Below are 288,358 nucleotides of genomic sequence, written 5' to 3' on the forward strand. Positions count from 1 at the left end.
AGTGTTATATATCACTCTATGGTAATAAGCAGAAAACTTAAAGAAGACAAATTTTCTGACCCCCCCAAAAAATTTGCCCCATTGAAGTAGAGGTTTTTTACTTATATTCAATTATTTTGGATTTTTATATATTTTATCATATACCAAAATTTTGCTTCCTAATAAAATAATATAATTACTAATTTTATTAATTTATAGTAATATACTTATCATGATAATTCTTTCTAATGATATGTTATTATTATTGTTTAAATTTGATGTTGTTTTTTAAAATGAAATTACATAAAATACTTATTCTCAGATTTTTTACCATCCCACTAAGGATATCCATTCAGAGCATTGTAAGTTGAAATAATTCCTTACTGAGCATTTAGGCTTCCAAATGCAAACAAAGAAAAGTTCAATTGTTTTATTTTTCTTTTGATTTTCATGAATTGATTCTAACTATAATTTTGTTTTATAGTTACATAAACTATTTATGTGATTTCCAAAATCAAATGTACAAAAAAACAAAGTAATTTAGGAAAATCTAACATTTCCCCTGTTTTCTCTACCAGGTTTACTCCTTTCCACTCTTTAGTAACTTTTTGAAAAGATCATTTATCTTTTTACTATAATTTTTATAAGAAATCTGTAGGCATGCTTCTATCCTCCCTTTCATAGATAAATCATATCGTATGGTGCACCCTTTGTTTCACCTTGTTCTTTGTCATTTAAGTTCATAGCCTGGGGATGATGTGAGAGAAATGTATTTTCCTTTTAACAGCCAACCAGTTTTTAGCATTCCATGATATAAAATACCATTATTTATTCAGCCTTTCACCTACCAAATAGTGATAAAATGACATATTGTATGATTGTCATTATGCACAAAAATGAAAACAGACAAACAGTAAGAAGAAATTTCTCTGGTAGCAGTTTATTTTAAAAACTTGGCATTTATTTTAAATGAGACAACATAGTTTATTAATTACAAAAAAAAGAGGGGCTTTGCAGTCAGAAAATATTAGCTGTGTGGCATTGAGCAGATTTCTTAATCTGTCTGACCTTTAGTTTCTATGAATACAATTGAGAATTAGAATACCACCTGTCTTGAGAGCACTGAAAAGCTATTAGAGAGTCAAGGATATACAAGGACTAAATACAGTTCCTGATTCACTATGAGCCAACAATGTGGTGAAGCTGTTAAAAAAGTTTGTGACTGAATCCACAATGACAGAGTTATAATATTCCAAGAATGAGCTGTAGTAAACCCCAGTGAACTATCCCAAAAGAGTATGGTGTCTTTTAGGACGTACGCTGATAGACTTTTCTGACCAGAAAATAGGAATGGTTAAAGAAATCCAAGTTAACATTGGAAAGTGGAAGACGAGTGAGGGACCTTTGACAGCTTACAGTTGGCAAAGGCATGCCATTTATTCTGCTGCTCCATCGGTGGGGCTGTGACCAGCATTAAATACTCTGGGAAGGCAGATTTCATCTCAGCATTAGGATGGACTTCCAAGCAATTAGAACAATCCAGTGATACAGTGGCCCCATCTGAGAAGTAGTGATCACCCTGTCACCAAAAGCTTTTAAGCAGATGTTGACTTACTTCTGCTGAGGATCATAATGGAGGAAATTCCAGCACTGGGTAGGAAGTTGGACTAGGTGGCCTCTCTTATCCCTTCCAGCATTAAGATTCAACTTTGTGGAAATTCCATATATGGGCTTTTTTTAAACGTTATACCCAGTAGCTTTTTTCCATGTGGATTAAATGGATATAAATTCCTCATTATTTAAAAGGTGAGTCAAAAGGAAAATAGCATGTACAACAGCACAGCAGCCCAAACAGTTCATCATGCGTCTTGAAAACACAAGTCAGAGCAGCAGACAACTTCAAAAGGGACCACACCGTTGCCAGAAGTGCTCGCCAAGAAGCCAGCTGCTCCTGGAAAAATACATTTCCCAGCTTGGCATCTGAACCTCATGATTGCTGTCCAGGGAGGTGGAAGAAGAATGGGTTTATGGGCTACCATAAATAACTGGGGCACGAAATTCTGAAAACGGGCCAGTTTCTTCATCATGATTCAAGACCCACCTAGGAATGAGCTATGGTTCCAGTTCAAAAGTAAGAAAGATTTAACTACCCACTTTTAGAAAACCTAATGAGTGAAATACTCTGCATTGATAGCCAATCAAGTGCTCTGCAAAATTCTTTGTAGTAAATCTTGAGTGTATAACACACACACACACACACACACACACACACACACATATATATATATATACACACATACACTCAATTATATATGTATAATTTAGCTCTCTCAAGATATGGAAAGGAAGAAATGGAGATTATTTGTATGGGGTCTCCAAGGCATGCCAGCCATACACAATATAATTGTATGTATATAATCTGACTTTAGGCTTATGTTCCTGAAAGGATAATGCAATACATATCTTTCCAACACTTGTTTGGAAACATGCACTTTTGGACCAAGAAGTACTCATGGCTCAGCCCCTAAAACTCTTACAGAATTTTGGCATTCTAAATTTGCATCTTGTCTTCTACATGGAATTTCTTCCTCCCTATATTTATCCATTAAATAATCTTTTATTATGTCTACTATGTTCCAGGCACTTTTCTAGGAGGCTGGTATGCAGAAGTGAGTAAGATGTGCTCCTGGGTCTTAATAATTTTTTTAAAAAGTAGTGTTTATCTCAAATTGCTTTGCTATCTGCTTGGTGGTTACACAGTTTGAATAAAAGGGAAGTTGGTAATGAGGAAAAGGAAGTGAATGGAGAGTCATTTGTCTTCGCCTATCTTGTAGGACCATTTTGCAAAGTAAATAAAGCCCAATAACTAAATTTTTTAAATATAAGAGGTGCTCATAGTCCAAAATCTGTTATCAGTAACTCAGTTATCAACCATTGGTTGTTGATGCCGACAGCAATCCCCAATTTGGGGTGCAATGGAGAAGGAAAGTTTATTCAGTGCAAGCAGTTCCATTGTGATACAGCATGGCCTGTCTGTGAGAAACAGTTCAATAGTGTTACAGCTTAATTAAGAGACAGCATGGCTGTGAGGTGGCCCTGGGGCAAGGCCCCTCTCCTGCTAGACAGCTCTGCTCTGCTCTGTGCTTCATTCTCTGTGTTTCAGCTCCAGGTGGGGAAACACAGTTATCAGTCTTTGGTGGAAAAGGCAAGTGCTGTCTCTGAGCCAGAGGGGAGCTGACTTATACAGACACAAGCCCCCACCCCTGATCCCTGAATGGACCATCCTCATGCATGTGAGGACTTCAAGTCCTCGAAGTGAAATTGCTCAGAATGGAGCTGCCTTGATTGGCCAGTAAAGATGCTGATGCATATAGAGCTATGCAACTCTGACTGGATGGGGGAAAGCCTCAGTCCTATTGGTGAAATTCCAGGAATTCCCATCTAAGGGCTCACACAGCAGGAACACAGAGCAAGCAGGCAGTTCAGTGCAGGCTTCTCCCTGAAATGTGGTTCATGTGTGAGGCCCCTGCATAAAAATGGCTGGGCTCCTAGGCTCTGCTTTTAAATTTGAGCTCAGTTAGCCACCCGGAGCCCTTCTCAGCATCTTTGTTCTTGGGGCCACACAGTGAAAGAGCAAGATGTTTTAAAAAAATTTACACAATGAAATCAATTTTGACTTAATCTTCCCCTGGCAGGTTGGGTCATATGTCCCCAAGGGACCCTCTAGCTCTTTTTGTCTGCCCATTTTCAATCCTCAGATACTGTGTTCGATTCCTCAGTGCTACATCAAAGATCGCCCTTCCCCTCTTTACCTCATGGGGATGACATGGTCGACCCAGGCAAATTCCTGGCCCTCCTTCACAGTGGCAGTAGTGGCAATGAGAATGATTGGGGCTGTGGGGACAGCAACAGCACCAGGAGCCCAGATGTGCTGAGGCCGAGCATTTGCTAGTGGAAGCATCAGAGGTGTGGTACCAACCAGTCACCTAAGGGAAATGTTCTCGTGATGTTGTCTTGCCTATGCTACTTTCCACCTTGAGTAATACAAATTTTTCTTACCTTCATTGGTTATCTACTATTTATGTAGCAGGCTCTCGAGGATATGAGCTACCCTGTAGCCCTGAAATCCATCAATTTTCTTAAGTCTTCCATAGTTAGGTTCTATGGCTTTTCACTACCAGTCTTCACAGATAGAGATTCTTTGGGGTAATATTCTTCAGGGCAGAAATATCTCATATTCACTTTCAGTCTGTAGCACAACCTGACTTATAAGTTAGGAGACTCTGGAAACACAGGACAAGTTGTCAGGATGATGAAATTGCTTCATTAGTCAAGAGCTAAGAGACTTCATAATCCAGCAGGACTGCCCTTTATATGGGGCTGAGAGGAGAGTCCAATATATAAGTTTGGAGATGATGGTAGAATTAGGAATGGATTGGGCCAGTCTTCAAAACTGAAGATGTGGGTTACGGATGTGAGAAATAGCAGTAGGAACCTGGAGGAGAAAGATTACTTGAGGGTATTATTGTGTTCTTGATAATCCAGCAATTCACCAAAGAAAAGCTGCATTTAGAAGCATAATGAGCAGGATCCGGCTACTTAGAAAGGGTGGTGTGCAAGCTTGAGATGAAATCATTGCTATCGTGCCAACGAAGATCTGACTAATTTCAGGAAAACCAGGGAAAATATTCATCTCATGGCCCAATCCAGGAAGCTGGGAATGCAGAAGCTTGTGGGCTCATAGGGATCACTCATGATCTAATGGATGCTGAGTGGATGCCAGATAGACCGATGCCAGTCAGCAGAATGACCAATTCTGCTCAGAAGGTGCTCTGAGATGTGATGTCTTTTTTTGCTATGACTTTAAAACTGGGCAAAGTTGAACCCAGGTGGAAGGAGCTTGCTCTGTCATTTGGCCAAAATTTGAGAAGAGATTGGCTGATGGGGGCCTTGATTAATCAATATTTTGGAGCATTCTTGTAGGAAGACAGGGGAATGGGGACAGGATGTCCTCAGCAGACTATCCAACAGATTTGGATAGCACGTCATCTTTTGTATCACCTTCTCAGAACACCATGCCACACTGGCCTTCATACTTGAATACTTTTGGATTAAAGCAGGTCATAAAATGTCTTAAAAGATGTTCTAAATCCTCACACATATAGTTTTTTTTTATCAGATTGTAAAAGCAATGACAACAAAATAAAAAAACATTGCTCTTAGGAAGGAAGGAGAAAAAAGAAAGCTTAGAGAACTATGGGTCTGAGAAATGGTTAATTTAGTCAATGAACTTGTTTTGAGTGATGCTAACATCACAGATCAGCTCTAATCTGAGGGTACGAAATAGCATGAATAACAACACCAAAGTAGAAGATTGACGTAGCACCGAGTGCATGACCAACTACAATCTGACAATGAGCAGAAACTTATAAGAACAAGATTCTGACAATAACTAGAGACCTATGAAATTCTTAGTTCTCGACCATATTGCTTTCATTTCTCAGTCCTGCTTTATCCCTCCACCTCTGCAAAGCAATGCTACTCTTTTCTGACCCCGTGGGATTCTCTGCCCTCTTTGGCATGGAGTTTCCCTGGTTATGTTTTCAGGATACCCTGAAGGACACAAACAATCACACAACAGAAAGGACACAATCCTTATTCATGTTTCCATTAAGTTAAGTGAACCTCAATTATGTTTCCTATTCTCCTGTTGTTTGTTGTTATTGCCCTTCCTGTATTTGTTCTCAGACACCTTCAAATATGAGTCAAGATCACTTTTTAGGTGTTGGGTAGGTGGGAACAGGGAAGGGGAGTGGGTTAGAGGACAGAGAATTTTGCCTTATTTCCTGTATTAAACTTATTAAAGCTAAATCCTGGGACTTGCACTTCACATCTGTTATATCTGTACCTTTATTTGTTACTTGTGAATTTAATTGCTGAGCCCATATGTATAATCTCTTAGTATGCAGGCAATGCTATTTTTATCTTAAAAACTGTTTTCAGTGTCGAAGAGCTTCCTTTTATATACCCTCGATGTCTCATCTTTTATACGTTTAATGAGTCCTTGAAAGTAGATCAGTTATATATACAATGAGGAAAAGATCCACAAAATTTATATTTATTAGGAATCTCTCTCTCTCTCTCTGCCTCTCTCTCTCTCTCTCTTCCCCACCCACCATGTTTAGGAGTGTGTGTGCATGTGTAATAGTTAAAACTTTTCTGGTAAAGGCCAGATAGTAAATATTTTCAGCTTTTCAGAGCATATACTCTCTGTCTCAAATGCTCTGCCATGCTGGAGTGAAAGTAGCAATAGACAAGACACAAATGAGTGGGTGTGTCCGTGCTGCCACAAAAAACAGTGTCAGGTAAAATCTGGACTGCAATCTGTGGTCTTCTGACGGCTAAGCCTGAGTTTGACTGATGCTCAGGCAGGTTATGACTCTCCAAATATGTGGGTAAAATAATTGATTATGTGAAATTCACTGAACCCATTCTTTATAATGAGAATTGCCCACATTTACTGGAAAAGAATGACAGGTGCATTCAGTAGACTTTCGAACCACTTCTTCCAACAGCTGGATGCCAAAGGGAATGTCTCTGAGACATTTCAGGTGTCTGCCCCACCTGCATTGTAGAGCATAGGTTCTGGCTTCATGATCGTTCTCATTGATCATAGAAAATTCTTAATCCTTGCCTGTTTCTGAAACTGATGCAGTGGGTGAGCGTTCCAGGACTGTGATCTCTGTTGGATCGTTGCTCATCCATGCACTGAAGATGAGCTGGATGGTGAGCATCTTGAGTTGAGAAAGGCCCCTTCCTTCTTGAAAACACAGTTGAATATAAAATTTTATTATGCAGAAGCATGATATACCCCTTGTAACGTGTGCATGCACTTCCCAAGCCCCACTCCCTCGGATGCAAACAGGAGTTTGGGAAGCTACTCTCAATCCCCTAATGTTTACTGTGTTATATCTCTTTCCAAAATTTCTTCAAGAAGAGGAGGGCCATCCAGGCCTTGCTACTAAAGTGCTCTCAGTGGGCCAGCTGCAGTGGCAGCCTCTGGGAGCCTGTTAGAAATACCACATCTCGGGCTGCATCCAGAGCTGGTTAGACGTCATTCACATTTAAGAAAACTCCTCTGGTTATTCATATGTAAGGTTTAAGAGGCATGAGGCAAATAATCCGTATTTCCAGCCATTTTAAATCAATGGTACATAAGGCATGATGTACATAAAAAAACGAATTAACAAGAGGATGAATGAATGAACTTTGTCATGATTAAATGAACAAATGCTGCCTCAGCTATGGAAATGAGTGAATGCATAAATAGTTTTCCCTGAGCTGTCTAATCAAGTTATGGAAAAATTTAGGAAGTTTTATTAAGATGAAGTGAAATAAATAACATGAAACCCACTGCTGAAGTGAAAAGACCTACACACGTGGACAGTGTAGCACTAACAGCCCAGCCATTTGGTGACACATTAGTGATAATACACAGAATCCAGTAATAACTCTGGTGGGTGATACAGCTGGTTGGCGTGTTGTGCTGTACACCTAAATCTTGGGGGTTTGATCCCCAGTTGGGGTGTGTACGAGAAGCAACCAATCGATATTTTTCTCTTTCTTCCCCTTCTGCTCTCTCTAAAATCAATAAACATATTATAAAATTAAAAAAATACGGTACTAGAATCTCAGAGAGATGCTTGGATAACTGTGTTTATTTACTTTGTACATAGCTTAAAATTCTTAGCCTTCATTGGTAAGATGCATGGGAAAGTGTTCTTTAAGGAGATTGGTTGGCAACTACACAAGGTATTGTGTGTATGACTGTTTCCAACTATTGTTCCAACTGTGTGAATTGCAGGGTTTCCTGTGAGTGAGCATGCATTCTCCCTCTCTCTCTCTTTCTCTCTCTCTCACACACACACACACACACACACACACACACATTCCAACAAATACACACAACTGTGTGGACGACAGAAAAATCTTGGTTTAACAGTGTGATTGAGTGAAAAATATCACTTTGGACAGATGACATTTTCAGTCCTTTGGGATGAAAAAGTACCTATTGTTCAGTTCACAAACACCATGATTTTCAAAAAGAGATCATGTTTTCTTATAGGAGTGTGCGGCAAAGATGGTCTTAAGCAACGTTTCCTTTCGGCATGTAGCTAAAACTGCATTAACTTTATCGTAAAGATAGACACAGTTTATTCTCATAGGCTTCAGGAGCACTGGACTAAGGAATAGGCAGATTGGCCTACAAGTAGCATGATATGTTCAGCAATGAAGAAGGAACAGGACATTTCAAAGCTTATGAGGATTTCATGAAGTCGGGTGTGTAATCGACAGCATATTCGGGGTGTTTACACTCTAGCTATGGATTCGATTTCATTCAGGATGATAAATGAGTAAATACTGTTTGTCTCTAATATACTGGCAGTTGGCTGAAGAGGGAACTGATGTTCAGAATAAAGCAAAATAATTCATGTTAATAATATAAACATGATTATTTATATGAACAAGTTCCTAGTAGGAGCTGGAAAAAGGAAGCCCAAAGATAAAGCTGGACATTTGCTGTTGATAAGAGTTGAGAATGAAGTCTGTGTTTTCATTTGAAAGTAGAATCTCATATTTATAATATAAATCATGTATCTAAGAGCATTTTATTTTAAATGAAGGTACTGCTTTTATATCTGGAAGAATATCAGATTTTTAGCACAAAGATAATAGGTAAATTGAACATATTTGCTATTCTTTCAAAGTTATACTGAGTGTATTAAAACATCTATGAAAACTAGACAGTTAATAAGCAAATAATTCAAACTAGACTAGGTAAAATTCATAAATATGATAGTGATTTGAGATATCGAGATTATTAAAAATTAAATAAAAATGATATTTTATCCCTCTGAAATATACAAAATTTAAAATTTACTCCTAATTAACACTTAAAAAAAAGGATGTTATGAAGCTCGCAGAGTTATTTAATTCTGTCACCACTATAAATTGATTCAGCCATTTAAGAAATATATTTCGAAATGCATTTTAAAGAAATAATAATGCATTTCTGGGAAATGATCCTAAAGATGAGAATAAATGCAGCCTGATATATGATGGGAATAATCAAAGGGGGTGAAATTCTTCATATTAGAAGCACGTACTCTCAGGAAAATATGGCAAAACTATCTAAAATATTACTATGAACACCTGTAACAATATGGAAAATATTTATACATTGAAAAGATTACACAATAAAATCGAATCAATGAAGTTAACTACTAAGAATAAATGAAACCAAAAATATGCAAGACCTATATGAGAAGAAATTTTAAGCATTACTGAAAGACAGAAAAGTGGACATCAATAAATGGAAAAGTAGTCATTCCCTATTCCTAGAAAGACTGAACAATTAATTGCAAGGATGTCAGAACTTCCTGAATTAATTTACGAATTCTAGACAGTTTCAATAAAAATATTAAATTAGCTATTTATGGACTTAGATATGATGATAATAAAGTTCATTTAGATAAACAAACATGCAAAATGATCCAGGAAAAAAATACACAGAACAGAGCAAAACATGACGAAGAGCATTAGCTGCAATCAGGCATGCAAAAAAAAGTTCATCATTAAAAGTTGTGGGATCGGTGCCTGAACAGGGAGGCAGACTAACAGAATAGGAGAGGAAGCTCAGAAATGGACTCAAATACGAATGGCACTAGTGCACGATAAAGTGATAGCTCAAATGTGTGTGGGAAGAAATGTCTCTTTAATAAATGGTGCCTACATGCCCTCTAATCTCCCATAATCTGCCCTCATTTTAAGCATCATCCACCTTTGCGCTCTAGCTTCATTTCCTGAAACATGTTTCATGTGACTCTTTATCTAAACCATCTAAGATGCTTCTCATTCTGCTTCCAACTTCTTCAAAACCTAATATCCGTTGTTATAGTGTCATCAAAGACTAACTTAGTACTAAAACAAAACCAAAAATAGAATTTAGGTGTCAACCTAGTATGTTTCGCATTGCCACGGAGAATCCAGTGTCAGCCTAAGACGAGTGAATTGCTGACAGTAGACTGGCAGGTGGCCTAGTAAGTAGTTGATGAAGATTTTTAAGGAGAGGGCTAATTATTTCGCATTAGCCCACGAACATGTATACACACACAGAAAAGTGCTCACTTTGCTCCCTTTTCACTGAAAATACTTCCGGCAACATAGAATAGCAATAGAGTGAGATTTCCTTTAGGAAAATTGAATCCTGGAACATTACATTCACAGTTTATAAAGTCAGAAACAGTTCTCAGAAAGCAAAACAAAAAGAGTCAGTTTATTCTCATTCCCCCAAAAGTAGCCAGTGCTTATTGTGCCTGGTTTAAAAAACCAGACATATTTAGGTGAGAGATTTGTGGGTTCTCGTGGCTCCTTCACCCCCATCACTCACCCCATTCCCTGGCCTCTCCAGATCTGCAGGGGATGCTGAATGTGTAAGTTTTCTAAGTTACGTCTATGTCTGTAGATGTGTTCTGAGTCATTTTTAAGTAGATTTTGCTGACACTTGGCTACAAAGTTTTTATACAAGTCTTTTTACTGTCTGGGAAAGATCAAAAGAGAACCCGACCTGGGACAAAGCTTATGATTTGTATCATTAAATGCCAGGGCTTCTGTTGTTCGCCAAACCATATACCCCCAGCTGCCATGACATTGCTTCCTCTGGCTGATACTCCAGCCTCGTCAGTTTCCTTCCATGCCGCTACTCCAGCGAGATTATCTGTGTCTCAGGCCTTTGCCCTGCCATTTCTTCAGCTGAAAATGTTCTGCTAGCTCTTTCTGTGGCTGGTTCTTTAATCATCTTCAAATTCAGTCCAAATATCTCCTCAGATGGGATCTCTCTATCTCTATAAAGTACCCTCAACCTCGCCTTTAGAAGTAGTTTTTTAACACAAGACATATATTTTTTTAATCTATGTGTGGTTGCCTCTCATGTGTTCCCCACTGGGGACCTGGCCCACAACCCAGGCATGTGCCCTGGCTGAGAATCAAACCAGCGACCCTTTGTTTCACAGGCCCGCGCTCAATCCACTGAACCACAGCAGCCAGGGCACAAGACATATTTTCAAGGTGCTTGTCACATTCCCAAATCATCGATTTACTTTTTATTTTTTTGGCTTTGTTCCCCCATGAGAAAGTAGGCTCCACAAAAATAGAGGCCATGTCTGCTCACTCTGTTCTAGACGCTGTCCTGACAGCCACTCTGTGAAGCTGAAACTCTTGAGAAATATGTGTCAGAGGGTAAAGGACATGCCCAGGGTCATACATCAAATGAGTGGTGGAACTAGAATTCAAACACGGATGGAGAGAACTGAGGTGCACTTAACCACTTTATTCAACTTTAAGGATTAAATAAAATCAAGTACCTAAAATATTTAGCATAAGATCTGACACACAGCCCTTTGTAAATAAATATTTGATCTCATAGAAGCCTCAAAATCACCCTAGGGAAAACAAAGTATACTCCATCCCCATGTAATAAATGAGAAAATGGTTGCTACTCAAACAGGTAAGTTCATTTGCCCAAAGAAGCGGTACAAATGGGGTGGGGGGCAGCTTGCCTTGGTTCACTCAAAATTTCCCTGGACACTCAAACCCCGGTAAACCAGGACAGTTGGTCAGCCTTATAGAATCCAAATTCAAACCGGCCATACTGCTTTCCCAGGCCCTTTCTATCTACCTCCCAATATTATATGAGATGGGCTTGTGCCTAAAGACACGTACTGAATTTGTCTTCCCCCAGACCGTGTGCTCCTCAGAAATATCTGAAAAGTGGAGATGTTTGTTTTAAGACAGATGCATGAAGGCACAGCAGTATTGAATCCATTCTTAGAATCCTGGAAATGATAATTGTACAAGTACAGCATTATCTTCCATGCAGAAAGGAATGAGATGATTGCTTTTACACCCCCAGCATTTAACTGAAGCCTTTTTAGAAAGAACGCGATGTCCCGTGATCTCAGCCTGCGCCTACTCCAGGCCTTCACAGAAGTGAGCGCAGTCACTCTGAACAATGAAAGTGAGCCTAGTAACGCTCTCTCTCTCTCACAGGTGATGCTCAATGTCACTGCCAAAAGGACATTAGGGGTGAGAAAGGTTTTCTTGGGCAAGGATTGAGATTTTTTTGCTGCTTCTCGAAAAATCAAAACACAGAAACAGAGAAAGCAAGGAGTCATTTAAAACGATTTGTGTCTGGTTATTAGTTCTTTATGCCACTTATGATTTTTTAAAAAATATCTTGGCAGAATGAATTAAAGAATTGAGATCATTGTATTTGGACGTCTGCCCTATGTTTTAACTTTGATGGTGAAGAATATATTCTAAGATCATTAAATGTCCAGTTTAATATTTCTCACTGTTTATAAGCACAGGATAACAGCAAAACTTCCAATTTGCTTACTTGGAAACTGCCAAGATGCTGACTTTCTGAGGAAGGATCGATACGATCAAGTTCTGGAAGCTCAGCTCTGAGCCGAGCTGCCTCTGTGGGTTATCTCCGGCTTGCAGACCTCATAGCCACATCCCACTTTGCTGTCATCTTCAGACCTCAAGCTCTTCTGTGCCAATAACACACCTTTTTAAAAATCTGCTTTAGAGTTTAGAATCCCAATATTAAAGAGTTGGTTAGATTCTTCTGAAAGATACTAATATTTATAGTAATAACATACCAATCATTCAACTAATCCACGCCTGAATTACTTACTGTGCTTTCCCAGCACTTTTTAAGACTGCATTTGCTTGGGACATTTAGTTCTGGAATAGCCAAGAGTTAAAGCAATGCATCATATACTTTTTATGGTTATTTCTGAGAAAACTGTGTGGTATAAGCTGGCTAAGAATATAACGTATTGTTGAATAAATATGTAAATATTCAAAAGTTTAAGGTAACACAATTATATTGTATATATCTGTTATATGAAATTGATGATATGTAGTATTTTATTTACAATATAAGTGCCTTAAAATGTACTATATAGTTATAGTATATGAAAATACAGTGCATTTGCTTTTGATATGAGTTGGAGAAAAATTTTAAAATTATCATGAGAATATTTATGACATTTAATGTCATATTCCCCTTGAATATTATTACTTAAATCACCCAGTATATATTATGATTAGTAGTATTCAAATGCCAATTAAAGCCCTTAAATTATAGATTAGATCATATGCATACACATATCATTGTTTATATTTAAGTATTTTGAGTGTATAGTTGTGTAGAGAAAAAAACAACTGTTCCTGAGAATCTCAGAGAAACTGATCTCTTTAGCAAACTCAAGTTTCCCTGGTGTACATTCACTTTCATCCTTTCTTGGGCTGCATATAGATGTTTATGAATCTGTCTGGAGATGTCAGAACATAGTGCATCGTTCTTTCTCTTTTAGTCCTAATTTCATCAGCTTCTACTAGTGTTCTTCATGTCAGGAGTGACTTCTGAGAGACAAGCATATTTCTGCACGTGATTTCCCAATAGAATGACTCATGGCCCGTGGATTGGAATTAGATGACGGTACTTAAGACTTAGCAATTCCTAACTTCCTGAATACACAGCATTGAATTGGCCATGGCCACCCAAGAATTTTTAAAAAGGATCTAAATAAAATTCAATCTCATCTTGAGTGGGTGATATGAAATTCAATTACAAGTTCTACCAGGGCTACCTTCCTTCATCAGAAGAAAATTGGGGGAAAGACTGTCTTACACAGACAGCTCACTGGGGAAGGGTCTCTAGTCTTGGCTAGAAATGCAGTGATATACGTCCACTGTTCCAGCTGGTGCCCTCATGTCATGGTAGCTGCAACATTGCCCTTGATCAAGAGTATCAATGTTTTAAGTAAAAATATCAGTCCAATATCCACAAAAATGGGAAAACTTACACAGCTGAAAATATTTAAAGAATATCAATGTTCCATAGTCATATGAATGCATAAAAATTAATTCTTAGCTCATGCAATTACTAAATAATCAGATCTATTTGTTCCTTTCTCCCACACCCAAAATGAAATCTGTTGATAGTTTCCTAAGAATATCAATTACCCAGATTTGGGGGCAAATCAGATTATTTATACATATCATCTATGGACATTTCAATGAAATGATTGTATATATCTTATAAAAGTTGATATAATTAATTTAAGGAATTGGTTTACATAATTATGGAGGCTGAGTGGTCCCACAGTCAGCTGTCTGCAAGACATCTGAGACCCAGGACAGCCAGCGGTTAGATCCAGTCTGAGTCCAAAGGCCTGAGAATCAGTCTTGCCAATGGGGTAAGCCCTAGTCGGGGGGCAGGAAGACACTGATGCCCCACTCAGTCTAACGGAGAATCCCTCCTTCTTTGCTTTTTTGTTCTCACAGGTTGGAAGATGCCCAAGTAGTCTGGGGAGGGCAATATACTATACTCAGTCTCTGGATTCAAATGCTACAACAGTATCTCCCTGAAACATCCTCCCAGATATATCCCAAAGTGATGTTTAACCAGCTATTTGGGCATACCGTAATATGTGAAATGAACAGACCCTGTTGACATAGAGAATGAACCATCACACCATGTGAATAAAAATGGTCTAACTCCTGTGTGCTTGGAGGCCACCACTGTTTGTGTTCACAGCCTGTCCATCCCTGGTTCAATTGTCCTGGACAGAGCCAGAGGAGATGGTTCTGGGCAGGAACAGCTCAGGATCATGCTGTTTTTACCTAAAGTTTAGTAGTATTCTTGAGTGAAAGCTACTCATGTTGGCTTACAACATTGATTTCAGATTTTTAGCCATCAGAAATGGTTGTTTTCAGTAGTTTTCCTCAGCTTCATGGTTGCATTTTGTCAGAAGATTTGTTAGCTTCCTAATCCTGTCCTGCAGGGAAAGATACCTTATTAACTGTAAGTTTATCTAGAGTGTATAAAATAAGTTCTTTTCAAAACATTTCTTCATCATTCCAAGCCTGAAAAGATGAGAGAGAGAGAGAGAGAGAGAGAGAGAGGTGAGTGATACACAAAATCTATCACAGTGGAGTGTAGTAAAAAGACTTGCACTTTACAGGGAAATGAACCTATCTTTGAATTTTGGTATTACAACTTCCTGCTCTGTGAACTCTGGGATAAACACCTCCTCTGTAAAATAAAAACCATAGCTGGGTTTTGTAAAGACCAAAGGTCTGGGTTATAACATGTGTTAGTGGATGCTAGCTTTATTTCTCATTATTTATTTTCTTTTATTTTTCTATTACAGTTTGGATTTAACATTATTTTGTATTAGTTCATGCTAGTTTTCTTTATCTTGCTACTTCCTGTCTTTGCTTTTCATAAGCACGTTCCATATGCCACTGCATGATTTCATTACTTATATATGTAAGACATTGGTGTTTATAAGTGTGTATTTGGCATTATTGCCAATTCAAGGGACACAATGGAGAAATAGCTTCAAAAGCAACCAACACCCCTCTGGTTTGAGGCCCAAGAATGCAGCACTTTTCTTGTGTTTTCACAAGCTTACGTTGATTTATGTTTGCAAATGCACTTTTGGTAGTTTTCTTAGGCTGTATTCCCAGTGTCTTTCTTTAGATAACTATTGTATACATATATTTTTTGCAGCATTTTCTACGTGTTACAAGGAAGAAGGAATGAAGAGGATAAAATGCATGTTAGTTTTTCTGGGATGAGTTCCAAACCTACTTATTTTAGTAGAAATTCTTTTTTTCTATTTTTCTTTTGGTCAGTCATCTGCATTGATATCATTTCAACACTCGATATTTTTCTTTGAATTAACTCATTCAACCACACCAATTACTAGATTACTATTTCAATTTTAAGTATGGATCATAACTAGAAAGTAAAGAAAATCATGTAAAATATTATAATCTAACTCAGATGAGATATCCTTTTCCTTGATCTTACTAATAGACATCTTCTTTTGTGTGTACACCCTGACTCGGGTGTGTTTGAGAACTTTCACTGTGAGTTTGAGAACTGAATCTGCTTCCCCCGTGCCTATTAAATCTCAGTACTAAGACGTACGGTACTTTTTCTCCTTGAAGTTCTCTGCCTCTCTTACTGCAGAAAGTACCAGACATCAAAGATCAGCATGTTTCTGCAGAAACAACATGGGAACTGGAGTGAAAACAAAATACAAATTTTGCTCTGTTCTTCACCAGCTGTATAATCTTGTTTAAGTTAAATCAACTTTTCTGAATCATGGTTCCCTCATTTTCAATGAGGTGGTTTAATGGGAAAAAAATTTCCTTTGCTCCTAAAAATCTAAGACTACATCCATCTCGCATTCGTCCGAATTGTGCTCATGTCTTCTTTAACTACCTTATAAATTAAATGTTGTTATTTTCTGTTTATCTAATTATACCAGGGTTATCTGGTATGTTTGGCCTACTGGGTGTTGGGTATTGTTTTCAGGAAGATGATTTAAGATTCCAGGCAGCTAAACTTGTCTCTGTTAAAATTGGGACCTCACTTGTTTATAGTGTCACATTAATGCTCATTTTATAATGGTTTGAACTTCTGCTTTGACCTATTATGTATGTGTGTGTTTGTGTGTATATGCTCATATAGATAGATCCATATCTGTATATATCTCTATATATCTCTATCATCTATATCTGTATCTAACACCATCTCTGTTTTTATCATCTCTATCTGTAATTTCTATCTACATGTTAAGTATATCTCCTGATCCTGTTCTTAAATCCTAGAGCATCTCAAGATCTATTACTTTACTTAGAACAATTTCTCTTCTTTCTGTACTCTGTTGTTGTACCCCATCTACATAAAAACATTGAGAGTATATTAAACGTGTTCAATTTACATCTGAGGAGCAGCAGAGCCTGGGGAAAATAAGCTACTGGCCAGACCTATGCTGGATTCTTCTATTTGCTTGGCTCAATTATAACTCCAGCCAAGAGTTAAGCCAAAAAAATCAAAGCCTTAACTCATTTACCCTTAGCATTCTGGGGGCACAATGATGCAGAAAAGCAGCCTAAGGCAGGACTCATCCAAAGAAGAAGCACAGCTTTGCACATTTTAACCTCACACAGTCTCTGTCTTATTAATTGTTTCATTTTGGCAGCTCCATGCCCAAGCGTGAAAGACATAAAATCCACAGTTTTAACCACGGCTGTTTCCTACTTCCTCCATAAAATTCTCTCAACACCCTGGGACCCTAGGGAACGAGGTGGATGATTGGCTTTCCAAATGAATAATCTCCTGTCTGCTGTGTTGTTTCAGAAGTACTTGCTAATTGACAGAATGATCCTTCTCAATTATCTTTCACGATCTGGATATTTTAAAACTATACTCATTCTCTGTTTCTCTCTTAAAACCTCAGTATACAGAGAAGCAGCATTTCTGCAAGAAATATAGAATCGTTTTAGAAAGCAAAGAGGATTTACTGAATGCTCTAAAATCCTTTTAAAAGTCTTGTCTTCAGCAGGGAGCTTCAGGATTGCATTTTTAGGATTTGGAAATTTGAGTTTTCTGCCAAAGAGTTTTCTTTTTCATTTTTTTAGAAGTAGTAAGCTATCCAAACTTATGTTTTAAAAAAACATTTGGAGGATAGAAAGTCCAGATTCATATTAAAATCCAAAGGAAATTGAATTATATAGTAGTAATAAGAACAAACCTACCTGGTCACCTGCTACTAATGCCATGACAAATATTATTTCAATAATAAATCTCTGTCAGTACAGCTATATTCCCCCCTCTAACCACATAACACATACATATGCACACAAAGGAGGGAGAAAGGGAGGGGAAAGCTGCTAAAGTTTCCTCATATAATAAGTCAATTTCTACAATATTAAAATATCAACCCTTTAGAGAAAAGAAAGAAGGAACAATAATTGATCTAAGATCAGGTATAATCAAGTGTATTTCTTTTATTTTTTAAGATTGATCTTGATGTTGAAGGTATACTGGAAAGAATATACATTAAAATGAACCCTGCTACCAAGTATGGGATTTTAATCAATGGTATAAATGCTGAAGTCATTTTTTAATTGAAAAAAATAATTTAATAACTCTTAATACATCTTAATGTTAAACATTTATATAGCCATGAATAATGCTTGGGATTTTTTTTTATGTCAACCCAGCAGAAACTTTATTTCTATACTCAGAGTCTTAAGGTCATAGGGAATTTTTAAAAAGTCATATTTAAACACACATTTTTTATTATGTTGATTATGTTCCAAGTAAGGTGAGATCATATGGTATTTGTCCCTCACCGCCTGAAGAAAAAAGCAAACAAAATATAACCAGAGTCATTGAAATTAAGAACAATCTAACAATAGCCAGAGGGGAGTGGGGAGGGGACAGTGGGAAAAGGGTTTTCCAAAACTACTATAAAGGACACATGGACAAAACTAAGGGGGAGGGTGGAAGCAAGGGAGGTAGGTGGGTTTGGATGGGGTGGGGGGATGGGGTGGCGACAAAATGCAGACAACTGTAATTGAACAACAATAAAATAATTAAAAAAACATAAATATACATTTTTGTTGCAGAGTGCTATCAATAAAAATACTTTCAAGAATAAAACTTATTACATTAGTATATGTATTAGGATATGCTGTACACCTGAAACTAATACAAAATAATGTTGAATTTAAACTAATTGAAAAATAGAATTTGAAAAAGAATAATCTAAATACTCAAGAGAATGAATGAACAAGATTTTATTTACAGTTGAAAATCTGACTTCATTCCTATTTCTTTTTCAAACCATACTTCCATCTCCACTGAGTCGAGTCATTTTTAAAAGCTTGTGAGGTTCAGAAGTACTCTTGGTGCTGTTTGCTCAGCGCAGGATGAATTTTTCTCCTGTCCACGTCACCCATTGGAATATGTCCCTAGCAGCCAAATCTGAACATAGTTGAATGAACGAGGGTAAGTCCTTGGGAGAAGTGGAGACAATCAAATTCTCTTTCCCTGAAGTTTGAAACTGTGGCTAAGAGAGCCTTATCAGCCTGTGTTGTTCTCTGGAGGAGAGACGAATGGTCTCCAGGTTGGGCATGACCATCTCACCCCAATTCACTATCAGTAAAGATGCCAATCTACAGAAAGGTCAGAATGAAGGGCATGTCCAGAGTTAGTCCAAACATCTTGACTTGGGTTCCTTAAGGTTCTCATTTCTTGGTTCCATTATTGTGTACTTTCAAGCCCCCACGCCTTGAGACACTGCTGTGTTTTTAATAAATTCCTCCTCTTCTACTTAAACCAGCTAAAGTTGATTTGAATATTGATACCCCCAAATTCCTACCTGACACAGACAAATGTAGAATATAATTGAGTATCTTAATCTGGCAAAATCTGAGTTTATCAATGAAAATGAAATGTAGTGATGTGATAGCAATTTTGAGAAATGGAAGTTATAAATAACATGTGAGTTTTATTAACACATTGCACAGTTCATGATTACTAAATACTTCTTGAATCATATTAACCCATTTTAGAATAAAATTTTAAATAATGTATGTGTGGAGGATATCTTGAAAAAGTTTTGATTTAATTGGAACATCAAACCTCAAATTGCTTTGGGAACACATTATTTTAATAGTAACTGGTTTATGCCTAATTAGCGTGAAGAATTTTGAATTCTTTTCCTCCCAACCAATACTCCCTGAAATTTCCTGCTCTCAGAGTTTGTAGAAAGACAATATTATTCTTCTCTCCAAGTGGAATCACCATAATGTTGGTTATGTTTCTACTTTTCCTATAAAATGTCTTTTATTTAAAAGGATCTATTTCCCAGGTGTTAAATTTTCCAGAATAGTAATTTCCCTTGTTTTAAGTCCTGGCCTACCTGGGATTGGACTCTCTTGACTAGTTACTTGCATATAAAAAGAGTTAATTTAAATTCAAGTCCATAACCTATTTTCCACTGCTTATAGTTGGTACTACGTAGTGGAAACTAATATAGGTCCTCTTTAAAATATTTTTTCTACTTCAAAAGTGAAGTTATTTTTAATTCAATTTTCTAGTTACTAATGAGAGCTAACATTTAATTCAAAGATTCTATGTCTTAACAGTTAGCTAAGTCAGTCCATTTAACTGGGACAAATTTCTGTTCTGGAGGACTGGGGTTGGAAGATCTTTACATGGGTAGAATACTATTGCCATTTGCACAGTAACGCATGTGGTATCATAAAATCCAAATTGGCATAAACATTAGTCAGTAAGCCACAGGCTTCCTTTTTCAGTTTATGAATGCACCATCATCCTACAAAATGTGTTATACCAGGAGGAACCACTTGTTGGAAAACAGAACACTGGGATAAATCTTTCACCCTAAGTCATAACATGACAAGATTTTTTTCTTTTTTCTTTTATTGGCTACAAGTGTGTAAGTTTAGCCAAGAGGGAATAGGGTATTTAAAATATCTTCCTGTTACATTTTGTTCCACATCTGCAAGGTCTAAGCTTAGAAGACTTAATTTTAAAAAGATTTCCTCTTATCATGAACAGGTTATGACATAAGCCAGGTCCTAAATTCTAGTTTAATATCTTCTTAAACAGAACAGAGTTTTCTTAGAATTTATTTGCTGTTTTATTTTCTTCTTCCCTTTTTGTCTGCTACTTTCCAAGATTTTCCTGTTACCTCTTTTCTGTGATCTGCAATCCCTATGATCCATCAAGACCTATACCAGGGTACTACAAAAATGTCCTTGATAATTCAAGCCAGTGTATATATCTTCCCAGAGTACCTGAGTTACTCTGTAGAGTCTGTGATTTGATTTGTAGGTACTAGGAGAGATAAAAATTTTATTAATGAATGTTTTCTGTATGGTAGATATTTTTATTTTGTTTTTATGTTGTAATTGCATTTGACACACACTGTTATAATGGTATCAGGTATACAAAATAGTGATTAGACATTTATATCCCTTGTGAAGTGATCACCTGGGCAAGTCTAGTACCCAAGTGGCATCATACATAATTATTATAATGTTGTTAACTATATTACCTATGCTGTACTTTACTCCCCCATGGCTATTTTTATAACTGGCAATTATTAGTAATTTCTAATCCCTTTCACCTTTTCACCCATTTCCCCAATCCCCCTCCCACATGGGGACCACTACTTTGTTCTCTGTATATATGAGTTTGTTACATTTTTATCTTTTCATTTGTTTTGTTTTTTTTAAATTCTACGTATAAGTGAAATTGTATGGTATTTGTCTTTCTCTGTCTGACTTATTTCACTGAGCATAATACCTCCTAGGTCTATCCATGCGAATGGTTCAGATTTCAGTCCTTTTTATGGCTAATATTCCATTATATAGATATATTTTATGATACATAATATGCCATTATATAATATGATATAATATATATTTAATATTCCATTGTATATATATACTCTATTATATATAATGGAATATTAACCATTATATAACTCTATTATATATAATGGAATATTAACCATATTTATCTTCTTCTACATCAAACTAAAATGGGACTACACCAAACTAAAAATATTTTGCACAGTGAAGGAAAGCATCAATAAAACAAAAAGATATTATAAAAAAGAACTTATTTGCTAGTGATACCTATGATGAAGTATATATATATATAATGGCTAATATTCTGTATGTGTGTGTGTGTACCACATCTTCTTTATCCATTTGTCTCCTCAATAAATGACATTGGGGAAACTGGGCAGATATATGCAAAAAAGAAACTAGACTACTTTTTTGCACCATATACAAAAACATACTCAAAATGAATTAAACTCTTAAATGAAAGGCTTGAAACCAAGAAACTCCTAGAAGAAAAATGCAGAAAATTCTTTTGGACATCGCTCTTGATAACACTTTTTTCGATATGTCTCCTTGGGCAAGAAAAGCAAAATGGGACTACATCAAAGTAAAAATATTTTGCACAGTGATGGAAACGATCAACAAAACAAAAAGATAACCTACTGAATGGAAGAAGTTATTTGCCAATTATACATCTGATGAAGGGATGAAATCTAAAAATCTGTAAGAAACACAAAACTTAACACCAAAGAAATAAAACCAATCCAATTTAAAAAAAAACAAGAGAAGACCTGAACAGACATTTCTCCAAAGAGGAAATACAGATGGACAATAGGAACATAAAATAATGTTCAATGTCATTAATCACCAGGGACATACAAATAAATCATCGGATAATCAGTGATATTACCTGTCAGAATGGCTACTATCAATAAATCAACAAACAACGAGTGTTGGAGAGGATGTGGAGAAAAGGGAAACTTCGTGCACTGTTGGTGGGAATGCAGACTGCTGCAGCTCCTATGGAAGACAGCATGAAAAAAATAAAAATAGAACCAGCATATCACTCAGCAATTCCACTGCTGGGTATTTATCAGAAGAAATCCAAAACTCTAGTTCAAAAAGATACATGTACCCTTACGTTCATTGCAGCATTGTTTATGATAGCCAAGATATGGAAGCAACCTAAGTGTCTATTGATAGATGAATAGATATGGTAGATGTATTTAATCTATTGTGATTTCCAACTTAGGTCTGGTTTATCTAATTTGGTCTAATAATAAAATGCCTCCTCATCATACTAAGATTGTGGTAACGACCTCTTCTGTCCCCTGCCATCACCCAATTAGCTTTCAAAAATATTTAAGTTTGTTTTATAGATTCAGTCCACTTTTGAGCAGGTCTTAAAATTCTCCTAATTCTATTGGACAAAGATCAAACATGTAGAATTTCTGTGTTTTTTTTCTCTCCCTTAATTTGACCTTTCCTTCACTTCTTCATAATCCATTATCATTCCTTGAATTAAAAAGAGATCATTAAAGTAAAAGGAAATAAAGCATGCCAAAAAAAATTAAGAGGGGAAACCTCATTTTTAGAATCACCTGAAATGAGAAGTTTATTCCCCTCTGATGGAGAACTCATATCATGTTAGACTGGAGTGCTCATTTCGACTCTTAGCCTTTTTAACCACTTGGATCATATTCTTGATTTCAAGAATACTCTCTTGCTGTTGTGCTCATCAACATGGGTCCACTCACTACTGAGATGATAGCATGTGTTCAGTGAACAGTACATCTAAGAATATCCTTTATTACATGAGGATGACTTTCTCAAATACTATTGAAAATGTATTCAATTCATATACTCATAAACCTGATTTGACTTTCCGTGAGCTTCCCAACCTGAGACTTTCCCCCAGACCACCCCCACACACCGCAAATACACACCCTTTCTTTTGCTCCCTCCCTAACTATAGTGTTTTTAGACTGCAGCAAATGCCACTTTGTAGGTCTGTTCAAAGAAGTTGTGAATAAGGAATGATCACTCGAAATGCATACTTTTCCCATCTGAACTTACTAAAATTTTAGATGTTTATCTAAGGGAGCGTTCTGCTCCCAATGGCAAGTTGGGGTCCCTATCGCCAATCTACAAATAGAAACAGTCCTAGCAAGAAAAATATTAGTATAAGATTCCATATTAAAAAATATGTCTTAATCTTGACAGTTTATGAATTGAGATAATGCGAAAATGAGTTTGTAGTCTTTGGAAATTTGGGCTCATAATATTTAATATAAGTGAATTTTTTCTAATCCAATGACCTTCATTCCTCTTGAAATAGTGAAAAATTAGTAGCTCCATGGATGCACTCCTCTTATTCTTTAATCTTTGAGTTTAATTTTGAAAAGTAATGTAAACTGGAAAAAACACAGCAGGGAAGACAGGCTATTGAACTGAAATGTGTGTGTGGTGTGTCTGGAGATGGGAGTTTGGAGTGCTTTTAAAACGATTGTTATAAATAGAATGTTATCAGGAATTTAAAGAAAAATAAAGTCAGAAAAACTGACTCTCCCAAGTGGCAAGTTAAGAAAATGATGAAGACTTAAACTGGAAAGGACTTAATTTTTTATCTTTTAAAATAATAGGTTTTATTACATTTGAAGTCACAAATATTCAGTACATAGTGAGGAGAGTGTAAATTTAAGAATTTTGTCCTTTGCTGAAAAGAGTTTGCAATATTAAGTCAATGGTGTGGACACCTGTGCTCTCCAGGTAAATGGAGATGGCAACTATAGCAACAGCACAGGCTGTAAGATGAGTAAATTCTTTTTTTTTAAATTTTTTTGATTTTATTGATTATGCCATTACAGTTGTTCATTCCCCTCCACCCTGCACCCCCAGCCCCCACCATTTCCCCTCTTTAGTTTATGACCATGTGTCACAAGTTCTTTAGATTCTGTATTTCCCATACTATTCTTGCCCACCATCTATTTTCTACCTACTGTCTATGCTACTTATTTTCTGTACCTTCTCCCACCTTCTCCTCCTCCCACTCCCCTGTTGCTAATCCTCCATGAGATCTTCATTTCTATGGTTCCACTCTGGATCTAGCTGTCCTTTTAGTTTGCTTTTGTTTTAGGTGTGGTTGTTGATAGCTGTGAGTTTGTTGTCCTTTCACCGTTCATATTTTTTATCTTCTGGAGGGAAGCAGCAGAGGGGGCTGCTGTTTCCCCGCTCTGACCCTGCCCCCACATACGGCGTCACAACCCAGCGACCTGGGGGACACCCGCCCTGGTGAATATCTAAGGCTCCGTTCCTCATACTTAATGGGCGAGAACAGACCAAAAATGGCTCAAGAAGATTTCAAAACCCCAGAGCCCATAACTCTAAGCGAAGAAGAAATAGCAAAACTTTCAGATGCACAGTTCAAAACACTGGTGATCAGGGTGCTCACAGAACTGGTTGATTTTAGTCACAAATTAGAAGATGAGTAAATTCTTACTTGCAAAGAGCTCAGGGCGAGTATGTGTAGTCAATAGAGTAAATGGGTAAAGTATGTTCCTCAGCCACCTTGCTCATTCGCTTGGTAAACTGTAGGTAAGCTTCTCATTTTGGCATCTCAAGAGTACCTGAGTTACCAAGCAGAAGAGTGAAAAGGGTCCTGAGGCTAAAAAAAAAAAAAAAAAAAAAAAAAAAAAAAATCTGGAGTCTGAGCATCCTAAGAGAAACGGAAATGAATGAATTAGAGGATTTAAACTGGAAATTTATCTTATAGTTGCATGTGTGCATTTCAGGGAGTGTGAACAATCTTGATTGTTTCTGTGTTGTAGTGAAAGGTTATCTCTGATCTGTACTGATACGAAGCCAGGAGCGCTGTTCTGAACAATTCCCTAAATCTAAACAGCTGAGACACACTTGTGTGACCTAAAGGAGGGCTTCCTTACTAGAGGAGTTTTGATGGCTTGTTCATTTGTTTGTTTCTCCCTATGCTGTGCTCAGCCACTCCTGGATCAGTTACCTTTGGACGTACTGGGCTGATTCCCGGAAAATTTGCTCTGACTGCTTGCTCCTCTACGGAGGAAGCAGGACCACGTGGTTTAATGATTTGGATGTTTCTGGCACACTAGCTGGTTCGCACACAAATCAAAATTTAATATAACCTATGATGGTTTTATTGCATGTTATTTCTTATAAAGAAAAAAAAAGTCTTCCGTTCCTTGGAAGCTTTCCCTAATTAGTTTGAGGAGAGGTAGTAAATCTGTCCATTGCATCCTGCTTTAATTAAAAAAAAAATAACTGTAATCAATCCCATGATTCCTGCTTTACCTATCATCCCACAGCACATATTGACATCATATCGATGAGTGTGATGTTAGTATGTTAGTATGCAAAGGATGTTCATGTATAATGTTAATGTTTAAGAATATTAAGGCAAAACCAATTTAAGCTGCAGAAGAATCTTGTAGGTGAACTGCTAGTTTATTGCCATCCTACAGGAGAATAACATTTGCTGTACATCCAAGTACCCTATTCAGAGTTGACTTTCTAAACGGGTGAATTTGCTCCTTGGGGGACATGTGGCAGTGTCTGGAGAGTTTTTTGATTGGCAGGGCTGGGTGGGGGTTGCTACTGACCTCTAGTGGGTAGAGGTCAGCATTCTGCTAAATGTCCCGACTTGCTCAGGAAGCCAGCCCCTGGCCCCAGCAGGGAATTATGTGGTCTAAACATAAATAGGACCAAAGTTTAGGAATCCTCTCTATAAGCAAGTACCTTTTCTTTCCCTCGTATAATAAAAGTGTTGCTTTCTATATTAGGATGCTTTTGGGGGTGTGTGCATGTGTGTATCTGTGTGTGTGACTTCTAAGGCTGAGAATTCTATGGAAGACAACATACATTATCTGAACTTAGATGAACCAGAGGCAAAACATGTCTTTCCACCATTGTCTGGTGCAATAATCGAAATGACTAAATTGAATTTTAAAATCCCATTTATTGAGAAGAAAAGAGATGATATGTTCTCTGCAGAGCATTTTATAATAATCTGTTATATCACTACTAAGTGTTAAATGAGACTACAAATAAGATAAAAACAAAAGTTCAAGTATTCTTATGTTTTTGCCTATTTATAAAATGTATTTTTCAGCAATGGTGAGTACCTGACAGTGGAAAGAAAATTAAGAAATCTGATGTTATTCTTGGTGAAACTGAACTTCTTTCTTGACTAGAGGTCCATCTGGGGCTATTTACAAAGTCAACTGTATTCCACAAATGATTTGCAAACTAATTCTACAATGACAGAAAGCAGCCTAGAATTGCTTTGGGCTAATTGTGGGTAGAAACGGACTGCAAAGAGGCATAAGGGAGCGATTCAGAATGATGGAGATAATCTTGATGTTGATGGAGTGGTGATTTCATTGCACGAATGTACAAATTTGTAGAAATTCACTGGGTGCATTTTGATGTATATAAATTATATGATAGTAAAGAAATTTGTTAAGTCCCTGGTCTGGATAATAAATGATATAGTTATTTTACTCCTAAATCCACAAGAAAGAGCATCTCACGTTCAAATTTAGCAATTGAGCAATGTTATTTTTACATAGATAATAGTTACTAACTTCCTCTGTATGCTGTGCCCATACTAAGTCATTTAATTCTCATAGGTACTGTTATTATCTTTGTTTTGTAAATGAGGAAACAGCCACAAAGATCCTGATAAACTTTGCAGAAAATCCAAGGAGTTCACTCCATTATGATCACATTATTCATAAGTTAACTATGGGTTTCAGAGACTAGTTGCCTTGCTGAAGGACACACAGCTATACAATGAATATACCAAGAATAAAACATATGCTTTACTTAGCTTTGCCCCCATGATACTTAGGGTGATCCTATAATACATTATCGAACCTAGATGGAAAGAGAGTGCTATGAATAATTTGGGTCACATGTGTGGAGAGCAGGACCAATATAATGGCACTGGTTTGATCAAGATAGTGTAAAGTATAGAAAACAAAGTGGAATCACTCAGGTCACCAAGATGGCTGCCAGTCAGCCAGGACACTTTGGTTCAAGAGGGAAACTGCTTAAGTCACACTAGATACATCTGGCAAGGAGACACACCCAATATATCTGCATGTATGATCAGAACAGCCATGTCTGCAGAGTGGGACCACCATAGATAGGCTCCTGGGGAAATTCCACACTTGGTTTTAGGGGTAAAAAGACATTTATTGAAAATGCCCCACAAGGGTGGAGTACACCACTTTCAAGGGTCCTGAGGCAGGTTCCAGACCACTGATGAGATAGCCAAGCTCCACACGCCAGAGTGCTGGGACATGTCACACTGATCTCCCTTGGCATCGGCCGCCAGGGGCTCTGCCCTGCTGGACCACTGACTTCATCTGCCCTACCACCCACCTGGCTCCGGAAGTTCTTCCTTGCAAGATGCTGACAACTCCCTTGCCCACTGTGCTGTCTCCCGAACCTGCAGACTGAGACTCTGGGAATCAGGTTTGTTATTCCCCATTGATTGCTGTGTGTGTGTGTGTGTGTGTGTGTGTGTGTGTGTGTTGTATTTCTCTTAGATTGTTAGAGTGTGAGTAAGATGTTAATGTATGTTGATGTTCTACTTTGAGCGAACCTGCATTCAGTAAAAGCTCAGTGAACAGCATAGTTCCTGTGTGTAACTCTTGTCTGTTCCTTGGTTCCAGGCTGCTCAGCAGGCAGCTAGCCGAGCATTTGCCCAGCTGACTTATAGGAAAGACTATATCACGGACATAGGCTTGTGACAACACGTGCTCCCAAGCTGAACAGGAGTATTTATAAAGGACCTCATTATAACGTGGGCATGAGAGGGAAACCGCAAAGATAAACCACAGGAGAGAGCAGCAAGCTAATAATATATCACTCCTTGGGTCATCAGACAAAAATATAAGGTTCCCAGTTGAATTGGAATTTTAGATAAATAACAAGCATGTTATAAATGTTTTAGTATGTGTGTGCTTCCTTTCCCATTTTTTTTTTTAGCTAAAACTTGTAACCCTCAGTCTATTCTCAAGAGGGACGAAGGAAAGAGACAGAGGTTCCTGGGAGGCCAGAAGGCAGATTCAAATAAAGCACAGGACACATCGTAAGTGGAGGAAAGACACAGAGGGAGGGGCCTCAGGGGGAAAGAGCCTGGGATGGGGAGCCTGGCCTCACCTTCACCCCATTCTGAGCTCCTGCAGAGGCTTCCCAACATCTGGACTCCCAAAGGCCAACTTCCCAGGGCACAGACCACAGGGAAGGGGCAGGCAGAGTAGATCTGGGGAAATAAATGGAAGAGACCTGGCCCAGATAGAACTGCCTTCCTAGTATAGCAAGCGTGGTGCCAGGCCTCAAAAAAAAAAGAAACCTATACCTACAGCAACACCTGACTAATAAATGAACTTCAATTAATTTTAAAAAAGTAAAATTAACAAGAAATTACAAAAATGCACATTGAGAATGACTTTTAATCAAAATACTAAATACTTAATCTGGGTAAACCAGTTCTAAACAGAAATTATGCAAAAAATATAAAAAGTGAATCCAAAGAATTTATACTAACATGAGGTTCCTACTTCTTTCAAAAGAAAACCAGATAAAACATCCAGATGGTAAAGAAAAAAAAAAAAAAACAAGGCTAAGCTTACTGAATTTCTCCTACAAAAGCAGATAAATGAAGGTCAAAATATCCAGAGATTAAATCAAATACTTCTCTTCTGGATAAAATTGTTTTAAGATATAGAGACTTTGTCAACCCTCTCAGATGCCATTCTATGGTGGTATTGCTTACAGTTAACCATCTCTCTGATTTCAAAGACATGTTTTCTGAAAAAGCATTTTGTGTCTGCAACTCTGACCTTAAATACCTTAAAAATGGTCATTTTCAGTGAAAACCTAGGTGTCAATTTACACAATATGATCACAGATTTATGACAAGCAAACACACACAAGCAAAGACACAATGAATATGTGGGCATACATACATATCTGAGAGTAAATGCCCGAAATGATGACATTACTTCTAATTCTGGAGATAGGAATTAGAGGTGGCATTGTATCATTTTCTTTGCTATCCTCTGCTTTCTAAATTTTCCATGCTAAATGATTTTCTATAATCAGTCAAAATAAAGAAGAGAGGTTCATGTCCTAAAATAAAAATTTTAATTGCCCTTTTACATGGTCTGTGATTCATCTGTAAGAATGATTCCATAGGAGAACATATTGACTCAAGGATAACACAATGTATTTTACATTGGAAACACCCCAGAGAAGAAGACTGCAACTTTGTGTGTTCTTTTCATTTTCGTAGTAAAATGGAAATTGTTTGTAGTTGTTGCCAAGAATAAAGCTTTGTAACTTTCAGTCTGGCACAGACCAAATAGTGCATATCACTGCCCAAATGTTGCTGGAAAAATCTGAAGACCTTTTCTAGACACTTTTACAAGAGTGAGTGAAGTATTATCTTATCACAGCTCACAATTCCATGTTCGTTCTCTTGAATGAGTGCAGAGGAGAGCATCCAGGGCCGTGTCTGGCCTGGCATCCCGGCTCCCCGCATTTGGCACGAGAATGGCTGTTGCTCCATAACTGGGCTGGCGTACAGGCAAAGGAGAAATGGCTCGCGGTAGGGGACACACACTTGGCACTGGGTGGGCCATTTCTCAACATTTCAGTAACTGGAATGCCTCATTCCTCTGTGTCGACAGTCCTGAGTAACATAGTAGTACCCAGGAGATCACTTAAAATCTAATTTTTTTAATAGGGAGCTTTTCCAGGCAAGCGTAGCATTTTGCATTTTAAGTCCTGTCATCACTCATAGGAGGAAAAATATATGATGTATTTCCTTTCATGCATTTAAGTTCAAATATTTGAGGTCATTCTTTTTTCCAAATAATCATTGGGTGCAGGCCTTATTTTTTTTCCTTTCTACGTTTCAACAGCTTACCCTTAAAAGACATAACAGATTAAAGAAATGCTAAGATTTGCATTTTTTTGAAAACTAAGGTTAGCAGTCACTGTATGAAGCTGATATCCCTCTATAGGGGAAAAATAATTTGAGAGATTCTAAGTTGTTGAGTAAGAACAGGGAAAGGGTTTTTTTTTTTTAAAGCGTATTTTGAAATCCTAAGTTGTGGCTTATAGCAAATAGAAAACAGAACGTTATCAATTGAACAGAGAAGAGAATGTGGGGTCGAATTGCTCATTGCAGGCTGAGGTTCTTCCACAGATCCATGAAAAAGGTCTAGGAAGAGGGCACTGGAAGGGCCTTATGCCGTTGACCACCTGGGACATTTAGAGAATAATGTACGGTTCTTCTGATTCTGTTATTTACAAGAGAAGAATTGTGTTCCATTCAGCCCTATTTCTGAATGAACATCAAGTTATTTGGGACAGTCAGGAACACCAGTGTTGGAGTGAGAAGACCGGCTCAGTGGAGCGTCGGGTGGGGAGAGGCCAACTCCTGTTGCTGATTCCTTCTATTTGTCCCCATCTGAAACATACAGACACTTGTTGTGAGACAAATCATCTGCAGTGACAATTAAAATATATTTCTAACTAATACTTCAAAACTTTTTTGAGCACACACACTTACATGTATTCTTCCATGTGTTACATCTATGAGAATAACTCCTAAGGCAAGGAATGAGAATGGGCCCCTGTAGATGAAAGGCCCCTGTAGATGAAAAACTTCCAAATGCTAGGAACTAGAAAATACTACCATATTAAAAGTGGATGCACATCTCCATCCGGAGGAATGGAAGTAGAATCCACTTCAGCGTAGCTGACTTTCTTCTTGTGGAACAGTCCGCTCCACAAGACATTGTTATGCAAAGCCAGTCCTTGCCAGCTGATTTGGGCTCCAGAACCCATCCTGCGGACTCCTAGAACTTTACGTTGGTTGTGCTTAGCAGAGCTGGGTCTGCACAACCGACTTTGCTCTTGTTTGATTTTTGTCTTCCCTTTCTGACATTATACTGCTGTTTGTGGGAAAGTTGTGTGAGGGTGAGCTAGGTCACTGGGTCATTAGCGATGTGGAGCAGACACCGGGGATACAATGAAAAGTGATGTGAGCCTTCTGCTCCTCTTATACTGGGTGACGGACTTAGAAAAGAGTGGGACTCAGATTGCCACAGCGCCACACTGATGCTGTCCCGTGTATTATGTCTACTATGTATAGTCGATCCTTCCGCAATGCACCAAGGTCCGTCCTCAAATGTACTAATTAATGAGTGGGCTATAGGAGGCCAGAAGGCCAGGCTACGTCTCTGGCTAAAAGGTGAGCTTTCCAGGATGGACATGAGCATTGCAAGCTTTGACGCTCTCCAACACACACCTGGGGATGATGCCTGCTCTGCGCATGGCTATTCCTGGCCCTAAGAACTGTTGCACCTGACTATGGACATAGTTAAGTAGTTAACGATAAGGCTTATTGGTTAAAGCCTTGTCTTTTATTTTCCTTCTATATTTGATAAAGCAAGAAATCTTGAAAGATGCTTCCTGTGATGTTGGAAAGTAGAGAAACTGTCCTGGTCTTGTCCTTTTGTTGGATAATATGGCTGCAGAGAGAGCAGGAGTAACATGAAAAAAAGCAAAATTCATCATTTTAAGGAGAAATGGCCAGTTAAACAGTTATGGCAGATGGCACAAAACCCTTTATTTCTTTGCCATCCCCATGCCTCAGAAGAATAACAGTAAAACAGCATTAAAAAGGAGGGGAAATCCACAAGACAAAGAGAATTGGAGAGGAGCCTTTTGACAAAGGCAAGTCAAAAATTTCAAAAGACTTTGAAAAAACTGAGACACAGGAGATGAACTGACTCAGTAGAAAGTAGGAATTTGCAACTGAAGAGTCTGATGATAATTGGATACAGTGCGCCAACCAAACATAAAGAGGTCTTAAGAGTTAGGCTCCAGAGACAACAGGTATTGCCCAAGGGTGGGGTAAGCGGTCACATGGCACACACAGGGAGCGGCTGAGCTCACACAGAGCATTTGGACCAGTGGAGCCAGCAAAATCAGAGGATGGCCTCTCACCTCCCTCCTGCTCCACTCCCCTCTGACCAAGAGGACAACGTTTCTTATTTCAAGAAACCAAATCTGAGGTTCTCTAGAGCAGGGATATCAAACTCATTTTCACCTGGGGCCACATCAGCCTCGCAGTTGCCTTCAAAGGGCCGAATGTAACTTCAGGACTGCAGAAATGTAACTACACCTTAATAGTCAGGTGAGAGCTCGGTGCGGCCACCAGGTAGAACAAGGTGCTGGGCCAGATCACGCAAGGTGGAGGGGGCCTTGTGTTCGCCACATGTGTTCTAGAGATACAGAGGTGGAGCTTGAATTCAGAAACAGGAAATCAGTTACATAGCCATGAACCCTGTGGGGGACACTCCCAAGGTATCCCCCCTGCGACAGTGTTCTCTTCTAGTACTGACGCCCTCGCAGTGTGTTCAGGACCTGTGATGGAATGTTACTTCCATGATGGTTACATTACACAAGATGCAGTCTTAGCAGATTGGAGCTATGGAGACCCCCCTCTTGCTGGCCTTCAAGTAAAGTATGTAGCCCTTTTGGAGAAGCCCATGTGCCTTCTGTTGCCCACCATGAGCAGAAGGCAGCCTCCAAAACCAGAAGCCTCAGCTCTGAAACTACAAGGAAGTGAATTTTTCCAACAATCTGAGGGATCCTGGAGGCAGGTCAGTACTCACTTGAGCCTCTGATAGGACCACAGCCTTGGATCTCAGCCAGCAGCGCAGAGAACCTGGTGCAGAAGACCCTGAGACGCCATGCCGGCTCCTCTGATTTACAGAAACAGACAGACAATACGTGAGCATGGGTTCAAGCCCCTGAATTTATGGTGATTTGTTATGTATGCAGCTTCAAAACACAGTGCAGGCTCCCAAACTCTTCCTTCTAGAATATTAGCAACCAGACATATAACCCCATCTCAAGAAACAGAAAGTTAAAGACTTCTACTCTGCAAAGACTGAACTGTGTGGTTTTTTAAATTAGGTTTATTGGGGTGACATTGGCTAATAAGATGATATATAAGAGATGACTCGTCATCTGTATATTGCATTGTGTGCCCACCACCCAAATTAAATCTTCTTTCAACACCGTATATTTGAACTTCTTAACCCTTTACTGTACCCTCCAGCCCCCTTCTCTCTGGTAACCACCATACCGTTGTCTGTGCCTATGAGTTTCTGTTTGTTTGTTCATTTGTTGCTTTCAGCTTCATATCCCACATATGAGTGCAATCATATTGTTCTCAATCTTTTCTCTCTGACTTATTTCACTTGGCATGATATTCTCAAGATCCATCCATGTTGTTGCAAATGGCAGTATTATCTTTGCTTATGGTTGAATAGTATCCCATTGTATGTATGTACCACGTCTTCTTTGAAAGGAGTGATTTACTTGCGTTGAAGATCCTCTAACTAAAAGTTCAGCCACATCACCGCATGTGAAAACCCATCAACTAGCATGCATGCATCTTGTGTATTACACATATGCTACAGAGCTAACGAAGGGTGTTTCCAGAGTTTCATTTTTAAAGATCAACAGCCACTTAAAGATGACTACAATTTTGAATAAGAATTTCTAGCATAAAGAAAGGCACCAAACAATTAAATTACAGGTAAAATCGGTCCTGGCTGGTGTGGTTCAGTGGTTGAGTGCTAGTCTGAGAATCAAAGGTTCAATTCCCAGTCAGGGCACATGCCTGGGTTGCGGGCCAGGTCCCCAGTGGGGGGCATGCAAGAGGCAACCACATATTGATGTTTCTCGCCCTTTCTTTCTTCCTCTCTTCTGCTTTCTAAAAATATAAATAAATAAAATATTTTAAAAAGTAAATGTAAAATCAGAGAAAAGAGGGAGAATCTGGGTATCACGCAAAAAAAAAGAAAGCAAAAAAAGAAAGAAAGAAAGAAAACTAGAATTCATATACTTATAAAGTAAAAAAAAATACCATATCCTTAAATCAATATACAGTTCTTTGAAAATGCAAGGACAGAGAATAAGATATCACTCTTAGGAACTGAAAATGGGATATTAAAAACAGGATATTTGACAAAAGGAAAAGTTGAAAGATAAAGCTGAGGAACTCTTCCTGAACTATAACAAAACTTAAAAAAAATAAGAGTAAAATGATTCAAAAAACGTCCAAATCGATTTCAACTTAACATATCCCACATCAAGAAAAAAGGAAGGAAAAAGACAGGAAGAAATTCTCAAAGAAGTGAAACAAACATCCTCTGAAGTGAAGTACATGGATTTCTGTCTAAAACAGACTCTGAGGCAGTCGGCCCGGTGAGGCTGGAAGTGAAAACCACATACCCATTTTCACACCCCTCCACTCATCCCAATGCCAGGGCCTCTGTTGGTGAAAATAACTTGTAAATTAATTAATAAGGACAGTGATGTGATTTATGCTATAACCTGATCATTTCCTCAATAGTTAAAGTTAAATTAGAACAGAGATTTTTAGATGTGTTTCTAATGCTCAATTATTCTACAATCATTTGCTTGCTGGGTATTATGATTTATTGTAAGGGTAGAAAAGACATATTTTCCCTTGACTATCACTTCCTGATTTGTGAATCAATGCCAACTCAGAATTTAAGTCATTTTTATGTTATGTCATAACAGAGATCTAAATTAAAGATATTTTCAAAACCATATGATGTTTACATGTCAAACACACAGCCAAAGTATAATTTTTAATATCTGACTCTCTAGGACTGAAGAAATGCATAAAGATGATTATGAAAAATACATGAAAGAGATTTTGCAAAATTTTCTAAAAATATTTTTAAAACAATGTTACTCATCCTGTGATTCTCTTATATCAAATGTATTAGAATCCCTGCTTTAATTTCCTTTTACTCTACTTGTTCAAATTTGCCTCCATTAAAGCATAAACTCCTGGAAGATGGTCTAATTACGAATAAAAGCAGAAAAAAAACTTCATTTTTTTCTGTTTAAATCCTTACAAAACCTCATACTTCTATTCCTCATTTTTCATCTTTACAGAAAACTCATAATATCTGACCCAGAAAAAATACCCTTTGAAGATTTGAGTTAGATAATAAAAAATGTCCTTAACTATGATATTTTCATTATGATTTATAGCATGCATTATAATAATATACCATGTGATTCATATGTAGTTCTTTTTCTCAACTATAAAAATCAAGTAAGAATTCAATGCAAAATTCATTATCTCTCACTATTTAATTCAAATTAATAAATTATGTATTTTTTTATTCTTACATTTATATTTGGGTATTTTGATTTCAAACCCATCATCTGATCAACTGATGTTGGGTTCTGGTAAGAGTTTTAACAACTGGAAAAACATGAACAAAGCTTGGATTTGTAGTGTTTACAGATTTCCTAGGTGTACATACTACCCCAGTGGCCAGTTGTAAGTTGTCAACATGCCATCACTGACCATGATGTTGGGAAGAGATGCTCACAATCGGTGTTTGTGAGCCAGTGCAGGTCTGATCCTGTACACTGCTGTGTTTAACCAGCATGTCTCGTTTGACAGGTGCTATGGCCCTCAGATGCTGTAATGTAACCACAAGTAGATGTGGATGCCTTTCCACAGAACTCATGTCAGTGGCTGAGGCACAGCATTTTTTTGGTGGCTTGAAATGCTTAAAATGTTGTTGACTTCATGAAAAATAATACCAGGATGATTTAATGATTTAGTGTTGCTACTTATGTTGGTGGGGGTGCTAATGGAAATGAACTAAAATTGAACTTTGAAAATTAAGATACTCTTCCTTTCCTCTCGATGATTTCTCTAACTCAAATATATTGATAGTTTTCTCCTAATTTCTAGAAAATTATGAGAAAGTTGGCCCTCACAAAGTTGGTAGCATTTCTGTATTATTGGGGGTTTATAATTATATACAACTTAGGTTTATAGAAGATTGGAAAACAGATGAAAAGCCCCAGTAAGTGGTTAGAGTGTGGCTCAATTATGAAACAATGATTCTGTAGCTACACAAACACTAAAGCAACCTAACAGGAAGTGGGGCAAATTTCTCAGCTTTCTCATTTGACTGTATCCAAGGTGATCTAATGATTCTCCTGGTTTTGTCTTGTGCTCATAAAATATCTCTTGATTCTTAGAAGCAAGTGAAAACCTGATTACAAGTGTAAAATGATTACACATAGAATTTGTGTGTATTAATTAAAATGAATATTGACAAAAACACTTTTGACAACCTTGGAATGGAAAGTGAGTCAAGTCTATGAGGAAGTGCTACTCATTTTCTGCAAGCCACATATGTATGGTAGGTCAGGCTTCCTGACAAGCAGACTCCTAGATAAAAAAGTGTAAACAAAAGATTTATAGGGGAGAGCTCTTGAGAACATTATCTGAAGCACCAATGGGAGCGAGACTAGAGGGAGACTTTGAATGGAGATGCAGGGGCTACCAGGGCTTCAGCCAATCCCACAGGAAACTCGACAGCTGGAATGGTTCTTCAAAGATGCCCTGAGACAAGGTAAGAGAGCCAGACCTGACACATAGGCAAGTCGCTGGACAAGGGCTGTGCCCAAGGTGGAGGTATAAACCCTCCTCAATCCAGGGCAATCCAGAGGAAGGACTCAGCTGTGTCTGTGGGCAAGAGTAAAAGCCTGGGTCCGCAAGTGAGGATTCTGGGTGAGAACCATGTGAATACAATCTCACTTGGTAATACACCTCTTATCTTAGTTTTAGTTCCTTTAATTATTAACATTCTAGTTTAGTCTTTTGGAAGCAGAATAGTTGAATCTTAGTGACATTTTGTTTGGAGCAGAACAGTTTCTCTACATTTAATTACTTCTAAAATATTTTCTTATGGAGTGCACTTCCTTACCATAATGTGTTTAAGCCAGTGCATACACACAAATAATACTGTATTTAAACAGTTGCTGTGTTGGAGAAGATCTTTCACTTTTCGTGTTTTTAAGAAATGAACCTGTTAGAGTATGGTTTTTATTGCAGTCATTCATGAATGGTAGAAATACACTAGAGTCCTTTGATGTTTGCTGATCAGGTAAATTCAAACCATTTCTATTCTAGCTCAGTTACAGTGTAACATCAGTGAGGCCATAAAAGGCGGGTTGTGTTTCACAAGAGCTAACAATAATCTTTTAAAATCAAGATGTTCCAAAAGTACATCTTGTAAACTAGCTATGAAGCTTTCATAGTAACAAGATATGGAACAAGTGTTAATTGGATAGGAAAGAACATCCGACATGGATTACAGTGTGTATTCTCACTGCTTTCAAGGTGAATATGTCACAAGCTTTTCCTACATATGGAACAAGAAGAAACTCAGAGATTTTACCTCTTCAAAGTGCTCATGTTATTTCCTTAAGCTTGTGTGTGTGTGTGTGTGTGTGTGTGTGTGCGCGACAACTCTGGCTTCAGTTTTATTTCTCAACGATCTGTAGTTTTCTGCAACGTTAACAGCCTGTGATTTCAAACTGGAGAAAATAACATAACAACTCAGCTGTATGTGGTTAAAGAATTTTAGGTCTTGGTAGTAGCCTCATTTTCTCTACTTTTCTTCTTCCTTGTACACTGTCTTCAGTTTTAACTTCACTGCTTTCTAGATTAAATATTTGAAACACAAAACTTACAGCTCCTGATGTATATAGGCTTAATGTAAGTACTGGTGATATTCTTTCAAAGGCAATTTACTAATATCATAACTGCCATCTTGCATGATTATAAATAACTCAGAAATCTGAATTCCCCCTAAGACAGCATTTGCTCTCAGGTAAATGTGTTATTCCATTACACTCTTTCTGAATATACAGACAAATTTTATTTTTATTGATTGGAAAAAAATTTCACATTTTTCTCAAATATTCTGAATGCTTTGATAGAAATATTGTCAACAGCTGATGGAAATCTCCCACCAGAAGTCAGTTTCATAGTGAAACATTACATTTGATTGTTTCCAAGAATCCACAGCCATTATCTTGCTGATGATAGGCAATGGGACACAGGATATTGAAGGAGAGTAATGTTCTAGGTGTTACACCAGGAAGGAAAAGAGATTTCCATAGGGCCCAGAGTTATTGGAAAGGAAACACATAATAGAATTTCCCAGTCTACTCTTTTTTTTCACTGCTAAAATATTTTTAAAAACACACACAACCATTCTCTATCACCATAGACTCTTTTATTTTGATTAAAAGATATCATCTATATAGCCTTTATCATTTTACTGACTTTCTCTCCCTTATTTTAGAAATTATTGAGAGAGGAAGATTTAAAGTTCTTATAAATGAATAGGAATAATTGGGTGCTCATATGGAAAAAAAAGAAATTTTTATTCATGCTTATAATATGTACAAAAATTAACAGAAAATGGATCCTAGAACTAAATATAAAATTTAAACTATAACATTTCTTAAAGAATACTTAGGAGAGAATTTTCGTTACCTTTGGCTATGTAAAAATTCTATAGGCTCATCACCAAGAGCAAAAATCATAAAAAAAGTGTAAATTGTACTTTACCAAAATTAAAAATATATGTTCTTCATAAGACATTGTTAAGGAAAAAAAGCGACCATAGATTAGCAGAAGGTACTTGCAAATCACACAGGGCAGAAGTAGGTTAATGAAAATAATAAATGCAATAATTAGTAAAAATAATAAGATCAAAATAAACTCTTGTGTTTTATGTACTCACTACTATCAACCTACTTTTTCCACTGTATATTGATTAAGAATTTGTATTCATACTATATGAAGAATATTTAAAACTCAAAATTAAGAAAAGATGCTACTGATTTTTAAAAATAAGGGATGTATGTGACAGTCACTTTACTAAGGAAAATATACAGTTAGCAGATAAGGACATGTAAGCTTGCTCAACAATATTAGGCACTTAAAAATAAAATTAAAAAAAAACACAATTGAATATAATTCCACACCCAGTAGAATTGCTAAAACTCAAAGCCTGACCATAAAAAAGTTTTGACAAGGATGTGGAATAGCTGAAACTCTCACGCACTGCAGGTGGGAATGTGAACAGATAAAAAGCACTTTGGAAAAATCACTTCACAGTTATCTAAACATTTAAAACTAAATCTACCATATAACTCAGCCATCCCACTCCTTGGTGTTTGCTGAAGGAAAAGCATTCATTCACTCGAAAACATATACAGAATGTTCACAGCAGGTGTATGCACCTTTCTGTGTAGTGACCCCAAACTGGCAAAAACACAAGTATCACACACATATACACTGAAATACTACCCAGCAATGTAAACTAATGAACTATTAACAAATACTGCTACACAGGTGAGTCTTGAAACAATTGTGCTTACTGAAAGCAGAAAGACAAAAAAGAGTACAACTGTATAATTCCATTTATGGAAAAAAATCTAAGAAATTTAAACTAAAATACAGCAACGGAAAGGGGATGATTGGGTCCTGGGGGTTGGGGATGAGAAAGAAGATGTAGGAAGAGGAATTATAAAGGGGCACAAGGATACTTTGGGGGCTAAGGTATATATTCATTTTCTTGATTATGGTCATCGTTTTACAAGCATCTGTTGGTATATGTGGCAAAGTTTATCAAGATGCAGACTTTTAATATATTAGTCAATTAAACCTCAATAAAGCTATTAAGACATCAGGGAAATGGTTTCCCCTTGGGGAGAGGGAGCCGTCTGTGGTCGGGAACAGACACATGGGAGCTTCTGGGATTTAAGTACGTTCTGTTTCTTGACTCTGGTGTAAGTAACACGGGTGTTCTTTAATATAATACTATGTTATATTTTACGTACAATCTGTTATATTTTACAATTTAAAAAGTTAAAAAATTTACATATACATATTATGTTTGGAAATATATTTCTAAAAAGAGATAATTATACCCAAGATATATGAATTTTATTATTCCTTAGTCACAGCCTTGATAATTCTTTCAGAATTTTATAATAATCCCTTATGACAGCCAGTTTGAGTCTTAGTAGTAATATACATATCCCCTTACATGAGTTTATAAATTATGTGCTGTTTAAGTTTCTTTTGGAAATTGAAATCGGATTCTAGTTCACTCACAATTACATTCCTATGTGAACTGCTTTGAAAAGATAAACCAGAAAACAACAATTAAATTCTATCTCTCTGAGCCTGGTTGGTGGTCCCTGCATCATGGAATTGTTTTCTGTCCATCCGTTCTGTCCGTCTTTCTGAGCCTAGTTGGTGGTCCCTGCATCATGGAATTGTCTGTCCATCTGTTCTGGCAGTGCTGCTGGGTTTATAGCAACATTTCCGTGGGTGGCTATTGGGAGGAGGGCATCATTTTACTCTGTTATTTTTATGGTTGACTATATTCCATAGCATTAGGCAAACTGTCATCCTCTGTGGTACAATATCATATTTATTGCATGCATTTATCTTGTCTCTGGTGGTTTATTTTTTTCCCATCCTGGTGAATTTCCTTCCTGCCGTTCATGTCACATTGAGGAGTTCTTCCATTCACTGTCCAAAAGTGCCCTACTGGGGAGTGCGGTCTATACAAAGAATCTGGGAGGCAGTGTTTGTGTCTGCCAAGGACTCTAAAATAAAGTGTTCTCAGCAGTCAAGGAGAACAATTGTAATTTGTATCTGATAGAAAGGGAGGAATGGTACAGAATTCAGAAGGGGAAAAATCTTATGTCCTAAAACAGTAATACGCACAGGGAAAAATGCAAACTATATCCTAACATTAGGAAGGAAAAATAAAACGGGTAGAGGAAAGAAACCTTTCAAACAGTGACAGGGGACTGTATTCTCTGCGACAATCTCAGTCTTCGGGACTAAAGAGTATCACTTTCCTTTGAATAATCCCTGGGTCTTATAGATACATGATTGATTTCCATTTTAAAGTAGGGCACTTAAGCCAAAGAACCTTAATGCTAAATCCAAGACAGCAGAGAGAATTGGGCTCAAAGTTGGGGTTAGGGTTTTTGTCCTCTGGACTTGGTACACACAGTAGGAGAGTTGGTCACAATAATACACAGTGCAGTGTGATCTGAGAGAGAACAGGGAAATCTGTACAGAAGATAAGAATCCCATAAGGAACAGGCCCCTTCAACTGAGGACCGGAAGGGCTATTTCAAATGGAAGCACTTCCCATTTGAGCCATGCATGCATCCATAAACTCCAAAAAGCATGTTTAAATGATTTTATGCTGTCAAGAACTCACCCTTCTTCATTAACTTTCTCTTATGCATGTTTTTCATTTATCTATTATACAAATATCCTTTGATTTTTTTTCTGCCCCATATTTGAAAGACAGTTAAATAGAATGTCTGGTTCAGGCTTTGAAATTACTCTTCATCTACAATGTATATGTTAGGCAAAGCATCTAGGTCAACCCATTTATGGGTTTTTTTTTTTTGCAATATGTTCTTCACAGAAACTTTTTATTTACCCAGTGAAATAATTCACCTCTTCTCTCTATAAGTGAACACATTTTACATAAAGAATTCACAGACATCTCCCTATAATTAGGCTGCTTCTAATCCTGAGCTCTAAAATCTTAGTTTTGGGGAATTTTGATAAGCTACATCAGGTCTAAGAATTCTCAAGAACCTTACCTTAGATATAAATTACTCGCTTTAAAATGGCAAAATACATGGCTATGAAAACTTCAGAGCAACATGAATTAATGAGGCAAGTATATGCAGTAATTCACTTTATCTAAAACATTAAAAGATAAATTAATTACATTTGATGTGAGCAACATCTGATACCAATTTCTTATTATTAAACTTAGGAAAAAGAGGTTGATATCTCTTTGTAATGATTCTACAGGTATTTATCGTGGGCAGGCAGATTTCAATATTTTTATTTTTTAATAACCATGCAAAATAGGATACAAAATGCCTTAAATGGTATTATGTGAGATACCTGTAGTTCTTCGCAAAAGTTTGCTCATGTTTATTTTAGGTTTAGATGTGAATAATTCCTTGGCTTCATTTTCTACTTGAAGATTCAGGCACATAGCATAATTTTTCATTAAGCTTAGGCAAACTATTCATTTAACAAATGGGTTGACTATTTCTACCCAAACACTTTTCCTAGAAAATGCAGAACTTCTATTTCATGTTGAAACTAATAAGAGCAATTCCACTGTTTAGAAACTGTCTTCTTGAGTGTTGGATTTTCTCCACCCCTGTGATTTGTTAATAATAGGACTAGTGTGGTAACACTTTTCATCTCTCTTGAAGAATGACAGAATGGGGAAGAACGAAGAATGGGGAAATCAGGAATTATTCTAGATTACATTATTTTTATTATTTACCAAAATGAGACTGACCTTTCTTCTAGCAGCAGTCAAAGGGACCTGTGTGTAGAGAGGTATATCCATAAATCTGTAAAGAAAGAGTGTTTGGAGACCTCATTATTTTGTGTGGAAGGCCCTAGACGAGACATAATTATGACAAAGACAAATGGGGCTGTAGTTTCTACCTAATCGCTCAGTTGTGTGACAAAACCAATGAGGTGCTGTTTAATAGTAGCTAATATTCCCGAAAGACCTACATGCACTATTTTAAACCCTTGAAACATCTCAGGGGAAGTCAGTCTTAATAGCCAAATTTCGTGGATGAACAAACTATGGTTCAGAGACATAGTTGTTAAAGGACAGAAGTGGGTTTTGAGTCTCCCTCACCCGGCAACACATCCCTCTCTCATTGTATTATTCCTATTGCCTCTCACTTTGAAAGCAATGGAAAGAAGTTGTTTTATAAGTGGGCAAAGAGGTCGCTGGACATAAGCCTCCCTGTTGATAAAAGTGTAACAAAGAAGTAAAAAGAATAATAACATAACCAAATAATACACCTTTAAAGCCAGTGTCTCAAAGAAGAAACATCCTCAGTGGGAGCCAAAGCAGTGACTTTAATCCTCAGAATTATTTTATGAATGTTCTTTTTATATTGGTATATTCTTCAGTTTTTAAAGAAAGCCATTGTAATCATGACAGTGATGATGTTAAAACTTTACATTTCTATCCAAATCCAATTAAAGCCTTCGAAATATGCACTGATACGTAAGAAATCTTAAGGTAATTGGATGGAAGACACTTCTAAAAGTCTACTTCAATTAAATAACAACAGAACCAATGGGTACTCTGTGATAAATATATTGAAATGTGAAATGAGACATATTGTTTATGCCAAATCAAGTGCCAACACATTAAACAACTTTATTCTTAACTTATTTCTAAGAAGTCATATTTGGTTGCAAAGCTGATGTGATTTTATATTTATCATCACTTTACAAGGACAACCCAAGAAAAGGATGAACTGAAGGGCAGTCAAATCCACAGAATTGTTTATCTGAGCGATCGTGTCTTGGTCTTAGTCTAGGTATTGTTTTAATGTTGGCATTTCAGAAAGAGCTTATGTTTTTCCAAGGCATGTTTTATCCTCTGCCAGATAGCAGGACTGTTGTTATTTTATTCAGTTCTTTTTTTATCATTTCAGAGAAATTTGAAAATAAAAAGGGAAATTAATGTCTGATGTTTTACACATGATTGACACCGAATAAGGAAAAAAGGAAACCTATTTTTCCAAGTTTACAGACCTGCGCTGGGATTTCAGAATCAAATGTGCCCGTGGATTGCTTTTCAGTGGTGGGCCTTGCTCTTAGGTTGTCCTTTTTCCGTTCACCATTCCAGAATTTATTTTCCAAAAATATCTTGTGAGGTCCAAATGGTAGCCAGAATTCTGTCTTTGGTTCATGAGCCTGTACGTTTCCTAATCCAACACTTCTCTTGAAAAAGAAATAAAGTATATTGCAATGAGTAGTAGTAATGGAGCTGTCCTGTATTTTGCAGAGAACCCTGGAACCTTGCCTGCTATTCTTTTTCATCCCTTGGCTGAAAGGGAAACAATCCAAACCCAGAGAAGGAAAAGGGGGCCCAGGAACCCAAACATGAAACTGCTCTGTTTCGCAGCCTTTACTTTGGTGTGTCGCATTGTTTGTATGCCATTTAAGTGTATTTGTTAATAGTAACAAAAGACTTTCCAAAGTGCAGGCCTCCAGCAGGACAAATGCTCCTAGAACCAAAACATAACTTTGCCTTTGTTTGTTTAGTAAAGTCTCTGGACGCATCAGCTTCTACCCATCACTCATGTAGCAGAGGTCAAATGTGCTCTTGATTTGTCTGTGTTTTTATCCTCACTAGATGCCTGTATGTCCTACTTTCTTTACGGCTGTATTGACTTCCTGTCCCTCTTCTTCCGTCTTTTCTAAGAATTTAGTTGTTTATAGATATTGCGGCTTACAATGTGGAAACTCGAAATGGCAATAGAGCTGATTGGCAACTCACGTGTCTGCTCGGAAGTTTGAGCAGGTTAATGGAACCGCAGGCTCCCTGGAGGGTGCTCGGATTCTTGCCTTCTCAACTTCAGGAAGGCTCCTTGCCCCTTGATAAATTGGTGGGGCAAGTGACAACCACCTTTATTCGACTTGAGTTTACTAGGTGCCTGACATGAATCTAACGCTGTGTGAAGACAGCTTTCCTCATTAGAGGTATTTCAGCGTTCAGTAAGAACAGGCTGGCACTTAAGACTGGCTGGCTGAATTTAGTAAGGGTTTCTGCATGGGCTATACCATCCCCCAGGCCAATGGAGGGAACAAAGAGGGCAGTCAGGTAACTGTACCAGTAGAAAACAGGATGTCCCCACCTGGCCTTCAGGAGAGGGAGGTTGTCAGCTCTAGGAACTTGACCTGGGTATACATACCATGCATGTTGGCCAGGGCAGGCAGCACGGTCAGGTGTAAGGAGGTGGCATGATGGAACTTGGGGACTTGGTGTCCCCAGCAACAGGGCACGTTGATCTCAAGTCAGGGTGCTGGATTTTTCCTGTTCACTTCTATACCCTTACAATGTTGTGCGCCTCAGCAGGGGCCCTGGCATGGCATACAAAGCAGAGACCTTATCCTGGGGCAGAGACATATGAAAGAGATGACATTGAAAAGTTTAGCTCTATGTTAAGAAGGCATGTTCCTCTTGTTTTGCATTTCTCTAAAGACTTGATATGAAGACTTACTGATAAGCAATGCCCATCTGTAAGTGAGAAATTCCACTTTGTATGACTTAACACGTCATGGAAGTGACTGCTTACCAAACAACATCTAACCTTTGAGAGACACTGAGCTTGCATGAGCGACAACTGTTGAAGTGTGTTTACAGAAATAGGACTTACATATAGGGAACACATTGGGAAGATTTAATCCAGCTCATTAATTAATGAGGAACCCCATAAGATGTTAAAAGGGATTCATGTGAGAATTTGACTTACAGAAATATACGGTCTCGATGAGACTAATATAATTTGCATTGCATGAACAGGAAACATTTGCATTGCTGCCAGTTTTTCACTATTTAACAAAGCTGCCGAATAACCTAATTAATAACAAATCAGTGAAAGACACACACCCTCCAGAATGACACAGTCCTTAGGGGCCTTCTAAAAGATGCTCAGCCCTCCACTGAATGGGCCTCCAGCATCCTTTCCCACCTACCTTTTTCCAAGACCTGGACATTTATTTTCTGACATGCAAGTCTTCATAATTAGATTAAATTATAGAAACTATGGAAAAAATTAAACTATGACAAAGAACATAGCTTTACAACCACAAATATATTATTGGAGAAGAAAATAAATCCAACCAAAAAGTGTTATCTAAATATTGATTTTTAAATTTTCGTGTCCTGCCACATTCAATTGTTGTTGCTGTTGTTGTTTTTAAATGTAAGACTCTTCCTTCACCCAAAATACCGGTAGTAACCTGTTCTGATTTATCTTTCTTTCCCTTCTAGTTTCCCCCAGACTAGACATTCTCAAAATGTGAAACTTTTCCACCAGGCAGATCCAATAAAAAAGTTGGAATGACTAGAAAGCTTTCATTGAGCTTAGAGTGAAAATGAAAAAAATATCTAGAAATTTAGAGAAACTCAGTTATTTAAATTCTCTAGGCACAGTGGGAAGCTTTGTACCTGTCATCACAATGCAGAGAAAATCTGAGTGACCAAGATAATTTCATGATCTCACAGCCATTTGAACATGTGTAAACCCTTGATTTACTGGAAATGATTCCAATCACTCATTTAAAAATCCTCGCCCTAAAACACTGTCAAAATGTCAGAATCATTTGAGAGGGAAGATTTCTATTTTCTTCCTAGTGTATATAAAACGAAATTAAAGACACCCCCCGCTTTTTGTTTCATCCCGAAATGAAAAGGTTAAGGCTTATAAAGCAATTACATTAATGATTTGCTATATTTGGCTGGATGTTTAAACTTGACATAGAGTTGAGATTGATAGCACTTATATTCTGCTACAATGTAATTATTATCTAGGTTCGAGAAGTCAAACAGAATCTGAGAATGGTACTTATATTGTCTTTTTAAAGGAGATTTATTCTGTTTTCTCTCTTTCAAACAAACCTCATGCATAAGCTCATCTAGAAAGTTTATAAACAACATTTAATGTATGAGCCAAAGCTTATCCGTAGTTTTAACTGCTTGGGTGGCTAAAAAATAAGGTTGACTTGTTTCTCCTCACATTAGAAAAGTATCTTTTAAAAACGGATTTTGTCTCATTTGGAATGTTGATGTATAGCTTATTTTGTTTGGAATTGGCTTTTCTTCAGTGAACTTGGGTAGTCTTTAAGTTACCTTGCCATTTGGAAGAGATTATTAAATTACCCAAATGTTAAAATTAAAATTCCACAAAATCGTGAATAAAATTATATCTCCTAAAGTCATAGAATGATCACCAAGAGATTTTAAAAAGAAAAACAATATTTTAAATAGTGGTTGCTCCTGTAGAAAGGAAAGAGAAGCTGGGAAAATGGCTGGGAAGATGGTAGGAGAGAAGAGATATTTCTTCATTTTATACAAACCTTCACTTTGATTTATTTCTATTATTTTTACATTTTAATTAAATTCATTAGAATGGCATTGATCAATAAAATTATATTGCTTTCAAGAGTACATTTCGATAATACATGATCTGTATATTGCATTGTGCACCCACCACCCAAAGTCAAATCATCTTCCATCACCATGTATTTGATCCCCTTTATTTTTAACTATATGTATATTGTTAACTACATATATTTATATGTATTGCTCCTACACAATCCTAATAAAATAAGCTTAATAATAGCTACCTAAAAATAAAGATGATTGTGCTTCTATAAAATTAAGAGAATTCTGTAAGGTTTCTATAATCTTTATCGAGATGGGTTTTCTGTATCCTAAATAACTGTCTTACAACAACTTCTCCCATTATCTATACAGATGTATGTAAATGAATTGTGTTCTTCTGGTAAGCATTTTTATTAGTAACTTTTACCAAGATGACTAGTAACACAATGCTTGCTGGAATATTATCTATAGACAATCCTCAACTTTTAAGTACCATGAGGACACAAAGTCACTGTTAATTTGCCATTTGAGGGCAAGAGTGGAAAATCTTATTGGAGCATACTGTAAATCTAAGTATGCATTTACAGTCCTCTATACATTTTCATGCAAAATATTATATTCGATAAATTATATTCAGCTAGATCCCTTCCATGTTTTCCTGCAATGAATTGAATCTTCCTTGTTGACACTTTGCTGCATGATAATATAAGTTACCAATGTTCCTTTTTCTAAACCTAATACTTTTAAACTTTATTTTTAGGAAGCTGTAATGAGTTAAACAGTGTCCCCTCCCAAATTTTCCTGTCTGTGAGGAACTTTAGAACATGACCTTATTTGAAAATAGGATCTTAGCAGATGTAATTGAGTTCAGAGGATTTCATTCTAGATAAGAGTGGACCCTCAGTCCAGTGACTGGTGCTCTTAGTAGAAGAATAGTGGACTCAGAGACAGGGGCCACATGAAAATGGAGGCAGCAAATGGAGTGATGCATCTACTAGCCAAGGAACACCAAGGATTGCTAAGAGCTACCTGAAGTGAGGAAGAGGCAGGAAAGAATTCTTCTGTGGAGTCTTTAGGGGGGCATTGACCTGCAAACACCTTGAATTCAGACTTCTAGACTCCGAGACTATGAGTGAAGATGTCTCTGTTGTTTTAAGCCACCGTGTTTAGAATAATTTGCAATGGCATCACTAGAAAACTAATATAAAAGCAGAATCATCATCATCACCATCATCATCATCATCATCTCTTACAGAGAATAGCTGCTCTGGGCTCTAGAACAAGATCTGGTAGGCTGGAGGTATCTCCAAGGGACCTTTATGATTTCTCAGAAAACTGTTGGAAAGAAATAATGGGAACACAACCTTCCAGACTTCATTCTTTGCTTTCAGCACATCAGGAATTACTTTTTCCAAAACTTCAACACAATAGAGGGGAATTTTTGTTCTATTTTTACTTATAAGGTAGATACCATGCTTCCCAAACCCATTCTGCTGAGCAGCAGCCCCAGAAGATTTTAAGAGGACAATAAAAATAAAATTGGATAAAGTTTTGGATTTTAGGATCCAAAAACTTTGAAAACATTTCACGATAACTACTTTTCTTGGAGACTCTTAGGCATATTGAGAAGCTGAAAGAGTCTGAGAAAAAAATTCAATTTGTCTTTGATTAACATACGCACTGCACAGAAGTATATGAAGTATGGAATGGAATTTGGTAAACCCAGGGAAAATGGGATTTAGGCTGGTCCTTGGAAGGCTACGTCCCAACTCAGCTACATATTTCCAGGCAACCTGAATGTACCCCAACCTCGGTTTTCTTCCCTGAAGACACAAGATAATACCTTTCCTGTCACTGTCCCAATGTCAGAAGGATCAGCAGCCATAGTCACACGGCTTTACTTTATGCTTTTATCTACTTACTATATCTCTTATCTGGAATGTTGATAATACCTATATTATTTATCTAAGAAGGCTGATACAAAGTAACTGATTTTTGTGAAATCACTTTGGAAAAGAAAATAAAATATTGTAAAGATAAAAGACTAGTTACTACTTGGCTTTTCTAAGTTATTGGTGCTATGTTAGGAGGTTGGAAGATTTTTTGTTTATGGACAATACAAATTAAAAAAATGAATCTATACCTCCATTCTAATTCTGTGTAAACTTGGCACCATTTACTAGAATAATGCTTTTTTGTTGCTGGTAATGTTAACACAAGGAGGGACACTTACAATGCCCTTTACTATCATCTTGCTTCCTCCAAAGCACAGAAATAGGGAGGTATTTCCATTGCACCTCCATTCACAAACCTCCAGTGTCTCTTGTACTTTGTACTTCATCAAGGCTGTGTAACAGACTACTTACTTATTTAGAGTAAGAATAATGGCTATAGTCCTATGTGCAAGGCATGTTAATGAGAAAAATTATTATTATTTTACTGGAAAATGAAAAATATGTATGAATAAAATATTGGAACTATTTCTTTCTGTCTCACTTTCCAGGAAAAGTAATCCTTACACCAAAAGTCTATAACTGGTCCATAAAAAAAAACCAGTCTTCATCACATCCTCAACTGGATATTAAACAAAAAAGGCTACCTTATTTTGAAAATACCTGACTCATAACGAGTAGACTGTAATCAAAACAGAGTGAATATTTCCAAAGATTTGACATACCAACAAACTAAGTTTCAAACCGATTAAACACACACACGGAAACACAACCAGACACATGCACCTATAACTAATTGATTTAAGAGAAGACGTCTCATGTTATTTGTTGTTTAAAAGATGTTTTCCTAACCAAATATAAGTCTCTACTTCTTTTGAAAACATGGAGATATTAATTAAACCTCACATACACTACATATACATATTTAAAAATTCTAAACAATGCAATTCAAAAGAAAACATTTTACATTGAAAAGGCAGGATCAGTTGCCTACACAATTCAAATTTTCCAGGGAGTGCTTTTTTTTTTTAATTCAGTGATTTACTTTGTTCATTTGGAAGTGAACTAAAATGTACTGAACTAAATATTCAGTACATTCTTGGTTAAAAATGTACTGAATATTTACTGCAATTCTATACAGATCCAACAGACTTTCACACACACAAGAACAGCAGTATCCAGTTTCTAATGTTCTTTTTCATAATATATGCAAAGAATGACTTATTACTTGTCACCTAAAAAAACACACACACTTCCTGTAATGTTGGGCATTTCATAAAACTGTCTCTGTAACACACTGCATGTCCATATGTGGGCAATGTGTAAAATAGACTTTGGAGAATTTGCCACAGTTTGCAGTATATGTGTTGGTGTTCCACGCCAACTTTCCATTCTCCTTACCGAAGAAGTTGTCTAAATTGTTAATGCAGAATATTTTAAACATAGAATGTCATCCAAACCTATTTTTCCCTAATATACTTTTTAAAGGGGAAAAGGTCAAAATATTCCAATCAATTGGCACACTGAATCTGATTTATGCAACAAGGAGTTCAAAACTGTGTGTCATTTGACCATTTTCCATTTGTTTCTAGTGAGATCAGCGATAAGCTTCTGGCCAAATTTATTGTCCAAGTTAGAGTAGTGAGAGAAAATAGATTATGAAAGACCAGTAGCCATTGCAGTGTATGGTTTGTTAAGGACCATTATTGGGCACCTGGAAATTGAATTGGAAAGACTCTCAAAGAAAAGAGTGCAATCACTAACCCTTTCCATCTTGTAAGAGTAAATAGTAATCTGAGATTAGTTAATGCAGAGCTATTTTAAAGAATATGGAGTGCTTTGGGGGGAACATGGCTACTACCATCTTTCCAGAGCACTATACTGGCCTTGCAGTAACGATAGGCAAATGCTAAAAATGGATTTTCACCACTTGCTGCCATTCCAAATGAGATGCTATGTTTCCAAAGAGTCTTCCATGGAAAGAAAAAGTTAGTGCAAAGAAGAATTTCCATGTGTTTATGAAAGAACAACATGTTCCTGCCAGTAGGACTGCTGAAATGCACCCTCCTCACCAAAGAAAGAAAGAGAACAATAAAAACAACAACAATTTTTTAAAAGATGAAAAGTGAAGAAATAAAGAAAGTCAAGGAAAATAACCAACACCATAAACTCCATTGAAAACCAGAACACCAGGCTTAGTACTGTTTGAAAAAATCTAAATAAATCCAGCCCTTTTTTTCAGATGCATTTAAGGTTCTGTGTTTGTTTTTCTGGGTTTTGTTTTGTATCTGTGATTACAATAAAAGAAACATTGACAGACTTCGAAAACAACCAATCCTTTCTACACAAATAGAGTATGCTGTAATTTTAAACTGTTTTGAGAGTGCTTGTGCCGCCCAGTCTAAGAACTCAAGGTTTAGACTTTAGTCCCTCAGGAAACATGGATTCACATCATTCCACTTCTGCCATCTGTGCCTGTTGGTCATTTATCACTGTGAATACAAGGAGAGACAACCATAGAAAAACATGATTTATAATTTCACCTCCTTTTACTCTATCACCTTTGAATAGTCCAGTTGCTTCTACTAGATACCTGGGTAATGTTGGAAGAGGTGGTGTGCCTGTGGATGTCTTATCTTTTCTCATCTGTAAGCTACTGAGTGGTACTAACTGGTCTCCCTCCAGCTTTAGTTTCTGATCTAAAACACCCATCTGGGAGATAGGGATAAACTCTACAAAGAAGCAGGAGTTCAGTTTTCATTTCTTTCTACCAAAGCTACTCAGTTCTACTTCTAGAATTGTGTGCCTTTCTTAAGATTTCAGGTGCCACATAGATAGGCCCTAGAGAAATGATGTAGATAAATAGTTAGGGGAATCAAGTAAGAAATCAGATGCCTTGGGAATGGATAAAAAGAAAGAAAAAAAGAAATCAGATGCCTAAGGTTTGGACTCTTGTCTCTGCTACTTTTAGCTGTGACGTTAGTATGTTACTATACTCCCCTGAGTCTCCATATTCTCCTTGCAAAACTGCGAGTGTTCACCTCATAAAGTTAGGTTAGGAATAATGTGTTAACACATGCAAAGTACTTAAGGAAATGACTGGTGAGAAATAAGTGCTACCATTGAGTAAGTGTTTTCTGTCATTGTCATTCCCCATTAATGACTGAACTCAAGAAATATGCTGAGGTTAAGAACTTATACTTTATACTGTTCCTTAAAATGCAGATCAATTTATTGGAACTTAACCTTTAACTGATGGTTAAAAATGAGATGGTGGTGATAAAATGATCATAGTTTGCAGAAGAGTTGTCTCTTCTGCACAAGAGGTTTAAGTGCTAAGCTGTTACAAACACTAAAATGATTGAAAAAGCAATAGCTTCTCTGCACAATAATAAAAGAGAAGCCCTGTGACAAGGAACAAAGTCTTCCTGTGAAGCATCAACACTTTAAGTGTGCCATCTTGGAAGTGCATCCTCCAGCCCTAGTTGAGCCTTCAGGTAATAATAGCTCTGGAGACATATTGGCAGTGACCTTGATAGAGAGTCCAAGCCAGTACCACTGAGTTAAGCTGGACTCAAATTCCTGAATAATGAAAGTGAAGTTTTGTTGTTGCTTTAAGTCACTATGTTTTGAGATAATTTATTATGAGTACGTACCTAACACACCCAGATATATATAGGGATAATCATATGGAATGCACTTGAGGGGAACAGAGAGGGTATCCAATAATCGTGTCTTACCAAAAACTAAGTTAGACATAGTATGGATGCCAATCATGAGAAGAAATGTGAATCCACTGAAGTATTTGAAGAGTTATTTTAATGTGCAATTGTGGCTTTAGGGGTTTTTATAAACATGACATCAAAAACAGATCTCACAAAGAAATATATTAAGAGATTTTAATAATAAAATACAGACTATTTTGCATTAAATAGTACAGTAAATAAAATTAAAAGAGAAACATATATATGGCAGTTAGGTCAATCATATATATATATATATATATATATATATATATGTATATATATATTCAAAATTCAACACTTAAAATATTAGCATATGTAATATAGTATTAAATGAAAAGATTACTACATCAAGACAAACTGGGGCCCTGGCTGGTGGGGCTCAGTGGATTGAGTGCTGTCCTGTGAAGCAAAGGGTCACTGGTTTGATTCCCAGTCACTGCTGGGATTCCCAGCCAGGGTTGCAGGCCAGGTACTTGGTGGGGACCACATGGGAGGCAACCACACATTGATGTTTCTCTCCCTCTCTTTCTCCCTCCCTTCTCCTCTCTCTAAAAATAAATAAATAAAATTCTTAAAAAAAAAAACACCAACTGGGGTTTATTCTAATAATAAGAGACTGATTTGCATTAAAAATATTTTTGAACTTAGGATCTCAAGTAAGAATTGAAGTTTGGTCTTAAGCATGATAAATTCCATATCAAATCAATAAGTGTAAAAAGCTTACTAATGAGACATTTAAAACATTTTCATTTTAATATGTAACGAAACAAGAATGTGCAACATCACCACTTTTTATTTAACATTCTATTTGGGGCTCTAATTAAGGCACTTAACTAAGGCATTTAAGAAAAAAATAACATAAATGATATAAAAATGGAAAGAATAAAATAAAGCTGCCACATTAATAGGTGCTGCCTTTACCTACAAAAAATGTAGTGTAGGGAAAATATGAGAAGAGACTTGATCAATTTTGTTGGATAGACAATCGAACACAGAAATCAATTGTACTTTTATATATCAGAGATAAATGATAGGAAATTTCACAAAAGATAAAATTCAGCAAAGCCACAGATGTGTAGACACAGATCCTTACAAAAGAACCTTATAGAGAAATTTGTAAAATTTCTTAGTAGATACCGAACTAGACCTAAAAATATTTTCATTGATAGGAAATATCTAAACTCTAACAATGTTCATCTGACCTCAGTTGATCTATAGACTCAATGCAATTGTAATATAAATATCAGCAGATTATCAGGTCTTGTGATGTGTTAAAAAGAATAAAGTATATATTTGAGTGTCAGAGAAAATAACATGTGAATCATTTTTTTGATATTGCACTGTTAGGAGAAAGATATCAGGATTCTGAGAACATAAATAACATGTGGCCATCACTTTAAAAAAGTGAAGGGGCCCTAGCTGGTGTAGCTAAGTGGATTGAGCAGTGGCCTGTGAACCAAAGGATCAAAATTCAATTCCTAGTCAGGGCACATGCCTGGGTTGCAGGCCAGTTCCCAGCAGGGGACACACAAGAGGCAACCATACATTGATATTTTTCTCCCTCTCTCCTTCCCTTCCCCTCTAAAGATAAATAAATAAAATCTTTTTTTTTAAAAGGTGAAGGGGATTAAGGAGTACAAACTTCCAGCTATAAAGCAGTCATGGGGTGTAATGTTCAACATAGGGAACATAGTCCCTAATATCATAATGACAATGCATGTGACAGGTGGGTGCTAGACCACTGTGCTAAGCACCTCATAGGGTATATAAATGGGTGATTGCTCTGCTATCCACCTGAAACTAATATAATATTGGCTATCAAGCACAGTTATCTAATTTAATCATTATGTTGTTCACCTAAAACTAAAATAATATTGTATGTCAACCATATCTCAAAAAAAGAGCACAGTAAAATATAATGGTATAAAATATCCAGTTTTGAAAACTAGCGTTAACACGGCAAAGCAAATATGCATAGATTTAGAAATAAAAATTACATTTCTAGGGCTGCCATACCAAGTGCCAGATTAGGTGGCTTACACGACAGAAATTTATTTTTTCATGGCTCTGGAGGCCAGAAGCCCAAGATGAAGATGCTGTTGGTGTTGTCTCTTTGGGGTCCTCTCTCCTGGGCTTGTCGACGCCTGTCTTCTCCCTGGATCTTCAATGATCTTTCCTCTGTGTGAGCCTGGGACCTAATCTCTTCTACTTGGAAGGTCACCAGTCATATTGGATTAGGGTCCATCTTTGTGACTCCATTTTACTTTAATTATCTGTTTGAAAGTCCTATTTCCAAATGCAGTCATATTCTAAGCCCTTGGGGACATCAAATCATGTAGTAGGTAGTGAACATATCACACCTATTACCCAGTTAGTTAGTTAGTAAAAAAGGTTGAATTAAAATGGACAGGACCCAGGTCATTCTATACATTGGAGAGTGATTACGGTCCCACACTTCAAACCTAACTATATCTCCTAAAATTCACACTGAGGACCCAGTTTTGCTGCATTAATATCATTCATCTATTGTAGTAGGTATTTATTATTTATGGATAGAGGAGTCTTGAAGTGTATAAAAAGCTGATAAAGTAAAGCATCATCAAGGGTAAATCTAGCTTGGCCATGAGGCCCATAAGCTAAAGGATGTGTTTCCAAATCTGGAAGGAAGGCCGACAGACACAGAAATTGGATGTGGAATCCAGGACTGAAGGATCAAGTTGATAAGATCAATGAGTTTGGGGAGTTGGTGGGGAGAGTGGTCCTGTGAAAAACACCAGGAAAACAAGGTATTGTTTTCACTGCATCCCTTTCAATGCCATGATCCAATCAGTCCCTGCTGTATGTAACTGGTGAAAAACTTTGGTAAGATTTGAAACATTCACGAGAATTCAAGTCCCACAGCCTTCAGATTCTCAAAGACACTAATAGCAAATTTGAGTACAAACTTAACAGTAATATAATCCTTCTCCCGTAACTGTCTCCCATTTATTTTCTTAGGTCATCTAAGCTAGATGGTGGGGTATAGAGGTGGAAAGGCCAAAAAAAAGTAGTAAAAGTGGAGGAAAAAAATTAAAAAGTGTCGTTGAAATCAGCAAACCATGCATTTAATTCTCATAACTATTAAAGGGACCATGTAACAATTCTTTGGTTTTGTCACATTTTTTATGTCTATAGGATAAAAACCAAATTAATTTCCCATGTTGTGTTCCCAGAAATCTTCAGGATGGAATAGAGTTTGCTCTCTCAGCGCTTCCACAGGTCACTTACAAAGACACCCTCCATAGCAACCCCTGCCCTGTCTAGTTGGGCACTCAGCCAGAAATCTCATATCACATGGTCATCCAAACACACTTTTTTGCTGTGGCCCAGGGTTTAACGTAACCCCCTCTTTTATTCATTTGCCCACAAACAAGTGTCTGATTAAGGACCTCAGGAAGCTGAAGTACTAACTGAATATCTCTTGCAGTTCAAGAAAGACATAGCAAGGTGAACACCAATAATAATTCATGAAATGGAGACACGATGTAAAGAAATATCCTAAGTGGAAGGGGGTGTAGAAATGAGAGAATCAAACAGACAAAAGCATGGGAGGATTCTATAGATAAGCCGGGGAATACAGGGGAAATCCTGGCGACAGGCATTGTTTTTAGTAGCTGATTTTCACACATCCATCTTTTTAAAAGCAGAGGACAGTGACCTCATCAGTGTGAAAAAAGGCCAAGATCAGTTCCAAATCCAATGCATTCTTATTATGCCCTCAATCTCTTCTCAGCATTCAATGTCTGACGTTCTGAGGGAGTAGAAAAATCACTGTCCAAACAATGGCTGAAAAGAGCATTTGTCTTCCTGTCTGAATTTACAGTTCTCAGAATGACTGCTCCCCTCCAATACTGTTCATGTATGTTTTGAGACTACTGTTTACATATGATAAACATGAGCCCGTTTCTTTCTAACTGTAACTGTTTAAAGTAGCCTATCATTTCATCTTATAAATTGAGCTAGTCCTATAATAAACTTCCTGAATCACAGTAATAACATGATTCATGCCAGAGAGTGTGCGTTTTATGGATGTGTTGGGAAATTTTAGAGTTAGAAACATCCATGACTGTTGAAAGGAAGAAACACAAAAGCAAGAGCATGACTTGTTTGTCCTCATTAGGCTCCGGTAGTAGCAGATCGCAAATTAAAATATATGAAATCTCATTCTATCTTTTAAAATCTAAAATATGGGAAGCCTGATATGATTTTTATAATTTCAAATAAAGGAAGCCTAAAGTAATTCTGGATGCATAAGTACCTTTTAAAAATAAATATGGACACATTTTAATTCTCGGGACTTTTTCTAATGTCATTTACTATAGACAATGAAGACTGGACTCCCTTTAGACCCCAAAATAATACAAAATCTTTTGGAATTTAGGGTTCAAATGTATTCCACATAAATGGAACTATCTTGGTAAGACATGAAAATCAAAGTTTGGTTAATGTTTGCTTAGATTTTTTTGTTTTCACTGTAAACATTTTTCATGCTACACATTTCCAGGACCAGGACACAAATGCAAAGATTCCAGGGAAAGAGTATTCAGCAAATGTGTGTTTGCTTCTTTAAGAAATGAAAGGACAAGTCATAACATAAAAATATTTCTGTTATATAACATTTCCACCATAGAGTTCCAGATCAAGAAGCTTCCATGAGTGTCCTTTACTCTGTATTTCTCCTCATTTTTCTACATGAGGATGGGTGAGGAAGGGGTGGCCCCTGGAAGGATTTGGGACAATGACCGGTTACAGGACCCCCCTACCCCTTTTCTCTTGATTAGTTGTCACCTGGTTCTTTCTCTCAGGATTCCATCAACATCTAAAATTTCCAGTCTCTTCCATGACCCGAATCTGAGAATTTCACCAGCCATTTCCCCCTCAAAGAGCATCTTTATTTCTTTGAAGAATGAAGAGCCACTTACAGGTGGTCTCTTTCAGCATTTCCTCACATTTAATTTCATTTTAAGTAAAATGGAAGTCTAATGCTTTGGCAGGCAGATAAAAAAGGAAAAACCTTCTGAAATAAACCAGGCCACCGTGGACAAACTGCTTCCACCCAGGCAAGACTGCTTGCCACAGGATGACAAGACCAGAAGGAGAGCGTTCCATCAGCAATTTTATTTTAAGGGACTTTATTTTTTGGAGCAGTTTTAAGTCCACAGGAAAACTGAGAGGAACTTTCCATTGGCCTCCCTGTCTCCACACTCATACATGGGACACATCCCATAAGTTGTATCGCCCACCAAGGTGGTACATTCGTTACAACTGATGAAAATACGTGGACTCCAAAAAAATAAAATATTTTTATTACCTGGTTTTTTAAAATTAAAATGTATATATTTAAAATATACAAAATGGTGTTTTGTTTTTTTTTAAATAATTTTATTTATTTATTTATTGTTTAGATTTTATTTATCTTTAGAAGGGAAGGGAAGGAGAGAGGGAGAGAAATATCAATGTATGGTTGCCTCTCATGCGTCACCTGCTGGGAACTGGCCCCTGCTGGGAACTGGCCTGCAACCCAGGCATGTGCCCTGACTGGGAATCAAACCGTGATCCTTTGGTTCGCAGGCCCGTGCTCAATCTACTGAGCTACACCAGCCAGGGCCAAGGTGGTGTTTTGATATATACATAATGAAATGATGACTATGTCAAACTGATTAGTACATCTATGCCCTCACAGACACCTGTGTGTGTGAGTACAGGGTGAGAGCACCTGAAAGTCACTCTCTTAGCAAATTCCTAGTATTCAGTGCAGTATTATTAATTACAGTCATCATGTCGTATGTTAGACCCTAGTCTTTTTTATTCTGTGTAATACTGTTGGGCTTATTTCATTGAGTATGATGTCCTTTAGCTTCCTCCACATCATCTCCAGGGGCAGAGTCTCCTTTTTTAAGACTGAATGATAAGAGATCTGTCCAGAAAAAGTCCAACCATTGTTAATGTAATGAGAACAGTTTGCATGGCATTGATGTAACTTGGCAGCCAAGGAGAGTGGACTAGAATGCACATGCTTGAACAATGATGACTTCACTGTACTAGTCAGTGGGGGCAGTAGATGCTATTGAGTGAGCATGTGTACTGTGTGGCTGTCACATATAAAATGACTGAATGAGTAGAGCAATAAATCTGTATCAAATTTTGCCTTAAGACTCAGCATTCCCTCACAGAAACTGTTCAGATGATTCAGAAAGCTGTATCTATGGGCAACTGGTGATTGGCAGCTTCATCACTACAACACACCTGCTTGTGTATAACATCTCATGCAGAATTTTTTTGGTGAAATATCAAACCACCCTTGTAACTCAGCCCTACTACAGCCCAGATTTCATTCTCTGAGACTTCTGGCTTTTCCCAAAACTAAAATCGCCTTTGAGAAGAAGAGATTTCAGACCATCACTTAGATTTAGGAAAAATATAATGGGGTAGGTGATGATGATTGGGAGAACTGTGTGAGGTCCCAAGGTGCCTACTTTGAAAGGGAATAAGGCATCATTGTCCTATGTACAATGTTTCTTGTATCGTGTATCTTCTTAAATAAATGTCTTTATTTTTCATATTGCATGGCTGGATACTTTCTGGATATACTTCATATATTACACCATATATGTGTATGTATATATAGTGAAATGCCATACATAACCACATATATATCATATATATACATATATATATGCACACACACATACACACACCACAATTTCTTTATTTATTCACCTATTCATCCATCCATTGACACCCAGGTTGTTTCCATATCTTGGATGTTATGAGTAATGCGGCAATGCACATGGGAGCAAAGATACCTCCTCGAGGTAGTGTCCTCTTGCCTTATACACTGTTTTTTTTGTTGCTGTTGTTGTTTGTTTTAAGAAAGCATTGTTTTTTCTTAGAATAAATTGCTTTTAATATACAAATCACTGAGTATACTTGAACACTAAGCAAGAGAATGCAGTTGAGGCTATGAGGCATGTAATTACTTGAAAGAATCTTAATATATGACCCCATAACAGAATAAGTTTGCTTTGGCTTAAAATTATGTGGCAAGGTATAGCTAATGGTTAGGATAGAACTATGACTCCGAAACTTCAGTTGGGTATATACAATCATGTGTTTGCCTTTGTTAAAGGTACAATGACCTCTTATGACATTTTCTCTAAAGTGAAACTCTTTATGTAATAGGAATGCAGTTCTTTGTCACGTGATTATTTATTGCAACCTTACTATAAAGGAATAATGTTTAATATTATTTCAATATTTTCTAAAGCTCACCAATATAAACATCTAACTACTAAATCAGACAAGCAACTCTATGAACCACTCCAAGTCACCTTGGGTGACAAGCTGGTGGAAAGACAAAGGTAAAACATGATGCCAAAGGCCAGATTGTCTTCTTATAATTCCCCATTCTTGTTGTTGCTCCCTTCCACTCCCTTCACACTAGAGACTCCTAAGTTTTTATTCATTTGAACACTTTTGACATCATGTCTTGAAAATGATCGTCAGTGATTTTCTTTCCAGGTGATTGAAAAGTTGGCTTAATTGATAAGAACAGATGTCATGCTGTTTTCTGACTACCTTCGCTGCAATTTGGTTTTTGTTCTAATAGGAAAAGTAGGGCAAAATCCTTAAATATATTATGCTTGAATTTATTTTAAAGAGAAGTGCTGGCTGGCGGAGGCAGGGTGACACCCATTTCCCACATATGGAAATCGTATTGGGACAGGCACATTTTCCACCGAACTCTAAATACTCTCTTGTCCATGGAGTCCAGAGGCATCATAAAGCTTAGTACTAGACAATGGCACAGCTTTGCTTTTGTGTGACTCCATTTTAATCTGTTGACTTTTAAAATTGAATGAGAAGCATTGTTTCCTGGTAAAAGAGGAGAGCATGAAAGGCTAGGAGTACAAAAAGGGGATAGCATTACTTGCCTCGGAACACACAACCGCCAGGTGTTCTCTGCCTGCTTACCCTGGTCATTGTGTCAAGTTCAAATGGTGGTAGCCCTGATTCCTGACGCAAACATCAGAGGATGTTGGGAGGAGGAAAATCTCAGAGAGGTCAGAGTAGCGAATTATGAAAAGAAAATAAATAGAAAAGTTAATGAAAAAACAAAACAAATAAGAAAAGTTCACACTAAAAATAGAGAATTGCAAGGTACTCTTTAAAAAAATGATACTGATCTAACCCAAGGAGTGGATAGTTTGTTTACATCTTCTAAAATGCTTAGGCTAAAAATTATTGTTGATGATGATAATCCAAACCTCACAAAGCCATTGCTTTAGGGAATTAAGTGCTTTGGCATTTCATTAAACTTACAAACACTGTTGTGCCTAGTATTTGGGAAAACAAAACAGAAACTTGAATTAGAAAGTGTGTAGCCCAGCCCGTGAAACAGGGGATGGGCATCTCCAGAGCCAAGCTATCAATCCCTGAACAGCCACTGATGGATCCTCTCTCGGTCTGTCCTTCCTTTTCCACTCCACCCCTACGACAGCTTGGGGGCTTTAACTACATTTCGCAAGCTTGGCTCTTCTTGCTGCTGCCAGTGTTGATGTGAAAAATGCTCATTTTCCATGGCATCCTCTCTGTCCAAAAGTACATATCTTCGAACTCTACGCCAGTCATTCTGTGCTTCCCAGTTGCTAACTGCCTGTAGATAACACAGCTCATGCATGATAGAGGTGCTTTATCAGTGAATTTTACGATTTTGGATGTAACTTTATACTTATGGATATATAGATATCTAAGGTAGGAACCTATAACTCAGACGAGATAAAGGGAATATTTAGATCCAATAGTTTAAGTTTTAATTTTAAACTTTTGTTACCCATGCTAGCCATTGAAAGCAGCTGCCTAGAGAAAGAAGGAGGGTCGAATAGTTAAAAGTAGTGTTTCTATACTTAATATTCTTGGATGGAAGCTTGCTTCTCAATTTACTGGCTGAGAGATTTCACAAGTTACTTACATCATCTGTGAAATGGAAATAATAATTGTAGGTACCTCATAGGACTGCTTTGAAGTCTATAATTGAGTTAATGCAGATAAAATACGTGGCAGATATTTTTAGCATGTATTAAGCACTGACAAGTAGTTGTTTTCTGTTGTTTTGGCGGTTACATGCTGCAGATAAGAAGGTGCTGAGTGAAGTGACCAATTTTTTAGTGGTGGCAATGGGGAGACCAGACCAAATGTATCAGGCGGGGTTCTAGGAGGGAACAGATATACTCAATGAACTCAAAGGATTAACTGAAGAGAATTCAATGGAGGAATTATTTGCTAATGTAAACGAAGGACTGACAAAACCATAATGGGATGGCCTAGAGCCCAGAGGCTCACAGCAGCAGGAAGGCCAGCTATAAACACCCGATGCCTACAGAGGAGAGAGGAGGCAGTTGGGCAGAGAACTCAGAAAGAGCTGTTAATGCTGGAGAGGGTCCTCCTGCAGCCACTATGGTTTAAGAGTGACAGGTCAGCAGGAAATGGCCAAGGGCTATGTATTCACTCTGTTCCTCAGCTGGAAACGCACTGTGAGCACAGCCAGGAGCCAGAAGGAAAGATCTTCAGAACTTTGCAGTTCTGTGGTTCAACTTATTGGTGGAAACGAGGCAGAGAATGAACCCGAAAGAGCAAGCAGAGAAAGCTGGTGCACAAGCACACCTGAGTTCAGATTTGGTTTTCATCAATTCTTGCCAGTATTATGAAGGCAGGATTTAACACTCGTTATTTAAAGAACCTCTCAAGTTGCTCTGTGGGCCCCAGAGCTTTGTGAGTTGCAGCTTGCCTTTCCCTTTCAACTCTGCTGAGGACTGATATCTTAGAATCCCTGGGAGGGGGGCGGCTAAGGGCTTAAGTGTTGCTTTTGAACAGTAAAAAGCCCAGTTTCCTATTGAACAGGACATCACTAACTTACCCATAGTTACCAACAGAGTTTCTGACATTGTACTAATTTAATGATCAAGTTTGAATGTTTATATCAGTAAAGTTAAAACTAGAAAACTCACAGAAATTCAGTTTACTTCTCAGACACGTGTACATTGTTTAAACAGAGTTTATGGTAAAATTCAGTGCTGTGATCTCCAGATGATACCACTTTTCAAGTAAAGCTCTCAATTTTTCTTATTATATTGTTTCAAAGAACGTGACTCATTTTGAAGTTTTGCTATTAACTATACTATTATCAATATCTGGCAAGTATTTTTAATCCACTTTGGCTGCTTGAGCTTTCACATTGGCCTCTAATGTAGCATTAATTTTGTACAAATACTGACCAGTATTTAATATTTACATTTTACGTTGTCTCTTTCTCTAACCTGATAAATCACTGCAAACTGACTTTTTAAAATTCAAGTTCGTATATTTATGATACTGAACAATTCATTGAGAACATTCCAATATATTATAACACTTTTTTTTCTAAATACTGAATTTGAAAATTTTTGGAATGCGACTGCATCCCTGGAGGTAGAAGTCTTTAGCTACTTATAAAATAAATAGTTGTCCACTCAGTAGACTTTAAGATAGATACCGAGTGAAAATGATATTAATACTGCCTATTACTAATAGTTATAATATTATTAAATAGTAAGTATAACATAAAAAGTAAATATTTGCAATATATTAGAAATAATATACTCTACTGCAACCTGTACAAAAAAAAGCGAAGTATGATTAAACTGAGAGGTAAAGAATTCCAAATAGCCCAGCTAATGTCAACATCCGAAATGTCATTCATTCCACACACTTGGACCACACCATGTTCCATTAGAAAACAAACAAAAAATAACCAGTTCAAAGAGGAGATCAGGAAGCACTTGACATAATGATTTGGCCACAATAAAATATTTATGAGTCTCCCTTTCCTTCAGGAAACTGCTTGATACCATCATGGAGTGAATTAAGTAGGAAGCAAGGAAAAGGTATTGACGTCAACACGTATTGTATTAGCGAAATAAATATTGAGAGAGTGCTTAGGGAATCCTGTGACAGTGAAACCAGCACACTTCCACTTTGAACTAACACACCAGGAGCATTTAACAATTGTATTGGACAATTGATGCATTTTAAAAATAATATAGATAGTGGATATTAGGAAATCGCATTTTATTGGAAAAGCAATCTTAAATATTATTGCTTACATTTTAAAAACCTATACATTCCAGTTTCTCTAACCACACCCAACCACAATTCTGAGTTGTATCTCCTAGAAACACCAGGGATTTTAATGCAATATTATCAGATGTGCTATGGCATTGGTCCATTTACGACATTATCAGAAAGAATAGCAAGAAGGTGGTAGAGATGGAAGAAAACACTGCTCTCTTTACATTAAAATTTAAAACCTGTGAGAGAGAACAGAAAAAGAATCCAGCCATATGTATAATTCTAGGTAGATCGAATTCATATCAAGATTCTCTCAATTATAAATGGCGAACCAATGCTCATGGCAATGGGGGAAACTGACTTATCTCTGTACTGCAGTTGTCAGGAGCTCACTGTTTTTACTCTCTGCTTTCTTGATTTCAAGGACTGGGTGAAAAAGCACCTACTTCCACAGGGGTAAGGGCTGGAAAGCCACATTTCTTGTTGACCTTTCATACAGAGATGTGGCATGTACTTTAAGCGATAACATTTTTTACTTGAGAAATCATGATGGATTCCAAACTTTCTGAATTTCCCTGCACTATAATGAAAAAAGGAAGTAATCTCTAAGACCAGGTCTTTATTCCCTGGCTGGAAGGCACAGAAAAATGTCTTCACAAGAAGCAAGCAAAATGCTTACTTTTGATGTCTGAATCCCACCATTGGGAATGCATTCCTTTGGATATTACTAAGAAAATACAGAAGTGTTACAGCTTTTTTTTTTTTTAAGTGAATCTACCTTTTGGAAAAAGTTTGCACAGAATGAAAGACAAGTTTTGATAAGAAGAAGAATAGAGTTAGGCAAAATTCAGAACCAGTCAGACTGGAGACAGGCTCACCCTAAGCGGTTTCTGGGATGGAGAAATGGCGGCCGGAGAGGAGGTAAGATCTCTCGAGTGAAAGATTCAATTATAGTCTCAAAGTTTAACATAAATTTGAAAAGGCTCTGCCGTGAGAGAGGGTCTAAGGACGTAAATTACAGTAGCATAACTGCTATCCGTTTGTTGAATCAAAAGCAAACATGCAGTACAGGTTTCTGGGAAGAAGGCTACAACATTGGTGTAGGGTATGAGTCTTCCCAGATCCCTTTATAGAAATAGACTGAGCAACAAGGGTCAGCAAACCAAAAATATTGAGACAATGCTATGTGAGCAAAAACATAAAGAAGATGAAGGACTTAGTCACGTGAATATCAAAGATGAGAGTGATAGAAGCAGAGAGAAAAGACACTTTGGGGAGGCCTCACGGATGGAGGGATCCTTGGAAGATTGTGGAAAACAGTGTGGCCTGTAGATGAAGTGAGGACGAGAGGTCAGGGTTGGAGTGGGGAGGTGAGCTCATCTGGGGACTTGGCCTTTTCCTCTGCATGAAGTAGGGACTCACGGGAAGGAAACATGATCCCTCTAGCTGCTGTAATAAGATGAGAACAGCTCTAATGTGTCTATGGAAGAGAACGTAGAAAAAGGGTGGGATAGTACACACTAAATTACTTACTTTGGGATTTCAGGGGACGGGAAAAAGAAAATTTATCTTTTGCTCTTTCTATACCTTTGGTTTATTTCACTTATGACAATGAGAATGCATTACTGCAGGGGTTCAGAAGGAATCACCCCAAGATATGCCTCTGGGGTATGTGGATTATTTTGAACTAACGGCAACCAAGATTATGTGAGTTCATGAGAAACTTCTGTCTCCCTTAACTACCTAGAAGAACTTAATTTAGGGGCCTTGCCCAGAACAACAGAATATCAGGGATGAGCCTTTTGACCCACCCATAGGATAGGTCAAAACGCTAATTACTGAATATCTGCTCTTTTTTTCATTGTGAATGACCTTGCTCCTCTCTGAAGCCCCAGGGCACCTTGCCTCATCCTTATGTCAGGGTTTTCTCTTTCTGTCTGACTCTCTCATGTATGTGGGATTCCCATACATATGTATGTAATTAAATTATGTAAGTAATCAGTATTTTCCATTGTCAATTTGTCTCATGTAGGTTTAGTTATTAAACCAGCCTAGAAAGAGCCTTAAGGAATAGACAAAAGTTTCTCCCTTTGCCCCCCACTGCACAATCTCATTTTTTAACTTCCTAGGTTCCAACTCGCATAAACTGCCTCCAGTAATCCTTCTGATTGTTGCTCATAATCTGTTTTGTGTTCTTCCCCAAGTTAGTCTTCTTATTCTTGGGCAGCTTTTGCAATTAAACAAGTTTTCCTCATTTTAATCTAAATTTTCTTTTCCTGTCTACTCTGCAACCTGTCCTCGTTTTGATTGTCAGGAGATAGAGAGAACCAGCTGCAAAACTCTGCTACGTGACATTTCATCCGCTTGCAGTAGACCGGGGCCAGAAGTTGGAGAAGCCTGAAGGACACTTTACGAATTTCACAACTTAACTGAAGGCCGGCCCTGCATTGTGGGCAGAGGCAAACAGTGACAGTAAGAGGAAGAAATAAGCAATAAAGGAAGTGTAGTGGGGAACACGTACTTATCTGGGATATAAAAAGAAACGTGTATCTCATGTTGGGCAATCTTATAAAATCAGAATTAAGTGGCATAGGAAACTTACTGAGAAAGGTGAGGTCCTCGGCTGCTACTAACCCGTGAAGAACAATTGAGAAATGCAGAGTGGAGAGGTGGACTTAATGCCCTCTTACGGGTTTCAAAGCGACTTGTTTCTGTTTCAAGAATTATTTTTAGAAAGGTTATCTCATATTTTCCATGCTTATATTACTTCTTTCCCTTCTAATTTTACACCTGACTGCTCTGAGTAGATGTAGGTGCATGGGGGAGGAGGAGGGGCTAAAGGAGGAAGTGGTTGTTTTAAAACACAAAGGATTAAGCCAGCAACCTCTTTTCCCACTAAATCATTCGGCTGCCTTATGCAAATCCACCCACAAATGGAAATGTACTTAATAAATTGCAAACTATTATAGAAGTGTTCGTTAAACAAAAATAAAGAAATATTACATCTATAAAGAAAAGGTGGGTGCATTGATCATGCTTGATGAGAAGAACGTAAGAGGTATGGGAGGCGGAGTAGAAATCCATGAGAATGCTGTTCCCTCCCTACAGGCTCATTTCTCATAAATGAGAAGCTATGCCTCTCCATGAACCAGCAGTATCCTATCATCTTAGGGCATGCTCTCGCATCAATAATAAGAAATTTGACTAAGAAAGCATTTATTTTTTAGTGTATGTAAGGGGTGCGACTGAAGGTATATAGAATAGAAAAAGGCTTTCTGTTTTTCAGGAATCTGTCATGGAAAAGCACACCCACCCACAACACACATTATGAAACCAGCAAGGGCAAATAGTAAAATCACAAATGCTAGCGGAAGGCAGAGTGACCAGAGCAACATCAAGGTCACTGAGATCATCATTATAGGTGGAGATAGACTGAAAATAAAAAAAATACATTCATTTCACAAGAATGGCAACTTGAATTCATTGCCCAACAATGACAGTGCTTTACGTAACATGAAGTCACTTTTTTTTCTCCGTGCAAGGCTGAAACCCAGAAGAAACATGAACAAAAACACTAACATGTTTTTAGTGAAATAGTTTCATAATAACCACAACTATTGTACTACCTTAATATTGGTTAGACTCTTTCTACATCCAAGATCAGTGCTGAGTACTTGAGGGCTTTTAAGTGAATTAATTCCCTCAACCAACCAATCTGACTTGTCAGAGAGCACAGTGGTTAGAAGAGAAAGACCTGGCCCCTAAATAGGTTTGCTCACCTCTGCCATCCAAGCCTTACAATCATCAGTCTTCAAATTGGCTGATATACCTCTGCAGGTACATAAAATAAACCAGTGCATGTGAGAAGAAAATATGAAAGAGGTTCATTTCCATTTTTGTGCTTTTTTTCTTTAAAAATGGTTTTCCTATATGATATACAGTATGCATAGTATAGTAAGTTTATGTAGTGTAAAAATTAAAAAATTACATATACTGTGGGTTGTGCTTCAAATATGTAATGACAGGGAAATGCCATCTAAAAAGCATGGAAAAGAATGTTTAAACCATAGGGCCCCCAAATTCAGACCAACTAAAAAACTCATAACCGATTTTCTTCAAACACTTATTTTTAGTATATATTTTTTATCAATTTTGTTAAGCCAAATAAAAATCTCCTGGCAAAAATCAATTACCATTTCACCTTTTAGAAATGATGTTAGCAATTCTGCTGCTGTAGTGACTTAAATCTCTATAGATTAGAGCTGCAAATTCAGAGGGCTGAAGGGACTACTAGAGGCAAAATGATATTATCAAGAAGTTTGAACTGGTATAGATTAAGACTTTTCCTAACTGCTGTAAATAATGAATCATTAAAAAGACCACTTGGGATCACTTGATTATTTCACTTCATTGCCACATAATACATCGGGCAATGAACAAAAGAAGGTCTTTCCTCATGATGAAATATTCCCCTTCTACTTGATATTCTCCGTCTCAAAAATTACCCCAAATACTGTATATGAGAAAAATACCTGTCACCATGGCAAAATGTCTATAATAAAAGGCACAACAATGAGTTATTATTATTATACTGTGTTAGTTTCCTATTATTGTTGTAAAAAATGACCATAAACTTAGTGGCTTCAAACAATACGAGTATATGATCTCACATTTCTGGAGGTCAAAAGTCCTAAATGGGTTTCATGGGCTAATGTCAAGGTGTCTGCAGAGCTGCATTCCTTCTAGATGCTCTAGGAGAAAACACATTTCCTGTCTTCCAACTTCTCCTCCTCCCCCTCCACTTCCTCCTTTTAGAGTTTAAGAAAGAATTTTGTATGATGTTTTAAAAACAAAATACATACTTTTATTCATACATACATAGGTACATTTAACAACGATGGGAAAGGGCTCAGAAATGAAATAAAAATCAGAAACAAATGAAGCCAGCTGTTTGTCACATGAATAACACAATGCAGTCACAATGAAAGCAGATGCAAGGGTGATAATTTAGCCAAGTAATTCCTGAATGTATTAGTTTGACTGCATAATCTCAAGTTAAAGATATATAGAACTATAAATACTGTACTCTAATAAGTAGGTTGTTTTTTTTATTTTTTTTATTGATTATGCTCTTACAGTTGTTCTATTCCCCCCTTCATTCCCCTCCACCCTACCCCCCCGTCCCCACCATTACCCCCCCTTTAGTTTATGACCATGTGTCTCAAGTCCTTTAGATTCTATATTTCCCATGCTATTCTTGCGCCCCCCATCTATTTTCTATCTACTGTCTATGCTACTTATTTTCTGTACCTTCTCCCCCCTTCTCCTCCTCCCACTCCCCTGTTGCTAACCCTCCTTGAGATCTTCATTTCTATGTTTCCACTCCTGATCTAGCTGTCCTTTCAGTTTGCTTTTGTTTTAGGTGTGGTTGTTAATAACTGTGAGTTTGTTGTCCTTTCACTGTTCATGTTTCTTTAACTTCTTTTTCTTAGATAAGTCCCTTTAACATTTCATATAATAAGGGCTTGGTGATGATGAACTCCTTGAATTTGACCTTATCTGAGAAGCACTTTATCTGTCCTTCCATTCTAAATGAAAGTTTTGCTGGACAGAGCAATCTTGGTTGTAGGTCTTTGGATTTCATGACTTGGAATACCTCTTTCCAGCCCCTTCTTGCCTGTAAGGTCTCTTTTGAGAAATCTGCTGACAGTCTGATGGGGACTCCTTTGTAGGTGACTGTCCCCTTATCTCCTGTTGCTTCTAGGATCCTCTCCTTCATTTTAATCTTGGCTAATGTAATTATGATGTGCCTTGGTGTGTTTCTTCTTGGGTCCAACTTCTTTGGGACTCTCTGAGCTTCCTGGATTTCCTGGAAGTCTATTTCCTTTGTCAGATTGGGGAAATTCTCCTTTATTATTTGTTCAAATAAGTTTTCCACTGGTGGCTGTGCCTTTCCCCCTTCTGGTACCCCTATAATTTGGATGTTGGAGCGTTTAAAGATGTCCTGGAGGTTCCTAAGACTCTCCTCATTTCTTTGAATTCTTGCTTCTTGACTCTTTTCTGTTTGGCCATTATTTGCTTTCTTCTGGTCCACTCCATTGATTTGAGTCTCAGTTTCCTTTTCATTGCTATTGGTGTTCTGTGCAATTCCATTCATTTCAATTAGTTTCGCCTTCATATATTTGTCTAATTTGTGGCTATAATCAACCAGTTCTGTGAGGATCCTGATGACCAGTGTTTTAAACTGTGCGTCTGAGAGTTTTGCTATTTCTTCATCGCTTACATTTATAGGCTCTGGGGCTTTGAGATCTTCTTGAGCCATTTTTGGTCTGTTCGGGCCCTTTAAGCGTGAGGAGTGGCGCCTTGGACTCCCAGGTCGCTGGGTTGTGATGCCGTATGTGGGGGTGTGGTCAGAGCGGGGAAATGGCGACCCCCTCTGCTGTTTCTCACAGCTGGGTGAGGAGCAGCGCCTTAGGTGGCTCACCTGGGCCGGACCACTCAGGGTTGCTGGGTTATGACGCTGTATGCGGAGGTGGGGTCAGAGCAGGGAAATGACGGCGCCCTCCCTGTGGGGACCCGCTGGGTTCTCGTCCAATCACCCACTCCCTTGCTTGTCTATCCTCGCACAAATGCACGACCACAGTCAACCTGCAGCTCTGCTCCCTCGATGTTTCCCCTGCGGTCGCTTGCTTGGTCCCTCACTAGGTCCAACCCTGCGCCTGGATTCCGTGCGCCTGGATTCCGTGCACCTGAGTCTGTCCGACCGAGTTTTCCTGTGCAACCCCAGAACCCTTGTGCACTGCTAGTGGCAATGTAAAGTGGTTCTGTTTCTGTGGAAAACCAGCTGCTGGTTTCGCCCCTTACCGGTCAGGCTGAAGAATTTGTTGTTAACAGACTTCCGAAAAGTTCAATTTTCTGTGTTCTGGCTGTGTTTTCTGTTGCTAATATTTGGTTGTCTCTAAACTTGGTTGTGTGAGAAGGCACGGCATATCCACCTGTGCCTCCATCTTGGTGGAAGACTCCAGTAGGTTGGTTTTTCATAGAAGTAAGAGTTAGCAATTCTGAAACTACTTTACATGTATTTTAGGATTGAACAGATCAGTAAATATATTGTGGATAATGAGAACAAAATTTTTTTGCTGTCATCAAACAAATTTTACTGAGGACTAGGGGCTAGGCTGTAGAATAAAGTCTGTGGTATAGGATTGGAATCAGCATACAGTCAGTGTTTTTAAATAGATCCAAATAGGTAGAGAAATAGAGATGTATCTGTGTATGTATATACATACTTATAGTCCTTAACTCTGTCCATGAAGAGGTCCTAGAAGCAAGGATACCCAACACCAGTGAGCACAAAGCAAGCTGTGACTTGGTCTAAAGCCTAGCATTGTTTAAGGAAGAATTTTAAAACCAGAACTTTCAAAAACAGAATTGACCACCTGAGAAATTCATCAGTTTATTATTACTGTAGATGTTAAAAGAAGTGAGAGAGGCATTTTTTAGGTTCTTAAAATCAGTATTTCTTGGTATAGATAATGATCCTCTTGAATCCTCATCATCTAAGGGACATTTTATCAGTGTAGACTGGTCTTTATCTAAAACCTACTGAATCAGACTCAGACAGAAAGCTCTGGGGGCAAGGGGGTTTGGGCATGGAGGAATCGAGCTAAAAAAAAAAACCCCTACTGAATCAAAATCTCTGGGGATGAGCATTTTAAGAAGCTACCCAGGTAGTGCTGACACAGTTGGACCATGGTTCACACTTTGAGAAAAACTGGCAAAGAGTGCATGTACTTTGCATGAAATAAGAGTGAATTTAAATTTTCAGGCCAAGATCTTATGTAATCCAGCTTTGGGAGTAAATTCAGTGAGAAGTGAACAAGAGATTGAATGGGGGAGATTGGAGCAGTCTTGGCACGTGTCAGGTGAGTGTTTCTCCCATATAACTTGGCATTGACCATTAGCAGTGGTGGATAAGCATTTGTGTTTTCTAACCTTCCCAGAGGATTCCAATGCACTGCAAATGTTGAAAACCACTGTGCACAAATACATCTAAGTCTAGAGTTAAAAGTAGCTGATTGAGGATCACCTGCATCAGAATCATTCAGGGAGTATTAGCAGAAATGTGAGTTGCTGGCCTTTTTCTAAGACCTAATAAGTCTAAATTTCTTGGAGCTGGGACCCAATAATTTCCATTTTATTTAGTTATTTATTTAAACAATTATTTTAAAAAATATTTTATTTATTTATATTTAGATAGAAGAAAAGGGAGGGAGGAAGAGAAAGATCAGTGTGTATTTATTTGCCTCTCCCATATCCCCTATTAGGGACCTGGACTGTGCTCTGATTGGGAATTGAACAGCAACCCTTTGGTTCACAGAGGCCAGTGTTCAATACACTGAGCCACACCAGGCAGGGCAATAATTTCCACTTTAAACAAGCTCTGCAAATTATCCTCATAAACATTATAGTGTAAGAACTACAGCTAACTACAGAATTCTATGTATTCAGCTTCCTTTGAATCTCTTCTCAAGGTTTAATTTTGTCTTTGGAGCAATAAAGTGAATTCAATAAATTTCATTGACTGGTATAGCTAAAGAGGTCATATTGTATATTTTACCAAACATAATTATTAAATGAGATTTTTCATTTCCCTCCATTAACAGTCAACAAAATGTCTATTAAGGAATTTATTCAAGAGGAGTAATAAAATATGCCCATTAGTTTTGCTTCTTTAAAATAATTAAAACACATTTTAAAAAGCTGGAATTAGTGGTTTGGGGATGTGAGGATATTTAGTTTGCCAAATTCTTAACTCATCTAGTTAAAAACAATTTCTAGAAATAAGTTTTTATGAAAGAGGTGGCATTTAAATTTGTGACATTTAAGCCATAAAACAAAGGCCAAATTTAGCAAATTATCTGGATGTTGCTCAACACATGGGTATTTACATCTGGATTTTTTCATACAGATGTTTTATGAACATATTAACCTAGTCATCATAAAGTGCTAAGATGCAAGATTGCTATAATGGCCCAGTTATTTAACTAAAGTAGTTTTTAAAAATACCTATTTTTCCACAGAATACTATAAAGTACTCCAAAATCATTTCCAAAGCATAAAGATATCTAAAGGATTTGGGAATATTATTATCATAATTATTTTTCTTGCTGCTTATAATTATAGTCTCAAACCATTTCTAAAATGTTTCTATGGACATTTAAAACACAAATGAGTTGTTCCAAGAAGATGCTAACTCATGCAATCATAACTGCAGATTTACAGGTTCAAAGATATCTCTAACAACCCTGCTGCCCATCTCTCCCTCCCTCTGGCATAGACCTTGGAAAGACAGAGCTCTCAGTGGCCTGAGAGACCTGGGATCAGTGAACCGCTTTAGTCGCTAACCCTGTCTGCCTCTTCCTGACGCCAGATAGACAGCCCAAGGGATGCATCTCAGCCTCAGTCTTGACCTTCTCAGATAAATCATCCAATGCCTACAGAATTACATATCTGTTCCTGTGTGTCTGTGTGTGTGATCCTGGCAGGCTTTGAGCAGGTGGTCCTGGAGGAAGGAGGTGTTACCACCATCTCCATCAGAAGCTGTGTTATGTACTGAGTGCTAGATGAGGTACTTTACGTATAGTACCCACAATTCTCCAAGCTGTGCTGTAAGCATAAGAACACTATTATCCTCATTATACAGTCGCAGACACAGAGAGTAAGAATGACTAAGTAACATATTCAAGGTCAGAATCAGTGACCTTGAAAATCCAGTATCATCTTTGGTTAGCACCATATACAAGCCAGTGTTCAGGAGAGGCAGTCTAGCATGGTGTTGAACAGCACTGGCTCTGGAGCCAGACTGCCTGAGTCTGTATCAGACTCTGTCGATTATGGACTGTGTGATCTCGGGCAAGCTAATTTTTGGGGGATGCAGTTTTCTCATCCACAAAGTGAGGATGGATGATAACAGTACTTATCCTATGGGGTTTCTGTGAGGATTAAAAGCACTAATACATGTATCAGTTTGATGGGTAAGGAATAAATAAATGCTAGATAGTATTGAGTTTAATTAAAGATGATGAATTGCAATCATTCACTGGTTAGAGGATAAGGAGGAAATTATATAGCTTCTCTAGATTAAGACACCATTACATGTCAGTATTTGGAGAAACAAGTATAAAGGACATATGGACAAAAATTGGGGGGTGGAAATGGGAGGGAGGTGGGGAGGGCTGTGGGGTGGGCTGGGATGGGAGTAAAAGGCAGAAAACTGTACTTGAACAATTAAAATTTAAAAAAAGAATGTTCAAGTCTTAACTAGAAGAGATATTTCAGACTTCTACACAAACAATGGACTCCTTTTAGAGCTTAAAATAATTTCCCATATATTGCCCCCTACTGCAAATGCATATCATCCACACCCCCTTTAAATGGCCCTTTTCAAATTTGCTAACTTACAACTATGAGGTCTCCCATCCCCTTATCAGGAAGAACATTGGCAACCAACCCAATTAAGTGGCTCTTCATTGACAAGGGAAGCAAATTTGCACTCCGATCTTCAGGAAATCTGCTGGCAGGGTCTCCTAGGTTTTCCCCTGTAAGGGAACATCATCCTCTAAAAGTCTTTGAATCATTGTCCTCAAGTTGATCCCTCTGATAGCTCTCAGGTGGGGCCTTCTCAAGTCTAGATATGGGTCTCTATCTATGGACACTTAACTTCTTTTGAATCACTGAATCGTGATAAGGATAGATATGCTTTCCTGCATTCATCCAGGACTACGGAAAAAGCCCATTTAGATTAAGGAGACATAGCTAAAGAACCATCATCCACAGTTCTTTAAAATTACATGGTTGGGAAGCCCTGCTGATAGCACTTCCATCAAGTTATAAAATAGTCACGGGGATGTAAAGTAGAGCGTAGGGAATATAGTCAGTTATATTATAATAACTGTATTATAATATAGTGGGTATAATACAGTGGACCAAGTGGGTACTAGAGTTATCAGGGGATCACTTCATAAGTTATACGATGTTTAACCACTATGCTGTACACGTGAAACTAATATACAATGGTTAATGTCAATTGTAATTGAAAAATACAAAAAATTTAGAAACCTTTCCTTAAACAATATTTCCTGGAATACAGTTTGAAAAATTCTGCGAATCAACAGCAACAATTTACTGACGATTTATAATTTTAAGAATTACAAGTGACTCCTTTTAGTGGTATCAACATATCCGCTCACATTTCTAGTCAAAAAGTACAAGAAAAGCTGTGTCTTTTGTGTTAGCATTATGTGTAGATACGTTGTTTCATTTTTGTTGAGATTTGTCATTTCTTTCAACTTCTTCAGGTCACCTGCGCTCTCTGGTTCACGGTCCACATTCAAAGCAAATCACACCAACCTCTGCTTCAGTCACCATGTTACCTCCTCTCACACTGACTCTCCATCCTACCTTTTACCTTGGGGCCACCTGGATAATCTAGGATAATCTCAAGGTCCTAGTTAAATCACATCTACAAGCTCCCTTGTATCTGGTAAAATAGCATATTCACTGGTTCCAGGGATTGGGAGTTGGCATCTTCAGGGAATCATTACTCAGCCTACTGCATAGTATGAACTTTATCCCCAAAGATCAAGAATCATCTCACATGCAAAATGTAATCATGTGGCCCTAAGATCCCCAGAAGTCTCAACCTGCTCCAGCATCAACTCAAATCCAAAACCTCATCTGAGTCTCATCAGCTCAGAAGCTGTAGATCTGTTTATCTAAATCGTCTAAATCAGGCGAGGAGGAGGCTCTGGGTATAATCCACCGTGGGGCAAGATCCCTCTCCATCTGTGGGACTAGAACACAAGGTATCTGTTCTCAAAATACAGTGAAAGGGCAGGCATAACATGCCAGTTAGTAGTTATAGATATTACTGAGCCAAAAGAATAAAGTGAAAGGAACAATGTAGTCACTGGCCCCAAGCAATTTCAGAAGTCCAGTTAGGCAAAATCCCTTAGGGTTCAAGGCCTGGGAGTAACCTGTGGTTTCAGTATCGGTTCTCTGGACACTGCAGCTCTGCCCTAAGTGTCTTTGTTTTCTTTCTTTTTCTTTTCTGATATATAACAAACACATTGGAGGTCAAGTATTTTCATAGTTTCATCAGTCTGTTTCCAGCCTACAGAATTTTTGGTGTCAGGTAGTCTTCCTTCACTTTATCTTCTCTTTGCCCCTTTCAGTCCAAGCTAGTGCTATTCCCATGGTCTACCATCCTTAGATAACTTGTGCATCTCCAATTTTTGCCTGGAAATTCACTTCATTAGACTCCATCCCTCACCTCCCCTGTATAAACACATCTCTGTCATCTCTGGTTCTTCCTCTGCTGAGATGGCTGGTGGACTTCTTCACTGATGCACCTACCCTCTTCCCAGAGCCCCTATGTGGTTGAACACCTTGAACCTGTGGTCTTTATGAGGCACTAGCAGAATGATGTTCACCGCATCTTTGGCTTTCTCTCCAAAGCACAGTTATCTGGCCACGAATCACCTAATTTTAACATTTTGAAATCTGGGTAGCCTGGAATAGGCCACCTTCCCCTCTCCCCTCCTCCTCTCCCCCCTCCTCCCCCTCCCTGTTCTTTTCCTCCACCTCTCCCTCCTACCCTTTCTCCCTTTCTCATCTTCCTCCTTCTTCTTCACTCTCTCTTTTGGTGAGACTTGCACAAGATAATATATGTAATATGCTTGCTTAGTGGGCATATAGTAGGAGTTGTTACTTTTCAAATTTTTGTATCCGTCTGCCAAATATGGACTTAACTGACATGGAAAAGAATGTTAGCAGAAAAGAGTAGGTATGTGTGATGAAGATTGTTGGCAAAGTAGAATGACATTGATATATTTAGAGGGACAGGCTATTATAACTCTGAAGTTTTCTGAAAGACCTATGACCTTTGAAATACCACTTACCCTCCATACATTTCCATTTCTTTTATTAAAATACCTAATTGTTGGGATAGCAGACGTCATGAAATGATTAGAAAAAAAGATAGTGAACTCAGGAAAGTTTTTATCTGATGAAAACTCAGCATGAGGATGCTCTGAACAACATCCTGCTGGTGCCCCACACAGAGCTCTCTATGTCCATGAACACTTACTGCTCTGTATGTGCCGAGTTTAGCTGAAACAAAGAGAATGTGATATTATAATATTTAGTAGTTAATGTGTATATTCTAATTATTTCATCCCTTCAAAGGAGTTTAGAAAAAATGCAATTGTTGGTTTGTCAATTTGGGGGGTTTAAAAAGTTCAATAAAAATAGGTTACATTGAATAAACAGAAAAAAAAGGAAGCCTCTGCAATTATATTTATTACTTGCCTCCTCAGGAAAGAAAGAATTGTTTAAAACAGTTTATTTTAACATAAACTAACCCAGGAGTCATCTCAGAGCTATTTATTTCCTTGGAACCTGTCTGAAAATAAAAGTTTTATCACTTGTTTTTTGAAAATGGCATCCAACTAGGAAGAACTCTTATAGTCTACCAAGTGGAATCCTTATAGCACAATTTGTTGGCTATTTTTTCAACCAGATTTTTAAGCTGTCAGAAAGTGAGGATGTTAATTTATATGTTTATGTGTAAACGTGTACTGTGCTGGAGACCTCAAATAGTCGTCATTTTTGTAGACATAAAATAAGAATTACTAATAAGAATGTTTGTTCCCTTTCATTTTTAAAAATACTTCATTTTAGAGCAATTTTAAGTATATAACAAAATTGAGAAGAAGGCACAGAGATTTCCCACATGCCCCTTGCCCACACACATACATACCTTACCCTCTTACGCACATCCCTTACCAAAACGGTACATTATCAGCTAGGATGAACCTGCACTGGCACCTCATAATCACAATCACCCCAAGTCTGTGGTTTAACTTAGGCTTCATTCTTGGTGTTTTATGTTTTATGGATTTGGACAAAAGTATAATGATATGTATTCATCGTTATAATATAACGAGCATTGTCACTGCCCTAAAAATCCTCTGTGCTTCATCGAATCTGCTTCCTACACCACCCCCACCCCTGGCAGCCACTGATATTTTTACTTCTCTGTAGTTTTGCCTCTTCCAGAACACCGTATTATTGGAATCATACAGTATGCAGCCTTTTCTGATAGGCTTTTCTTCATTCGTAATATGCATGTAAAGTTCCTCTGTGTCATTTCATGACTTCATAGCTCATTTCTTCTTAGAACTAAATAATATTGTACATTCATTGTCTGAATGCGCTATAGTCTACTTATTCACTCACCACCTGCAGGTCATCTTGGTTGATTGCAACTTTTGACAACTGTGAACAAAGCTGCTATAAACATGCACTACAGGCTTTTGTATGCACATAAGTTTTTAGCTCTTTAGGTAAATTTGAAGGTGCATGACTGCTGGTCAAAGGTCATAGCTATAGTAAGTAAATTTTAAGGTGCATGACTGCTAAATCATGCTCTTATATAGCACATTTGCATTCCAACCAGCAATGTGTGAGAGTTCCTGTTGCCCCGCATCTTCAGGGACATTTGGTGGTATCAGTAGTCCTGATTTTGACCACTCTGATAGGCATGCAGTAGTGTACCGTTGCTGTTCTCAGTAGCATTTCCCCAACAACGAATGAGAAGAGCATCTTTTCATATGCTTACTGCCATCTGTACATCTTCTTTGGTGAGGTGTCTGTTCAGTTCTTTTGCTCATTTTTTAAATTAGAGGTTTTTTTCTTGTTTTCTTATTGTTGAATTTTAAGAGCTCTTTGTGTATTTTGAATAACAATCTTGTATTGGATGTGGCTTTCTCTGTGGCTTGTCTTCTAATTATGTTGACAGTGTCTTTCACAAAGGAGACTTTAGTTTTAATAAAATCCAACTTCTCAATTATATTTTTCATGTTTTGTGTCCTTAGTGTATCTAACATGGCATTGTCAGACCCCAAGTTGTCCAGATTTTCTATTGTTTGTAGGAGTTTGACGGTATTTTGCTTCAGAGTTAGGTCTATGACCCACTTGGATTGAGATTTTGTGAAGGGCGTTTTATCTGTGGAATCAAAGTGCACTGTCTTATGCATTGTTTTCACCTCCACTTCTCCTTACAAAGGGCCCTAGACTCTAAGTCGGTTATTTGGTCCCATTGAGTGCCACAGGCTCTGAAGGACATGCTGCTTTGTTAAACCCTGCCATGAGCTCTAGCTTAGACTCTTATCTTTTTCTTCCTGCATAACTGGATGAGGACCTCCTCCCTATGTGATAATTGGGGTTTCTACAGCTACATGCCAGGCTAAGGCAGATGTTATTTCTTACAGAGTAATTTTTTCAGCTATTTCCAATTCCAGACATAGAGAAATCATGACTTTCTATTTTTCCAGAACACATGAAGTCCATTCATGTCAGCCAATCACTCTTGACATTTCTCTCCTTGCTCAGGGCACCTTCCATTTTTTTTCCAGACAAGTTAGATTTCAATGGAATTTTAGAGTCTTCTGTTAAATTGCTATTATATTATAGTAATGTAAACCCTGAAACCACATCAACAACTGAAAGGAATCTGTTATTTTTTTAAAAGAGATGTCTAATGTCTTATCAGTCCCAGCATTTCTGAAAGAAGATTTCATGCCTAAGAGACATCTCAGGGTGCATTCTGGCAAAGAATGCTTGAAAGATCATGTCTTTCTGCTATACAATTATTTTCATGTTCATACCATTCAGTTCTAGAAAAAATATATTGCCTTTCCAAGCTAATATGTGTGTAGTTAGTTATAGAATGTTTCCTATTCAGCTCAAGAAAACATACACTTCATTTGTGAGCTAAATGACACACATTACTAATTGTTTATTTTCACTTATTTTTATCTTCCTCTTGTGGGTTGAGTTGCTGCCAATGTATTTAGCTCAATAAATGTTCCTCTTCTACTCCCCCCAGCTTCATAATCAACTTGTAGCTTCTAGTTGCATCTCAAATAAATATTGGCAAAGCAATTCACATCCTTAAAATGCTTCAGCAGATTGATACAGTCTCAGCTAGAGAAAGAATAAAAACAGAATTCTCAATCTGCATCACGGTCATCAGGCTTTATCACACAGTTCGCTGACTGGAATCGATGAGTCTGATACCCTTCTCCATGTTTCGCTGAGACTCTAACATCTTAGGCTAAATAGAATTGATGTTTAATATCTTGCAAGTATACTTGTATCTGATGGTAGTTTCCAATGAAATGAAAGAGAATTGGGGATAAATGAGCTTATGTATTGGCTCTGACAAGCACAATATGGAAAATTCAAAAGAAGCTAGGTGGCAAACATAGCTGTTGAACTGGCAAATTGAGAAGTGTTTGCCACAACCGAGAAGTGTTCTGGGAATTCTACTTAAGAAAAAAGTGTCAGGTTAATAAGCTACTCCCAACCTGTATTTTTCTTTTTGGAGGACTCACCTACCATTGTCATCTGCCAACGTCAAACCTAGGAGCCTTTTATACTTTTGTCTTTATTGGGGTCTTCATTTCCCAAATAGTCAAGGTCAGAAAAATCATCTTACTTTCTCAATAATTGAATACATTCAGAAAGAAATAAAGATAAAGGGAAGCCAGAATGCTAGGGTTTGGAATAAACTGGAGTATTGATTGCCTCACCATAATGGTAGTCAGTGTAGGTATGTTCAGTTGATATTAAGATTCTTGTTGACCTGCTTCCCACCTTCCCCTTTAGTTGGCAGAACTTCTTTCCAAGTCCAATTTCTCAGTAAGAATAAAGAATGTTCATTTAAAGACAAGACACTGGCTGCCCCTCCTGTTTTCTGTCCATGGTTATATTTCTTTATTTTCTAAGCTCTGTTTTCAGTCTTTGTTTCTCAATTCAAAATGCAAATGACTTCAAATCCCTAGGGAATGTCAGATGTATAGTGCCTGTTTCAATAACTCCAAAGGATAGTGTGGAAGCTGCTTTGCTGAGTCTGGAGATGGACCTGTGTCAAATAACATGCAAAGCTCCTGTGCATTGATGGCCATGTCAGGACACCCCATGTGTAACTGGGCAGTTTGAGAATTTAACCAAACTCTTTTTGGAAGGTTACATCCCAGCATTTCACTCATATTTTGTTTGAAAGCAGGCTAGTATTTGTTAATTATTTTTATTTCATTTTGTTTATTTAAAGTAAAGGCCTCAGAATCCCTATGGAAAACAAAATTCAAATATATTTTTAAAAACACATATATCTTTTTCTAAGATAGAAAAACTGTACTGCTGGTTTAAATAAGAATTTAATAAAAGAAAGTGAAAAATCTAAGCCAAATAAATAAAAGAAAATGCTGAGGATTTACTGCCTTTGTGTGTATAGCACACAATCCCTCTTCACTAAATCCCTCTTCACAAAAGACCTTTATTGTGAAATAACTATCTTTGAAAAGAGGAGTCAAAATAATATCTTAAAAATAATATGATTAGTCTGTTCTTTACTGATTTTACATTTAGAAGCAAATTGCTGATTGCCTCTTGAATAAGAAATAAGAAAATAAAAATTAAAATATTGCAATATTTCTTAATAAAATTCTCTTTAAACTAGGGAAAGAGGACGCAATAGACTATAATTCATGCTGATTGGAATGACAGGTGGAATGCAATGTGTCAAATTACCTACTTTCATTTGATCAGCAGAGAAATATAATCTCTTATCTGAGATGCCTCAGGATTGACATTTCACTTTTGCCTTTCTCAGTGGTAAAAAACTGAGAGGTATTTCTGGGAAAGGAAATATCCATTGAGAAAAGAACTTACCAACTTTTGTGAACTGAAGAAATCAAAAACAAATGTAGACAAATATATATTCAGGACAAAAGCATGACTTCAAAGTTGGTAAACATTTGGGTTCAGTTCTCCTATTTCTGATTCTAACGAGCAAAAATATCAAAGTAGACTAATCCATATATGGGCATGGAATTTCAATTACTTGGTAAAGAGAAAGAGGGACTTGCACTTCAGATGTAAAGAATAAAAAAGAGAAAGGGAGAGAGATCTATTTGTTTTTAAATGTCTTTATTTCTTGGAGCTTCCTGACTTTGGCAGGATGAGCAAGAAGACTGAGAGGACTGCAGAAGCTATTCTTATCTTTCCATGTGGGAGTTATCCCTGTGTGCTTCCTCTACAAAACCAGTAGCTCCAACCATATCTTGAAAGGTTCTTTACGAAAGGTGTTCTGTTTGATCTGATGCGCTGCCTGGCAAACGTATAGAAGAATCCAAGGTTGATTGCAGAAATGCCATCGACCTTTTCCTTCACCCACCAATACTTCTTTGAAGACACTCAAGTCTCCCAAAATAGGCCAGAGTGTTTTACTTGAAGAATGTGTGTGAGATTACTGTCCACACGGTCATTTGCATAATAATGGAACAGAGTTTTATTGGTTAAAACCATTAGGGATCCTCTCAGGCATTTAGATGGTTGATGAATTATTTTTCTCCATTTTGGTGCCCAGAATGAGCACAATGGATGCATGATTTATGTAGATATATGCGAAAGCTCCGCCAACAGGCACATGTAGGCGAATCAAAGTCTGCTGTCTCCATGTATTCCTTTCCCCTCCACCTCCACCTCTCTTTAGCAAGTACCCTGTGCTCAGAGTTGCTTATTTTCTACCATTTGGCTCACTTTTGCTTTTATATCTCTACTCATGGTATCGCTGCCTTTTGAATTGCCAGACTTTTTCTTTTCCTTGTAACGAAAGCATATTGTCTGTAAGTTCCAAATAAAGTCCTAGGGCTTCCAAAAGCTTCCTTGTCCCGGCACATTATATAATCCCATCCCTGGAGTATTTAGGATACATAATACAATCTGTATGTGTTGTGTTTTGTGTGTGTGTGTCTTCTTCATTGCACTTTTTGTGCTAATCTTGCTCATCACAAGGATTTCAAGCTTCTTGAACAAAGGGGACCATATTTCAATAGTACTTACTATCAATGAGTGCTCATTACATGAAAGTAGCAAAAAATGTTGGAGCAAACATTGAAAAGTGATGAAGAATCAGACTAAACTCTCTTATCTGACAATTTCTTTTGTGTGTGTGTAATGTTGAGTAGACATCTGGCCCATTCACATATCTCTTGCTAAATTACACAGTGGTAGAAAATGCTAAGTCTCACTTGTATTATCTTTCCTTCATTTATAGCCAGAGAATCCCCTCCTTCTACATCCATGTGGTAGTATCATTAGTTTTCACTAACGGAATATAAGCAGAAGTGCTAGGTGCAATTCCTATGATATGTCTTTAAAGGAAGTAAGCGATGTCTTCCTTCTTTCCAATGTAAACATGATGGCTGGTGCACAAGCAACCATTTTGGTCTGGAAAGATGCCTGGGGATCTATTCTCATGTATCCACATGACCAGCCACGGACAGCAACATTTAAAGGTAGATGTATTAAAAATTAATAAATAAAAGCAAGCAGAAATTTTTCTTTCATTTTTAAGCTGTGGTTAGGCAGATTTCTAGCATTCACAGATGAATATTATTCTGATATTTCTCTAAACCTAGGAGGACTACATTCTTAGCTTACCTGGGGCAGTCCTGGGTTACCATGCTGTCTCATTGTAATTTTTCTGCTACTTGTTCTCAAAAGTATCTGGGTTAGATGGCATGTTATGTGATGATTCCACATGTGTCTAGCTGCAGAAACATTTATGGAAATGACATTTTTCCTAGGAGCGTAAATGTAAAACAGCTAAAAATGGAGTTATTCTGGGCTCAGAAGGGTTGGAATGGCTACAGTTTTGCCTTATAACTACAAATCACAGATAGGCCTGACAGTACGTATGCGTGTGTTGGGGGGAGGGGAACAGGGCAGGCGTTCATGTGTCTGCTTGCTTTTGGTGGTTTTTTTCATAATTGATAGAAATTTCTACCAACTAAAACTATAACATTGTTCTTAGAGATAAATGCGATGACAAATAAAAAGAAAAAATAAGGAAGATCCACCAGACAGTGTTAAAGGCTCTTTCATAATTGTGTGCTATGGAGTTCAATGAAGTTACTAAATTTACATAATCCTTCATACTCAGGGATAAGTACTTGGGTCATCTCAAGTTTATAAGAAAGAAAATGAAGGTTGGAAGAAATTCAGTGGCTTTCTATGGTTCCATTAGCATCTGACTAAATGGCAAACTGGACTCAAATCCAGATTTACTCTACTTCCTCTCATAAAGGGTGGTAGCATTCAGTCCAGTCCCGAAATCTATAGATGATGACAGGGGGGTCTGGCAATTGCTAACATAGACGGAAATCAGGAAGTTTTGCTCCATTAGAGATAAAAATGGGATTCAAATTATATTTTAAAACTGTCCCTATGGAGGGGAAAAAAGACAAATCCTTATTTAGTTTTATATAACTGCTATTAGACCCTCCCAGCCTTCCTGAAGCAACTGAAAAAGGTATCTTTTGAGTGAATCCTTCTTTTGAAGTTTTGTCTTCATAGCTGGAGACAGACTGGGCTACAGATAAGAAGGCACTTGGAGTTGTCTGAAATCTCTGTGTAATCCTCTAATGCCATCCTAGGGTTTTTCTGTGAATCAGGATGTCAGGAGCAAGATGACTAACTGAAAACACGAAGGGGGGAAAGCCACGCTGTAAAGCCTTCAGCAGGACTTTCCACTCGGTACTGAGGTTGACTGTGCTGGGTTTCAGATGTGCGGATATGCTGGCTCACTTAGCCTTCGGAATGGATGGAGCTTGAGTGACCCAGGGACCCGTACAGAGTACCATTCATCCATACACTTGGGGTCATTTTCTTGGTAGCCTGTGACATGGGACACCCTACTCTAGAATACCTAGACTGCAAGGCACCAGTGAGTAGTGCATTGAAAGAATTTCCTGAGCTGAAGAGTATGTGATTGTAGAATCTTTGAATACTCTTCCTATAAATATATACAGTGTGGAAGCCTCTCTGCATATGTAAGCCATATTCTAAAGATGTAAATGGAATGACCATGTAATTTGGGAAGGAGTCAGAATCTAATGAACAGAGCTGGGGAATATGTACAAATATGGCTTGTCCTGGGGAAACTGAAATACGTGGTCACACCAGATGGGCATCATTCCCCTCCTGAGCAGAGCTGTCTCAGTAGACAGAGCACTGGCAAGTATGTTCTGTGATGACAATATTTTCCCCATAATCATTACGTTTTATGCCTGAATCCCTCCCAACAAGCCAAGGACATCATGGCATTTCCATGAGTCTTGCAGCTACTTGACAATGTATTCAGCTTCCACACCCAAGGTTTTCAGAGTAGATTGCTGAAATAAAGGATAGCATACAGGACAGGGGAGCTGAGGACCAAAGCATAGAAAGAGGAACCGAGGTTTATAGTTGTTATTATTCCGATGGTCTTTTCAGGTCACTAAGTTCACTTATGCTACATACATGGACAGATGCTGTGTATTTATTGGAAGAACAGGCTGGTAACATTTTCCACATGGTTTCTCCCATATGAGGCTCAGACTGTGTTGACATATCTTGCATCAGTGTTTCTTAAATTATGATCTGAAAACCACATTCTACCAGGACTGAAAAACTAGGAACTTGAAAAGAATGGAGTTATGTGACTTCAGTAACAATATGTCTGGAGGTAATCATTTAAGACTGACTAAGTCAGGGCCATTCCCTTTTTGTTCTAAGCACTCTTCTCATGTTGGCTCTTGTCCATATTCCCTCCTATTTACCAGATGACTGCTATGCCTCAATTATTACATCTTCCTTCCAGAGAAGAGAAAAAAGGAAGTGAGAAGAGGTGAAAAGTCATGTTAAAGGAGTCTATCCCTTTTATGAGGAAAACAAAAAACATTCTAGAAGCCATTCTCTTCCATCTCATGAGGCAGGGTTGTCCAGTGGCTGACATCAATTAATCCCTGGCAGAGGGGAATAAGATTATGGTAACCAGTCATGGCCAAGTTGAACAGCTGTCCATCAAATAACTGTGCCTTTTTTTTTTTTTTTGTAATCTAGTATGGTTGCTAAGAAGGAGTTTCCTAGAAAAGGACCATATTTCCAAGCCTCTCCTGAGTCTGGATGAAGCCAGGCATCTAGATCCTGACAGTAGAATGTGCATGGCAGTGATCTTGTCTCCATGAGGAGGAGAGAGGAGTGAGTGTTCCTTTCCTCTTTGTTCTCTCTCACCCTCTCTCTCTCTGTGATTCCCCCTCTGTGTTTCTCACTATGTGTGTGTGTGTGTGTGTGTGTGTGTGTGTGTGTGTGTGTGTGTGTCTCCTAAATGGGATCTCAGTTCTCAGAGACCAGGAGAGATGGTAGAGTGCAAGAGATCTATGGATTTACCAGATAGAACATGGCCTATGTGAACAAGAAATGAATTTTTGTGCTGTTAATTGGTGAAGTTTTGGGGGTCTCTCTGTTATAGAAGCTAGCCTATCCTAATGGGTACATTGATTTAGGCCCATTGTAACCCATGTGGTAAGTGAAGGCACGAGGCACTGTTTTCTTTGAGTCCTAGTTGTCTCCCTGCTCTTGACTGATTAACTCAGCTCTAGTTAAAAGGGGAAAAAGCAGGTATAGATGTATCAGCAACAGAAGGTGTCCCCCGCACCAAATCACAACAACTTTTGGGTGTTTATTAAAAATGCTAAAGCCTGAATACTTTCCCAGGATTAATGAAGAAGACTCAGGCGTCTATATCTTCAAATCACTCTAAGTGTTTCTAATGCACCTCACGTTTGGCAACAAACTCTCTGTAAAGTGTCACAAAGTGGTAACATATAGATCCTCAACTTACCATCCTCTCCCAAAAGATGATACGCTGAGAAATAGAGGCAGAAGACATCATGTCTTGACAGAGAGGATGGGAACAGTGAATCTCATCATGATAACAGGAGGTAAGGAGCTGATGCCTACCACCCTCTACATAGTATTATGCGCCTGTGGCAATCAATCAGAAATGTTGTTCAGAGGGGGATTGCCCTCAAAATAAGACAGGTCACTCAGGCATGCCATTTGCCTAAATGCTATTGCCATGATTGCCTCACCCCAATGGGTTAAAAGTTCATGGTCCACCACCAGCAACCTGCCTGCTACATTCAAAATTTTTGGAGAGTTCAGCACCTTGTGGCAATGGCATCATGCTTTAGATAAGGCACAGATCTCCTAGACACAGTGTTCAAGGATCTAAGGGGATAATGTGGAACCGAGAGCTGACAGGAACTTTGGAGCAGCAGGGTGACTTAGATAAGGACTTCCAAGCTGGTCACAATGTGGGCAGCTAAGCCTGACCTAGGTCACTGTGTCCAAAAGGTTAACACCACAATGCTGAGCAAAGGTAAAGCAAAGTCAAAAACTAAAAAGAGTGAAGCCACAGCCACTGAATGGGGTGGGTGGGGGGCGGTTCATTAGTAAAGGAACCAGGAAAGGGAGGCAGGAAGGAATTCCTTTAGGGGACAGGCACAAGTGGCGTTTCAAAAGTGTGTGCTCCTATGTTTTAGGTAGAGACATACCCTGAAGGTATAAGGATACAGCCTCTGAATGATCTTCAAAATAAGTCACTGTTTCTTTGAACTCCAGGTGACCCAAACTAAAGGGTAAGGAATAGCTTAATTCCATGAAAATAGAAGGTAAGAGAAATGGTGTGATCTATTTGGCAGCAGCAGAAATAATATTACAGATGCAGGCTCTGGAGAGAGAGGGGATATGACGAAGGGACTGTGCTCAATGTGAAAAGGCACCATGGGGACATCAAAAAGGGGCATTGCATAACCATGCACTTTTCAGCCTGGGGAAGTGGAGTTAGTGTCGGAAACATTACTTTTAGCACTTTGAAATGTAATGTCTTCTGCCCTCTGGTGGTTGCAATTGTTTTTTCAATTTTAAGTAAGAAAATGGAATGAGGAAATCACAGAACGCCAAACACAGGGATAACTGGGATTGGAAGCATCACTTGACAGAACTGCATTTGTGGCACTCCACTTAATTACAAATGTTAGCTCTTGAACAAGAGAGCAGAATGTTTCAGCAGTTTTGCAGGTTGAGGGGAGGTCTACATTCTTCAGGTTTTCTCCTCCTCTTTCCAGGAACTTGTCCACTGTGCTTCTTTAGAGATTCCTTAAATTCTGACTTCACTTGAGATGATTCTGAAGTCCTGATGTTCTCAGTATTTTGATAGAAAAGCCTTTGTTACTTGAAGTGTAATTCTAAAAGAATCTTTAAACCACATAATGGTTTTAAATGGATAGTAATGCATTAAATGACACCGGGCCAGGACTTAATCAATTGTCTCTTCCTCTCTTTGGTATATCTGCAAAGGAGAAAAATGGCCTGGGCATTGTCATGGCCAACCGTCATTAAATTATGTCAAGTGCAAATAGTTGTGACTGACACTTGCAGACAAAGAATGATGACCAGGAATGAAAGCCACTTCAACTAACATTAGATGTTGGCTTAGCAACAGATTTTAAGGACCTAGATGCCCTAGAATTACAAATCCATATATACATATATAATTTTATTAGATCTCTCTATATATGTATATATGCATATATATCCATTATATATGTAATATATATATCCATAACCAAGAAAGATATAGTACTAAGAAGAAATTAGCTAACACACATCTTTTGCAAAAAATATTAAAATTGTTATGTCCAACTTTGTCAAGGAAAATCTACCACCATGTTACAAGAACATGTTTTGTGGGGGTATTTTAATATATATTCATACATGTATGTAAATATAACCTATTATATTATATTTATACCAATACCAGCAATATATGTTTCATAACTATTTATGAATGGAAATTGAAGAATGAGGAATCTGATAAAGTCTTATAATTTGTGCCTTGATTTTTATAAAAAGGAACTTCCTGACAAACCACATGATGTTTCTGTGGAAAAATACACACACACACATGTACACAGAGTCTGGTGCAAATAACACCTCTTTTATTACAAAATCTTTTATTAGAATATCATAAGCATGTAATTCTGTAATATAACAGTATCACACTCAAGCATACCACATGACATTTTAGGTGAAGTGTACAAACTAAAACTATAAATTATTACACCCATATTATGACCCTACCAACCACACTCGAACAGGCGTTACTTCTGCCAGACCCTGTATACACACATACACACAATTCAGAGCAAAATAAAAGGTGTTTCAAAAGTTTTGATAAGAAATTTTATACTATGCAAATTCCAAGCATTGCATTCATTTTAACGGGCACTGTGAGATTAGATGCTCCTGTAAAACAGTCAGTGGGAACTTGGTAGAACCGCACCAATGTTCTAAAATAACTGTGAAATGTGACTTCAAAGCCCTGCTATTTTTCTAGTGAAGGGAACCAACGTTTTACTACCCAGAAGCTGCATTTGGGGAATTTTGATTTAAAGCTACTTATTAAGAAACAGACTCAGAGAGAACATTCAACCCTCCACCTTTCCTTCCCAAGAGATTCGGGTAGAAAATCTGCTTCAGGAAGGAGCTCTTAGGATGTTGTTTTAGCCTAATTTGAATTAAGTCTGGCAAACAGGGCTTCAGGAAGGGCCTAACAGCTAGATTCACCCCCACCACTACCCTGACCATTGCTTCTGATTCCCTAGCAAGCATTTGCCCACCCTGTGGGTTCAGCAATGCTGCACCTCTGAAATCAAACACCCATTCCCTGTTTGTTTTCCCCTTCGTCCAAAATGACATACGTGCCCGATGTCGCCTTGCCGTCTTTGGAATTCTCAGGCCTTAGTGAATTCCCATGTGCCTGTATTTAAAAATCTGATTTCTTCCTGTTGATCTGTCTCTGTTAGTGATCACCAGCCCAGCTAGAAGAACGTAGAAGGTGGGAGGAAATGTATTCATCTTTCTGTATGCCCTGCCCTAGTTTGGAAATGAGGAAGCCTACAACCAGATTCTAAGAAAGTCCTTCACGCCAGTGTCAACTGAGCATTGTTAGGAAGCCAGTGTTCCCTCAGCACACTGACTTGCACAGTGAGCAATGATGTTCACGTGACTTCCTGTTCACAAGGAAAACCTTTGCAGCCTTTTGGAGTTAGCTACACTTAAGTTAGTCCTGTTTTTAAGGGCACTCTGTTACTTTTGTAGCTTTTTTTGTCCATTTCCATGATAGTTCCATATATGAATGTTATACCCCCCCACCCCACCCCCCACCAAGTAAAATAAAATGCCCTCACCTTCCCAGCAGGTTTCTGCTAGCCACACTTTGGTGAATCCTCCTGCTTGAATGCACCATTGCTCTAAGCTCTGTCACCATAGATTGATTTGATCAATGTCTGGATTCCATATAAATGGATTTGAAACAGGAAAAGACACTGGAGCTTATGCCGCCTGTCACGTGCTAAACCCAATAAGCAGAGATAGGGATTGAATCTTTATGGGCTCTTGATGCAGATGACCGGGGATCTGAGAAGACATTTTTTGTACCTTAAAAAAATCTTAACAGTTTCTTTCCAAGCCAGCCTTTTATAACAGGGAATAAACAAGTTTCCCTGAGTTTTGAAATTCAGGGAAAATTAAGTGAAAGAAAGTGTAGCATTCTCGTCCTGGGCCGTTGGCTGTTCCCAGGGGAAGTGGTTGCCTGTCCGTCCCTGGAACACGGTGGGCTGGATGCCTCGTCCCCAGATGGTGCATTAGGGAAGCTCAGTGCCCCAGGAGGTTGGCTGTCTCTCCCAGGAGCCAGGATGGGCGTTATCTGTAGTTTCTGAAACAAAAGCTTTAACATACGCATTTCTCAGCAGGCTTATTATTTACCTTAAACTAAAATTTTCTAACTCTGGAGTCCCCTATCGGATTCATATAATGTCTTCTCTTTTTACTCATGCTTCCCTCACTCAACATGTTTTTGAGATACATCCATGCTGTTTTGTCTCTGTTGCTTGTACATGTTTTCATTTTCTTTTCTTTCTTTTTTTTTTTTTGGTCAGGCCGTCCTCCATAGTTTGCGTGTACTTCAATTTATTTCTCCATTCACCTGTTGATAGACATTTAGGTTATTTCCAGCATTTGCTTATTATGACTAAAACTGCGATAAATATTTTTCTGCACAGGTCTTTTGAGGGACACGTGTTTTTATTTCTCCCGGAGAAATACCTGAGAGAGAAATTGCTGATCATAGACATAATAATTTTTTAAATAAAATTTTGTATGTTAAAGCCAAAAAGAACCCACAAAAGAATTCTTCTTGAATTTCCTGAGCATTATCTGTGTTTTTTCTTGGCCACAGACTTGCCTGACTTATGGGAATTTAGAATTGCCCTTGGCACGGTATGTGGCAACAGGATTGTATAGAAGCTTCTGTGAAAGTTTTTGTTTCCACAAATGTTGGGAACTGCCAAAATTAAGAATTATGTACTCTGAGTGAACTCTCACATAGCTGGAATGGATATCACCAGGTGACAAGCCCAGGGCTTTACCAAATAAGTCAGGACAAGAGTCTTGTTTTTTGGTTGTTGGCCTTTTCCAGAAAGTAGCCCAAGGGCCGGCCACCTGCAAACCGACTGGGCACTTGACTAGACACATTTTTTAACAAGCATCTCGGGGACCTCTATGACCAGAGATGGTTAAGAATCACTGGAATCGACCAAGACCAATGATTCTCAAGGGTGATCACACATTCGAGTCACTTCAGAGGTTTCAAAATCTCCATGCCCATTACATACCCAAGACTGAGTAAGTCTGAATCTTGGGGAATTGACATGAAGCATCCATGTGTTACAATGAGTGACCTAGGATGAGAACCACTGGTCTACGCCGTGTCATGGTTTGCACAGTTGAGAGCCCACGTCTTGCCTCTCTGACCTTCTGTTGAACATCACCCTCATCATTTTGACAATATTGGAAAGGATTGAGAACAGACGTTTTTCATTGCCTCTGTACAAAGAAAAAGTGAGTAAGCAGAACTCTCTCAGGGACATTGTTACAATTGTTTGCCCTTGTCTTGATGTCTTATGAAAAATCACACATTTTTTAGAAGTTAATCTGTGTTCCAAGTAGCAAAATTAAAGAATTAATATTGCATGTACCTAATAAAATAATATTCCATGTAAAGTCATACAGGTAGCCCTCTCACTTAGCAATTTTACCCTTGAATTGACATAAATGTTGTTGTTAAACCAAAGAAATACAATCTGAAGTGTGTGCCACATGAAGATCTGCTTTGAGTGGGTTTAATGCCTGAGATTTCAGCTTTGCTGGAATCATGATGGTGTGCTTTTAAGTAAAGAGCTTTCCTAATGCACTAATGCGCAGTGGCTGAATCTATGCAAATTTATTATGTATTTCAATTTTTAGGAATGCATATGTGTCAGAAAATGTAATTCAGTTTTTTGGGAAAGAACTTACTAGAACATTCCATTAGAATTCATTTGATAAAATGTACTTGATTAAGTGCATTTCTGCTACACATGATTGGATTTCTACTTCAATGCTAACTTTGCATTTTTTATTTGCTAATTTTGCATTTTTTAAAATTTGCTAAGTTTGGCCATATAATAATTCACCTAAAAAGTAACTTGAAGAATTTTTCTTTTTGTATTGTTGGCAGTATTACAGATGTCCTTCCTTTCCCTCCCCTTCACCCCCTTCCATCTTATTTTATATTTGTAAATGCACAATTCTCTCTGTCATAGCCAAGTACATGGATTTTATTTTTTTAATGAAATGTACTCGATGCAGTAATTTAGGTGAATACATGAGACAATTTACACTACCTCATTCCAGCATGCTAACTGAAGGAGAGCAGAAATTGTCACCCCAAAATATGCCTCTTTGACATAAGGATTATTTAAGGCTAACTATTTTCTAAAAATAATTTTACTCTAGAGGAGTGGAGCTCTGAAAACTAAGTAGAAGTTACTCTTGTGTCAGAGCAATTTGCATTCACAAAGGAAATGACTAAAGCTTTAGAAACTCTTATCAGGGGAGGAGGTGACACAGACTCAGATTTGCATAACAACCATACTCTTGTTTACTGTGCTTTGCCTGAAAACCTGGCTCCCTCCAAACCCAACACGTGTTGTCCTTAGTTGGAGATGGTATTTAAGGTGATGGCTTGGGCACTTTTGAGGAGTAACTTAAGTTCTATGTTACATAGGAGCTTTGAAGTATAAATGAAAGAACAGCTTGGTTGGCACAGAGTAGAAGCAATCTTTGAGAGAGCCCGACCTCCCGCTTCATCTGTGTCACCATGCCAATCACTGCTCTTTGGAATTTCACAGGCCACTGCCTTTGCTCTATGCCCTTTAAGCAACCTCTGTCCCTCCACCCTGGGCCTCCCACCATCCCTTCCAGCACACTTAAAACAAACCCAAATTGGCATTTGCTTGGCTGCGAGTCAGTTTATGTTCTTGCTACCTTTCCCAGTTGCCTTAATCATTGAATGTCTTGAGTGTTGACAAATGGAGACTGCAGTTCTGATATGTCACCCGAAATCTGTCCGATGAATATTTTCCTTAGGAAAGAGTGAAAGTGAAATTCCATCCTGACCCACCCTCTTTCCAAAACAATAAACATTTCCTGGCTGCCAAGATTCCCCAATCACTAAAAGCAGTGCAGTTGTTAACAGAATGGGCAGCTGAGCTTCATGCGTATCTGGACCATCTGTTCTAGTGGCTAGTTTTTAAGAAAATGACCTAAGTGACTGCAGTTCATTGCGAAGAGGGTGGATTCCATCAGGGAGAGCAGTAGGTCGCTGTACCACTGAAAAACATAGTAATACTGAGCATCAGTGTGAATAACAAGGCATTTCCTAAATACATAGTTCACGCAGAGACAAACTTATTTTCAAACTCATGAAAGGAGAAATTTACACATAACAGAAGGCATGAAGTAGGTATACTTTATGTCTCAATATTTATGAGTACTGAGACAAAATATGAAGACATTTTATTAAATGAGATATTCAACGTAGCTTTTAATTATTATTTTGTACTATATTTCTAGTTATCCCAAGATATTACAAAAATGAAGGACTTTTAAAGTTGTTTCAAGAGTCTTTACCACAGAACAAAGACTTCTCTTTTTACCTTAAGTAACTTGTCCTCTTAAGGTATAGAACAAGTTAAAATGGTGCAAGACATATAACCATTAAACTATGTATAAACAATATAGGCATTATAGAATATAGCTCTCACTGAAAGAAAATATATATTTTTTACTATGCCCTTCACTGCCTCTGGGAACCACCAATCTGTTCTCCATATCTACAAATTCATTTTTGTTTTATAAAATTTCATGTATAAAGGGTATTGTGCAGTATTTCTCTTTATCTCACTTATTTCACTTAGCATAATGCCCTCAACATTCATCCACGTTGTCACAAATGGCACGATTTCCTCTTTTTTATGGCTATATGATATTCTATTCTGTATGACAATACACAATGGCATATTTTATGGCATATAATAGTGAGTAACCAGGAGCAGAAGAAAAGAGATGGGAAAAGGGGGGCAATATATTATTACATAATCTTATGGTGCTTGTGAATATTTTTGTATTGTGACTTAAATGTTTATGAAATGAAATATGATTTGCAGTGTAATTGAAAAGAAGAATGTTTGACACTTTTATGAAGAAGGCTGATCTCTAGAGCTACATAAGACTAAGTAGTTTAGAAAGCAGATTCCCAATAGCTCTCACAATCAGGGAAAGTTCCCCCCCAAAAATAAGGGTTCAGGATAATATAAATATCGAAGAAAGTTAAAAGGGACAATATTGTCCCTCATTTGATTGGAAGTGATAGGGCCACCTTAAAAACGATGGTTCCCAGTTAAAACTATAATGACATATCACGTCACAATTGTCACAATGGCTATTATCAGTAGACCAACAAACAAGTGTTGGCAAGGATATGAAGAGAAGGGAACACTCTTGCACTGTTGGTGGGAAGGCAGATTGGTGCAGCCACTGTGGAAAACAGTATGGAGTTTCTTCAAAAACTTAAAAATGGAACTGGTTTGTGACCCAGTGATTTAGTGATTTTACTTCTGGGTATATATCTGAAGAAACCCAAAACACTAATTCAAAAGAATATATGCATCCCTATGTTCACTGCAGTGTTATTTACACTAGCCAAGATATGGAGGCAACCCAAGTGTCCATCAATAGATGAATGGACAAAAAAGTTGTGGTACACATACACAATGAAATATTACTCAGACATCAAAGAGAACAAATCTTTTCATTTGCAGCCCCCTGAATGGACTTAGATTATACTGTGCTAAGAGAAATATGTCAGACAAATATGATTTCACCTGCATGTGAAATCTAAAGAACAATATAAATAAACAAAACAGGAACAGATGCAAAGATACAGAGAACAGAGTGATGGTTGCCAGAAGGGAGGAGGGTGTTGGGGGACTGAGTGAAAAAAAGATGAAAAGACTGAGAAGTACAGATTGGCAGTTACAAATAGTCATGGGGATGGAAAGTACAGCATAAGCAACCTAGTCATTAATATTTTAATAAGTATATGTGGTACCAGGTGGGTACTGAAAATATCGGGGGACAACTTTATGTAGTATATGATTGTCTAACCACTCTGCTGTACACCTGAACTAATATAAAATAATATTGAATGCAAACTGTAGTTGGAACAAATAAAAGTAAGTTAAATAAATAAAAATAAAAAGCATATTTTCCAACTTCACTTGCAGATGAAAGTTCATTTGGTGGGAGAGAGTTACTTGTCTTCTTGAACTTCTCCTAGTTTCTTCTTCTAACCTTCTAATCACTTGCATGATTAAGCTTTAGCTGATATGTAAGTGGAAGTCCCTTAAATGAGGCCTTTAAGGAAGCCCTGGGAGGGAGCTAACCCAGAGGACAAGTTCTTTTTGCTTTTCCTCTTTGCTCTTTCCTTTTTGGGGATGTAAAAACAATTTGATAGGACAAGAAATGGTGCGATAGACGCCAGAAGAAGACTGTGCTTTTAATGTATGTGTGCTTGCCATTATAGAGTTATCCCTGGGTAGCCCACTGCTTGATGTCTTTTATCTGAGGGAAGAATAAACTTCCACTTTATTTAAAAATTTTTTCAGTCTTCTGTTTCTATCAGCTGGAAGTGATTTCTGAGAGACAGCACAAGACTTTTTATCATGCTCTTTATGACAAGCACTGTGGTATTTTTCTATTTGTGAGGATTGGCACCTGTATTTGCTCTCACTGGAAGCCACTCTCTCTGTGACGGAGAGAACACCTCCATAGCCCTGTTTACCCCGCAGAGAGGATTCTATCACAAACTTATGAGAAACACAGAAGAAAGGAGTTGTAAAGGCATAGACAGAAATCAAATGGAAGAACATTTTGAACACGTTTACTCTGATTTTAATAGAACTGGAAAATGTTCCCTTTATCTTGAAAAAAAAATCTCTTCAAAATGTGGCCATCTCAGTTTCTTATACAGTAAATCTCTACTCAGTAGCACTTTATCCAGGATTCAGGTAATCTGTTATTTGTCTGAAAGGCTGTCTTGTAAGGAATTCTCTTCACTCTCTTGGTTCATTCTTTTACTTTCCCGGTTTATTCCACCCAATAATTATGATACAGGGTGCAGCCAGGGGCCCCCCCAAAAAGAAGATTTGGAATGGTGTCCAGAATTCAAAGTGTATAGGAATATTGGAGAGACATGTAAGATGTCCTCAAACACCCCCCACAGGGGGAAGGGACTAATGGACCAGGGCCATTGAGAGCTGTTTTGCATAGCAATAGTTTTGCAGCTAACCTCTGGAATGATTATTTAACATATCTATAACCTTTAACTAGTTTCATAGATATGTTAAATAGCAGTGGCCAAGTTTGGAGCCAGGGAGAAGGGAGTAGCGGGGACTAGGGGCTGCACTCCTGAGTGGAAGTGCCTGTGTGAGCGCTTTGGAAAAGATGGGCTCCAGGACATGAGGGGATAACTGCCCAGGTGAGGAGAGGGCCACGCGGTTTGGGGCAGAATGAGGACCCCTGCAGTCATGTGAGGGAGAGCCACGCAGTTTCAGCAGAGTGAGGACCCCCTCTTGGTGAGGTGAAAGAGGGAGCCACGTGGTTTTGGCAGGGTGCGGACCCCCTCTTTCCCAGGTGAAAGGGAAAAACCACGCAGCTTTGCCAGAATGGAGATCCCTGCAGCCAGGTGAAGAAGACAGCCACATGCTTTTGGTGGAGTGCGGACTCCTGCAGCTTTGGTAGAAGAGGCCCACGCGGCTTTGGGGTGCCCCCTTTGGCCACGTGGCCTGGAAAGCAGGAGAGACTTTGACTGGAACTGGGTACATAGAACTCTTGCCAGTGGACCGTGAGAGGGTGCCACATGACTTTTGGATTAACTAGAGAGAGAGATCCTGCCTGCACGGTGACACAGCTGACGGTGCCAGCGGCCTGAAACACAGACGTGTGCTCTTTTCCTGATTTACAGTACCCGGAGTTGGGACAGTGGGAGAAGGGAGCGCTGTGTGGGTGTAGGTGTATACCCTAAAAGACTTTGCTATTTTAGTGGAGGCGTTGGGCCTGAATAGCATTAAATAAACATTTTGTTTCCTTTTCACAAATCTCTGGCATTGAGAGATGTCTTTCCAATTGGCATTGGACAGAAGAGCCCAGTAGATATTAGGATTTTGTTTTTGGGAGGGGCCCCTGTTATGTAGCAGTTTTTGGCATCCCTAGGTGGGCCAAATATTGTATTGCCCCTCCCTCGGACCTCTTGTTCGGTAACACTTATGTGATTGTAAAAGCACTTAAACAGATTGCAACTTCCTCAGACTTATGCTGAGTATTGTGGAGGGATCCGTAAGAGAACACACAGACAAAAATCTGCCTCTTCATTTTCAACATGGCATGAATCTGTACTGTAAACCTGATATGGTACTTCATAAATCAAGATAGTAAATAATTTCAAAAATTTGATTTTTTGGTCCATTTTTCCAAGTTAGGAATGATAAAGAATTCTGCATTTTGTACAGAAAGAACCAACTGCTGAAATACAGGTTAGAAGAAGAAGAAACTAGGAGCAAGCAGTTCAAGAAGACAAGTAACTGTCTCTCCCACTGAGTGAACAAAACAAATGAAACAGCAAACAAGCACAGAGCTAAAAACTCAAAGCCGATGTTGTGTTTGACAATGAGTATTATGTTGAAAATGTTGATTCAACAGCTCAATGAAAGCAGTGATGATAATAAGGACTCATAGTTATCGACCTCTTTCTAAGGGCTTGACATTTTCTGTACTAACTTTATGTATCACCCATTGAATAACAGACACTAACAATGTCACCGTATCCTGTGCTCATCAATCTATATCCAGTGAATAATGTGGAATAATAGGTGGTAGTTTTAAAAGTCCAAACAGCCTACTTCCTGGGGAAAAAAGACCGGGATGAGGAGAGGTCAGAAATCATGGGGTGTTAGATCATGTGAATGAACTGAGTGCCTTCAGAGCATTGACAATTAGTGTGCCCAGATCATAACCCAATTCTCCTTAATCCTGTAAGAGCAGCTGATCTTTCAGTAACCACTGACTCCATCAACTTCAAACATCTCCGAGACGTGCAAATCTTCACAGTCACTTTATTTTGGAAAGTGTTACCTTGACACTGGCCCAAGTAACCACAGTTATTTTCTAAAAATGGCAATCATAGTTCTCTATAAGTAGTTCCAGGCAGAATATATAACCTAGACTTTTCAAAATATACCATAGACGATCTCCTTAGACTTCCTGGCTTACAGACTGGGACTGTGAGTGACGGCATGAAAAACTCATACTGACTTTTTTGATTCATTGCAAAAATTGTCTCTTCGTGATTAACATATTTACAAAGGCATAGATTGGGACCATTTGTCTTGGCTCCACCTGTTGACATTGATCAATAAGCTGTTTTAGCACTGGACTACATAAAAGATTTACACTTTCTTTCCATTGGAAAACATTCTTTAAAATCTACACAATAATTTTGGGATCTGCTAGAAAGACTCTGTTATTGTGTGTGTGCCATTAATAGAAACATAAACCCAGGCATTGAATATTTTACACATAAAATAACAATGAGAGAAAACATTTTAATTCAATCATTAACACTTAATTGTTCAGCCAGCTGGATCAGCATCCATTAGTATAGACTGTTTTTACAATCTCAGAATTAATCTCTGAATAACAACAGTAACAACATTGATATCCTGAAGACCAACATACATAGATTGAATTTCAAAGTTCTGGCAAGAAGAGACTTAAGAATAGTTTAGTCAAGAATATTCCAGAGTCTATGGGTTAGTTCTGGCTATGGACAGAAAAGTACATACACTGTGCAATGTTTTATGCATATGTATATAATCTGTTTAATTAACATTTGCCCCCAAGGAGGTCACACAGCCGAAGCTGATGAAGGTATAAAATTAAGTAGTATCATTTTGGCGAAAGGGTAAGAGCAGAAAAGCCTATAGAATAAGGACACTCATGAAACTAGGATTCTGTGTCTGCTAATGGCTCTGAAGACTCATCCAAAAAAGAAATGATCAATACATAGTGGGACAAAAGTTGGCTTACTATTTTGAGTACATGAGACGCAGTCTATTCCTGTATTATTATTAATTAAATATTGTATTATTTCCCATGCAGAAAACTGTAAACCTACTTTTGCCCCACCCTGTACTGTTTGAACCATAAGAGACCCACTGGATGAGTGGGAACATTCAGCAGATCTCAGTTTAAGACTCTACTATGCCAAATATGTAGGAGCAATTCACTACACTTTCCCGAGGCTTATTTTTCCCATCGAGAAAAAAAAAAAGATGTAAGCATGCATAATCTAATTAATGTGCTTTTGAGATATTTGCAGATAATGGAATTGATCTATAATCATTTGGAAATGTGTTCTGAGTGTTAGACTAATGAACTATCTTTAAATACAACTTAAGTTGCTTTTTATGTTGGAATAATTCTCCTTCAACACTGTGCGCACGTGTCTGTGTGTGTGTGTGTGTGTTTGATGCTAATTTGAGCCTGTCAAAGGATGGAAATAATTGACTTCTCTCACTTCAGCTTCAACATTCTATGAGGGAATACCCCCATGTGAATGAATCAGACGAAGAAGAATTTTAAAACTATGTGTATCTCACTGCAGTTAAGGTATCTAGTCCACTAAAGTAGAAAGTATGTTTCAAATGCTTCCAATGGTATGGAAGAAACAGAGAACAGTCACCTGCAACTCCTATGTCATGAATCACCACTAAACTCATCTTTACTGTCTATGTTTATAAGGAAGCTCTTTGTCTAGTTGAACAGTGTAAGAATGAATGGTACAGAAGAGAAAGAAGGGTGGCCTATATTATTAGTTATACTTTATGGGGAAAATAACTTCCAGGGTAGCAACTTAGACACAGCAGAAGGCACCACAAGTCAAAGACATCATGATGTGCAGAACTCTCTTAAGCCCTAGTGATGGGCTACCTATTGTAGGGGAGATTAATTTCTTCCATTCTCACCCTCTGTTCAAATAGACACTTTCATGCAACTCAAACAGGAGTGGGGAAAATAGGTTGTAGACTCACTGGGTCCATGAAAACATCTGAAATGTATAACGGTTTTCTTCTCAGTGGAGCTGCTTTTCTCGGACCTCTCTGTGCACCCCATATAAAGGATGCTCATTTGATTAAATATCAGATTTATGGAAAATGGTCTTTCAAGTAATATAATTTTAAGTAACTGATGTTTTTAAAGTGAGTTTATCTAGTTTATGGAAAAATACAGACACTTGATTAAACCCCCATCAAATTAATAACATTTCACTATGTAGCATAATCAAGGTGTTTTCATATAAGCAACAGGACCTATTCATTTTATGAAGCAAATATTAATTTAGCTATTTCAAATGGGTTTGTGTTTTCTGATTTGTTCAGGCACTCTGACATTATTTTAATTTTAATGAGTTTTTGAACACAGCCATTTCTCTTTCATGACTCAGATGGATAGCAAGTTTGCCCTTTAGTGATAAATTATTAACACAGTTAACATTTCAGGTTTAAATTACAATGAAAGAAGGAAAATGGAATATTTTTATATTCTTTTTGAATTCACTTCCTGTGATGGAGTATTTCAATACTTTTAAATGTCATGCCTGGGGGAAAAAGGTGTTTTTTTTTTAAATTTTATTAGTGAAACTTAGTCCTGATAACAAACATGTTTTAATTTCTTTTCAGACAGACATGTACATGGGCTGGCTCATTACTGAAAATTCAACTGCTCTCATAAATACTGGTGAAAAATGCTATATGTAATTTTTTTCATTCTCTAAAAAGTTGAAGATACATTACTTATTGTCCTACCCAATTGCTTAGAGAGATGCATTTCTTTATTTTATTCTTTTCCAAGTTAAAGTATTTCTCTTAAATTTTTTTTTGTTGCTTTTGGGCAATCTGTATTTTCTATGATGACTCCCCTCGACCTGTGAAGAATGGAATGGATCCTGTTGCTTTAGAAGTTCACTGCAGAAATTATAGTATTCTGTGTACTATTTATACCTAGTGTCCTTCGCAACTATACAGACATCTGTTTGTCTGAAAAAGAAAGTGCACAAGAACAATGTCACCTTCCAAATGATTTTTTTTCATTTCAAAATGTTTGTGTAATCTAACATGTACTAAAAATGGCCTTCTATAGCAGCACAATGCATTGCTATTATGTTATCTGAAACAAATATCATAAAATCAGGTTGAACAAAACAGTCTAATTCAGAGCATGAGAGTCGGCACATGCAGACCTCTGTAAGGTGCTCTTCTCAGTGTCTTCTCTTCCCTCTCATAGCACACATTCTATTTTCAGTAGGCAAATGAAAAAAGAAACTGGTGGGCAAGAATATATGGCAGTGAATAGGAAGGAAGATATTTAGACCTCTGTGTCTGGCAGCTATTTTAAGTCTGATGTGATACCATTTCTGGTTAGGCAAATCTCTAAGTGTTTTACTCCATAGAGAGGGGGGAAAATGTTGTTAGTTTAGATCTTCAAATTCTAGCTTCATAAGATAATTCTTGGTTTTCTTTTAGCATATTTTCAGTGGTTTCTTAGATTTAGAATGAAAACGGTAATGTCTTTGTCTCAGATTTCACAAGCTTATTTAACCCTTTGTTTTTAAAGGTTTGTGGTAAACTAGTCATAGTGATTATCTGGCTTATGAAAAATGATTTCCAATTCAACTTAATCAATATTGAATGAAAACCTAGTAGACAACCTAGCCTTTTATAGAGTTGAGTGAGGAGGTGTTATCATAATAAAAATATATATGTACGTATGTGTATATATATATATGCATATACACATACGTACATATATACAGGAATGGGCAAAAATAGGTTTATAGTTGTTCATATGGAGAATAGTATAATAATTAATAAATAAGAATACAAGAATACACTCTGTGTTTCACATCCTCACAACTGTAAACTTAACTTTGCTCCCCCCTGTATACTTCCTGACTTCTGGGAACACATAGTTTATTGAAGACTGAAAGTATATACTCCAGCAGTTATAATGCAATATATGCCATATTATAAATATAAAAGCAAAATGCCCTGAGAGAATAGTGCACAGCCATCACTTCACAGCAGTATTAGAGAGAACCTCAGAAGAGAGGTGAATGAATGGAATCGTAAGCATGAATGGGCATTTCCTGAGAAAGGAGAGCTTGAAATTCCATAGCATGTTCGTGGGACAGAGAAGAGTTGACACGGGGAGTGAGGCTGTAACTGGGCGGGGGAGGGAGTATGCCGATTGTGGAGGGTCCTAAAAGCTGGTCCGAGAGTTGTATCTAATCTTGTTGACTATGGCAGTTCTCTATTTTTTGAAGTCACTACCATTACACATTTTATGTGGGAAATTAAAACTCATCTATTTGACATTAAGTAGTTCTTTTTCCAGGATATCAAATTATGTTAGCTGAAATTATGCTACTCGGCAGCAAAGCCACAATTCAAATGCAAGCATTCTGATTTACTTAGAAAATGAATTATTTGAATGATGTTATAATAACATGGAAGAGCTGTGGCAGGTGTAGTGCAGACACAGTGTGTCTGTGTGTGCTTGTGGGTGTTAAAAGAATAATTAAGGATATCTGGGGTGCAGTAAAAAAAAAAAAAAAAATTAAAAAAAAGCGGAAGACCCAGCGGAGGGAATGCAGACAGCTATACTTAAACAACAATAATATTTTTAATTTTAATAAAATAAAAATAAATGAAATCTTTTTTAAAAGATAATTAAGACAATCAGCTCTTTTTTATTCATTCTAAGATAATTTCTTAAACTTCAGTGTGCAGGATGAACTTATCAAAGATCGTATTTCTCCTTAGTTCCTGAAATTGTCATTCAGTGGATCTGAGACAGGTTCTGTGACTTCCTCTTTGACTAATCATGCCAGGCAATTGTGAACCAGAAGTTCTGCATTTCAAGAAATAATATTTTTAAAATTTTAATGATATGATGATATAAATAAAATATTTTTATTAATTGGAATAAATCTCATAAGGACTTTTGGGGCAATTGTCGTCTAGTGTTTGAGTTAGCCCATGCCTCGAAAGTAACTAAATTACAATTCTTAAAAATTTTTGTGCTTAAAGAACATTTCTTCTTATTTTTTATGACCTTTTGCTTCCCTATAGGCTTTCCTAGCTCACCCTAATCTCATTTAGTGAGTTTATTCCTGCAAAGCTGTGGGCTATTTATCAGCTGACTCTATAAACACCATCTTGTTGATTGAAAGTTTAGATAGATGATTATGATTGACTTTTCTTTCAGAATTAAAGGCGTGTAATCCTGATTTGGGTTTGCCTATATTTTCTCATATAGTAATTTTTTTTTCCTTAATGAAACTTAGATTTTCCCATGGTAATTACAGGTAGATTTAAATCTAAGACTATCTAGAAAAATCCAGGTGCTATGTGTACTTTGGCCAGAGAGTTGTACTAATTTGTATACTATTTCAAAATAATTTGAGAATCAATTCTAAAGATGACACTTGCTAAATACTGGAATCATGCGTCTGTTTCTTGACATTGATCTTGTAGGTTCTCCTTATTACTAGTTCATGAAATTGAGAAAAGAAAATTATAGGAGCATAAAATTATGATGTATGATATTTGCTTTCTTACAATAGGTCTGGTATTTTTAGAGAAGTTATTAACTACCAAAGTGCAGACAGCCTTAATTATGTAAAAATGTATTTATCAAATCAATGACTGCCCCTTTAATTACCGAGTTTCAAAAATGACATACTGCAGGTCATGACCAAGTAGAATGACCCAAAGTAAAAAATTAAGGAGTGAATATTTTTAACAAGCAACTAAATGAGCTAGCGCTATTTGGTTTCATTCCATATATTCTAGTGGTCAAATAAGCACATAGAATTGTTATTAGTACATGCAAACCCAGAGAAAGGCCCTGAGATAGAAAATCTTACCTAATTAGTAGGCTTTATTAAAGGAAATTTATAGTCGAGGTGTGTCTTGGGCAACTGAAAAATGAAATAGATCTCTGCACCACTTGGCAGGAGCCTGAGAATTATATAGAATAAGACCAGATAGTCTCGGGTAAGTGGCCAGTCCCAGCTATGCAAGTTCTCTATATGCCTGACCAAGTCAGGACAATGGCCTGTTCTCAGAACCCACAGACACCAGGAGGCAGGGCAAGGATGCTGAGTCATGTCAGAACAAACACTGATTTCAATCAAACAGTCTCTAAATTGGGGTTTGCCGTGAACCATCTTGTTTCTGGCCTGGGTCCATCTCACGAGTCTGGTAGCGATCACATCACAGGCTAGTCTCTCCTCCACGGTTTTTTAAACATAACTAATTTGCTTCGAATTTTCTCCCAATTCAAACTAAACATAATCATATATGATAAATATTACCCAAAACGTAACACAGGCAACACTTTGGATGGCATATTTCTTCCAGTTGCAGAGTAAGTATACTATATGAAAGATACAAAGGCAGTGAAATCATTTATGCAGAAAAGCTAAGGCCAAGAGCAATTCGTTCATTTGTTCACTCAGCCAATGTGAAGCCAGTGTTTTCTACGTATAAGACACTGTTCTCAGCAAGAGGAGACACAAACACAAATAATACAGGATCCCATGCAGTGCTGATAACACCACATTTGGGAATAACCAGAATCAAACATAACAGAGGGTTGAGTATGGAGTGCAGCATGGACTGTGCCTGGAGCTGTCCGGTCTGGGGACCAGGGGTGGCTGTCCCCTGCACTCTTGGCATGAAACATGGAAGCCCTCATCTAAGGCCATGGTACCAGTTGACTTATACTTATTGTATTTAGTTTAATTTAAACTTAAATTAAACTTAAACTTAATTCTCTTAAATCTACTTCAAGCCCTTTCCCGCACACTAGACTGTGAACTTCCTCTGTGGGATAAGCTCCATCAAGACAAGGGACAAGTCTATTTCTGTTCACTTACCACAGAGCTAAGCACATGAACAGATGCCCCAATAAATAGGTGCTGAAAGAACAAGTGAATAAATGCATCTCTTGTGAATCATCGTCATCAAAAATAAAAACAATACTTAAAGCAACATATTCCAGAGAAGTGTGTTTCATTGTTAGGCATGTGTAAGACATTTTATAAATATTATTGCATTTGCTTGTACTGAAGGGAATCTGAAGTGACTCGTAAGTAAGTGTGTCTTTCTGGAAGTCGGGTACTCAGCTGTGATGCTTTACCTTATCTCCTCAGGACACCTGACAAACAATTACCTCAGTGATGAATTTGTACAAAGGAAATTAGTCTGTTATCTGGAATTTAAGCCACTGATAAAGAATTAAATGCATTTAAATAGAGGACTTATTCTTTAGCATCCTGATACTTTGACCATGGAAAGGCTCATTCATGCCTTGTGACTAAGTAGTGGCCTCAAAGCAGGAAAGGCTTTATTGATGATCATCATTTAACCAATACAAGGTTTGTAAGCCTATGCCTTTCTACACAGTACAATTTTTACTAATATAAGCGATTGAGGGCTGAGTTGATCAAGCTAATGGGTGAAGGCACTTATAGTTACTTTTAAAATGTACATATTTCTGTGTTTATTTAATAGGAATGTTTTAAATACCTGTGAGTATAGGGAAGGTGCTGGACACAGAAATAATATTAAAAGATAGGTAATGTGTGGTTGCTCCCACCAAAATGTGCAGCTTAGAAATTAGAGTAAGTGTCCAATAACTCAAGGTGAAATAATACAAACACCATAACGATTGTATGAAGGTGCCAAACAGGAAAAGACCACATTAGGGTGGCACTGTGGTCCAGTAAGACGTGATGAGCCTTTGGGATCAGAGGAGCCCCATTCTTCTTCTTACCATAACACATGTGTGGCTGTGGTCTCTGTTTTCTCATATGTAACATGACAATACTCATAAGGCTGTCCACCAATGTCTTTACAGCCGACCTAACCTGCACACTTGACTTGTTTCATTCTTGGAATGGTGAAGAGAAAGGGGCTGTTTGGGATAATGTTAGTCCATCCTCACCTGAGAGTGATCATTCTAAATTCAAAGTGGAAAACACTGACTCTGCTCTGAGTCCTCCCATAGTTGTTCATCTCCTCCCCATGAAGCCCACACAGGTAACATAACGAACAAGCCTCTGCATCATATGATTCCCACTGTCTCTTGAATGTCACGTCTAGTCTCTCTGTCCCCCAATTAGGAGATGTCCTCACCTGTTTGAATGTCATGAAACTTCAACCTTTGTGTAGGCTATGCCCTCTATTGAAAAATGCTCCCCAACCTACCAACCAGACAAACACCATATCCTCAATAGAATAGTGCAGAGAATTTGTTATTTTGAGTTTCCCTCCTCACGCATTGAAGAATCTAGTTTTCACTCCTTTTCTCATCACTTCCATTAGCCTATGCATGCTTTCATTTTACCATGAATGTCATTATTTCTATTTATTAATTCTAGTCTCTTTTTTGGGGGGTGGGGATTAAGAAAAGCCATATACCAAATAATTGTTGATATATTTTTTTCTCCAAAGAGATTAAGATTTTTTGGGTAACATGTCCTTATTTAACTTTGAATTCCCAGAAAGTCTAATTTTAATTGTTGAAAAATGAAAGAAACAATCAACCAATCAATCAAACCCCATGTTTAAAGGGTGACACATGACTATTCTTCCACTCTCTTAGTATATGTAATGTACCTCCAAAAATTCATGCACAGTGGCACAAATATATTGTAGTGAACCTATAGAAGCTTCTTGAATTCCAGATAAGGCCCCATAAGGATTCTTGCTAGTCAGTGCACATAGTCAGTAGTCAGGAGGAACTCTTATCTAGTTAAAGAGCCATCTGACAATTCACAGGGCACATTTCCGAAATCTCAAAATTCTCCTTTACTTTCTGTCCACTACTAGCAGCTCAATAGCAACAACCAAACTCTTTTGGGAAACTCACTCCATTGACATTTAAAGTAATGCTAGAAATGAACTTACTATTGCCATTTGTTTATTGTTTTCTGGTTTCTTTGTCATTCCTTTGCTCTCTTCCTTTGTGATATGTTGGTTTCCTGTATTGTATGTCTTCATTCTTTGTCATTTATCTTTTGTGTGTCTAATATAGGATTTTGCTTTGTGGTTACCATGAAGATCACATAAAATATTTAATATTTTTAGATGTTTATGTTTAATAAATACAGCCCTCCACTTTCACCAAACATATGGGTAAACACTCCAAAAATATATTATTAAATAGAACAGAGTATTTGACAATATTTTTTCTTTTCAAATTATTTGAACTTTTGAAAACAGTTTAGCTACAGAATGTTTACATATTCTTATATTACTTTCCAAATTGCTTGATAGATCACATTTGCAGGGTCTCATAAATGATGATCTCTGGAGTGGTCATAGTTTTAAATTCTAAACTTTGATATTTCCTTACTTTATCACTTTGAACAAATTATGTAATTATGGCTTGACTCTGATATATACCTTTCTCATACAGTTATTGGGAGAAATAAATACTCTATGTAGAACATACAGAATGGTACCAGGGCCAAAACAACACACACACACACACACACACACACACACACACACACGGTCTGCACAGAAAGTATCCAGCCGTGCAATCTGAAAAATAGAGACACTTACTGTATAAGATACAAGAAACATTGTACATAGGACAATGATGCCTCAGTACCCTTCAATGTGGGCACCTTGGGACCTCACACAGTTTTCCCAATCACCATCAGCTGCCCTGTCATCTTCCTGAATCTCACCTGGGGTCTGAAATTTCTTCCTTTTCAAACGTGATTTTAGTGTTGGGAAAAGCCAGAAGTCACAAGGCACCAAATCTGGACCGTAGGGGCATTGAGTCACCTGGGCGATCTGATGTTTCGCCATAAACCTTTGCACGAGATGTGCTGCATCAGCCGGTGCATTGTCATGGTGAAGCTGCCAATCACCAGTTGCCCATAGCTGCATCCTTTTGAATCTTCTGATAGTTTCTGTGGAGGAATGTTCAACCTTAACACCAAATTTGATGCAGACTCATTGTTCTACTCACTCAGTCATTTTTAATGCGATGGCCACACAGTACATGTGCTCACTCAAAGGCATTTACTGCCTCCTGACTAGTGCAGTGAAATCTTCATTGTTTGCACATGTGCATTCCTGTCCACCTTCCTTGGCTGTCAGGTTACATTGATGTCATGCAAACCATTCTCATTATATTAACAATAGTTTTGATACAGGGTGCAGCCAAGGGGGGGGGGCCCAAAAAAAGATTTGGAATAGTGTTTAGAATTCAAAGAGTATAGAAATATTGGAGAGACATATAAGATGTCCTCACTCCCCCCCCAGGGGGAAGAGACAAATAGAGCCAGGGACATTGAGAGCTGTTTTGCATAGCAACAGTTTTGCAGCTAACCTCTGGAATGATTACTTAACATATCTATAACCTTTAACTGGTTTCATAGATACGTTAAATAGCTGTGGCCAAGTTTTGAGCCAGGGAGAAGGGAGCGACTGGTACCCAGGATGTAACTAGGGGCTGCGCCCCTGAAGGGAGAGCACCTGTGTGAGAGTTTGGAAAAAGATGGGCTCCAGGACATGAGGCGATAACTGCCCAGGTGAGGGGTGAGCCATGTGGTTTCAGCAAAGTAAGGGTCCCCTTGATACAGGGTGCAGCCGGGGGGGCCCAAAAAAAGGATTTGGAATAGTGTCCAGAATTCAAAGTGTATAGGAATATTGGAGAGCCATATAAGATGTCCTCACACCTCCCCCCAGGGGGAAGAAACGAATGGAGCCAGGCCATTGAAAGCTGTTTTGCATAGCAATAGTTTTGCAGCTACCCTCTGGAATGATTATTTAACATATGTATAACCTTTAACTAGTTTCATAGATATGTTAAATAGCAGTGGCCAAGTTTGGAGCCAAGGAGAAGGGAGTAGCAGGGGAACTCAAGATGGAACTATCGGGGATGGAGGATGGAACTAGGGGGCTGCTCTCCGGAGGGAGAAGGGTGTAGCTGGGACTCAGGATGTAACGAGGGGCTGCACTCCTGAGTGAGAAGGGAGTGAGGAGGACTTGGACTCAGGAGGTAACGAGGGGCTTGACTCCTGAGTGAGGATGGAACTGAGGGACTCAGGATGGAAACTAGGGGCTGCGCTCCTGAGTGGAAGTGCCTGTGTGAGAGCTTGGAGAAGACTGGCTCCGAGACATGAAGGGTCCCCGCCTGGCCAGATAGGGAGAGAGCCACGCGATTTCAGCAGAGTGAGGACCCCCTCTTGGTGAGGTGAAAGAGGGAGCCACGTGGTTTTGGCAGGGTGCGGACCCCCCTCGTTCCCAGGTGAAGGGGAAGAACCACTCAGCTTTGCCAGAATGGAGATCCCAGCAGCCAGGTGAAGAAGAAAGCCACATGCTTTTGGTGGAGTGCAAACCCCTGCAGCTTTGGTAGAAGAGGCCCACACGGCTTTGGGGTGCCCCCTTTGGCCGAGTGGCCTGGAAAGCAAGAGAGACTTTGGCTGGAACTGGGTACAAAGAATTCTTGCCAGTGAACTGTGAGAGGGTGCCACGTGACTGGATTAACGAGAGATCCTGCCTGCACAGTGACACAGCTGACGATACCAGTGGCCTGCAACACAGACGTGTGCTCTTTTCCTGATTTACGGTACCCGGAGTTGGGACAGTGGGAGAAGGGAGAGCTGTGTGTGTGTGTGTAGGTGTATACCCTAAAGGACTTTGATATTTTAGTGGAGGCATTAGGCCTGAATAGCATTAAATAAACATTTTGTTTCCTTTTCACAAATCTCTCGCATTGAGAGATGTCTTTCCAATTGGCAGCAGACAGAAGAGCCCAGTAGATATTAGTATTCTGTCCTTGGGAAGGGCCCTTGTTCTGTAGCAGTTTTTGGCATCCCTAGGTGGGCCAAATATTGTCCCACCCTCAGACCTCTTGTTTGGTAACAGTTTGACTATTTCCAGACAGACTATATATCTATACCTATCTATATTTATATAAAATATATTAACTGGCATTATTATAACAAGCAAATTGTTAGCTTTTTTCATGCCTCTCCCTGAATTTCTATGAGCTTCTAATAGAGCGCAGTTCACCCAGTACATCTATAGCAATAGCTGTGGGGTATACATTTGTGAAAGAAATAGTGCACCTTCAAAGTTATACTTGGCTTTGAGTCTCACTGGGTTTCCATGGAGCCCATGAATATTTTCTGAAGCTCTAGAAGACTGGCTGCCATTCTAAAAGATGGGGAATGCATTTTTTACCTACAGATAAATGGAAAACCATTAAACATGTATTTGTTAGCTATATTGGGATAAAGACCTTGTAAGAACAGAAGGCTTACAACTAATTAGGCTCATTTTAAATCCATTACTTAGCTTTTAATTAGGCAAAAAAAGAAGGAAGGGAAGGAGTTCATTGTTATCTAATTAAGTTGGAATTTAGAACTGGCATTTCCAGAAAAGCTTGTTCTCCTAGAATGTTATATTCATTACTTTAGTTTAAAACTAATTATTTTCTAAGTCAGGAGTTGAGAAGTAAAGTCCAACTTGGTGGTTTGCCCAGGCTAAGAAAATAACATTTTTATTATAAAAGTGAACCCAAATCACTGGCATGTTTGGGCGATGTTCTTCACAAGTCCCCCCAGCCAACACGAATGAGAGTAAACATGACTGAGACATGACCAGCTTGGGGAGGGGAGGTGGCCATTTTCCCAGAGGAAGAAGTCGTGAGCAGTGGCCAGTTTCTCAAGGGGAAAAGGCATTGAGCTCCCTCCTCCAGGGGCTTTTATTGGGTCGTAATACACAGGAATACAGGGTGGTAAGGATCAAACAGTAGATAACATTTCAAAGAAATCTGAGGGCTTAGTCTGAGTCAGAGTCTGTCAGGAAGAGTTTTACGGTTTTCTGCTGGAATCCTTCACATATGAATGAAAGCACTCTTAGCAGAGCAGATTTCACAGGTTTTTCAGGAATTCTTTGTGATGCCAGATTTTTCCCCAGGACACACTCTAGCAAGGAAGGCAAGGAACACCTCTCTCCACCAGGTATTCAGACTTTAGGAGATTAAAGCCAGGAAGCGCTTCTCCCAGAGGACATGGGGACTCAGGCTTTGACAAAGCCGGGGGTGCAGGTGGGGGGGAGTCCATTGCTCTTTGTTGCAGCCCCCACCCCAGTCCTTCCATGAAGGCCTCCCAAATGATGGAGTCTGGCTTAGGTTGCCCCCTGCTGTGAGGAGTCTTACCTGTGATTGACTTCCTACCAAGCTTTGGGGGCAGGGAGAGGAAACTGAGGCAGCATTTGCTACCAGAGAGAAGCTTTGTCTCCTGCAGCTCGTATTCCAAAGGTCATCCCTTGCCCTTAGCCACAAGGGGTCGAGATACAATTCCTAGAATAAGGCAGAGCGGTCTACAACACTGGCATTTTGGAACGTGTGAACTTTTACTGTCTAGAACCCTAGTAAATATAGAGTGATGGTGAAATTGCACACCTGCTAGGTTTTGTAGGAGGAAACTATATAAAGAATCCCACAAATGTCACAGACCATCATATTTTTCTGCATTAGTTTAAAAATATGAAGTCTTCTTATGCTCAATGAAAAGATTTGCATTGCAGATAATTCAGAACTATACATCCACTGACTTGTACTTTCCTTGTATGAATATGTATCATTGAGAAAAATGTGCTGAGCAATTCTCACGGGCACACACACATAAATGTTTTTAAGGAAATGACTCAGTCCTGTTTAACATTTGGCCTAATCCACTTAACTGTTTCCATTTATTAAATGACTATCCATGGCTTTTTCCCCATGCTATTTCTGAAAACAGCCTTTAAAAATATTTCCATAGAATTTTGGACAATAATTAATATAGAGGCATCCATCAGAAGGGCTATTGTAATCGTAAACAGCAGTGATAAGTGCCAATTGAGTCATGAGACATCTGTAGCATGTTTTCATTTTTATATCCATACTGAAGGTTGTAATTATTATACACGAGTTTACATTATTCCCAGGCAGGACATTTGGTACATACCAATAAATAATGGTTTATTAACTGTTAAGTAATTTATATTGCATAAGAAGGAAATCTGTGTACCCGAGGAGGAATTTCAGTAACTATTGAGAACCATAATGATTCTAACATAATCAAATGTCAGCATACTGGGGATCATGAAAGTTACAACAGAAGTCTTGCTGATCTAAGATACAATAATTGACTAAGGAGTAACAACAATAATTTAACAAGCTGTGAGAAATAATACATAAGCAAAATGATCAAAACTTGGTGATGACCTCACTTTGGAGTGATGGATAAAAGAAATAAAAAATCTCTCATGTCTCCTATGTGTAGAAGAAAATATTTCATATTACCAAATAAAGAATTACAGGCAATTTGAAAATCATGGAGAGCACCAACATAAATTCAGGTCCAGTGAAGAAAAAAAGTGTCAGTCTGAACCTTAGAATTTGGGAGTAGGATATTCACAGTAGCCAAAATACGGAAACAACCTATATGGTGAATGGACAAAGACAATGCAATATATACAATGCAGTACTATATAGCCATGAAAAAGAAGGAAATTCTTCCATTCATAATAACATGTTTGAGGCCAGAGGATGGTTTGCTATGCAAAATAAGGCAGACGGAAAAAAGACAATTACTGTATGATCTCACTCATATGTGGAATCTAAAAAAAAAAGTAATGTATAGAAGCAGAGACTAGAAAACTGGTTGCCTGGGATTAGAGGGTAGGAGAAAGGCGGCAACGTTGGTCCAGACTTTCACCTATAGGATAAAGAAGGGATTTAATGTACAGCATGGCGACTAAAACTAATAGTAAAGGAAAGTTTAGCTGTGAGCACAATTTGGACAGGGTGTTGTGGAAATGCCGGGCAGAAGACTTTTCCATGGGAAAGTGTACTTTCCTGTTTGGTGATCTGAGGGAGTGAGTTTCCTCGCAAGTCCCCCCGAGTGCCACGGATGAGAGTAAACATGGCTGAGACGTGATGTGATCTGCCTGGGGAAGAGAGGTGGCCAGTTTCCCAGAGGGAAAAGGCCTCAAGCAGTGGCCAATTTCTCAGGGGAGAAAGGTGTGAGCCCCCTTCCTCCAAGGGCTTTTATTGGGTTGTAATACACAGAAATACAGGGCAGCAAGGATCAAACAGTAGATAACATTTCAAAGAAATCTGAGGGCTTAGTCTGAGTCAGAGTCTGTCAGGAAGAGTTTTACGGTTTTCTGCTAGAATCCTTCACATATGAATGAAAGCACTCTTAGCAGAGCAGATTTCACAGGTTTTTCAGGAATTCTTTGTGATGCCAGATTTTTCCCCAGGACACGCTCTAGCAAGGAAGGCAAGGAACACCTCTCTCCACCAGGTATTCAGACTTTAGGAGATTAAAGCCAGGAAGCGCTTCTCCCAGAGGACATGGGGACTCAGGCTTTGACAAAGCCGGGGGTGCAGGTGGGGGGGAGTCCATTGCTCTTTGTTGCAGCCCCCCGCCCCAGTCCTTCCATGAAGGCATCCAAAATGATGGAGTCTGGCTTAGGTTGCCCCCTGCTGTGAGGAGTCTTACCTGTGATTGACTTCCTACCAAGCTTTGGGGGCAGGGAGAGGAAACTGAGGCAGCATTTGCTACCAGAGAGAAGCTTTGTCTCCTGCAGCTCGTATTCCAAAGGTTGTCCCTTGCCCTTAGCCACAAGGGGTCGAGATACAATTCCTAGAATAAGGCAGAGCGGTCTACAACATTGGCATTTTGGAACTTGTGAACTTTTACTGTCTAGAACCCTAGTAAATATAGAGTGATGGTGAAATTGCACACCTGCTAGGAATTTCCCTGGGACACTCTCTAGCAAGGAAGGCAAGGAGCTGCACCTCTCTCCATCAGGCTTAAGGGGATTAGAGCCAGGAAGCACTTCTCCCAGAGGTCATGGGGACTCGGGTTTTGTTAAAGCCAGGGAGGCGAGAGTCCATTGCTCTTCGTTGCAGCCTCCCCCCGCCCCACTCCTTCCATGATGGCCTACCAAGTGATCGCGTCTGGCCTAGGTTGCCCCTCCTCTGGGGGGTTGTACTCGTCCAGGACCTCCGACCAATGTTTGGGGGCAGGGAGGAAACGGAGGCAGCATTTGCTACCAGAGACAAGCTTTGTCTCCTGCGGTTCGCAGTTCAGAGGTCACTGACTCATCCTTAGCCATGAAGGGTAGAGAGTTACAATTCCTGAAACCAGGCAGAGCAGTCCACAACAGTAATCCTAATTGTTAGAGTTGCTTTATTTGCTTTCTTGAACTGTTCATCCACTTTTCCTGGTTCTGGCATCTGGTACAATAAACATTCTGTGTGACAACATCTCATCCATGTGTCCTCCAAGTTAAACATCCCCATTTTCTACAACTAGTCCTCAGACAACACATTGCTCAGGCCTGAGGATATGGCTCCCTCTGTAATGTGTCAAAGTTCTGTTGCTCTTAAAGGCTAGGGTATGCTTGGATTTTTTATTTCAAAATGGAGGGAGTATAGAGGAGGGCAGGAGGAGTTAGTCTCCTCCTATTCGCTTCATTTATCAGCCTGTTTCAGGCTTATCCCAGCCCCCAACACCTTGTCACCACAGAAATTGTAGCATAAACATAAATAGGATGCTACTACTTTTAATCGATTCAGAAATAATGCAACTAAGGCATGTTGCAAGATTGTGTGTGTGTGTGCACATACGAACTACTAAGAAAGAAAAGCTATAGATTAAATTATTGGGAAGGAGCCGGGGTAATTGCATCACATAGGGAGAAACCCAGTGGTAATGATGCTATTGGTGACATTCTGGTTTTTAAATCGACTGGTGGATTTCAGGTGTTCACACTGTACTGTTTTGCTTCCTAAAATCATTACATGTTATATATGTTATTTCAGGCATCAACTAATATGGAATTTAAAAGAAAATAGAATTGGATGTGCTATCTCGTGGTATTGTTTCTTATTCAAAGCTTTAATGCCGTGCATTACTAAGATCTTCTGATGATAGCAAATTCTCAAATGAGTCAGCAAAACTGGATCACCTTCAACAATTTTGAAAATTGTTGAGAAGTTGGCCTCTTAATCTTGAATATGTGTGTCTTAATCTAGCCTGAGTACTGTGGAAACTTTCTTTTATTTTTCACCTTTTGTGAGCAGTGACAGACTTGTTCCCACTGGTTAAATGCCTGAGCCTTCTTTACTGCACCATAAATAATGAAGGGGAACATTTTCACACTGTCTGGAAAATACACTAAGAATGAACAAAAATATACTGCATGTATTTTCCTCCATATCCTCTAGTACAATGTAATGCTCCTGGAAGGATAGCTCGCTCTCTCTCTCTCTCTCTCTCTCTCTCCCTGTTGATTGAAGCAAGGAAATATGAGGGTGGTTCTATTGCCATTAGAAGCTGTCTTGCTGGAAGATAAGCTAAACTTCAAAGAAGGGCAGCAAAATGGATTTGCAGTCCTGGTACCCTTCGGCTCAAACCACCTTGACACTGACTTGCTCTTTAAATTTCTCAGGAGTAAGTGAATAAAAATTTTCCTTATTTTTAAAGCTAGTTTGGATTAAGAATGCTTGCAATATAAATAACTCCAATGCAATACAATATCTAAGGATAATTGTGATGAACAAAGGTACGAAATTATTTCTCAAGATGCTTTACTTTCTTTAGCAAGAGAACTAGCTTCACGTTTCAGGAAGTTAATTGAGGATCCTCACAGAGAGAACTGAATTGTAGAGAACACAGCTGAAAGCCATTTATGCATTTTTTTAGTTCCTTAAGTCTTTTGATAAATTTACAGTTCTTGGGCTCCCTCTGGTATTTTATTCATTAGTAATTTCTGCAGCTTAATTATTTCTTAAATGTATCAAATATTTTTTCATTCCACTTCATTATTCTCAGTAACCTTAACTGTTTTTCTCCCATTATGCATGTGTGTTTACTTTCTAATAAGATGCTTTTATTTTTTTCAAGTGTTTTCTCTCTTAACTTTTAAAATGAAGATGGCAGATTCTAATATAGAATTTCAATGTATTTGAAAGTGAATCCTTTGGGATCATGGTGGAAGCAACTGTGATCATAACTGAAAATAATTTTTGAAAACACAAACTACATCCTGATTTTCTTTTAAAAATGTTAACTACAGTGGTTGGATATGTCTGATGACCTTCCCCTCTTACATCAAAATGTTTGCCTTGGATATAAATATGTTTTTATATCTCAGTTAATTTACATACAAATTCCATTTCCACCCCGATCCAAACCCCTGCCATGTTTCTGTCTGCACCTCATGTAGGGTAACACTGTTGGCTTCTGATTTCCCAGCTTCATTTCTGTCCCTAAAAGCAGCGTAAGCATTTCTGTGCTTGAGCAAATAGAGTCCCAGTTTAAAATTGCTCTCTCTCTCTCCCTTCTCATTTGCACATTTCCTATATTCCTTTTATCTCCTTCTCCCACACACATCTTGAGAAGAAATAAAATATCCTAAGTGATTCCACTTTAAGTACTACATCTGCCAATACAACTTTGAAAACAAAATACTCTCAAACTGCAGGATATTTTATAATGATAAATTTGCTCACTCCCATTACCCACAAGGGGATAAAGCACATATTATTATTCCATTAAGGAAATGAAGACTCTCTGAGCCAAGCAATTCTCTCTGTAGCTTCCTCCGCCCCTTTCTGTTCTAAAACTTTGTTGCATAAATGGTTCTCTAACCTTGTTAGCCATAATCGTGTGACTTGCAGAAGATTTTTTTATTTTTTATTTATTGATTTGTGTGTGAGAGAGAGAGGGAGAGAGAGAACAATGATGATTTGTTGTTCCACTTACTGATGCATTCGTTGGTTAATTCTTGTGTGTGCCCTGAACAAGAATCAAACCCGAAAAGTTGGTGCATTGGGAGGACACTCTACCCAACTGAGCTACCCAGCCAGGGGTTGCAGAAGATTCACAAGGCAAGCTCACTCACTGCAGGTACTGGGAGGGAAGCCACGTAGGTGGGCCCCTTCCAGAAACAGAGCAGCTCAGCCCTTGAGTTGTACACTGGAGTTGTGTTTCATATTGTACTTGGGGGAAAAAAAAGGGCTGAGTGTTAAAAATGGCTGAAAGTGAGTCTTCTATTAAAGGTTTCCCGACACATACAGCCCTCTAGGTTTCTCCCAGAGAACCATCTAAATCACCACCACCAACAACAAAAAGCAACCATAGCAAATAAAACTTGTCAAAGCAAAATTTATTTTAATATATAAACATTTTCAAATGACTATCATGTAGAAGAGAAAACTTTTTGGATGAGTTTGATTTTTATTCTTTTATGGGCTTATAAACATAATATGTTTCATATACATTATAATACAAAATAAAACTATGTCTACCAACTAATACTACATTTCTAAATGGAGGTTGGGTCTATCTATGCAAACTTAAGTGAGAAAAATCAGAAAACCACCTAAGAAATGCTTTAAGAATCTCATTTATTTAAAAAACTTTTTGTATGCAAATACAGTATGTTCTCTCCTACCCTTCATCCAGCTTCGCCTCACGCTGACAACTTACATGGTACCAGGATGAAAACGAGAAAATGGACATTGACACAACACTATTAACTGAGCTACGAACCCTCCTTCATTGTTGGGTTTTCACAGTGTCCTTTTTCCTCTTCCAGTGATACAGGGTGCAGCCAGGGGGGGCCCCCAAAAAAACAGATTTGGAATGGTGTCCAGAATTCAAAGTGTATAGAAATATTGGAGAGACATATAAGATGTCCTCACTGCCCCCCCCCAGGGGGAAGGGAAGAATGGAGCCAGGGCCATTGAGAGCTATTTTGCATAGCAACAGTTTTGGAGCTAACCTCTGGAGGAATGGTTATTTAACATATCTATAACCTTTAACTGGTTTCATAGATATGTTAAATAGGAGTGGCCAAGTTTGGAGCCAGGAAGGAGAAGGTAGTGGATGGGGACTCAAGAAGGAACTAGCAGAGACTCAGAATGTAACTAAGGGCTGCTCTCCTGAGTGAGTGGACTGGGACTCAGGAGAATGTAATTAGGATCAGCACTCCTGAGAGAGAAGGAACTAGCAGGGTCTGAGGATGGAACTAGAGGGGACTCAAGATGGGAACTAAGGGCTGCTCTCCGGAGTGAGAAGGGCTTGGACTCAGAATGTAACAAGGGGCTGCGCTCCTGAGCGAGATGGCCTGGGTGGGAGCTTGGAAAAGACTGGCTCTAGGACATGAAGGGTCCCCGCTTGGCCAGATGGAGAGAGAGCCACGCGGTTTCAGCAGAGTGAGGACCCCCTCTTGGTGAGGTGAAAGAGGGAGCCACGTGGTTTTGGCAGGGTGCAGACCCCCTCTTTCCCAGGTGAAAGGGAAAAACCACGCAGCTTTGCCAGAATGGAGATCCCTGCAGCCAGGTGAAGAAGACAGCCACATGCTTTTGGTGGAGTGCGGACTCCTGCAGCTTTGGTAGAAGAGGCCCACGCGGCTTTGGGGTGCCCCCTTTGGCTGCGGGGCCTGAAAAGCAAGAGAGACTTTGACTGGAACTGGGTACAAAGGACTCTTGCCAGTGGACTATGAGAGGGTACCACAGTACTTTGGATTAACTCAAGATCCTGCACAGTGACACAGCTGATGGCACCAGCGGCCTGAAAAAGGGACGTGTGCTCTTTTCCTGATTTACAGTACCCGGAGTTGGGACAGTGGGAGAAGGGAGCGCTGTGTGGGTGTAGGTGTATACCCTAAAGGACTTTGCTATTTTAGTGGTGGCATTAGGCCTGAATAGCATTAAATAAACATTTTGTTTCCTTTTCACAAATCTCTGGCATTAAGAGATGTCTTTCCAATTGGCGGCGGACAGAAGGGCCCAGTAGATTTTAGTATTTTGTTTTCGGGAGGGGCCCCTGTTGTATAGCAGTTTTGGGCATCCCTAGGTGGGCCGAATATTGTATTGCCCCTCCCTCGGACCACCACCTCTTGTTCGGTAACACCAGGACCCACTCCAGCATTCCATGCTGCATTGGGGTTTTGTGTCCCCTTGGCCTCCTTGCATCCTCCATGGCTAGCCTCTTACACTTCCTCATTTGCCATGACCTTGACTCATCTGATAAGTACCAGTCAGTTATTCTGAAAAACCTTCTTGGTTTGTGTTTGCCTGATACTTTTGCATGTTTAGATTGAAGTTATGCATTTTTGGCAAGACTGCCAGAGAAGGGGCATCGTGTCCTTCCCTGCATCGGATCCAGGGTGCACGGTGTCTCGGTGGCATTGCTGGGCTTACTGGGTTTTAAATGGCTTGCCTGCCATTTTTCTCCACAGTACAGTTACTGTTTTTCTCTTGGTTGTAAGTAACATCTCAGGAGAGGTACTTTGAGACTATGCAAATGTCTTACTGCCCCTCGAAAGTTTCACACACTGATTTTTAGCTTTAATGGTTATTTTCTATGTATTTTATAATACTCAGATTTTATTTTATAATATGCATATTTATATTTAAAATAAGAATATAGAAATATGTGGGTTTTACATAATAATTGTATAATATTTTAATGTGTAAATATATACATTTTATACTATCTATACAATCAATAATTATTGACAAGTATTACTTGTGGTGTCTGCTGAATGATGATTTTGTATTTTCCTCACTGCTTGTGCATTTGTGAATTAAAATTCTTCTGTAAAGAAGACCTGTTTCTTGTTTCTCATGCATTATTTATTTATGCATTTATTAATATTATATTAATGTCTAAGTCTACAGAAAGTTCTGGTTTAATGAGGCATGACTTTTTTTTTAGAGAGAAATGCCCAGTACAATTGACTTTTATGATCTAATGTTACTATTTTGGGATTAATTGAAATCTTTCATTTCTGGATGATCACAGTGGTATTCCAATTCTAGGGACAGACCCAGGTAGATGTCTATTTATGATGCGTTTGGTGATGTTTGAATTAGAGGCCCAGCGAGATGTTTCTCCACAGTGTGCCGGAAGTCCGCTGATCCACAGATTGCCCAGTGGGACGTTCTTGCTCGATCAGCGAAATCTGAGAAATGCCACTTACCGCATTTGCCACTTGGAGAGCCACAGTGTGCGTTAGCAGGTTCTTCTAAGTGCTGCAAAATACATTTATCTTTTTAAGTCAAGTATTTCCCAAATTTATTGGACCATGAAAACTCTTCTTCACAAAGCATTTATCAACAGCTAAGCAAACCATGAACACACTTGGGAAAATTCTTGCCTTTCATAATAAGTGTTTTTGAAAGCCTTCATGTAGTGCATTAATTTGTGATAAAGAGTCTCAAAGGACGCCTCCTGAGATGTTATTTACAACAAACTTATACTTTGTTTTGCACTCTCACAAAAGAAAAATATTTTTGGCTGGTCTCTCCACACCATGTCCTTCTCTTTTCTTGGAAAGTGAATAAAAACTTTCTCTATGGAAAAAAGAAAGATAGATAGTCTATGAGTAGCACAAAAATATCCCTGTAAGATAAAAAGACACCTAGTCACTGAAACTTGACCTTGATACCAGCAACTAGACCTCCTTTTGCTGTGCAAATGGGCCTCAAGGCTATCTTTTGAAGACATTCATTGTTAGCCTTGGAGCACTGGTACCATAAGAAAAGAAGGCTGTGAAATTCAGCCTGGGTTCCATTGTTCATAGTTGCTAGTTGTTTATGAACATTGACCCCAATTGAAAGTAGGATGCTTGACATAAAAATAGGATCAGAACAGTTGGAAATGAAAATAAGAAGATGGCACAGGTGTCTGCTGGAGTAATTAATGCCCTTGATAACCCAGCAGGGTCTGCCATAGCAAAGTGGACATAACAATTTTTTAACAAGTAAGAACCTCAAACTTTTCCTTTCCTTGGCCTCCCCGGTCAGCATGTTTATGCCTGTTTCACTGTGACCCTGTTTTATATTTTTGTCTTCCCGAGCCTGCACTATATTATGATAAATTGAGACATTCTCACCTTTTGCTAGGATAGCCTAACAGATATTTCTTGATTCATTAAAAAAAACAACAAACCAATAGCTGAGGACAATACTTTATTGTATTTCGTTTCCTTGGGAAGGGAATATAAAGCACTTGTTCATAATGAATAGACCAAAGACAATGTGCTGCTCAATAGGGCCCTGTTTCTGAGGCTGTTTTATCTCTGGGCCCAGGGTTTTCTCTGTGCCCGGTCGGCTGGGCAGTGAGCACTGGGGTGCCAGGGCGAGACCCAGGCCTGCCTAAGAACCGAGTTTGGAACTATCCCATCCACTCAGGATGGATGAAAAACACAGAAATTGACCTACAATGAGTCACCTTCCACCTCTTTAAAAAATCCAGAGACATGAAATTTCTCTATTCGTGCGTATGTTCAGGGTTTTAAACTCCAGATCGCATTGGAAAAAATCTGTTATTTTCTCCACCGTATATGTCTGCAAATTCATGTTTATTTTTTCACAAAAACAACTGACACTTACTGAACGCCAATTTCATTCTAGGAATTAAGCACAGAAAATAACATGTATTCAAGCTAGAAGCCAACAAATTTTAAAAAATCAGTAAGGTGGATTAAGTTCGGGTTATAGAGAGATAGCCAGCCTTTGACTCAGATATTTGAGGCTTCTTTTCTTTTTGAACGGCATAAACTTCTGGTGCATCTCACACAAAGCTTCAGTCTTTGTATCTGCACATTGAAAATCATGCTAGTTGTCCGGGTGTTCGATGGGCTTCATACCTAGCACCTCTCTTCCCCACCTAAGTTTTGAGAAAATACTATTAAGAATTGGCAGATGGTGGGCCTGCAAACCAGACAGTTACGGTTCGATTCCTGGTCAGGGCACATGCCTGGGTTGCAGGCCTGTTCCCTGCAGGCCAGTTCCCAGCAGGGGATGCACAAAAGGCAACCACACATTGATATTTCTCTCCCTCTCTCCTTCCCTTCCCCTCTAAAGATAAATAAATAAAATTAAAAAAAAAAAGAATTGGCAGATGGAGTCCAAATTGTCATCTGGATTAATGATAAAGCTTAAGAAAGAGGATGTAGGTTGGCAACAGAGCCAAATAGACCTACTAAGTGAATCTCCGAATGAAACATAAAACCCTCCTGTATAAGCCAGCCTGGGCCTGGGAGACGAAGACCACCGAGTAGACATGGGGTGTGGAGGAACTTCACTTCCTGGGGACAAGGGAAAAGAAAGAATGAAAGAAGAGGGTAGGAGCTACAGCAAGAGGCCAAATGCATCACCCTCAGATTACTGATCCAGTAAATCCTTTCATTGCTTCTTGTGGAATGGAGATTAAGGGTTATAAAAGGTCAGGAGTGTCCCTACTGGGAGGACTTCCTGAAGCTGGAAAGAGCCATTTCCCCCATGACATTCCTCCAGGTGTCTGAAGTCTTAGGCCCTCTGTACTGAGACATTAAGCTCCTTGTCACTCAAGGAAGCAGGAAGGAGAGCAGCCATTTTTCGGATGCCTTGTGGTTGGGTCCAATTCCAGCCACACTTGCTTTGCTACCCGGTTCTTGCCACACCTCCTTTGGCCCACCACAGGGGGGCACTTCACATTCTGCTCTCAGAAGGTTCTAAAATGAGTCAAAATAGAAGGTTAAATAAATGGCCTCTAAGGTTACAGTTTACCCAAGGCTGAAAATCCACACCCTGTTCTATTTCTCCTCTTGAACTCTGTCCAACCATATCATCCAATACAGTATACTAGGTTAGTGAAAAAAAAAAAAAAGATTCAATGACAATCTTTTGAATTTAATAAAAGTCCTTAGAAGTAGAGATTCCAGGAGGGAATTAATTCAACTGGTATATCCCCTTTAAGTTGAAGTTTATATCCCATGTGCAATAGATTAGTGTACAATATGTGCAGTAACCTTCAACCAAATTCTCTTTCCTTTGAAAATCAAGGATTACAAATAATCATATATCCTATAATACATCAAGCTCTGCTTCTGTTCTCTTTGGACTTAGCTAAAGGGCATTTTGTGCCCACACTGAGTTACTTTTCATTCAGCCACTGCAGCCTGGGCTGTTGTTCTCAGAAATTGGTATGGTTTATTCAGGACTTCAGAAGTTAGAGTAGTTCAACACCAAGATTCTGATGCTCATGACCTTCCTTTAAAGAACATTATAGACATAATCCTACATAAGTATCTCCTATACACTTTGAAAGCAAGATCATGTTCAGCTACAAAATATTTATCCCGGGAAACAGTGTCAGAACCTAGCGCTTGGTATTGCCAAAAGCTCTAGGAAGTAGCCAGTGTTATCTGAACACATGAAGAACACTTTGCTTTGATCTATTTTGAAGATGGCTCTCCATTCATGGAAGTTCCCCAGAATCTGAAATCTAAGAACTGGCCCAGTTGAGAGGAAGCCATGAGGATTGACATGGTGGTGAGTGCCTACAAAAGGCACAGGGCAGTGGTGTTAGCATGTGTGATCAATACCAACATCACTGATGGAATAAAGTGAATATCTTAATGACATTGTCTCCCACTATTGCACACACCCTGCCTCACTCCTTGCCCCTCAGCTTGCACATACAGAATCATTTTTGCTCCCATGTGACATATGTGTTCCTCAGAATCACCACTGCATGCAAGATCAGGCAACAAAAACCACAAAGGTTGGACAAATTAAGTTAGGGGCATGACATTCATAAACATCACCAGTGACACATTTTAAAAAATGTTAGGAACCAAATAAACATGGTAGCACAAGATAAATGGTTAAGAAATGCTGAAATACTGCCATAAATATGGCTCCTGAGGTGCTTGTGGCAGTGGGGAGGGTGGCCGTGTGTGTTTTTGTGAGCTGGTGGAAAGAGCACCCTCTGAGTTGAAAGAGAAAGTTGCACCAGCAGGTGTGGGTGGGTGTGGCTCTCCATCCTTGTTCAGCGTGGCGTTGGCGTGCTTCCTGTACCCCCAGGAGCCTCTGTTCATCTGAGTGCAGCTTTCTGTGTTAACCTAGCGTTCCTCATCCATAAAAATCACATACGCAAAGACGAAATTTGTGTTGTCCTCAAATTGGTCCTTAGCATATCAGTCACATTGGAATAAACTTACATTTTCAAAGCAAAGAGACCTGATGATACCCACTTACAAACCAGAAGCCACATGTCTCCTGGCCGGCCTTGAAACAGTACAATTTACAAGAATGTGATCTATCAAGTGCAATGGTTTCGACCTTGGATTTCAGCCCAAAGAAATATATAATAGGGAAGAAAATTCTAAAGGCCCTTGTTAGGAGGGTCATGACATCCTCACAAAGTTACTCAACTCTCTGGCTGAATTATTTGTGAGTATACGGACAATACCGAAAGCTCTGCTGTGAGGTTTAAAAGCAGGAAGAGAAAAAGAAAGAGGAGAAAAACAATGGCTGTGACCAATTCTTAGAAGTGACAAAGGACATATGACTTACCCTACAATACCATGTGACAGATTTGAATGGTAGCCTTTTCATTGGCAAAAAAACGAAGACATAAGATCAGAGAAAAAGATCAAAATGTCTCCCAAGTCAATTAGCTAAAGCCATCAAATCCTAATTCCTCTTATTCCAAGACTGATTGGAAAGAAATTTCTACTTTTTAGCTTTTGGGGTGAAAAACAACAAACCCGACCTATCAAGAAATATAAAGGTTAACTTTTAATAATAAAATTAAAAAAAATAACACATAACTTATATTTGAAAACAAAATTGTCAGTCATTAAAAGCATGTTCATAAAAACTTCTCATCAATGTCATAAAAACATAGTAAAAAAGAGACTATGAAAATAATAGTACACTAACAAGAAATTCATATATTTTCACACCTTTGTAAAAACTTAATTTTTTGTGTATTTCTGTACTCTGTTGAATTTCCATTTAAAAAGTCAATGTTTGTGTCTAGTGTCCATGTCTTTAGATCAGAGTTTCTTTTTTTTTTAAAGATTTTATGTGTTTATTTTTAGAGAGAGGGGAAGGGAGGGAGAGAAATATCAATGTGTGCCTGCCTCTCACGTGGCCCCACTGGGGACCTGGCCTGCAACCCAGGCATGTGCTGACCGGACTGGGAATCGAACTGGTGACCCTTTGGTTCTCAGCCTGCACTCAATCCACTGAGCCAGGGCTGGATCAGACATTCTTAAGACGTCAAAACAGCCTTAATAGTTTTGTTCACACACTTCTAAGACATCCAGTCAATTTTATCTGCAGTCATTTCAGTGAAATATATTTTAAACAATGAGTTCTTTGGCACAATGCAGTAAAGCAACTGGTTGCTTCACTTTTTTTTTTTTTTTTGGCTTGATAGCATGTTGATAGTCATTTTTAGAACTAACTCTAAATAACTTTTCTCTGGTATTTAACAAGTCATGATATAGTAGACATTTCTGAAACATTCATAGAGAATCAGCAAGCCCAGAGTAGAGTCGCACACAGGTCCTCACGTACTCCTGAGTTGTGTATTATATTCCACCAGCATTTCTGTGTCTCTCATTTTCTTTCCTAATCTATGGGTCCTAACTAGGAATACTCTGAGCTTAATCTCTGTTTTCTCCAGACTTAACACACTACTCTCTATACTGATTACACAGAGGGAATGCATTACAAGATTAGGGCTGAATGGTCCCAGTTAGCTTTTTTATATATTCGATAATCAGATAGTAATTGTAACCACTACTTAAATTAGCTTTTATAAGTTAGAAGGAGAAACATCCTGGATTTTATTTCTCCCTTCTTTTTAATGGACCAAGTCAATTTAGGTCACTGTGGATGTGTGGATGTATGGACGAGGTTGTGAACTATAATCTATTGTTGTTATATTTATTATTTAAACCATCACAGCCCCTTTCGGCAGCATTTATGTACATTCACAATGAAAATGAAGCTGAGCAGTGTGGAAGTCTGGGGGGTTTTCTGCTCCATGCCACCCTCACTCCCTCCAAAGTTAGAATTTGTCTCCTTGTTGTTTCATGTCAAATCCAAACTGGACCAGCATCCCTTGTTTCCTAGGAAACCCCCCAAAATGATCTTTATATAACTTGCTTTGCCCACTGTTGGAATGCAGCCACTTCAGGAGGAAGGCAGAGCTGTTGCTGGGCTGCCGCTCGCAACACTTGCCGACAGCGGGGGCAGACAGTGCGGTGCACTCCAACTAACCGCCCTGGGCAGGGCCAGGCAGGCAGAGGGACGGATCCGAGTCCAGAGGACCCGAGGAGTCCCCGGACCTGCTCTGAGGGGGAGGGCGGTGAATTCTTAACGAAATCAACAGGACCGCGGGACTCGGTTTCACCGTCTCCTCGAAAAGGCAACGAGGCACATTTAATTGCTATTATTTAAAGAGTCCTTCTGTTTTAGGGTACTACCGAAGATGAATTCTTTGTTTAACTCGATGATTTTTCTTTCAGAACAACACAACCAAAGGGACACCAACAGCAAAGTCGACTTTGAAAAAAAAATTCAGTCAACTGGGTTATGTTTTTGTGCAGTTCCCACCCACTATTTCCCCAAAAGTTCATAACGTTTCAGTCAGCCACAACTTTTCCAGAATTGCCAAAACCCAGATGACAATGCAAGAAGCATCGTTCCAAATGGGCCTATTCTCCTTTTCACAGGCAACACGATCTGTCATAATAGCAGACATTCTTTGAACCATGATTCATAACTACATGTTAGAAAATGAGCAGGTGAACCCAAATTTTCAAATAGTAGGAGGAAAATATTTGAACGGATAGAATCAAGGCTGCCCTGTGATGCTGTGCAGTTTGTTCTGCCTAAAGACACCCCAGCTGAGGGGCCAATGAAAACTTAAACTCTAGCTCAAACCCCTCTGCCCTAACTGTGCGCTCAGAATCCAGGTCCCACTTCCCAAGCAAGGGGTACTCTTCTCTCAGCACAAAGGCGCCACCTGTTGGCCAAACCCACGGAGGTGGGCAGTCGTCACCCAGAAGGAGAAGCCTATTTTTCCAGGACAGGTCCTGCATAGATTGTTAAAACTGGGGGGCCCTAAGAGAACTTCTAGAAATACTCCATTTTTGAGACAAAAAGGTGAATACCAGGGCTACCTGCAAAATTCACAGAGCCCGGTACAGGGTGAAAATGAAGAACCGTGGTTCAGAAAGCAGGAAAGATGTCGAGTACTAAACTATTAAACTTTCTTCTTAGAGTTCTCTCAATTGGCCATAGTGTTTAAAAAAATTTGTAAGTGTTATTTGCTTAATGTTGTTCTAAGCAACAAAAAAATCGAATTATGAGTATGACTTGCTATTCATTTTATATTGTTACAATGCCAGGTTATTTTTTTTAATGTATAAGTTTTCTTAGTTTTAAAAATGTTTTTTCACAATGCAGCGTACAGGTGATGTGTTGTGGAATTGTGCACCCGAGGCCCGTGTGGTTTTGGTCACCACTGTCACCCAAATAAATCTAATTAAAAGAAAAAAAAGCAATGCCAGTGTTAAATGCTTATATAAGAGCATTTTCTATATGCAGAATCACCAGAATTCTACAATGTGCCTTCTGTAAGTCAAACCTGCATATACATCCCCTTCTTTTCAGAACAAGGGAGTGTGATGGAAAACAACTTCTGAGGAGTAAAGAAGGGCTGAAAGGAAGAGGAACTCAAGCCACCACTCTCTCCCCATCTTCATCATCATCTTCAGCAGGAGCGTGTGGCTGGCACAGGGAAGAAGGGATGAGTTCCTGGTTCTGTGTGTGTTTCCTAGAATGTCAATGCCTTCCTCCTGCACTGGGAACAACTTCCGGTCTGAATGGAGAGGGTGACACCCAGGGATGTCAGAGCTCCTGCTTACTCACTTGGAGATGAAACACATTGGATGCTTGCCTTGCACTCTGAGTTTTTCTGGTCTCCCACGCGTCTTGGGTCCACTGGAACTTTGTGCCGTGGGCTTCACAGGTGTGACTGATACGGGCACGGGGTAGTGAGAGACCAGAGTGGGCATATGTATCGTGCATATCGCTTCCATTTCTACATGCACGCCATTGTCCCATTGGAATTCTCTTAGAAACACAACTTCAGAGATTAAATTATTACAGAAGTTTAAGACAAGTGAAAGCAAAGCACTAAACCATGCTCAGGGCCCTTCTAAGTGTCTGTGTGTGTTGGGGGGAGGAGTGGTGGTTGATTGCACAGGTATCAAGCATAGACAAGGTCTGTCTGGAAAAAGCCCAGCCATTGTTAATACAACAACGGTTTGCGCAGCATTGCTATAACCTGGCAGCCTAGGACAGTGGACTGGAGTGCGCATGTGTGAACAGTAATGACTTCGCTGTACTACTCAGTGGGGATGGCAGACGCTGTTGAGGAGCATGTGCACTGTGTGGCCATTGCAATCAGAATGAGTAAGCGAGTAGAGCAACAAACCTGCATCAGATTTTGCGTTAAGCCTGACCATTACTCCGTGGAAACTATGCGGATGACTCAGAAGGCTGGACTATGGACAACTGGTGACTGAAAGCTTCGTCACGGCAACCTACCTGCTCTGTCATGACAACGCAGCAGCTCACGCATCACGTCTCATGTACACTTTTTTGGCAAAGCATCAAATCACCCAGGTGACTCAGCCCCCCCTGAAGCCCAGATTGGTGCTTTTCGACTTTTGGCTTTCCTAAATTACAATCAGCTTTGAAAAGGAAGCAATTTCAGACCATCAACGAGATTCAGGAAACCAACATGGGGTGATGGGTGGTGACTGGGAGACCTGTGTGAGGTGCTGAGGTGCCTACTCTGAAGGGGACTGAGCCCCACTGTCCTATGCACAGTGTTCCTTCTATCTTCCTCAGTAAATGTCTCTGTTCTTCACAGTGCATGACTGGCTGCCTTCTGGTCAGACCTCAGAAACTCAGCCTTGCCAGTGTCCCAAAGAGATGTTCAGTACTTCTGCCCACTAACTTCTACTCACTCTTCTTTTGTTTAATAAACGGACATTTCTAATAATCTTTTAATGTTACTCTTAAATCAAAGAACGATAGAGTCGATATAAATGTTTGGAGAAGGAAGGATGCTAACACGTGCATGGCATTTTGTGAGGCACTTTTGCCTACATAACCTTATTTATCATGATTCTAATTGGATAAAGGGTTAATTTGTTCTTAACGTTGGGTACTGCAAAATCCAGAGTCATTAAGTAACTAATGCAGTCGCATACCTTCTATGTTGAATAAGAATGACCAATGAGATTTTATTTTCATTTCCTACTGTTCCCTTAGAATGTATTCAGTGGTATAGCCTTCCCATAATTCTGGATGAAAGTTGGGCAGGTCCTTGTGTTTCTGCCTACTCTTTGGGTATAGACAGTTCTCCAATCACTTTAGTTAACAAACTTGGTTTCCACTTGGAGGCTGGAATGTCCAGGCTTATGTAATATACACATGTCTGAGTGGATTTAATGTAAAAATTTCTTCCTCCCCAGTTGGGCTGTAGGAATTGGCCATGGCAGTGGGAGAAGGAAAGAGCGTGATGGTTCTCCTTTCTTGCTCACCTTGTCCTGCAGTTTTTAGCTGCAATGGTAGTGACTATTAGGTAGGAATTGGAAAGTGGGCCATGAGTTAGTTTATAAAAGGGAAATGGGGATGAGGCATTTATTTGCATGAGTTCGCTGCCGGCTTAGACTTCTCTTTATCTCAAGGATGATTTTATTATTTTTTTAGCCATGGTTCCTCAGAAAAATGGAACTTGCATAATTTAATACAGACTGTACCTCAGAAGGGACAGACAGGGATAATGGAACAAAGCAGAAGGGAGAACCAAATCGAGTCTCTTTTCATCAAGTCGGCCAAAGCCAGGATAAATGGGTGTCCGATCCTATGGGGCCTTCTCAGAAGCCGTATGGCGTGAGCCTTTGAACCAAACATTCAGTAAGGGAGAAGTTTTTATCCACTAGCTTCTATGCACTTTTGTTGAGAGGTCCATCCCATGGGAAGTTAACGAACTTCCCTGGAGTTCAAGGGTGAAGTGGTTGAGGGCCAGATGGGTTTCTGCTGTGGTCGTCCCAGAAAAGTCCAGGAGCAGACAAGAGGCTGCCTGGGCTCAGCGTGAGGGTGGGGCCAGCAGGCAGCCGCAGAGGAAACCCAGCAGAGCCCATGCAGAACTCATCGCTGAGCCTGTGGCCAAAATCAGAGAACAGGGAGATTGGGAGGTTATGATGCACGAGAGGGTCTAGTATCAGGGCTTCCTTAGGTTCTGCAGAGGAGTTTTAGCGTGGCCTCTCCATCCCAACTCTCCTCATCAGGTATTCCCCTTCCAAGATGCTAGCTTTGGGGAATTCACTACATCCCACCTCTCACCGCTTAAATGTTGGAGTTCTGTTACCCCCTTCCCGATGGACCATCGGGTAGGAGTTAAATGACCCCAGACCTGCTCTCTAGCCCTACCAAAATCCACATCTGGTCCTGGAAGAAGAGTCACATGTCCTGGAAATGCAGTTACTTTGGGAACAAAGAAGCAATTCACCTGTTCTCCATTGGCCAAAGCAGCTTCTTCATACCCTCCAAATTTCCTTGAGTAGACGCTAGACCTCACTCCATTATTTATCTTCAAATGATGGGACCTGTCAGACCCTCTGTGTAATCTTGCTAGAGCCCGTTCTCTCTAGGCTGGGGGGCAAGTGGGTGATCACTCACCTTCATGATAAATAGGTCTCCCCAAAGGATTCTCGTACCCCCCCCCCCATTTTATATCCATATGTAGCAGGAGACCTGCTTAGACAAGCCCAGACCGTGTCAGAAGGACACGGTCCCTTTGCTGAGCCACTAAGATAAGGAGGGCTGAGTAACTAAGTAACTAAGAAGTAAGAATGAAAGAACATTGTCTGATCCTATCAGCAGCCCTGCTTTCTCAGCAGCCCTGCTTTCTTGCTTCTGTAAACCTGCTTCTGCCACGTAGGCTTAGTAAAATTGCTTCCACATGCCACACTATAAAAACAAGCCCCTGCCCGGGCTCGGGACCCAGAATTTGGAGACTGTCTCCTATGGGTCCGTATGCATAAATAAAGTTCCACTCAGTACACCCCAAAGTGGTGAGTTGTTTTCTGTAACACATAAAGTGGATGAGAGAGCACAAGAGCAACAGGACAGACTCCTGTGCCTACCGTGACAATTCCTCCGGAGCGGTCTGTGTCACACGCATGCCGATCCGTTTTCCCTTGGCACCCACGTGCGAGCTTCAGTTTCAGCAATCTGGAATACTGTGGAATACTCACAACAAGCAGTGGCTGAATAAGTATTCACAACTGAGTCCATCTCACTTTAAATCCTCTATTCTTTTCAGTAAAAATACTCTTTGGTGACTGACTTTAATGGCAATAAACATACCTGGAACAATTTAATGCAAGAAAAAGAGGGAAGTTTGTAAAGTAGAATAAAGCTGAAGGGGATGTTCTACAGGACTGTGAAATCCTTAAAATACTGTCGATAGAATTTAGTCCTTCCTACTTGGTGACTGACCTTCATCCTTTCAGACTGAGAGAGAACAAGCCTCACTGTCCTCGGAGCTATCTCAACCCTCGCTGGCTTCATAAAGGAATTGGAAATCACCACACATGTTACACTAGAAAGCCCCCACACATTTTAATTTATGTAAAGAATATAACTGTAAAATTCTCAGGTCGGAAACACCTCCATTAGTTTTAGTAACAAAAAATACAAGATAGAGTTGAGATTCTGTTTTTAGCCGTACTATGGTCTCTAGTAAAATTGTATAAAATTGTGCCTAATAAGTTGTAATGATTATCTGAAAAAGAATTTGAAATTTGCCCCAAAGTTCACTGGTTTTTACCTTGATTTGAAAAATTTGAAGGTCGTATGAAAGTACTAGCACCTATTAAGATTTTAACACAGCTGTTGTCCTGATTAGGGGAACCATACATTCTGAGACTCAGAAAAGCAAAGAAAGGAAACAAGCTGGTCTCAGTTGAAAGATGCACTAAGATCCGGTGAAAGAAATGGCGAGAGGGAAGGAGAAATTCAGGACCAGTGTTCTAGCAGGAGAGTGGGCTGTTTTCATGGTCCTCCTGTGCCTTATTTTCACCACTGGAAACTTGATTTCAATGAGGTGAGCATTATAAACACACATTTGGATTATGACAAGTGATGGTATGTTTACTGTAAAAAGACTCAGGTAGAGTTTAGAATACGCAGTCTAGACAACAGTGGGTTGGAGCAAGTTAATGAACAAGCAATCGTGCCTGCTGGTGATGGGGTTGATTGGAGAACATGCTCTCTCCCGAGCTCAACTCCTTCCAGATTATGTTAGGCCAAATAATATAAAAACTAAACATCATTAGTGGCCACTTTTGTCTAAAATCATACCGGGTCAATCATGGCTGCTTGGTTACTTCACGAGAAAGCTATCACCATTATTTATCTATTTTAATCATGCTGAGGAATTCCCTAAATCATTTATTTCGCCAGGGGTCGCATTCCCCTTTGAGTCTGCAATGGCTGGGAATGAAACGTGCCAGAGATCATCTTTTCACCCCTATTCCTGAGTAGTTACTTTTATGCATCCCAAGCAGTGAAAGAGACATCACCAGAGGATATTTAGAGTTTTGTTTTGCCTTTTAGAGTGTGTTCCCTCCAACGCTAATGATCTGGGCCATCGCTTCATTATTTCTCTCCTCCGACAGCACTAGGGTATTTCAGGCTCACGGCAGCACAGCCCCTGCTTGGGAAGGCCTGTGAGCTGGCGGCACTCAGCGGAAGTCATTAGCAGGAGAAGCAACGTGGAGGAGTCTTGCTTCTGAAAACAATGAGCGTACCTTTCCCGTTGGCACTTTCATAAACCGGTAAAGTCGAGTTTTAAAAGTTGCGCTGCATTTCCTTGAATCTCACACCCATGGAGTCCTGTGGAGTTACACTGTGTGAACCCCGAACCTTGTTCTGACACTGGCCAGTGCTCCGTGACTTTGATCCCCCCCCCCCCCCCCCCAGACAGCTTCAGTCCCTCGAAATCATGTCTGTCCGGGTTTCTGCTCCTGTGCCTCCCTCTCACCAGTCAGCAGCGGGTGAAGTTCCGCCCAGCCAGCGTGCTGGTTGCTGAGCGCTGGGGAAAGTGAGAAAGTCAGTCTCTTAATGCCAGAGGTCCTGTCATTGTGTTTGGAAGAAGCGAGTGGTGGGTGTGGCGGGTGGTCCTTATACCTGCCTCACCCCTGCAGCGCACCTGCCAGAACCCTTGCCCTGGAGAGTCGCGGGCTCAGCTTTGACCCACCGTTTAGTGCGGAACCCATAAGCCTAGAGTGCAGAAAGTCAGCTACCGTTAAAACTACTCTCTCTGTGGGCAAAAATATATATAACTTCATTTGCTCCTTGGGAAATTTATCACGTTAGTATATAGGGTTCATAGAATTAGAGGGTCAATTAAGGGATTTTTAAAGACTACATTTTTATTATCTACTATTATTTTCCTGAAAAAAATGACAACGTATAGAATATCCAACATATTATTTTAATTATAGTTTATATCTTGGTCAGTCAATTCTTTATTAGATCTGTAATTTACATATTGAAGTGAAAGAAGTGTTACGAGACAATCATTACAATTTAAAAATGCGAGTTTTCATTATTCAGGAAACAAATTTCTCAGTGAGGTGTTTCCTTTCTCCCCTCACTGATGAAGGAACACCACGGGTTAGTAATTGTGTCGGTCGGTCGGTAACCATTGCTGTAAGTATTAATCCTCCAGTCCAGCCGGGTCTACTTTGTGCGTGTGCCTGAGTTGGTTACAACGCACCCACAATTGCCCGAACTGTCCACAGAAGGATGAGCTAAACCCCGGCATCCAATGAAGACAGATTTTTATCTTCTGTGCCGAGATATCCGACGCATCCTTAAGAATAGCAGCTCTTCTAACAGCAGCAGTAGTGACATCTTGCGCACTTGTGCTAAGAAAGGACAGTTGTCCCCACACCAGACATCGCCACCTTCTGCAGATACTTGCTGTCCATGTGTGTTCATCTTATTGCCCAGAATCATACAAGGGAAGTCCTCAGTTTGCTTGGCGTCTGCCTAACATGCGATTTCTTTCTTCCCGTTACTCCCGTCCTGGAGACTTGCAGAACCATCTGCAGTAGGAGGGAGATGGCAGCGTCCAGCGCCTCCGTCACAGGGCGCCCTCGGGTTTCCACCTCACTCCCGACTGACCTCCCAGACCTGCGTGGTTAAAAGGAGCCATGGGTCTCTACATCCTTTTTCAGAAATCCCACACCTGTTGTATGGAAGGCCTGGGTATCAAACGATATGTGTGTGAGAGAGAATTCTTCTCACATTTGCCATGCCTAAGTAGAATTGTTTTTAAAAGCACCGATCTTTACCTTGGCTGACCACCAGGTTTGATTTCAGAGGTCTCAACGATTCAGTGTTAACACCATCGCCCCTTCCAACCCTGAGATCTCGGAGGAAAGACCCTGGCTTGGCCCCTGCTGGAAAGTCCGGGGAACCGGATAGAGTTGGAAATGCCACCGAGAGGGAAAGTCCGGTTTAAACTTTCAAAAAATCTGTTGGTTACATCATCATGTTATCCTCTTAAAGCAGACAATCTCAGGAAGACCAGACTGCCTGAGAGAAAAGAAACACGCTCGCACACAGCCCAGGTAGTTAACATTGCCTGGCTTCGATGGCCTCTTAGAAAACTAGAGATGTTATCCACCTAAAGGACAATCTCTTGCTCTAGCAGCGACACATCAGACTGTAGCCACTGAAGTGCTAGGAAGGAAAAAACAAACAAACAAAAAAACACAAGGAGGCCAGTAGATTATGCCTTGGATTTTAGTTGACCCAGAAATAGGAACACAAGTTCAGCCAGAGTTTTCCTCTGCATAATTTATTTGGAACAAGGTATACTTTATTAGTGATACATTTTACAATGATAGGCATTAGTTCTTCAGAAAGAACATGCCGTATTATAAACGTACATAATGTACGTGAAAAGCAATACCTATGTAGGGCTGCAAGCACAGTACGACCCTGCCATCTAGTGGTAGCATGGAAGTTGACAGCCATACTATGTTCTCAAGTGTAATGAGTTTTATTCCCCTAAAATAAATAAAGCAAAATTAAAGGAATAGGAAAAAATCTTAAATTTAGCACCCACACAACTCAGAGACCTTAATGCCCTTTTAGGGGGGAAATGAACAGGCGTAATTTTTTCTTAAGGAGAAACCCATTAATTGATTCTTTTAATAACATTGAATGAGAGCTTTGCATATATGAGGCCTGTATTAGACCCCAGAGATAGGAGACCTAACAAGAACAGGTGTCCGTCCTCAAATAGCTCAAGGCCCAGTTGGAGGTGAACGCGGTCACAGTGTGAGGGTCGTGGCACGCGAAGTGCACAGGTTTAAGTTTTCAAATGAAACGCCAGAGTGTTTTCCAAACTGGCCCTGCCATTTTGCATTCCCACCAACAGTATCTGAGGATTACAGCTCCTCCGCATCTCCCATCACTTATTATAACCAGTCTTGTTAATACACATATAATGCCTCTCTGGCTTTAGACTGCCTTTCTCTAAGGGCTAGTGGTATTGAATGTCTTTTCTTTTTTCCCTGTGCTTATTTACCATCCTGTCTTTTTTATTTATTTATTTTTTGTTTAAATATCTGAGCACATCTTTTGCGCACTCTTAATTGTGTTATTTGTAGAATGTGCTGGAAGACCGCTGACAATTCTAGCCGGCGATCATGCTTCTGAAAGCCCACCCCCCAGCGAAGCCACCTGTTTTGGAAACTCAGCTTTTCCACAGTCTCACACGCTGAACACAGTTCTGAAGGCCAGTCAATCACCAAGAGGCTCCCCGGGATAAGCACACTTTCCCCTTCGGTAGCCGACATCACCCCAACCCGAGCAGGAAAGTCTGTCAGTCTCTGAACTCCACCTTTCCACAACCTCCATGGAAAATAAGCTTTCTGGCCCTGGCTGGTGTAGCTCAGTGGATTGAGCGTGGGGCCTGTGAACCAGAGGATCATGGTTCGATTCCCAGTCAGGGCACATGCCTGGGTTGCAGGCCAGTTCCCAGCAGGGAAAGCATGAGAGGCAACCATACATTGATATTTCTCTCCCTCTCTCCTTCCCTTCCCCTCTAAAGATAAATTTAAAAATTAAAAAAAAAAGAAAATAAGCTTTCTGCTTTGCAAGTAGAAAAACCATGCCTAAAAATCGTAGCTTGCCTCACATAAGTGGTAAGCTTGACTTCTTTTCCCTCAGATATTGAGTGATGTCCTCTTTCTTCTACACCATCTAATTTATCTAAAATTTATTTTTCCTGCATGTTTTGTGACTTAGGAGAAATCTTTTTTCTTTCCGCAGAGAAATTTCTTCATTACCATTTGTTGATGAGTTCATCCTTTCCCCTCTGATGAAACTATCTTTTTTATTGTAAACTAAATTCTGTGCCAAGCACTTTATAATTGTTTTTTCCTTTGCATTTACATGAATTTTTTTCTGGAAAAACAAGGGCTAATTGGCTACCAAGCAATGCCACTTTCCTTCTGGTGACATTGCTCACACAGTTTCACGTAATGTGGAAATGGGACTAGGATACCACGGGAGACAGTCAGCTTACTTGTTCTTACAGCCAAAGCCGTACAACTCTTCTCTTTACCCATGAAGCAGCTTTTAAGGGACTCTTGGGCTTGCTGATGGAAAGTAGTGAAGTGGCAAAGAAGTTGAAAGTGTAGTGAACGAGAGAAAAACAGGGAAGAGTTCTTTCTTGGTCGAGCGAAAGGTTTTTATTTTCAACTCAGTCTGTGATGCTTCTGGAAAACAGAGGTGCTAAGTTTTTCACGCCACATGCCGAGCCACTGGAACAAGGCCTGCCTGCAAACACTGAGTCAATAGTTGGGGAGTGAACGAACAAATGAATGAATGAATGACTTTTGTCTTCCTTTGTGTATTTATGCTGAGCACACAACAGGATCGAATTAAAGGACATTATTCTTAATTACAAGTGATTATAAAGTGGTTGGTGGATAATTGAACCAATAGCACTAGTGAGTTAGTTAACTCTAAATGTTACACTGTAGCATCGCTAGGTGAGAAATTATTATTTGCTCATCAAGTGGTACAGACCAGGAATCCCTGGAGGGGTATAAGTCACTGGGCTATACAGGAATCTAAGCTCACTAGATATGAGTCTCATTCCAGCTTAGAAAGGATGTTGATTGTTTTAACCAAAAAATTCTCCCCTGGGATCTCCTTAGATGTGATACTTGTTGCTTCAATACAATTGCTTGCACGAAGTCGCGGCTAGGTCACTGCACCCCTCCCACTCCCCCAGGGGCATCTCAGTGGCGGAAATGGTCACGTGTTAGAGCTGCTCGAAGGCCAATCAGAAAGAAACAAAGAAAATGTTCCCACACTTCCGTTTTCAAGTGGACTCGGCATATTTTCTTTCTGTTCTTCCAAACCTTGTCATTTCCCCAATAGTCTTAAAATACTTCAGATCTGGAAAATAACCTCAGAAGAATAAAACAGTTCCTTGCCTGACAGATGCACATAGTTTACCGACTCTCTTGTTGCTCTCGTTTTTTGCATTGCTATCAAAATAATGCTTGTGGCAGGGCACACAAGTTTGGTCTGTTATAAAGTACAGGCTAACAAGAGGTGGAGGAGACATGATGGGAAAGGCAGTGTGACCTCCTGAGCTGGATCCTAGAACAGAAAAGGAAGGTAAGTGGAAAAACTAGTGAGATCTGAAGGAGGTCTGAAGTTAGTCCATAGTAATAGTTCCTAGTAACCAAAGTTAATTTCTTTGTTTCGACAAATGTGCCATGGAAGTGTTACCATGTCAACATCAGGAGAAGCTGAATGAGGTTCATAGAGGAGGCCCTCACATTATCTTTGCAGCTCTTCTAAAAATACAAAATATGTTGCATATTAAAAATGAAATATGTAACTGTGCGTGTGTTTTAGTAAATCTATTGGAGCGGTTTTTAATGAATTAGATCATTATTACTTCTACAATTTTACATGTAGACGTGCCTTCTACCATGGCACTTCTACAATTTTATTTGCATGTTATGTTCACTGTGTAGCACCTGGAACCATGCTCAAGAAACATTTACCACGCGAACGAGTTGTAGAAGATGCAGGCGGTTAGTTTCCAACGAGGAGAGAGAATGGTATTTTCACTTTAGCCACTAGGTGGCAGTATCAGCACTTCAGTTAAAATTCTTCCTCCGTCCAGAAGCGAAAACAACTTTTTGAACACGAACGACATTTGAAAGATGTTATGACATGACATTCTTATATATATAGTAGCAGGAAGAACTCCTAGTATTGTGATGAAGATGAGAAAAGATATGAACTGGCAGTGGACAGGAATCCAGGATCCTGAGATATCCAGAAATAAAGTGGAAAAAAATCCAGCCATTTATTTAAACATTTCCAGACGCGGATATAAGTGCCGTTGGACAGATAGCACATCTGGAGAATTAACGGACATCTATCTTTCCCCAGACAGAAGTGTAGCGTGCAATGTCTGAAACTACCAGGGCATGGAAGGCGAAAACGATCAGAACAGAGCCGCCAAGGGCTTCAATGCGGGGATGTGTCTGCGCGCTGGAGGCCCGTGTTGGCTGGATGCTACCGTGCACAGGACCCAGCTGCATGCTTCCTTGTATCACCCGGGAAATAAAAGCACTTTCTAATACTGGCAATGCAAAGTGTAACTAGCGAGGCAAGTTCTAAAACCAATAAAGAAATCAGAATGGATTCTTATCTTAAGAACAAAAACAAAAAAACCCAGCTTGCTTTGTGGTTTCCAGTTCACCAATTTCAGTAGTTGGTTTGAGGAATCAGACATTCAGACAAAGTATGACTGGGTATGTCTCGGATACTATGCCCATTGAATTTTCTGTTTTCTGTGTAAACTCTTTCAGTAAAGATTGATAGAAGTATGAAAAGAAACAGAGTTTTTTCTCTCTTTTTTTAGAAAGATTATATGAGACACAATGAGAAGTGAAATCTAGTGATTGAAACTTTTGAAAAAATATGTATTGATTTTAGAGAGGAGGGAGAGAAAGAGATAGAGAAACATCAATTTGCTGTCCCACTTATTTACGCATTCATTGATTGATTCTTGTATGAGCTCTGACCTGGAATTGAACCCACAACCTCGGCATATGGGGACTACCCTCTAACCAACAGAGCTACCTGGCCAGGGTTAGTGAGCCTGTCTTAATTGGATAGGTATTTATTGACTCGCTGCTGAATTCCACATTTCAGATTCTGACTGCACTGAAATGTACACATAAGGGCTTAATCCCGCACATTTTCTGAGCACACAAGCATTTAGATATGTGTCCTGTTTAAGAACTTCTGCACATGCTTCTCAAGTAAAAAGATGCTACAGGTCTGGGGAGTTCCTGTCCCAGTTGTAAGAACAGGACATGGACTGGGGCAGCAGTAATGGTTTTCTACAAAGAAGACCAACTATTAATATTTATGAAAGAACTGCCCTGACACTGAAATTTTTACTGCTAACGGATTGTTGGAATGCAACACTATTTCTAGCAATAGTGTCTACTTGTTTTTATTTACTTTCCCGCGCAGGCACTGCCGTCGAAATGTACACAACAGCTGAGCAATGCTTTGCACGGTGACTGCCAACTGCAGGCCTGGCGATGTTAAGGATCTCAAAACATTATTTGGTTGGTGGTCTTGACCTACAGCACACCTCTCTACTCTCCTTTTCTTGAGGTCCATCTCCACCCAGTTATCTTAATTTAGGTTATTTGCAGCAAAAATTGCAGTACGTGGCCTTTTCGGGGGATTACACAAAATAGGCCAAGGCCAGCTTAGGTGTGCACTCAGAAAGCACCGGCTGGGTCCGCAGGCCACCGTGTGCTTCCACCCTTCCTCTGCTTGGTGGAGCATCAGCTCTGCCTTCTAATTTCCCTCTAATAATCCATCCACACCTACAGTCATAAGCAACTTCTTTTCTTGCCAGCCATTGAACAGTTACAAGACAGCATTTCTGATCGAACGGCACCTGCATGATCGTTTGTGCACACTGACTCTTCAGGTGGGTAAGGTACGACAGACACTGGGAAATTTCTGCCAGGCTCGACTGTGTGGGTAAAAAGCAGTGCAGTGATGGGCGTGGATCTACCACCTGAGTGAGAGGGAGGGACAACCCTGCCGGCCTCCGCAGTGTGGAGATGCCGGGGGTGTGGCTTGAACGCAGTGGGGCTGGGAGAAGTCCGAGCAGCTCGGACTCCTCCCGCAGGTGTGGTCTTCCGCATCGACTACAGATACAAGGAAGAAAGGATAAATCCAGGTGGTCGTTGTTTTGTTCTTTTTTATGTTTTATTTTCTTCATGCAACAGAAAATTTTACTACTTAATAATATATGTACAGGTGTGTATATCAAATATGTAAGTCAAAAATCACATTTCATTCTATCATTTGTATTTAGGAATATGTCAAGTTTGTTTGGAGATAGTACTTATTTACTCCAATAAATAAAAATCTTTAAAAAAATTAAAAAAATAAAAATCTTACTTTTTAACAAATTTTTCTATGCCATGTCCCTAGAACTGCAATGTTTCCACAGAAAAATTACATGCTTTTTTAAAGAAAATGAAAAACAGAACGTAGAATTTGCATCTCCTTTAATTTTTTTTTAAGGATCATTTCTTGATTGACTTTTTATCAGGTCTGTGTATACACTATTGAAAAAAATAAACTAAAGCTAAAGGATTTTGTGAACCACAACTAAAAAAAACCAACTAATCAGTTTCTGAAAAACTGCGAGTAGCTCATTATTTTAACTATCAACTAACTACCAGACCTTTCAGGCCACAGTGGTCTTCTTCTAGAACGTCTGCTTTGTTCTCGTCATTCTCGGGTATTCGGTTTTTTTAAGTGGAGCACATTCTTCTTAATCCTTGTCTGAGATTCTTTGAGAATCTGCTCTTCTCCCCAATTTTTTTCTTCAAGATGGAAGATCATTTTTTGGAAGAGACATAAGCTGAACTGCGAGAGACCTAAACCAAACCCGTGGAAAGTTGTACCGGAGGCGTCTAACCTGGGAGTTGCTGCTGTAGGGGCCTGGGCGTCCCGGCAGAGCCCCGGCCCTGTCTGTGCCGGTACATAATTTATACCTGCCGGAGAAGGAATAAACAGAGGACAGATGATGATGAATGTGCGCTTGCTGACGCAGAAACCCCTTTCAGAAGGAGTAACACTAACAAAAACAAAGGCGAGCGGAGAACGCAGTGGGTCTCGCCCTTGCACCAGGTGAGCTTGCGGATTCCCCACCTCCCTCCGCCATGAAGGCTGGGCCATCCCTGAATTCGCAGCCAGGGTGGTCGTCTGTGCGCGGAGCTTAAAGCAAACATGGGCAAGCTGTAGCCAGATGTGGGGGCTTTCAGGTTCACTGGCGGTTCCTGGGGTGCCCGGAGTCAAAGCAGCTCACGCACGTTCCCGCTTTCCACTGGGGAACCTGGAGACCTGAGGCCCCCAAGCTCGCATCAGCCCTCCGTCCCCATGTGGCCTTTTTATGCTGCAAAAGACAGTATGTTTGCTCCTTGTCTGAGATTCTTCAGAAAATACAAATGCCTTGGAAATATCAGCAACTATTACTGAATTTCAAGGTGTTACAGCAGATCTGATCGGCCCGTGGCTCTGCGTTAAGGCCCGGATCTAGTAATCTATCGCCTGCAGGGTCATGTCTGCTCTGTTCTCCCGTGGGGGTTTCAACAGAGACAGAATCAGCCCTTTCTACTAAAAGGAGAGAATTTTTCTTACTACATCTTTGGAAAAGTAGAAACAAAATATTTTCTTTCCCGAGGCATCTAATTTTCTCTCTCTCTCTCCTCCACATACCCAGCTCCAAAATCTAATGTATTTGTTCTACTGATTTGTGAGCTGTTCTTTCGCTTTGATTGCCTTTCTCATTCACCTGACACCCACCCGAGCAGCAGAAAAGCAGCGATTTTTTAAAAGTCTACTTATTAACATGGTCTCGTTCTGTGAAATCAGCCTTGCCTACGAGTTGACGTCATGGTGTTCGCGGGCTTGTGGAGGCAGGAAAGACGTGGGAATCGGTTCTGTTGGCATCAGAGGATTCAGCTCAGTCCTCAGGTACTCGGTGCTCAGTGGTCCAGGGTCATTTTTAATACTTTAAATTTGAGCAATTTCATCTCTATTTCCCCATTTCTAAAATTACATCCCGGGTTAGGGGAAATAAAAAATACATATAATTATTATTGAACATAACAACGAATTGGTTTTTACAAACAGTTCCCTTTTTAAGGGGGGGCCTTTGAGCACTGAAAATTTTATTGATGTTCTCTACATACTGGTCAAAATGAAACCAAATTTCATTTTACCTCATTGAGCGTCTGTTTACCAAAGTCACTAAATCACCCCGTTTCTGACCTCAGCTTGAAGTTCATCACAGCCATTAACTTTTTCAGTGTTCCGCCGAGCAGATGTGTGTACCGTGGCCTAATCTTTTCCATGCTGGATGATACAACAGCCCCCCAACCCCCCTTCTCCCGATGGTGGGATTGGCCGCAGCAGGCAAACCTCATCCATCAAATCCAATTTGCCCCTGTTGTTTACATATGATACATTAAAATAATTCTTTTCATGGCACAGACTCCATGTTTGCTCAGTAATGAAAATGAGAGGCACGGGGACTGTCGTGGTGTGTCCACAGTGGTGTCCTTTCAAGGTGGTCATTTATCCCCCATCCCCTTATTTCTTCTGAGGCTCGTGGAATTCACATAGGTGAGTCAAAGTCACAGGTGAGAGTCGGACATTCTCCATGGTATCAAAATGTCTTTGAACCGACACAGATTTTTCCACCACTCAAAATTGTTTCTCCCAGGAAACTAGGTCAAGGGCTGTATTTGTATATATAAACTGAAAAGGGAAAAAAGAGAGCAATAAATGAAGAAACTGGAGACATCAGCTTACATTTTTGCATCTTACTGGCGGAGACATATTACATTTCGTTGTTCTGAGTGAACGTGGCAATAATTATCTCACCTCTTTTTAAAAGTAATAGCAAAGGCTAACATTTTTATTGCTTATTGCCAGAACATAAGCACTAAGGTATTTATTTACGTTGCCTGATTCGATTCCCCCAAACATTATAAGATAGAGGAATTACTATCTCATTTGCCAGAGAAAATGGAGAAACAGATGTTTTAGAAAACTGAAGTAGCTTCCTCCTCTGTTGAGGAAGCCGCCTATATTATATTTCTCAGTCTTTGTGCTGATGTCCGTTTTAATAGGAAATTCAGAGGGAACAAAGTAACTGTTTTGCATTTCTTTAGAGGAAAAAGAATACTTACTCTAACCTTGATTCTTTGGGGCCTAAAGGATTCCTTTTAGATTCTGGATGTTTTGGTTCTCCCCATAGAAAGGGAGGCTGCATTTGTCCTCAGGGCTCCCAAAACCATGGCTTCTACCTTCCCTGCCCCCCTTCCTCAAACCTGTAACACGTGAAGATGTGAAATACGTGTTAAGATGCGGATGATATTTGGAATCTCGGCAGCTCTCCTCGCTTACAGAAAACATGCTTGTTAACTGCTGCTTCTCCACTGAGCACTGGAGAATTAAATTCCTTCAAATTTCCTTCCTTTCTAATTGGAGGCTCCGGGCGCCATTGGACTGAGTTTTGCCTGTTGTTTACTTGTCACGAAAGTCTCTCAGTAAGAGATTTTATTTCTCTAGGCAACCAGCTGGTTTTCCACATAGATAAGGTCAATTCATTTGACCTGGGTTTCAATATGAAATGCATAATAAAAGCTGGTACCCCAAAGACCGGATGTGGCCTTTCAAAAAAAAAAAAAAAAAAAAGGCCACTTGCCAGGACAGGGAACAATAATTTATGACCTCATAAACCCCAGTTGAAATGCGTGTTGCTGAGCAGGGCAGTGACAAGGAGCCTGTGTGCCTTTATTTATTTATTTATTTTTATTCTGGGCGACGGGGAGTTGGGAACAAGGGCCCAGCACCTGCGCTATTGAAGGATGGGAAGTGGCGAAGGCAAAAAAAAAAAAAAATAGGGCTGTTGTTTCTTTAAGGATCCACGAAACACTATTTGAATTTGTGTTGTACGGCCTTTGGTTTTCCACTGACAAACAAATTCTTAAAGCCAAGCTGGGAGACTCTATTCTTGACTTTAGACTAGAAGATTAGACTAGCAAAACCTTTCACAAGTGAGGTTTGGAGAGCTCAGTAAACTGGTTGTGGTGCAAAAAAAAAAAAGTAAAATAAAATAAAAAGTAAAGCAGAAATTTTAAATCACTATGTACAATTATTACCAAAATGACTTTTATTTTCAGTCAGATTGATGGCTCTATCTGTGTGTCCAATTTTAATGGGGTCAGGAAAATGTGAGCATTTATGTTTCAGGTTTCCTTTAATACTGTATCTCCGTCAGGCTGAGTGCCCCTGACATCCTTTATGCTCGGCCTGCTTAGGAGGGTGGAGTCCTTCACATGAACATGTCATAATTGCCATTCGTGTCTACTGTTACTACGTATTTTAGAGAACCATGGATGAAACCCTTTTCCCTAAGTCTTTGATCACCTTCCTGGTTACGTGTTAGAAATGGGCTAAGCCAAACCACACACATATCATTAAGGCTATTGATAACGATGTCCTCAGTCTAATTCTTCTTCATCTATTTAGGAATCCATTATTTTAACTGTCCTTTTGAAAGAGGCCCTTGTGTATACCCAGGATTGTGAGGCACACTGTAGGAAATCTTTCCTTCTCAAGATGGGCGCTCATTCCTAAACACATGTTTTCTCAGCAACATAGATACTCTTATTTGGGGAAATGTTCACAGATAAGATGTGTCTTTTGGAAACCTAGTGGTAACTGTGAAAAAGGAGAACTTTCTGAGCGATAAGGCAATAGGCTGAGAAATAGTGTAGGAGAATCAGGTACTGACCCCATGCAGCTGCAGGGGAGGGGGCCACAGACTCTGGGAAGCGCCAGGTCCTTCCAGGTGGGACAAAAAGGCGGGGGGAGGGGGGCTTCAGGAAGAGCTTCCAAAGGAAAATGAAACAGCGCTGAAGACAAACTTGTTTCCCACTCTTTGCCCAGCTGCTCCCTTGTACTATTACTCATACTTCTGGAGGGAATTCTAATGAGACCCACCTTGCTTGAAGGCCACTGGCAATTCCTCTCCACAGGTCTGAACAGCAGATGCTCTGACCCAGCAAGTACCATTGGAAGTACTTGTCCCAAGAAAGGCATCACAGATATCCCAGACAACTAGTTTAGCAAATAAAGCTCATACAAATAGTAATGCGTTTATATGGTTTCAGAGTTTTCCATAGGAGAGAGAGAGAGAGAGACAGAATGTGTACTGTAAATTTCGTTTGTACCCAGCCTCTTCTCTCCTTCACAGATTAATTAATAGTGGGTATTCCTGATGTGAGGTTTTATAGCAGATGATACATTTCCTTCATTTGTGAAACTTCCAAATGCAACAACATATTTTATTTTTAAAAGAAAAAACTACCAACCAACGTCATTTTGCAAACGCTGTGGTTTTACAGCGGCTCGTTCGGTACTGCATCGGTAGAGAGAGGGGAGTCCCTTCCCCTACATGCTCCTGCCCAGTGGTTCTCACGGCTCCTTGCTGCCAAGACCTGGACGAGAGCTCAGGTTAATGCCACTAGGACTATGTCCAAATACGTTATTCGTTAAATAGACATTTTTTGACTGTCTCAGAAACCTAACCACAACTTATATCAGTATGTCTGTGGGGGGAGACACGTTCCAAGATTCAAACAGCTGACATAAAAACAAATCCCATACAGCTTGTTTGTATGTTGAAGATTAACTATCTATATTTTTTCTTGTTTCTGAAAGGTAGCCGGTACCCTGATGTCATTAATTACCTGAGAATACAATAATGCCACAGCTGAAAACTGTGTCCTGGACTGTGTTTGACCTCTAATTAAGAAAGGCTTTTTCTAGATCTTTGTTCTGCCATGTTCAGCATTCTCTCCATGGCAATTTTTTTTATTTCTTTACTTTTAAGGTTGCCTATAGAAACCACAAATACTGTCCTATGTGCATGAACTATGTCTAGGAAGGTCCTATTTATCAATACAAAGTTCTCTCCTTGTTAAAACTTATTTTGGTTTGATATGAGGAAAACCTCAAAATAGCTGTATCTCTCTAAAACTCCTGTTTATCTTCAGAGATCCAGCGAGCTCAAAAGGAGCCCATTTTTAGATGGCTTACCTAAGTCTCACTGCAGGGAAACTCATCAAAATACTGCCAAATGTGTCCCAGCAATAACACTCAGATAATAAACTGAGTTTCTAGCTATTTGTACCTAGACTTCTCTCCATGATTCTAAACAATCTTTGGGGCAGGTCAAGTAGAAGAGGTGAAGATACGTGGGACCAAAGAAAGAGAAGAAAAAACATAGAAGCTTCATGGGTCTCAGGAACATACACTGTCAGTAGTACGCAGCAAAATTCTGACGCTGAACTTTGATCCTGAACTTTGTAATAGGGTTGGCAGCAAACTCCTGCCTAGAGAAAAGAAGGAGGAAGAGAAAGAAAGAAAGGAAAAAAAAAGACCCTTGCCCCACTCCAACACATGCACAAATGCAAACACGTTTGATGCGTGCACATCACGTAGCTGTGTAAGGACATAGGCAACTGGCCAACTGTGCACTGAGTGATAGAACTTCATCCTAGTGACTGCCGAGTGAACCCAGCATTCTATCATTTGAACTGTGATCTAACACAGTGCTTCTCCACAGGACTTTGAATGTCCGGGCTGGATCGTGTTAGGTGGAATGATGGGATAATTGGTATTGGCCAACCATCGCCATCTCTGTCTTCTTGGAGAAGCTCTAATTTGTCAGTATTTTAAACTCCCTAATAGGCAAGGAGGAAATATAAAGTATGATTAAAGCCATGGACTCAGGTATGGGTTGATTTGAGCTTCAATTCAACGAACTTACTCAATTTAAATCCAATTCGTTCCGTTTGTTTTATTTTTGTGTTTCCTTTGAAACCCTTCAAATAGTAGTCTGTGCCTCTTTCGATTATTGTGAGAATCGAAAGACGTGCGTACCCAGTGACTGAACACCTGGAGGGCTTAGCCTGATGTCTGGCCCAAAGTAAATGCACAAATATTAGATGGATGTAATCGTTGTTGTTGTCGAGAGGGTGTTGCCAGTTGAAATCATAGACTTGGTAAGAATAAACTCCAAGATGTATGAATTTCAAGTTCAGCTATCCCTATTTTTTTTCATATAAAAACGAGGGTTTATTTTAATGCACAGTCGGAAACATATTGCCCTCATATGTTCCATAGTTAGGAATTTAAACCTCTGTCTGCCTATTATAAGACTGGAAGTTTCATCACCTAATTTACAACTCATTTTCAAATATGATTGTGGTAGTCTGTTATCAAGCTTTTATCAGATTACATTTTAATGCCTTTTACTACTGGTCCTACTGACAGACACAGTGGTAACTGCACCCAATGCAAATGAACAGCTGAGAAATTCGGCCCAGGACTGTGAGCCAGCATCTGTCTGGCCATTTATTTGAAGGATCTGTATATTTTAAAGGAGTTAAAAATTTCTATTTCAGTGCTGAATGTGTCTCTCCATTTTTCCCAGATATAATGATTAAATCCCATGGTGATAAACATCTTGAATATTTCTATATAATAAAATTAATATGCCTTAGCATAAACAGGATAGCTTACGCTGAAACATGATCTCACTCAACAAGATAAAGCAAACAAACTTTTAAAATGAAAAAAATAAAATATTTTTAAAATATAAATGCTTTAATAAAATCCCTTTCCCCTTTTCCTGGCTGGTTTATATTGTTTATTGTGGAGAGCAGAATTTGCCTCCCTCAGATGCCCTGTTTTGGACACAGATTATTTTAAGATGTTTATTTTTTTTTAAAGACTCAAAGAAACTTCCTTACTCCTACCTGCCTCAAAAATCACACAGAGGACCTGCTTGAGGAAGGAGCTATTTTCATACATAAGTATAGTTTAATATGAATTAGTGTGTGATAGACAAAGAGGGACCAGGGTAGGCCTCTCTGGTCAAAATCCCCTTTGTGTCTCATCGATAAAGATGACACAGCAAACGTTTAATTTCCAAACGTTTGTTTTTCTATCTCCTTGTGAACGGCCTTCCTGACCCTTGAGGTCCCCAACCACTATCCCTCCTTCCCCTCAGCATGAGATGCCATCAGTGCCTCCAGAGCTCAGTTTGTAGTAGGGGTCCCGTATTCTTACGAAACCCCCATACGTACATATGCAATTGTGTTTGGTTATTTTCTTCTTATGTCATTGTAACGATTTGACCCGCCAGAAGAACTAAAAGGGGAATGGGAGAAACACCCCCTCCCCAACACACTCATTAACTTAGAGTCCTCTTAACATCATTTTTCCCGTGCTAACACTTTTTTTTTTTCTGATAGGGTAGAGTGTAATTGCATATTTCATTAGCTAAAAAGCTAAGGCAGAGAGAAATTTTAGGATCTGCCAAAAGAAAAAGGAGATTACACCTGGAGGAACGATGACCTGAAAGCAACTGATTTCTCCTCAGTAGCAGTGACGCTAGAAACAACTGGGCAGCAGCATCAAAGCCGCGAGGAAAAAACACATTGGCCTGGGATTCCATCCTTGTATTCAGAGGAAACATCTTTCAAAAATGATGGAGAAATGAAGACAATTTCTGTCAAACAAAAACAGAGAGAATAAATTGCCAGCGATGTTTTAAGAACGTTGAAAAGATTTCTCCAGGCTGGAGGACAATGTCGCTGGATGGAAGCAATTACAAGCGAAATAACGCCATTCTCGGAAATGCACAGTCTGGCACATCAAGGACCGTCCAGCTACGGCCTGGCAGCCAAGTGCAGCCTGCTGACTGCTCGTGTCGAGTGTGAGGGGAACAGCCACACCAATTCATTTACGTTCCGTCTATGCTTTTGGGCTCCGTTTGCAGAGTTGAGTTCCAACAGAGATTGTAGTGGCTCTTTTATTTTACTTTATTATGGAAAATAAAAAGCAGGGATCATGATAAAACATCACATGAGCAAAGGACGATATAGTATAAAAAATAAAATTCCATAGATTTTTACCAGTTTTTCTAATTTACTTCATGGCAAATTGAATGTTGAATTAGGGTCTCCCTTTCTACACAACAAAGTGAATAAATAAAGCATCTGTATATGTGTTATCCCCCATTCAACATTTAAAAGCCTTATTTCATAAGGCATAAATTCCTAAAAATTTCTTTTACAGGGTGGAGATTTGTTGCCAGATTTGTCTGGCTAGTCGATTTGCAAGAACACAGGTGGGAGTTCAGGGAAATAAACAGTACCCATAAGGACCTGTTGATAAATTGGAGCTCAGACTTTTCCAGCCCTTACATTCTCTTTCCTTTCTCCCACTCTGCACATCTGTGATACTGGAGGTTAGCCCAGAGGAAGGACACGCAGTTGAGATAAAGAGACGGGAGCCAAGAAAGCCGACTATTCAGATCAGATGGGATGCAGATGGACATCTGCGTGGAGAAAAGAAAGCCAAGGACGATATTCTTCGACACTGAAATAACTACACGGAATTCTCCCCTACAAGCTCCCTCTTTATTGGCCGTGAGTTCTTCACTTAAAGAAATGGTGTTTCTGTGCTGCACTGAAAGGTTACTGGCCCATTGCTCTGCAGGTGTGTGTTTGTTTCTTGTTTAGGTTTACCAATTCAAAGGCACAAGCAAGGCTCTGATTATTTGTACCCGTATTTAAAGTGGGCTTGACAGTCAGATTTTTGGCACTGACAGGCACACAATAAAAATCATGTACTGTTACTAGTTTTCTAGGCAGAATTATTTCATAACAATTATCTTCAAATCTCCAGTGTTCTGTGTGCTCAAGACCAATTGTCTTTATTTTAATAATTAAGTTGAAGTGACAGTGGATGACAGCTGCAATTGGTTTCATTTGTGAAGCAAGCCCAGCTCACCATGGAATCATTCTGGCTGGGTGTCAGAATATTCAAGCCATTGAATGTTACCAAATTTGTAGTCAGACAAGGTTCACATTTTCAGGCAAACACACTCTCTTTTTTTTTTTTTTTTGGTGTAGAGCATCATACATTTTCTCACCAAATCCCAATCATTTTAGCAAGATTTGTAACATACACATTTGCACAATATCTGAGGATAGTTCCTATGAAACAGCTTTGTTCCTATGTCATCCCTATAAGCCAATGACTGGCCAAATTTTTCTGTAAAAGATCAAATAGTAAGTAGTTTTGGCTTTGTGAGCCATATGGTCTCTGTGGCAACTATTCAGTTCCGCTTTTGCAGCGTGAGGCACCCACCAACAGTATGCAAATGAGTAAGCAAAGCTCCTGTCCAATAAAATGGTATTTACCCAAACAGGCAGCAGAGAGAATGTGGTCCATGGGCTGCTTTAAACAGTCATTCAACGTTTTTATTGATAGCATAGTGCACACCCTTTTAAAGTTCTTATCCTCTTTGACTGTTCAAATTACAAAAGATTAATGGAAATGGAGAGAGAGTATGTCTTTAAAAAAGCCTGGGAGTTATTTACAATAGCCAACAAGTCAAAATGTATTTTTTTAATCAATGCAACAAGCGATATTTCCATGGCGTTTAACAAATGACCCCCATGAAGTTTATCTCATCTGATCACAGTGACAAATGCATCAGGGCACCGGGAAGGACAGTCACGATTCTTCAGCCCCATAAAGCATACAGAGGTTTTAGTGCTCGCCCTGCATCAGCAAGGTGAAGTGTCGATTCAGGATTTTCAACTTGCCATGTGGGTATCGAAGCTTGTACTTTGGGCAGCGGGCCATCTGCGGATGTGCTCTTGGGTGGTCATTTGAATTGCAGAGAAATGGTCCTCATTTAGCTCCCAATAGGCAATTACTGAAAAAGAAAGTAAATATTTTCTACATTATCAAATTAACGGAGACAGCAAGAATGAATTATTCAAAGAAAAATAGAAACACGCCTCCGACACTCATTTTTCTTTAATAACAGTATTTCTCTGCCTGAATTACAGACGTAATTGCCTCAGTGATCTGCTTGGCTTCCCTTCGGAGACAACACCTAAATAAGCCGTTATGCAGGACTCCACACTCTGAAAAGGAGACTCTCCAAGGAGTCCCTCCTAGCCAACTGGCATTAGAGCAATGTGTTGTACGTGCTTTTAGCTTCTGTACAGTTTTACTGTTACAATTTTTACTACATAAAAAGCTAAAAGAAGAGGTAAACTACAGCATTAGGATTTTTTGATATACACATTGAGCCACTGACACAGGAAACCTTGCTCATGGATTATGTCCACGGCTCTGCCGTCTGCCTCCGCATAATCACCTTATAACATTACCGCCTACATTTCATCTATATTGATGGTTTTTCTCCAAAGAGCATAATGTTTTGGAGAAATTGTCTGAAATATCTTTACCACATGGGTCTAAGATCACAGGGTTTACAATTTCCATTCTTTGGATTTTTTTTCCTTAAGTGGCTCTTAGGAAAAAATGAAGTTAAACTATTTCACGGTTGCATGTATGTATAAAATATGAAAATGTTGGCCATTTATCAAGGCTTTGGTGATGCCAAAACTACCTAAAATTAGATGAAAATGTCTTGGATGGGAAAACTTAGGTACTGGGGGCCCCGGTCTCCAGACTACGAAGAAGCCATCACTGAGAAGCAAAACAAACAAACAAACAAACAAACAAACAAACAAAAAACAATCTAGCAGATACAAACATCCCTATGCAAACAGAGATCAAGGATGAGAAGTGGGGACGGGGCTGAGGGAAGAGAATAGGAATCTCGGGTGACCTTATACTTACCCCAAATAGGCAGATGGAGGTAAGTCACTAAAGCTCGTGGCTATAAAAAGTGATACTATTCCAGGAGACAATTTCCCTGTCTTCACCTATTTAACAGTAGATGGTGGCACCTTAACTTGAGTCACTGATGATTTCATCTATGGAGATTTATAAACGTGGCATGGTAAAGTGATTTCCTGGCCTTTAAAAGGCGTTATATTTTGCACACTTTATTTCTATTGAAAGTTGGTTGGGAAGCGTGCCTGGAAAGCAGTGCCATTCGAATTTTCTCTCCCTTCCTTTATCGAACTTGCACCAGCCACTTCATTCACCATCGCCTCACCCAGGCTGAGCAAATCCAAAGAAAAGACTTTGGAGGCTCTTGAAATGATTTCCAAAGAGTGGAGCCCATAGGCTGGCTAAGCAGTGTTGGGCCAGTCAAGGCTGGCAGGCCCCATACAATCCTCACCTTCAAATCCCACACAGGTTCCCGTAGCGAGGGACATGACGCACGGGGTTATATTGGGGGCCCGCACTGAGGGGCCCAGCGCGAGTTGAAAAAGTCCTTTAACGAAAGGCTGTCAGATATGATTTACTGAGCTGCCCTCCACTGGGCAAGCCTCACTGAGCACTCTGAATTCGCGCTTTCCACACTGGCAGACGTTTCTATAACCCAACAAAGACGTAGAGTTATAGGCACTTCATAAAAGTGATGTCTTTTGTTTAGTTCTAACAGGGTCTCTCAACAGGGGAGGCAAAACCAATGAAGTGCAAAATATAATATGAAATCAATTCCCCTTCTCACATGACCCCGAGGAGAAGAAAAGATTCTTGTTTTTGCAGAGTTGCTAAAAAAAAAAAATTCCCATGTCTTCCGGGTGGCTGAAAGAGAAGACCAAGAGAATTTAAGAATATTTTTAGCTTAATTAGTTTAGGCACTTCATTTTGAGACAGATTTAGTCCATGTTTCTCCTGGGTAAAGGATCACAGAGGTCTGAGTGAGATCGTTTTTCCAGATAGAGGGTGAAGTCGTTGGAGAGAGGGCTTATGCTTAAGGAGAGCTACATTCAGAAACCATTTCTGTTGGTAGCTGGATAAAGAAAACACCAGGCTATAAACCAGGACCAACTTTAACCACTCAGGATGGCTTCTGAATACAGGGTTGTAACTACTTGAGTGACTGTTTCACAGAAGAGATGGTGGCCAATACTTTAACTGAACTTCATTGCTTGAAAATCATACTATGTCTGAGTGCGTGGTACTGATGTTTAAAGACATAGATAACATAGAAAGCATTTGGTCATTTTCATTAACAGAATGTATCACATAAGGAAGACTGTTGTCAGGGGACTGTTGAGGTACGAAAGCTGCATCTGATTCTGGTATCTGATAGGGACCATTTTACTTAAATTGTGTACCCTAGGACTTTCTATAATATGTTTCCAATATATACTCTCTATTCAATCTAAACTATTTTCTTTACAGTTTGCAAATTAGTCTGTACCAATGCATTTGTGCTTTTTTGAGACATTAGGTATCTTTTTCAAATGATAGGTTATTCAATAATATAAATAATATCATCTCTTTTTACTGAGTTGCAGATGGATTATTCTTAAAAATTAAGAGATTGAGTACCTGAGTATCACAGTATCAATTTGAGTTCTCTAAGAAACAGATGTCAAGATGGAAAGAAGTGTGAAAAGATGTGAGAAAGGGAAACACTTTTGCACTGTTGGTAAAAATACAGATTGGTGCAGCCACTGTGGAAAGCAGTATGGAGACACCTCGAAAAAATTTAAAATGGATCTGACTTTTGACCTGGAGATCCCACTTCTGGGAATATGTCCAAAGGAACCCAAAACACTAATTTGAAAGAACATAAGCACCCCTATGTTCATCACAGTGTTATTTACAATCACCAAGATATGGAAGTAGCTTAAATGTCTACCAGTAGATGGGTAGATAAAGCAACTATGGGACCTTTACACAATGGAATATTACTCGGCCATAAAAAGAAGAAATGTTTACCCTTTGAAACAATATGGATGGATCTGGGGAACATTATGCGGAGTGAGACAAGCCAGTCAGAGAAAGACAAATACCGTATGATTTCACTCATGTGGTATCTAATGAGTAAATGGAACTAACGTGGCAAATGGGGACAGACTCACAGATGGGACAGACTCACAGATGGACAGCAGGATGACAGCTAGTGCGGCGGTAGGTTAGGGGACGGAGGGGCTAAGCAAAAAAGAAAAAGGACTCATGGACAAGGACTACAGTGAGGCGATCACTGATGAGTGTGAGAGGACTGAAAGGTAATGTAAAAATACAAGAAAGATTAAATAAAACTCAAAAAAATAAAACAGGGATCAAAATCTTAAAAAAATTATTAAGGGCCTCAGAAGAGCTCGTGTTGTGTGAGCTTTAGTTATTGGATTATTGTATTAGAACTTGAAATACTGGACTTTTAATGTTTATTTAATTCCTCTTAATGATAAACCCATTGTGTGATTATATAAGAAAACTAATTTTAAAAAAGATGTATTGCAGAAACACCTCTCCAATACATCTTGGTATCAGAAGAAGAGATGCCAGGAGCAGGCAGATGCAGGCCTGCCGCGTGGGAAAGGTGGGAGGAAAGGAAGGCGGTTGGGTAGGAGGAGCCTCGCAGCGCTGACATCATCCGGGCCAGATGTCAATCATCCGGGCCAGACCAAAGGGACCTCCAGGGAAAGGTTGCCTGTAAGAAGAATGCTGTGTTTAAGAGGAATGGCTAAGCTCTGATACCCAAGCATGCGCAGGCAGTGTGTGGGGTACAGCCCAGAGGGAGTGTGGCATGGGGCCCTAAGATGTGGCCACTGGAGGCTACCAGCCACCTACGTTCCTCTCCATAGAGTCTCTTTTTGAAGGACAGTCTGAGCCTTATTCTCCCATGGTTGCCACAGCTGGGAAATCCCATTTTTGGAATATTGATACAGTAAACCGGAAAAAAAATCACACGTGTGTTCATATCGCATGTGTGACTCCAACACACAGGTACGCATAAATTATTCAAGACAAATTCATTAAAAATGTAAAATTGAGATAATTTCATCCATCCATCATTTGTTTTTCTTAGCATAGGAGAAGAATGTTAAATCCAGTTTAGCAGCAATGACCTTTGGGTCACCTCCAAGCGTAATGGTGTTCCATGGGGTCATACTTTCATCAATACCAGCATGGTTACACATGTCACTTTAAAAAAGAAAAAGGTCATCCACAGTTTTTAAAAAAATTATCTACAGTATGTGTCAGTGGTACCCTGTGGGTCGTGGTCTTCAAAAGGAACAAGCCAGAACAAATGTATAAAGAAATGGGTGTCTACGCACCAGTTTTGTTTTAGCTGCCCAAATTCCTGAGTTCGTGCCACTCACAACTGCTTATGATTCCCAAGAGCAATGTACGTCCATAGGCTGCCTCCAAACATTGCCTTTCTTCATATTCTACACTTTCACCATTCCCATTCACTCACATGCATTCCCTTCATTCACGGTCCTTTCCTCTCGTAAGTCGTTTTCTCTTCTTAGATGAACACATCAAAAACAATGTGTAGTAGGCAGACCTAAACGAAAAGACCTGTCCAGCTTTGACCTCCAGCAACAGGAGTTTGTTATAAGGGTGCACGGTAAAGGCAGGGTAATGTGTTCTGGGTTGCAGATACTTCCAAGTCTGGGATGGACCACATGCTTCATGGAGAGGCAGCTTTGTAGCTCAGATTTATTTAGGACAATGTCAGAGGCCAAATGATCGTCCCTCCCTGAGCATACCTCCCATTCTCACTTCTCCTAAAAGAGAATTTGTCCAGGTCATCTTGCCCAATGCAATGGAGAGTTTTGGGCTGAGTCACCACACAGAGCGTTGTCCTACAGCACACCCAATCCATTTATCCTTATTGTGACTTGGGCACCTTCTCTGGACCAATCTATAGCAGCTATTCTAGCAGGGTTTATTTTCTCATAGCACTCACGGCATGAGTCAGAGCTGCTTTGTACATAAAGAACCTCTTGGGGCTGCTTTCTGCAGAAGGGGGCAATTAGAATTTTATGGACTCTCCAGTACAAGTGTTAATGTTTGATAAAACCTAACTATGTTACTCCTTGCACTTAACTGCATTTAGCCATTGTTTCAATGCCTATAACCCAAAGGGCTACACTTGCATTATAGTCACAGTGCTCTGATTTGCCTTAAACCATGCTCCTGTCCTTCTTTTGCAAAAGTGCAGACTTGCTCATCGACCATTGGCTGCACACCCTGGACTACTCACTGCATGTTTGGTAACTAAAGTAAATTTTATCTTCTGATCTTGTCATGGACTTTAACTTCCGTTTCTAGTTCATGATCTTTTTTTTTTTTTTTAATGACAACTTGGCTTGCAATCCAGGTTGCTGCGTGATTACTAAGGACACCAAATTCTTTGCAGCTCATATGTGGCTCAGCACCATGAACAAGTAAGGGTGTAAGGCTGTGTCTGCCAATAACAGGAGCCCAATAAAGTTAATTGTTTCTCCGTTAGGCACTTTGCTAGTGCCCTGGACACATGGAACCGATTATCTGGCCCTGCAATGTTGTTAAATAAAATGTGCAAAAAAGAAAATACAATTATTGCTAAAGTAAAAACATACCACCAGGGGTTATTAAAAAAGCAAGATGTTTTACATTTTAAGGATGTTTCGCTGCTACACGCATGTGTCGGTGGAAAGTGATCAGCTCCAAGACACTGCAGCACGAGCGTTAAACTTTTCCTTCTGCTCCGTTGTCTTCCCGTCACCTGGAATCAATGGAAGCACGTTTTTCATTCCAAAGGAAAATAATTTTTTTTAAATTTAAAAGGTATAGGTTGGCAACCTTAGAATACAGGCCACTCATTTCAGGCATTGATCTTATGCTGTAACTGGGACGATTCTTTGATAGAAAAACATCAGCCTTCTATCAGCCTTCTGGGCAGGTCTGAATGGCTCGTGAACTCCATTTATTCACACATGGGTAGCATCACCTAACGCGACTGCATTCTGCTATAGGGTCGAAATTACTTTGGTAGCATGGAAGAAAACGATAATCCTCTTTTAGTTACACTTAAGAGAACCGTGGGGACTTAATAAATACAATGTGCTTATAAGATAAAGAGTTATAATGAGCTTCCATTTACGTTCAAAGGTTTTCCATTTCTCACCACCACTTTAAAATAGTAAAACTGGTCTAAATGCAATGGAATTACATGGACATAGACCACTGTTAATTTTATTTTATTACTATTTTTTAAATATTTTATTTATTTATTTTTAGAGAGAGGGGAAGGGAAGGAGAAAGAGTGGGAGAGAAACATCAATGTGTGGTTGCTCTCTTGAGTCCCCTGCTGGGAACTGGCCTGCAACCCAGGCATGTGCCCTGACTGGGAATCGAACCGCGATACTCTGGTTCGCAGGCCCGCGCTCAATCCACTGAGCTACGCCAGCCAGGGCGACCACTGTTAATTTTAAATAGGTTTTCCCATATTGCCAACAACTATGCTCAGAAGGTAGTCAGTCAGCCAGTGTCCACTAGAGATTGTATTAGAATGTTTTGTCAGACTAGAATTGCATGCATACCCTGTAAATAATCAACCTGTGTAAAGCTTGGTGAGACACTGCATTAACTCGTTGGGCATCACAGACTGATTCATACTTTGGCCTAAAAATCCCCCAAATCAGAAAAGCAAAAAACGTTCTGGATTTTAATATTGATGTTTTCCATTAAACAACAAAAAAGGTTTTTTTCTCTAAAGTGTCAGAAATCAAGTAAAGTGCCATGAAAATGCATCTGAATAAACAGATATGAAATTCGCACAGTCCGGCCAAGTGTGGACTTGAAGAGTTAACATGCATGGGTCTTTGATGAGCAAAGGAGACATGTCCCTGTGCATCCGATGCTGGATTTTGCTCAGTTTTCCACATTTTGGTACAAATATGCAGAATGATCAAAATTGAAAGGTGACTGGAATTTCCAGAATAGAACTTTTATCAATAAAAATGGTCTCTGCACTTTTATTACAAGTGGCTTTTAGTAAAACGCACTAAAAATCTTATACTTTCTAAATTTAACAGGTTTCATACTTTTTTGTTTTACTAGTTCTGTACTCTGCTTATTCTATAGCGTTCTTCATGTGAAAAGGCAAAAACCTTAAAATGAATGGAAACATAATTTTTTTCAATGGACAGAATCAAGAGGTTAAATTTGTGTAGACCCCTAAAGACAGCCTTTGAGGCCGAGGTGCACAGCTCTCTAATGAGAGCAGCATTAAGGTGTCCTTTGTTTTTCCTTGAGTTAGTGGACTTTGACTGCTTCTCTGTTTTCACTCCCAGAGTTACTGAGATGTGATCACACTCCAATCATAATTTTAATAAGGACTTTTTGTGGGATTTGAGCTTGCTTATTCATTCATTCATTCATTCATTTTGGTACCTTTTTTTTTTTTTTTCTCTCTGGTTCTAAGGGAAGATTTGATCAGAGAAGGTCAGCACTTGCTAGGTCAGAACGAAGCAAAGGCACATGTGAGGAACTGGATCTACCAGGAGTGACTTTACCCCTAAGCAGGGCCATTCCCGCCCCAGCGAGGGCTCAGACAGGGCATCGAGGACAAAGTCAAGTGCCATGCCTGGCTATGACCTCAAACTATTAAATATAATATGCCTGCAGCTGCATAGTGTAAATTCAATGATATAAAATATAATACTGTAGCATTTCCAAGAGGAAGTAATTTAGAGTAATGGCATTAATTCCTCTTTACCTAAAAATACAGCTAGGTGCCAACAATTTAAAAGGGACTTTGTTACCATTGCGAGACAAGTCCATCAGTTTCAATGAGATGATGGCTCACTATTGATAACCCTGATTTCTCTGAGATTTTGACGTGCAGAGAAAAAAAGATGATTTGGCTATTATTAATAAACCTTCAAGCAAAACAGAAACAGTCATGGTGAGGCACATAGCCAGAAGCCATTTGGAATGGACTCCGGGAGATAATTATAGGATCCCCTAAATGGCATAACTAGGTTTTGGCAACTTTTTAGAAAAATTTGCAGACAGATACTGTATGTTTAGTAAGTTAACTAAATCATCCAAATTACTCTTTTTATTCATGTTCCAAATAATGGAATATAACTACCCTATATTTTATAGATTTAGCATAATCAACATAATTTAATATACTTATATTCACATTCATACCCAACTTTTCTACTTATTTTGAGTGGAAATAAAAGAAACTAAACGTTGAAGTTCATTATATAAACGTGTAATGTGATGACTGTGACATGAAAGACCAATATTTTCTCATGAAAAGTTCATCTTTTCTAGCTTTTATCAAGAAAAAAATTAATAAATATTTCTGTAAGACATATTCTGGGCTACTCATTGGTATTCAAATTCTTCATAGGTAAACATATTTTACAAATAACCTTACTTGAAATCCTAATATACAAAACATGTATTAGTATATTCACTTTACAAATTTAATATTTATACCTTAGGGTTATTACTGAATCATTCAGTGGGAGCTACGAGGTGACTTTGATACACAGGGACTTCTCTGGAATTAGCTGATAGATGGCAGTGACCATTTTACCTACAGCGAGCTACTATTTATTCCTGTATTTTTTATTTGGTCGTACATTATCCAGAAAACCTTAATATGGAAGCTCATGTATAGTAACAGATTTAAATCACTGCTCTGGAATTTAAAGAAAAAAGCGTCACATAATAGAGATACCTCAGTGAGATTTTCACCGTGATACATTCAATCCACATCACTAAGGAACATGCCATCTCCAAAGCGCGCGTGGGTTTAAGCGCCAACGCCTTGATTTCAGTTCCGTGAAACCTGTGGAAGTCGTCTGACCTTCAGAACCGTCCGATGAGAATTTGTGCTGTTTTGTGTCCTTGCGTTGGTGGTGTGAGGCGTTACAGCTGCGACAGAAAACTAATACGCCCAGGGTGAGGTTTCCTTGGCGTAACTCACTTCCGATGACTGATTTCTCCTGTTCTATTGGGGAATGGAGCATTAGCCCAGGCTCTGTTCTGAATTTCTTCCAGGCCCAAATCTAAACAATAGGCCATCTCCCCAAAATGTTCGAGGGAGGGGCTCTCGGGGCTGCCGCCGGGCACCAAAGCAGTCGCCCCCAGCTCCATTGTCCGGAGGGCAGAGAGGAAGGGCCAGCCCACAGAGCTGTCCTCTTGGATGGCAGCGCCTGCTGCCTCTCTGCGTGAACCCCATGTCACCTGGCCACCAGCCTCTCTAGCACCTTGAAGAAAAGAACATCACTTCAGCTTCAGCTTCTGCTCTTGCTTTAGTTTATTCATCTAAATTCCACCATGTGTTTGTTCTTCAAAAAAGTGTTCACTCTTAAACATCACAGACAGCACCCTCTGTCCTTCACACTCACAACCCTGAGTTCGCTATTTTGAAACAACTTTACTGGCATTTGGGGGAGAAAATGAAGCAAATACACGTGTTCAATCCCTCATCCTGACCTGGAGGTCTTACGCCGTCTCTTTTTTTCTTCATATTTGGTTACATTTTGCTCTACTCATCTAATGTGTCTATACTTGTGAAGTGTCATGAGGTTTTATAGGGTGTTTATTTGTGTGTTGCGGTGATGATCCAGGATTCCTGGGGCACTGCCCTCCTCACCTGCTGGGCCTGGCATCTATGCTTAAGAACAGGTGCACCCGAACCGTCACTTTTTCTACCACTTCCGCCTGCATCAGATGAAATCAGGAGTAAGTGTTCCTCAGGGTCTTGCCCTTCCCCTCAAGTCTCCTGCGCTGGAGGACTTTGCAAAACATTGGCAAGGACCTGGATCTGTGGCTGACCGATGGGCCCACATCCTGCCATGGCCCCCACAAACTTGGCAGCTGTCAGATAGGAGATTTTGATGAGCTTCTTCTGGAGTCATAGCTTCCATGTAATTTCACTTTAATCAATGGCTTCATGTTCAGTGAATGACGGATTTGTTGATCTTTCTTTTATTATTTTTATATGATCAAGTAATTCTTTGAAATGACTGTACATGGATGGAAATAAGCACTCCCTTATTTCAAGTCAGATGAGGTGTTCTCTTTCCAATTTTTTTTGTAGAGGCCTTGAGTTATTACAATTGAGAAGTAGGTGAATGGAAGATAGAGGTTCAACATTTGTGCCCAAATCATCCGCTCACAGGGAAGTTCAGATATGTTAGCATAATCAATAATCTTACAATTGCTAGTCTAGCTCTTTATAATTAGTTACTTTAAACCTCAGTTTATTTATTTTCACTTTATTTTATAGTTTAATTCTAAATGGCAGGGGATGGCCTAAGGGGTTCAATGTCTGCCTGCATGGTGCTTTTATGAATTCTGAGATATTTTAATGACAGAAGACAGTCTAGTCTAGTAGACAAAATATGGTTTCTGGTGCTCATGGCATTGTGGTATTTTGCTGTCTGCACCAGAGTCCCAACCTGAAAGTGTGCCAAACATAGCGAAGGGTGACCCTGAAGGGGATGGAAATCCAGAGATGTTTAAAGACACTTGCAAACAGGTATATACAAATGTTTAAAGATACTTGGAAAAGGGCATATGCAAGTCACAATTCTGTCAACAGAGAAGGAAGAATCAAAGTTTTTGAGTTGAATTATAGGAAGGATAAGCCCCAGGGAAAGAGAATGGGCTCAGAAATAGGGCAGTATAGGTAGCAGACCTTAGCCATGGGAAGAGACAACAAGAAGACTAGCTGAGTAATTACGTGACTTTATCTGTCACAGTATCACTTATTTGTAATATCAATACACTAAAGATAAAATTGCAAACAAACTGCCTTGTGGAAAACTTCTTTGCAAGTTTTATGGCTTTGTTTGCAAAGCAACTTAAGTTTACTAACTAGCTGAGCTCAGCTATGCATACTCGAAACGTGTTTGACTTCTTTAAGATTAGGCTAAAAATGTTCATCCTATTTTGGTTAGCATTTATTTAAAAACACCTCAAAATCCCATTATCATTATCAATAAAATTAAAAAAATTATTAAGGCACTAAAACAATCACTTCTCACGAGGCAGGTAGAGAATCTCCAATAGACCAATACCAACTGTGCCCAACTGTATCACTCTTTTACACAAAGGATTCCCAGCACACATTCAAAAGAAATCAGAAGCCTTCCAGGGCCAGGCAGCTGGGCAAGAGGAAAGAGATGAATCCAGAAAAAGCTGTGGCCCATCCCAATCCTATTCTTCAGGTCCTTGATTGAAGGCATTAAGTTTTATTTTATTAACTTCTTTCTTGCCCTTCAAAAGTTGAGGGTGCTCACTCCAGGGCTCCTGCAGAACCGCCCCAGGGAACCTCAGTGCAAAGGTTGGAAATCACAGCTGGCTGTGATTAGAAGGATTGGGGGGGATCAGTGCTTGATTAACTTTCAGCTGCTCTTGGTTTGCCTCAGTTCCTGCAGGAGAATTAATCTGTAGGTTCGAGTAAATTTTGGATCTTAATGGATACCAGATACATTGAGCCCACCCAGACCACCACGATTTAGCAATCCTTTTCCTCACATTTAAATTGTACAAATGAATTCATTCCTCCTGACCCAGTGGCCAAAATCACTCTACCTCACTGTTTTCAACCACGCAATTTCCTTTATTACGCCTTCTATTCTAAGGAAGTGTAAATTCTTTAAGGTGAGGTCTAGGTCTTAGTATTTATATTTTCAGAAGTGTGAATTTAATTCCTTTCCCTCAAAGAGTTTGCTAGGTGGATAACAACACATTCTGCTGCCTTTCTGTTAATCTGTAGTTAGTGTACTGAAATCATTCCAGCTCTGTAGTGAGTTGCCTCTACTCTGCACTTGTACTGCACAATGGTGATTGGCTACCCTGATACCCCATCAACCAAATGTATGCCATGCTAGTGAAAGATTCTTGAGTTAGAGATGCAGATTTTTCATGAATCATCATTGCCTTGATAACATTCAAAGGTATTAGGTCATGAAATATTTTTACAAGAACCCATGTGTTGGCATCCTTAAAACCTTCTCTTTATTAATAATTTTCATAAGAAGAGGTTCTTCATCTAACCCCTTCCTTGGGTATTCTTCATCTTGTAAATTGAGGGACCCACTAAACAAAGAAAAAATAAAACTCAGCACAAAAGTAATTCACACATATTTGTTTCAATTTAAGAGACTGCTATTTTTCCGATAGACTATTATGATAGCATTCATGTATGAGCTCCACATTGGTTAATATCAGAGACATGTAAATAAAAATAAAGTACAAATCAACATAAATAAATCAAACAGAAATGTTCCTAACAAGCATGTAAATCATTTCCTTTTGTAGAGTCTAATTGCAGGAAGTAGTAGGGGGAAAAAAAAAGCTGAGCAAATGCAAAGCTCATTGAAATGCTCAAGTACCTGAGAATTTTCACCACATGCAGGAGGTAAATGTTCTATTTGTGACTTCTTGAATTTGCTTTCAGATTCATGTGTTCACCTTTGGAAGAGATTCCAAAAATTTTTATTAGCTCAGTACTAACATTCGTTTGCAGAGCTAAGTATTTCTTAGGAAATTATGTAATATTTACCTGCTGCAGGCATCACCCTCACTGCCCGAGCTTCTCCACCATGTCAGAGCACTGAGCGCAGATTTCTCCACAGCCATCACTGTGTCTACCTCCAGCATACTCACTTGCTCTGCATGCTCCGCTCCCAGAGCCCTGCTGCAGGTACATTAGCCCTGTATTTCTTCCCTCTGTTGTTGTGATATCGACTCCACATTTTCCCTTTGCCTCTATCCCTTCTGCCACCTGCAGGGCTCCAGTCCTGCCTGTCTGCTGTTCCCTAAGTGACTCCTGTGAGCCAGCTTCAGAGCAATCTTATCTACAGGGTTTTTCTTGATTTTCTCAAAGTTAATTCCCTCTTCTTTGATTCAGAATAACTTCTCATTTGATTCACACATTCATCACCAAGTTAATGGTTTCTTGGGTGACTAGTGTCTGTTCTTTGATTGTAACCTCTCAAAGTAGCAGGTGCACTTTTAAAAAAAATAGGAAGGTGCCTCAGCCCGCGAGGCAGTCAACGGGGTCCGCCGATATACCTGTAACGGATGAAGGGGGATGGGACAGGAGGCGCGAAGAATGGCAGCAAGACAAAGGATTCTGATCAAGCTGCAAATTTATTTCAAAATGGGGGGAGTTATATAGAGGAGGGCAGTGGAGGAAGTGCAGTGGATAGGTGGCTTCAAAGCGTGCTCTAGCCTGCGATTGGCCGGGGGGTGCATGGCGGGCGCGTGATCAAGGCACTGATTGGTGTGCCACCCGCATGTCCAGGAGGGGGAGTTCTATGGCTCCTAACCGCAGCATCCTGTTATTCAGGCACAACCTTCAGGTCGGATTGTATCAGCCTGTTTCAGGCTTATCCCAGCCCCCAACAGGAAGGTATGTTTTTTTCATACAGGTGGCATTTGTACACATATTTATAAATTATGATGGTTGTAGTACTGACCAAAGAAATAGTATAGTACCATTTTGATTTTCATTGACTCTAAATACTCAGGGAAATCTTACATGTTTACGAAAAATGTCATTGAACTGTATCTATATAGCCATTGCCACACAGAGTTCTGAAAACTGAATGACAGAAAACAAGGCTAGATTATGAGCCTCCTGCTGGAATCCTTGAACTATGACAATGGAAATCACACCTGTCCTGGTTACTACTTTTTTCCAGTGCCCAAAAGAATACACAATGCATAGTTGGTAGTCAATAAATAATTTTTTAGGAATCAAATAAATGAACAAGTAAATAAAATAATCTGGATAAATCACCACATAAAAGGCAACGTTCCTTTCCTGTCATTGTTAAGAGTGGTTATGGTGGATAAAAACAATGACAGTAATGGAATGACTACTATATTCTGACACAGGGACTCTTCTAGATGAGGAGCCAGAGATCATTCCAGCTTGCTTTGCTCAAGACGACAAACATGTTTAATACATTTGCCATGACATTGACAAGTCAGGGAAAAAATGAAAAATCAACTTCTCTGCATATCCATCGATGTCTTTGCAGCTCAACTTGTTCGAAGTTTCACTGTAGCTTGGAGAATTAGGGTTTGAGCGTGTTAGGAAATTCATGATATTGTATTTCCAAGGCAGGTAAATGCATCTCTCTCTGTTGTGGCAGCTGAGCTCTCAAGTTAGCAAGTGAAACCTTCTCCAGGCTGAGCGCTGGCTTCCCTGGTCTCCTTTCCAGTCTATGGCCTTTAACAAATTGAGTGTCTCTCTGAGTGCACTCAAGACTAACTCCAAGAAGTGACTGAGTGCATAAGAACTTAACGATTCAAGGGGGTTAAAAGGACAGAGTATGCTTCTTCCTGACCTTATCCTTGTTAGAATGATCGACACCCTTAGCACATGCCAGGACCTAAGCTTACCTGATTTCAGGAACATGACCTCTATTTCTCTCTCATCAAAATTCCAGTCCTTCAGGTGCAGCTGATTTTATCTTATGATTGAGAGAACAGATTTAATTCATTCTCACTAAAGTGTAGGTGTCTGGATTGCAGTTCCTATAAGTCACTGTAGACAGAAAGGACAACAATCATAGTAAAATATATCATAAATTGTTACTGTGTTGGGGACTTCCAGAATAAAAGTCCCACACAATTCCCCTGTGTTTATAACCATCCTAGTCATTAAATTAATAAGGTATGAAGTGATAGATATAAGTAATATAAACTATACACTTCTAGAAAAGTAGCCAGCATTTTTGAAATCTCTTATAAGTGTCACACTGAGTCAAGTAACATGGACAAAGAAATTAGCCACAGGTTAATCCCTTAAGTCTAAAGAAAAGACATTTTAAAATTAAAAAGAAGACACAGTAAAAATCAAGAAATGCCTTTGCCCAAGGTTCCAGTTTGGAGAAGAGAAAAAGCCATGAAAATAAGCCTTATTTATCTTATACATCTCAAGCCATTTCTAGAAGCCAATGATGTGAAAATCATTTATAAATAATTCATTTCTGAGCAAAGATGACATTCATCCTTAATTTCTGAAGGACTACAGTCTTCTAACAAGATTACACGAGGCCTGTCAGGAAAAAGTCCAACCATTGTTAATATAATACAAATGGTTTGCATGACATCCACGTAACCTGGCAACCCAGGAGAGTAGACTGGAATGCACATGCGCACACTTACGCTGGGCATTTCATACTAATGGAATCTGTAGCCTTTGTGTCTGGCTTCTTTCACTTAGCATATTACTCACGAGGTCTGTCCATGTGGTAGCATTTATCAGTACTTCATTCTTTTCATGACTGAATAATATTCTATCACATGGGCACATGACATTTTGTAATTTTCATTTATCCATCAATGGATATTTGGGTGGTTTCCACTTTTTGGTTATTATGAATGATGCTGCTATAAACAGTCATCTACAAGTTTTTGTGTAGATGCATGTTTTCAGTTCTTTTGCATGTATACCTAGGGGTGACATTGTTAGGCTGCATGGAAACTCCATGTTTAACTTTTGAGGAAAGAGCAAAATGTTTTCCACATCAGCTGTATCATTTTACATTCCAAATAGAGGAGGTAGGTCTGGAAAAGCCCAGCCATTGTTAATATAATGAGGATGGTTTGTGCAACATCAGTGTAGCCTGGTGGCCAATGAGAATGGACTAAAATGCACATGAGTAAACAGTGAATACTTCACTGTACTAGTCAGTGGGGATGGTAGATGCTGTTGAGTGAGCATGTGTACTGTGTGGCTGTCACATTCAAAATGACTGAGTGAATAGAGCAAGAAACCTGCATCGAATTTTGTGTTAAGCTTGATCATTCCTCTGTGGAAACTATTTGGATGATTCAGAAGGCCGCCACGATGGGCAAGTGCTGATTGGCAGCTTCACCATGACAACATGCCTGCTCATGCATCACGTCTCATGCAAGTGTTTTGGTGCAACATCAGATCACCCACGTGACTCAGCCCCACCTACAGCCCAGATTAGGCATCTTGTGACTGCTGGCTATTTCCCAAACTGAAATCACCTTTGAAAGGGAAGAAATTTCAGACCATCAGTGAGATTCAGGAAAATACGGTGGGCAGCTGATGGCCCTCGCAAGAACTGTGTGAGGTCCCAAGGTGCCTGCTTTGGAGGGGACTGAGGCATCTTTGTCCTACATATGATGTTTCTTGTATCTTATATCTTCTTCAATAAATGTCTCCATTTTTCTTGGTACGTGGCTGGACACCTTCTGGACAGACCTTGTATAAAGGACAATAGGCTGGGTTGGATCAGATTAGCCCAGCAGGAAGTCGTGAGCATTGCTGGAAATGCTGAGTTACACACTGGCTGTGTCGTTGGCCTGGCGGTCCTCATTTTGCTTATTTGCCCGTGTAGAAGGACTCGTGGTCCCCATTTCCCTGTTCCTCGTTAGACACCTTCAGGGTCACTGGCAAGCAGTGGTCTTTTTATAGAAAGAAAGGTCTAGCATGAATGTGTTATGGCGTTTGAATAACTTTCTCCTCCCCCAGGATCTGGCAAATCAAGGTCTCTTGCCAAAAGACTCCAGCTCAGCTGGGGGCAGCGCCTGGAAGGAAGGGGGTTATCTTTGCACTGGAGGGTGTCCTTGCTGAGTCTTCCCTGCTGGGAAGCTACAGTTTTCAGAGGCTACTGACCCAGCAGCTTTCATCAACCTTAAACGTACTTTTAATAACAACAAGCTCGGGGAATCTGGGGAGTTTTTTTTCCCAACTTCTGGAACTCTGACAAACATCTCCAGGCACAGATCTGCCCCTCAAGGCCCTCTGCTGCTTCATGGGGCGTGTCTCCTCCCTTGCCCCAGTTCTGGAGGCAAAACCAAACATCACCTCTTGGAATGAAACCTGCAAATAAAAACAAATTAACTCACCTCGCCGCCGGGCCTCCTCCCTCCCTGTCCCTCCGAGGTCTATTTGAGCCCCGTGCTCACTTTAATGTTCTGTTTTACAGCTTTTTGTGCTGAATTCTTCAGACGGCCACCACCCTCGGAGTGGGGGGCTCCGTGTGTGATTCAACTTCTTCATTAATCATAACGGGGAGCTCGGCTCCCAGGATCCCAGCCCCTGGGCTCGCTTCTCAGCTTGCAGTCCTGCTTCTTGCAACAAACAGGCTGCAAAAATGTGTTTACTTTACGTGTCAGATATGGTTAGCCTTGAACGGGGGGCCTCTCGTGTGAACTATTCAGCAAGTTCAGCACAGTCGGTCTCGGGTTTCCCTTCCACGCTGGAAGCGACATCAGATCTTGAGGCTCCGTGATAGTGGTTTTGACGGAACTGCTTGCAGACAATGTCTGGAGAGTTCAAGGACGGCTGAGCTTCCCTTTAAGCAGTCCCTGTCTGGAGGGAAGTGTTTCCTTCCGGGCTGTGCCAAGTCCACATCGGGGCGACAGAGTGCTTCGGAGGTGTTTTGATGACCTCGCAGGCTCGGTTTTGTGGGAGGTACAAGGTTACTATTTCTAAAGTGAGATGTCATCATTCCCCAACATGCGATTTCTCTTGTGTCCGTCCTCCTTTATCACAGGAATGCGACTCCAGGCTCTTCCTGAGTTGGATTCTTTTCCTGTACTTTTTTTATTTTCTATGACTCAAGCACTTTCTCACTTTTGTGGACGCTCTGCTTCACACAGAGTCCACACATCCAGAAGTTTAGTTTTCCATACTGTTGATGGCTTCAGGTGTGTCCATACTGTTGATGGCTTCAGGTGTGTTACTTGCCTCTTACCAGACAATTGCTTAATGCTCAACTTAATGCTGAGAGCATTAAGTCCAGAAAATTCCCAGTGCAACTTTAGCTGGAGAAAAAAAAGTATCTCTAAATTTTATATATATTTACCTGGTAATATCTTAGGCATTGCCACTGAGGGTCCCATAGTAAAAAGGTTTTCCTGTTTTCATCAGACCACTTTTTAGGTAGAACGTGAGCCCAGAATTTGACACAAGTACCAGTGTTCAAGAATCCCAAACGAGCCCTGGCCAGGGTGGCTCAGTTGATTGGAATATGGCCCCGGACACCAACAGATCGCGGGTTCGAAGCCCTGCTGGGGCAGATGGCTGGGGTGCGGGTTCTGTCCCCAGATGCGGTGCCTGGAGGCAACAGGTCTGTTTCTCTCACTCGGTGACCCCTCCCCTTGTCCTCTTTTTAAAATCAATGGGCATGTCCTTGGCTGAAAATTTTTGAAAGAGAGTTTCAAAGGCAAATTTCTTCTAGACTGAAGATTCTGGTCTGGGGACAGTATTTTTATCCTCCAATCCAGTGACTCTCCAATGGAAAGGTTTTGTGTCCCCCTCCCCCACCCCTGGGGACAGTTAACAATGACCAGAGACATTTTCAGTTCTCACAGCTGGGGAGAGGGCTTGCTGATTGGGTCTAGCGGGTAGTGACCGGGGACCTTGATAAACATCCTACAATGCAGAAGAACCCCTTTACCCCCAAACCAACAATTATCTGGCCCAAAACGTCCATCATGCTGAGTCTGAGGAATGCTGCTTTAGTCTCTGTCAAAACTCAGTGGTTTACTCAATAAATGCTTGAAGAAAGACGATACAGATAAACTAAGGATTCAGAACTAAAATCAGCGCTCACTTCTGCTCACTATTATTAATCTACACGATGCTACATCTCGCCTGTCTGCCTAGACTTATGTGACTTGCTATTTCTTCCTGCCATCCCTCACTCCCTGAGACAGGCCTGCGGCAACCCAGGTCTGTTAGAGTCATCTCACTCATGGCCCAGGCCTGCTTAGCTCTCAGTCTCCAGCTTGACAGCTGGCCGAGAACTGAAGACCACAGACACGGGATCAATAGAAGATCTGGAGTCAGGACTAGCAACAGTCACCACCACCTATTCTAAACATTAACGTCACTGGATGGATTTCGGCAACCTTCCCATTTTATGCCAGGCCCTGTTGATACAAGTGCTGTAGCTGTAATGAAGTTAAACTCAATATATTTTTTCCTCTAGTTATAACTGGCAATAATTTTGCAAGTTCCCAGCTACCGTGGAATCCATTTGGGGCAGGCAAAGAAAGCAAACAGGCTCCAGTATGAAACGTAATTGTGGTTGCCGCATGTGAAACAGGTTAGCTACCAACTTTTCTTGTTAGCCTTACTCTGGTTTACAGACGCTCGCTGTTGCCTAAACCAAGTGCGTTTCACTAGCAGGAAATGGAAACAATGATCTGGGCATTGCATTGAAAGAAACACGGCTTTTCCTGGAAACATCCAGGTTATGGAGAGAAAATGATTCCTAAGATAGGTTGCCAGAGGGTGTAGTAACATTTTCAGATTATTTACCAGAGAGATGTACAAATACACTCCGTGGCCAGATCTAGAAATGTGGCCAAAGTTAATTAATTTTGGCATACTGTGTGCTAACACACTGAACATGTTGGGTGTATTACTTTGTTAATCATCCCAGTGACCCTGTGGGGCACACAGTAACAGCCTCATTTTTATAGTTAAGGGCCCAGAGATTCAGAGAGATTGAGTAACTCCCAAGATCACACAGAAAAAAAGGGCTTAACCGAATATTAGAAAAAAACATGGAATAAAACATTAAGTTTATTAAGATTATAGAAAAATCTTAAGTAGCCCTTAAAAAGTTCAAACACATTTGACATTCTGAGATATCCCTAAATCTTTAACAATGAAGGAAGTTTTCTATCTTCAACAGTGTTAAATTGCCAGCAGTTTAATCCCTGTACCTGTCCCTCATGTTACCTTTCGATTAACCAACTTCGTGAAAATACAACTTATCTTGGAAAGGTATATAGTTCCCCCTCATCCTTACGAAAGCAAGTCATCTACTATTTTTTTCAGGGTAGCTTAGTTCTTCTCTGAAAATAATATGTCAATTGCTAAGCCATGTTTTAGCATCTCATTTAATTTTAGATTTGTCAGTATAAACACTTCATTGTACCATAAGGCGAAAGTTCTTGGCCACATTCAAACAAGTATTTGAATGTGATTTCGTGAGGAAAATGTTTCCATGGGCAGAGAAGATAGTCTGGAAAAATAAATAAGGAAAACGAGGTACTTATAGTGACTACAAGTTTCTTTTCTTAATCGTACTTAATTCATCTTACAAGTAAACTATATTTGCACAAGTGAAAGCACACGTTTTATTTAAGTAGACCAATTTGCAAAGAGCCCCATACATTCATCTGTAACCTACTATAAACATGAACACACAGAGTCCTTTTATACATATTGTTTTTTTATATACTTTCATTTCATATCAAGGATTTCTACTGACGTCAATGGCAGTCTCAGGATGGGAATGAATCGTAAAGATTTAACAGGCAGTAGCTGAGAGGATTTCGGTTCATTTGCTGGAAAAAAAATCTTGTATAGCTGGTCTAACCAGTGAATCCTAACTTAGGAAATTTCACTTATTTCAATCTTTAGGAGTGAGATAAACATCAATAATGAGAATAATTGAACAAGGCTTATGGTTTCGGATACTTGAATGTTTTCCTTGGGTGGAAGCTTGTGATAAGTTGATTCCTATTCCAATCTATTTCCATTTCCGAATATTTCTTACTGGAATTTCCACAATTACGTAGGGAAATAAAGATGAGGATACACATAAAATTCAGTTATAAATTCACATTTTTATCGACCCTTTAAAAATTAGTCTCCATTCAAACAGCCTTCCCATTGTAGAACTAGCATCATTCGCTGTTCATTTTGCCAACAGCTTGTCAGCAGGTCTCTCAGACATCGTCAGAGGTTACAAGTATCCACACGATGTCACACAGAAATATCTCACATCATAGGTAGGATTTGTACTTTCATATTTGGGAGGGGATTATAATAATATAATCTTGCTCATCAATAATATCTCAGTCCCTTCTGGTTTAAAAATAGTCTATGCTACATAATTTAGTCTGTCAAGAAAGAACTAGATTTCCTATTTCCTCACCCAGCTCCTGAGTGTGCCCAGGTGTGCACACCTGAGCAGGGCATCATAGCATTGAGCCAAATAGACCACAGAGAGGGCCTTGGATGACCAGCACCAGAAGGAAACCTAACACCTTTCTGCGTTATTTTCCGGGGGTGGAGGTACAGCCAGTGGGAGAGTTTATTGAACTTATTTGGACACCCTGCTCCCTTTCTCATCTGGAAGGCAATCAAAAGTATCCCAGACTCCCAGCAAGGATGCAGGCCATGTTTTAGTCTTCATATAGGAATCTGTATTAGAACCCCGAGCTTTCAGTCATTTTAATGCACACAAGTGCATTACTAATAAACGCAGGTGGGTTTTGTGTGTGTGTGGAAGGGGGAACTAAATAAAATAAAATCATTTTTGTGCCTGTTGCTTCTCACGCCTCTAGTAATGGCTGTTCCAGAGTGGCTGTGAATTTAGGCTTCGAGAAGCAGACACTGATAATTCACTCCATCCACGCTCTCTGTTATCTTAGAAGCAGAAGAAAAAGATCTGGCTTTGAAATGGATAGGGGTCTTTGGGTGCACGGGATTCCTTATGTGGAATCCCTTGTGCACAGGTCTGCTTAAGGGCAAGGCTGCATTGCTCTTTTCCACTTTCTATGGAAAACAGTATTTCCCCTCGAGCCCTGTGCTGAGACTGAGGCAGCGAACCTCACAAGCCTACATTTCCAGACTCTTCCCCCTTTGCCTCGTCACGCCATCCCCTTGCCTCATTGAGTCCCCCAGCCGCTGTTTCACCACCAGCTTATTTGATCCCCGTGGAAGATGAATGGCTTTGACTAAGAAAATTAAACAACGGCAGAACGAAAGTGTGGCAATGAGCGAGACCTCGCTGCCCTGTAGAATTGCCTCTCTTTTTCCTGTTTCTGAAACCAGGTCTGGCTTTCTTGGCCATCCACTTATATTTGCTGGAATTCTTTTAATCACTGGTGTTTCTTTTTAGAAATGTGAAATTATGCTCATTTGTCTCTCCTGGCTTTGTGTTCGGCAGGCAGCGGTGCTCTGTCTGAACGCTCCTCTAGACAGGGGAGGTGCCTTGGTTCTGTCCTTTTGTGATTATTTAGATCTGGCTCCCAGGGCTGTCCTTTCAGATTCAGTACTGGGTTTCTTACTCACAAAATGAAAACAATAGTTGCCTTGCTCTGATACTTATCAGGGTTGTAAAGATGCCAACGCAACTTTAAAATGGACCAAAATATGAAAGGAATAAGACAAAAAAAAACCTTATAGCAAACTTATTACTCTAATGCAGTATTTTAATATACATGAACTCATTTATTGAATACATGTGAGTGGAAAACAAGCTTCAGGGAAATGTTACCAAGGTCTGTTTCAGTGTTTCATGGGATATTAGTTTATTGTTTTATAGAGACACTTAATTTTTAACTGGCAAGTAGCAACTCTTGGTAGATCTTGCTACAATAACATTTCAAAAATCTACCTTATATACCATAAAATACAACTTGAGTGGGGACCAAATCCTCAAATAGTTTGCCACCAGATTGCATCATCTGAAAATACAACCATCCAGTGCTAAATTGTTCGACAACTAATGAAGTTTCTGGAGAGCAAGTGTGGGTTTCACCATTCCTTCCTCACAGAGCATACAGGTCAATTGTATTCTGTTTGGCTGCCAGAGTATATAGCAGGTAGCACGTGTCAGGGACGAGAGTGACTGTTCTTGATGATACTGATAGGGGACCCGGAGAGGGCAGCATTTTTTTCCACCAGGCACCTGAATGATGCTCCCATGTGCAGCCCAGCAAAGGACTAGCTCATCAGACACTGCAAGGCTGCTGGTATGCAAATTCCCCAGACATCTGACAACTGAGAACATCGTATTTCTCCTGCTAGCATACCTGAAAAGGCAAACTTGAGCTCTCCCAAATCTATCAGGTGATTCGTGTTCCTTCCCAAATTCTCTAAACATTAAATCTCTCCCTCCTTGCAGACATTTAATGTCCACAGTCAGTAGAACAACCCATGGTGACTAGACACATCAGCCAAACAAATATCTCAGGGGATGATTGGAGCCTAGAGGACCTCGTTTACTATAGTCATTGTGGCAAAGAGGATTCAATCAAGAGTCAAATGCTTCGGTAGCTAGAGACCGGCAATTCCAGAAATAAACAATTCCTAAGTTTGAAATCAAGCACCATTCTGAGGGGTGTGATGAAATCTCATTCCCCCCCCCCATTCTGTCCTGCCTGGATCGAGAATCATCCCTCATCCAGCATCTCCACACTGTACAAGTTGTCCGACCTCAGTCGGACAGCAGCCGTGCTGGTTATCAGAATGGCTGTCGCAGTAGCGCACTGCTTGTGTTCCTTTATTTTACTCAATAAGGGTCCGATGGCACACAAGTAGTGCTGCTGGCCATCAGGCTATGCCCAAGAGAAGCCGTAAAGTGCTTGTTACATGTGGTCAGAAGGTCAGAAGCATCCTAACGCCAGGTCACAATGCCTACATCACTCACCTCACTTCCTCTCCCCCTGCAGGTATTGTGTCACCTCCTGTCACCACGAGAAGAGCGAGTGCAGTACCATCAGATATTGTGAGAGAGAAAGAGTCCACAGCCACATGACTTTTATCATAACGTGGTGTTACAGTCATTCCCTGTTATCATTAGTGGTTGTTGTGAATCCCTTCCTATGCCCAATTTATACATCGAAACTTTATTACAGGGATGTTTGTATAGGAAAAAACAGTCAGTGAGGGCTCAGTGCTAACTGTGGTTTCAGGGATCCACTAGGGGTTCCAGAACATGTCCCTGGGGGTGGGGGAGGCACTGAAATGAGAAATATTTCAGAGGGGGCCAGAGGCAGAAAGGTCAGCGTGAGATGAGTATGTGCTCAGCACGAATCCGTGGTTCAAGATCTCGGATGAAGCACGGTGAGCATGTAAATTCCCACGATTATTTTAAACTGATTTAGGTCTGCAAGGCCTGCCGAAAGGAGAGGGAATGAGATGAGGAGCTGCCCACCCTGGCGCGTCTCCCCTGCACACTGGTGAAACGGTGGGTGTTTGGCCTTGCATTTTTCTCAGGCCCCCGAGAACCTGTCTGAGTAGGAAAATAATAGAAGTTCACGACTTACACAGGTGGTTTGGAGGTTGGATAAAGCATCACTTTCCGTACAAGTAATTTAGGTTAAAAGGAATTTAAGTAGCTGGAAGCTGCGCTCTGGGTTCTGTCGCTCTGGGGTTCCCGTGCTAATCGTGTATTTACAGCATTTCTTCTCTGGATATTCTTCTGGAAGTGCCACTTGGAGAGCAGTCTGTTCTGACTGTAATTTTAGGGCAAATAAAGCACGGTGGTGATGCAGGGGGCTTGTAACTAAATGTCACTACGAAGGCTTATTATAAAGCAAGATAGAGACAAGCAGCACAGGCGAAATCCCAGACTTCAATTTGGCAAGAACAGGGGCCCAGCACCAGCCAGAAAAGCTATGAAAATAATTCAGAGAGAATCAGGGAGTACATTGAAGAGCAGTGTTCAATCAAGCAATTGAATAACCCGATTCTAGTAAAAAAAAATGAAGTGAAGTATGTTTTAGCTTTAGTTGTGGGGCTCTTCATCACAAGATCAACCCACCTGGAAGACAGGCACTTGAATCTCACTCACCCTCTGTGACAACCGTTTTGTGAGCTTGAGGTTCCAGGAGTGTCCAGTGGACAGCAACCTTGCAGATCAAACATCTGCTGTCACCAGGGAGCATCAGACTAGTGAGATGTCATCTTGATATTCCTGAAATGATATTTTCATTTTGATACATGACCACTCACTTGTCACCTCAGATTTTGAGAAGAGCTATAGATATACAATTAATCACACCCACACGACAAATGCATTTTGTGGAATAATCTACACTGGAATCCACAGGTTTCATAACAAAGAAAGCCAATTTCATATTTTAGATAATATAATAAATAAGGCTTGGAGCTCTAATTTAAAAACAATTAATTGAGTAGCTAACCTTAGAACTGGGATTTTTTAGTGGATTTATTTTAATTTTTTAAAGAATATTCATAGGTTAGAACACATTTAAAAACTTACTTCTGAAGATTAATTTTTCAACCAGTGGCATGAATGAAAGACAGTTACAGGGACTATACAAAATAAACAATTCACTAATTCCCTGTTTCAAAATGAAGGACAAGAGAGAAGGCACAGTGTTAGTTAGTGGATATCTGACAGCTGGAGACTAACAACTTAGTAACCTTTAGTTAACGTTGAGGACTTGGATTTACTATAACTGTTGTAGTTCTTTATATTCCAACTGATTCCGGGTTAAAACAATAGAGAATAACCTTGAATCCTTGATAGGGTATAAGTTAGTTTTTTTGTTCATTTGTTTTTATTCTTGGTTGAACATTTTGGACAGAGATTCAAAACGATTTCTGACATCATCTCATCTCCTAATATTAAACAACCTTTTGCATTAGAAAAGATGTTTCCATTTATAGAAGAAAGAGACTAATATGAGGGATTAGAGCAAATTGTATAAAATGTCAAATTTACCCTATTACAAAGATTTGAGATTGTATTTCCTCAACTAGAAATAATAGTTATGGAAAGAAATATGGACATGGAAGATGTCTCCTGAAAACTAGAAAAGAAACTAATAACTCACCTAAAATAAAAAGGATAGATTTTGCAAAGAAATGAAACAAAAAGAGGCTAATGAAAACCCCTCAGAATTTGGAAAAAAAGTGAAGAAACTAAAAATAAATATATAAAATAAAGACAAAGAAAACAGACAGAATAGTGTCAATAACAGAAACCATAGAAAGAAAAATAAAGAACATGCAAAGCCAAAGCAATACAACAAGAAAAAAAAAGAAAGCAACAAATCTCCAAGCTCCAAATGAATATATTAAAGGGTCACAGCACATTCTAATAAAAGATAACAAAAAGCTACAGAAACAAATCTTTAATTTCAAAGGTAGATGGGGACAATCTATAGGCATACAGATGTGGTGCTTAAACTATTGCTTAGGTGTAATGAAAACATTTAGATATGTTCAGAAATACAGGGCTCAGAATGTATGGCACCCAATTACCTTTCCTGACAAAAATAAAAAAGAAACTGGCCAATTGAAAAATAATAATTCAATGCTGGAAAAAATGTGATAGAAGAGAAATAATAATAAACTAAGACACCAAGGAAATATAATTATTATATAAGTAATCACAAGGTAATTATGACACCTCACAAAAATGCACACATAATTAATCAAAGAATATGCAATATGGGAGTGTTGTCAGGACAAAAAATATAAATGAGCTTAATACATTTTATTTTTTTTCACACTAGAGATAATATAAACAGTTATATCCTCACTGAGTATAAAGAGATAAATTGTTCTTATAGTTTATTTCCCTGACCATTTTTTACAAATAGCAAAATCCAGCTCTGGTGAACTTAAGTGGACAAGGGATTTATTGCCAGAGTTCAGGTGGCGGTCCTAGTTGACAGGGAGATCATAGAGGAAGATTCAGGCAGCATCAGTGGGAGGAGAATCATGGCCAATGCCATGACATGGAGACATGACTTGTGTGCTTTCACAAGAACCATCCTCCTGGGGCATTTGCCGGCTTGGTTGGCATCACTGCTCACAGAACTATGGCCCATATGGAGTCTTAATTACCCTGTGGCCACTGGGAATAAACTTTACCCAAAAATACACCTTCAGGGTGGGACCAAATGTGTAAAGATAGGGACATCTGACTAGCCTAAGAACATTACATCTCCACCCTGGCTGCCCCCCCGACAGGATGTCCATAATTTGAAAAGGGTAAAAGAACAAACGTTCACTCCAGAAACATACACACACACACACACACACACACACACACACACACACACACAAATACAAGGTCTGTCTGGAAAAAGTCCAGCCATTGTTAATATAACAAGAAGGGTTTGCACAACATGGGTGCAACTTAGCAGCCAAGGAGAGTGGACTGGAATGCATATGCGTGAACAATGATGACTTCACCATGCTAGTCAGAGGGGGAGACAGATGCCGTTGAGTGAGCATGTGTATTGTGTGGCCATCACATTCAAAATGAGTGAGTAGAGCAACAAATTTGCATCAAAATTTTCATTGAACCTAATTATTACTCCATGGAAACTATTCAGGTGATTCACAAGACCACAGCTGTGGACAACTGGTGATCGACAGCTTTATCATGACAACATGCCTGCCGATGCATCCATCACATCTCATGCAGAGTTTTTTTGGTGAGACATCAAATCACCCAGGTGACTCAGCCCCCCTACAGCCTAGATTTGGTGCCCTGTGTGACTTTTGGTTCTTTCCAAAACTGAAATCCCCTTTGAAAGGGAAAAAATTTCCGACCATCCATGAGATTCAGGAAAATACGACGTGGCAGCTGATGATGATTGGGAGACCTGTGTGAGGTCCCAAGGTGCCTACTTTGAAGGGGACTGAGGTGTCATTGTCTTATGTATGATGTTTCTTGTATCTTCTTCAATAAATGTTTTCATTTTTTATGGTACATGCCTGGACACCTTCTAAACAGACCTCATATACATACACTTGCTTACATTTTTTAAGGTACTCTGAATTGGAGCCCTTTGCTAGAAAAAATTGAAAAGCACTGGGTAATCATCTATATGAAAATGAAACCTGATCCTTTCCATGAAAGCACTACTTACATGTATTTCAGGGCCTGAGAGGAGCAAAAAGGTGACTATTCCAGGCACTACAGTTAAAGTCAGAATGAGATCTCTCATTTTCTCTACAACACACCCTGGGACGCTCGTCCAGGACCACAGTCACACACCTACATTTGGCTTGAAGACTGAATGTGGTACTGCAGAAATGAATGCTTATGTCTCTAATATAATGAGGCTTCAGATTCAGGTTAACCAAAAATGACTGTTTTCCCAGTGAATTTTACCTAAATGTCAAAAGTTGCGTGCCAGGACTAGCTCAACATATTTTCATTGCCACCCTGATCTGGCCTAGAGACAAGAACATAACTTATAGAGGTTCCAGTTGCAGGGAACTCACAGTGGATCGCTTTTATTTTTACAAGGATTTCCCTGCCAAGTCCTAAAACATGGAAACTTCTATGAGCGCGCTCACGCCAGCACACAGGCCAAGTGTTTGGGGGTCCTCCTTGACTCCTTCTCAACACTTCGGAAATTAAAATTTGCCACGATTTCCAACTTTTCAAAATATTAGTTTTATTCCTTCGCTAAATCTTCGCATTCAAGGATGTCAAGACTGTATTCCTCTTATTACTTTTTCCATCATTTAGATAATTTTGCAGTCACACTACACCTTTTCTTTTCTACCTCTGTGATCAAGCTCTGGAATCTCATTTTCAGGATGTATCTATTCTTTTCAAATATCGATTTTTATCTTGATGCCAATAACAACAACAACAACAAAAAACAACAGAGAAATGTCTTCCGAGTAGAGAATTGTCATGTTTTGGGTTGTTTCTGTCAAAATGTATAGAAATTACTTCTTCAACTCATGCTAAAGCCATGGGACCCAGCCTACTTATTTAAATAGGTGATGTTCCACAAAGGAAGTTAGTGATAAAGTTCATTGGTCAATGAGTACTTACCATATTTACCTCTGTGACAGGCACAGCTCTGGTCCCTCAGAACACATCTTTGTACAATAAAGCAAAATTTTGCCCTGGCTGGGTAGCTCAGTTGGTCAGAACGTCCTCCCAATATGTCAAGTTTGCAGGTTCAATCCCTGGTCACGGCACATACAAGAATCAATCAATCAATGCATAAATAAGTAGAGCAACAAATCTCTCTCTCTTTCTCAAATCAACTAATAAATTAAAAAATCCTGTCCACACTCAGCTTCCATTTCAATGGGAGATCTAGAAAATAATAAGACAATAAAATTAGAGAGCAAGTCACACAACATGGTAATTGGTGTAGAGCAAAATGCATAAGAAAGTGGGAAACAGATTTTAAGAGAAAAGGGTTTGCCATTTTATCTGATGTCATTATGAAGGTCTTACTTTGAATGTGACTTTAACACATAGGCATGAAGAATGTGAGAGTTGATGACTAGCTGTTTGCAGAACTAGTTTTCTAATCAAAGGAAAGAGCTTGTGGAAAGACACGTGTCCAAAGATAAGGAAGAGTTCAGTGCAGCTATAGAATGAACACAGCAGGCAAATGATGGTGAGAACGGTGATGTGCCTCAAATGTGTCCTCCCTCGGAGAATGGCACTAGGTTCTCAAGACCAAGGGACACAACACAGATGCCTTTTGTATTTAGCTCAACAGAGTAAGGGTACTCATAGCCAAAGGGAATCCTCTTGCTATTATGTTCATGTAGATGAGATGGTGCCTTGAATACAATAGAGCTTAATCAACATTTATGACATTAATTTAAAGCAATCGCCTTTACAAAACTGTGTGTTAAATCTCACTATAATATTTATGAATTATTACTGAAGATCATAGAGAGTATGATACCTGTTCCTATCATAGTGTTAGAGCTAATAACTCGCAGAGATGAGATTAGACAAAAGTCTATCTGTCCTCAAGATCCTTGAAATAAATGTTTTCGCTTTGTTAATAATCTTCCTTGTATTCTATTATTTTCTGCCTAAATTCTCCCACTTTTCTGAAGACTTTGATATTTTTAATGCATTAGTTACAATAGAGAAAGTCCCCTAGGAACAAAGTACATTCTCCTTGAATGTGGCTGGGTGTCTGGGGTAGGGCTCTTTTAGGGAACTCTTCTGGAAAAAGGGTAGTTGCAGCATCTGCTTAGCATCAAAGTCCTCATGACCAAGTTACTCTTGGGGGTAGAGGTACTACTAGAACGGATTAAAGTATTTACAGACATACCCACATCCTAGAAGTAAACAGACTTACAGACACACATGGAGCAAAACAAAAATAAGAAAGTGAGTTAGCTATTGAGCATCATTCCTAGACCAACTCCCTCTTTGACTATGTTTGAACCGAGGAGAGTTAGTCCTTTGGACATCTGCGTTAGACTCTGGGGACATTGGCAGACTGGTCAGCACAGATAACCTCAGCATTTGTAGCCAATTCATTCATAGCCCCAAAATGAGAATACACATGAAAATCCCTGTGTGAAATCTATTTTCATATATGAAATATTACTCAAAATACAAAATATGCTCATTGTTTTCTATTAAATTATACATACATTCTTTTAATAGCCCTGTTATTCTTTTCAATAACAGGTAGTAACATCTGTAAAACTTTGTAATATGCTATACCAAAATAAATAAAAGTGTATGAAAATTATAATATGGCACATAATACACTCCAATTTATTATATTGTATGATATAATATATAGATGACAACCTCCTATTTTGTCATAAATGGAAATAGCTCACCCTTTTTTTTGTGACTGCATTGTATTCTATTATTTAGAGTTATCATTTAAGCAAATTTCAAGTTTGCTGTTTTTAAAAATAAAGATGGAATGAACATACTTGTATACCTTTTGTACAAGTGAACATCTTCTGTTTTTATATTTCTAAAGGAAAGTAGAGTTGGGAATTGCTGAGTAGGTGTATTATTCATTGTAATTAAATGGGTGTATTGCCCTGGCTGGTGTGGCTCAGTGGATTGAGTGTCAGCATGCAGACTGAACGGTTGCTGGTTCAATTCTTGGTCAGGGCACATGCCTGGGTTGCAGGCCAGGTCCTCAGTTGTGGGCATGTGAGAAACAACTGATTGATGTTTCTCTCACACACCAATGTTTCTCTCCCTCTCCTTCTCCCTCTTTTCCCCTCTCTCTAAAAGTAAAATTTTTAAAATCTTTAAACAAACAAACAAATAAACAAACATAGATCAGTTTCTCACCCAAAGTTTTAATACTTTAAACTTCAACCAGCAGTTAAAAGCAAATGACTGTTTTTCCTAAAGTTGTTTAAACGGGGTTCCATATTTCTTTTAGTTAGGTCTTTCCAGTTGGACTGAAAAAAATAGCTCATTGCTAAGTTCATATGTATTTCTTATTACTATTTTATTCTTTTAAAACATTTTATTACCAATGTTTATTTTTTCTGTGAATTGCCTAGTAATGTCTTAATGTAATTTTATTATTGGAATGCAGACTGATTTGTAACTGACTTTCTGGTTGTTACTTATATACTGTATGCTCTAGTAATTTACTGCCATATATAGTGGAAATATTTTCCTCGGTCTGTCTTTCAAGGATCACCTTGGCTTTTAGTCTTTGTTTATGCGCTTGTTTTTTTGTTATATAAAATATTAAGTTTTCATTCAGTTAGAAAAATCAGTATTCCCTTTATGTTATTTTATTTAATGATATTCTTCAAGAAAACTTTCCACTTAAGATTTTTTTAAAAAACATTACCTACATTTGCTTTTATTCTACCAAAGTTTTAATCTTTACATTAAGTTACTTTGTACATTTTGCAAGGTTGGAACTAAATTTTTAAAAAATTTCTATATTTATTTACTTACAATATAATTATTGTTGAAGTCTAAGGGCTCATAACCAGGACAGCACTCTTTCACTATTATTTTAGAGTGGATAATATAAAAATGTTTTATTAGTATACATATTTCACATTTAGCTAATATAATTATGCAAATTTATGCACATGCATATAAAATTATATATTATACATACATATAGTTATATATTATATTGGGCTTATGTATATATATAAGAATAATATTACATGTCCACCAAATAGTTTAATTTGCCTTGAACAAATCATCCTTTACCAAAATATGAATCTTAGAATATTATAAAAATAAAATAAATATACAGATAAAACTATAATTTAAAATTTTGTATTTAATGTAGCTAAGTAAAAAATTGTGTTAGATATTCTGAGTTCAACAAATTTTGAAAAAAAATTGTTTTCCAAGTATTATAAATAGATTATTTTCATGTCTATTTCAGGAACCATCCCCCCAAAATATAAAGTTAAGATAAATGGACCTAATTACTTAAAATGATATATTCTGTTCTTCTTTATAAAAAGTTGAATATGTACTTTATCTCATCCTATTTAATAACATAAACAGACATAACTGAACACTTTAGTAACATAACACCCTTCACAATTTATTTTCCAGAACTCAAACTTAAGGCGTGTGTATTTTTCAGGTTCATATGTAAATTGATTTTAAATGGTAACATTTTCATCCCCAATAATATCCTAATATATTTTCTTTCACAAAATCTGGCTGTTCAGTAATATAAAGGTTACTGTTAATCTCATTTTGTGCCGAGGAAATTTCAGAAATTCACAGAAAAGAGTCTCACACAATTGACCTAAACTTACCTACTGTCGAAATCAAAATTAGTCAGAATAACCTCATACCATATGATATTTTTTCCCTTTAGTTGTTATTTGTCAGAATTGTACCAGGAACTATAGAAAAGAGAAATACCTATTATATGAATCCAATCTCATTTATACCTCACCTTATATGTAAAAATTCATTAAGACTCATTAAGCATCTAAGATCCAAAAATGTGTTCTAAAAATGAAAAACAGTACAGTTCTACTCCAAAAAAATTAAACAAATGAACAATAATTTTCACTCTGCTTTTAAAAAAAGAAAAAAAAACAACAGTATTAACCTTAATAAAATAGACCCATAACTTACAGTTCCCTCACAGTTGGATTTTAAGTTAATAAACATGTAAAATAGGTGAAAATATTTCTCCATGAATATTCGCTCTAATAGTTTCTAAGGGAGAAGGCATAAATATCACTTTATGCAGAAAGAAATGGTTTATTTTACTATGTTCTTGCAATTTCAAAAGTCATATTAACAAAGACTGGCTTGAACATCCTGTAAATTGTTTTTTCTGTCTTTTTTTTAGCCCTGCATTTTAAATTAACCAGGAGAAATAAAAAGAAGCAGCAGAGAAAACCAGGACATTATGACAGGATGATTTTATTTTATGTATGAGTCTAAACGAGAGTTGAGAAAATGGATACCGCATTCCTTAAATGGGTCTGTGTGGTCAGAGACCATCAGGCAACCTTGGAAGATTCCGCAGGGACACCTGGGGCCAGACGTTTCACTCCCACTGGACCGAGTCCACTGTTTGTCTTTCTGCATGGAGAATTAATAAATGTATCAATCTTCTACCAGCAGCTCTGAACTAGGGAACAAAAAGGAAATAGAATAAGTGGGAAAAAAATCACACATGTGCTTTTTCCTTCCCCCACCTCCTGATCTTCTCTCTTCTGCGTGTTGAACTTATTTTCCCTTCAGCTTTTTTCATATTATTCTTCACCCCCTTCCTTGTTTTCAGTCATGTCTCTTAGCATTCCTGACTGCATTGCACTTTGTCTGCCTTAAAATGATGTCTCCCAACCTGGACGGGCGCTGTAATATAAAGGATTGGCCACCTTTGCATACCTGCTGCTCTGAAGATCAGTCAGTGGCCTTGACGTGTCCGATTTCATTAAATGATTTTAGTTTCAAGGAAAGAAGAAATTAAACAGAAAATGCAGTCAGGAAACGAGAATGTGCCAGAGCCCTTAAAACACAGGATTCCAAAAGCCATTTTGACATTTCTGAACTGATAAGCTAATTAATTATTAAAACAGAAACACTGCTAGGATACCTATGACCAAGGTTATAAACACACTGCTTTCAATTCCTCTTCTTTCCTGTTCTGTTCTGTGGCCGCAGAGGGTTGCCTTAGCATTGCACCAAGATGATTCCAAGAGGTCAGTAACAAGGGTTTCAAATCACAGCAAGGGATTAGAAGAGTTAAGACATATAAATTGCATTCAAACAAAGAATACAGGACCTAATTTTTTTAATTTGCATTAGACCAACTGATGTAAAATTCTGCTGAAGCAAAATTTTGAAATACAATGACAGGCCATATATACGTATTTCTATCGGTGGAACTTCTTCCCTGTCCTTTTGCTTAAAACTACAATAGTGGCAGGTTTGTGACTTCTTTTGCAAATGGCTAGAATATATGATAAAGATAGTGAATATACCATTAATAAAACCAAATCAAACATATTTATTAATCAATGTTACTAAATTCTTGAAACTTAGTCCCCAAATTTCCCAGAAGGATTCTGTTTTTCTTTAGTCAATACAATGGCCAGTCATGTAGGTGTGAAAACATTAAGTGCCAGACAGAACCAGAAGGTAGAGAGCAGAACCAACCTAAGAGCTGAATTGCTCCACACCAGGAAAGACCGAGTGCTCTGCTGGCCTCCTACACGGTGGGAAAAGCAAGCGGCAGGTTCCTGACGGGCTCGGGTTTGCAGAAATGGTCGGGGAACTCTTAAAGCACAGAAGTGGAATCATTCAGTGTTGCCTTTTTGGCATCACTACGATAGAAAGCTTTCCATCTACCCGAATATTTAAAAAGCCTATTTTACCTAAAAGAAAATTAAAATGCTTTTTTTGGTTATCAGTTTGGTTTTCTGTGTTTTGTGGGGAGGAGGTCCCTTTATTTTTGTAGAAGTAAGTGAATAATATTGCGTGCTGTTCCCAGTGGCACAGGTGAGAAGAGACCGCCCATCAGGTTGCAGTCAGGAACATGAGTTCTGGTCGCAGAGGGAGTGCAATATGAAGAATGGATCGCGATGGTAGTGGAGGATCAGAAGACACAGAAGGACACTGAGGCCACGCTGTGAGAAAGGGTGGCCACGGCGAAATTGCAGGAGGCACTTGTTAAAATTGGTGAAATGGACGTCATTTGGATGGCTGCCCTGGAGGTACGGGCTTCAGGACAGGACTGCAACCGGCTTTGCTGAAACAGAAGGCAGGCAGGTTTTCAAGTGCAAAGGCTAGTGGGAGTGTAGTGGAGAGCATTAAGGCAGAGGGAGATCAGTCATTGTCCTGAGGCTACTGGGGCTTGCTTGCTAAGGATTGCATTCAATTTAAGCTCCCACCCTGCAACAGAGTCCTGGAGACAGCGGCGTGATCCTCCTTGATACTTTCTTCACAAAGGATGGCTCCCAGACCCTGGAGAAAGACATTCCCAGATTGTAAATCTGGCAAAAGATTGGCAGAAGATTTATATCTCCAAAGGGAGGAAAAGAATTTACAAGTGCGAGGTTTCTAAAGAATACACTACAGAAAAAGGAGGCCCGAGATCCGTAGTCAGAAAGAAAACTGTGTAAAGGTCAGTCAGGCTGAGGATAATGTTGCAGAAGAGGAGAATGTTGTTGGACAAGATGCAGAAATGGAGAAATCCACGAACATTTCCAGACAGAGGTGTTTTGTAGCAGTGGGTGGACCGCACCAGCTCAATTTCATTCATCCAAAATATTTCCCCACTTTTTCAAGAACCATCGAAAGCCTACTCACATTCATTCTTTTATTTAATATTTGTTAAGTGCTTACTATGCAATGAACATTGTTACGTGATTTTTTGTTCAAATTGTATCAATACTTAATTTTAATGTTTAATGTTATATTTATGTGTTTATTTATTCATTCCTGGCTCTACCAATACTAAGCAAAGATGAAGAGACAGTAAAGGAAAATCACGAAACCGTTCCTTTGAAGGAAAAAGCATGCATGGCCTTGTGCTAAGTACTTCTGGCTTCCCCAGTGCCAATTATCCTGATATAAATACAGGATATAGGCTGGCCTGTTCTTCACTGTTAATATAAGTGAAAGGAGTGGGCTTTGGCATATTTCTAAATGCATTTCTATATCTGAAGCCTAAAATTGGCTTTTAGAGACAGAATGCATTGATGCAGCTGTTGAGCATCTTCTCCATTTCACCCCAGAGCAGGTACTGACGGTATATTTGTAGATAACGTTTTGTTGTTCATTGACGAGATGCTTATATTTGTTTTATTTTGCTATATAGTCAAATGCACCACTGTGTAAATAATCAAGTTAAGCAAACCCTGTGGGCAGTAGAATTTTTACATTTTTTTACACATTGTTTTCCATCTAGCTTGGGAAATTTTTTCATCATGCACAGACAAATAACATCTGTAATAGTATATTTTTACAGAGCACAGGTCATAAGCCACACAGTATTCTAGTTACATCTTAGATGAATCAATTCATTTAGTCCTCATAATACCTAACCACCTATGGGGTCGTACTGTTACCGAACAAGAGGTCCGAGGGAGGGGTAATACAATATTCGGCCCACCTAGGGATGCCCAAAACTGCTATACAACAGGGGCCCCTCCCAAAAACAAAATACTAATATCTACTGGGCTCTTCTGTCGGCCGCCAATTGGAAAGACATCTCTCAATGCCAGAGATTTGTGAAAAGGAAACAAAATGTTTACTTAATGCTATTCAGGACTAATGCCTCCACTAAAATATCAAAGTCCTTTGGGTTGTACACCTACAACCACACAGCGCTCCTTTCTCCCACTGTCCCAACTCCGGGTACCGTAAATCAGGAAAAGAGCACACGTCTGTGTTTCAGGCCGCTGGCACCGTCAGCTGTGTCACTGTGCAGGATCTCGAGTTAATCCAAAGTACTGTGGTACCCCCTCATGGTCCACTGGCAAGAGTCCTTTGTACCCAGTTCCAGTCAAAGTCTCTCTTGCTCTTCAGGCCCCGCGGCCAAAGGGGGCACCCCAAAGCCGCATGGGCCTCTTCCAAAGCTGCAGGAGTCAGCACTCCACCAAAAGCATGTGGCTTTCTTCTTCACCTGGCTGCAGGGATCTCCATTCTGGCAAAGCTGCATGGTCTTCCCTTTCACCTGGGCAGTTATCCCCTCATGTCCTGGAGCCCAACTTTTTCCAAGCTCTTACACAGGAGTACAGCCCCTTGTTACATCCCGGGTCCCAGCTACTCCCTTCTCCCTGGCTCCAAACTTGGCCACAGCTATTTAACATATCTATGAAACCAGTTAAAGATATGTTAAATAATCATTCCAGAGGTTAGCTGCAAAACTATTGCTATGCAAAACAGCTCTCAATGGCCCTGGTCCATTCATCCCTTCCCCCTTGGGGGGGGGGTGAGGACATCCTATATGTCTCTCCATTATTCCTATACACACTTTGAATTCTGGACACCATTCCAAATCCCTTTCTTGGGGGCCCCCCTGGCTGCACCCTGTATCAGTACTACATCTTGGTTAAGAAATTAATTTGCTGAAGGCCCCTCAATAAGCCTGAGTCTGGGGGGGGGTGCATATCTGACCATAGCCTGGTGCTGTCTCTAACAGTTAGTACATATTGACAAATGTCCATACAAGTGTCATCCTCTTTATTCCTCATAGGGTTCCTATACTTTAAAGGATGTCATTGCTCCTCTTGTGCAAATAAGGAAATTGAGGCCAAAAGAGCTAAGTAAGATCACACAGCTTGTAATCAGTGAAGGTGATATTTGAACCTGGATATCTGTCTCCAGAATTGGTCCCCTTGATCAATCGTCACACCAGAATAAACAGCAAAAGAAAATCTCTTTAAATGTTTCAGAAATATTTTTCATGCCAGTAAAGCAAAAAAAAAAAAAAAAAGAGAGAGAGAAAAAGAGAAAAGAATAGTCATCATTTCTAGCTTGGTATTAGAAATGAAAACAATGATTAGAATGAATAACTCTATTCTCCAAAGAGAGGATCTCAATGAGTTTAATAGATCAATATTCCTTCATTTAAGGAACCACCACAAGCAAACTGCAAGCAGAGGGCAAAACAAACCAGGAAGGGATTGATTATCTGCACTGGGTCCGAAGATCTGTGTTATACCTAATAAGCAAACAGTCCTGGTCTCCTCAATCAGCCTCTTCTTTTTTCCTCCTATTCCTGAACCCAGCAGAAAAGAACATTTCAAGGTGCAATTATCTAGAGCGTTAGTCACCAGATAATGTGCAGAGCTCAGATTATATAGAGAAGTTTGATCTTCATATCCCAGAAAAAAAGATATCCAAGAAAAGACAAGAAGGTTTAGTGCAAGAATTCATGAAACAATCAGAAACAGAGTGAAGAAATTCTAGAATCTTAATTCACAAGCCCCAGAATGGACCACAGAATTCAAAGGCAACTTGTCTTGATTCCCAGACCATTCTCTTCCAGAAGCCTCCTTCTGCCATCCTGTCTGCAGGTTTCCTAGTACCCAAGGGCAGTCACGTTTTCTTTCCCTTTTGGCATCTTGTAGATTTAATGCGTATTCATCTGTTGAGGCACATTGAGGTGATTTGCCAAATAACTTCATCTGGCAAAAAGAATGTGCTGGGTTATTATTCTTTGGTCCAAATGAGCCAGACTGACTGTCTACATGGTGGGAATATGCCAGATAATTACTTTAACCATGTCGTTCCCTGTAGCTATGTATATGCAGTCCCTGTATTCTAGATAAACCTGGTTAAATTTCATATTGAATAATTACTGGCAAGGAGCCATGTGCTCGGAGTAATTTAATGTTCATCTTTGGTTTCTACAGGGGGCTAGTGACAAAAGCAGGTTTTGTTTATACTTGTGTTAGCAGGATTTTCTTTTAATAATTCAAAAGAAAATCTCCAACACATGAAGAAAAAGATCATTTAATTAAAATAAAAGTTTTAGTTCCAAGTTTTCCCCAGGAAACTTAGACATGGAGCTAAGGAAAAGCCGTAGTTCAGCTTTTAGAAGCAGGAAGATACTAGAAGAGGGAGCCACAGACCTCATGCCTTGCCACTCACTCAATTCTTATTGCCTTTAAATCACACTTGATGTTATGTGGTCCCCCTGTTGGAAAGGGGCAGGCGATGTTGCTCCATTTGATTACAGAAGGAAAATAATATGACTTCCCATGAATCACTGAATCTTGCCATCCCAGAGTAACAGAAAAATAGAATAGGAGGCAGAAGGTAAAGATCCAAATTCTAATTTTGTTATGGGTTTGTTTTAGAACCAGAGCAAGAAGAAATGTAATATATCCCTCTTCTTCTTCCTCTTCCTCCCCTTCTCCATTTCCTTCTCCTCCTTCCTTTTTTTCTATTCTGAATATGAGAATATCATCCTAATCTTGTGAAGCATGCTTGGGACAATTCAATTACATCACATAGAAAGTCCTTTTATAAGCCCCAGGACACTAAATGTTCTGCGGTAAACAACAGAAAAGATGTCTTAAATTGAGGGCAAATTTGCAGACTTTTGGAAAACAAAACACATATACAACCTGTTGGGGTAAAAATCTGATTGCTCAGGGAAAAGTGATCAATGCAACTCTTCAGAGTAGTGGTCTCTGACAGAGTCCTTCTAGGATAGAAAACACACCTCCTTCTGTTACTCCCTCTGTTTTCATCATAGCATTTGTTATGTATCTGTCTATCCTACAATTGCCTCTCTGCTTTACCAGAAAGCAAACTCCTTAAGAGCAGAGACCTTGACTGTCTTCCTCGCCAATTCTTCTCAAACTAGAACACCACCTAGTGCATAGGGGGAACTCAGTGAATATATACATTTTTAGTGAATGAGGGTATCTTATGTGCACAGAATCACCAAGTAAAGACATGAAGGTAGGTGAATGTGCGTTGTAGAAAGTCAATGGTGAGATGCAGAAAAGGCTCTATGAAATAGGAGTGCCCCCCAAAATGGAAAGGGAGTTTAAGGTCACGTGGTAGAGCATCTTGGCAGCTGGCACAATATGTCATCAACATGCAGATGAGAAATCCCTAGTCTAATTGCATATCCATATGGGTAATATCGTTGTGACCCAGTTTTAAGGGGAACAATCTCCCTAAACCATTGAGAGTGACATCATGGAGGACTTCTTTTTGGAACACTGTGATTCTAATGCGTCAAGGACAGTTTTACATGGTATGCCCTTATAGCTCCTTAAAGAGTCTAGTTAGCCCTGGCTGAGTGCCTCAGTTCATGCGAGCCCCATCCTGCAGACCAAAAGATTGCAGGTTTGATCCCCGGTCAGGGCACACTCAGGAGGCAATTGTTCAATGTCTCTCTCTCCTTCTGTCCCTCCCTCCCTTCATTCCTCTCCCTCTAAAATCAATAAACATATCCTCGGGTGAGGATAAAAAAGTTCTGATCTAAGAAAATGACATGAAAATTCCCATGTTTAATATGAATTAAGTGGACACATGAACAGATACATGATATTTCACTGTCAAGTTGGTCCAAAAGTGGAATGACTTTTTGGACAACTGCATGGTTTATCGGAGAATTTCAGTCTGCAAGTGAAAAACACACTCCATCTCAAGGAAGACGAGCAGGTTCTCTACCATGTAACTTCAGGTGTCTGTAGAATGTCAATCATGTTCACTTGATATAATGATTAGCATTTTCAAAGAAGATTACACTATATCAGTTAATTTATAGCAGATTACTTTGCACCAAGAAACGTAACTTTATAGTGAGGGGAAAATGAACACATTACACTGAATCTGAGAAAGAAAAAAATCTTGCTTAATATATCTGTTCTGATATTAAAATTACCAGCTTTACCATTCGGTCACAATTAACCTAAAATTATTGTCAACAATAAGAAACAGTTCAACTATCTGATGAAGCTGAAAAAATGAACTAGAGATATTTAAATCCTTGTTTTAGTCACAATCAGTTCTTATCAATGTGTTTGGTAAGAAATGTAAGCAACTCAAAGACAGTATGAATTTACTGTGGAGCGCTTCCTACGTACCTACAACCTGCAAGCTCAGACTGGATGCGCTATTGACTTCAGATGGTCATATAGGTGTCTCAGAACCTAAAAAATACTTTAATAGACACAGTTAATATTCCTCAGGCTAAATGTGACCTGGAATGGTAGAGGAAACAGATGTAGCCAAATTGGAGTGACAGGGAGCACAGCTCCAAAAATATTACAACCCAGAAAGGGAGGTCCTATGAGGTTTTTAAACAACTTTTAAGAGATCTAATATTATGCCAAGAAGTTGTGACTCAAGTTACTGAGCCATTTTTAATACTATGGAAAAAACCCAAGAATTAGGAATTGTCATTTTATGTATGAAAATGATTGCAAATAGACTTCAGAGGAAAATTACTACTGACTTTGGAGACTTTTTTCTCAGCTATTGCTGAGAATTCTTTAAATTATCATGTCCAAAATGAATGTTTTATTATTCCCCAAACTTGTTTCACGTCTTATGTCCCTCAGATCCTTAATCTATTTTCTAAGCCTCAACTCAGCCTTTTCTCAAACCCACTCTATGTAATGGATCACCAGTCCTGAAAATTTTACTTCTTCAATATAAATAGACTATTTCTGCTTCTCTCCACCACCACCCACAGCACATTCATCTGGTCTACCAACTGTACTTCAAATCTAACTCATCACTAATCCATTCCCTACACTATATTTTAGAGTGGTTTTTCAAAAACATAATTATATTTGTATCAGTAAGATGTTATTTCCCTCAAAAAAAGTCTAATCTTGTCCCTAGGTACCACAAGGACATGATTTTCTGAAAAAAGTTCACACAGGATGGTTTTAAATTCAGAGAAGCACTAACCCCTCTGCAGGGCCAGGTGAACACTGTCCTCCGTAACCGGGAAGAGAAGGGGAGGCTGTCTTTCACTTGAAACTGTGGCAGGAAAATATACTCTCTTCAGAGAAGTACAAAATAGGAAGAGACATATGGGTTAAGCGCAGGAATTGTGTCTGCTAGTCAAGACAGATTCTCAATACCAGGGACCACCATATTTAGGGAGACTGGGTTACAGTGGTCATGCACTCAATATAGCTGGCCATAGTGAAGAGCAGAGATTCACGTCTCTAGTGAATTGCTTGAGTGGATAAAACTTCAAGGTAAGTTTTCAGAAAAAGAATCACAGAAAAGGTCATTATTAGAATTTATGAATGGAAGATATTGCAGTGATCACATTTTAATTCTTTTCCTAGGGCCAAAGTGTCAAGAAATTGAATGTTAATTGGGAGATTATAAAACAAACATAGAAACATAAAACTGGAAGGAATAATATTGAGTAAATTGGAAGAATAGTGAGTTAGGCTGGTAGTTTCCAGAAAATTTAGGATGAAGATCACTAAACTATTTACATTCTCTAAATTGCAAGATCTGTGGTCAAAGTGGCAAGTGGGGAACAGAAGGGGGTAAGTAATAAAAGATTTCTAATTTACCCACAGTAAAATCTGATTGATGTTACACTACAGCCTAATGAGCTAACTCCATTTCCCAAAAGCCCCCTTTGCTGTCAAGACACAGTTATGTCCACATATGTTAGATGAACAAGAAATTTTTTTTGCCCTCTAGACTGGAAGATTTTTATAACACTTATTGACTCAAGGAATAGCTCCTACCTGTACTCTGAAGGTCTCCTTTACATCACTGTCGTACTTCCTAGGAAATGAGTTTGTCTGTGGTGTGTGTGCACGCCTCCGTGTGTGCACGCCTCTGTGTGTGTGCCAGCATATGCTTGCACCTGTGTGTGCATATGGTGATTGTCGATGTTGTTTCCCTTCCCTTTCTTACCCAGATTCTTCCTTTTCTTAGGTCACTCATACTGACAACTAAAATGGACGTCAGGTTTCCTCTTTCTTCACTTTGATATGTTTATTTTGATTATAATTATTTCTGCAACAGGTAAAGCAGTAGAAGTTGGGAATGCTCCAACTCCTTTCCGATGGTGCTCCCTGATCACTCTCGTTCTGCTGCTGGTGGGGATTTTCCTGCTCACCTGGCAAAGGTAAAAGATGGTGTTGTATGCGATTGTCCTAAAACTGGTCTACTGATCTTTTACTACATTGCAGCCTACATTGCAGGTGGTCCAATTCAGGCTGGGTCCCGCCTTAAATTTTTTTAGTCACTGCCTTTTCCCTGAGCACCACTGGTGTGGCAGAATGGGGGAAAGGACTGTGTATACTCCGGTGTAAGTTTCTGTGAAGCTTTAATGCACACTTGGCAGCCGGCTCCCACAGTGTCACATACAGCTCCTCTCCATTACACATGAACTTGCAAAACACTTAGATTCCCACCCACTCCAAACACTAAAGACAAATCTAAGGAACATGCTTTCTTGATAACATTTTTTTTTTTGCTTGAAATAACAAACCCTTTAGCAATGATGACATGGCTACATAAAACCTTGTGAAAAGTGTTAGTGTGACGATTCAGTCATGAATTGGAGATACCTGAACAAAAGAAAGGACAGAGGGGGAGGGAAAAGCATCTGATCCCCCCACCGAAGCCTGCAGATCTGCTCTGTGTTCATTAGACCCCATGCCAAAAACAGCATCACAGATTCTGCCTTGCAGCCACACAGACTTTAAGTTTCACTCAAATTCCTCACAGATCCTTATAATAGTCTTAATTTTTAATGACAAACATTTTTACTTACTTTTTGTGGCTGGTGGTTAGAGTGTTTTCTCAATGTTTACTGGGAGATTAGAACAACGGGTTGCCCAATGTCCCATAGAGCCTGGGCCCGTTCTAGAGTAAAGATTGCATTGTTCAATTCTTAATATTTTTTTGTTATTGCTGCTTGTTTCTTCTCTTTTATCTTTCTGGTGGATGCCAACCCAAGATCAGACATGTTTTACCAACATCTGTTTATTATTTTATTTAAGCCCAAGGAACATAAGGCCGTACACATGCACTTTGTTCATAGGTTTGCATACAGCCCTCAGATGAGTTCCTCATATTTATTCTTGATGATTTGGCTTCGAACCCATCTTTTATATTCAACTCCTTTGCTTCCCCCTTGCCTTCAAAGCTAAGAATGTCTCTAAGTGGTACTGGTTGGGTGATTGCAATAGCATCTCAAAAAAGCCAACGTTTTATGTTTTATATTCAGAACAAACACATCCCGTGGCTTACACAAATGCCTTTAAAACAAAGCCAAAAGGGCATGAGCTAAACCATGTCCACCACCAACTCTGAGAAGTGTGGAGAAATTGTGAAAGCCTCATAGAAAAAAGTGGAGAGTTATGAAAAGTCAGCTGTTCTCACCCTCTCTCTAACTTGTTGATTAATGAATCAAGTGTCAAGCAATGTGTTTTTAGCTTTTAAATGTCCCCATACTAAGCATTTTATGGTGGTGGCAGGTTATTTTATACTTTCAAGTATAAGCAAAAATGATTCTACCTCGTTTTTCTGGTCTGTTAATATCATGAGGAGCCCCAGACTCTGCCCACAAACCCTGCCTTTCACCTGTGCTTGGTCAATAGCAAACTTGTAGGATGGCCCTTTAGGTGAGATGAAGACCAGACTGACCATGGAAGGAAGGGGTTTCTTTTGTAATTCTTGGGGCAAGTGACAAATGTAGACTTCCATGTTATCTAGTAAGCTGGGTATAGAGGCTCTAATTCAGTTAGGTAATTCTGATTGAAGGTACTTTTTCAAATTATCTGAAAAACATAAATGGTGTAGATTGTCTCTAACTGTACAAGCCTATGTAAGTAGTGCTTAAGTTAGGTCAGTATCTCCCCACACAGCTCTACTCCACAACTCAATAATATCAATACCATTTTCAAAAAGAGGAAATACTGATATAAAACAAATCTCATAACACAAAGAGCTTTAATTTGTATTTCTTATTTTTTTCCTTTTTGTAGATAGAAAGATGACAAATACTTGGGGGAAAATCACATATCACTCAACTCCACTAATTTTTTAAAATTAGAACAAACCACTTTCCTTGGAATTTTAATGATAAAATCTTAGTTTTTGAACCTCTAAGTTGTTATCATAGACATTTAAAATATTCATATGATTGTGATTTTTTTTGGCTTTTGAAAAATACACGGTCCCCAAGTGACTAAAAATTTACATAGCCAATATTTTTGCAAAATTAGGGATAGACTTTTGGACAGTTTGGTGGATCATTATTAAGACTGTCACCCATATTTAGTTTTGACTTGTACATTGCTTTTATTTGTCGGTGTTTTTAATGTGTTTTATTCTCCATAGACCAAATTATGCTGTTGGGCTGTCAGAACTTATATTTAATGCTTATATACAAAGGAATCATCACGAGCTTTTGTTTTATAGCATAAATAATGGCTCTGACCTGTCTCTTTCAAGACAATAGAGACTTCGCAAGAAATGTAGTTGGAGTGATCTGTCTCTGTTCAAGACTTGGGAAAGGAGCTGAGGTCGACAACAGTAGGCATTGACTCCTGGTCAAGAACCCGGGAGGGGTGGCATACTTTAATCTAAGATTGACAGATTTGAAAAGGGGTAAAGGAAAATAACCAGCCACGTACATACCCCAACAATTCCCATCCTTCCAGCCAGCAAAGTTGGAGGCATGGGTTTCAGAGTCAGACAGAAGCGAATTCAAGCATCAGTTGGCTGGCTGCAGCCTGGGCTCATTATTAATGCTTGTTGATAGTTCGCCTTTTCTCTTGTAAAATGAGGTGGGAAAAGTCTAATGATTGACCAATGCAAGTTTGAAACGCCCCTGCCATAGAGAGAATATGTGATAAGTGGCACATGTTTTATTCCTCACCCCTAAAATTCTATGATTATTCTTTTAATGTTATGAATAGTGTAATCTAAATATTATTCAGATTTGGGCTAAAAAGTTTGGCATCTGTTGCAACTTTTCACAGGAGAAACAAATGCATATAATGAATACAACAATCCTCAGTTCTCAGACTGGGGTTGGTTAGCCTTTCAGGGGATGTCGGGCGATGTCTGGAGACAGCTCAGGTTGTTACCACTAAGGAGCGAGAGTGCTATGGGCATCCAGGGAGTCCATTTCAGGGACGTTGTTAAATATCCTACAATGCACAGCACACACCTCACAACAATGAATAATCTGGCCCAAATACGAATAGGGCTGAGGTTGAAAGATCCTAAATACATTGAAAACACTGCAAACGTCTTCACCTCAAATGGTCTGATGAGAAAAATGAATTCTCCATGTCCATAAGATGAATTCAAGTGAAATTATGGCTAGGGTTTCACTTGTTACTTGTGATAACAAGTAACTGTTTACTGTGCACTGTCTAATTTTCAAACATTTTATATTGTTCTTATTAAATGTGATTATATTACACCTAGAAATTTAGGACATGATTATAAATGGCATAATCCAAGAAATTTAGCTTGACAAATCTATGAATTCCTATTGAACTTGTTGGCTGGAGAATCTTTCTGAGCCAGCGATGCTAACATAATACATCCTCAATACACCTTAAAATAGCTCTAAGGGGAAAGATGTGCCATAAATAATATATGAGTTAGTAGTTGAAAATTAAAACAACAGAAAAACAAAAGCCTTTCAAGGCTTTGAAGCTCTGCTCTTTGAAGGAAATGCCTAGAAAAATCATCTTTGGCCTTTTCCACACTCTTCTTACTCAGGAAATGACTTAAAATTTATAAGATTTATTCCTTATATCTGAAACAAAATCCTTTTTGTTTTATCAGATTTCTTTGAAAGATATTTGTTTTCAAGGTGTTTGTCACCTCTTGTAAGTAAAATAAAATATAGAGGATTTCATACTGGAGACATTTTGTTCTGCCAGACGCCAACCAACCCAGGCATTCTGGATTAGAGGAGTCAGAAAGAATATTTCTTGTTAGGTTTATCAAATGTTAATTTGCTCAGGCCTCTTAATAGACTACAGAGACTGATTGCAAATTCCCTATACTTGCTATAAATTTAAAGTTCTGAGAATTTCTCTTCATAGAACATTTTTAATACTTTAGAATATTTTTCTCAAAAGAAAGAAAAAGAGGAAACAATAGCTTTTCTTGTTTTGAAAAGGTTTCAGATTCCAAAATCTAATATTGGTAACATTGGTAAAATATGCTATTAATTACAGTTAAGGAAAAACATTGCATACATACATACATACATACTTACATACATACACACATACATACACACATACCTGACCTGTCATCTGAGACCTCTAAGGGCCTTGTGAATATCAGAAAGGTTTCACAGCCTCACACCAAGAGATAAAACCTATAGTTAGGAAGCAAATCGTAAATGACAGAATTTGTAAATGACAGAATTTTTAAAATGAGAAATGATGGAAAATCTGGATATCCATGGTAGAGAGTTTGCAAAACAGGTCGGAATAATGGTCCCCCCTGTGTCTACGCCCTTGGCCTGGCCTTTCCCACAGTGACTGTGTGTTTAGCCAATGGAATGATAACCAAGGAAACAAATGGTGAATTGAAAAGTGCTTGTACCTTGAGACCTGGGAACCCTGTCACCATGTCCCTGTCACTGAGTCTTGGTCATGTATCCTTCTGGAAGATGAGAAACATGCGATTTGGTTACCTCATCCCCTCACCTGGCCTTGATCTAAGTGAAAGGACAGAATGATTGTGCAAGAGCACACTTCACCCCACCTGGATGGCCTTGGGTATTTCCATAGTCACAGACATGAGATGTATCAACATTTAGGGAGTGGGTACCAGATTAAAAGCTAAAAGTGATAGGAATGAATGAGCAAAGAAGAAAACCAGGAGAATGTGGTGTAATGAAAAGCACAGCAGAGGAGTGTTTTAAGGAGACGGTGCTCAACAAGGATATCTGCTCCTGAAACATCAAGAAAGATGAGAATTCTGATACGCTGCAGCAGCGGAGGCAGCCTGATGGCCCAGTGCCAAAGGCTCAGAGGTACCATCTGTCTCATGCGATTGCCATGACATAAAGATGGCAGAGACTTCAAATAACTTTTACATGCTTGTTGAAATTTATTTTTGTTGAATAAGAGGTTTATAGTGGTAGGCTTGTCTATACTAAATTTCATGTAACAATTTGCCAGAGAAGCAGACAGGTAACTGGAGGCATTAAGAAAATACTAACTTTGCATTTTTCCTGCTACTTAACAGTAGGAAAGAAAGAGGATTCTGAACATCTTTCGGGGTGTGTTTGGATGACTAGCCCAATCAATGACTAAAACAAAAGGATACACTGAAGAGCCTGTATTTATAGAGGTGTTTTACCTGCTCACAGCTCTTGCATCATTCAGGGCTCCAAAAGGAGTGCACAGGTGCACACAGTGGAGATTTGGAAGAGAGTTTCATGAAAGGACTATTTACAGAGATGTGTGGAGGAGATAACTACTTAGTGATGCTTACACTTCAGAAACCAGCCACCTCTCCAGGGCTCTGAGGAGCCCTGGTGCAAAGGGTCAGCAGGGTCCAGTGACAGTGGTGAGAATGTGGGGGGCAGGGGAGCCTCTAAAAAGTTTAGGGAAACATACTCATAGGTGCTGGCATAGGGAGGGATGGAGCAGGGAAGAAATGTTCCGGTGATGCTCTCTGTGGCCGGCCAGATCAGAGGTCAGAAGACAAGCACAAGCCTCCCAGGTACAGGGCAGAGCAGAAAAGGAGAGAGCAGGAGTCCAGAGGGTGAATGGAGATGTAGTGGTTACGTCTGAGGGCAGTATGCACCACCAACCTCTTCACTTGCTCAGAATTCAACTGCAAGAAGTTCAGGGCAGAGTCAACTGTTGGAAGGAGACTTGACTTTGGGTGGTGAACTCACAATGCGATATACAGAGGATGTATCATGGAACTGTACACTTGAAGCCCATATAATTTTATTAACTAATGGTACCCCAGTAAATTCACTAAAATGATAAAATGGCAGCCACTCACATACATGGCCATCTGAGTTCAATGTCTTGTCTTTTATTCAAAGACAGAAGGGAGCTGGTCCAAAGTACGAGCTCAGAAGTGGATTGACAGGGGTTTAAATCCTGTTTCTGCTCCACACAGCTGTGTAACAAGTACACAGCCTAACTGGAGTCTCAGTTTCCCCAGCCATAAAATGGAACAATAATAAATTAAGAGAGTTTTAAAAGGGTGCTTGGCATATACATGAGTTTATTTCTTACTAGAAACATCTCTTTTATTCACAGTTGCATTTTAAGCATGTAACACTGCCTTTCAAAGAATGTGTGACTGCTTACATGAAAATCCCAAAGTCTCAAGCAATAAGCTATGAATGTTCCAAACTTCTCACTCCCAAGGATGTTTTCCTTTTCCAATACTTCAAAGCCATAAATAAACCCTACTTTTATTTGCACTTGTGGCCTATATTGTTTCAGAGATTGGCTCCCTAATCCTTATTTTTCTTCCTCAAAGTTCTCAGATGCCCACACACCAGGACACATACTTATCTTTTTTTCTTTACTTTCGGTATTAATTTTTTTTAATCAAATGCAGTTCAGCACCAAGTCACAATTTCCAGGCAAGATGAGATAAAAAACGAGCACCTTTCAAAAACCATCGTGCTATATGCAGACAGATACAGTACCTTCCATTTCATTTTTAATCAAATCCATTTGCATGTCACTAACATTCTGTGGACTTCTATTACAACTGGCATTAATTCTGTCTTTGGGAGGTTGTGAATTCCACAAAACCCTGCTGGCCAAGAGTGCCTGGCAGAGTCTGAACACGTGCATGTTCTTTGTAGCTTGTGATGTGAGGAAACGAACTCGTGGCCTTCAAATCCTTCGTGAAATTAAATATTATCTTAAGAAATCCTAATTAATTTAATCTTCAAGTCCATCTTCACTTTCTTTTCTGTGACCTCCTTCCAGGCTGGCCTGCCTGTGACCTGGAGCACATGGGCTTCCCATTAGATAATACGCAACTCAAGTCTCCAAGAAATAACCTTTTAATTACTTCTTAAACTCTGTAAAGAGAACTTGCTTTTCAGTGTGACATCATTCTGCGGTGGTTTCAGCACACTAATTTTATTCTCTTGCTGCACTAATTTATCTTGGTTTACACAGATAATCCAGCAAAGGTGGACATTTTTTAAGTCACTGAAATAATGACTTTCTGCCATATAATAAGGCTAACACACCTTTCTCAAAACAGAACTCTATTTTCTTCTAACAATTAAATATGGCTTCAAAATAAATTTGGAGTACACCAATTTCAGGATGACAAACTTACACATTTCTACTTTGAAGTTTTATTTTAATATTCCTACCATATGTGAAAGCAAGAGTCTCACCAATTTGCTTCACGATTAATCGGCTACGCAATCCATGTTCATTAGTTATTAGTCATATTTCTGTCATTTTTTCCCACCAATAGAACCCTAGCCAAGGTAGGTTCTTTAAACAAATAAAAATCTGAGTTGGTTTTACATATAACATATAAATTGAAATATAAAATGTTGAACAGAAAAAAACTGACCTATTTGGCAGTATGTTTAAACATTCATCTTCTAATCACTGGGCTGGAAATGGAAAATAAATAGAAAATAATCTTATTTCAGTTATTCAAAAATTATAAAGTAAGAGACTTTGGGTTCTAGCTATAAGATGAGGTTGACTAGTGTAGGATTAGCAAGTACTCGAACATTTATTCCGTTGAACTGTCCTTGGAGTTGTGCCCTGAGAGGGGGTGGGACACTGGTCACCTGGGACAGGGAGTGCGATCATTCCCGAGGGGGAAATAAGTTGAGCGAGGTGGCCAGAGGTTTGATGACTGGTGGGCGGCCCAGAAACAGCAGCCCCACAGTGGGGAGCTCTGCATCAGCGCGGGGAGTGCTTGCTCTGGGTGAGATTCTGGGGGCAACGTGGATTTGTGCCTCAGAAACACAGTTCATACCAGATATTGAATAGGATAAAGGGGAGTCTCTTAGCAGACCACTATGTGACTAACCCGATGGTCCAAGTCACTGCTACCAAACTTCTCTGCTGTCACACCCGTATCGGATTTAAAAAAATATGACCATACCACTAATAAGGACATTTATTTATTTATAATGAATGGGTACATAATTGCATCAATAAATAATGTGTACTATAAAGTGCACATATAAATAGAAAAAAGATAAAGTAAATTATAGAGGAAACATTCTTCTTTTTGTGTCTTCAAGATCATTTTGAGCACCTCTTAAGGGATGCTCCGCTTTCTTTGGTCTAAGTCAGTGATTTTCAACCAGGGTGCTGCAAGAATTTTTAACACTTGCAACACCTTCAGCTGTCAAATAAAAAATAGCAACAGTCAACACAACAATAGCCATCTGGTGTGAATGAATTTTTGTCAGACTGGCAAAATATAAATATTTTTGGTGTGCTGCAGAATTTTAGTAATTAGTTTGTGTGCCATGAGATGAAAACAGTTGAAAAATGCTGGTTTAGGTAATGAATAAGAGAAATAATGAGAGTCACAAAGAAGACAGGGAAGCAGATTGATACGAAAGACACTGATTCCAGTTGCAGGTAACAGACGACCACAGGCTAAGTGCAGTAAGTGGATACATAGGTCAAGATAGCAAAACTAAGTATGGGTGAGGCATCACAGAAGCCAAGTGAGGACCGTCAGGAATTGTCTCCTTTACAAAAACTGCAGGAGCCCTGGCAAACATTGTCAGAGTGAACATTTTCAGAACTCAGGATACTAACCAGAGGCCTGGGACGTTTATTCAAAATGTATGACTGAATCTCAAAAGGACACTGAGCCGTGCGGCCTTTTAACTCACCAATTGTTTGCTGCCAGTACAAGCAGCCATTCAGTGCTGCAGGTCGTCTCCTGCCCAGCTTCGTAGTGGCATAGGGCATCCTAGAACCTCTGATGAACCACACTTTTCCTAAATGCCATGTGGCAACATTATCACTCTTTTACTGCTACTATTCTGCTTGTTTCTTTTTCACACCTTAGGTATTAGTATTCCTCAAAATTAGGACATATATTCTTTTCTTTTACCCCTTTATAATATCTGGTTGATATCTCATCCAGTCAGATGGCCTCAATGACCACCTAGGTGCTGGCAACTCTCAATGTGGTATAATTAGCCCAGACTTTCCTCCTGGGTCCCAGACTCTTAACATCTCTGTAAATATCAAAGGACCCATTTTAATAGTCTGAACCATGTACAACTTTGCTCTCCCCTTTCTCAGAATGCTATCATTTCAAAAATCATAGTTCTCAGTTCCTTAGTGATTTATGGGCTTTGCCCCTTCCACAGATGATAGACTCTACTTGGAATACATTTTATACCTGCTGGTGAAACTTGTTATTAATTTTTATTAATAACTGTGTTTCCTTCTGTTCCATTACTCTGTGTTTGGTTTGAACACACACGTCACTGGTGGAGTCCCAGAAAGATATTTAGAGAAACTTCTTAATAACTACTTAGGATTATAAATAAAGGGGGAAAGTAACTGTACTTATTTCATTTGGTTGGGAGGTTAAATTGGTTCACTGGGTTAAAGGAATCCAAGTGCATGGTTTCAACTCTGGAAGCTTGAACATGATGAGCGTGTCCTATTGAGTGTACATGTTGGAAAAGATAAATGAATTAAAGAGCAGAATGAGCAAAAAGGAGTGCTTTCCAATCACAGACAGTGATCAGCCACTCCAGGAATGCAGCTGAAAAGCCCTGCATGCTGCCAGGGCACATTAAGAATAACAGGAAGCCTCTATTTCATGTGAAAATCTGAGAAGTTCAGTAGCAAACCAAGAAAGGATTTGGGGAACCTACCTCCAGAAGTACTCTGCCTAATAAAAGTCTTGTATTTGATCACTAGTTAAATCAATTATGATACTTATTACCTCTTATCTTTCCTTAAGATTATCTATATATAAGATCCTATTATTTGTAAATATAGATGTACTTCTTTCTAAATAATTTGGATACCGTTTATTTATTTTTATTGCTAACATCAATCACTGAACCAAAAGGAACATCCTCAGTCCAGTAACGGATATCTATGAATAACCCACACTAACATTATACATAAGAGATTGAAAGCCTTCTCCTTAACAGGACAAGAGTGTCCACTCTTACCAGATAGTAAACTTTTTTGAACTAGCCCAATCTTTTGAAGCTCTGCGGTGAATTATTGCTTGATTTTCATCCAAATATAAGAACCGTTTAAGTGAATTAATAAAAATCACCCACCCTTGAATTAGTAAAAACCTTAATTGTATCCTTTTTTTACATTATAAATTGTATGTATCATCAAAGTTTCTCATTTCTGATTTATAGTATAAATGATTTAAGAATAAGAAATATATTTATAACCTAGCATTCTATAATTTTAGCATGGATTTAAACTGCAATTAAATATTAATTATGTGATTATTTGTGTTATGTTTGGCTTCCTTGGCATAATGAAAATGCCACAAGCTAGAGATCGTGTCTTACTTATCCTTGAACCCCATCAGTTGGAGTAGAATATACACATTAAATTCACCCAGATTATTTTTGACTGTCTACCTGCTTGCTTTTCTCAAACAGCCTTTTGAGGAGCTACAACTTGCCTGGCTTGGAGGTAATCAGCAGATTGATTTTTAATAAGTGAATGGAGGCCTTCATAACCATCACGTATGACAAGTCAAGGTCTCTTTTTTTTCCTTCCCAAACTATTCAAACAAGTAGGTGATAAATGGGACGTGAAAATTGGCTTATGCAGATTTGACCCTCAGACTGCTGAGGTAAGGATTCCAGGGTATGCTTTAACTTAGCTCAGTAGGCTGAGCACAGGACTGGTTCTTCTCTTTATACTCAGGTTATTGCGGAAACTCGTTTTTCCTTATTCTTTTCTTCTAGTCCAGCTTATTTTGTCCAACCAGCACAGGCAATCTAAGACTGTGCTGAGTTTGAAATAGGAACAGGGTTTAGTCACGTTTATGCCTCGGGAGTCAGGCAGAGTAGATTAGACTTTGCACTTGATTAGGTGTATGATCTTGGATATGTTATAAAAATCCCCTTGTTTTCTTCATCTGAACATAATAAGAATAACATGCATCTCACTAGATTGCTGAGAATAGTATGCCCTGCATAAAATAATTAGTAAAAAGAATAACAATGACTAAGATTTATTATTATCATATAATCCATTAAATGAGGGATCTTATCACTGCCATGAAACTACTTTCATGTGTAACAGATCAGTAAAATTCAATGGGAGAAAAATAGATACACATAAATTGCTTATGCATTTTCTTGCATTTGTCTCCCTGGTGCCAAGCCTGTTTCTGGAAGGTAAGCTATCAGTCCCAGGTTTTCCATGAAAAATTATTCACTCTGGGAGCTCAGTTCCTGCATTATTCATGCCACTCTCCATGCAGCTAGATTTATGTGTCAGGAAAAACATACAAATGGAATCCGATTTACTTGCACAAGTTCCTGGACCATTTGATTTATGTTTGAGTAAATAAAGACATATGTCTTCTAGGTACTGGCTTCACTTCTCTTTAGAAATGCAAGTAGAATGCTTCAGCTTCTTTTCTTGGCAGGCCTAAACTTCAGAAGGTCTACGAGCAGTGAGACCTCAAATGGTACACTTTCAATTTCCAAATGTGTTCATTGTACTTCTGTGTTGGTATTCATCCCTCTCAGTATCCAGACAATAGGACATCTAGAGTTCTGGGCCACGGTGTCCCCTGAGTTTCTAGTTAGATACAAATGACAGAAGCAACTATAAGAGGGAAGGCAAATATAAAACCTTATCCACATCTTCATCAAGCTACCTACTTTTCTGGCTACAAATAGCTTCCCAAATCACCTGAGCTGACAGTGTATTTAACCTGGCCAATGACTCTCTCCAGGAGGGTCCCGCAGTGGCCTGAACACTTGCCCCTCTACCTTTGCCCCATCGTTTTCATTCTGCATAAGCATCTCAAATAGATGAATGTATGGATGGATGGTTATTTGCTGTTTAAATGAGTTTAAAACAAAGTCCTTGGACAATTTAAAAAATTCATTATGGATATGGCTAAAAAATGTCAAGGCCAGGAAAAACGAAGAAAGACCAAGAAACTGTCAAAGGAAGCTAAGGATATGTAGCAACTAGATGCAATGTGGCATCATGAATTGGACCCTAGAACAGAGAACAGGAATTAATGGAAGCAGGGTGATTTTCAAATAAAGTCTCGGGTTTAGTTCATTGTAATGCACCAGTGTGGGGTGTCTTAGTTTTGACAAAGAAGCATTGGAAATCTGAGGTGATAACATTAGGAGACTCCTAAATGGACGTGGGGGGATGGGTGGTATGGGAACTCTCTATACTGTATTTGCAAATTTTATGCAAATCTAAAATTATACCAAAACAAAAAGTTTGTTGAAAACAAGCAACACGAAAGCCCCTTTAATAAGAAACATCAGGAAATTAATGTTTTTCTTTTTAAGGACAGTTTTACAAAAATGAAAGAAGATAGTTCCAAGTGACACACCAGTTGCCTCCCTTCCTCATGTCACTTGATGTCCAAACTATCACAAACCTCAAAAAAAAAACCCCACTGAACCTGCCCAGGGCAGCAACACTTCTCAAAAATCACCCAAGGTGAATGAGTGAATGAGGGTTTATTTGGTTGCTCATACTACCTAGAGCTCTTTTGGCTGTTACTTTGTGAGAAGTTTATTTAAAATCCTCACATTTCATGTAACATTAAGATCAGAGGACTATTTGTATTTCTCATATTTAAAAAGAACACCTAGAGAATTAAGCAACACAAGGCATAGAAAATTCCTCCTTTCCCTGCTCTGTGCAAGGTGTGTTTTAAGAATTTTTGAGCCTAGGGAGAACCTTCCAGAGTATAATACCATTTGCACAATTAAATGCATAAAATGCCCCTATTTCTAATCAGTCTGACATTTGTTTCATGAAGTGACACTTGGTGAACCAACATTGGGTTGTGCAAATCTGTCAAAGAACATCAGCATTGTTCTGTGTGGTGAGTTAACAGTGGGGTGTATGATGTTTTGTTTCATAAATATAACACAAAAACAATCATTTTAGAACATCAGAGGCCTCTACCAAAGGAATATAAATGTACTATAAATTTGTTCAATGAGTGTTTGCCATATCTACCTCTCATGAATTCCATAAACTTTGCCTTTATATATCTCAAGATGCACTGCAAAATTCTAAAATGCATTGCACTTTGGGTTACATTTAAAAATACTTTTTAAAACCACCTTCATTCTAAGTACCAAATGTCGAGTGTGTGGTACAGAGCATTTTAACAGTGGTTATACGCAATTAATAATAATGATAATTAATTATAAAAATAAACTCCTGAGTTTAGTCAGATTTATGTGTAAAAGCTGTGATAAAAATACAACTAAACTTAATAAGGGTCAGAGTTATGCTTTTCTGCTTCACAGCTTATTGTCAGTTCAAGAAAAGATGAGAATTTAAATTTTCTAAATTACGTATGAAAAGTGAAATTCAATCCCTCCAGTTTAAGTCAGCAAATGGCATAATTTTGGGCCAGATCTTTGTTGCTTTCGTCATCATGGAATTCTTGGAAAATAATATCTATGCACCAATTATGGAGTTTAACATAAATTTCCCCAAATCTTACAATAAATAGCTTGGAAACCAAATATCTGCATGTGAAAATGACACTTTGATTTTTAGGAAAAGATATATTTTCCCTGCTGCTTACATCTCAGCTAATAAAATGCTAAGTCTCTCTCTCTATATTAAGTCACATTTAAAATCAAACTACATTCAATATAAAAATATACTTTGTCAGTGACTCCAAATTATGTTGCTAATCTAAGCTCTATGAAGTTTGGACAATAAATTGTATAACAGCTATGGAAAGGTTATTCCAAAATTATTTAAAATGCTCTGATTTTGGAATCCTGGGAATCTTCCTAAAATGGCTTTTTTTTAATTTAGATACTTGGAAATGTTATATTCACTTTAACATATTTGGGTTTTGGACTGAATGCACTTACAACGTTTGGTTAGAAAATAATACACTGATTTGTTTGCACTGTAGAGTTACAGCATGTGATCCTTACAACAATGGTGTAGTAAAGGGGGGCCGAGTCATGAACCCTACTTGACAAATGTAATGGGAAGACACAGAGAGGATAAGGGACTCACTGAAAACCCCTTCATGTGTTCTCCATCTTCCCACAATGCTGTATCATATCTAGTTTTTATTGATTTGAGAGAGAGAGAGAGAAACATTGATTTGTTGTTCCACTTACTGATAGGTTCATTGGTTGATTCTTATATGTGCCTTGACTGGGCATCGAACTCACAACCTTGGCATATGGGGACAATGCTCTAACCAACTGAGCTATCTGGCCAGGATTATATCATATCCATTGTCGATCTAAGTGTTAAGAGCTCAGAAAAGCTAAATATCTAAATTTTACTTTGTTTAAATTATGATTTGAATATCAGTTTCTTCCATGGATGTATTCCTGTGTGAATTACATCTGTCTAACTTGGAATTGCAAAGTTCTGAACATCAGTAAATAAATGTTTTCTAAAATATGCAGAGTGGGAACTACTTAAAGTAGAAAATGTACACATTGAACTCTCTCATGGGGAGATTTAAATCATCAGAGAACACTCTGCTGAAATTCTTGCCCTTTTATTGCTCCCATAAAAGCTAAGCAACTGCCTCCTTCAAGGAATTCACTTCAGGTCTACTCCTGATGCTCATTTTCAATTTACCTGAAGAGAAGAGGACCGCCATGGGACCATTTTTGCTATTGGTGTTTAGACTAACAGGTGGTCAACCTAACCAGTGGACTTTTGCACTTTCCATCAGTTCACATGAACTTGATCCGTCCCCAGAGCCTATCCTGGGAGGCAAACTGGCTCTCCTGAAACTCACTATATTGCGAATCTCTGTTTTCTGAAGTGGTGCCTTCATCAGACCACGCTGTCTATGGCTCTGCTCGGACTGCATGAAATGCTGAAGGCTTGTCCTTCTTAGATGTGAAGAGTTTGGCTCCCATTTCATTCCGCTGAAGCTACTTAACTCAGATTTCAGGACAGGAGTCCCTTTCTTCACTCGCATTAGACTGCTTCCAAAAGTTGTATGAAGAGTGCCCCATGTGTATTTTTCAACTACTTAAAATTGGCAATGGAAAGACAGACAGTTCTCCTATAGGGTTCCGAAGAGATTAGCATCCACTGAGTAAAATGGGAGATGCTTTACAAAACTCAATGTTATACTTTCTGCTTTGTGAGTAAACTCCAAAGCATAGGCAGAGACTGTTTGATTCCTGATAATGAAAGTAACTGAAATCATTGATGATGGCTAATGCAATTGATAGGTTGTGGTATCAGGAAAAAAAATGCTTCTGTTTAGGAAAAGTCATGTGTAATCTTAATTAAGGAAAATAATTAATCATATCTGATGTTACTCTATAAATGTTGACATGTGGAAACGTAAATACTAAATATGAAAATGTGGATTATATGTGTTCCTTGGATACACAAAGTTAGTTACTGGTTTGTAAATAAATATTTATTGAGTAACTATTGTGCTGTACATTGTACAATCAATGTGGAGTAAAAAAATACTTATGCATTTATTTTTGCTCTCTCAGAAACCAAATTGACTAAGGAAAACAAAGATTCTAAAAGGTTATTATGTAAAGTGCACAGAGTGGAATGTGAAGATGTGGGGAGGTTATTAGAAAAAGCATTCGGGGAGACAAAGGGAACAAAAGCTAAAAAGCAGCTTCTCACAGGAAATGTCTCCCAAGCTGTTTGAAAAATGTGTAGGAATTAGCCTGGACAAAGGACAAAGGCATTTCAGGAAGAAAAGTAAAAAAAAAAAAAAAAAATCGAACGTCTGGTGTGCAAAAAAGAAGAAACTCAAATATCTTCTAAAGCCAGAAGAGCAAATAAGAATAACAGATTAAAACAGTAGTACAATAATTTAGAAAGATGTGCCTATCATAAACAATGAATGAGAATTAATATATATGTAATTTCTCTCTCTGTATATATATATATATATATATATATATACAGAGAGAGAGAAATTTGTGTCTCAGCAGTGAGACACAAAAATCATTTGTGATGCAAACTCATTTTTGCTGTGTGAATACCAATGTTCATAGTCATTTCCAAAATGTTTTAACTTCTTTGTATAAGAGCTCATTACTGGACTGCATTCTTCTTACTTGGTCATTAAAATGATGTGCTTTTCAATGGCATGGTAGGCATAGTATTTTTGCAGGCATCATTTTTCTTCCTCTCCTCCTCCTGCTCCTTCTTCTGCTCCATCTTCTAAGCTCCATTATGAGCCTTGTGCACATTTGTGGCTTTCAGAGAGAGCCAAAATGTACAGCAAAGAAAAACATCATAAATTCATTATGAAATTCAACCCTGTGCTTTTTAATATATATTCTCCAGTCTTAAGAGAGTATATGAATAGGGATTTCTAGTTTTGTTCTTCAGAGTGAAATAGTGTCAAGTTGTTGGATTCCTGGATGACTAATACATTTTCAAGCCCTGCGCTGTCCATTTTGCACGTTGAAAGACACCTTCTAATCCAATGAGTCAACTATTATCGTGAAAAGCTGTTGACCATTTTTTTTCCCCTCTGTCCACAGGGTATGTCAATACTTTTGTGGGTCAGAATGAAAGAAAATACACATTTTTCCTAAATCCCAGATTCTCTGGTCAAAATGGACTTTTACCTATTATCCTGCCATTAACTGTCCAGGTTGTTCAGTAAAAATCATTGTTTTCCGTTAGCAATTTTAATCTTTGCAAGTCATACATAGGCATGTCTTCAAATGAAACAACTATTTATTGACTTCCTACATGTGCTAGACAACATGCTTCTAAGTCTATGTCTTCATCTGTTCAGGCTGCTATAACTAAAATACTATAAACTGAGTGGCTTATAAGAATTAACATTTATTTCCCACCATTATGGAGGCTGGGAAGTTCAAGATCATGGTGCCAGGAGACTTGATGTGAGCTGAGAGTCCCCTTTTTCATTACCAGCTATCTTCTCGCTGGACTCTCACATGGTTGAAGAGCCAAGATATTTCCCTAGGGTCCCTTTTATAAGGGAATCACCCACTGTAATCTAGTCACCCGCTAAAGGTCCCACCTCCAACCACGATCACACTGGGAATTGTATTTCAACATATGCATTTTAAAGGGACACAAAGCCTCCATCCGTAGCAGTATTTCCACATATGTCATTTCATTGAAAATACATAACACCTGTGAAAGAGAGTATTGTTGCAGTTTGCATCGAAGTCACAGACAATTCGGGGAGACTGAACACATGGACCAAATGTGCAGAGCTGACGGGAGTATAAAGAGTGTGGACTTTGATATCACCCTTAGTCTGGCCAGTCCCTCCACCTACAGGCTCTGGGGCCTGCAGCATGTAACTTAACTTCACTAAACCTCAAGTCTCTTACCTGTTAAGTGGAGGTAGTAGTAAGCACTATAGAGGATATTTGTTGATGATTAAATGACATACTGTATGAAAAAACTCCAACTTCTGCAACTAAGCCAGTGGCAACATCTAGCAGTGGCATCTAACTCCAGAACATACATCTCCCACTCTCTATGGAAACATAGACACTCCTTAAAATCTGCCTGTGCAGATGAAGGAAAGCAAAGTGACAGCAGAGAACAAATACTAAACGTAATGTTTCACTTGTAGGACGACATAAGGATATAACCCAGCAGGTGCCTAACATCATACACAATGTTCCTGCCATTGCCACATCTAGGGAACTGAGTCTGCACTTGACCTTCATGTCAAGACTCTTGACTGTATCACATTAGATGGAATACAATGCATCAAGGAAAGTTTTAAAATGCAATAATCAAGGAGCATAGCATATTGGTAGGGCAAAAGTCTGTTTTCAGTTGTGAGTATGCAAAACACAGAGTTTATTATTGTATTATTCTGATTAATTATTGTATTGTTTTTCATATGAATGACTGTAAACTGACTTTTGCTGCCCTCAGAATATATGAGCATATGGCTAGGATTATACCCCAAGAATCCTAAAACATCAATTTCAAAGAACCTATGCACCACAATGTTCATAGCAGCACAATTTACAATAGGCAAGAGTTGGAAGCAACCTAGGTGCCCATCAGTAAACGAATGGATCAAAAAATTGTGGTACATATACACAATGGAATTCTATGCAGCAGAGAGAAAGAAGGAGCTACTACTTTTTGCAACAACATGGATGGAACTGGAAAGCATTATGCTGAGTGAAATAGGCCAGGCATTGAAGGACAAATACCATATGATCTCACCTTTGACAGGAAGCTAAAGAATAAAACAAACAAGCAAACAGAATAAAAACAAAGACGCTGAAATAGAGAACAAGTGGGCAGCGACCAGAGGGGAGAGGGAAAGGAACTTAAGGGGGAAAAAGGGGGAGGGATTTTGAGGAACGAGTATGAAAGACACAGAGATGAGGACTGGGGGGAGGGGAATGGGAGGGAGGGAGGAGACTGGGCGGGGGGGTGGGGTGGGATGGGAGAAATAGATTAAAAAAATGTACTTGAAAAGTAACTAAATAAAATTTAATATTAAAAAAAAGAATATATGAGCATATGGAGAAACTGGGGGACTTTGCTTTTAATTACAGATTTCTGTATAGCCAACTTTGCTGCTTTCCTTAAATGGAAAAAAGGGTTTAATGGAAAACTCTCTTCTATACATTAAAAATCAAATTTGTGAAAATTGTATTAAGGAAAACCAAAACAACTTTCCATTTCTGGTTTTAAACATAGAGCCAAGTATCCTCCCTTGGATGAGTGAGAGAGTCAGGGGAGCAAATGAGGCCTTCAGAAAAAAAAAATAACGTTCCCGATAAAAAGACAGGCTTCAATTGGCTATTTAGGGTTGGTTGTTGTGGGTCTCCAGTATGACCTCATGGGATACAGCTCATTGAGCGATTAGATGAAAACATACGAAAATCATTTTATCCAAGCAGTAGCCACTCCAAACGTTCATCTGGAGTTAACCACAGTTCTTAATGTCCCATTAGTACAGGGGAATGTTCAAATTCAGAAACGCATAAATGAACTCTCCAAATGAAGGCTTACATCCTATATGGTTTCTAGTTCTGGGCAAACGTTCAGACAACTGCGTGTTTTATCAAAACTAGCTCTAAATACCTCTCAGTGCACATCCAGTTACCATATAGGATGCTGCAGTTGAAATCAGTGCAATGCTCTGGAGCACTCAAGACCCTTTTCTAATCCTCAAAAGCAAGCGGCTTCAGTTAAATGTCTTTTCTATTTCAATCATTAGCGTTGGGCGTGGCCCATGCTCCAGGACAAAAGCAGCATTTAGAAAAGACCGGCTATGACCATTTCAGCCCAAACCAGCTACATACAGATCCTGTCTAATTCAGATATATGGCAAATACTCTTGGGCCATATCTATGTTACCAAAATTATTTCAATGTTTCAGTCTCTCTAAATAGATTAGTGCTCTGACCTACCAATCCAATTGAGGAATGATAAATTTACTGAAGACTCTGATTTTCAACTTGGAACATTAGTAAACCTTAAATGCCTGAGGCGAGTGGAAATCTCTCTGGTATCCAACATAGTGAAAAATATCAAGAGAGGATATAAGCTACCCAACACTGAGCCTGGCTTTATGCTAATAGACAGATCCCATAAGGTAGGAGCAGAGAAATAATACACAAAGTAGATTTATATCTACCCTAATCAGCAGGGAAAAGTCTCTTTAAGGATACCAGTGGGATAAATGAGACTTTCAATGGCTTTACATTGGAAACTGAAAACCAACAGATGCTTCACAAAAAGGTGGAGGCTGCTAGGAGACACCCATCTTAATTCCCTCCCCATCAAAGTAAAACCTATGATCTGGAATCCAAGATTCTTTACATAGATGCTGATGTCATTTTCACTTAAGAAAAGTTACTAAATGATGCTGACTTTTCCATTCAACATGAGGTGCTCTGAATCAATATTTAACACCTTAAAGATGTGGTCAAATTCTTGGATGCCTTGTAGTATAAAACCACAATGTCAGTCCCAACTTGTACAACGGACATGAAGGAAAGGTCCCATGAATGTCATAAGCCCATCTCCTACACTCATCTAGAGATGTCCTGTTCCTTCATTTCATTGACATTTTCAGATCAGGTTGTCGACACCACTCCCACAGATGACTGACTAGCTGGCACCCTGGCCTTCAGTAGCGCCCATGAAAGAAACTTCATCTACCCGTCCATGACTGTTGCTTTTAAACAGTTCATACGTGAAGGTGCCAGTCCTCAGCTGATCCCCATGGTGCATGGAGTACCAAGTCCAGTCTAAGCTCTCGGTGTCACAGCCAAAGGTTCTGTTGACGTGCCATTCCATCACTCTTCTCCACCCTCCCGGTACCCGTACACACAGGGGTCCCACCGCACCGCAGGGCTGTAGGGGCTGAATGACACCGTGTTCTTGGAACACCTACTTGTCCTCAGACACGAATTGGCCCTGCCCCTCCCTCAACAACCCAGACCTTTTCCACGTTTGGGAAACAGCCATTGTTCAGGAGTAAGACAACTTGGGCATTCATAGTTTTACGAGACTTCATATTTGCCTCCTTCTGTTTTACTCACTCCTTGAGATTATTTCTACACTCAAGTGTGCTTTATCATTGCAGGCATTCATCTCTTTCGTTAATGTAGTACATATATTGCTTTGAGTCCTATTGTTTGAGTCAAAAATCTTAGTGTATCAAAGTAGCGTTTTTATTTTATGACTTTACTTCATTTTTATTTCACCTTGTTTTGCTTTGCTCTAAAAGACAATATTCACATTCATAGTTAATGAATCATATTCAATGGACTAAAATGAACCAACAAGTAGGGGTCTTTTTTACTAAATTAATATGTGCAACTGTCTATTTAGGTGATCTTTCAGTTTGTCTGTTTATGATTAAAAAGCATTCTCCACAGCTGACCGACAAAAGATTCTATTAAGAAAAGCCCAGGATTTGCACAGGCTATCTACTACACTACACCCTCTACCGTATCCATGACACCGTATTCACTGCAGCCTCTTAAATACTTTAAAATTAGATGGGAGACAGAAGTAAATGTACTGTAGTTTTTCATTTTTTTAAAAAATGAAGCATCCAAGTGGCAAAAGGGGTAAGGATAGTATGCTTTTGAGCATGTCTCCATTTTTGACATTAAATGACAAAATGCTATTTAGAGAAAGGCAATAGAAAATATAGCGTCTCAGATAATCCCAATTCTATGAACAAATGCAAACACGTATCATTAATTTTAATGTATTTTTCTGAAGAGGCCTTTCTTTTTTGATTGTCAAAGATATGCATTCATATGTGTGAGCTTTCACAAACTGGAGTCATATATCACTACTGTAGTGCAAAGTGTTTTCTTCAGTGTTTAATATATCTCTCCATTCATTCTGGAGATACTATGAGGTTCTTGCCTCATGCCAAGTCCTGGTGCTGGATTTAAAACATTGTGTGTGTTTGTGTGTGTGGGGGGGGGGATGGTGCAAAACAATGAAGAACAAAACAAAAAATAACAACAAAAATAAACAAGGCAAGACCTTGGCCTCGTGGAACTGACACACCACTTTGTTGTAATAAGCAAACTATCTAAATGCGAGGGAGCTGAGCACGGAGAGCGTGGAATGTGTGTGGTGTGAAAAATGTATGTTCCAAATGCCTAATTCTCAATTCTGAAAAGAGTAACCCTGGTCCAAATCTTCTTGGCATTCAAATATTCTTCAATTTGTCATTTTAATAGCTATACAACTTTGTCATGCTTTAAAATTTTTACTTAGCCCAGTTTGAAACTTTGAATTTTTATTTCCATTATATCACTATTATAAAGGAGGGCACATAATTAGCACACTTTTACATAAGTATTTGCCCACATCTTTGTTTATTTTCTCAGGATGGGTTTCTAGGAATGGAATTAATAGGTCAACTTTAAGTCTGACTTAAATTCTACCTAATTACTTAGAGAATAAATCCTAGATTTACATTTCCAAAAGTATATGAGATTGTACCTCTTGTTTAAGACATGCCCCTATGTGTCAATTTTATCAAAAAAATGAATGATCTATTTAATTGTTATAAGCTCTTCATGGAACTCCTTTGAAGCTTTTATCCCCCCAAATGTGTATTTTCACCAGTGATTACTTCTTTATGCCTCTCCCTGTTATTTATTCCATCAGGGTGTAATTTCTCCTTATTTTCTTATTGGCAAGCTTTATGGACTGCAGATAGAATTTCCAATTTTATCATTCGACTTTCTACTATAATTAAGATAATTTTATTATTCTGCGCTTAATCTTTCATATGGCAAATATCCTCACTGATGATAGTATTTTATATTGTTAATAATGCTGTAGGTTTTCCTCTCCTACAATCAAGCAAATATTTAGCTGTATTTTCTCTGAGTTATTTTTGGCTCCTTTTTACATTTACTTGTTGGGTTGATGAAGGGTGTGTTTTTGTGTATGGTACATGGTGATGCGTGACAATGTGTTGTTAAAAATATTCAAAATCCTATACAATTATAAGTCAGCCATTTCCTTTCCTACACATTTTGTTAGTTTAGTGGGACAGGGAAGGAGAGAGGGAGAGAAATATCAGTGTATGGTTGCCTCTCATGAGTCCCCTCCTGGGAACTGGCCTGTAACCCAGGCATGGGCCCTGACTGGGAATCGTGCCCTGACTGTGCTTGTTTGGTTCACAGGCCTGCACTCAATCCACTGAGCTACACTAGCCAGGGTAAGATATATATTTTATAAGATGCTTGATCATTCCATACATGCTTGCTTGAGTCTCATACTTTTAAAATTAATATAGTTCTATAATATGTTTTAGTTTCTGCTAGGACAGGCCCTCTCTCCCTTTTTATTTGTGATGACTATACCTCTCAGATGCATTGTTACTGGTCCGTCACTCCTTTTCTCCACTAGAACCGTAGTGACTGCAGAATTGAGTAATGGTTACTACCCTGTTACCTATCAGGTCAGGACATTGAAACTTTAACTAAAGAAGCACACTGGAGAGAGGGGAGGGAAAGAAGTGAATTGTCTTTCTTCCTTTTTTATGTTTTTTATTAGGTTGTAGTATTTATATCTCACCTTTTAAAAAATAGGTCTTGCCCTGGCTGGTGTAGCTCAGTGGATTGAGCATGTGCCTGCGAACCAAAGGGTTGTGGTTCGATTCCCAGTCAGGGCGCATGCCTGGGTTGCAGGCCAGTCCCCAGCAGGGGATGCATGAGAGGCAACCATACATTAATATTTCTCTTCCTCTCTCCTTCCCTTCCTCTCTAAAGATAAATAAATAAAATCTTTAAAAAAAAACAGGTCTTTTTATAAAAGTGGAAGTAAGTGTGGTTTTAATTTTTAGTGCTGCTAGAAGTTTTCAATATGTCTAAAGTATGATTGGTTTGTTATGGGTAAATTGAGAAAATTTACCCAGAGAGCCCTTTTAGTTACATGGCTTGTTATAAAGGTTGTTCACAACTCACAGAGGACTATGTTATATGTTAGGAACAAAGAAACGATGCAGATTGTGTAGAAGAGATCAAAAGAAATAATGGTAAAATCTTCTTTTCTTTTGAAGAGAAATTGGTTATAATCCCCTGGAGTAACAAATAATATTCCCAACCTAATAAACTAGCTATTCCATTTTGCTTTTCTTGTGCCTGTGAAATCCTGCAAAAAAGCATATAAAATGTTCTGTACAGAAACAAATTTTGAAATATAAATTTTAAATTAGAGAATTTATAAAATTCTAATGAATGCTGTACATGTGCAAGCTTGTTTTTTTTAACCTCAGATATTATCCTTCACCCTCTGCACTGATCTGAAGCTGTACCTGTCTCATTAGCACTGAAGCCGTGGGTCCGTTTCTTCAGGGTCTTATTTCTTGTGCTCAATTTGCTGATGTTGAAATGTCTCATATTCTACGGGGCACAAATATTCCAAACATTACTCACAGAAATGAAAGGAAAATAGACCATATTGGAGTGGAATTATTCATTCAATTCAATTCAGTCTAACATGGCTAATTCCATGCGGGAGTCTTAAGTTTAAATAAACTTTCCATGGCAATCTATTTTCTGAAGACTTTTGCTTTGTTTAAATTCTTTTATAGAGGGACATTTTCCTCCATATGTTTATTCTCACAGACAAATACAGGAAAAAGCCCACTTGCTCTTGTTGACCTTTCTGCTTAGCAACTATTACTTTTCCTAGCTCAAAGGTAATTCTTTATTCAAGAGGGCCTTATTTAGAACACATGATAGGTATTCAGAGTTTTCCAGTAGCCTCTGAACACCATGGAGTATTTATTTACATTGTATAAAATTAGAGGAAATGAACGGTATGCATTTGAACTAGGAGCAACAGCCTAATTCTCTTTATGGAGAGATTTCAGTCAATGTCACTTTAGGGGGGGAAAAAAAGAACTCAGATTACAGACATTTTAAACAGCATAGATTTTTGTTACCTAACAATAAAATATATCATGATCCTTTCTAAATAAAGACCCAGGATATGAATTATGGGCTATTTCTATTTTATGTATTGTCTAAGGGTATGTTTTGATTCCTGTCTTAGAAAACTAAGACATATGGAGTCATCTTTGCTGACCTAGCACAAATGAAACTGCTTTAGGGGAAAATATTATTCAAAAAGGACTTGGACACATCTAGTACAATATCTAATTGTATGTGATCTCACATATTTGCATGTAGATCTTTAATACAAAATCAGCTAATGAACAATTGATGTCCAATATGATAAAAATGGAATTTGTACCAGAATGGTTTTGATTAAAAGACCATAACTCTTGTCCTTTTTATCTTAAAAAGTGTGAATCTTATTTATTTAGCTTGAGCTTAAATATCCTTGAGAGCAGATCTTGTAGAACAAAACAATCAAGTTTGGGGTCAGGGGAAAATGTTATAAAAATGCACATTTAGAATTTCTAAATGTAATATGAAAAATTAATAGCTCAAAGAGCAAAAATGCTTCACAATGCCTATTTGTGGGATGTCCATTAAGTAAAATATATGTTAAATACAAAACAAGGGTATAGAACAAGTCTAAAAATAAAAGCTAACTGATAAAGATGTTGTGTAGATATCAAAGTGGTTGAATATGTCTACATCCTGAGAAAATCTTAGGAAGAAAAACAGTAGCCTATTACATTTATACTGACACTGGAAACAGTCTTAATCAATTCAAGATAATGAATTCCCATTGGACAAGGTCAATTTTCCAAACTAATTGCTCAAGTCCTTGTTATTTAAGCTTTTTAAACAGATTTTTTTAGAAATACTCTTACAAAAATTATTTATTAAAGATAGTCTACTTCATTTATCAAGCTCCAAGAACTGCTGAAGGATAAATCAGTTTGAAACACTGTCATGATCATAGGTATGTAGTCCACAACCTTCAAGTCAGCATAACAGTTTTGCCAATATAACTGAGTAAAGGCTCCTGATAAAAGGATTCTTTGACATCTTTGAAATGTGAGTGGGTTGTATATTAAAATAGGATTTTGAAATGCCCCAGTGAATTCTGTACTCTTTACAAGAAATGCACTAAACATAAAATGTAATTCATATACACACATAGATTGAACAAAAGTTAGATACAAAAAGTAGTGTGTTGAACATTTATTTCTAAATTGATTCATTCACAAATTTATAGGTAGATGCAGAAGTGTGTATATGTATAGATAGATATAGACTTAAGAGTGTTTAATCTGTAGACAGTATGCTCATAGGATATACTTATTTTTTCCGTCAATTTTCTGTTTTCTAAATATTCTCTCCTATGGACATACTATGATATACTTGGAAACAGGCTTATGTAATGGGTAAGGATCATGGAAACAAAAGGATTTGTATATATCTCTTATTGCATCTGATGATGAGACTCATAAGAAGTTCATAATATCTCAGAATTGATTAGAGTTGGCATGAGTTGGACTGCCCAATGGTTTCACTGTAACCTACCTACATTTTCCCATTCATTATTATTCAACGTCTTAAATCCACTATTGTAAAAGTATGTGAAGTTAATTTTGTAGAATATGCAAATCCTTTGTTGTGCTATTTGGGGCTAACGCTCATTTTTGCTTTATTAATATCATTTTACTTATGTCCTTCTGTAGCCATGAGAAAACTGATCTATCCTTTTGCTTTCTCTTTTCACTTGGAGAATGAATTCTGCCCAGCAAAGATCTACTTTCATGCACCAGCTGAAGTGATACTGGCCTATTATTCTAACATAGTCATCCTTTCTTGCCTGTCACATTTATTTTTTCCTTATCTATATGCCTTCCATCTCACCAAAGAAGAGAGGGCAGCTTAAAACTAGTTTCCCTGTGTATCAGTTGAGACTGTGGAAAGAAAAAATGTCACAACCACTATAACTGTTGACTATGATGTGGGCAGGGCTTAAGGAAGCACAAAGGGTAACGTAGTACCCCATGGCTAGTAAGAGGATGGTTTTGTTATCATCCCAAAAAATGAAGGGGTAAGGAAGAAAGAGGGAGATCTGTGACAATGGGGCCACCTGACAGGACCTGTGACTGTTGGTAGAAGGCTATAGCAAGCCTGTGCTGGAGACAGAGGAAAGGATACCTGGATGAACTTTCCTTTCTCCCTCTGATATTCTGCCATTGTTCCCCACTGGCAAATCCTACCCCCAAATCAGCCAACTGAGGCCATCCCTACAGGCCAACTGCCCTGACCCAACAGCAGTGTGGGCACATAGAGGATCTGCAGGATCAGATGGGAGACACCCAGAACCCTCTCCTTCGAGACTTGACTTTGGTCTAAGAAGCACTTCAAAGTGGGGTCATTCAACTTTCAAGACCATTTTGAGAACTTGATGAAAAAATGTACAATAATCTCTCAGCCCAGAAAAATACACATGTATATACCCATACATTATGCACACACACACCTGCAATGGCCACGCACTTATTAGAGAGCCTGATGTACCTCCTTGGGCCTATCCAATGACCCAACTCAAGAATTTCTGTTATAAATTTAAAAAACTTTTAAAATTTATTTTCAGTTACAGTTGTCCCCATTTTCCCCTTATTACCATCCCCTGCCCTATACACTCCCTGCTTCCCACATTCAATCCTCCCACCACTCCCCAACCCTACTGTCTTTGTCCCTGGGCCTTCTATACACATTGCCTGACGTGACCCTTCCCCTTCTTTCCCTCATTGTCCTCTCTCCCCTCCCCTCTGGTTATTGTCAGATTATTCTTTATTTCCATGTCTCTGGTTCTATTTTGTTGTAATATTAATAAGGTTTAGTCATCTTTTTTTCTGACATGAAGTTCTTAATTCTCTTTTTTAAGTGAACTCATAATGTCAAACTAAAGGTGTGTTTTATCCCACTTGGTGATCTCTGGGCCATTCAACAGCATTGAAAAAGCTGAGTATCAAGAATATCACCTTGTTGAGAAATTCACATTTGGTAGTCACATCAATAAGGGAATGATTTGTAATTATTTATTTTAAAATGCATTTACAGGATTTAAGTGTTTTAAGCGAGGGGGATCCATTCAAATAGTAGTCGTAAATAGTTTATATTGAAACTGTTCTAATTCACTGTAGCTATAAGCCCAAGACACGCTTCATGTTCAGCATTCTTGGTTATACAGCTCTTCCAGAATGTAATTTCAAGGTGGGCTGAATTAATTATGCATTTTTAAAATTTTTTCCAAATTTTTGGAAAACTGTAGAATATTCTTGTGTTATAGGGAAAAAAAAACAACTCTCATGCCTCTGACAGAAATTCAATGAATGCTACTTCTTTAAGGATACATGGATCGTGGTCAGATGTCCTAAGGGAAAGGCTGAAATCTGAGGGAACTGTCAAATTGACACAGGAATGGGTCTGTTGATATTAGCCTGGCTAATCATTTTGCTAATTGGACAGCCAGTTGCACCACAGTGCAAAGTCAGATCGGTTTTCACTTTAACTACTCACACAGATGATGTTTGACTCAAATGTATTACTTTATATCAACACACGGAATGGCTGCAAAAATAATACCATATGTGCTGCTGCTTCTTTTTAATAAGTGTCTTCCTCAATTTTCCCTGTTATAATAGAGATTTTAACACGGAACAAAATTAAAGGTTGTTTAAAGGATATCAGTTGAAAAATACACCCCTAAGATTCCAGGAATAAATCCTGCCACCAACTCCTGGCTGCCTTTGCCTGTCCCTTGACCATTCAAATGGACCAACCTTTGATTTCCTACTTAAGAAAGAATGTGGCTTCATCTCAAATGGATCACATTTTTAAATAAGTTAATTCCATTTCTTCTTTTCTTAGAGATTTATAAATCAGATGCTTGTAGATACTTGCATGTGGTCGATGAAGTCCTGGATTATTTTGAATATGCCCCAAAAAGCACACAGTGCCCAATCAAAAGCAGATCCACTGACTAGCTGATAGGTTTGACCCATCTCTTCCATTTATTAGTGATTTTCATCTTCAAAGTTAAGAAAATGGATTGTGAAGTTCCTATTGCAGAGGTAGGTCAGTACCTAAGGCCGGTAGCCAGTATGGTGTCTCCCAGATATAGCAAGACACCACCCAAAGCAAGGAATCTCACAGTAGGCTTCAAGAAAGCGATCGGAATTACTGTTCATATTTCAGGTTAATTACACTGTGATAGCACCCAGACTGGTCGGTGTTTGCCTTCAAGAAAAGAAGTCTTAAGACTAGAAATGAGGTTTTACTAATGCTCACAAGGTTATTAAAAGGAGGTAAGCCTTCAAAAAATGAGTTCTTGAGTAATAATTAATAGAGTTATTGCATTTTCTGGTTTGGTAATTTACTATTTCTTGGGAACAGAACCACTTTTTATGTAAATATTCTTACCGGATTGTTTAAAACCCTGTACTCTGTTATGTAATTGGGGTATCTATCATGCTAGATATAATAGGATTTAAATTAACAATCAAAATTCCTGTCATGGCAATCTATTAACGAGGAATTCGGACAAAGCATCTGTTTACGCCTCATCTTCTTTATTTCCCCTGCTTACTGACTGCTGAAAAGTACAAGAGGGGAGTACATGTTAGTGGAAACAGAATCTTGCCATAGCCATATATCTTGGCACTGTGGGGAAAAATTTATACATATATATATTTCCTGAAAAACATAATTCTGACTGATTTTGAATATGTGCATTAGATTTAAGAGAATACTATAGTAAATTATCTTAGCTGTTTCTTTAATAAGTAAGAAAATGAAATATATATATGTATATAAAATGTGTGTACACACATGTACACTCATGTTATGTCTGTATATCAATGTGCTTGTGTCTGCCCTAACACTTTTGTTTGTATTTTTGTCCTCAAGTTTTCTCGAAGTTGACTTTTTCTTGTCATCCAGAAATCAGGCCAAATATCTCTTCAAAATCGCTTCCCTTAAGATAAACACAAGTGGCCTCCTGCAGTCTTTCCCTGCCACCTCTCTCTGTCACTTCCCCGTCACATTTACCGCTGACCCAAATTACCTGGCCTCTTTTTATCTTCAGTTCCCTCGGATATGGTTAGATTAGAAGTTCCATGAGAACAGGGTCTTCGCTGTGGGTAGCGGCTCTTTCCTCCCTTCCTAGAACATATTATTTGTGAATAAAATTGATTTCTACATAAAGACCGGTTTCATGTTTTTGTCTGTCCCTAGACATTAAGTGACAACTGACAGTAGATGCAATAGACTGAGATATGAGTGTATCTATAGCAGATAAGTAGATCAAATAATGTGTGATTTTGTCCCAAGGTACAGAGCAAAAGTCAGTAGCACATCATCAATGACTCTGGTTACATACCAGTTGAAAAAGAAGAAAAATTTGTTTTTAGCACCTAATTCAAATTTGGAGGAAAAAAAACCCCACTGTGCTGTGAATAGTTATTATAATTTGGTTGAAACTGATCTGATGTGGATTTAAGGTGCATTAGAGGTGTTTGGAATTGAAGACAGGAGTCTGTAAAGATAATATATTATTCCAGCCTTCCTTGCTTGCCTGGAATTGGCTGTGATTTCTCCACGGTCCTCCTCTGGGAACGGAGACTTATTCAGAGTGCAGTCTGCTGCACGTGATTGTTCAGCTGTATATCAACTGGCATGGGTTCAGCAGAGGTCTCTGCCATTTTGCATTCAATCCTCCAGAAAATCACCACCCAAATATCCTACAACAGGGATCAGGCTTCGGTTTAAGTGCTGCTCCCCTCACATACTTGTGTTCTAGTCATTTAGAAAAGTGTGATTAAAAACCATTATGTGCCCTAACAGATGTGACCTTAAAGAGTCTACTAAGGTTTTTGAAAAAAAAGGTGCAAAGCAATAGTGGTTAGACTAACACCAGGAAAGTATTATATGAGCTGAACCACATTGAATAACTTCTCATTGATTACTACCTTCTGTTTCAAGAAAAATACCACGATGTTTAAGAAGGAGCTGCCGCGTTCCTACATCAGCCCCCGTTCCCCATCTCTCTGCTCTCCTGCTTCTAACGAGAAAGAAATTAAACTTAGATGGTTTCTGAATTTTAAATGCTCTTCAGAAGATTATTGGATTGTTACCATCTTCATTTACTCTCCTTTCAGATAATTTAACCCATGTGGCGAGAAAATACAAAACTAAATAAAACCATGGAAACCATTTAGAAAATGAGATTCCCCTATTTGAAAAATCTCTCTGGTAAATACTACAGCATGTTTAGCAATCTTGGAGAAATAGGTTGGCCACCTTTTATCCAGCTCCTCTTAGCTGCCAGTCTTGCTAATTTCCCTGAGTTCACAAGAGCATCTCAATGTTTTTTGAATTTATTACAAGTTTCTGCGTCTTGTCCACAGATATACTGCTACTGAGGTATCAACGGTACAATAGAAGTTGTCCATAAAATAAGAATTATTTTCTGAAAGTAATAGCATCTCCTCTGTGCAAGGGTGGATAGATTATTCTACTCTTATCTCTATGCTTGTTTTCTTGTCCTACTTGTAAACTTGGACTCAGTAACATTGGTACACAATATGATATATTTGCCTGATTAAGTCTATTATATATATATATATATATATATATATATATACATACATATATATGTGTGTGTGTGTTTTACTAATATTTATACCTTTTTTGACTTAATTATGAACCTCAATTATGTGTTTTTAATGTTGATTTTATCTTCTTTCTATGGAATCATAGTGTCTAATGTAAGCAAGAGGGCAATAAAAAAAACCCTGCTGTGTATTTTTTAAAGAGTAACTTTGAATCTCTTGTGTTGTAAAGAATGAAACTTAGAACAAATGAACTCTAAACAATTAAGTCTTTATAAATGACAAAATGCATTGTTAAATTATAAGCACTTTTGAGATATTGTCAAGTAAGAAGATATGTAAAAATCAGAAATTAAGTTGAAAACATCTTTAAATGGTCTTCAGTATATCCTGTGTAAAAAGATGGAGGTGAAAATATCAGGAGTATAGTTCACTCTTGCAAATTTGGATACATTTATCATTTGAAATCAGCCCCCACAAATAGGAGTTGCCTATACCTTCTAATGTCAGCCAGTTTAAAAATTACTTCAAAGTTTGCAAAAATGATAGCCTGCTACTGTGTGTAATTACAATTACATGTTATGTACTTTTAATTATTTTTAAAAAGATTTTATTGATTTATTTTTAGAGAGATGGGAAGGGAGGGAGAGGAACATTTATGCACATGTGAGAGATACACCAATCAGTTGCCTCTCACACACCCTCAGTCAGGGACCTGGCCCATAACCCAGGCATGTGCCCTGACTGGTAATTGAACCTGTGACATTTTGGTTTGCAAGCTGGCGCTCAATCCACTGAGCCACACCTCTATTTAAATAAGTAAGTATTATAGAGCCACAATAAGTATTATAGAGCCACATCTCTGTTTAAATAAGTAAGCCAGCCAGGTCTTACTTATTTAAACAGAGTGTATCCTGTAGGTATAAATCACAAGCCCATGGAAAAGCATTGTCCTTTATCCCTATGTCAGAAGAAGTCTATCAAAAGACTGAAGGCAGTAGTAGGTGGATTTAGAACAAAGACACTTGGTCATTGAATAAACCCAAGTCACCTCTGTTCTACAGTTGAACGGAGAATATGTTATCTCTCAGAGGGAAAACAGAAACTTAGCAGATAGGACAAAAGAACATAGATAATATCTTAGAAACAGGAAACTGAAGAATTGTTTCCAAACCAACAGGTTGAAGATCACGCCTCCCATCAGATTTCTGTGTCCACAACCCCACCCCACCAGGGCTCTAGTAAAAGCTAGCAAAAAGAGTTGGTAGTTAAACATAGCTCATAACAATTGGAGTAGTGAGCATAGCTCATTTGCACGCAGTATCCAGGATTGTGGGTGTATATGGTGACACGTAAGGGCTTGTGAAGCTGAAGAATAGACTTGTCAGGGGTCAGCAAAGACAGCAAGAGTCAGGCTAACTTGTTTGTAGTCTAGAGACATTGGTGCAAGTAACAGAGGACCAAGTAAAGGCATAAAGTTGGAAGGCACTATGGTTACCCTGGCTGGACAGAAATTCATTCTCAGAATCCTACTCACAAGAACTCACTCTTTACCTACTAAGTTTATATTTCTTATCTGAGAGATATATTAGTTCTCTAAAGGTCTAAAATGTTGCTTAGTAAAATGATCCATTTTTTTTGATGGGGAAGGGAGAAGAGATTTTGGTGGGAAAGTGGAAAAGTAGAGGAAGAGAATGTAGTGAGAAGGTTGCAGTGGAAAGTACCTTTGTATGAAAATGACTGTGTTGTCCCTGGAAAGTCACTTCCTCTCTCCGAACTTCAGTTTCTTCATGTGTGAATGGAAATAATGATAATGACTTAGAGAACTACTGCCATGTTCACAGAAGATGGCTTTTATGAAGGCCCAAATGAGATATCTGGAATATAGTAAAGCCAAAGAATGGTGTCTCGTAAAGTTCCTTTAGAAAACTAATCATCTGTCTTGACTTAAATGAAGAAAAAAATGTTAGTAGTATTTGTTCATTGTCTAGTTTGGTTATAATTTGAATGGGAACAGCATGGACCTAAATAATCAAAACATTGTCGTGATACCAGGAATGCATGTGCTCACACAATACAAAGAAGAATTAAGAGGGCAAAGAGAAAATGACCCGGATCAGCTCTAGACAACATGGTCTTCCTGCCTGAGTGGTCCAACAGAAGTGCTTCCGTTTCTGCAGAAGTTTGTGCCACTCTGCCTTTCTATACCCCAAACTCCTAAAAGGAATGGATAAGCACCGAAATGGATGAGTTTATACTAAGTGCCTTCAGCACATAGGATGCAGTTCACAGCAGTAGGATACTGTTTATACAAACCTGTAGAAGAGGAGAACAAGAGGGTGAGGGGAGAAGGTAAAACTCATGTTCTGATCCAGTGCTCTAAGTTGAAGCTTGATCCAAATTCCCCACATATTTGTTGTTACATGAAGTGTAGCACTAACAGGTGGTAGGAGGTTCAAAATGCAGGCATCTCTGCTCCACTCCAGCCCAGTAAACTTCAGCGGCAGAGCTGTAAGAGAACAACTGCATTGTATGTGGAGACTCCCCTCGTCCAAAGACAACTAGGTTATAGAAATGTCTGATTCTTTCTTTTCTCTTTAATAACTATAAGAGATCTTACAAACCCTTTATTAATACATTTTCTTCCATTCTGACTTAGAACGGTGTCCACATACTGTATTTTAACTACAGGCAGTAGTAAGTTCGATTTTAAACAAAGACAAGTCAATAAATATCACCTCTGTGTAAAGAGATTTTTAGAATATTCATGAATTCCGACCTCATGCATTTTTCAACAGTAGTGCTTTTGTATTTAAGCCAATTTTATCACCTGCAGAATCATCATTAATCCTTATAATAATAAATACTTTTACAAACTTATACATGCATTTTTACAACGTATAAAATTATTGACACCGCCTCAATCCACATTTTGACATCGTTAGCTATATACCCGTTTATGCAACCCTGAAGCTGGTAGAGACACAGAGTATGCTACGTTATAATTCACAACTTAGTTTTTTTGTCTTTTTTTAAACTAAATGCATTGGTCTGTCTTTCTTCTAACAGGGATGATACTTGTATAGGGCATGTCAATTATTCTCTTGTATGACTTCAAGTGTATCAGCCTTGGTAAAGGCAAGAGGTATGAGTACACATTGAATGTGTGTTAGGTAACTGACAACTTATAGATGTAAATCTATTTTCGCTAATCTCAATTTGTTCTGCTTTGTTGCATTTTAGTTGAATGGAACACCACTTCCCCCATCCCCCCAAAAAATATGTAAATGTAAAATTGGTTCTTCAGACAGAGATTTCATATTCTTGAAAGTGCTTTCATATTTTAGAATATTTTGCACTGATGAAAGAGACATATGATGACTAAACTTTTAAAGAATTCTTTCTAGTTAAAATTCAAATGTCATCATACTGATTCCCCCTTATATCACAACATTTAAGTATTATGAATAAATACAAGCTCAGGTCTCTTTGTATATTAAACATAGTAAGTACTGTTTGGATACACTTTATTGAGTAACTGTTTAAAATGATCTATTGTAAATTAAAATACTTAGCAGTCGTGACGGGTTCAAATATGGGGACTTAAATTATTTTATTCTTTAAATAAAGAAATACATTGAATTGTCATGTATTTTGATGTAACAAATGGCTACCTAGGATATAATAGGAAACCAAGCTAATTTCCCATCAGTTGCACTGTTGAAGATTGTCCTCCTGTAATATTTTGGTTTGGGGCATTAGAACTTATTTCTAGCAGAATACTGCCGTAGAACTATTCATTTTTTGACATGGTCATTCATTTCTGTCTCAGGACCTATGTACATTGTAATAGATGGGATGAGAGAGAAAGGGCTGTTTTGTCTCTCAAAGAATTGCTAAACCAGATGTTGAAAGGGGAGGAGAGATTTTCAAATTTCAGCTGAAAAGCACTACCCAACGAATTAAAAGCTGACATCCAATCAGTAACAATGCCTGCAGCCCAGATAGCTTTGAGCCCTTCTGAGTCCACCTCTGGCCACTTCTCCCCTCATCCCTGAGGTGACTGTTCAGGTCACTTGTGATTGTATATTTGTGGAGGATTTGTGCAAGAAGCATGCAGCTCCCATCTGCACCCCAGATCAAAGGCATCCATTTCCAACGTTCCTCCCTGAAATAGGGGTCAGTGTGGGGAAATTTCATCCAGGAAAAGCCTTTCAAAAATGAATCGCAGATTTTAGTGAGTTTTAATTTTTAAAAGAATCTCATCTATATGAGCGCCAAAATTAAAATATAATAATACTGTGGTATTATCATTAGTTTTCCTACATTGTATTTTCTGTCTGGTTCTTAGAGAGAAAAAAAAAGTATGTCATTGCTGGATTTCAAAGACATGTTTTAAGAGGACTTTCATTCAGTCTTAGTAGGCAAAAACTTTTATAAAAATTACTTACAGAAGAAAATGATGGTTAGAAGGCCTAAGCTTGTTTTCAACATAGAAATAAATGTTTTTGGGTGAAGTTTGCCTGTTAGGGAGTTAAGTGGCCTTTCCTGAATTTCAAGCTTTTTCAAATTATCTTATCCTCAGAAGATTGATATTAAGAGCTGAAGATAACCAAAACTAAGAGAAAAGGAACCCCCAATTTCTGGCCTTTTAAGATGGGGGGCCATTGGAACTTTCATAGGATTCCAACAGAGGGCAGTGGAATTCCACAGGTTCATTTGATGCCTGTGTTGAAAAAATGATCCTCAGAAGGTAAATCTCTGAAGAGAAATCTGTCTTAACACAGCTACCTCAGGAAAAGGGGAATTATTGCACTTAATTAAACTGTATTGACACCATATACAGCCCCACCTCCCTCCTGTACATTTTGGACTCATTAATGATTTTTTTTTAAATCAGAGACTAGTAAGGGCAAGAGTACTGTAGAGTCTGTGACTGAACTCCTAAACATTAATCTGATAAAAATTACACTTACACAAATAGCTAGTTAGCAAACAGAAGCCTTTCAAATGAGATCATTTAGGTTCATTATCTCTATAGCTCAAAGAAATATCATCAGGCTGTTTTTTAATCATATTATTCTTTAATGAAAGTTTGCATTTCCTTGTGTAATTTTTAAAACAACTTTAAAAGTCAGAAAAGCTATAACTATTTTCCCAATTAAATACATGCAAAATTTTGAATGTTTTAGTCATCTAAATAGAGAAGGAAGTATTTTTTCATGTCTGATTGTCCCAATGCCTTGAAGTCCTTAATATCTAAATAAAATGTGTCTATTCTAGTTGAAAACAAAAGCTTTTTGTCGGGATTTGAACATCTATTAAAAGTAAAGCTGAATTAAACTCTTTTTAAAAATGTTAGATACCAAAAAAATCCGATTTTAGGAAGCGTTTAAACACATTCTCTTCTTTATTCCCTTTATCTCTCAGAACGCTTTTCTAGTGCCCTTTTTAAGTTTGTTTTCAAATTGAGTTTTACTTTACACTGTTGAAAACACACTTGGAGGTGGAAATAACATATTACCTTCACGTTTCAATCTGTTCTGGAACTAATACCTCAAATTGGAACTTTCTTATTGTCTCTTTAAGTTTTATTCTCTCCATAATTTTAATATTACAGCAAAAACATCTATTATTTCCTAATTACAAAATAACAAACAATATTTCACATATTTATAAAATGTAGATACCAATTTAAAATGACTGGCACTTCTACCTTCTAGAGATAAACCATCAGACTGATCATTTTCCTGTCTTTTTCAAACATGTGCACATGAAACAGTCACACATTTCATGTATGTTGACATATATGTTACACACATCACAACATATACTCCGTGTGTGTATATATATCTATAAATATACTTAACAGTAGATGACATCAGCCATAGCATTTTGTGATTTGCCTGTTTTACTTAATTTTATGCTTTGAAGACTTTCTCACATCTTTGAGTCATTATTATATAATTGTAAATGGCTATGAACGATCATATTATATGAACTCACTATAATTCTTTTACTTTTCCTTGTAGATCACTGATTTATCTGACACTTTGATGGTCCAGTCATTGAAAATTGACTCCAAAGTCCAAGGATTCTGTGTTAGCAATTCTAAGTCTTTTGATTTGAAAGTTGTATCTTTTAAATTAGACTCATCACAAGTCTAGGTAAAAAGTCACTGCAATAAAGAAGTCATAAAAGACAAAGAGTATGGATAATGTTTTAAGAGATGAGATAAATATTTTGACAACTATATTTTAATAACACTAATAAAGAAAATTTATATCTCTCACCTTATATAACTATTTGTTACAGATGAATGCTTTTGTTTATAATAAAATTCTCTTGATCCTTTTGTTAAGGTAAGATAAAATTAATACTATTTTAATCAATATTCATGTACCCAAAAGTATTCACACATATTTTCAGCTACAGTACAAAACTCAAAAGATAAGTTAGATATTTCATTATATCATTCAGAATCATACTTTCAGTAAGTACATTTGAATGCTAGGTATAAAATATTTAAAAATCTTACGAAGTTGGGGGAAGCTAATATTGCAGTAAAGTTTTGTTTGGGGGAAAAAAACTCTGGTTCTGACCCACCTTGTGCCCTAGAAATCCTAGTTCCCAAGCCCCTGAATATTGATTCATTTTGTCACATTGGTATAGAAACTTTTGCATGGTTATAAAATAACTGTGTATTTAACATCACATATAACATGTACAGAATACAGAGTTCATTTCAAATAGTCACTGCCCTTAAAAAGGTTTTATTATCTAGTTCATCCAGGTCCATATTTATATAAATATGTATTTCTATATATTTTCTATACTTTGCATTTTTAAAAAAAGGCCTTTTATGATTTGGGGAGGGGGTAGAGAATATTAGGGTATTAGCATTCTAACATTAAATATGAGCAAACTTAGAATTACTGATATATTAATAAAGTTATTAGAGCATAGTCCCACAGCGAGCTAAGACTGAATCTTGTTTTTGGATGCATATACACATGACAATATGTTCCTTTAACCTACTGAAGTTTTTCATATGTTTAAGTGATTTTATCAATTATATTTAATATAAAGTAGATCATATATAAGTATAATATATATGTGCACATACGCTTACATGTTAATACAAATCGACAGAATACAAAGAGAAATCACCTACCTGTATTATACAAATGAAAGCACCCACCCGTGTTATGCATTGAACTATTTTCAGCTCGTAATTAGGGAAAGGAAAAATAAATAGCAATTTTAAGAATCCTACATTTCTTTGCACTCTGCCCTATGGATTTTTTTTTAAACAAAGAAACATTTTCAGCCCTCATCATAGCTCTGAGAAAATGAAAGCGCTCCCGCTTATTTGAATTTCACAGGTTTTGTGTTTCACACTGGGAATCAGGCTTTCACAGTTTTTTAACTACCTTAAAACCTTGTTAACTTTCAGCTGAAATTGCTGTTTAACAATGTTATGTTCTTGTGGGAATACAGGATCTTTCAGAAAGCAGTTTGGAGGAGCTCTATTCCCAGAGCAATCTAAGTTTAAAACTGGGTGGAAATAGGGCTCATTGGAGGAACTTGGGCTTGAAGGGCAATCTGTGCTTAGAGACAAACAGTGGATTGGAACAAAGCTGAGTTTTCCCCAAAGAAATGAATTGGTCAGTGTATGAGAATGCTTTTCACATTGTCAGTGGCAGGGACCGGCTCCCTTGCTGCTGATCGTGGGGACTACCAGCTGTTTGTAATGGTCTCTTTCTGCGCCTGACCCCCGATCAAGGCTGGCAGCTCACGGGTGACTCCTGGGGAGTCCATGTTCTCCATCTGCTCCCACCTGGGGCTTCCCTGGATGGCAGCACTCGAGGGAGGGCGGGAGCCTGAGATAGAGTCAGCCTGCAGCTGGGAGCTGAAGTTATAGTGTTGAAGGCTTTAATTCTTAAGTGAAAATGAAAAGCCAAGCTGGGAACCACCTGAACATTTCAACAGTCAATAGGTAAAGAAAAGAGCTCGGGACGTTGCTCTTTGAAGTCCACCAAAGGGGAGAACAAAAAGTGAGTGAAGACTGTGCCGGAACCAGAACGATGAAGGATTTGCGATCAGGGATTTAGATCCCAAGGATGAAATGTCCTAGGCGATAAGGGCATGGCTTGCGGATTTTTGAAAAAAAGTGTGTTTATGCTCTTTCTTTCTTAACCATTCTTTTCTACACCAGTGGTTCTCGGCCAGGGGTGGTTTTGCTCCCCAGTGACACTGACAAGGTCTGGAGACGTTTCTGGTTGTCACAGCGGGAGAGAGGGGTGCTGCGGGCCAAGGGTGCTGTGAGACATCGTGGGGACAGTGACCAGGACAGCCCCCATGTAACACACAGCTCTCCAGCCCTGAATGCCACAGCGTCAGTGTTGAGGACTCCGGCTTTCAGCTGGCTTTTCAGATCATATGACTATTTACTAATGAATCGCAGCTATTTAATTGTAGAAATTATGTCAAAATGGAACTATGTGGCTTTTAATCAACATGGTGAACGGGCACCCAAATTTGTAGAATTACTATAAAGGCATCAAAGCCTGAAATCACGTACACATGTGACCAGTCTGAACAGATTACATCTTGCATTTGTCATTTTTGTGTTTTTTGGGGCTTTAGAATTCACTTGAAATCTGCCTTAAAGAGAAAACAGTGCACAGGAGACTACAAATGCAAATTTCCCTAAACAATAAGCGCAACCGAATAATAAAGACATTTCAAATTAAGTCAGGGCCAAAAAATAGCTGTAGACATAAAATGTAAGTGTGCCTGGTAATGTAATATAGGTTTTTTTTTTTAAGGCACACATTAAACTATAAAAGAAAAAGGCATTTGGTTCATTCCTCATCACGGCCCTTCCCCTCCTCGAAAGCTCTGGAGCCCGCTATGAAACAGACACTGTGGGGTGTGAAACTGTCAAGTGGAGACAAAGGGCTTCCAAGAGAGCACGGGTTTTCCATCTCAAACTCCAGCTTGCGTGGGATGGAGTCTGTTTTTTTCTAAAACTTGGCAGCAGCTGACCAGTAAAATTCGGTCTTCGCCGGAAGTCTTAGCTACAGCGGTGGCAAGGGTTAATATTAAACCCACCACAGCATTTTGCACAATCTCCCAGGAGATCGCTCAATGCGTTTCCACTGCCACTGGAAATAATGGCTCGCAGCTGCAGCAGCCCGTGGTAACACTTGATATTCCCGTCGCAAGCCGGCCGCTGCTTTCGGTGGAAATGAGAAAATCACTAACGCTGTGCTCTATGTTGTGCCTGGGGTCAGAGTTCCCAAGCCACAACCTAAAATGACCTCTCCGCCCAACCCCCGCACCTGGGCTGCTTGGGGACGGGCTGACGATCTCCTGGTTTTCTGAAAAGTGCACCTTGGCAGGCCTGTAGGAACGGAAGGGAAAGGCCAATGAAAAGCTACAGGGAGATCGGGAACCGGATCGAAACGGAATTATTTCTGCTTCCCACAGAGGGGCTCTCATCTGCTTAAAGAGAATCTCGGGTTATTCTTTCAAAGTTGAGGACTACGTGGCCAAATGTGTCATATGATTTAACTGCAGTAAAACGTTTCTCTATTCCCAGTACCTGCCTCCAAATCTCTCTAATCCATCGGTGGAAGTGCTAAAAATCCGTCGTTAAGGATATCATGCTGTTGGGATAAAACTTGGAATGGAGAAATAATAGGTAAAAATGGAACTGCCTCCAGAGAAATATGATAAACCATTATTTCAGAGAAGTCTTCCAGCAGGGTAGTTCTTAAGATGTGTATATCTTTCCCACTCCCCACCATCTGATAAATCAACAGTCACTCAATCAAGCCTTCATTCACATATTCAGTTACTGGTTTATTCCCTCCTCCACTGGTCATTCATTCACACTAGAATCTTGTTGCACTCCAAACTTTTGCCTGGTAGGATTTCTTCTGTTAAATTAATTAGTGGAATTTAGGTAATGTTGGTTTATAACATTATATAAGTTTCAGGTGTGCAACATTATAATTCGACATCTGTATATCTTACTTATGTTGTGCTCACCACCAAAAGTCTAATTTCTATTCGTCACCATATAATTGACCTCCTTTACCCATCAGCCCTTTCTCTGCCCCCTTCCCCTCTGGTAACCACCAATCCGTTGTTGTCTGCTTCCCCAAGTTTGCTTTTCGTTTTTGGCTTGTTTGTTCATTTGTTTTATTTTGGTTTTTCTATGAGCAAGTTCCTTATTCAGACCAGCTGCTTTGGAGAAGCAACCCCTCTGGCTGTCCAGATACTACACTGATTTAAAACAAGCCCAACCCTCACCCCACTGCACTGCAAACTGTAAATAAATATATGCCTTATTTTTATATTGTGAATGATAGGCTTTAAACTCTCTACATTGTTCTGTGTACATGTATGTATGTAAGAGGGCTTTGTGAGACTTCCCCAGAAATCCCACAATGCCCTGCAACCCTGAAAATTGGCTGTGACAGAATTTTAAAGTTTCAGGAAGCACTGGGGCTACTCGATGATGTCATGAGGGTCCCTGGAGAAAATGTGGTCATTAAGTGAGTTGCATGTGGTGATAAGAAGCCATTAAAATAAACAGAACTTCTCTATAATTACTAAATTTCCCAGAAAAACAATTAGAGTGCTTGAGACATTTTGTGTCTGTCTTCCACTGAGTTCAAAGCTTCCGCTCCACCCATTTTCTCAAAAGTGCTCACTGAAATTGTGCAGCATGACCCACAGAGAAAAGAATTGGAGGCCCCTCTGGAGTATTTGACAGACATTTTTGCTGTGTTTAATTTTCTTTTAAACAGTCGGGAGCTCTGAAATAGAATGGAATAAATGGACTCGTTCTACATGAAAAACACAATCGCTTTCAAATCACTTTGCAGGATGTGATTTCTGAGAGTTGTAAAACAGAGAAAGGAATCTTTAATTATTGTCAGCCATAGATATGGGTGTGTTATATACTATGCATGCAGAACATATATCAGAGTGGTTCATTTATTTGTGTGTTTGTGTGTGTCAACACATACACTTATTATATGTAAACTATCATAACAATTCATTCTCTTACATCTTTCAGGATTAGAAATGCATCCTCAGGTCATCAGATTCTCATGAAAATACTGAAATGGTACACACTGAGTCTCACTGGGGCATATTCTCAAGCACATGAAATATAAAGGAAAGATAACCAGATAGGTTGAATTTGCATCTTTATGTATAAGATAAAGATGGAAGTTGAAAAGAGATAGAGGCCTCAAGAAATTAGGAGGGTGAAAGGAACTGAGAGGGGGTATCAGAAGGCACATAAGCCAAGGACACAGTCTGTGGACTTCACTGGTCTGCTCTGGCCCTGCCTTACTGTCTGATGGTCTACAGGCTTGTTGACTTAACTCTAATCAACTGTTTCCCCATGTAAGGAAATAATGTATCCCTGGACTCCATTTGTAAATCAGATCCTATTCTTCTTTATGTATCTAGCTACTTTAGCTAAGCTTTATTTTTAAAGTATAATAGAAATTATATTATGTCAATTGGAGTTACGTGACAGGTCCTCACTCACCTAATGGCTTTGCCATTTTTGCTGCCTCTGAATGACCTCCTCAAGAACTTTCAGGGGACAATGACTTTGGATAGACCCTAAAACCCTTAGCTCTTCTCCCTTTGCCTTTGAACAGCATCTGGTCCTTATTGTAATGGTAGCCTATACGTTGCCATGGATATTCGGTTTTTACGTATGCTTGTTTTGCCTTTGCCTGTGAAGTATGTGCATCCATAAGACAGGATGAGGTTATCAAAATTGCATCAGTGTTCTCTGGCACAGTGCAGACACTCAATACGATTTCGTGGAATAAATAAGCAAAAGAATGAATGGACGGGTTGTTTTACTATGATTTGTGGAATGCATGGGCTTGTGGGACGCCTGACTCAAAGGAGTTTCGCTCACGCTTTCCTGGCATATGCGGCACTGAAGACACAGGCTGGAAGCACCTTATACATCTCCGAGAAGACAGAGGGTGGAAGAGCTGACCATTCTCCTAGGACGTCAGAGAGGAATGTCTGGAAAGTTCTCATTTTATAAATAATCTAACCAAATTTAAACCTTGTTCAAATGTTTATAACAGAGACCATGTTTTTAGTGGTTGCAGGAGAGCAATGACCTCTCACATCTATTAATATTCTGCCAACTCTGGTTACTAAACTTATCATCAGGGGTGAATGGTATTTTCTGCACCATATAGAATTTTCTGGTAGAGCTGAAGCTAAATTTAGAGGAATAACATACAGAATTATGTGTAGGCTTCACTCACATGTGTATAAAAATAAATACTGTGTGTGCATGTACTCATGTACTTAATGTGGGGCCTTTTAAAAATTTTTTGGATAGACTTTCGTTATTTTCACTAATAGAGGGAAGCAGAAGCAGAGAGAATTCAAAAGTGATTCGTGGTTCTCTCTGGAGTGAATTTATGAATATAAGTTTTGATATATTTTTTGTCGTTTTTTAAACCAATTTTAAACAAAGTGATGAAGTTGCACGGAAGACCTACATCCAGGTAAAGCTAACGACCTTAACATTGGAGCCTGTTTCTTGTTGGGAGCAGGGAGTTTCTCCCTTCAGAATATTACACAGCATCAAGTTCTGACTCAAATTCTTCTTAGAATTAGGAGACTAACAAAGGGCCTCGTTTTTATGGGAATGCCTTCAGATCATTAGTTAAAACAGGATTAAATGAAGTATAAAGAAATGTTGACAAAGTCAAGTCACAGCAAAAGTACATTATTACATGTTCTCTGTCCCTTGCTAACCTCCTGGGTCTGGAAGCAGCTGCAGGCCTCCCCTGGGAGCAGGTGAGGCTGGTGCCAGGTGGTCGGCACCTGTAGGCTATGCCTGTGCTTAGGGCTGGTGCCCATTGTGATTGGACAGGGCACCTGTTTTTGATTGGCTGTTGCTCAGTCTCGACTAGTCATTTAATATTCTCAGCATCTGCCCTGGGAATAGGTAACTATGCTATATTCTTGATACTTATACATGCCATTCATATGCTGAAGGGTACCTTTATCAGAATTTGAATGAGCAAAGGTTATGCTTGGGCAATTCAGCATGAAAGAGAAAATGGTGTAAAGAGTATAAAATAAGTTAGATGTCTAAGTTTTAGACTGTTTTAAAGAAAATAGAATGGCCAACAACACAAATTACTAACTAAGGAATTGATGTTAAGTAGACCAGGTAGGTAGTCCATCCACTATCAGACTCATTGGCAAAATGATGCTCTTAATGGCTTGAAATAGGGGTGATCTCAACAGGTGGTTTAACTGCTCATTTAACTATAAATTTCCATTTTTACAATGCATCTTCTTTTCATAGGGAGCATAAGTGAAATTTCAATGCCATCTATATTTGCAAAGAGTAAATGAGAGGAGAAAAAATTATTGAGACTTCATCTAATTTTTTTACTTCCTACACTTGTCAGAAATATAAAATCAGGAAAAATGGAGAGGCCTGAAGTTCCAGCAGAAAGAGAGGTGACAGTTCTATAGAGAGACCTCTACTTGAAATTCGACATTCACTTGAACAAATAAACGAATCATGGCACTTCACAACTGTTTAAAAAAAAAGTCAGGTTGTGAAGGTACGCTTAGTGGCCAGACACAGCTGGAAATAATTGGGAAGCAGAGTACATTGCAAAAGAGTTTAAAAACCACATGGTCTCAGTGATATTTTCATAGTGCTCCAAGTAATTTTCTTCCACAAGTCAAATGGTTTCAAGACTCTCCAGCTTGAAATTACCAACAAAACAGAAATGCCAAGGAAGGTAAACTGCTATGACTTAGGACAAAGCAACCAGTAATCCTTGAGGAAATTCCTTGTCAACATTGTGAATGGGACGCTCCGTGGTACAGACAGCCACTGTGCAGCCTTGAACCCAAACTGTCCTTGTCCCTTGTCCATCCCAGTGAAAAGAATACGTAGTGATTTGCACAAGATGCCAAGAAACTCACCTGCCTCTGTTTATTTCGGGGGTGGGGAGCAGGTTGAGAATAAACCCATGAGAGTGTTCATATAAGTCAGTAACTGTTTATGTGCAGGTGACTTTGGGAAGTAATTGACATGTCAATCAAAGACAGGCTTGTAACATCTTTTCCAATGAATAGAGTAAGCATCTATTGGGTGGTTACTGAATGACCAAATATTAAGATTCAGAAGTTCAGTGATGTGCCTAATTCGTATCTCTAAGTTTGCTTCTAATTGATAGAGATAAGAATTTTACTTAATTAGATTCTACTGGGGCATGAGTGCACACATTTCTTGCTTTTAAACTTTCTAATCACAGAATAGGATGAGGCCATATGGTACTGTCACCTGATAATATGTTGATCTTTCTTTAGCTAATTGAATATATTAGCAGTTATTTATTTAAGATACTGCATGCAAAGAACTTTTTAAGCACTTTCCATAGAAAACTCATTTCCACTTTATCAAAAAATAATGTATTAGCCCCAATCTTATTACATATAAGAACAGTAAGTCAGAGACAAAAGCAAACAGTATGAGATGGTAAAATTCAATGTTAGCTGGACGAGGATTTTTAATTTCCATTCTCTTCTCAAGTGTATGAAAAATGGACATGTCAGGAAAGAGTAAACCTAGTATACACGAATTATTTCTCAAATTAAAACAACAAAAATGTTGCACTGTAGCAAAACTTTCATTCATATGTGTGAAGGCCACATAAAAACCTCTAAATATTTCCCAAATTAAAATGTCTTCAGGGTTTGCTATGATGAAAACAGGATTGGGATTTGGGACTGGACCAAAAATACTGGTAATTGATAATATCATATGCAAGACAGCCAGTAATTACTAGGGGACATTTAAAATGCTTAAAATGGTGCCAAAAGTTACCAGTGACACAAATAAATATATCTAGAAAGCTTTCTAATCCTCTACTACACAATGGAAAAAAGAACAAGTTTTAGCCCTTTGTGTGAGATCATATGTCCTCACCTGTAGTCATAATCCAATAACTTTAGTTTTTAAGATAAGTAAAAGAGGTTTTTAACTCCATGGAAAAGCTGTATTTCTATATATTCGATACTTTCCACAAGAATGACTTTGTACCAGGAATTGGCAACTACAGACTTCAGGGCAAATTGGCCTTTGGCCTGTTTTTGTAAATAAAGTTTTATTGAAAAACAGCGAGGCTCATTCATTTGTGAGTTGTCCTTGTCTATGGGGGCTTTCACTCCCCAAGAGCAGAGTCAAACAGATACAACAGAGACTGGTCACCAAGCCAAAAATATTTACTGTCTGGCATTACCCGGAAAAAGTTTGCCAACCCCTGACCTAGACGACTGTGGCATATGTTTAAAAAAAGAGAGAGAGAAAAAGAAGTAAAATAGAGACTACTGAGGCCTTCGTAGACAAAGGGAGACAGAGTTGAAATTCCTGCTCCTTTCCAGACAGCACCCTGGGTCCCGCGGCCTGCCATCTGTCATTGTACCACCATGACCATTATTGCCGAGGACATCGATTTGGCCTAATTGCAGTAACGCCACAGACAGAATTTGCAGACAGAAAAGAAACGTTGCCAGAACCCGTTAGTCTGAGATAACATTTTATTGAATCCTCACCCTATTAGAGAATTTCAGCTCGCTCCCTGCCTCTCTGCCCAGCAGCCAAACCTGTTCCGTGTTTTTAATAAGGAGTAATTATTTTCACAGGGTCTTAAACAAATCTCTGTGGATTTCAAACATTTTTCAAAACTATCATAGATAGTATATTTTAGTATAGAATCAGTGTTGAGTTAGGTATTTCATGAACTGCAGATGTTAAGTGGATTGAAGTCATGAGAGGAAAATCGTGAATAGCCACAGATAAATGACTCATGTAGGCATCTTCTCTCACTATTTGAACAGTGGTACAAGGAAGTAACATGAGGACCAAGATGCTTTCTCTCTAGCTGTGGATACAGATTAGCACTCCATTGACTCTGACTTAGATCGGGGAACTGAAATCACAATGAAAATAACAATCTGGGATCCCATGCACTCTTACTTGTGAATGCCACCAGGTAGGTCTAATACTTCAGCTCCTAAAAAGCTCAGAAAAATTCTCAAGGAATGTTAAAATTATATTGGTACCTAATTATATAACCAATTTTCCCCCCATGCATGGAAATTTTGTTTGGCTCAAATCACATTTCTCAAAGTATAGACAATACAAACATTGGATAGTACATGGCTTGGTCTATTACAAAGTACTAAACTGGTCTTTCACAGACATTAAAGCAGATGCTGTCATGTGTTTGTGAAAGAAAGAAGAGGTTGACATGCTTATAATTGCTTTCCATGATCAAACTACTTACTATCTTTAATAACTTGGGTATCCCAACACTGGTTTTTTTTGTTTGTTTGTTTCCAACAAGAGAACTATGGTGAAAGGTATGGGGTACATCACATCATTCAAGACATTAAGCAGAAAAACAAATTACTTTTAGGTTATCTTCTTGAATCATTAACTATTTCACATATTTAGGCAATACTACTACCCAAGCATCATTAAGACTCACAAAAAGTATAATGTATATTTTTAAAACATGGTTTATGCTAACATGAAATTGAATTACTTAAATTTTCTGACAATATTAAAATTATCCACTGTAGGCTATAGAAGCACAAATAAGAATAAAAAAAAACATTTTGTTAGATGCTTGCATGTAAGTATAATGCTTCCGTTCATTCTTAAGTACTAATTAAATAGTTTTTGGAGGCACAAGATAATAGATAGATTCCATTAACATTTCTGTGTCTTTAGAGACACACTTGCAAATCAAGTTTTTAAATCTTGGTCTGAATGCACAGGATTGAAAAATCTGTCCATTTTCCAGAAACAAATATGATGAGTTTTACGAGCCTTTGGTTAGATGTTTTATAGACCACCCACACCAAAGGACATTTATACACATCTCCAGAGATACACCCATCCATTAAAAGGCCACAAAACAAAATGCCAAATAGCATATCCCAGGCAAAGTGGATATAGCCATGTCCTAGAAATTATTAAATGAATCGTCTATTTCTGGTTTTGTGAATGGGCTATTCTATGTCTCAGTTGCTCTTACTCTTAAAATAGGGAGAGAATTTCTACACTCACAACCCAGCTGCTAGATTCCATTTTCTGCTTTTTTCTGCCTTTCTGCACCTGGACCTTTCAATATTGATTTACCTAGGCTTCTTAGATCTCTAGCTTCTAGCTGGGTGTGGTCACTAGGCAGCTCTGACCAGAGAAGAGAAGACAAGCAAAAGACAAACAGAGGTATTTATTTCTGACCCTTCACAGCTGGGCTGCAATGCTGATGACCATATTGACACAAATGGCAGGATTTCCTCCTTTTTAAGGATTGAATAATATTCCATTGTACATCTATGCCACACTTTCTTTTTCCATGAATCCATTGACAAGCACTTAGTTTGTTTCTATCCTTGGCTATTGTAAATAACGCTGCAATGAACATAGGGGGTGCAGGTATCTCTTTGGATATACACCAAGGAGTGGAAATGCTGGATCATACAGAAGTACTTGGGGAAAGGAAACCCTTGTACGCTATTGGGACAGCCATTGTGGAGAACAGTATGGAGATTCCTCAAAAATTAAAAACGGAACTGGCCGGAAAAAATAAATTAGCTATTATTCAAGAGATCATCTCTACACCCTGGTAATTCTGTGACCACTTCCATATCTGCTTCACCTATGTCTATATTTATATTGACATAATACCCATGTGTGCATACATAAACTAGATATTTATAAAATGTTACATAGCTAGAGAATGGACTGGTAATTTATTAAGACCAGTCACATAATAATGACATTTGGGGTGAAAAATATTCCAAATGTGAGTACATCTGTGTTTCCAGCTTTAGAAGACCTAGGGAGAATCACTCTGTGCCTCATGTCAATACTGTAAAAACTACACCTTTCCAAATGATAACCATGCAGGTCCATTTCATGTGAAACTATGTTTACTTGCTAGTTTTTTAAATAAGGGTATCCTTTCACCTATAGCATAAACAGTCAAATAAAACTGCTCACTGTAAAGTACTAGTGCAACTATTTTGCCAGCTAAAGGTACACATTGAATGTGATTTGGATTCTTGAGAATCCATGGGAATGTGTTGCCTAAAAATTAAGGGGTCAAGGGTTGAAGGCTCGATAGCACAGCATTTGTCCCTGTGGTAAGACTGCAACTGAACGTACACTTTCTATCTACTCCCTTTCCCCCGCCCCAGCCCCCTGCTAAAAGTGAACCGGTCGCAAATGGGCTTCATCCACTATTATACCTCCTATTATCCTTAGTCTCCACTTTTAAAAGGCTGACTTAACCAATCAATTTACAATTTTTGCATGATTAAGAACATTCCTCATACCATTGAGGAAAGCATCTGTATATCAGGTTTTCTTTCCAGAACAGTGCCTCTGGCCAGAGCTTTCTTCTTAACAACATAAGAAGTAAAAAATGCAGAAAACAGCTAGTCCCAGAAAATTCAGTTTAAATGCCCAGCATTCCTTTAAATGAAATTGCAGGTAGAATTTCATCTATATTAGTCAGGGTTTTTGAATCGCAGGTAGTATGCGCATCTGTCAGATTTCTAGGAGCAATTCAATTGGCATGGAATAAGTTTGGTTACATTTTTGACTGCTTGGTATTTCAAGGGTTTTTATTTATTTATTTTTCCATTGCAGAGATGGGCCCAGATGTAAAAACAATTAAGTGTGGCAATTTTCCCCCGCTGATAGCCTAATCTCCATATTTCCTTCAATATGTCCTGCTTTTAAAAACTTCAGTGTGTTTGTGGCTAAATATGATGAATTGAACCCACACGTTTATATTTTCTTTCTCCCAAACTTCACGAATAACAGTACATAAATCTAAAAAGGCACCAACCATGCAGGCTGGCCTACAGGATAGTTCTCTTTAACGCCTGTCTCCTGGTACCTGGGGTTCATTCACAGCCCAGGTCATCTCCCTACATTGTACCAAGTTTGACCTGTTTGCCCAATATCATAAGGCAAAACTGATAGAGTATCATTTCTGATATTAGGTTATAACATAATATGGTTTCTACAGTGCTTGCTCTCTCCCTTTCTTTCTCCTCTCTCCCTGTGGGTGAAACAAACTATTATATAGAGATGAGCTCAATGGAGACACTCCTATAAGGAGAATCCAAACCTTGGCATTCTCCTCTATAAGGAGAATGCCAATAACCAGTGAGGAACAGAAACCTGCCACCGGCCACATGAGTGACCTTGACACGGATTTTTCAGCCCCACCTGAGTCTTTAGATGGCTGCCCCAGTTGAAAGCTTGCTAGCAATCTCCTGAGCCCATGAGCTACCACTCAACTAAATAGCTCCCAGATTTCCTAAGGCTCAGAACCCAAGAAATAAAATGTTTGTTTTTATCAGCCAAGCTTAGGGTACTTTGTTACACAGCAATAGATAGCTACTGTATAAAGTCCACAAAAAGTGAGAGATAGGGAGTACATTCAACAGGAATTGAGAGGAATGTGGATGCTAATTGGAAGTGTTTGCAGGGGGGAGTCACCCAGGAGGAGCAAGCCCATGCCTGTCACACTACCTCATAAAGACTCAGGAACTGGAGTGACAAGATATCGATGAAAGTGACAATAGGGCAAGGTGATAAAAACAGGGGAGTTCAATACAAGTGTGTATAAGAAGCAGCCAGCTCCCACTATTATGTCCTCTACTTAAATGAGAAGAAGATTCATTCAGTGGAGAGAGCAAACCAGACAATGGGAGCAACAAGAGTAAAGGGTTAGTGAGAGGGGCTAAACTGAGGGTGGGTGTCAAATGAAAGTTCAGGCATCGGTTAAGACTATCAGCCCCCTGTGGCCTCAACTGAAGCATAGTTTATCCAGGACTATCTAGTTGCGAACACAGACAAGAGGTTGTCTGGTTCTATCCAGGGAGACAGAGAGAGGAGGGAGGGAGGGAGGGAGGGAGGAAGGAGAAAGGGAGGGTGAGAAAAAGAAGTAAAGCATCCATTATTTAGAGTTCCTCAACCAAACAGCACATCTCTCTATAGGTCACCTTCAGAGGAACTCACCAATGGATATGTTTCTGTTGCAAACATCGAACTTTAAATTATTTTTCAATGTCTCATCCTTAAGTATAAAAGGAAAGACACTCTTTATCAGACTTTCGAAAGAAAGCCTAAACACCAGGAACAAAGGTTGAAAAAATAGTAATAACTAGAAAAAGAATAAGTGGAGGTGGATACAATGTGGGGATTAAAACAAAACTTTTACAACATATAATCTATACATTTAAATTAATAAGAGGGTGTAAATATTCGATGTGTACATAAAAACGGTATGTAAGAAATAAGAAAGAGAAAAATTAGCAGTTTTTGCGAAGGAACATACGAGAACCACATTTTGAAAAGAAATAGTTGGGTGGGAAGATAACTTTGGGGTGTCAGAGAGTAGAACAAAAACTTTAAATGGTCAGTAATAAAAAAGGAAAGCTAATTAGAAAGTTGGTGGGTGAGGTCCACCATCTAGCTAAGAAGAATCTCATAAAGGAAAAAGGCAATTTTAGGCTAGTAAACTATCAAAGTTATATTACCATACAAAATGCTGACCAAAATATTTATATTGAAAGTGACCATCAAGAACAAACAAAAAATATGAGGAAAAAGACACAATAAAAAATAGCGTTATTGACAAATACTTTCACATGGAAATTCAAGTTAAAGAGTTTCACTGTTCCCTGATAACAGTTTTTTTCATTCTATTTATAGTAAATTAGCAATTTCCTCACATAATTGCGTATGATTATTATTTATAGTTTCATTATATTTTAAATCATTTTCCTGACTTAGTCAATATGCCACCTTTCTTTAAAACATAAGTAGCCACTATTTGTTTGGTTTCTGGTCGGCCACCCATGCATTGCACACAAGGGTTCAAGGTCCTAGTCATGTTTACTTAGGTCCAGTTTTCCATCAGTCAAGTGGTAAAAGTTATTTTCATATTAGCCTCTGCAACATGTGATGCAAAACATCTCTTCCCACTCATTTATTTATGTATTTTTTCTTCCCTAAAGTATAGTACATGCCTAATGCCTTCTCACATGTATTAATTTAATGAAATGCCCCTTTACAAGAATTGCTTGCTAATGATAGGATTTGAGTTGTGGCAGGCAATATTTAGGGTATTTATTTTTAAATAGGAATGATATGTGTATTTATGGGCAAGTGGTCCCATTTCCCCTGGAGAGTCATGGACATTTTTTGAAGGTTATTTTCTTACAAGTATAAGCTCCTTCCTGGGTGTAGAGCCATTAAAAGTGAATTTAATTTCAACTCACATTTAACATAGCAAATATTTGTATTCATAGTAATCTATTTTTACCAAAGACTGGTAGTTGGTGTGGTTGGAATTCTATAAGTTGTGCATGGAGTGAAGGGAAAAAATAAAAATGTATGCATATAGAATTTATAATTACAAATATAACTTTTGATGTGCTTATATTAAAAGTTTAATTATTTAAAAAGCCAGTGCAGTTTATACTTGGTAAAAATACTATAAAGACCTGTGACAGTGACAAAATGGCCATTCCTGCCTTGCCTCTAAAGAAAGCACAATTAATCTTTCAGAAGACATTTATTCCCCCAGGTGATGGTTTCACAATGCGGATTCCACCTGACATGCTTTTCAGTTAATACGTGTCTAATTTTGACCTTGGAGACACTACCTCATAAGGGATAGACCAACAGCATGGAAATGACAAAGGAGTCTCTGAGTTTTTTTCCTGGGGATGACCACTATGGGCAGGATAAAACCCTAATGGGAAGGTCAGTGGTGAGACGCTGACTTGGCCAACTTTCACCAACTTAACCAAGCGTGAAAGCAGGTCTCCAGCCAAGACTGTCAGGGTGGGCGAAGGAAAGTTGGAGGCTCCACTCCACAGTTGGCTTTGAATGAGCAACAGTTGGTTAGCGCATTGTGTTTTAGAGAATAGACTGTGGGCATGATCCCAGCCCCATTCAGTCCACGGCACTTATTTCCATGACTACCAATGGCACCCTTGGCCTTGCCAACAATATTAGAACTACTCACATCTCGTTACCAAAACAACTGGGCCAGAAGCAGCTCAGTACAATTATATTTCATGCTGCAGATAAAAAGGCTTAGATGATATGGTCAGTGTATCATATTTGCATTTGATCTACATTTGGTTGTTTTCCTACTTGTACTGGGTGTTAGCATTTTAGTTTGGGCTTAAGTGAAAATGGGGTATAATTGGGCAAGGCAATATTACAGGTCATTAGACTGACTTTTACCACAGGGATTCTTAGTGAAGTACCTGGAAGTTAGTGGATGGAATGCCTATGTTCTACATGCTTAGCTCTTCTAGTTAATGCACAGCTGGGCTGGGGTGTGCAGGGGAATCCACATTATCTAGTGTGGGTCCACAACTAGATAATGAACTTCAGTCATCAGTATTGTCCTAAGTGAAATGATATGACTTATGGAGTATATACTCCAAGTCTTTCCTCCATTTCCCTGATATTTCAACCATAAAATAGGGTAAGTGGAGAAGCTTGTTGATACAAGGCTCCCCTTCAATCAAAAATAAAGTAGCAATTTGCAAGCTGTGAAATTATTCTAGGAGCCATGTGGAGGTATATGTGTATGGGGACAACAGCTCTTCCTGACAGTTTCTTTGTCAATAAGTGGTGGTGATGGAGTCACTGAGCAGTGATTGGAGATGGCCGTGGAATTGATGGTGGTGGGAGTTGGTGCTGGAATGCTGTGGAGGTGGCAGTGGAGGCGAGGCTGAGGGACAGGACTGTGGGGTTGTGTATGGAGGAGATGGTGGCAGAGGTCCTGGTGGTGATACTAGAGGTGGAGAGGGTGGTAGGAATGGTGACAGTGTAGATGGCAACGGGAAAGTCATGATGATGAAGTGATTGGATGAAGTGGAGGTGTTCAGAGGTGATGGAGGAGTTGTGGACGATAAAGGTGGTGGTGGAGGTGAAGGTATTATTAGAGACGGAGGTGGAGGTGTTGGTATTGAACATGGGGGTCATGGTCAAGGGGGTGAGTTGCTGCCTTATTCTCGGCATCTCTTTTCTAAAAAGCAGTAAAGATCATCAGTATTCAAACACAATTAGGATTCTATTGCTGCTGTAACAAATCACCACCAACTCTGCAAATAAGAAATTTATTAGCTCACAGTCTGTCCATCTGAAGGCCAGACTGGCTTTTCTTCCTCCGGTTCCACGAGGCTAAAATCAAGGTGTCCATTTTCTGGGTTCTCGGGACACCGTGGGAAGAACCCTTTTTCAAAATGACTCAGGTTTTTCACATAATTTCGTCCCTTGCCATCCTTGCACTGAGGTCCCCATTTTCATGCCGCTGTCTTTGTCCCTGGAGACTGCTCACATCCCTCTTCATGCTTAACATGCAGCCCTCTCCAAGTAACTGTGGAGCAAGTCCCTCGGGCTTCTGACTTCTCCGCTCCCCCCCGGCCCCCCCCCCCCATCTCTCTGACAGATCCTCCCTCCTTCCTCTTCTGGGCCTCCAGATAACCTGGGGCTGTCACCCTGTAGTGAGATCAGCGTAATAGTAGCTCTAGTTACATCGGCAAATTTCTTCACAGCAGTACCTATCCTAGGGTAGTGTTTGGTTGCTTAACAAGGGAGACTTGAAGGAACACCTTTAGAATTCTGCTCCACCCAGGTGGTCCTTGACTTATGATGGTTCAACTTCGATTTTTCCACTTTATGATGATGTTATAGTGATACATATTCATCGCAAACCATACTTCAAATTTTGAAATTTGATCACGAGAGTAAAGAGCTGATACTCTATAGTGTACTGTGTTGCCAGTGTTCTTTGAATGTTGTGTTTTCTGTTTTTGTGTCCCGTCATGTCCAAAAAAAATGCCCACCTGTGTCTCTTGCTTCTGGTAAGAAGAAGACAAAGATAATGACTCTTGAGATAAATCTCAAGATCATTGCCCAGAATGAAGGCAGCAAGCCACAATTGCATAAATTACATGAGATACTCAACATGTTGTTATAAAATAGGCTTTGCATTAGAGATTCTGCCCAACACACAGGCTTGTGGAAGTGCTGTGAGCACATTTAAGGTAAACTAGGCTGTCGTGTTTGGTAGGTGAGGCATATTAAATGCATTTTTGACTTACAACCTTTTCAACTTACAGTGGGTTTGTCAGGATGTAACCCTGTTGTAAGTCAAGGAGCATCTCAGTTTAATGGACCTTGAATATACCAAATTGACTGGGAGTTAGGTGACCTGAATTTTCATTGAAAGCCCAAGGAGATTGCTTTTGAAATGGTCTCTCTGGTTCCAGTTCTATAAAAATACAGTCAACAATCTTCCAATGCCTTGTATCCTTCTGCCTGATCATTATTCCTAAGGCTTTAATATGGTCTGTGGGCCATAAGTCTTCCCAGTGTATTTTTCCTTTTTCTGACCCTCTACAGGATTTATCTGCCTCCTTCATTTTGAAGCAAGCAGATGCTTCTTTGTTGTATTAATGACCAGCCACACATGTCATGTCACATAGATTCTAATTTCCCAGAACTTAGTCTTATATTTAATATTTATATTTATTTTCTTAATAGAGAGGACAGGGGAGGAGGTATCTTAACAGCATCATTAACATAATAGTAAGGGCACTGGGTGCTGTTCAAAATGTTGCTGTTACAACAGATCATGGTCATTGTAAAGTCTGGAGCTGGCACCAGTGAGGACCCGACAGCAACCCCCCAAGCTGCACAGGATGCTGCAGCATCTGCTGCAACTTGGACCTGGGTCTGAGTACACATCTGGCATTCTCAGCGTCCGTGGTGTAGGACTTCTCCACTGTGTGTTGCAGGAAGCAACTATTTGAGGCTAACTGAAGGTAGGCAGGATGGGGTGGCGGGGCTCAGACCACAAAACTAACTTAGAAGATGACTAGTGTGAATATGCATTCATTAACATCACATATAACACACAATTACACATGGATATACATGGCATTTTGTTTGGCATTTCGTGGTTTTCTTTGTGTTAGGGCCCGAGAGCCACAGTGGCACATTTTCACTGTGTGGAACCAGCTGGTTTTAGCTTGAGTGTAGGGAGTCCCCTATGCCAACCTAACATGCTTTGGGTCTCATGATTTAGCTTTAACTTCACATGACTTTTGTTTTTTTCACTCAGGGAAGGTGATTATTTTCAAAGTAGCTAACCAAACTTGATTTAATGTTTTACGATTTTATAAGACATATCCTGTGAATCAATGCACAATTCATAGAAGATTCGTTTATGAATACCTTGTTCTAAGCTTTGGGTTTAGGGAGAAGGTCACTGTACCCAGGACCATAAAAATCTCAGTTTCTCCAGTCCAGGTTTAAGCCAACAAGAGTGTTCCTTGTCAAACTGAGCAGGAGCACAGGTAAGCAGGAATGTTCTGGAAAGGGTTTAGGATGAAAGTGGATGCCAACGCAAAGTTTATCTATGTTACACTTTTTCCTATGGGCAGTAGGAATAATTCTTGTTCTATGCTGGTTCGGACAGCATGAGCGCTTTCCATATGTTTACACACAAATCTTCACAGCACCTAGCGAGGCAAATACATGAGGGTCTGGCAGGAGTGAAGGCTGTTCCATGAATTTTTCATGAGAGAAATTTCAGTAAAGTGAAATAACTCGGTGTCCCCAAGACTGTGCCAACAAATGACAAGGAAGGTTGTTTACGTTTGGATTGCGCAACCGAACAGCGTGGCTTTCCTACATTCCGAGGCTTTCCGCCAGCCCTTTCAGTTAATCCATTTAGAAAAAAAGTTCAATAAAAAAAAAAATAACTATTTCAAGGACTATCTGGAAAATACATATTATTAGAAAATTTTATGTAAATGGAATTCCTTGAAAAACAATTACCATCCCACACAGAATTTCAGTATATACATGTGAAGTAGTTGGGACTTAACCTCAATTATCTTAATTATTTATATGCCTTAAATACCAGACACATCCCTATAGGTGAGGCAAAATACTGTGCTCTGAAATTTTATGAATGAGCCATTCTTCTGTGCCTACTGTACATTGTATAATCCTGTAACCGTCCAAATGTGCAGAATAGACATAATTTTAAAGTAGCTATGAATTGGAAATGAAGGAGACAACAGAAATATATCAGCTAATATCCTTCTATCGAGAGTAGTGACTCTCAAATATGGTCTCTGAACTATTAATATCTGCCTCACCTGGGAACTTGTTAGAATGCAAATTCTAGGGCTTGTGCCCCAAACCTACGAAGTCAGAAAGTTTAGGGTTGGGACTCCGTAGTAGGTGTTTTAAGGGGTCTTCCAGGTGCTTCTGATTCATGACAAAGCGGGAGAACCAGAGGCCAAGTAGATAATGTTTAGTGATTAAACGATAACAATAGAACTCAGAACAGTGTGCAATACAATGTGGTTCCACATCAAAGAGCACAATTTTATTTAAGTAAGTGTATGCAAACACAGAAAAAGAAAGAAAAAAAGGGGGGTAGAGAGAGGGCCAAATTTTAACACTCAGCATACAGGCTATTTATTTTTTTCACCACAGGCTTTTTAAGTGTTTTCCAGGATTTTCTCATTGAGTATGTATTAAATTTGTGATCAGAGAGCTATGCTACTAAAGAAAAAAAGTAGAGGTATTCTTAAGTGTATTGAGACATTTAAAAAGCGTGCCTCATTCTGTTGCTGCAGTGAACAAAGCGAAATCATCCAGTTTGTAGCAGACGTATGTGAGTAGCTCTGTTCTCTTCATAAAGTACGGGAAACTGTCATCGCACAGCTTATTTGCACATTTTCACCTGCTCTCGGGGTAGGTGCCTAAAACTGCTGGCACACAGCTGAGTGAAACCTGGGGAACCCCCGGCTGAGAGGGGCATTGCCCCTGAGGCTCTCTAATTCACATTCCTTCTGGGAGTCTAACACCACCCTTGCTCTGCTTTGCAAATGGGATATTCATGGGTTGTTAGCTCATTTGATACTTGGAGCTTTTTTTTTTTAAATAATGATTGAGATGGTGAATGCTACTTTGGGGAACTATCTGACATCATCCTTGGAAAGTTAGAGAAAAAGAAGTCAGACAGGTCTTAACTGAATGTCTGACCTGGTACTACGATGGGATTGCCAAGAAGTTCAGAAGGAAAGTGTGTGCTTCAAAGTGTATGAGTTTCCTATTGCTGCTATGACAAAGCATCACAAATATAAGGGCTTAAAACAACACACACTTACTATTCTCTGTCAGCTCTAGAGGTCTAAAGCCCTAAAATCAAGGAGATGGTAGGGGTGTGCTCCTCCCGGAGGCTCCAAGGGGAATCCGTATCCTCCCCTTCTCCAGCTTCCACGTGGGGGTCACCTGCATTCCTTGGTCAATGGGTTCCTTCAGCTACTTTGACTTTAGCTTCCATTATCAGAGTTCTTTCTTTCACTCTGCCTCCCTTGGACTTCAAAGGATCTCTGAGATTACACTAGGCCCACCTGGATAATCCAAGACTTCCTACCCATCTCGACACCCTTACCTTAATCACATGAGCCAAGTCCCTTTTTGCCTTGCGTGGTAACAAATGCACAGGTTCTGGAAATTACGACACGGGCATTTCGGGCAGAGCACAGTTCTGCCGACCACATCAAGGAGGAAAGTTTTCAATATTGAACTATATTGTTATTTAGAATATTGAACTCATTATTCCTCTCACATTTTCCAAAAATGGAGAGATAGATCTCACAGGTTGTATATATTTTATATGTGATAATGGCCAGGTCCATTCAATGTGCTAAGGAAGAAAACCAAGCTTTTTTGGCAACATTAAGTGCCATTCCTGACCTGTTGTACATGAAAGAAAATAACAGTCATAGTTTTACATATTATAAAAGTTATGCATTATGATTAAGCATAACATTAAACTGCAGATAAAAACTACAAAAGGGAGGGACAATTTCCTGGTTATTTATATGTATATCCATTTTCCTTTTTACAAAATTAGACCACAGTGCACATCCTGTTGTTCACCTCTTACTTTTAATTACTCTGTCATAAAATCTTTTCTGATAACATCATTCATTTACTAAATTCCACAAAATCATAAATTATTACAGGTAATAATTCTAGCAGGTAATTCTAGCAGGTAGAGTTATGTACATATACATAATTATTTCCACGAAGTAAAAGCACTATTAAAAGTGGCTGAATGTTTTTAAACAATGACCTCCATAATCAATGATATCAATGTCCTGAAGTCACACATATCTAAGATCATCAATATAATTCTGGAGCCCTTCTATTAGTTTTAAAATAATATCCCCGTCATTTCTCAGAGTCAAGTGTGTTACTTACAGAACATCTATACTTTATTTAAAGAGATAGTAAGTAGATGTATTTGAGCTCTAGGTCTTTTAACAGCCTTTCTTTGAAATGTATAGCATATAAACACATCTCCACACAGAAGGACTTACCTTTCATAGAGATGGGCAGAGCTGGCTCCTGGTAGTGGATGTAATCAGATGGGGAGAGGTGGCCCATTCCAGGGAGTTCCTGCAAAAAGCATGGGTTGGATTAAGCCCAGATGAAACTTAGTTCAAGGAAAATATCTTCAGGGTGATTTTTCAAAGGCATAAACATTAAGATGCCCATTCATTCAGTCTTGAGATGCTCCTACTTCCCTGCTCATTTATATACTTGTAAGAAAGGAAAAATATTTTCTTTGACATTGGAGTTCATTGTCATTGAATGCTGTGGGCTTAGTAATGACTCAGATGACTTTGTTGAAAAATTACAGAACACCGATAATAACAGCTAACTATATTCAGCTGTGATTTCATTCTAAATGCAATGTTGTAAGTACTCCTGACAGCATTGTTAGGAAGGAGATACCCCCATTCTACAAATCTAAAACTGATGCTAGCAGATGTAACAAATTTATGACTCGAAGATAGTCATAGAGTTAATAAATGTTGGCTTGAGTCTAAATAACACCAAAATCTATCATCTTTTTAAATCATGACATAGTCATGATATAAGATTAAGAGAAACAAGACAATATTTACACTAAGATGAAATCAATATTTAAATCAACATGAAATTTCACAAAAGAGTAATTTTTGTGTGTATATGTATATGTATACATATATACAGTCTCCAAGTGTGTGTATATGTATATACACACAAAAAATTAATCTTTTGATACACACACACACACACACACACACATACACAAACACACACATAGCCTTAAATAGGATGGTGGTCTTTGACCGGTAGAGTCATAAATGACTTAACTTTACTTTGTTATTATACTTTGTATTTTTTATAATAAAGAGGATAGTATATTTAATAAATTATTTTTGTAATAGTCAACAGAAATGCATCACCATTTATTAAAACAGAAAGTAGGGTGGTCGGCTTAAAGGTTTATTGAAACTTCTACAAATACACGCAATGGAGAATGACCAGTTTTTCTTAGTAATATTACAGGCATAGTGCTAGACATAAATGCATTCTGTGATGTGTTTAATTTGAGAGAATGATAAAATTTATACCATCTAAGGAGAAACATGACAAATACGTCTATGATATACTTTCTCTTTCTCTTGAAAAATCTAGTAAATACACAAGTGCAGGGAAGAAACATAGCCTCATATTAAATTCTTGTTACATAGCTCAAACTCTCAAGTCCTGCTACCCAAAGATTGAAGTTACCAAATATTTTACAACAATCAACATACATCAGAACCTAATTCTCTTGACTTCAGTCATTACCTACTGCAATTGCACGTGGCTGAAAACAAGTTAGTTTTGATCAAGTCATAATAGACCTCAGGATCTAGCAAACGTCTGGAGAAACCAGAAATGGCAGCATAACCTGAAGTCCTCGGCTTTCCTTGAGACACAGACAGCCTTTGAACATTATATTGGTCTCAGCTTGCGCACTGAAAATCACTTGTAATGAATTCAGTTCAATTTCTTTAATCTATGATCTCATAGAGTTAATGCAGGTGAGGTTATTTGTTTTCAATAAGCCATTTAATATAATGAAGGAGGGTTTTCATAATTTCTAATTAATTTTTGCCCTCAGCCCACCAATTGATTAATAACCCAAAGGAGTGAACAGTCAGCCACCTCCTGCTTCCAAATAATTGCTACCCCAGTAGGAATATCATATTCAAAATCACCATCATTAAAACAATAACAAATCTGAATAAGTGGCAATGGTATTAATGAGTCAAACAAATTTCAATTCTTATTGATTAATTGTTGAAATCTACATCATAAGCACTGCAAATGTACCTTAAATAATTATAGGGGTGGGTAAAAGAACTGTGGTTTTTATTGAGACTACCTCAACTATCCAAACAAATGTTTCTTTTCTTTTTTTTTTTCAGTAGACTATAATATAGGACTGTGAGAGATGACTGGCTGCTATATTTAACTCAGACAAATGCATAACAAATCACTATTCTGTAGTGAGAAGGCACACCTCATAGACTCCTTTTTCTTTCTCTCCTTTTTTTTTCTCTCTCCTTGGGGCCTGGATATAAGACCACAGCCATCTAAATAATCCTCCAGAAATAAACCAATGAACTTGTGAGTCTGACAACAGACACAGTATTATACCTGCAGCTGGTAAATGTTTCCATAGCCCAACCACCTCTCCAGTAAAAATTTTATCCTGGGGGAAAGTCAGCAACTAAGATTTTAACTACTTTTCTGCAATAGAAAAGTTTGGAGCAATTGAGCCATCATAAATTTTAATATTTATGGCTTTTATTTTTCTTAGAGAATTACCCACCCATCAAGCATATTGTGAAAATACTACTACTGTATTACTATAGTCTCATATAAGTAAATTCTTTTTTTTAAAAATCTAGATGATTAACTATGAGGCTACCTCATAAAAATGTGCATAATTTCAACTCCATTTCATTGTTTTCACTGTTATTTGCTGTGTTAGCAATTACATGAATACTGGAGACTAAAAAATGTTTGTAAATGTTTTGGCCAATTCTGAATTGAGTCTCACTGACTGGCCTGCTCTGTTTGGATGGAATTCCCCAATGTTAGCATGTTTGGATCTTGTTCCCTTTTATGTAGAAATAATATTTATTTTTGCACAATCTTTGAACTCATGAACATAGCTCTAATAGACACCATGATAATACTGGAGAGATGACATAGTGAACTTTGTCTTTGCTACCAACACACCTATAGTAGTATTGAAAAGAAAGAATGCTCACAATATAAATAGCAAGCAACACCCAGCACTTTGGTGAGAAAATGCAGTTACAACTCTTAAAAGGAAACATTTGCATTATTTATTAAAATGTAAAATTTGTAAACCCTTTTACCTAACCTACCAGTCTCAGGGAATTACTGTATATATATGGATGGCAAAAATATATATATATATGTGTGTGTGTGTGTGTGTGTGTGTGTGTGTATATATATATATATATAGTGATGTGTACCACAGTATTATTTCTAATAGCAAAGAAGAGCAATATAAAAGGGTTGTCAAAAGAAAGAAACTAATTTTTTCTTATACTGAGTCTTTTCAAGGAACATAGGATGAGGCAATGTCTTGCCTGTATCTTTATTTTGGGAACTGATCCCATTCAGTAGGAGTGGAAGCATGGAAATACTTTCACACAACAGAAGGGGAGGTACTAATCTTCAAGTATGTTGCTGATCAAGGCAGCTCACTGTGTATTGACCTTGCTTGGGGATTCTCTAAACAAATGTGCAAAATTTACCTTGGTATATCTTCTTGAGGGTTGGAATCGGGTATCTATTGCCTCCAATATTCATGAATTTCTCTATAGAAAGTCAGCTTCCTTACACCTCTAGGTTCTCTCATACCCAAGGGAGTTGCATTTCTGAGCAGTTGCCACAGGCATCTCAAAGGGTGGTGGAGAAACCCAAGGACAGAGAGGGGAAGACCTGCAGAGCAGCTGAGATGCAGGGCTGCGAGGTTCAGCCTGGGCCACCATGAAGGCAGATGAATCACTGTTTCAGCTGTATCCCCAAAATGCTATGTGTTCATTTTCATTCTTATTCCAACACAAATTGCATTTGCCTTTTGATTTTTTATTGACCTAAGCAGGTCTTTGATTGAGTTGTTTTATTTCCACACACTTAGGACTTACCAGATATCTTTCTATTACTAACCTTTAGTTTAATTCTTTTGTGGACAGAAAGCATACCTTGTTTGATTTCAATAATTTGACATTTTTTACTTTAACAGCAAAAATATGGCCCATCGTGATGAATTATCTACGCGACCTTGAATGTGAATTCTGTGTGTTGGGTGAAACAGTCTCCAGATGCCAATTGTGTCAAGTTGGATGATGGTGCTATCAAGTCTTCTCTGTCCTTATAAGGTTAACAATCTAATTTATAATGAAGTCCTGAGATGCTAAAGTCTCCAACTATAATTGTGGCTGTGTCTCTCCTGTTCTACCAGGTTTTGCTTCAAGTATTTTAAAGTCCTATTTTAAGTCATATATATATATATATATATATATATATATATATATACACATATATATACACATATATATATATTTAAATTATGTCTTTGGAAAATTAACCTTGTTATCACTTTATAATGTTCCTCCTCATTTCTGGTAATGTTCCTTTGATGAGGGCTAATCTATCCTATGTAAATAGGATATTCCAACTTTGGTTTCTATGGTATGATTCCTCTTACTTCAATCCATCTATGATTTATACTTACAGTGGTTTTCTCTAAGATAATATATAGTTGGGTCTGACTTTTTAAATTCAACTTGATAAATCATGGTTATTGAATAATTCTTGGCTATTATTTCTTCAAATTCTGCCCTTGTCTCTCTTTTCTAGGTCTTCAACTGCAGATACATTAGACCTTCTGACGCTGTCCCAGAGCTCTTGAATGATCTGCAGTCTTCCTCTATCTTTTTTTTCACTTTTGGTTTCTCTTTGTTTAATTTCTATTTATCCTATCTTCAGGTTCACTAATTCTTTCTATGGACATGCCAACTTGGTCACAAAGGAAAGTACAGCTGTGATAATTCAGTCAGGAGAACATGCCAATGCTTACAGACAAAACTGAGCTTATGTATCACTCTTCCTTACTCCACTCATCTCATTTTTGTTAATTTCCCAAAAATATGGAATGAACAATACAATCAATCATTTTAAGTGTCAGAAGTGTCTCTCCTAATAAACATTAATCTACGCCTGAAGATACTTTGTTGAATCTTTGTAAATACTTGCCCATAGTGTCAAGCATTTTTTAAACTATGTGGTACTTTGTTTTTGTCAAGAGGACACAGCTTTAGTTTGATATGTCCTAGACAAGACTAATGCAAATTAGTAAGTAAATATGACTTAAATGAAAAGTGAGGAGTTTTTAGACTGTTTCTATGGGGTTGAAGCCATTAGTAGGAATATATTAAAGGCAAAGTATTAAAAATGCTACTCCAGGGGCTTATATTTTTAACATGCCTTGTTTACATTATAACTCTTACTTTCTATCTCCACCTTCACACATTTCATAACTATGTATTTGTTGATGTTATTCATTCTCTTTCTTTTAATAAATTGAGTATCTTCTAATAGCTATGATTTGGAAGCAGCCCAAGTGCCCATCAGGAGATGAGTGGATAAAAACTCTAAAGTATATTTCCACAGTGGAGTACTACATAGACATAAAAAAGGAAATCTTACTTTTTGTGACAGCATAGACAAGCCTGGAGACTATTATGCTAAGTGAAATAAGTTGGTCAAGGAAAGACAAGTACCATAAGATTTTGCTTTTATGTGGAAATAACGAACAAAATAAATTAACAAACAAAATAGACACAGACTCACAGGTATAGGAAACAGACGGACAGCTGCCAGAAAGAAAGGGATGGGGGCTGAGTGAAAAGTTTGAAGGGATCAAAGAAAAATAACCTCATGGACACAGACAACCGGATGGTGATGACCAGAGGGAAAGTGGGGTGGGGGAGGTAGAAGAGGGTGAAGAGGGAATAAATGGTGATGGAAGGAGACTTCGCTTGGGGTGGTAAACACAGTACAATACAAGGATGATGTTTTATAGAATGATACACCTGAAACCTGTGTTATTTTATTAACCAATGTCACCCCAATGCATCCACTAAAAATTTAAATATATAAACATCACCAGTCTGATGGCTATTATTTTGGGTAAACTAAAAACACCCGTTATGAACATTCATGACTTGTTCTATCCTGCACAACTATTGTGATAAAAGAAGGCTTTCATTTCCTAAATCCTGACCTTTAGCAGCTTCACAAACATTTTTGGGGGGGGAAAGTAGGAGTAAATAAAAATAAAATAATTTTCTTTTGGGTTTTGGAAAAATATAGACTTTCACTAAGTTCACAGCTCGCACTTTTTCACGTTTCTTCTTAGACCTGTTTACATATTTGTGAGATGGCTTAGTGCTGAGGGGTAAAATATTTAGCAATGGAAAATTTTCTTTGTGCAAATTCATATGGCCTTGTTAAAATAGTTATTGAGTTATTGAGAATGTGGACACCTATACACACAAAAATTATTGATAATCAAAAAGCAATAAAACATAGACACTTGTAAGAATGAGCCTGCAAATTATCTCCTGTTCTAGAAACTGCCACTTTCTTTTCCCTTGTTGTTCCAAGTGTATGGCCATGGGATTATGACGTGGTCTGTCCTTTTAGCAACAGCTGATTGGTCGCTCCAGCCAAGCTTGGCCAATAAAACTCTTTCATTGTCAATATTTTGTAATAAAACTAAAGCCACCAGTTTTACTCCCAATGAAGAAGGTTCCAAAAGCAAAAGGTATTGTATTAGTCTTCACTTCTAGAGCCACTGAACCAATAAGATAGATGATAGATAGATAGATAGATAGATAGATAAATAGAATGACTTAGTTATTATAGGTAATTGGCTCATATAGTTATGGAAGCTGAGAAGTTAAGATCTGTAATCAGCAAGCTGGAGACCCAGGAAAGCTAATGGCATAGATTTAGTCTGAATCTGAATGTGAAGGCAGAAGACTGGTGTACAAGTTCAAGAGCAGTCAGGCAGAGAAAGCAAATTCTCTTTTGCTTAGTTTTTTAATTCTATTCAGGCCTTCAAAGGACTGGCTGGGGCTCACCCACACTGGGGAGGAAGTCTCCTTTATTCAGTCTGCAGATCCAAATGCTGACCTCATCCAGAAACACCCTCACAGACACACCCAGAAATTACGTTTAAACAAATACCTGAGCATCCAGTCAGGCTCACACATACAAGGAACTCTCATGGGGACCACTGATCATTAGCATCGATCACTTCCCCTAACAGGAGAAAGGTCCGTCCGCTGCGGTGAGAAAAAGGGAGGCAGCTGTCACACAGAGAAAAATAGGGAAGAAGAGCCCTCAGTACCCTGAGGCCCCAACCCTAGATGTTCCTGAGACCCACTCTCTTTCTCGGGGTTTAAGTGTCCAAAGAAATATCCTGGGACCACTGGTTTAATTCCCATCTTTGTTTCAGTGATGTGAATTTGTTTTCAAATACTTAGACACAAACAGCACGGGTCACAGAGGCGGCTGTGAGGGAAGGCACGTCCAGTTGGGAAGCAGCCCTGCGCATCACCAGTTGTCTCACCTATGGGCAGTCCCTTCCCCTCTCAGGGTCTCCGGTGTCTGCCTCAGTATTCCTCACTAACTCATTTTTTAACAGACATGTATTGAGCTCAAACCGTGGGCTAGACACCTGTGATGACACAAAGTTTGCATTGGTGCACAACAACAAAACATAATTGTACTGTTTATAAGAAATTTAGGTTAGAATTTGACCCAGGCCTCTCTGACCCTACTCCTTTTCAACACTCTCGTACGATGCTCACGTGAATTGATAGTAATTCCAGTAAAGCCCTGTATTTACCCATTATACCTGTTCATTTAAACACAATAAAATGGCAATTCCCCTAATAATTATTCAAAGGTAAGCATAGATATCTTAGTACTGTATTTATATACAGAAGTATAAATTATATAAACTCACATGCCACTTAAAATATGCTTTCACTTTAAAATTAGATTGGGGATCACTTTGTGAAAACAAAATAACTTGATTTATGGGCCTTAATAAGGGGCTGATCCCTTCTTATAATAGAAGTGTTATTTATGCTGCTCCTGTTAAGACAGGAAAGTTTCTCCATGGGGGAGGAAGCCACTGGGGGCCTTAAAAGTGAGTTTCTATTTCACAAGCTGGAAAGAAGGCCTCTGTGTACCTTGCTTTATGCATCTGAAGCTTATCTTCCCCTCCAAACCCAGTCAATCCCTCTGCGACTTGTGCCCATGAATCTTGCCTTGACCTCTTCAGCTCTGTGATCTCATGCTGCTCTAACCTAACGGCTCTGACTTCCCTTTCAACGACAGAAGGGGGAACATACAAAGGAAACAGAAAGCAAAACTCCCTGAACAGGGAAACTGAGGCACACACAAGCGAAAGGGATGAGAAAGCCTGGAAGGTTAAGCATTACAGAGAAATATAAAGTAGCTTTCTGAAAAGACTAAATTAGCTGATTCAAGCAAAGGACACTGCATTGTGTGTAATTCCAGCCTTTCATACCTATTTCTATTTCTCAGTGTTCCAGGAAACCTACCAGACTCTTGTCACTGATTTGTCCTAGAATTCAAGTACAGATCTAGCACTCTCTTCATCACATGTCCCACCCCCCGACATACCGCCCATAACTACAGCTCTCTGTCCTTCTCTCCAGTCTGGACTGATGCTCCCTGCTCCTAATGCAAAATCGTCACCCTTGAGTATTTTTACTTCTCTGCTTGAAATGGCCTATGAGTACTCAAGAGTCCATTCGTATGCAAAGTTTCTATTGAGAAGTCCACCGTGGGGTTCTTAGAATATGATCTGTTTAGTGTAGCCATCTTATTCTTTCCTGTCTGAATTTCACAACAATGTATCTGTTGCTGATTCTTGTTACAATGAGCCACCTTTTCACAAGTTGAAGACTGACTTTCTGACCTGGGAAATTGTCTTTTATCATTACTATCAATTTGTTTTGTCCCCTCTCTGAGTCTCCTAGCATCATCTCTACTTTTATTATCTTTTCTCTCCTAGTTTTCTTCTCTTTGTTCTCTCTGCATTACCCTGGTCCAAGTCATCTCTTGTCTTGATGAGTATAAGACCCTCTGAACTAATTTTCCTGCCCTTACCCCTGCTTCATGGTTGCCCAAGCTCAACATAGCAGACATAGGGACACTTTTAAGTATTATGTTGGAATAAATGTTCTCTGCTCCATACGTTGCACTGCTCTGTACGCTATATTCAGAGTAGGGGCGAACATCTTTATAAAACCCAGGCCCTAACTGACCTGGGACTTCATTAGCCCTCTGTTCTGCTTTCCTACACTTTTTTCCTTTCATTCATTCTGTCCTAGACATACCACCTGCTTTTGTAGTTCTTAACACGGTGTTTGTCTTATGCACATAAAATGTGAGCCACGGGTGAATACCACATGTGTGATTTTAAATTATTCAGAGGCCACTTAAAAAAAAACTAGGTAAATTAATTTTAATGATATATTTAACTGAACCCAGTATGGTCAGAATTTATCACTGTTATATGTAGTCAAAGATGTTAAATGATTGATGAGATATTTTGTATTCAGTCTTCAGCACATCTCGATCAGACTAGCTCTTGATAGGTGACTACCCTTCAAACATACCCCACATGGAGGGTTGGAGTCCAGGCCCTGCGCTGGCCAATCACCGCACTGGCCCCGCCCCTGGGAGAGAGAAGCTGCAAACTGCGTGGGCGGTGGCGTCACTGGCGGGCGGTACTGCTGAGCCTTGGATGTCCTGCTCTGGAGGGAGGTTCTGGACTGTGCACCGGAGCATCTAAAGCAGAAATTAAGATGTAATAACAATTTGAAACTACTTTATTTACATCCAACACTTCTTTTCAGTCTGAGACACCCTCTTAACTGAAAAGACAATGATTGGTACAACGAAACATTGAGTTTAGTGAAGTCAGTAATCAGAGCACACTTAACTTAAATAATCCAGTTTCAAAACCTTGACGGAAACATCCAAACAATTATATATACATAAAATAATATTATTATTTTTTTTTTAAGAATTTATTTATTTTATTTTTGAGAGGGGAAGGGAAAAAGAAAGAGAGGGAGAGAAACATCAATATGTGGTTGCTTCTCACACACCGGCTACTGAGCTGGCCTACAACCCAGGCATATGCCCTGACTAGGAATTGAACCAGTGACCCTTTGATTTTCAGGCTGGTACTCAACCACTGTGCCACACCAGCCATTATGATATTATTACATATGGAGAAACCTTGCATTATAGAGAGATAAAAGATTCTACTTACATGCTAAAAATTTTCCAATCTTTTATAAATTTATGAGGAGATTGAAGGAAGACACTTACCCTTCCTTCTGATAAAGCAATTTAGGAAAAATTAAATTGAGGAGATCTTGGGGAAAATTCAGTTAATATGCAAAATTCAGAAAGAATGAGTCTGAGACATATGGCCAACATATAACTTGGAATTGCTTTTGAGTGCTCCAAATGGGTTTCCCTTTGTGTCCTGGACCAGAAGCATTTGAAAGGGTTTGTGAAAGAGACAGACCAGGCCGGAAGTCCTCTGCACACTGAGGTTTCTCCCTGATCCAGCAGAGTTTGTCAGTGACATTTCAGGCAGCCACACCAGAAAGGGTATCAGATGTAGACACATTGTGTTCAGGGAGTGAAGGCAGACAGGACAGAATAGGCTTATGGATAGCAGTCCCCGGGGAGGCAGCTACCAAGGGCACGTGGAGATAAGGTGTCCCTGCTGGAAATGCTAGCTTGTCTCACACTCTGCATCCCGAAGTGGTCACGAAAAGGTGTGTGTACTAGATCCATCCCTGTTCGGGTTGGCTGCCCGGCAGAAAATCCAAGTCAGAATGGCTGGAACGAGTAAAAGCGATGGGAAATAGAAAAGAGTATGCAGAATTAGAGATGGCTGGTATTCCAGAAGAAAAACAAACAGGGGAATATGGAGCAGAAATCTTAAAATGAAAACAGAATAACACAAACTCTTTGGGTAAAACACCTACCTGAATCTGAAGGATGTAGCAGTGAACTACACAACAGGACAAGTTCATTGAAATATACCAGCATAGATCGTCCCACCATAAACAGACAAAGAAGGAATCCTTTAAAGATCTAAATCAGAGCACAACAGCACACATTTCAAATATCTTATAATTTTATATGTCATTTATACCTTAATAAATGTGAAGTAGACAGAAATACAAGATTATGTATTTGGTGTAATTTTGTTTTGTTCTAAATCATTTTAGCCAAATGATGTTTTGAAATGTTTTATGTATTTTATGCTTCCTTTCTCTTCTCTTTCCTTTCTCTATTAGCAAATTTAATGAGAATTCTATCACAGCTGGAAAATCACCGAATCTGATTCCTGTCCCTGCCATACCCCCTTTGATTTCGCTACAGTAGGAAATATAGTTAGGCAGATGTTTGACTCATTAGGGGCCCTCACTAAGGTACAACAAGAAGTGTGTGTGCAAGTGTGTGTGTGTATGTATAAAATCATGTATAATGGAATACTACTCAGCCATAAGAAAAGATGAAATACTGCCATTTACAACACCATGGATGGGTCTTGAGAATACTATGCTAAGTAAAATAAGCCAGACAGAATTTTTTAAGAATCACATGGTTTCACTCATGTGTGGAATATAAAAGTGAAAGCACCAAATGAACAAACAAGAAAAACAAACAGAAACTCCTAGACACAGACAGTATAATGGTTACCAGAGGGAAGAGGTGAGGGAGGGCAGGAAAGAGTAAAGGGGGTCAAATATCTGGTGACAGGAGGTGATGTGACTCTGGTTGGCAGGCACACAATGCAACATGCTGATGCTGTGTTATAGCATTGTACCCTTGAAACCTTTATCATCATATTAACCAAAGTCACCCCAATAGATACGTGTTTTTAAAAGCTTGGACAAGATAATCATATCATCACTGTCCTTAATACAATATTCCCAAAATTTTTTTAAAATGGACAGACTGCCTGACATCAGGCAGAGAAGTCTGAACCCGGTCTGAAGTCTGAACTCCAATTCAGTCATGTGTCTGTTAATTGGGCCCCAGTTAAATCTGCACTTACCTGCATGTCTTTGGCCTTGAGACCAAATGGAGAGTCTGTGGGGGGATCATCTCTTGTGATGATCTCTCAAGAGCATTTCCTCTTTTCATTCGCGTTAAAAATGGACCAAGATTAGATTAGGCTGTTTTTGTAGCCCTGCCATTTTAGAAATGAAGGGATGCTTGGCTGGTTCATCGATTTGGCAGGTTTAGATGATCCCCTACATCTACTTGTTCAAATAAATCTAAAAATGATGAGATGGTGGTTTTATCTAATTTTTATTTCAAAATAGAGAAGCCAAGAAACCATATCATCAGGATGTGTCTCTCCTATTCAGAGAACATTTCTTACTTTACTTTTTATCACATTAATTTCCTCTACTTTAACTTGTTTTTTTTCCCCCTGTTCCTCTGTAGTGTTGATGTAATTCAAACAGATACTCATCAAGGCTACTTCTGAGTCATTGCTTGGACCATAAGAGGGTGTGGGATAGTCGTTTCGTGTTTGTTTTCTTTTCCTTTATCCTTCAGAATTCAACTGGTTAATATTATCTCTTTGTTTTTACAAATGCATTTTTTATTCTATTATCTTTAAATGATCCTGAACCAGAATGCTTTCTCTTTCTGGGTAAGTGTGTCCAGAAACAGCCACTTCCCTGTACCAGAGGGACATATAAAACATGGTAGCCAGTGTGTGCTATTTAACTTAGGAAGATTTGAATTGGAAACTTGCTTCAACTTTTTATCAGTGTTATGATCATAGGCAATCTTGTACATTTTCTAAATCTCAATTTCCCAGATAAAAATACCTGTTGCGACAGTCTCGCTGGTCCTGACAGTGAAAGTAAGCCAAGCTGATAATCTGAGAAAAGCAATATTGTTTGTCAAGTTTCAGTGGGTTGATCTTTAACATACCCTTTATATATATATATATAAATATACATATTTTTACATACTCATTACCTATAGGATTTACTTCTTTGATTTAAATTTGTTATTAATTCATTAATTTTTTTAATTACAGTTTATGTTCAATATTGTTTTGTATTAGCTTCAGGTGTACAGCATAGTGGTTAGACAATCATATAGTTTACACAGGGCTCCTTCCATATTTCAGTACCAAACTGGGACCATGCATAGCTATTATAATATTATTGACTCACTTCTTTTTTTTAGAAGGAAAATAAGCACTTTTAAATTTAAAAACTCTTCAGACTACTAAATATGCTATAAGGATATTTAGTCATATTTAGTTAGCTAAATATGCTTAATGCTATGCTATTGAGTCCAGTGGAATCAAGGAAAAAGGATAGTCTGCAAACAGACCTATTGGTAATGTGGTAATGTCATATTTTACTCAAGATAAATATGGAGCCCTGGCTGGTATAGCTCAGTGGATTGAGCATGGGCCTGCGAACCAGATGATCGTGGTTCGATTCCCAGTCAGGGCACATTCATGGGTTGCAGGCCAGTTCCCAACAGGGGCCAGTTCCCAGCAAGGGGTGCACCAGAAGCAATCATACGTTGATATTTCTCTCCCTCTCTCCTTCCCTTCCCCTCTAAAGATAAATAAATAAAATCTTAAAAACAAAACAAAACAAAAACTGTGTCCTGTCCTTAAAAAAAAAGATAAATATGGAATTTCAATTCACTTGGGAAACGTTAGATAATTTCAATATAAATTTTAGAAAAAATATCAAAAAATGAATTCTTATCTTATAAAATCTACATTTCATCACTTTGGAAATAAATAAGAAATGGTAACAAGAAATAAATAGTAAACAGCATTGTGAACAGTTTCCATTTCAACCTATAATATTTGAATTATGAAGAATTGATCAGGAAAGTATAGCTTAATTCTTTAGCTCTATCTGGAGGCCAATGTAACAGTGCCTACAGAAAGTTAAAAAGAAGACACATATTTAACCCAGCAGCCCTTCTTTTAGGATCTTAGAGTCCAAAGGGCATTGACAATGGACAAAAGTGTAGGTCAAAACAGCTTACCCAAGTTTTATTTATTATGGTAAGTAAGATATTAGAAGCAACACAATAGCTAACAAAAGTAAATTGCTTAAATAAAATTATTGCTAAATTCATACCACAGAATACTTCTTAGCTATCACAATTTTTAAAATGTAAGTGTGAATGTATGTATATGTGTTTATATTTAAATTGTTTTGCAAGACAAGAGTAACATATTAAAATTTTGAAACTGCTAATTTCTAAGCAGCATTTATAGTTTGTTTCCATTGCTCACAAAGGACTTTAAAAACAGAACAAAAAAGTAGGAAACCGCACATATACACACTCACCTTCAAAAAGGACAGAATGTTTTACACTCATATTAGCAGTAGTTGGCTGTGGGCAGGGGAATTTCTAATCATTTTAGATTTTTCCTTGTTTTTGGATCATTAGTATTGATTATTCTCTGAAATCATGATGTATTACTTAAAGAATGTGAACATTTTAATGTAAAATTGATCCATTTTCACTTAGGCACATACATTTTAGGAATTACCTTCTTTGGCTTGGTACATCAGAATGTGCAGCTACTACATATAATTCATTCTAGGTACAATGAAAATTTTTTGAACCAAATTTGAAAATTAGGTTAATTTTAAGGGATACTTGAAAGCATTTAGATTTTTTATTTCACATATATATATAGATATAGATATTTGAGAATGAAATGAAGTGTTTTTGTTAGAGAACGGAATGAAAGATTAGAGGGGAAGCGGGAAAGCTGTACTCACAAGCTTGGGCCACACTCCACAGTTAATAGTAAGAACAGTTTCTACTCAGGGACCATGGTGTTCTAATTTAAAGAGCCTATTTCTCACATTTCGTCCTACTGATTGTTCTTGACCTTTAAAAAAGGCACTTCAAGGAAATGATGGAGGTACAACTCAGACTTGAATCAATTAAAACAATAAATGAGGATCTGAGAAGAAGAGGCAATTTGTTTATATTTCGCTTTAAATGTATGCTCAATCTTTAACTTAATTTTTTTTCTTTATCATTGCTCCAAATCCAGAAAGTCACCCCATGCATAAATACGCTTTGTGCATTTCTGTATCTAGTAAACTTTTGGCTACTCTGCAACCTTTACTTAGGAAGACTGTTATCTATTTCTCGGTATTGAAGCTACCCACACCATTTGTTTTTTGAATTTCTAATACCAGGTTTATCAAGAGTAACAAACTAGGAGGAGGACCTAGTGTGTGCTAGGTACCATGGTCGGTGCTCTGGGTAGAGTGGCAGACAAGCTGGAGAGAAGCCCAGTGTCCTGACAGTAGTCACAGGCTCTTAGGGAGGAAATCCAGTACCTGTGAGACCACTGAAGTTGGGGGTTAAAGAGGACAGTATATTATAGAAGAGGGAATTGCTCACACAGAAGTTTTAGAGAAAGGCATCTTGCTGAAAAGTTGAGTATAGAACAGACTAAGATTGTTGTTTGTCTCTTTAAAAATGGCTTGTATTGTATTTTAATCTACAAAGTGGTTCCAGAAGTTTTTGTTTCCTTTAAATACATTCACATGATGAAGGAGAAACAGCGATGGTATTGATCAGTAAGAGAAACAGTAATTACATCCATCTTAGTGTGTGTGTGTGTGTGTGTGTGTGTGTGTACGCCAGTTCTGTTTATGAAATACAGGAAAACTCCAAACCTGGAATCCAGAACCCCAAATAGGCATGGGATGTCTTAAGATGTGCACATGAGAGTCAAAAGGTTTTTTCCCTTTTAGATGCTATGCATAACAAGATGTTTTCTTTCTGTACTGCCATGGAACTCTTAAATACATTCTCAGTCCTAGCGGTCAAAGGTCAGGAGAGAAACAATCTCCATTTGCAGTCCAGCACAAAGGGGGGAAATTGTTACAATAAATAATCAGTGGGGTTGTGCAGGTTTTAAAACTTTTAAAAGCAAAATAACCAAAAACAGTATAAAATAACAAAAAGTGTTGTTGAAGAATAATGTAGTAAAACTGTGGGAGAAGAGGGGGAAAAAATCACAAAATTTTAAAACTGATAGGAAGATGGTAGTTTAACATAAAATAATATATTCTATGGATCTGCCTTCCTGATCAATCTGAACAAAATGAGCAAGAAAAACACAGTAGGCAACAAATATTTTGATAAGTTAAATAAGCTTTTAAAAACATATCGAAGAGCAGTGACAGGTACTTTTTTGCTCTCCAATTCCTGAGAGTTACGTGAAGTTGGAAAACAAGGGGGAAAAGCATGCGCAAGCCCTCTGAGGACACATGCACTGTATCCAAGAGCAAAAAGGTGGAGCAAAAACTAAGCAGGAAGGCTGGAAGAATGTGTCACATGCTCATATGAATGTTGAGGCCGTTGAGTGAGATCTTGCTCCTCCTCATTTCATCTGACTGCTTTGGTGGCTCTTTCCCTCCACAAACAAAGACTAAAACTCAAAGCTCCAAACCAGACTTTGTGACAGGAAGCATTCTCTAAATCAAGCAGTGAAGAAAAATTAATATCTATAAGTAATTGGCTGAGTGCAGGACAATGAGTTTTGGTTATGAGTTTTGAAATTTTATTTGTGCATGCATCAGGCAGCTCTGTGTTTGGGCTTTTGTTCAAATAAAGTCTTTTCAGTACATGTGACACAGGGCGTTCTCAGATCCATTTGTCAAATGCTCTAATTTTTGGTGCAGAACTGAGGTATCAGAATGGTCAGCCTGCTGATCTGTTGATAATTTTACATCCTTGAAGTCAGATTTTATGACCTCACGCAAGGGTTAACCGCACAATCTGAAGACATCAAAACACAGAGGCACCAGACGACGGCAGTCACTTGATATACTTCTCTCATTTTTGCTTTTTGTTCAGGTTGATGGAAAAATGTAAATGTGGGTTTGGATATCAGGATGTTAGCACAACCCTAGGAGGAAAGGGTAGTTTTCTTTGTAACTTGGCAGGCCTGAAATGGCTGCTTCTGACATCATGGGTATTTTTAATGAAATATTAATGACTCTGATTTTAATAGGAATTTCAGCACAACCTAAATTAAGCCATTGGAAAAGGGATATGGTCCCGTTAAGAACAGTAAAACCGTAAGCCCCCTTCCTGAAGAGTAGCTGTGGGCAGTTAAAGTGACAATCAATTTAACCAGGCCATATTGCTGGGTAAGTCTCTGAAGTGTGAAGTCCCAGCATGCCTGATGTATTTCATTTTAATTTCCTTTTGGACAGAGCTATAGTTAGTGGGGAACCTCAAACACAAAAAGGAAAAAAAAATTGTGCAGAAGAGGAGGAAATGATTTAACCCTTTCTAAAAGCTATGCAATGCATTTAGCGAAGTAAAGAAAAACAAGCAAGATTAGATTTCTCTTTTTGTTTTTAAAGGAAAATAAAAATGGCTTGCTTGTAGTAAATGATGGCCGGTCTTACTGATACTTTATAGTGGAGATCTCAAATACTCTGTTGACACTTCTTTTGAGGTTTATTTTTTTAAGAAATTAAATGGTTCAAAAATAAATCATCCTCTATTCTTTCTATATAGGGAGATACGGTCATGTAATTTGTATACAATTTTTCATCTCTCATTGGAATTAGGTATCTGACTGATAAGCTGATGATCTGGTGATACTTTTACATTCTGCAAGTGAGCTTTCAAGACGTGGCTTTGGGAGATACATCAACGTGGATGTTTTCGAGATGGTGGCCTTGTCAGCTCTTGCAACAGTTAGATAAATAGACTGCCAGATACATCTGAAGGGCTTTTCCTAAATTATAAACACTGCCTCCACACAGGGTGCTCAGCTACCTGCAGAAGTTTCCGTGAGACTACTTTGGCTCTAGAGCAGCCAAGGCAGAAGACAGCAAAGACAGCAACTGCGTGGTGGGGCGTGGAAGGCAGTGCTGGGTTCGGAGTCACGGCTGAGAAATTTGACTTTTATTAGCCTTGACACAAATGCATAATTTGATATTCTCAAAGTCACTTGCTCTGCCTTGGTTTCATTTCGTATTCTGTAGGTGGAATACTGGGATGCATATCACATGCAAAGCGCCTTTTGAGATTTGTATGTGTTCAAGTACAAATTTTAATTTAAATTAAATATTGCTGCTGAAAAAAGCAAACGTTTCTAAATTAGGTGTGGCATTTTACCTTATAGCAAGTTTGAAAGTGGCTATCTGTAATAAAATTATCCACAGGCATGGCTTTGCCCAAGGGGTATCTTAATACAAACATTGATGAAGAGCACTCGTTCTCTGTACGTGTGTCCTGGTAGAAAGAATGGAAACGTGGTCATATTCTTTTAATAAAAACAGCATGTATCAACTCATAATTTAATACAATTTGTTAAATGAATGTTTGTGAGGCTCAGTTCAGACAATATTATTCACCCTGGGCAGAACTTTCCAATGGCTATCAAGTACACACAGACTCAAGACTGAACTCCTTTCCTATCCTGGCCTCCAAAGCATTCCAATATTTCCCCTTAACCTGACCTAGTTCTCCCAATATCTTTTCCCATTATTGCCACACCGCTCTTCCTTCCTCTTCTGTTCCATCTCTCCAGGGTTCTCTTTCCTAAACAGGCATCAAAATTTACCCAACTCTCAGGTCTATAGGCCAGTGCCATCTGTTGAGTCGATCTGTTGCTGGCACACAATTTCTTCTTGGCTCCTGCTGACAGCCGAATTTAGTGATCACAGAGAGTTAGACTTGAATGCTGGCCCTGTGAATTTCAGGTTAGTGACCTTGCTTATTCCCCGGAATTAGGAGGCTATCGGAAAGGTAAGGAGTGCCTTCCATGGAGAGTTCAGAAGTGTAAGGATTACATGATGAGGCACAAGATAGGCCTTGCACATAGTATGTGTACAATTCCTTCTATTTCTCCAGTTGTCTTCCATTATATTGTTTATTGGTTTTTTTGACTTATGAATGTATAGCGTTGTTATATATTATCAAAATAAATACATAAGGATATTTTATTACTGAACTGCACAGTAAACACACATTCACTTTTTGGCACTGCCTTCCCTATCCCACAGAATCAGGGGGACCGGGGCCACCCTCTGCTTCAACACACGGGCACATGACCTCAGGGCTGAAGCCATCAGATTCTCTTCTCCAGAAATTGCATCTTGAGCAGGTAAAACGGAGATGAAGAAAAGGTTGAAATTCACACGGGGACGCAACAGCGGCATGTTCTGTAGCCACGGCATCCTGGCCCAAATGTCTCTCCTAACAGCTGATTGGATGGCTCTCGGCTTCCTGGCTGCCTGAAGGAGCCTTTACCTGGTCTATTTTTCAAGCGTGTTCCCTACTGTTCTATTCATTGTTTCGACCCCTAACCTGCAACTTGATTCCTCTTTACTTAAGAAAGCCAGGGTTGGTTTTGTTTCTCGAAATCGAAAGCACTTAAACTAAAATAGATCTCAAAGATGTTGAAGGTAGCTCGAGTGACTGATTTGCTTTTCTGGTTTCCCATTTTAATTAGCTGGTTTACTTCTGTACAAAAATCTGTCAACTAACCAGTTCCCTCAAGTCCTGTGCATGTAGAAATGTCAGGATAAATGCTTGAGACTTTCTCCTTATTTACCAGTTTTTGAAATAATGCACTATTTCTCTCACTTTCTTCAAAACAATTTATGCGATTTTTAAGGTATCACTGAACTCATGAATATAAATGAATCTGAATGTTTCTATGAAATTGCAGTGAGGGCAGTATTAAAGCTCAGAGTGTCCCACCCATGTTTGTGGCGCCTCTTCAATTTGGCTTCTGAGTCCTTTTTACCAAAACTCAGTCGTTTTGAATAGCTTCCTGGATTTCTGCTATGATGAGAGTGTTTATTAGGCTTATCTCACATTTCTTGCTCAGACCTCAAATCACAAATTTCTCCAAGGAGGCATGTTTAGCTTGGGACAAAGGGGAAACCTTTTTGTGGTATTCTATACAAATGTATTACATCTTCTATGCTTAATCTTCCCCTAAAAATGAAAATCTTCCTATTTAATTCTAAATATGAAAAACAACATGAAGGTAAATGTTCTCTGACCAGCTACTAGCTTTGTGGTGAGAGTTAGTAGCTTAAATGACCAATTTGGGGGGGAGGGGTTCAAGAGAAAAAAAAGGCAAAAGAGGAAATAAATTAATTCAAGTAAGGGAGCTATGAAAGTATCCTGGAGTGAATTCAGAATAAAGTGCATACTTAGCCAAATGATCTATTATGTGGAACAAAAATTTAAGACAAGATTGAAAATGATTTTTTGTAAAGCTATATAATTTATTATAAAAAAATCTATGTTTGAATCAGTTAAAACACCCCAACTCAACCTGTGTTTTAAAGAACAGGAAATGTCTTCTGTAACTAAAATGTAACTGAAGAAGTCAGCCTGCAGTTATGCCAGACATCGGAAGCTCAATGAAGTCACCAAGGACCCATGTTCTTTAACTTCTCAGTGTTCTGGTTTCTAGCTTCACCATAAAACTATCCCTTTAGTCTTAGAAGAGTTGCTAGGTAATACCAATCTTTCTAAGCATCATGATTAGATGGGACAGCCTCCAGGGGTTAATGGAGATGGTGGAGGAGCTAGCTGGGTTTACCCCTAAAATCCATTTCCTCTTCTTCCATTGTAACAGAAGGTAGTAGACTCCTACCTAACAACTTCCAAGCCTCCTCTGCAACCGAGGGTGACTAAGTGGCCCGGTTCTCTCCAATGAGGTGTGAACATAAGTTGGGTTGTGGGAAAGAAACACACGGCTATGTTTCTAAAGTCTCGATCTTCCGAGAGTTGGTTGGCAGCCCCCCAGCCTGGCTGGGTACCTTCACTAATGTGTAGACCCTGTCTATAGATGTCACCTTTAAACAAAGACATCTTATCTCAGGAATCCTCTTTTAAAAATCCCCTAAAACCTGAAATCCCTTCACCTAGGACTGGGTCACCTGCTCACTCCTATACCAGCAAGTGAAATGCAGCAAGAATGAGAGTATCATGACAACGATCACCACTTCTTAGTTACCAGAAATTGGGAACGTCTCTTTTTAAAAATTTATTCTCACTGAGGTAACATTGGTGTACAGCATTCCATAAGTTTCAGACGGGAAAGTCTTTGCAAGTAGCATGTAAGTGTGTGGAATACTAACCAAATTAACTCTTTGAAGGAATAAAGTAGACATTGAAGGAGCAACCCTAATGTAATCACTATGTTTTAAAATTCCTTGCCTTCTGCCCTGGCTGGTATAGCTCAGTGGATTGAGCGAGGGCCTGCGAACCAGATAATCGCGGTTCGATTCCCAGTCAGGGCACATGCCTGGGTTGCAGGCTGGTTCCCTGCAGGCCAGTTCCCAGCAGGAGACGCACAAAAGGCAACCATACATTGATGTTTCCCTCCCTCTCTCCTTCCCTTCCCCTCTAAAGATAAATAAATAAAATCTTGAAAATAAGTAAATAAAAGTAAAATAAAATTCCTTGCCTTCTGTTTCTGGGAATGAGGGAACACATGCACACACAATTGCACACATCGGTGCTCCTATCATGGTTTGTACAGAGCTCTGTGTTTGTGTTAAGTGCATGAGAGAGAACACCAGACAGACGCACACCCAAACCCCATATGCCCAGGCACAACAGTGCCTCCGAAGAGTGCACGTGTAGTTTTTTACTTACATTGTGGATGCATGTCCATGTTACTGTGGCCTTTAATTATTATTCTGTTAGGGCTTGCATAAAATTTCTTGGAATAAAAGCACTGTGCTCTAATTTAATGACATGCCCTTATCTTTATACCCCCTAGTTTAATGCTCACGTATTTCCAAGCAATGTTTTCATCGATGTCCTCGTGCATGTAACTTTTTTCCTGGAGACCGCTTCATCGGGATACAGCCCTGGAACGCTCACCAAGTCACAGTGGGCGTGGCTGCTAGCCTCGCTGCATCCCGCCAACTGACTTTCCAAAGTCTATGCCAGTTGACACTCTTCAGGTAGTGCCAGAACAGAACGTGGAAGTGTGACCTTGCTTAGTTGCAATTCACTTTTTCATCTGCCACATTAGTAAGTGGAGAATGTTACATCATTATTAGTGCCATTTACCTTTATTTAAAATAATGGGGCAGAATTTGCTATGTATATAATTTTTCCCTCAGTCTTTTGTTTAATGGTTTCCCCAGGATTTTAACATTTGTCATAGCAAAGTTTTAAGTTACTTTGAAAACTAACACAGTTTCCTTTTCTCATATCTTTTGCATATATTTTTTGAGATAATCTGAAAGCTTAGGAAGCTACTGATAAATATTTGGCAATTGGTCACTTTTCTTTTTCTTTGTTTTTTAAAAATTTTTTGTGGATATGTACACACATTTATCATTTATCCTTTCAGAATAAGTATTGGTATTTTAAAGTACTTATTTGTCCACACTCAAGTTAGTTTTAAAAATGTGTGAATTTATAAAAAAAATATGATCGAGTTGCAAGTAAGATTGAATCTAATACACAACTTATTATTAGGAGGATGATTATTTCATCCTCTCTTCCAAAGATTTTTTATCTACACAAGTCTTAATTTTTGGTCTCTCAATTTCCAAATATATATGTATGTTCCAAAAGAACAATAAATTTTATGGAGGACATAATATGTTCTCTGCTTGGAAGAAAACTCTAGTACCACTTTATGTTACTAGACATCAAGTAGTCCAGAACTATTTTTTATATCTGTGTGTTTTAAAATGTATTAGCATTGATTCTTACCTTTCTCCATAGATTTAAGTTTCTCCCCAGAAATTTTCAGCCTTTGGTATATAATTTCTATCACCACTTCTCAATAAAAGTCATGCCTATATAACAGAACTAGTCTCAAGAACACAATCCCTCTCTCCATCACATACCCTTTGCTTTTACACATCAGTCCAAACTACCTAGACTTAATTATACTGCCTTGCCATGTCTATCCCTCTGCTTTTCCCAATTGCCCCTCCACCAGGATGTCCCCTGCCCCACACTTAACTTGATGAAGCCCTGCCCTCAGGACAGGTGAACTAGAACTAGGCACTAAGTAATCTGTAACTGATAGCATCTCACTTCCTCACTAGAGTTCAGGCCCCTTTGGGCAGGGACCTTGTGTATCTTTTTCATGGTTGAATTCCCAACATTTTGCCTGGACTATGACACATGGTAGGTGCTCAGGTGAAAAAAATGATCAACTGATTCTTTTGGAAAGATTCAAACCAAATGCCATATTTTCCTAAAAGTCTTCCCTTAACTGAATGATGTCTAAGTCCATCTAAACAATACCTGCAGAACCCTATCCCTCTAATTACCACTTTCCAACGAGACTGAGCATTACTAGCTTTTTTTGTGAGCCTAAAAACTAACAAAGTGCCTGATAAAAATTAAAGTGTTCTCTCTCTCTACATATGTATATATATATATATATATATATATATATATATTCACATTATATAGTATAATATGTATAGTAATGCTATTACATATATCACACATACATATTTTATAGACACACATATTCATAGCCTTAGTTGGTATGATAAGCCACAGTTGGACAGTTTCTTTTTATTTCCAGGTATCTCAAAAAGTGTGGCAAATTGGAACAATAGGGGAACCTTCTGTCCTGGAGGTCAAGGCCTTCGGGACACCGCTGGCTGGACGGAGCTGCTGGCCTGACACACCTGTTCTGCCCAAGCACAGACAGCCTCCCCTCTCTTCCCTTTGTGATCTGCATGTCAGCTGGCATGGCACACGTGTAAGAGAGGACAGGGAAGAAACATTTGGATATCTGAATCTTAACCACGCTTATCTTTGCACCCCTAGGACAATACAAATGCTTTAACTTGCAATGGGAAAACTTGTTTTTTATTTTAGAGGAGATATGTACACAATAAGCCAGAATCACACATTCTAGGATTCTGTCCAGTGGGAAACTGCTTTCGTCCCGAAAAAGAGGTCTCATGCACAGAAACACGTAGGACAGAGGATGGTGCCCAATACCAAAGGCACATGAGCTCCGTGTGGCAGCAGCTGGGACCCATTTACCCTCAGCTGTGTCTCCAGAGACCTCAAGCTGTGCCTCCCCATAGCAAGTGTGTAATAAATGCTCACTGGATTCTATGAGACCCTGGTGGAGAAAGTCATTGGGAAGATGATACAGTATATTGTAAGAGTTACTGAGCTTCGCACACTGTACGCGTCGATCTGGTGTACTTATGGAAAACACAACAATGAATTTCAAGTAAAACAGACAATGAGAAGCTTGTTTTCTCAGTGTGCCTCCCTTGCCGACTTGAAACGAGTAATTACGAAATGAGCGATGCTTAATAATGGCCACACCATCTGAGGTTTTATATTTTTCTTCTTTGTTAACCCTGGACCCTGTTATTGAAATGGAAAGTTAAGCTGACATTTTTGCAAGTTTTTTTTTCTTTTTTATAGTCTAAAGGTTAATGAGCTGTGCTGTGGTTTAGTGCCGTGTGTGCTAAGCTAGCACCTAATATGTTAAGTTGGGCGTGATTCAAGCCTTCCAAGAAAAGCGGTCTCCGACGTTTGACATTAGCGAGGGGGGAGGGGAGGACAGAAGGGAAGAAGCCCACACCATTGTGCTTGTTTGCTGCTGAAGCAAGGGGGTCCTGGTCAGTGTGCCTGCTGTTCGGGACTTTATATACAAGCAGTTCTCAGGGGGGACATAAATATCCCACATTCCATTTCGAGAGGTGCTGGGTTATAGGTTATTGACCAGTTTAGGGATTTATAGCTGGAGTCAGTAATTATTAAGGAAAAATGGCTTGACAATTTTATTATACTGAAGGTCTGCTGGAAAAGTTAAATGTAAATTTACCTAAGAACTAACTGGATCTTAGTAATAATACGTGTGCGTGTGTGTGTAGTTATGCCTTCATTTTCATAGAGAAGTATTATGTTAATTTATCTGCAGGTATCGCATGAATAAGTATAATACATACCATTTCATGACTACATATATTATTGTATACAAGCGAAATACTGACAAATAAATCCTTTTTGAGCAGTGCAAATACTGATTTGTTTCACATCTTAGAGCAGCAGCAGAAGAAAAAGAAACCAACAGCTTGGAGAAGGAAGCTCCGATTGGCTAGTAGGTGTCAGAGCTCACCCCACCGGCTCCCTCCACCCCAAACGGACTCCCACACCATCACTAACCTTTCAAATCTGACCAAACACCAAAACTTTTTGTTTAATCTACAGATTTCTCAAAAGTAGAATTAGAGATTTAATTTCTATCCTGATTCTTTCTGATGCTTAATCTGAAAAGAATTTAGAGATCAAAATTTAGTCCTAAGGATTACTTGTATGTATTTACAGTGACATAGAAAATAATGAAAAACTCCAATCCCGCCCCTCCAAAAACACCAAAAAACCTTTCAACAAGCACGTGCCACTGAAAAGGTCTGGGGCAAGTTTTAAGTCAGAATCTTGGATTTCTGCCCACTTGAGTTTTGCAAGCACCTTGTGTTCATCTTCCAGATGAGGTATAGGGTAATAGCTTCAATGGAGAGGCCTAAAATACCCATAAATAGATCCAAAAGAATAGAAATGTAAAGGTATCTTTCGAGGTTCTAAGGTAGGAGAAAGGACAACATTCATACTGTGTTAACCAAAGAGTTCCGGGCTGTCCTAAAGCACAAAAAGCATTCATTTGAACAAAAAGGGTTACAAGCCAGGAGGCACAGATACAGGTAGCAACCCAAACTGCACTTTTGAGAGCACAAAGAAAGGCCAGGTTTATAAAGGCAAAAACCACAAAGAGTAATAATTCCTTCATGCAAATGAAGGTTGCTGGCTAGGTTCATGGGGATTGGTTAATTGTGATATGCAAACACGGGGCAGCACTATAAGGAGGAGGTCAAGGCCATATGTCCTTGGAACAGTGGCTGCTGCAGGATGCTTCTGACTCAACCGGGAGCAAAGGTGAACAAGAGCTTAGCAACTTAATAGCAGCTCTGAGAACGGAGACACAAAATGTGCATCGGCCCTGCTTTCTAATGGCCCCCTGACTCTATTTTATGCTGGTTCCCTTTTATTTTTTCCATTACCAGTTGGATACTTCCCAGGATTTCTGCAATGTGTAGCTCTTCACCTGCAAGAAAAGAACAACCTGCAAAGGATACCAGCAGAACTCCACTGTCCTCTCTATGGGCCCACTTCTCATCTCCATCTGTGAGACAGAACACGAAGACATGGAAGCAGGAACAGAGAGTGCTGTCATCAGTAACAGACCTTTGGGGAAAATGTAGTTATAGAAAAGTCCAGGTAGAATGGGAATCAGTGAGGATTTCTGCCTAGCAAACTCCTGTGCTGAGCAGTGATACGCCTTTCATTGGAGAGCGTGTTATATTAAATCCCACTCAGAAAATAAGTACTGAGTGCTTCCCATGAGTCCAACTTTATGCTGTGAGGCCACCTCAATGAACGACACAAGCAAGCTTATTGCACACCTAGAGTTTGTATTCCCACTAGAGAAGACCAGAAGTAAACACATGAGGCACGATCAGGGTTGTTTTTCAATGCCATCAATTAAATGAAGAACATAAGAAGATGCTAAAATCCAAAAGAACTGGAAGTGGCCCACTTAAGAGGTTCATAAAGATCCTTCAGGGACAGTGACTACCGAGGGGAGGCCTGAGTGTGAGAGGAAGCCGGCAGCAGTGGAACTGCTCTTGCAGGTGGGCGCTCCTCACGTGAGGAAGGATGAGGGCTGACCCGGAGGCACAGCGTCCCCATTCTAACTGCACCAATGACACTCTCGGTGAGCAGCGATTGTGACTAACGCAGGTGTTAGGAACAGCCCTGCCTGGTTTGAGGAGCTGTAACCCCCCCATGGCTAAGGCTGAGTGAACGACCTTCGAACATAAGCCACTAAGGAGACATATATCTCCCTGGCAGGGGTGCCGCTTCTGCTCCTTTGTTCATAACTGGCCCCCAATGCTTGATCATTTAGCCAATGATGGGTAAGATTCCCCAAGGGGGGACGACCTAAGACAGGCATTATCACGTGGAGGCCCTAGGGAAGGACTTGGGGGGTCTATGGAGAAAGGGGGTGATGGACTCTCACCCCTCATCTTTGATGAAGCTTGACTCCTCTGAGTCTGCAAGAAGTCTTCCAAAAAAATTCCTTGGCTATCTGCCTCCTCTGCCTGACTTAAGCCTGAAACAATGACAGAGGGTGGTGCAGCCCTGTGCTAGAAAGGGTGGGGTCCCTGGGCCATCAGGCCTGAGAAAGGATGTATCAAATCCTGTGAGGTTTGCTTTGCTAAGAATGCTTTTAGTTTAAATGATAAAGGCCTAAGCAGGAAATGAGTTTGTTTCCCAAAGTTTTGTAGCCTTTTAGCTGATAGACCCTGACTCAGAAGAAGCCCTAATAGTTCTTTTTCTGCTATCTACTGTTTGATCCTTACTGCCTGACAATGATTAATAAGCTGTATCTGTAGTCCTGCACAAATTAAACCCAATAAAAGCCTCTCTAGGCAAGGGTCAGGGTGCTCTCCCCTTGAGAGAGTGGTCTAGATGCTCTGAGATGCTCCCCCCTTGAGGGAGTAGCCGAGCGGTTCCTTTTCCTCCACAGGACTCAGTAGTCCATGTGAATTTGTCTCATGTCTTATCTATGACACCATGGGCACTGCAGGCCGGTGCACGGGTCACATGGGTATGTGTGCAACTACCCCCAGAGTTTTAAAGACATGCACGGGATTTGGGACTCTGGAAAACAGGACCTGTTATACCTAAAGAGGAATACTGCACAGAGGAAAAAACATGGTTTATTAATTATATAAAAGTGCTATCACTGTATGATAAAGACCAGTGCACTGCAATTATTGAGTCTAAAGACAGATGGATCATAATCAAACAAATAGATGATTATAAAAATTAATGAATATAATAAAAGTATACAGTTCACAGCCTCCCTTTTCTTACTTGTGTTAACAATGAGATGAAAACTCGTACTATCAGGTGGTCTTTAAGTAAGGTCCAAAACCTAAGTCCTCTGTCCCTGCCTCCTCTCCTAATGTTTATTTTTGATACTGGAGTAAAACAAAACATTCTTGATCTCATGAGTAGGTAAGTCTTGTATCTTATTCTCTGTGTGGTCTTATAACAAACTACGATGAACTGAGTGGCTTTTATACAACAAAGTTACTTCTCCCAGTGCTGGATGCTAGGAAGTGAAGTCAAGATGCTGGTGGATTTTGTGTCCTGTGAGATCCCACTTCCTTGCTCACAGACAGAGCCTTTTCACTGTGTCCTCCTATGGCAGAAAGGGCAGGACATTTCTCTGGAGTCTCTGTTATAAAGATGCTAATCCTATCCATGTGATTCATGACTTTCAACACATGAATCTGGGGAGGACATAAACACTCAGTTTACGACATCTTCACTTTAAAATTCACATTCAGCACATTGAATTGTGCGTGTATATCTTTGTGGCAGGTAGCACCATGCCAGACAATGCACGATGCCACAAGACAATTCAGTGCAGTTACACTGAATTTAGCAGCCTGATATGGTGAGATACAAGTAACATTAAAAACAGCCCAAATTAGCTGTTTTTATTTATGGCTTGTATTTATCTCATTAAAATATATTGATTTTAAAATTATAGCTTTAGCTGTATACACAAAATATTATTAAGCAATGCTATATGTTCACACAGAGGCTAGAAAATACTGAACAGTCAGTGCACAGTGTGCCATTTACTAAGTTATTGTCTTTACGAGTGAAATCTACTGTTCTCTGATTTACTTTGTGATGTGGGGTCAGGACTCTACTATCCACATTCCTGGCTTGCCAGAGCCCTGCAAGGCAGTGATAATGAAGGTAAACTGGAATAGGGGAAGATGGAGAAGAGACTTGCTTTTTCCTATGACCGCCCTGTTAAGTTGTTTCTTTGTTTTCCTGACCGACGGCTTCCTTCTAGCTTTACTTCTTCACACTGGCAGCCATCCTTCCCTCCAGGAGGAGCTATTGAATCCAGTTTTTAGTTTTTCAGCCCTTGTCTCCCAAGGTCTAGGTCCCAGTCCCACAAGGTCTATGATCTGAGCTCAGAGATGTGAGTAGCAGCAGTATCCTCTCCATGGAGGTCTGAGGGGTCATTCTTTAAGCTGTTCAGTGTCAATACTTCCAATGTTTCCCTAGTCACGAGGGTGGCACCTTTTAACTAATGGTAATGAATCCATGATGTCTTAGTGTTTTCTTTATGTCCTCTCTGTTCTTCTGTATCTCATTTTTAATTCCTTATTTTCTCTGTTTAAATCACTCATGAGATTTCCATCTCCTGTCTAGTCTAGATGCTGATTGATACAGAAATTGATATGAGAAGTGATCCTAGGAAACAGATAAAAAAATGGAATTGGGGATTGATTAGGTAAGTAGTCTGAGGTAGCACACTCAAATGTGTATATTACCCCATCCCAATCCAAAAAGATCCACCTCTTTCTGAGTGGTAGGTGGTAACATTTCACCCATAATTTTTTTATCATCAATGGGATATCTTGCCATATTCAGGTATTTGGACCCATCAACTTCACTGAAAATGCAACTCCCCAAAAGGTGTACTGTTCATTTTCCACTCTTTCATTGCTATATTTTAAAGCATTTGGACCATTTGGTGCTATAGGTCACACCGACATAATCAAAATAATATACTGTCTATAGGCTTAATGGCAGGATGGAAATGATGGGGCAAAGAGTCAATGAACCTGAAGATAGACCAATAGATATTACCTAATATGAAAAAAAATAAAGAATAATTGGAAAGCATTAGCAAAGACTTAGGACCTACAGGATTATAACAAAAAGACTCAGGCTTGTTTCTGGTTGGTACAAACATTGGAAACATATGAATAGTACTGTACAGGTTCTAAAAACTAAACGGATAGTGAAATAAAGGTTGTTACTTGTTCTGTGAAATTTACTCAGCTACTTTTTTGTTAAAATAATCCATAAGATTTTTTTAAAGACCCAGAATATCATACCAAAATATTAAAAAATTTTGAGAATACTTGTATCTATCTTATGGTTACTTGAATGTGATTATGAAAAAAAAGAAAATCTCAAAAACTAGCAGGGGAATAGACAGATAACACCAATGTTGGAATTATCAAACAAACAATTTAAAGCAATTACTGTAACCAGGCTCCAGGAAGTTAGATAAAATGCTTTTGAACTAAACAGAAAGATAGGAAGTCTCAGCAGAAAAACAGAATATTTGAAAAAGAACCAAGTAAAATATCTAGAAGCTAAAAACAAAATTAGTTTTTAAATAACTGAAAAATTTTAAAACCAATATCAGAATGGAGATAGCAGAGGCCGTGAAGACAAATCAATAGAAATTATCCATTCTGAACAACAGAAAAAAATTTAAAAAATGAACATAGCCTCAGGTACCTGTGGGACAATTCCAAAAGTCTAATACTTATGCCATTAAAGTTCTAGAAAGAGAGCTGAAAGAGGATAGTACATAAAAATAATTGCAAAAATAATGGCTGCAAACTTTGAAAATTTGATTAAAAATGTAAATTTTTATAATCACAAAACTCAGTAAATCCCAAATAGGATAAACTAAAATATATATACCCAGCTACATCATAATCAAATTACTGAAAACTACAAACAAGGGAAATATTTTTTACAGCAGACAGAAGGGGAAAATATAATTTAAAATTACATATAGGACAGCAACCATTTGAAAGACTGGAGATTTCTCATCAGAAAACAAAGTTAGAGAAATTTTATTTTACTCATATTTCCTAAAATGATGTATCAATGTACATTATGTTGATAAAAGCTAATATTTCTGAGAAGCAAAGTAAATAAACAAAAATTCTCTATCATTAAAACATTAAACTTTTCACTGTTTTTTTTGTGTGATCAACACATATTTAGATGAAAATATAGAAAATGTGAAACTTTCCATTTTTTTGTACTTACTCTAAAATCTTATCTCTGAAAGAAATCTGTAGACTTTAATTTTTCCTAACATCGCATGCATTGGTATTATATATAATGGTCTGATATTCCCAGTGTCCACTGAACATTGAATAGTGTTGCATCTTAAACCTGGTGGCTTTATGGAAGAAGCACACTTTCCCATATAATTGAGTTCTATTATGTTGTAGTTTCTAATCAATAAATAAACTTGTTTGCAGAGATCTGCTGTCACAAAAAGAATGAGTGATCCTTATAAATAAACATGTGATGAGATTATAGGACTTCCCAATATTCTCGGTGTTTACTGTGTTAAAGCCTGTTAACACAGGGAGGAAAAGGGCTGGTCAGAGATCAACAACTTCAAAGTATGGAACTCATGTTTGTTTGTTTGTTTGCTTACTTGAATATCTCAACACTGAGCGGGGAAGAACAGTCTGATTTAAAGTGACCTCCTTGAACCTCATTTTACTATGTGATACAAAAGTCTCCTAATAATGTATTAAGTCAGCAAAAGCTTCCTGCAATATTTCCCTCTACGAGGGTGTAAACCAATCTCTTCTTTATTGTCCGGACTGGTATTTTTGTCTGATGAAAGGAACAGTGAATTGAAATAATTTCATTAGAGGAGAGTTTTTAACATATGTTTTGAAATTGACATGTCAATCTTTCTTTAAAAAAATCTGTATCTTTAATTATTTCCTTAGGAAAACAAATTGAGAGATGGGCACGAATACTGCAAGGAAACAACAGAGGAAGCAGCATGTTTTTCAAAGTCTCCCAGCCGTGGGGCTGCTGCCCTGCGCCTTCTGTCTCAGTGGTTTCCTGAACATGGGTGGAAAGTACGACTCTCATAATATTACTTGAGACTTCTCTCTCCTTGGTCCTCTTTCAGGTTGGCCATTGGGGGAATCACCAGATGGGAAGAACCCTTTCAAGTCTATTACTCCTTTCCTATCCCTTCAACACCTTCTGACGTCCAGTGGGGTTTTCACAGGTTCTAATATTACTGCAATGATTTAGCAAGCTCTTTGAATTGTGTTCAGGAAGGGAATAGTATTCTCTTCCTAATTCCCCTAGGACTTCACCTTTCCTTCCTCAGAATACAGACAAAAAGCCAAAATATTGCTCCCAGTGAATTAAATAAAATAATCATTATGGAGATAAATGCTATATGTTAAGGTCTGGATTGGTCACAGTAAAACTAGAGTGGGCAAGAAAGCCATCAACCAATATTGATTTACCAAGATAAAACACTGCTCAACATGTTTTTGGGGCACAACCATATAAAGTGGAGAAATCAAAAATTAATAGCAGGTACAAAACATCCTAACTGTGACAGACATCTGAAATGGAGGCGGTCTTATAGCACTGAGCCCTTAAACTGTAGAATCTGACAATAACTCCAGCAAGATAGTGACAGAATTGAATTTACTTGTAGTACACCCAGCTGGTATTGGAGAATTGCTTGATGTGTGACAATCCACACCTCTGGTGCCAGAAATAAATGACCGTGGAAGAGTCCAGGAAACACACTGAGTTTTTCATAGATACGGAAACACCAAGATTATTTGCATAACAAAGCAGTGGCTGCCCTCTGAAAGGAGTAGATATTGTTACGGAAATTTGGCTGTTCATGGCAACGGGACTGCCTGAATATTGAACTAATAAAACTGGGGGACTGTTTAATCACCAGAGGCAAAGTAGGTATAGTTTATGAATGTGTGTGCGAAGCAAGAGTGACATCGAGGGGCCTTGTTCTACAGAAGGGTGTGGAGGTGTGCATCTCCATCTCCACAGGACTATGTGGCCTGGGAAGCCAAAAAAGGTATTACTCAAGCTTTGAAATGAAAAGTAAATGAAAGATGGATGGTCAGGAATCTGAAGTTACCACAGTAATGAAATGCTCAGATCCCTTGCCCAATTTTTGGGACAGAGTCAGTGTTCAAATTGGAAAGCTGTTGATTGAAGCAGGGTCTGGGTTCCCATGAGAAACACTACGTCACCATGTCAAATATGTTATTATACAACATTTCAAGGATTTCAAGGGTTTTTAGACAAAGGGTCTAAGATGATAATGATACCCAGTAACCTGGAACATCCTCCTGGCCACCCATGTAGATGAAGTATTTGGGGGGACATATAATTAATAGATTTCTTGCAGACATCTACCTCACAGTGAATCCAAATTATCCATGGCCTCACCCAGTACCTATGTCACAACTTGCAAAGGTATGATTAAATAGACACATTTGATATTTGAAAAATTGCCTACATTGTTGTTTTCGTATGTGTAGTAGGAATTATTATTATGGTGGTGGCCAAGGGGGTAGCTTAGCCAAGATAGTGCGTCCAAAACAATTTTGCATCTCACAGAGGAAGAAGAAATTGGCACCACCCTTCATGACTTAAAGAGTTCTAAAAAATTATATTTTTAGGGTGACAGTAGAATACTATTACTCCTAACACCTGTTCCACTTACAGTATCTGTGCTTAAGTAGATGAAAATGGACTCAGGTACGAGGTATGCAGCCTTTGACCTGAGAAATATGTCCTCTTTCATTCTTATCGGGCAGAAGGCTGGGAGACAGCTCCAATTCACACGGGATGAGTAACAGCAAATACTTCCCATCTTGCTTCACAGGTATGTTATCTCTCTCGCCCTGTTTTATGTCATAGTTTGAAGAGGACTGGATTTTCTCGACTCCCTGCAGAGTATGATCTTGATTCATTCGATGATATAATATTGACTGGAGCAGATGTACGTGAATTAGAAGGCCCACTGGACAAAGGAGCTGAACAAAGGCAATACTTAGGTCACTGATACGGTAGCTCAGCATGAGGGTACAAGACAAAAAGAGGTGCTGTGGCACCCCAGCTCAATGAAGGACTGCCTGAGAGGCAGCGATGAGAGAAAATCCAAGGACAGAACTTCAGACAATGAACCTGCTCAGTCACTTCATAGTGAAAATAAGTCACCTAACTCTTCATTATGGGTTTGGAAGGAAGAATAGGGAATAGTCAGTGTACTGGATCCCTCCAAGTTCACGTCCATCGGAATGTGATTTTATTTAAAAACGTGGTCTTCACAAGAGTACTTAGTTCAGATGAGGTCATACTGAATTAGGGTGGTTCTTCTCCAGTGACTACAATTCCTTGAGAAAAGGGTACAGGCTGCACACAGAGTGAGGACTTGGGCTCAGAGGAAGAACTCTGCCTGACACAGAAGCATCTCCAGGCCAGGGACTGACAGCAACCCCCAGAAGCCAGGAGAGAGGGACCAACTCTGCCGGCAGCCCGATGCCAGACTTGGGGCCTCTGGTACTGAGAGACCATACATTGCTGATATTTTAGGCCACCTAGTTCATGGTTACAGTAGCCCTAGGACACTCATACAACTGGGGGGAAGGAAATCTGAAGAGGCACATGAAAAAATCAATGGGAAAGATCGAAACATTTAAGTATTTTCTATTTCATGTTAATGCTTGCATCTGCTGTGTTAAGACAGCATCCGCTATACAAGGGCCTTAACAAGCCAAAAACGTGGTGAATTGATGTCAGATGGCCTCAGTGGCAATTAATTTCCACAACATTTCTATAATTAAATACCTCATTCATTTATTGTATGGACAGTTTCATTGTTCTAGAATTAGATAACACAAATGTTCACCTCCAGGAGACAGTATTAAAATTGCAACTGTCAAGCACACTTGAGGATCAGATGTAAAATACAAACCTTGGAGGAAGACATAAATATTATTTATGTCTCACACACACACTCTCTTACACATGTACACATACAATACAATCTGGAGAATGAGGCAGCACTGAAAAAAACTTCAAAGATATTTGATGTCTATTATTCATGCGGCCACCCGAAGGTATGAGAGCCTTATGGCTGCAGCCCAGG

This window comes from Artibeus jamaicensis, unplaced genomic scaffold (genome assembly GCF_021234435.1).
Source record: "Artibeus jamaicensis isolate MK-2021 breed Jamaican fruit bat unplaced genomic scaffold, CSHL_Jam_final contig_1998, whole genome shotgun sequence".
NCBI classification, from domain to species: domain Eukaryota; kingdom Metazoa; phylum Chordata; class Mammalia; order Chiroptera; family Phyllostomidae; genus Artibeus; species Artibeus jamaicensis.